Genomic DNA, 234984 nt, shown 5'->3' with positions numbered 1-234984 from the left:
GGCAACTTTTCCATTTCAGGCCGCGCAGCACGGTATCTATCATGCGCTCAAAAGTCGCGGGTGCGTTGCAGAGCCCGAAAGGCATCACGTTGAATTCTTATAGCCCGTCGGGTGGTTGCGAACGCCGTTTTCTCCTTATCGTCTTCATGCGTGGGGATCTGCCAGTACACAGCACCTCCACCACGTATGAAGTCTTGGTAGTCTTGGTTGCGACAGCGTTTAATTGAGGAAAGACCTCGCAAAACGAACGGGCAGAGCCAGTACACAGCCGATAACGACGATGATGACCCAGAGTGGCAATGAGGACAAAGAGACAAGTTGATGATGGTGATTGTGATCATGCAGGGATGAGGACGATGTAAGTAACAAGTGCCCACACTATATATAGTCAAGTAGATCCTCCGTGAGCGGTCACAACGTGGTTTATTTCGACGTTTCGGCCTAGAGTCTGGCCTTTATCAGGATTAAAAGTACAGTTTGTTGGTGCTCAGCTTTATACAATCTCAAATCAGAGGGAAAGAGGAAAAAAGACAAAAAAGAAAAAAAAGAAGAAAAGGAAAAGAAAAAAAGAGAAAAAGAATATAAGGTGGGTTTCCCCCCCCCCCCCGGCGCCCCCTTCCACTCTTCCTTCCACTTCCCCCTTCATCTCTCCCTTTTCTCCCCTTCACCTTTCTGATGTCAGCAGTCTGTGTATACCTCTCACACACACACACACACACACACACACACACACACACACACACACACATATATATATATATATATATATATATATATATATATATATATATATATATATATATATATATATATATATGAGATCTAACAGAAGGTATAGGGGAAGTTATTAGGTCAATTGTAATGTAAATGAGAAGAAAGAAAAGTGGGTGAAAAGATAACTTGCCGTGGGCAGGATCCGAACCTGCGACCTTCGAATAACGCGTTCGATACTCTACCACTGAGCTACCACGACAGCTATCCCCCAGCCACTTTATTGGGTATCTATGCCAATTTAAACGTGGGAGTGTCAGTCAGAGCCACTAGTAGCCATGGCGGCGAGTGTGGCACACTCTTTATCTTTATGAGCCTGTTTAGCGTCACATAGCACGTGAACTTATTACTAACTGGCAGCTGACCGTATACAACCTAGAGGCACCAACTCTGCCAGTAAGAGACCCTCGTTAATGAATAAAGGAAACAAGTGTATACTTAAGGGCTCGTTGTTCGTGTTTTACACAATATTAATGAGTTAGATCTCATTAATATTGCGTAAAACACGAACAACGAGCCCTTAAGTATACACGTGTTTCCCTTGTGTGTGTGTGGGGGGGGGGGGGGCGCTGTGGTTGCTTTAATTGTTGCGGTTTTAACGTCACATATCCACATGATTGTGTGGGAGCCCATAGGGGTGTTCCGGAAATTTCGCCTACCCAGGTTTCTTTAGCGTGCATCTAAATCTGTCCATGTACCCAAAGCATTTTCTCCTCCATCTAAAATGCGGCCGCCACAGCCGAGATTATACACTCAAACCTCCATATAACGGATATGGATATAAAGAAATCTCGGTTATAACAAAGTAAATGAAAAATTTTCCCGCTATAAGTTCAGTGTTCAGAAAAAACTTTATAACACATTTTCTGATATAACGAACTTATTTTCATATAAGATGCAAGTTTGTTATATTGAGCTTAGAGTGTACCGCAGTTGAGGGTAGGGGTTGTGTTCAGAGTTTTAGAGTTCCAAGAAATTACTTTTGCCTAGTAACATGAATACCGGTCTTAAACTGCACCCGAAAGTGAAAATATCGGCTATGCATTTATGGGCATAAGAACACAACGAAACCCTTTCTGAACCTCTGAGTCATGCTCATATATCAAAGCGGGGCCATGGGCGGGCAAAGAACAAATTAGGTATCTGGCTAAAATCCATCCATTCCCTAGTCATCAACAGAGCTGCAATAGCCATGTCCCATGTCCAAGTATACGTAGGGTTGTTCGTTTTCGGGTTTTATATTTTTTTCAAATTCGGGGGGTAAAAATCGAGCGGTATTTTTCAAACTGATATTCGGGGAAAAATCGGTTTTTTTTTTTTTGCGAAACCATTCTTTACTTCGGGTTTTTTCGGGTTAAACATACGGTTGTACTTATCAGAACTTACACTGAGCTTATCAAAACGTATCACGAGCTTTTTAAGTATAACACGTTAAATTTGGTGTTTCAAGCTGGTAATTGGGACAGACACCAGAGTATTATAGCAAATACAGTATACTACCCAAAATTTTGTGTTTGTTTGAAAATGAATCAGTGGTGTTTGAAAATGAATGAATCAGTAAACATTGACTCTTAGAAATTATACATTTTATTCTCGAAAATCTGGTCATCGATTTTTTACACGCCCTTGTTGACATACATTATCATCTGCATTCGCAACATGTCAGTCTCCATTCGAGATCTGTCCGGTCGTTGAACATATCTCAGCTGGGAGAAAGTTCTCTCCACATCACAGCTACCATTAGCTAGGCACAACAATGTCAGTGCAGCTTTTGCAAGCCTTGGGTAGCGAGAAGTAGAGTCATGCCAATACTCGATTAGTTCGACAGCTGGGTTTGTGGGGCTCGCTTCCAGCAAATACTGGTTGAACTCGTCATTAAGGGAATCTACATTGTCGGTTACGGACATGAACAGAGGTCGGTAGTCCTCAAATGACTGCCCCAGCAGACGCTTCTGAAACGGATCAAGGATGGCTCCCAACTTCCACAAAGTTAGCTGGTTTTCCTCTTTTTCTGAGACGTTCCGTCCAAGAGTGCAGCGCCATTTTGTGGCGAGTTTCGTGCAGAACTCTTCAGAACATGTTTTTACTAAATTAGCGCTGCACTTGGGTAACATACAAAACAGCTTTGGCCTGATCGCTTTTACCGATCATCGCCGAAAGTCCCCGACAATCTGCTGCAGCTTCACGTTTACCAGGTGATCAAAGCTGGGCATCAAAAGCTTCCCACTTTCAAGCGTTTTCTGGGCTTCCAAAAGTGGGCCGAGTGCATCTCTCATGAAGATTGCCTTCGCATAAACAACTTTTTTTTCAGAAAGTATCCCTCGAATAGCTTCCGCTTTGCTGCTATCATGCGAGCTTTCAGCAAGTTCTGTTAACGAGCTCCACATTTCTACGACTACCACAAGTGCTTTGTAGAAGCTTTGCCATCGATTCGGGACAACAGAAGGTGGCTTCTTAATGTCAGGTCCAAAGAGGCCATTAGAAGAACAAATTTCAGTGTACTTTTGGTAAAGCTTGTTAGCGTGCTTAAATAACGCTCCAAACTTGATCACTACGGATCGAACATCAGACATGCATGGTAAAGAAATGGCATGGTCAACACTCACATGAATAAGGTGTGCTATATCTTTCACATGCAAGATTTGGATCCCTTCAGCCTGACAGATTTCTCGAACCGTCTTTCGCATGTACTCCGCTCAGTCTGTGGCTACTGCCACAACGTCTTTCCACGTCTTGCCAACCGTCAAGAGTGCCTTGCTAACTGCGCTGGCCACCGTGTAACTGTTCGATGCATTTACCCTGTCGACGTCGACCAGAACAACGTGCTTCTTCACGTTTTTCTGGCTATAGTAGCACAGGAGAGTGTTGATGGTAGGCACACCAGTGATGTCTGGGGATTCATCGACGATGACGCTCACTTTCACATCTCGCATATCATCGCGGATTTTCTCCATGTCCTTGTCAAAAGCTTCTTTCAGGTATTTCAGCCGAAGTCTTTGTCCTGTTGGCATGGTCTTTGTGGCCTTGCAGTATTTGCGTGCGAAGTCTCCCAGCGGTCCGTCCGCCTGATGCATGCTTATTCCGCTGTACGCTAGGGCACGAACGTCATGGATAACGCCGTCCGCTTCAGTTTCTTTCGCACGCTGTCTACAGGACATATCAAAAAGCGTCTGCTGAGATGTTCCCGCAGTCTCAGCTTCCTTGGAAGCCATCTTGAACTTCTTATGACGAGATGACATTAGATGCTCACAAATTCGGTCGTAGGGCTTCTTCGCTGGATCGGTGACCATCTCGGTGTTGCAATATTTGCACACTAAAGTGCGGGTGCCTTCACTGTCTTTCGTTGCAATCTGGAGATCTTCATGTTCTTTACACCAGTCATCCAGTGTCTTTCGTTTTCTTCCCATCTCCACGCTGAAGTTTCCGGTGCCGCCTTATGTCCGCGACGGTGGTTTTGTGCTCACAAGACGCGCCTGGTAATGCTAAGTGAGGATGGCGATATGCGTCTCATCTAGTGTCGCGCGAGAGAGTGAGGGGCATTCGCGCGGGGTTGGACGCTGGGGAAGAGTATGGCTGGCTTCTTTGTCGCTCAATCTCTCCCCCACCGACTGGTCACCCGTCCCTTCCGCGTGAAATTCTTGGAAGCAGGTGCACATACCCGAGACTAATCTGCAGTGAGCAAAGGGGCAGATTTCTTTGCTTTTCTTTCACCCTAAATTTGTTCACAATGTACTCGAAGCGTGGCCGGCCTCAAACGTGTTTCCCGCTTTTTTCTGCAAGCATTTTTTTAGGGGGGGGGGGGGGGGGGTTGCATGTACGCTCTTACGCATGTGCGTGCAGAGGAGAAAGGGGATGTAAAGATTAGAGAGGAGAAAGGGGTGACAAAGGAGACAGGTAGTGGTGAGAAGGGGAACAGCATCAACACGAGTTAGCAGCAACTCACGATTGTGCAGATCGCTACAGGGAGGTTTATTCGGGGAGAAATCGGGTTTAACCCGATTCTCCTGAAACTTGTTCGGGGTGCAAGAATCGGGTAAAATCGGGTTTTACCCGAAAACGAACAACCCTAAGTATACGGTAACATGTCCCGAGCTGTATACTGCAGGCATGAGGATGAGAACTTGCTTGTGCTTGTCCCGGTGACGCAATGGTCAATTTTTTTAGACGTCTTGACAAGGTGTATTCGTGGTAGGGCAGCAAGTTCTTCCAAAAAGAGTTAGTTGGGGCCCATTTAGTTGTAATTGCTTATTTACGCAACACCAATACCCTATTGCATATTTTAGGTAGGTGGCTTCCCACACAACCATGATTCGAAATGTCAAGTCCTGGCCATTTACGCAAAGGTTCAGATTAGAATGCTCAGAAAAAGTGTTTCAACATGGGACAACAAACTTTTAGTTCATATGTGTAGTATTTACATTAATAGCAAAAAAGTACTAATTGACAAAAAGGAAACCACCGGGCTCCTTTCTCAGATGAGAGGCGCTCCGCAATTTTTGGTGTGGCACTTCTATTTTATTCACGAGTTTTATTAGGACTATAGATATATAGCCAGATCTTTTCAATGAAAACTGCTTCACTAAACAGTAAAAACTGCATGAGAAAGCATAAATGAGCTAGCAATGACTAATGAAATTGCTTGTCAAAAGGCAGGTTTGATGCAGCAAAATCGTCAAAAAAAAAAAGGCTTTCGTGACTGCTTCAGCTAATGCAGTTTCATATATAGCAGCAACCAGATGAAAAAAAATTTAAGCGACATCAAGAATAGTCTCAGCAACCCAAATTTTAAAAGTATTACAAGATTACAACTGCTTTATGAGTGATGTGGAACTGCTGAAAGAGAATCCAAATTACCAAGCACGTTCCAACACTCTGGCACCATCTAATATTACACGCGAAAGTTATTTCACTTTGGACCATGCAGCCAACCAGACCAGTAAAATACTCAGTCATCAATACCTTCATGCTGTCTCCTTAATTTGCTTGAACCATTGACTATTAATGCAATTCATGGATCAAAGAGTGCAAAATGTTTGATTTATGCAGTAGGATCTACACACCGCGAGACAAGAAGTTTACCCACAACTTTAAGGACAATGAAACTTTCTGGGTTTTTCATGGCAAAACCAGGGTAGGAATGTGAGGCATGCCGCTGCGGAGGCCTTTGATAACGCACACCCATATCGAAGTATACATGGATTGTTATAGATTTAGCCTTTATCAAAATAATGTCCACGAGATGAGGAATTCAATTTACACTCTTTAGCTTAACAATGCAAAACCTTAGTCACTAAGCCAGGTTCAAGGATATTCATTACCAAAATAATTTGGCTGTTCTGTACATGCTTCTAGCCACAAGCCTTCGACACAGACAACAAAGTGCACAGACACTTCATCTTTTATTTCTTTGTTTTGTGTACTGAAAATACATCAATGCTCACAGCTCAAAAAGCGAGCAGTTCAAGTATAAATTGAAAAATAGACTTCGACGATTTGCTGACAAGGCATGTGAAGCACTGCCGGCATCACAACTTCAAGCTCAATTCCTTGACTTTCGTACATTTAAAAGCAAACCAAAGTTCTTTGTGAAAAATTCTTATTCCTATAAATGTACAAAAACATTTGTAAAAAAAGACAATGTCATACGTGGCTCAAAAAAAATGCAGCAATCAGGTACGTCTACCTTAAGTCCATTTTCGTTCCTCGCCTACGAAAATCCTCTCACCGATGTTGCAATGGCACAATATTAATACAAACTGCGTAGTGCTGGGTTCTTACGAAATCAATGTACGGAAATGATGCATTTACGAAAAGTTGCCATTCACAGGCACATCCTGAGGTTCACATCAAGATTGGTAAGTTGCTTGAACTTTCTGAAGCAGAGCATCACATGTCTTCTTTGCATCTCCAAGAAGCATGTTTGTGTTCTCCTTGTAGAAGATTGGGTTGTCGACGGCTGCGTAGCCAACACCTAGACTCCTCTTCATAACAATCACCTACGTGAAGGAGGTAAAAGCATACATATATTGATTGCAATGCCATCTAAGCTGGCACAACATTTCTCCAAACCCTTACAAACATCAAGTACACTGTTCACTAGATTGGGTAAACACGTGGCACTATGAAAGCACTACCTGACATCACAAACTATTTTCAATAACTTTACCTTCTTTGAATTCCAGACCCTCAGAACTGGCATTCCAGCGATTATAGAGTTTGGATCCTCCTCAGCTGCAGAATTTACGGTGTCATTGGCACCAATGACAAGGACAAGGTCTGTCTTCGGAAAGTCCTCGTTGATCTCGTCCATTTCCAAGACAATATCGTAGGGCACACCAGCCTCAGCTAGGAGGACATTCAACTGGCCTGGCATACGGCCTGCATGGCAAAAAGAAACAAACATATGTATCGGGTTGTCCCACTGTTAGCAATGGTAAAGTGGCCACACACATGATTGCAAAACCAACATGTTGCATGGTGTAACAGGGTACGCACCGTATAAACATGCTGCAGATATAGTCATTCATATCCTAGTTCAGTACTGCATTGCCACATCCCACTCAGTGTGGAAAACCACATACAACCCAGTCGCAACATAAATGCCTATTGTGTTAATCCGCGTTCATGGATTCACACTTTGTTCAAACTTGTTTGTGACTTGGTTCACAGAAATGCACATTCAGTGTGCGACATGAAGATGAAACTATTCTGCAAGTAATGAAAAGCACGAGTGAAAAGCGTGAAAAGCATGCTAGGCGATTCTCATCGAAGTGAATAGCCTCTGTAATAGTTCTTTACAATGCTCGTCTCATGTTTTCTGTTAATTAAAAAAATTTAAAATGCCAGGCCTGCGCGGAAGGCACAGCACAGTCACAGCGAAAGCTCGAAGCGCGGCCTTTCAGAGCCTCTTCCAAACACTCGTTGAGTAACTACTGCAAGCACACTTGCTTAACACTCACTATGGCATTACAGTAAAAGCTCGTTAATTCGACACCTGTTAATTAGCAAATTCGGATAATTCGAACGGCTCTATTGGTCCCGGCCGAAGTGCATGTTAATCTATGGGACCAAACCTTCGTTATTTCGTCGGAATTCGGCTCCTCACCGCTTAATTCGGACAAATGCTGATGGCTGCTGCTACACAAAAGTGTGATAAAGCAGCGCTGACACCACTGGAGTGAAACCGAAACCTGAATGGCATCGCCATCATCATCAACAAGTGGGGGCGATCGCAGCGTCGCCGAACGTCGGCGTCTTCTTTCTTCTCCACTCAGCGCCTCCGACGCCATTTTCCCTTGTCCCTTGTGTTGTCGTGTCGGAACCATCTCTTCTTGCGGAGTTCTCCTTTTCTTCCATTGTGACCGTATTTGCATGCCACCACCATCGTGCGCTACAGTGATGGCAACGCCGGAAAAGCGGCAGAACTACGACGCGAAGAACTTGGCGTCTAAAGTGGAAATTTTGGAAGCACTGAAGAACGGCGAATCGCGACAGCAGGTTATGACCAAGTACAACGTGAAGCGGAGCACGTTGGGAACGTACGTGAAAAATGAACAACAGATTCGACCAGCCTTCGAAAGCGAGAAGTTTCATGCCTCTAGAAAGCGGTTGCGAACCGCAGCTCATCCCCAGCTCGAAGAAGCTTTGCTCCGGTGAATTACTGACTGTCGCAACGCGCATCTGCTTTTGAGCGGACCTCTCATCATGGCGCAAGGTGAGAAGTACGCTGCAATGATGAACATTGAATCGTTCAAAGCGTCAGAAGGGTGGTTTGCGAGGTTTCGAGAGAGACACGAACTTCTCTTCAGGAGTGTGTGCGGCGAAAAGGCCAGTATTGACGAAAGCGTGACCACCGAGTGGAGAAATGTGAAGCTGGTGGAGCACACCGCCGCATATGAACCACGTGACGTGTTCAATGCAGATGAAACTGCTCTATTTTTCAGAGCTCTGCCCGACAAGACGGTGACTTTCAAAGGGGATGCTTGCATTGGTGGCAAGAAGTGCAAGCAAAGGATAACTGTGCTTCTTGCCGCCAATATGACTGGCACGGAGCGCTTGCCGCTACTTGTCGTCGGGAAGGCGCTTAAGCCACGTTGTTTTAAGGACGTCAAAAGCCTTCCTGTCGAGTACACAGCGAACAGGAAGGCATGGATGACATCGGACATTTTTCGCGGCTGGCTGCAGCAGTTGGACCGGCACTTCACATCGAAGGACCGCAAGATAATTATGGTTGTTGACAACAGCAGTGCCCATAACTGTACAGTGAAACTGAAGAGTATCAAAGTAGTTTTTTTGCCGCCCAACACTACGTCTGCTCTTCAGCCGATGGACCAGGGTATCATTCACTACGTAAAGTCGAAGTACCGCAAGCACCTGCTAGAGCGAATGATCCTATGCTCAAAAGCTGGAAAGTTGTATCAAGTGGACTTACTCGGTGCAGTGCACATCATCGCCAACGTGTGGAAAAACACTCCGCCGCAAGTCATCGCCAACTGTTTTCGGCACAGCGGTTTTGTGAGGCCCGAGCATGCAGCAGTAGCTGACGATGGCATCGAGGAGGTGTCAGCCGAGTGCACCGACGATGACTGCCCGACTTTCGATGCTGTCCTTCCCACAGATGTGACCTTTCAGGACTACATCGCGATTGATCATGGCGTCGCCACGAGTGGTCTCCTGACCGATCAAGAGATTATTAATGATGTCACGGGCGCCCATGAAGACCACGATTCCGACGAAGAATCATGCGAGGAGATACAGCCGCGACCTCATCGCACCTCACGTCTCGGAGGCGCTGTTAATATTAGAGGACGCTTGCCTGAACACTCCCCACAGCTTGCGTGCTGTTGGCCATTTGGAACAGTTAAGAAAAATTGTGATGTCAGCCGGAATCTGTCAGCCGGAAAATTGTGATGTCAGCCGGAAAAACGCAGACAATTACAAAATACTTCAACAAATAAAGGTATGCTTCTGCAGCTTGATTTTAAATGTTTTCCCTGTTCATTCGTCAATTCGGCATTCGGTTAATTCGGACAGTTTTTCCGGTCCCGTGAAATCCAAATTAACGAGCTTTTACTGTAATAATAAAATTTTTTGGGTAGTGGGCCGCCATTCCCTATGCTATTTTTCATCATTCTTCTGAAAGGCGTGGTATCCGCTAAACACTTGCAAGGAATTTTTTGCCAATTGTTCATGCAGTGGCTGATGATGATGAGGAATTATACCTGAAGTGGTTATGTGCCACAGTTAATAGGTGAACAAGAGCAAGCTTTTGTTATGGGTTGGAGTATTAGACCACCAACTCGTTACACTATTCGCATTGTGCGGCGACTGGTTGTTCTTTCACTGTTTTAAAAAGCTTTTTAAGTCATATTAATACGATTGCTTTTCTGACATCAAGCTTGCCTAAGGCAAGTCTGCTAACAAGTCCTAAGCTCCGGCATGGTTCAGTGGTAGAATACTGGGCTGGCACCCAGCAAACCCAGGTTCGAGACCCACTGTGTTATTGGTAAAACTTTTTTTTCCAATTTTGTGCAATGTAGTTACGGACACTGGGAGCGGCGCCGCGTGTCCCCCGAGTTGTGATCCCATAACAGCTTTCGCTGTAAAAAAGAAAAATACTGAAGACAACCTATCAGACCTTGAGCAAGATAATCAATACAGCCTGAGAGAAAGGGCACAAGATATGGTCATGACCCATGCCCACCTGTAGTGGGAGGCCATCCTTCTAGGGTGCACACTGAACTTGTCAAGAATTTAAAAGCTTATTCTATATTTCAGTGCAGCCAACAGAAACTACACATGATTTTTTTGGTAAAATGCTTAAGGTGGCAGCCCAGCATAACAGCTGGCTTAACAAAGAAGAGAAGCTTAACCACAGCACAATTCTCGGACTTTTCTGATGACCTTTCTGCCAAGACGCCGACCTTCATTGCACTGCCTAGAAGCAGTGCCAGAAGCCATGTTGGGCAGAAACGGTCACCACCCAATTTTAGCGCTGAATTTTCTCAATATTTTGCGAGGCATATAAGCGACAAAATACGGTACTTGAACATGCACACAAACTTCTGTCTCACCAGCAACAGGGTGAATTCCGAAGCGCACATTCTTGCCAGCTGCCTGCAGAGTCTTGACCATCTCGGCCAGTGGGTACTGGGCCTTGGCAACACAGAGGCCATAGCCGGGAGTGATTATGATGTTTTTGGCCTCACGGATCATGGATACGGCCTCATCCACGTTGCACTCAGTGTGAGTGCCCGTGATGGCCATCGGCTTGCCCCCACCAGTGCTTGACGTGCCGTAGCCACCAAGGATGACGTTGGGAAGTGACCGGTTCATAGCCTGCGAAGCAAAACGACAGTACAGTTCATCACATAAGCAATACAGGGGTTCAAGCAATGGCAATGAACAAAACATAACCAATGTATAATTCACTACGAAAGCACTTCCTACAAAATTTAAATCAACATAAATTTGAATATCAATTTATTATATTACATCATAAAAAATAAGGTAAATCCACCTAGCCTCTGCCCTAGCTAAAACTTTGTTGCAGGTATTGATTTGTATTGTTAGTGTGAGGTATTAGCCACTGAGCCCCGAAGAAGCACTCAACTTTGTTGAAAGTACAGTGGAACAATGATTATTCGACTTTCAGGGGACCACACAAAACTGTCGTGTTATTCTGGCACGTCTTATAATCGAAAAACTAAAATTATAGGCAGTGACACTCAGCCTTGCCAAAAAACAACAACAAACGAACAGGTATAGGCCACCTGATTAAGCCCACAGCACGACCTTGTGCCTCTGCATGCAAGGAAAGTAGATTAAATTATTCTTGCCAGTGGCAGCTAATGGCAGCACTACTTAGTTCGAGGAGATGTGAGTGAATTTTCGTTCTCAATTTAAAAAAAAACCAATCCAACGCGCATCTTTGTGCCGATAAACGAGAGTCCGAAAATTGCCTACGCATGAAAACGAAACCAAAACCACACTGCCAACAGCCTTTCGTCAGAGGAGTCCGACACAGTGTGATCACTATCACATAATGGCAACGGACCATGAGTTTGCGTAGAACATACTTTTCTGAAATTAACTAGAGGGGACTCTGAAGCTGGGATTGTTCATAGGAATGATGGGTAGTATAGATATATTTGCCTTGTCTTCGTACTTGCGGGCCTCAAATCCCACTTGTGGCTTCGTTTATTTCTGTGTTTCGGTTTCGTTTCGAAGGAAGCAATGAACCCTTTTGAACTTCGTGACCAGATTTGAAATGGTAAGCCTAAGTGATTAAGGTGGTGAAGCACAATCACTGAACATTCAATGATTTTTGTTTCATGACAAAACAGCTTCAAGCCACATGAACAGAAAGAGAGCTAGAAGTACGAAGATACAAATCGGTCTACTACCCATCAATCCCATGCTCGCTGCAGCGCCGTGCATTGCAGCTCCCATAGACTCCAGTGCGAGTTCCCTCTAATGTATTTATAGGAAATTCTGGCGCAGAATGCTTTCGTGTGCGACTGAGCTGTGCACGTTGAAATTTGTTGGCTTGTGAAGTGCAACAAGTGATGTCCCGCTGTTATAATGAACGTTGACATTAGATGAAAGTAATTATGCACATTAAAAACAGCAGCGTCCCGCCTTTATGCATGTGCAAGCATGTGACTGCGAGTGCTACAAACGCAGGAAATCAGCTGTATGTCGACTTGAAAAAAATTTCCATGGACCGAGAACGTGAAAATATCAGCTTTTTCGCCAGCTGAAGCTACTCTATGTGGATAGAGCTTGACTATGAGTATGTACGCATGCGACTGCGGCGTATGTAGAAGCGCATGAACTTTCAAGGAAATAAATTTTACATTCTAGGAAAACATCCTCTGTGTTGACTTTTCTATTTATCAACCCAGAGGAACGCAAGTTCATATTTTGCACTCTTGAATATTTGGACGATGTTTCATTAGAATAAAAGTGTTTTTCTTTTGGGCAGAATCTGAAAGTCGTAACATGCAGAGTCGACGTAAAACTGCATCGTATAACCAAGGTTTTTATTTCATCACTTGTATGGAGATTTCGCGGGGACAAAATCAATTCATCGTAAAATGCAGGCCGTTGTGAAACCGGGGACGTATAGTAATCGAAGTTCCACAGTATTACCATTTCTTTCTGTAGGATTGAAGCTATGCTTCTAATTTAGCTTCAAATAAAATGAAAACGTTATGTAACATGCACTAGTAGCATAGTACACTGTAGAATCTTTTTTTTTTTTAATATTGAATACCCCGTCATAACCGGGAATTGAACTTGCAATCTCACATTCAGTAGCTGAATAACTGATCAGACCATGAACACTCTGCAAAGTCACCGTAAATGAAATAACAGAAGTACCGTACACTGAACAGAGCAGCTCAGAGCAAGACTAACAAATTCTTGGAGAAGAAAATGGCTTTAGATTCATGAATGCACCGACCTTGATTGATTTGTGAGGTTTAACGTCCCAAAACCACCATTTGATTATGAGAGACGCCGTAGTGTAGGGTTCCGGAAATTTTGACCACTTAGGGTTCTTTAACGTGCACCCAAATATGAGAACATGGGCCTACAACATTTCCACCTCCATCGGAAATGCAGCCGCCGCAGTCGGGAATCGAACCCACGACCTGCGGGTCAGCAGCCGAGTACCTTAGCCACTAGACCACCGCGGCGGGGTCCATGAATGCACCGACCTTGCACATGATGTAGGAAAGGATGGCACCAGATGAACCAATGAGAGCACCCACGATGGTCATGAGGTTGTTGTTGAGCATGAAGCCCTCGGCACAGAGGGCCCAGCCAGAGTAGCTGTTTAGCACTGTGATCACCACAGGCATGTCAGCACCTGAAAGTCAACATGCACACACAATATTATACGATGCCTTCTAATGTATCATAAATGCCACAGCAAATTTTATCTACCACAGGTCTTGACCAGAGTCAAGACCTGTGGACCGAAACTTTGATCACTGATCAACCATGCTCTTCCATTTTACTGCCGACACATCGTATTCTATTGTGCACAGACTGCCCAAAACTCGCAACTAATGTTGGAGTGAAAGGTTGCGAGGTGGCTTCATCACAATGCAAAAAAGCGGCAGAGACGGCGATGATGGTTGAAACTGAAAGGTGACGAGGATGTGACAATGGTGAATGAAAGCAAGTGGCAAGAAAGTTTTGTTTTTGAAATGTTCGAGCATATTAAGTGCGGTCGTTTGTAGTAGAGCCCGCTTAAAACAAACCTGGGCGTGACGCGGCATCCGTTTGCTGCGTCCCAAAGTTCATAGTAAATGAAACCCAGCTTTAAAAGACCTTCCACAAGAAATTTCGTGACACTCTCACAAAAAAGTTCGTGACGCTTCCCCAACCAAGTCTGTAATGCACATGTTTCGAAGAGCAGAAGCAATAAGGATGATCTAGAGTTTATTTAAAGTAGCAGCTTGCTCTTTGCTGAGGCATGTGGCACATACAAGCTGCCTGAGGCTATTAATGTGGCCAATCACAACAAGTAAGCTTGTGGGCACTGACTCCAAAGTTTCATCGTTCTCGCTATCAGATTCTTATGACATTGTAAACCCAGTTCCATTCATCATGGAGGTTTGATATTCAAACTCTTTTCACGCAGCCTCTGTATTAAGATCAAATAAACAGATCAAAGCAGGGTGGTGTAGCCAATGAAATGCTCTCACAACTGCAAAACAAAACAAAGTTTACCTCCAATGGCTGATGTAAGAGTGAATCCCATGAGTGTGGAAAGGGCGGCAGTGGTTCCGAGGCAGCCCAAACCGGCAGTGAGGCTGTCATCCATGAAGTAGTAGGCCATGGCAGCTACGTTGGCTGCCAGGAGACCACTGTTGAGCACGTGACGGCCAGGGAGCAGAAGAGGAGCAGAGTTCAGAAGCCCTGCACACGAGTGCCAGAATAAGCCCTATGAGCCAGAGTAAATGACGTGTTGGTATATTAAAAAAAATTTTTAGTGGCGAAGCTCTTTATGGCGTGGCTTGTGCGTCCCCGTTGTGAGTAATCCCCCTCGTTAATTGTTGAACCGACCATAGAGGGCAGTACTTGTACTATACACTGAAAAATGCAAATGGTACGACACTAGAGGGCGTTACTTGGAGAAAAGAAGGATTGACGTCACATGTACAGAAGGAGAGAGAGACGATCAAGCGACAACGATCGCATGTTCTTTGGCGGCGCCATACGCCGGGAGGGGGGGGGGCTCTATAGTACAATAAAAGCGCCATTTTGGTGCGCGTGCACTAAGAGTCTCGGCGACAGAGGATGAACAAGGCGGTTGAGCAACTGCGGCTCGCGCCGAAGAAAGGGACCCCGATGTGCGGGCGCTCGAGGCAGAAGCGCGCCACAAGGACCCTGCAGTACGACAACGGGAGGCCGAAGCAGCGCAGCAGCGGCGTGCGAACCCAGCTTCGCCCTACTTTCCATCATTCACCTCGTGGATATGCTGTCATTTTTTTAGTACTCTACATTATTTCACATATTGTTAACTGCACTAGTTTTTCTAGCCAAGAAAAATTTGAATTAGTGAGCCTTAACTGTGCTTGCAAGAAAGGCCTACCAGTTCGGTGTTTATTTCCTTGTGCCGATCGTTGAGGACATACCTTGAAGCTTTCCGTAGGCAACAAGAGAACCGCTGAAGGTGACACCACCGATGTAGGTGCCCAGGAAAAGAGCAGTCTTGATCACATTCGCTGCTTCATCGGTTGCGAAGGTAGGGTAATCGACCATGTATGTGGCAAAACATGTGAGTACAGCTGCCAGTCCTACTAAGCTGTGGAAGGCTGCTACTAGCTGTGGAAGGTCAGTGATCTCAATCTTCTTTGCCACCAGCAGGCCGATACCAGCACCTGACATGCACAAGGGAAGAAGAAACGATAAACACCTCACAAAACGATGTCAATAACGTGACAAGTTTAACAAAATACTGGGATGAAATGTCATACCTTAAAGAGACACTGACACAAAAATTTTGGCCTTACGTTTTTTGCAGCAATGTGTTGCTAGAGGCCTGGTTGATTGATTGATTTATTGATATGTGAAGTTTAATGTTCCAAAACCACCATATGATTATGAGAGAGCTGTAGTGGAGGGCTCCAAAAATTTCGGCCACCTGGGGTTCTTTGACGTGCAGCCAAATCTGAGCACACAGGCCTACAGCATTTTTGCCTCCATCGAAAATGCAGCCGCCACAGCCAGAATTGGCCCGTGCAATCCACAGGCCAAAACAAGGACAGTTTCCTCTTGTGCAGGAAGAAGTTCTCATTTAGAGGCTCTATAATCCTGCCACTAAAAAGAAGGCCAGCAGCGATTGAACAGAGAGTTTCCCTGATACCGTAATGCTAAATTTTGGCTGTTATAACTACTGTGACTTGTTTTCTACCATATAATAAACCCTCCTCCAAATCTGTGTCACCTTTTGAGAAAAAAAGCAAAACAGTAATAGTCCTCGATGCAACCGCGGCAGAAGAAAAATAGCGGCTTGATGTCGTCATAACTAGTTGCAACGGGGTCACGTAAGGAAAGTAGGGGTGGTTCACCAAGGGTCATATTTGAGGGTGTCAGTAGCGTGAGCGAGTAGATCACTCAGGCAAACTTCAAAATTAAATTGAACTACCTTCCAAGCTATATTGGCTGTTGATATTTTGCAGGTTAAATTATCGTGAACATGTGTATGTCATCTGCAAGCTATCCTGGCTGCGAAGTCTTGTGTCGGAATCCCTTTAACCCATTTGTATCTAATAGAGCTTGAAATACAGTGCAATAAAGCAAAGCATTACTGAGCAACGATCTAGCTACATCACCTTTGAGGGACAGCTCTCAAGACCTACGCATGAGCTACACATGCAAGTGCAAATTGTGACAATGGCAGAATATTCCATTCACATCTGTTGAACACGTTCGACACTTCTCATGTCTACATTGACTACAGAAGCACAGTAGACTACAAAAACTCGAAACTTGAAGTCACCAGGAGAACGTGTTTCATCAGTAGTTCTGCTGACAGAGAAATAAACCGGGATGCATATTCCAAGCACAAAACCAATCATTAGAGCCAGTTGTTCCATTTAACAAAGTGGCATTGAGGAGATTTCCATTTACTAAAGATCTGCTGCATACTGCTAAAAAACACATGTAAATGTTTAAGATCATGAAGGTAACACACAGAAAACTATTCAGTTTTTGATGTGTTACCTTTTCCTACACTCACCTGCACCCATGCAAGCGGCCACTTGAGTGGCCAGCTCTGGTGTCAAGTCCATGGCACCGAGAGTGGCTGCTATTCCTCCCGAGACGCCCACCATGCCCAAAGCATTTCCCAGACGACTTGTTTTCTGAGAGGATAGGCCTGCCAGGGCACCAACACAGCAGAGAGACGAGCCCAGGTACATCATCTGCTCCAAGTCCGTGCAACCCTGAGACACAGCTGTGCTGTATGCACCTAGGAATGCCAGGGCTAGAAAAGGGAACAGAAATAAGATGCGTAACAAGCAGAGGGGATATAGGATAAGGCGTTGACAGGCTCGCAGCAACAAAAAAAATTTGAGCATGTTTCGTACTGCTACATTTGTGAGAAATTTTGTATTTTCCACTTTTGCCAGGCAATAAAGTGCTGCAGAATCTCAAAAGCAGTGCTGTGTAATTGCCGTGCTCTTCTGATTTGACTTCACAATGAAACGAGTGGTGCATTGAAGGCAGACCACTTGGACTGATGCACTTGGCATCGCAGCAGACTAAACATTAAGTGTTTCTCACTTAATACCGTTCTGTTATTTCCGTAAAAAGAGAATGCATACTTTTTAGGCTTGTGCGAATATTCCGATGCTTCGATTATTCGAACGAATAGAAGAGTATTCGAATTCGCTTGGATTCTAATTTAAATTATTGAAAATTTCGAAGTATTTGCAATGAACAAATAGATGTATATCAATCCGCATGTAGCTGCCTGTAAAAGTTGTTTCACTTCAGTGTAGAAATGCTGAGCCGTGAAAGCACCTGTCCCGGGGAAAACCGCTTTGCCGCGAAGCCCGACTTCAAATTTAAGGGGCTCTGCAACACTTTTTTAGCATGGACAGAAAACGCTGCCGCTCTGTGGTCGAGCCGAGAACCCGCGAGCCAAATATTATAGCACGGCACGTGCCTGCAATTCACATTAAATCCTCAAAGTCAGTTAAAAATCGCTCAACTCCTTGGGCAAATAACGCCACAAGCTCAATAAATCAATCGACGCAGCCGTTGTATCGGCCATTGCCTGATTTGAGCATGGCGCACTCGGTCGTTACTGGGGCCGCCACGAGAGGCCGCCACTTGTACAGGCGTACGTGCATGATCCCCATGAGAAGCAGCATACATGAAAAAACAAAAAGACAAAAACAGGAGACAGTGAGAAAGAAAGTGCTCAAGGGCCACGAGGCGTGTGTGATGTATTTTCTTTCCCCATGCCATCCCTCAATGTTTAGCCTCCAGCACTTTTGTCGGGTCGAGGAGAGAGAATGCAATTGTAGCGTGCAACAAATCTTTGCAACTCCGCTTGTACTGGATGGATTCTAAAAATTTTTGCTGCAGGGAATTCTGGAGGCAATAAGCTTCTTCAATGAATTCATTTCATGGCTACTTAAAAAAGTGTTGCAGGACCTATTTGAATGAACATATTAGCCTCAAATCGATTCAACATTTTAAGCTGAAAAGCTTACGACGGCTTGTATACTCCAATATAAATTCTAAAATATTACATATTTTACAGGTTATCACTCGCATCATACTAAAAGTCAGCTCCTGTTACTATTCAAAGTTGTTCTGACTTCCTTTCAAAAATGGCATTTGCATAGAGGCCATAATTTCAATAAAAAACATACTGCGCAGGTTAGTTACGTCATGATACATATGCCCCTTTTTTTATATGCCATACGTATATACTATTCCAATTCAATCCGAAATTATTTGACCAAAATCACTATTCGCTTCAAATGAAAAATTCACTATTCACACAAGCCTAGTACTTTCGAGAGCAAAACATGAATGTTTGTTTTCAAGCGTTACAAAAAATAAGTTATTATATCTCAATGCCAAATGGGCAGTCAGGGAAAGAAGTTTATTTGATCTTGAGACAACGCTCACTGCCCCCTTATAAGGCGACATCGGTGGGCCGCACCCACGATGGCATGCCAAGTCTGGAATACCATGGCAGAGGAATGCATACTTCTGTGTTTACCTTAAATTTGTCTAGGTTTTACTTCCACCTCATGGTCATGAAAAATTTTTGCAACAAAATTTACATTAACAAGAATGAACCAACTTTCACTTCAATATATCTTCATATCACTTCGCTTTACACTTGGCAAACAAGCGTCGCAATTCTCAAGAACGTATTCCATCCGAAGCAGATCCGAAGCAGATCCGAAGCCTGCACTTCCCAGAATTCCCATGGGGGTACAAGCGCCGCCGAAGGAACCCGCGTGTACACTAGCGCCAGACACCCAGACAGGTTATATTGTATGAAACTATATGCACGAGACGAGACGAGCATAGTGACAGCAACAGATAAACGAGCTAGGGCATTATTTTGTATCATCAAATGGTTATACTATGTAGCTTCGCTGCTACGCACCGTTAAAAAAACATTTTTTGCAGCTACACATTTGCTGTAGACTCGTGCAAAACTGCAGCACAACAACTAAACTTTGGACTCTGGGTGCTTTAGGGGCCCTTTAAGTTGGTCAGTATTGTAGACAACTTCAGATGTCCACAGATTTGTCAGAACATAGCCTTACCAGGTATGGCATAAAGATAGTTGTGCTCCTTAGGGTCAGTTGGCCGACGAAACATGTCCAGCATGCGTTGGGTGACAAGGAAGCCACCAAAAATGTTGATGGTTGAAACGAAGGCCGCGCCCGCAGCTAAGGACTGTGGCAGCGTGCCTGGCATGACACCGCCACCCATCAACAGTAGCCCACCAACAGCCGTGATGCCAGAAACGGCATTGGTCACCGACATCAGTGGCGAGTGGAGAGCGGGCGTAACGCCCCACACTGTGTGATATCCTGCAATAAGCGAATAAACACCGCCTCTGATCAGACTTGTTGATTCAGAACTACAACTCAACCACATTTCGTGCTTCCGCAAAAAAATTTTGTCTTCAGCATTTAGCAAACCATTTGTATATTAATTATTTTTCCTATTCCTCAGAGACAAATTTAAAGCAAGGATCATTGTTGAAGCAAGAAAATTCAAGGTGACTCTAATCCTTGACTTGGTAGAGACATTTGCATCTCGGCATCCCTGTGCCCTGATGTATTTCTTTACTAAACTTGGCGTTTCATCCCACTGCCAAAGTGCATCTCTGAGGCCATGTTGAAAGAAGTACGTGGTCGAAATCTGCTCCAGCAGATGCTGAAACGATTCCCGCTGCTCACAAGAAAACCGGCTGCTCCTTATTGAAGTCATTTAGTTCATCTTCATTATTTATCCTGACAGTTAAATAACCTTTATCTTTAATCTTAAGTAAACTTATGCTCTCATACTATACATATACAATATAACTTAACTTTGACTAGAATTCTCGATTTCATAACAGTGTTACTTTTTTACAAGACATTTTCTGAGTATTTGGTAAATTGGAAGTAACTGCTCGACCGGATGTGCTTTAAGAAGAAACGAGTGTAACTCGATGCTTGTGCCAGTATACAAAATGCTGACTGTGTCTACCAACACTCTCTTATAATTGCACACAAGGCCGCCCATACAAGTTAGAATAGCAGAGAATAAAGTTAGAGATGAATGTAAGGGTACTCTAATTAAATTTAGGCCACAAGTGAGCACAAAGTGGCACTCCCCAGTTTACCTAAACCCCTCATCCAGCTCTGAAGTAAAAAAGCATTGGATTGAAATGCAGCAGTTCAGAACTAGAGGTTCAAATGACAGGCATATTGGCTTAATTTTACCTTTATTCATACTAAAACTAAGTTTGATTAAACAATTCGCAGCTTACGCATTCTTAGTTAAAGGAGAAAGCTGTAAAACAGCCACCTCATTTTTTTTAAACATTCAGAAATCGGAAAGACAGGTACAGTCAAATCCTGCTGTAATGAAACTAATCGTGTATGTAAGAACAGTACTTTTGCGCGCAAACCTCGTTCAAAAAATTTTGTCATTGTAAAGGTCAATACCAACGTTCATAGATACTTTTTCAGTTCCGCAACTCCTCGGACCGCGCTTAGGGAGAAGGCGGCCAGTCGCCGCACCCGCCACGACAGCGCTGCAGTCGCGCCTTGCGCTAGGAGAGAGAGAGTCATATTCTAGCGCAAAAGGGTGTCGCTCGAGCCTTTGCGTGTACCCGAGTGAGAATTGTGCACAGTGTGCTTGGTGTTTACTCTCGATATTTAACAGAGGCCATGCGCTTTGATTCATGCGCGTTGTATGACTCACCAACTTGAAAAAAATTTGTACGCACTACGCAGGCATTCGTTTCGCGCACTGACAAAGTGCTCGCTTCACCCTGCGCCTTCCTGTGTCCATTGCATCAAGACCACATTAGTAGTTTACAATTCAGCAAGCTAAAAGAATATGAATTTTAAACTTTTAGCACTCGGGGTTATGTAACACGAGGACTTGGCAATTAGTTAATCTAGTGAGATGAATGAAGCAAAACTATCATCGTCTTGGAAAACGCATCATGAATTAATCGAAAACTGACGTACACATATCATTACAGCAATTACAGTGCATTCATTAGCCCAAAATAATATTTAGTCAAGAGAATAGTCCCATGCATAATATGTGCTACATCGCAAAAGCGACGTTTTTGTAAATCTTGCACTGTACCAATCGACATTACACATTTAAGCTGTTTCAAATCTCCAAGCAACTTACATTTTCTTTTTAATTTATTCAAACATGGTGAAAGGGATAACATATTACACAGTAAAAGCAAACACAGAAAATTGGGGTTCAAAATTTATAGCAGAACTTTAATTACACATATGTACATACGGCACACAATAGTCAGCAGGTTTTCTGAAAAGAAGTTTGCTAGACTAGCTGCGCCTTCTTGCACTCTTTCTGTGCCCAATCGGTACTGTTCTCCAAGCATTTGGCTCGTGCGAAGTACATACGAGCTGTTAAATAAAAGTAAATTCTTTGAGCAGTAAACCGATTGGAATGCTCTGAATAGTCAATATTTGTGCCTCTCTTACTAGAGCATCTAGCACATCTGAAAATAAGTCACCAAAGAAAGCTGCAACGGGCACCTTTCTCTTTGATGGTGTGAACGTTGCCTTTTGCTTTAAACTTTTTGTCGACTTGGCAAATGCAGCACACACTTCTTCATTTGTGTCAGTCAGAACAGCACAATTGTTGTGATGAAGCCAACCTCCAACTTTTTCATCACTCTGCTGGAGTTTATGACATCGATAAGAGAGTAACACAACAAAATAGCTTTGTGTATACAATTTGTCTAATCGCTTCCACATCTTGCAAAGAAAATATGTTAATCCCTGCACTCTAGCAGCGCAATAGCCTTCCATTTGCATGGATGACGCACGTGAGGTCCTCGTGAATCGCGACGCTCTTCAGGTTCGCGTAAACATCGTCCTTCATTCCCGCGTTGTAAAAGACAACCTGCCGAAGTTTACCAGTGTCCTCCTCAAGGAATCCGCCATTCTCTAGTTTTTAGGAAGCTTTAAAGATGAGCCGCTTTCAACAATCTGTGCGAAATCAACTGTGAGCACAGAATAAGGAACCTCTTGCTAGTACTCCACTGATGGGGTAGCAACGAGTACGACTTTGTTGGGTAAGCTGGCATATATATCCTTGGGCAGCCACCGCCGCTAGATCATTCTTGACAAATAGCTTGGAACATTCAGAAATTGACACGACACGGTTGTTATGCCCAACAGCCGCGGTCTATGGTATTTCATCAACCTGACCGTCAATAACATGCTAGTAAGTCTTTGTCATGTTGCATAATATGGACATCACACACGTTGCATGTCTTGGTCACAAGTTTATCGGCACGGGGAATATCTCTCACCAATATTTCAAGCAGGTGCGGATCGGACAATGGTGCAAAAAAGTGCCGCTTTCCTGGACTGTTTTTGTACCAGCTGGTGCAGCCGGGCACGTAGCAAGTTGGCATCGTAAAGCTTGGCAGCTCCGAGACGTCCTGTAGCCGGTAGTGACAGGCTGTTACAATTCACAGATAATGTCGTCGATGATAACCCCGTGCGCGCACGGTCACAACACCGTGAGAAAAAGAAAGCACGACGAGAGCATCGCACGCGGCGAAGCACTGCGAGGAAGGGCAACACCGGCAACACATGCGCCCTTGACAGCGCTACTCATGACTGTGGCGCTCTCTCACTGCCCAGGCAAAACCTGCGGCCACCTTCAGCGGCGGAGTTATGGAACCGAAAGAGTATTTATAAACGTTGGTCAATACAGCTAACGCCAATTCTGGTCAGCAGAGATGGTTCCACAGCAGTGCTTCTCAGCTATGCAAGCAAGCCAATTGTGCGGCTCCACGCGGGGGACCATGCGAATCACTATTGAGGGTGCAGGTTATATACCAGGAAAGCAAGAAAATATGTTTGCTGTCATGGAACTTCGATGCAGTGAAATTTCATGAATAGACCACTCGTTTAAACTAGGAAAATTCTATTTTTGAATTCGCCCTCTAGTCCTGGATGCCATTATTCATTGCCAACAATACCTCACTAAATTAGATCTTTTGACAAAACATTTAGTACAGTATGTCCACATAATATAGCACGAATTATGTGATGACATGGTAATTCACTTACCAACAATTCCTGACAGGCCAAAAATTGTGGTCATAGTCGTGAAGGCTGGATTTGGGGAGACGACTCCAAGGCCCACAACAGTTCCAAGACCTGAAGATAAAAAGGAAAGGCAAGGTCAGTTAGTTAACATCACTTTCACGGAAAGAATTTACTTGGACATTATGATAGAACAGCATGACAAATTAGTCTGCACAGCAGTGTTAAATAAGCTAGTGCTATTGACTCGCAGCCTGTAACACTGTACGCAGAGTGGCTTCATGCTGCTTTGAGGCGAGAACTTGTTTCATAGTCGAGACTAGATTAAAAGGAGGTGAAGAGAAAAATACAATAGTATTGCTTTTTCAAGACACTAAAATTACCACGCTCGCCGTGCAAAGATGCTTCGTTAATGAAAAAACGCGAAACAAGAAAACGTGGGCGGTGGTGCCACCCTAAAATGCCCGCGCCACCTAACGTGACGTCTTGTATTTTGACACAGCCTTTTAGTGATTACACAGTTCATTGATAAAAATGAAGTACTTTGTCCTGAGGAGGCCGCAGACAAATATACCTACTTCCAGGAAATTTCTTCAAGCAAATGTTGCCAAAATGTGAAAGGTGCACTTTGAAATCTGTGACCTGATGAAGATGCGGGGGCGAAATTACAGAATGAAACTTCATCTTCGCTTTTTGTTTCAGTAATAAACCTACTACAGTAAATCTCAGTAGAACAAACCTCAAATTATTGAACTTTTCAGATGAACAAACTTTTAAAAAATCTGATGCAGACTGCTAATACCTAGTTTCAATGTAAAATTATTTCACTACTACGTACTTCAGAATACCGAGCTTTTCAGAATAACGCTAATTTAGTTCCGCATTATATTAACAATGCCTCAATACAACGAACTCATGTTCTGAAACCCGTAGCGACCACCTGAGCGGTACGTAAGCAGACGACGCAGCGGACGCCTTGCTTCTTGGAACACGCGCGACGGTGCGGAGGGGAAAAAGAAAAACGAAACCACGAGTTTCTTTTCTTTTTGTTGAAATGCCGAGGCTGCAGGTTTACAAGCGCAGAGCCGAGGGGCAAGGGCAACACCAGAGGGCAAGGTCGGCGAGGGAGCAGAAAACAAAACTCGAGGAACTTCATTTTTTAGCTCTTTCTTTTCTTCAGAAGAGGCGATGACAGCCATACACTTTAGGTTTTTCTTATCTGTCTTGTCAGGCTTTGTCAGTCGTGTTCATCTCTTTTCGGTGATTCCCTATCGCGGCCGCAAAGCAAGTCGGAGTTCACACTGTGGTGCTACTACACCGAGTTCATCTCTGCTTGCGACGAAAAAGCGGAAGCAGTTTTTGCTAAGCGAGAAAGTGGATCGCACCACGGAATCACACCACAGGAATGTGAATGAGCTAGAGGTCTTCGCGCTGCAAAGTTTATGCTGCACGCGTAAAAAACAAAACAAATCACAGACTTCTTTAAGTATACGTGCATTTTTTGGTGTTGACTTGTGCATTCGTTTTTCTCATGAAAATCGAGTTCAAGGACCCACAGTTTTAAAGGTAAGTAGTTTTCGTCAGTGGAAAATAAGTATTTATGGTTAATTTCTGGGCTTTCACTATAACGACCTTTCAAAATAACAAATGAATCGCCGCAACCCCCGAAGTTACTTTGTTATATTGAGATTTCACTACATTTATGTCACTGAAGCTTTCAGTGTGCAATTTGCCAATCTAGACAGATTCACTGGTCTACTGTTCAAATTTGGGCTTGTTGGTACAGACTGTCGAAGAAAAACAGCAATGAATGAATGGGGACACAAAAAACTAGATGCAGCACAGACACATAGTGCCTGTGCTGTGAATCGCAGTTTATTCAGCACTACATTTAGTTCCTGTTCTCTTTCAGTGTACCTTTAACGGGCCAGTAAAGAGGTGACGAGTTCCTTTGGCATCTTTTGAACAAGGTGGACTATTTTTGCAGACAGCTGTGGCAATCACATTTTCAAACACGTCAGTAGGCTACGCCTACCCCACTTGGATGCCTAGAAGGACGGGGAGGCCAAGTGAGAAAGCAATGCCAGCGGGAGAGTACACGGCGAATGAATTCTGTTGAATAGAACCAACCTGCTGTATAGACAAGAGACTTCTTGAGCGTTTCCTTGAAGTAGTCAGGAACTTGTGCCTCTTTCTGCGCAATGCCAGATGGCTTGGCACCAGTTACAGCAGGCTTCTGGGGTGGTGGAGGTGCAGCCGATACTTTAGGTGGCGGCGGTGGCCACAGAAGCTTTCCTTCCTGAAGAATTATGGAGCCACGAACAACCTCGTCGTTTAGATCAATATAGAAATGGTCTTTGGAGCCTGCATGAGGTTATAAGAAAAATAATCCAGCAATAAGCCATTGCGCTTCTACGACACAGCACGCACTACCTTCAACCCTTTCGGAAATTATCGTACTTTCTCAATCATAATGGACTTCACTACTAGATGTTGGCTCTCAAATTACATTCATGATTGATTGATATGTGGTGTTTAACTTCCCAAAACCACCATATGATTATGAGAGATACCGTAGTAGAGGGCTCCGAAAATTACGACCACCTGGGTTTTTTAACGTGCACGCTCACATTACATTCAAATATATACATAACTAACTACAAACCAAGCGCTATGAAAATTGATGAAATGGTTAGCTGGTCTGGGAACAATCCAGTGGTGTGGCCACTTAGCCAGAGTTCTTTTTTTTTTCAGCTTGTCAAGCTTTTCTTGGAAATGTAAATCACGAACATGGCTCAAATTTTACTTCATAGACCCTTTATAACAACTCAACTGTGCCCACATGTTGCAAATAAAAGATGAGGAAATAATAAAAAAAACTTGCCTATTGACAAAAGGAACTTCGAGATGTTGTTGGCATACAGTGTTGAGGACTGTGTTGGCATACGACTTGGCAGGTCCGTGTAGCCAATGTGAATGACACCCTTGTGCACGTACAGTTCTCCGGGCTTGGTGGTCTCGACGTTGCCGCCACTCTCTGCCGCCAAGTCCACAATGACCGATCCGGGTTTCATGGTTTCCACCATTTCCTACGGACCACGCGCAAGAGACTGAAAGGTAGCACTATCGACCCGTTTCTCATAACCTGCAGCAATGTGCAACAATCTAGCAACTACACATCCCTTACAGGAAATAATACTTTTCTGGTAAAACTAGACCTAATGGAAGACCTCCTAAAATTCCTTCTGAAGTGATGAAATCATCTGTTTTCTTCTCTTCGAACCACCACGCTTTAAAGGCTCCCTTAGTTCCATCAAAAAGCTTCTGCAACTTTTAACCATAATTCTGGTATTACAATTAGTAAATGCTGACAGCACGGTAAATAATGAAAAGATAGTGCTGATAATGCTCCACCAGGAACCGTGGAGGCATTGAAAATCTAAATTAGAGATATAAAAAAACAATGGTCTTCCAGCCAGTTTCAAGAGATTCAAAATATACTCTGCAACTGTGAATATGCCATATGTTTTTAAATCTCGCAATGATCACTCACCCTGGTGATCAGGAGGGGTGCCTTCTTTCCCGGTATAAGAGCTGTGGTGATGATGATATCGACGTCTTTACACTGCTCAGCAAACAGTGCCATTTCAGCTTCAATGAACTCCTTGGACATTTCTTTTGCATATCCTCCAACACCTTCACCAGACTCCTACACACAGAGGGTGAAAAAAACACTTTTTTCAAGCCCAGACATATTACACTCATACCTCGATATAACAAACCCTGCTATAACGAAATTAGTTATAACAAAGTATATGAAGAATAGTCTTGCAATACAGTGTTAGGAGCATACCTTTATAACAAATTTTTGGATATAACAAACCTATTTTTGCGAGATACATCTATTTTATAACGAGGGTTGAGTGTAGTACTTCCCCAATGATGTTATTGTCCATAAAACCCTCTAAACAAATTCAGTTTACCTCAAAAAGACGCCGTCATGAGCAGGAATAGTATGCAACTTATCTAGAACTATATTTTTGGAAGTAAGACTCATTTCATCCACCATCAAAGAACATTAATATATAATTTAGCATAGAGACTGCTATACCAATTATGAAACCAGTCTTCAATGTGGCATCACACTAATCTAAAGTTCATTCATATGTAAATACAAAAGAATAAATTACTTCTCGTGGTGATCTCATCTCTATTATTCACAAGCATGAGATATTACAACCATGCCTCCTCACCAGTGTGGTGTTGTCAATGTAGTAGTCACTGCATTGTGGCTAACAAACTATAGACACACTGAAAAATTGATGAACATATCCTGCTGCCTTCAAGACCAGGTTCAACCTCTTGAATATATATGGTTACCACCTAAGAAAAAATGTAAGCTCCGCCCACACCATTGCTGTCCCTTCTACAGAAATTTTACATAAATGGCTCACTTAAGAGCACCTGCCTATTTTCACAATGTCAAACAATTTTCCAAAGTTTTATTAGCGAACTTCTTCATACAGACAAGCTTTTGTTGATGCTTTTAGGTCGGAATTTTCAATGTCCCAGTATATTCGGTCAGCGATTCTGATATCGCTGCTCAGCCAGACTATGTTTTAGGTAGTAATGACAAACGCCTAAATGTGCTTAGTATTTACATTAATCCAGAAAAGCTACATGCAGTTTCAACATAAACCAGCTACATCGCATGACTATTTCACAGGTGCAGGGTAGGTGCGCTGCAATTCTGTGGGTAGAGCTCACATTTTTTTCTTACACTGTAACCGATTGTAGTGTGAAATAATGTAAGTTGCTAGTTGCATGGCAAATAGAATATTGAATCATCTTGCCTCCAAGTTGATTGTGAGGAACTCTGCACCAAAAGACTCCACTTGTTCCCTCACAGCCTCGCGCGTATCGAAGGCCCTCACAATGGCGCCCATATTCTTGCAGCAGCCGACAGCAGCCAAGCCAGCTACCCCACCACCAATGACAAGAACCTTGGCAGGAGGCACTTTGCCAGCAGCAGTTATTTGGCCTATAAAAAGAGTACATTGCCACCATCAAAAGGTTCATACAGAGGATTAATTGCCATGGTCAGATGGCACTGCTTTTTACACTGGGAGGATTGGGCACATTGAAGCGAAGGCTTAATGCGCACTGAAGCAGCTGGCTTTTACGCTGTTATATTTCGATGAAAGCTTTTCATCGTGCCACAAAGAGGCAGTAACGAAAATTTTGGTTTAAAACGCACTATACCTTGATGAGAGAAAAAAAAATTCTACTGATTGACTACTTTGCATTTCCTTTGTGAAAGTGAACTCGCTTCGATCAAGCTATGTGAAATTTCTCTGCTATCTTCAGTGTCCGGTTCCTAGAAACACAATGTATAAATGTATATAGATTCATAGGTCATAAGGTTTTCCTTTGATAAGACCCTTCACTGTATATTGGAAAGGCACACAGACAAGTGCTGTCTGTGTCACATGCTTACAGTTAAAAGCGAAACTTTGTTTGTCAAAACCACCACCTTACTAGACTAGCTTTGTTGGTGAAGCCTACATATTAGTCTGTACTACCTGGTTCCATTTAATCTATACCTAAATCTATGCACAGAGGTGTTTTTAAGACTTCACCACCATCAAAACAATACGACTGCCATGGCAACGATCGCACTCACTATCCCAAGCTATGCCACAATGGTTGAAATTACTGATGCAAGTTGCGTGGTGACAGTACATTAGTCTGATTAGTCCAAGGTATAGCACTGAACTGTACCCAGAAGGTGGCTGAAAGTTCAAACACTAACCCATGCACCCTTACTTTTGCGGGAGCCCCATCATCCAACAGAAAGACGCCACCTCAGAGGTACACTTGTGTCGCACAAAATTCCTGCAACGTCCATTACGACACAAGATGTAGGTAATTTATTCTATGTTGCCTATGTATGGTATTCTATGTTGTCTATGTATGGTATGTAGTGTTACATTAAAGTTTAACTGAATTTGAAATTCATAGAGAATAAAGGAAAAATGTCGATGAGCATGGCATCCTCATCAGACACAAAGCAACACTCATGCTGTTGCCTTATCAAAACTTCTAATTGTTCCCGCACATGAGGACACTCTGTGCAGTCATACCATAATTTCGGCAAGTACTTTCTTGTTACACAATTTTTTTAAGGGAATGGGTGGAGACGGAGGGGGGGCCGCAAAATAAAAGGAACACATTGGAACTTTTATGGGGAATGTTCGGCAAAGCCCTTGAAAGTATGCAGCGCAAGGAGATTAAAAAAAGAGAGAAGAGAAGGGTGGTTAGTGAGGCACAGCTGAGCCGAGCCCCTTTCAGAGATTCACGCACTGGTTTGCAGTCCTTGTTCTATATGAGGTGTCTCTTATAAACAAGGTACCACATAAAACTTTCTTTATCAACCGCTGTTTTTTCGCAGGCACACTAGGTGTCATACCCATTAGTCTCTTACATCAGTACGTATGCCTTGTGAAGGAATTCGACTGTATAAATGAAATGATATTTCGGTTCCTGTAACAAATAGATCAGGGAAAGATAGTTGTTTGCAAGAGCTAGCCAAGGCACAAGAAGAGTGTGTCTGCACATTCACTGAATCCTTTTTGGTGGTAGTATGACTTCATGACATCCAAATTTTTCTGATCCATGCTATTAATGAACAGACTTGATAGAATGGTTGGATACCACTGAGACAACACCTTACATTTCCTGTGCATGACCTAAATTTTACAATAGGCCTCGTTGTAACTACTTCGAAGGGACCTCTACGCCGTTTCAACTATACCTGGTACAATACGATCGAGCAGATTGCATAGCATTGTCGGATCTTAACAGGATAATTTAAGCCCTATGCATAAAGTGTGCAACTTATTGTATGGTTATAAACATGCAAAATATTGCAGTTCACACAGCGGCACCGTGCCAAGCTTTCAGCCGCCCATGTTTCAAGATGTGGCACTGCTTCAGTCATTTATGCAAATGATAGGACTGGCTTCTTCGTGTTTGTGTTCCACTGAACGAAAGCGAGAGGCCGCATTCGAGGTGGTGTCTGGTGATGCAGAGGTCAACCAGACAAATAGAAAGCATGGCTCCATGACTTATGGTGTGCTTACAGAAGTTCGTCGATGACAGGGCTTAGTCCCGAATATTCGGCAAAGAAGCCGAGAGAAAAAAGCACAGCTCAGGAGAAAATTAGCATTTGATTACGCCTGGCTTCCTTGATACAAGGTGCCTGACTCAACTTATTTATGGTCTGATTGATATACTCTAGCTGTGACACACTCTCAAGAAACCATTTTGGTGAACCGTTAACCCTTCGCAGTCCAGAACCTTTTCCCACCTTTCATCCATTGTGATCCGAAACTGAACAGCTCAAAACTCAAGTAAAAGAGGCCCACTTGCTCTTAAAGATGAGGCATAATATAGCAACTAAACATGTGGGTGAATCGCACACGAGAGCACTTGTCCAGCAGTGTCTGGCCACAGGTTGCTGCAGCCATGTCTTGTTTTTGGACAGGGCCCGACAATGGACCGCGAAGGGTTAATGATGACAGTACCTTCATAAATCAGCATGTGCCCATGCCACTTCAAGACTCAATTCCACAACAGCAAATGAATGAAGTTTGTAAATATGAATACTAATAGTGCAAATACTTACAGTAAGTTAGCTGTAAAGCATAAAGAAAGAGAGATTAGCATGTCAATACAACAATGCAACTAACTTAGAAGATAATAATGAACTATATTGAAAATCGTGAAAATGTCTACCGCAGCAGAATCACAATGCAGTTTTTTTTTTTTTTTAGGACCTTTAAATATAGCGTTTATATTGCCTGAAGCTCCTATCGCCCATCAGGTAAAGCTACAGCCTTTCACTAGCAGTAGGACAGTCTTGTTTACTTATGATTATTTAATGCTGAAGAAACCCGCAATAGCTTTCAAAATCTTTCTATTCTCATTGACATCGAGCAAATGCTTTTGGAACAAAACAAAAAAAAACACTGCCATTGTTGCTTTATCTACATTGCCAGTGTTCACTGAACACATCAGCAAAGCCTCCTTTAAAGAATCACTGAATACCAAATATTTTACTATATGCTGGCTTTGTAGTTCTATGCTTCCGCATTACTTTTTAAACTCCGAAAAATCTCTTGACTCTTACATTTATACCGTTTCTTGCGACTCGGGGAAATGTTCAAACCATCCTGAAAAAAGAATGCACGGCATCTGCCGCAGTTTTGACAGGGATTTCACAATTTAAATATGATAACTCATGTGTACATGAACTGCGGTTACATTGAGATTCAGCAAGACAAAATTTGTCCACACTGATTTCTTCATACCTTCACGCCATACGGTGTATACCCAGAGAAACAGGTTGACACAGAAATTTACAGAGCATGTCCTAATGTGTCACTAGCCCAGATGTACGAAAGAAGGGGAATGGACCAAGGGCTTGTTTCTTTGTTAGACACAACCTACGAAGTCAAAAGCGAATGAAGCCAAGGGAAGCATGCGAACATTGTTTTTAGTGTTTAAGTGCAGCATAGTAATTACAACATAAATGGAAAGGACTGAAAGGGGACGAGAAAGCAACCTTACCGCCAGCAGAGACCAAGCCTAGAACCTTCGCATAACGAATCCAATGCTTTAGAAATTGAGCAAAAGTGGCAGTCGCTAGCTCGTTCACTTTTTGAGCATGGTCAGAAAACGCGGCCGATCGGTAGGAGAGGCTCCCGACAACATGCAAGCTAAATATTATAGCCCAGCATGCGGCCTGGAATTCACAAGAAATGATCAAAGTCGGCTAAAAATTGTTTTCACTTCTCTCAACAAATCACGGAATATGCCCGAAAATCACACGTAGCAAGCCCATCTATCAGCCATTGGCTGATTTGAACATGGCGCGCCCGCTCGTTAGAGATCGCCGCGAAAGGCCGCTACTTGTCCACACGTGCGCGAAATCACACTAAAAAAGTCGCACATTCGAAGAAAAAAAAGTGCTCAAAGTCACAATGGGCACGTGACGTTTCTCTGTGGCCCTACGATCCCTCCCTGCTTAACTTCCAGTGCTTTCATCGGGACGAGAGCAGAGAATGCAATTTCAGCAAGCGACAAAACTTTGTAACTCCACTTGCAGTGGACGGATTCTTACAATTTTCGTGGCGTTGAATTCGTGAGGCAATAAGCTCTTCGAGTGAATTCATTCTATTGGTTACTTGAAAAGGTGTTTCAGGGTACCTTCAAAGTGTCACGTTAAGGTGTCATGTTAAGTCCAAGTTACATGTGCATGCACTTACCAGTGAAGAAACGACCAAAGTGGTTGGCTGCTTCGATCACTGCCTTGTAGCCTGCAATGTTTGCCATGGACGACAGTGCATCGAACACCTGAGCCCTACTGATGCGAGGTATGGCATCCATCGCAAAGACAGTCATCTGCTTTTTGGCGAGCTCATCTACAAGTGACTTGTTCTGTGCCGGATACAGGAAGCTGATGAGCGTGCTGCTGTCTCGTAAGTGTCCCTTGTCCACTTCGATCGGAGGACGCACTTTGAGCACAATGTCTGACTGAAACGTGGTCTTGCAATCTGTGATGCGTGCCCCACTTGCCTCATAGGCCTCATTCTTGAACTTTGCCTGTAATGATAACAGTTGCAAATTACAAAGAAAAAAGCTTCAATAGGAGCTACAACACAGCAGGTAAGCAAAATGCTATATGCACAATTGCTTCAATGGAAACCTGCGCATGAAAGTTTACTTGATTTACAGAGGCGAAATCGCAGCACGATCCCCTTAACACCATCACCCAACTCGGCCATTCAGCTCCCTTAAAGAAACACTAATGGGAGAAAAAATGTTTCTCGTACTATTGGTAAATTATTCTTTCACGTCCCCCGATAACACCACACTTGCTACAAGAAGATGCTTGGCAAGCAAGAAAACGCACACAAAAGAAAATGCGGATGGCAACATAACTTTGAAAGTCCTGCGTTAGTCGTCGTCGTGTGATAAGCCTAGATGGTGTCTACTAGGACCTACGTAATTCTTAATTAGCTAGTAAAAACAAGGCACATTGCTTTCCGAGGAAGCCACAAGCTTAGCATATCAAATTTTAGAAGCATTCATTTGGCAAATGTAGCCAAAATACAAAAAGAAAATGCTGAAATTCGTGGTGTCACTATTAAGAAGCCTATGGTGGTGAAATAAATGGCAATGGAGTTTCGAGAGCATAATTTATCAGTCTGAACTAATTGACTCTGGAGTCCCTGTAATGGTTTGGTATGGGAACAAAACATGAAACCTGAAGATTGGCCATCTCATGAAAACGTGAAAGAAAACCTAAGAATCGATGTGAATGAAAGACAAGCCCAACAAATTTGCAACCAAAGGAGGCAGCACTCACCGCTGCACCAGCTTGCTCCTCAACGTTGACAGTGAACCCCTTCTTGACTAGCGCAGCAGCGGCGGCGGGAGACAACGCAACGCGGTTTTCATTCTGGTATAGTTCTTTGGGCACTCCTACAGAAAGCTTTGAGTATGGGATTCCCTTGGGAGCCTCGGCTGCACTCGAGCTGTCAGTTCGGCGAACCGAACTCCTGCTAAACGCACGTCGAAGCTGTGGCCATTTCGCAGACTTGGCTAGGCAGGCGTGCTCCAAGGAGAGCTTGGAATATTGAAGTGCAAGAAGCATCTTGGCTGCAGATAGAGTAAGAACGGGGAGGGGGGGGATGGTCAGTTGCATAAAATGTGCTACACAGGTAACTTTCAAATGCGGTTTAAAGGAAATGCTTAAGTTTCACATCCAAGTTTGCCCCTAATTATACCACTGTGTAAGAGATGAAATGTCCCATGCCTTTTTTGGGGTCTTTCCGCTTTAAAATAAACACAACAGTTCTTGGATTACTCCATACCCAGGATTTGCTACACAAACTTTATTTGTTTCCTGTTTATGTTATTTCCAATTGGGTTAACCAAGCTCCACCACAAATATTAAAGCTTTGCCCACTGTGGCTTTGATCTGCTAAGCATAGAGGAATGAGCTGTGGTGACTGCACTTTCATACATTGAAGAGCTTTTGTGAGTCAACTATCTATAGCTGGCACACCAAAACACAAGGTAGTCATAATGACTACAGAGAGATTTACTACAGCATATTCCTTTCTGGACCCCAATAACTGCACATTTATCTGGATTTTGAACGGATGAACACTGCATGTGATCATAACCAGCTTATTATTTCTGCAGAAAAATTAAGACACAAACTTATGAGACATTCTGAAAGAATATCGATCGATCGTGGGTAGGCTTGAATATTCTGTTTTATGCTTTACTTACCTCCCTTCGTCAAAAAAAAAAAATAGAGAGAGAGAGATGCGAAGGGAACAAATTGTACGAGCTCCAAGAGCTATACGTAATCGGTGCAGTGAATGGAGAATGAGGGCAATGCTCCGAAACAATAGTCGCACACTCCGTTATGCAAACGAGCCATTCTTGGCGCACACATTTCGCGTGAAGCGAAAGGAGGCGAGCGATGTGATTGCAATATACTCAATGCTGTTGATTCGGTGCCAACTCCGGGAATAAAAAAAATAATGAAAAGCATGCAGCAAGTGGCGCGCGCGTTGATCCTGTCTGGCGGCGCAGGTGGTTTTGTTTTTGTTGCGCAAGCTTAGACGTTTGCTAAGCGGCCGCTGAAACTAAGGTCTGAAGACGCGAGAACTATGCATTTTTTTTTGTTACTTTTCGTCACGATTGAATGGGGCCGCACTTGGGCGCATTGCAGCACCGTTGAGGTTGCTTCGCTTTTTTTTCTTCAAGGGGAGAGAACCGGACGAAAAGATTTCACTCGCTCCCTTCGTAGAAGGCTGTCGGAGGGCTTGTCAAGGCCCCGAGTTCATTGCGCTGCCGGTAACCGGCGTGGACATGGCCCGCGCGATAAAGATGACCTGAAGGCCGGAAAGGCTGGCAACGCATAGACTTACGGGCGCAGCTCTAATTCAGTGACATATCAACTACGTACACCGATCAGCGCAACAGTAGTACGTCAGTTATCTATCATCTGTCCAGTGCCATTCAAAGGCGCAAACACGTTATCCCACAAGCAAATCTCCAGGGGAGGGAGTCGTGGCACAAAGTTGCTGACATCCGTGGCAGATAAACCGGCATCCACCGCGCTACAGATTCGGTAAAACGAATGAGGAAGATCCCATTTACCACGCTTTGGTAATTGCTCTTTTCCTGCATGCTCGGAACAGTGGTTAGACCGATACCCGGCAGGGCCGCTAAATATAGATCACGCGTGCTGCTTTTGAAATACGGCCGCGCGTCACATGGTGCTGAAAAAAAGCGAGACTCTCACGAAGTAAGAATATGAAAGTGCTAGTACTATACATTCCAGCGGAATTACAAGTTTCTCGCATTTGAATAAGCGCAGGATTTTTGAAGAAATCCGTCAGCACCTTCGTCGGCTACCTAGACGTCAGCGCTAGCGCCTTACGGCCTCGAGAAATTTGACAAGCAAAGAGGAAGTTCTCATGCCGTTGTGCTTACCATAACAATGCAACTTGAGCCGTTTTTTTTAAGGGGGAGGTAACCGACAGCAGAGCTAGGTTTACGAGCGAACGTCGGCCCCTCACCGCCTTTGACACGCTGACGGTGGTGGTGGTAGTGGTTACAATGAAGAGGAAAAAGGCACCTAATTTCTGTCTGCCTTCAGGCGACACGGCGCAGTGCCTTATAGGGGTGGGGTGAAGGAGGGATAAAAAGGATAGAAGGAAAGTAGAAGCAGAAGAAGACAGCCAACGAGAGGAAAAAGAAGGAGATAGGAAAGTGGGGATCCGGTCGAAGCAGTCCAAGGGCGGGGTGCCACAGTGCGAGAGCTACACGGCGTCAGGAGACCGCGGAGGGCGAACCAGTCGGCGGGAGCTACGCTGAAGTCGGAGATCGCGAGGGCACAACCGTCCAGCTTGAAATCCTGCGAGCGAATCCCTCGAATGGTTTTCTACACGCTGACGGCACCGGCGGCAGCTTCGCTTGGAGCAGAACTCGCTCTGCCCGCCGCAAGCTCCGCTCATTCGCCACAGCCGGCGAAACGGTCGATTTCCTAACACCACACAGAAGATCACTCTCAACAGTAATTTGTTTGGCTACAACTCCCAGAGAGCGCTAGTGACGCAACCTTCGTACGTTTGTCTTTGTGTCAAGCGAATACGTTGCGTTACATATCTTTGCGCCCTCTGTGAGTAGTACAAAAACTTGCGTTGAATAAACATTATGCGAGTGTTTCACTAAAGGTTCAAAAGACTACAGTGGCGCCACTATCGCTTGGCGACGCCAGCATCTCATTGGTCGCTGAGTGAAGGTGCACGTTTTGTTTTTTGTTTTCTCGGCGGACTTTGTCTGCATTTGTGCCGGCCAGAAAAAACGTGGACGCAGTGAAAGTCCTGTCGCCGCTTGGAACGAAAGACAATGGCACGAGCGCTGTTCAAATTTTCGCGCCTGCTGCAGAGGGAAAGCGTCTCGTCATCTCCCGCTGCTGTGCACGTCCTTCAAAGCAGGTCTTGTAAGTAGCAACAGTTTCCGAGCTGCCTTTCGACGCTTCTGCGTCGTGCCTTTTACCGATCGCCGTTCGACTTCCTGCGCCCGATTTCAGTGCATTGCTCGCCGTTGTCCACGTCCGCTCCGCGCGAGGATGCTGGGAATCGAGAGCGAGCGCTCAGGCGTGGTTTATATTCTCACATGGGTGGAGCTGTAGCCACGTGGATAAATATCTCGAGCTGCTCGGCGCAGCTCAGCTGTAGCTGTCACAGCTTCTTCGTCACTACCTTGTCAAAGTTAAGCGACCACGTTTCTCTTGTCAGAGGGGAAAGAAAGGAAAAGAGCGCGCGAACACACGTGGTAGCGGGAATGTTCTTTTATTCGTCGTGCGCATTTGTTTCTTTCTGTGGGTCATGTCTTGGTTCGGTAGATTTCATGCCCCGTGTGCGTAGTACAAAGCATGCTCAGTCTCCTCGCCCCAGTTCTCTTTTGACAACTGGGTCAATGACCCAAGGCACTCGTGAGAAGCCCACCTCGTGCTGCGGGCCGGTTCGACGTTAACGTGCGGAGCTCTGATTTATCCTCGTAATTGTTGTACTTTACCGTGCTCGTAGGGAGCGTCAGCGTATGACAAGTTTGACAGTGATCCGGGGGCGTTTCCCGTTTTTTTACGCTGTGGTATTTGTTTTGACCCGACGCCTTATCGGCGATATCCGCACACGCCTCTGGGAGGGATGACTTGCAGTTGCTTCTCTGATAGCGGGGCACGCCTGGCTTCTCTCTGGTAGTTGTTGTCGAGTGCTTATCTTGGCGCCGCAAGAGGCGCTTTTGACTTTACAGCTCAGCCGTAGTTTGTCGAGTTCGTGTTACCATGCTTTGGAATTTGTCAGCGCACTGCCATCGCAGCACCGTTGCTTTCTTGTGGTAGCACCATTCTGGTGGACCTAAAAGCGATAGTGATGACTTCAGTTTTACTCACACACAATTGACGTTGTTGTATCTTTATACGCCTTGCAAAAAAAAAATATTCATGTGTATTCATTTTGACAATATACCGTCTTGTGTATTATTTGTTTTCTGTAATTTGTGTGTGAAGCAGAAGTGCTTTTTGAGGATAGTGCTCAAAAGCCTCAGCAGCGAAAGTCGAGTTCGCGTTTGTGATTGTAGATTACTTGATTTCGTGATGGTAGAGTTTAAAAAAATTATCCGCCTTATCGCTTGTCGGACCTTCGAGGATTATGTGTACTTCTACAAGCGGCTGGAGCGAAACAGAGTGATGCGGTGAAGCGTCGTTCTTTCGTGTCACCCCTTCCATCACTGGCGTAGCCAAACTAGGGTGACCCCTCCCACCCCCGAAAAACAATTTTTGGCTACGCTACTGCCTTCCATACTCCCGTCTCGGCGAAGCTTAATAGATACAATCTTGCTACGTCTTGTGTCGTACACTATTTACACCCGTGCTTTATTGTGCAACATCCTCTAACGCTTCGGATTTCGGCACCTGTTGATGCCCATTATACGTTTCACCGCGCCAGCTGGCACGCTGCTGCCCTACATTCAGGTCAAGGTCACCTATAACGATTACAAATCACTGAAAACCATACTTGTCTTTTTTCTTTGGGGATCGGAGTACGCTACGGCCCAGCGTTTATTGTTTACTTTGGCTACATGATTTTTTTGTTTATTTTTACCACATACTGTTCCACGTGCTGTGCATGTGGTATCATTCCAGTCAGTCCAGTGGCATGGATACAGCGAGTTCTGGCGCATGGCTTAACTAAACAAAAGACCACCATGGAAAAAAAATTTGCGATGTCTTCGTTCCTTGTTTTAAGGCTTATTACAACGTAGGTGAATAAAGAATTAATTACTGGAAAATGTCGTCTGTGGCTGTGTCATAGCAATAGGTGTGGTTGGGTGGGCGGGGGGAGGCTTAAGAATTTTTCTACACTATGTGTGTATATGTACGCGCACACATAAAGCACGCATGAGTATAAACACCCCTTGCTTCTCCCCCCCCCCCCGCCCGAAATTTAATAACAATAATAATATCTGGGGAACGTCTGAATCAAAAACAAATTTCTGACGACGCCCCTGACGTGGCTTGATCCGCAAGGAACTTAAAAAAAAAAAGACGTTGGCTACGTGCGAACTTGTTCAATCTCTTCAGTACTCGTAAAGTCACCTTCAAGAACGGACTTGTTTGTTTCGTGTCAAGAGACGTCTCCACGGGGTGTGTCATTGTGCGATTGCTAATACCGCACCGCGGCTACTCTTAGCTACAGTGTAACAACCTTGTACGCGTCGATAGGGCGACTGTCAATCAAACGTACTTTAGCGCGGGGAGGGGGGGGGGGGGGGCACGCTGCTATCTCCCTTCGATTCAGTGGGGCTTTGCTCGTTCCTCCGATTTAAATGCATCAAACGTTGGGATTGGAGTACTTGTAAACTTGCTTGCGTACACGACTGTCACCGAGAAACGTGGTCACACAATTTTTGCTACTGTCAGTTTGATACATCAATCGAAATGCCTTAGTCAAGTGTAAGAAATTCAACGGAAATTTCATAGTTTGTTCGCGATAAGCTATAATAAAGTTCGAACAAGAGATATTCTTAGTCCACACTTATTACATAAATCACAACTCAGTACATTTAGCTCTTTTTTCCCTGCAAGTTTATTCGCATAGGCCAACAAAAGAAAAGTGGGGCTTTTTTTTTTCTTTGGGAGGGGGGGGGGTACAGATTTGTACAGATGGGTACAGACAGATCTTGGGGGTACCAGCTTGTTTCGATGCTGCATGAACTCTTACTCGAACGCGCAGGACAAGAAACTGTGACATCAGATTAGTGCCGGTGCCCCTTAGCGCGGCTGGCGGCCTGAAGAAAACGGGGAGAGCCCAAAAGAACGCGGGGACCGAACGATTTCGTGCCCCCCCCCCCCCCTGCTCTGATACTCTCCCGGGGCCGTCATGTTGAGGTACCCAGCGCAGAGAACCATTTCGTAATGTTACGAGCAAAATATGTATCATCATCATCAACCTGACTACACACACTGCAGGCCAAAGGCATCTCTTCTTATGTGGTTACAAAGGGGAAAATAATAGAAAAGTGAGCCCCGTAACTGTCTGCATCTGGTGCGACACCTCAACAGTAGCTCACGAGGGATGGGGGTAAGGAGGGATTGAAAGGATAGGATTAAAGGTATATATATAGAGAGAAATGCGCAGGGACAGCGACGACGGAAGTAAAGAGAAGATAGGAAAGATGAAATACGGTCACAGGAGTCCGAAGACGGGGCACCACTGGCGAGAGCTCTTGTCGGCAACAAGAGATGGCGTAGGGCTAGTCCAGTCGGCCAGAGCAGCGCTGTCGTCGGGGACCGGCGTCAGGAGGTGGCGTAGTACCAACCCAGTCGGCCAAAGCTGCGCTGTCGTCGGAGATTGTGAGGGCACAACCGGTCGGCACGGAATCCAGCGAGCGAGTCTAAAGGCATCTCCCATGATTCGCCTATCAATCTGGTACCGTGCTTTCTGCTGCTAATACGTTATACCTGGAAACTTCTTAACCTCGTCTGCCCACCTAATTTTCTGCCTTCCTTTCACGCGTTTGCCTTCTCTTGGAATTCAGTCGGTTTCCCTTAATGACCAGTGGTTATCCAGCCTGGGTGCCTAGCCTATGTCAATTTCTTCTTGATTTCAACTATGATATCCGTTGCGTTTGTTGTCTGACCCACTCTGCTCGCTTTTAAGGTTACACCTGTCATTTTTGTTTCCATCGCTCGTTTGCGTCGTCCTCACTCGCCAGTCTTATACATATAGTTGCAGGAAAAGTGCGAACTTTTTTTTTAAACGAGCTTAATGTTTTATAAATAATATGTGGAATATTTGATATATCTCGCCTATAACATAGCTGTCTTCTATTGGTCAGATCACGTATTCCACGCGTTATGTTTCATTACCGCTAAACTTTCTCATATACGAACTAAATTAGATGTTGAACCTTGAGTCGCTAACATTATTTCATTTCCAAATAATGCGATCGAATTTCCTTGCTCACATCGCCTTCATCGTTTCCTAAGTTTCATCTTTTGATAACCGCCTGCTTCCCCCCACCCTCTTTCTTTCTTACATTAACAATTGTCTATCTCTCTCGGTCAATTGCCAGGACCGGGTTAGCGTACTAACGAATCCGCTATTTTTTGCCACCCTATAAAGTTTTTGTTGCGCATTTTTTTTTACTTCATTCGAGGCCAGAAAGTGTGGCAGCGTCACAGCATTTGCGGCTGTCAGCTTCCACCTGCTCACGTGCAGAGTCGCCCCACCGCGGTGGTCTAGTGGCTAAGGTACTCGGCTGCTGACCCGCAGGTCGCGGGTTCGAATCCCGGCTGCGGCGGCTGCATTTCCGATGGAGGCGGAAATGTCGTAGGCTCGTGTGCTCAGATTTTGGTGCACGTTAAAGAACCCCAGGTGGTCTAGATTTCCGGAGCCCTCCACTACGGCGTCTCTCATAATCATATGGTGGTTTTGGGACGTTAAACCCCACAAATTAAACCCCACAAATCAATCAATCAAATCAATCTGCTCACGTGCAGATGCTCTTCAGCCGAGTATGCGCGCGACGCTCCTATGGCCGAACAGAGTACGCGGATGCAGCGCTATTACGAAGCTCTTGTTTTAATGGTACGTTGAAAAAAACCAATGAAAAAAGTGGGTGGGTAGGGTTTAGCTTATCAGCTGTTATAACCTCGACGTCGAAGTGCGAGGATATGAAACACAGTGGCGATATGACTGGGACAAAAACAATGGAACATTGTCGCACTCCTGTCTAGTGCTTTTTATTAACTTTTTTTGGAGAGTAAGCATTTTTAGATCAGTGGAAGTGATGATCGCAGTACTCTTCTATCGCGCCAAGCAGCGTTGTGATGAAAACAGTCGAAATTTAATGCTTTTTTCTTATCGACCTCCGCTTTTAATGGCTAGGATCGCGTTTTTCAAAGGCAATTTAAAAACAATTTGAATTCCTTTTCTTTCTTGCTCAGTATATTAAATCTCGTTTCGACTTCAGCTCGGTGACAACGCCATTGACAATGACTGCACCTGCTGGAGCACTCAGCACGGTCATGTGTCCGGTGTACACTTGTTTTGTTGACAGAAGGGCTTATTTCAAAGATAAACATTTTGGAAACTGTTGCAGTCTTGTGTTAATGTGAAGGATGCGTTGACAACTTTAAATATCTGTAAGTACCCACATTGGATACATTTCATAATTTCTGGAATAGCGTGCCTACTTTTTCTTTCGGTGTAACAACACGTCTCCCGAAAGGTTGCATGAATTGTGCAACAAATTTGCGCCACGTCTGGTGTTACAAAAAGGTGAAATATCTGAGCAATCCCATTGGGCAGCGGCCTATCTATCACAGGAGCTTTACGAACATCAAGTCAGCCTTGGTCTTAATCGCTGGCACTTCGGCTAACGGTCTAGTTCAAGGTCCGCGCCAGTGCAGTCATCCCGAATCGCCGTCTGGCTAACGTCCCTGTCCTTCCTCATTTATTCCTCCTCCTCCGAATCGCCGTGTGCTCCAGTTTCGTCCGCTGCGCAAGCACTTTCTCGGCTCGTTTATAGTTGTTCTTTTGCCGTCATTCTGCGAAACCTCGAAGGAGAGGTCATGTGATCTGGCGAGGTGGTCAAGCTGGATATCAGGTGGGCGTTGTCCCGGCATTGATAGTGCCGCAATCATGGCGGCACGATAAGGAGACATTGAGAGAGGAGGGACTCGCTTTTCCAACTGTGTGCGTGTAATAAAGAAAAACAAAACGGCTGAGATGGCAAACGCTGTTGTCAGTGTCGCCTATGCTGTATCAGCCAGTGCGACGTGCCTGCCCTTCCCCGGGACGACCGAGAAGACGATAACGCGAGTTTGTCCAACGGTGTCCTGCGATGGCTATAAACTTTCCGGGCGGAGCAAACTGTAGCTCAGGCCGACATCTCTGCCTTTCTTTCAATAAATTCTCTCTCTCTCTATTTTTTTTTTTTTTTTGCCAGCTTGGACATTGACGGCTTTGGCTGTACAAGGCGGTCCATTGCTTCTAGTGCTCCCGCGCTGTTATTAGTGCCGATTTCATGCTGATTTATTAATGTTTGGGTGATTCGCGCAGTTTGACGTCTCTAAGCGGTTCGGTCTTGTAGACACGCCGTATTGGAGGTCTCCGGGCAATTTCGATCACCTGGCATTCTTCGACATGCACTGGCTGAGCACAAGGGCACGTAGCATTTCGTCTTCATCGGGATGGAACCCCGCCCTTCGAGTCGCCAGTCAGTAGCCACTAAGCCAAATTGACGACCGATTAGTCTTACTGTCTGAGCGGCCGGCAAGATCGAGCTGGCAAATTGCAAGTTGTTTTCGCGGCAGATCGCGCGATACAGATGAGTGCATTATACGCGCGCAATGCGTTAGAATTAGCATAACTGCTTATTTCGAGTATCAGTACATCGGTTTTCCCTATTAGTGAAGTAGAATCGCCTTGACTTAAGTTCAACCGCCCTATTCTGCACTCCATACATTACGTACCTTTTTTATTTATTTTTTTCAAGATAGTAGCATATACGCTGCAATGACGCTATTGATTCTGTTGCTCATACAGAGAGAGAGAGAAAAAAAAAGCACGAGGACTTCTGTGTCGCGAAAGCTTAATGCACTCGTACCGACATCCTCGTTAACATGCGTGCAATGACTAAAGGCGGGCGTCCCACAGCGAAAGCCACCTGGTGCGGCACGTAGTTGGCGTCCTCGAACGTCGCCCGTGCTTGCATACGTCAGTTAAGACGGGTTGGAAAATTCCTTGCGTTCTTATTGATATAGGTGCGCGAGCACGCAACTGGCGCCGATTACCAATTGCGAAAGAAGTGCAATTCGTGCTCTTTCACCGTTCAAATTCAGTGTGCGTGCTGCTTAACCAGCCCAATTCAAGACGCTGAAACAAGTAATTAATGCAGTGCATTTTGACAAACGAGCTGCCGTCCAGGTTTGCTATAAGAAAAAAAATGGCCCCGTATCTGTATGTTACGCTGCAAATGTCGTCGAAACACGATGGTCTTACGTCTGGAGAGAGTGAACAAAACGTTTATTTGATGTTCTGCGCAAGAAAATCGGTGAGTGGTATTCTGAAGGCACTGCGTTAGAGTGCCTCGAGCATGCAGCGGAGGCGAACGAGCGCATCAAGTCACGTCAGACGTGAGACATGAGCGCTATCTCGCAGTCATCCTGGAAAACGGGGCGCGCGCCGTGCGCGCCCGTCTCTGAGGTGATAAGGTGTAGAACGCAAGGTGACGGGTAGGTGCCACCACCGTGTCGTCTTAGCAAAACGTTGGAAACACTTGCCTTTTCGTGTAAGCGTTGCATGGTCAGCGCAGCGTGATAAACGCTACGGGCCTTAGAATTACTTATGTATGCCTTTTGTAGTAAAAAAAGACACACATACAGAATATTGACGTGTTGTTATGGTGCCTCGGATATGCGCAGTAATTGATTTTTCTTTTAATTGACAATCGCGCAAGTATGAACGTTGAACCTTGAGCAATATTGGGGGGTGCTGCGGATGGGGACGGCCGTTTGGTGCCGTTAAAGCTACCGTTAAGGGGGACAGACAGACCAAAATTTTTGCGTCGAAGGTCCCCAAGAAAGACTATCGTCTTTAAAAAAAAAGGAAAAAGACGTCTTTCTAATGCAATGACAGGCGAAAAAAAAGATTGAGCCTTGCTTTTTCCCGTATGCAAGGGGAAGGACGTGCACGTATCCGCGCGCAACATTTTAAAGACGTCCCTCTCTTTCTTCCTCGACCATCAAGGTTCGCGAATTTCGCGAGTTCGTCTTCACGCGCCGCTCTTCGGAGGCTGCATGCTTCGAGAGATCAACGAACTTGAGAACCGGATCATTCGGACGCCCGCTTCCAACGCGTGCGCTGCCTCGTGGAACGGGGTAATTGACTTCTTGCCGCAGCCTCCCATCTTGGCTTTGGTCCGAGGCGATTTCGAATTCGCTCCTCGCCGCCGCGCTCGTCTTCGCAGAGAGCCGAGGAAAGGGTTCTGGGCGAGGCCGGTTCTAGGCGAGGCCAGACAAGCATCGCCCGTGAAAAGTGACAGCGGTTCATCTCTCCACTGGCGCCGGATAGGTGAGAGAAGTGTGCGCGGAGCACATGGATCTCTGGTCTTGTATTATTTTTTTTGTTTATCTCCGACTTCCTCGCCTGTCGGCCTCTTCGGATTGACATGCGTCTCTTCCTCGGTGCAGTGTTGATTCCTTGTTCTCGTGTTACCCCAATTGTTCAGGGAATGTGAGGAATCTTGCTGCGACGTTCTGACTTGTGTATCCGGGGCATGTTTAACTATTCGTGTGTCGGTGTCGTTGGCTGAAATCCGTGCGTGCGTTTTATTCATTTGGTGCAGCGTTTTTGCAGCCTTTAACAAACAAAAAATCACTTTGAACGGCTGTGGTGTCGGCTCTCTTTGGAATGAAGTTTGTTTCTTCCCTCATGCATTCGTCGAAAGCCATCCACCTTTTTTTTTTCTCAGTCGATATGCATGATTTCTGTACCCCCCCCCCCGCGCACACACACACACACACACACACACACACACACCTCCGAAAGCTTTCTGCACCGAACGTAGTCTACCGCTGCCTCTGAGGTCAGCCGTAAAGCCCCTCCGTCGCGTCTACCGGCGAAAAAGGCATGGGGGAGGGGAGGTGCTTTACATGGCACAGCAGACAATGCCATGTGATGACGCGTCACGCTGTGTGGCGTTGGCGACGTCATCACGTCACCAATTTTGACGATTAATGGGTTCGATGAGTGATGATCTTTTGCATCACTCGCACTGACACCGCCGGTCAATTCTTGCGTTTGAGAAGGCATCTGCGGTTTTCACCTCAAACATGCGCCGCCTTGCGCAGGAGTGTAAACGTTTCTACCATATTTCATTTCATACAGTCAGTGATGACAATAGCACTTATTGAGCGATTCGGGCAAAAAAAAATGGCCGTTGATTTTATTCGTTGGTTTTTGTTTAATAGTCGCTATATTGGCATTCCAATATATTTATGTCAGTAAGAATTGTGCTTAACTCAAACACCGTCTTGCTTCTCTAGCACTTCCTTAACGTGGTTTCCCGAATGTGCCCTTCGTCCAAGGTATTTGATGTTTCCTCCTCACTGTCATTATTTGTTAAACCGCTCCGAAACTCGTTCGAGGCAACTGGGTGGGAGGGGGGGGGGGTCAACCATACATTATGTATGTTAATGCTAGTTAACCCCCATATATATATATATATATATATATATATATATATATATATATATATATATATATATATTATGTGCAAGCGATATTTCACGGAAGGCGTTTGAACTCCATGGAGTTGTAATAGGTGCACTCAGGTTTGCTGGGGGCTACAGTGTAGTTTATTGCATGGACAGAGCAGTCTCGAAACATGGCCTCTTCATAGTGGTTCATCTTTCGGGCATAGTTGATGTGATACCGCGTGCGGTGGTTAATTAACGAGCTGGCCACAGCACTTTCGTCTTTCCGCGTCGCTGCACGGAACTTGCGAAGCTGCGAGCAAACTTCCTCGGCCGGCGCTGCTTGCACGGGTCCAAGTTCGGACGCCTGACCTCGTTTTAGATAAAAGATCGCAGACAGCGGAGGCAGCGTCTACGATTCAGTTTACGGAAATCTTGCGAGAGTCGCGATTATTTGTGACGGAGGCAATGGGAACTGCCCTGCGTATACTTGAGTCACGCTGTAGCACAGAGATGAATACCTCGGGTGTCGTTGTGTTGGAACTTGCACATGCTCAGATCAATTACCTTGCACTTGCTGGTAATGTGCAAATGCTCTCCCATAGTAGAGTACCAAGTACTCTAAATCGTTAACCACTTATTCTAAACACACAATGTGCAAATGCGGCTCTCGTATAGAATGTCGTGAAACCCGACTCCTCGGTGTGAGATCTGAGTAGCTGAAGTGGTTCTTGAGAGAAAGGAAGAGAAAAGTGAGCCCCGTTATTGTCTGCTTCAGTGAGCGACACCGCCACAGAGCTCACAAAGGGATGGGGGTAAGGAGGGATAAAAGGGTAGAAGTAAAGGTATAGGAAAGAGGAAGAAGAAGCAACAACAAACTGAGGGGATAGGAGAGACAGGAAAGATGGAAGAACGGTCACTGGAGTCCGAGGACGGGGTACACTTGCGAGAGATGGTGTCGGCGTCTGTAGATGGCGTAGAGCAGGACCAGTAAATCAGAGCTGCGCTGTCGTCGAAGGTAGACATGAGTGCATGCTGTTGTCACGGTATTCTGCACCGGACAGTATAGACGAAACCAATCTGTTGCTTACTCGTTGTGAAATCGAGTGGCAACTTTTCTGCGTCCTAAATCTGTTTTTCTTTTGTTCTCGCCCATGCTGCATGTGCATATATATATAGTATTCAGTGATGTGCCTTTTTTTTAATATTTAAGGACCCAGTGCTCGTTTAAGGGTCCTTCGGTATTGAAGAAGAATGGCGATTTGGGCTAGTTGGTTGGGCTAATTGATTTGGGCTAGTTGGTCCTTCGGTATGTCTGTTTGAATTCTTACACTGCGCCTTCTTCCTCTCGTACTGATTGGTTGGAGCTCGTTTAGGAGTCGTTTCTGGCCTCTTCGAAGTGAACTTGTACGATCTCGCAGACAGCAGCTTCCCGAGTTCACACCAGCCGCTCCCCCACTGTGATGCAGCACTGCAAGAATTGATGCGGCGAATCGGTCTGTCGTACTTCAACTGGTCCAGCGCATAACGGGAAAGAAACGGCTCGAGCCGGTTAACACAGAAGTACAGAGTGCTTTGTCTTTTTTTTGTGTTGGCCGATTCGGCCGTCTGTGTTTTGCGTCGGGACTAGTTCAAGGTGCAACATTGGTTGGAACCCAATTACCATATCCCCCCACCCCAGAGACAAGACACAGCCGACGCCCATTGGCACTGCCGTTCGTTCGTTCTCTTTTTTTCTATCAGAATTAATGCCAGATACATGGATACTGTTCCTCAGATAAGCCTCGTTTCGCACTTTCGATAGAACATGTGTCAATTACTGTCGCTAGTATATAGCAGTTGCCTCTGTTCGTGCTTCGGTAGTGGTCCGGCCGCAAACCATTTCGATACTGGTCGTAATTGTCTTTGCGAGTCCCAGTTTCTTCGTTGTCGACAGTCACGCCATCATGACGCCTCACTGACACGCATATATTATACCGTATATAGAGCGAGACATAGCCTGCTGCTGTGTCCGTTGCGTTGCTTTTGTGAGCGCCCATTCTGGGAGCTGGAACTGAACGCTGTAACACGATCGCGCGCCTGTAACGTGCGCCCGGAAAGTCGCGATGTTCGTTTTCTGCATGACTATATAAACACCACCGCTGCTGTGTGTGCAGCACGTGAGATCGAACGGTGGCTGTGCGACGAGCGTTAGGCCAGACGTGTCTGGGCGGCGTTGTTCAAAACATTTAATAACCAATAAATGGTTACAGAGAGGGGATTGGGTTGGGGTCTTATTGCCCTCCTCCCCTCACAGCACTAGATGGAACCCCTATCCCGCTCGTGTCCGCTGAACCAGAGCCTTTTGGACTTTCAGGGCCTGTGTGTGTGCAGTCGCTGAAAAGTAGAGAGCGAAAAAAAAAGCACATGAAATAACCGCAGCCACACCTATGAAGGATCGCATTCGCAAAGCATTTTCATTTTCTGGCACCTCTGGCTCGTTGATGGACAGTTTTATCGTCATTATATAGGCGCGCAGATCTTTCCGTACGCAATCACCTTGCGTTACTTTCCAGATCGCATCGATCGTCAAAAAAGAAAAAAAAAAGCAGTGTGAATTCGTAAGCATACGGTATATCCTGACAGGTAAAACCGATAACAGCAGTTTGCCCGCAGTATTGGCGAAAACGTGCGTAACCTGGCATCCGTCCCACAATATTAAGTTCAAAAACACTTTGCTCCACTGAATTCAGGTAATTAAGAGAGGGATTGATTCGAGAAAGAAGAGTAAAGGATGCTCTTTTCCGCCTCCCGTACGTCGCGGGGGGCACGGCCCAGCGTCTTTAGGGATGGGGAACGTAAAGATTATATATAGGAAGTAGAAAATAAGGTAGCGTAAGTGGTGCAACAATTATCAACATATGACCTTTATTAATTTACTTGCTTAGAAAGCATCGTGGTTGGCAAGAGAGATTCACCCACACATTAAAATTAATTTTTGCACGTGTACAGTCGCGGCCACTGTTAGAGGGAACGCGGCATGCGTGGCCGCTCTCTTCGGGCCACCAAGCGGGCGCCGCTGGAAGTATTGCGGCGCAAGCGCAATCAGAGGCGGCTGCGCGTCGTTTGCTACGGAGCCTTTCACTTCGCACGCGCGCATTCTAGGTTCCGCCGCCCGAGGCGAAATGGGAGGCATCGTAGCAGACGACGTGCAGCCAACTCCGCCGGTAGCTCTGATTGCGTTGCGCTTGCGCCGCAATAGTTCGCACGGCGCCCGTCGTGGCGCTCCGCGGAGCGCGGTCACCCGCTCCGTGTTCCCTCTAACAGTGGCCGCGACTTACATATACACGCGCGCATACAAACGCACGCACGAGCATGCACATATTATAAAGTGTGTTAGTATGGTTTAACGCTCCCCCACACCCCTCCCCCAACAAATGTTGGTGTCTCCGCTACGGATGCTCGGGTGTAGTGTCATATATGCAAGCGTGCAAGACCCGCGCTTCTCTTATTTCGTGTGCAGTCGGTGCCTCCGTGGTGTACTTGTGGCTGGCAGTGCGATGGAGCGCGAACAGGACTTCTTTTTTTTTTTACTTGCTCTATTGAAAGCGACGTGAGCAGTCAAGGGCAGCAGCATCAGCGGCAGAACGTTGTGCAATCTCTCGTCCGTAACATTAAAAAGACCATCTTCCTCTGCGCATACTGTGCGAATTTCGGGATTTAGGAGATGTCGTCAAACGTAATAAACTTTTCATGGTTCATATGTGAGTTGTCAAATGCAGTCTGGGTTCTCTTCAAGAGGCGTGGATGAGCAACGCAGCTCGCGGGGCTGCAGGATTTCAGAAGGGTGTGGATGCCACACAGACACCACACTACGCTTGTGTGTGGATGCATGTACATCCAAGTGCAAAAGTTTACGGGACGTCGACTCCGCCGAAAATGCGGTTCTCTGCTTTATTGGTGCGTAATGCTGCTAATCTATCTCATTTGTAGAGGGTACAACACCAACCGTACAAGCTGGGACATTCATTTGGAAGTTTTCTCAGACAAAAAGTGCTAATGTGAATTTCTTGAACCTTTGTCCCACAAACTTTTTGCTGTTGGGTGTCATATCGGGGGACGATTACGCATGCTGCCGTCTGGTTGGCAACAGCGGAAAGTCTAGGGAAATTCTTGAGGTAAGCGAGGACAGTGTTAGCATTGTCGCCGAATGGAATTTTACGGCGCTCTTGCAATCAACTTTCAAGGCACCAAGCTATAGGTACACTGTACTAATAGCACAACTATGTGACGCTAGCACAGCCAAGTCATGGCTTGGTGTCTGTCGTGTGCAGAGGGCCGTAAGAGCGTGCCAGTCGAACCCCGGCTATTTCTAAAACTTTGAAAGGCTAAATGTACGAGCTGTTTTTTTTTTTTTTTTTTTTTTGGGGGGGGGGGAGGAGAGAGAGCTTGTAAACAGCGAAAGGGGCGCGCATTTGACGTCGCCATGACGTGGGAACTGTGTCATTAGTTGCGCGCCCTTCCTGCGTGCTCTTTTTGAAGTGACAGGAGAGCCTTGCGCTAAACCTGTATAATATATATATATATATATATATATATATATATATATATATATATATACATATATATATATATATATATTGACGCTACCTAACTTCTTCGCCGCCACCACTGACTTGTAAGACACCGAAAAAAATATGTCGTGTCGCGCATCCAGAGGAGACGTGGACGTGTACCGCACCCTCGACCAACACGCCAGAACATCCCACGGCCGCCCGCTCTAAGCAGCAGCTCGGCAAAAATAAACGCCACCGAGTGCGGCGAAGTAGAACGAACGCACGTCGAAAGCTCTTTTTTATCGCGGCTGCGGAAAGTGAGCACTTCAGCTACTTCGCGTACATTTTGTATATTTCTGTCTTGCTCCGTCAGCGTCGCCCCTTCCGAGGTTGGCGCCTTCCTTGCGCAAGTGTTCTTCTGCGGCGTGCGTCGCGAATGCCTGCTGTATACGGGCTTTCTTATTGTTGCTGCGTTTAACCATTCGTACGTCGACCACTGGCTGCCGACTGGGGCAGGTCACCGCGCTATCTGTGCCGCTGTGCACTTGTTCGGAGCGAGTGGCCGGTTCTGCAGGCTTGCATTGCTTGTACGGTGGTCTGTGCGCGTGGCAGGCGGCCGACTTTTGCGCGGGATCCATTTTTAGGGCCACCCTCTGAGACTTCCTTGCCTCGGCTTCACCTCGCTTATTTTTTTTTTTCTCCCGTTGCTCAGTTTTTTGTATCCGTTACTTTCTTATTTCCTTGTATTTTTACTGCCTCACTCTCAGGCTGCCTGTTTGAACCGATCGCAATTGACGGGCTGTAAAATCGGGGAAGTCGTGCCTCGGGCAGCAGACGACAAGAGCGGGAAGTCTTGTCTGAAGAATTACGCCACAGGTGGCGCCAACCTAACGCCGCCTGTTGATGAACGGTGGTAGCTTTATCGACGCGGTGTTGCAGCCCGCCATCGTTAAAATGTGGACAGCGAACCAACTGAAAGTCCGCGATTCCTCGATCATTGATTGTTTCAATTTTCGCTTCGGACTTTGGGGAGATTGCTCTCTCAGGCAGCTTAACACGCCACATGCATCAATATTTATTTATTTAATTCTTTTATGTTTACATACTCCAGCCCAATTTGGATTATCGTAGGTGTAGGTTTTTTTCACATCAGCACACAGAAACAGTAGAACACTGCAAGCGAAAGAAAAACAAAAAAACAATAACACTCCTAATAAACAAAGCGCGAATCAATACATGAAATACAAAATATTCCATTTCTGTATAGTGTGCGAAAAGAAGCTGAATAGGTTAGTACGTGGATGGAACGGTGTCATATTGTTGTTAAAAACTCTGGCTAACTAATGGCTTTCTCCGTGGAGCTTAGCTTATAATTTGTTTAACACTAGAAGCTATGCGATACTGATATTGCCAAACAGCGCTGACAACCGTTCTTTGAACATTTACGGTGTTTCGCAGTGGTTTGGGGAGCTTCAAACGCACCCACCCCTCTTCTGGGAACGTACTCTACTGCCTCCACACCCCCCCCCCCCCCCCGAAAAAAAAAAATGGCGGGCTATTCTTTTGATGTTTAGTCGTTTTTTTTTCTTCTTAACCACAGGGATGCACATTCTGGATCGATTAGTAATTGTGGCCTTCAGCTGATATTTAATTGACGCATCGCCCCAATATTTGAATTGCTTCTGCGTGCACAAGAGTGGCGATGTGGGCTTGTTGGTGAAACATTTAAGCGCTCTGTCCTCTCAGTCTATTCCTTCCTGTGTCCGTTTTTTCGCCTCGTGCTACATAAATTTCTTTCTGCGTGCAGCACACCTGACGACGTTACGTTTACCAGGATTTTAAACGTTTATTGTGTCACTTTTTTTTTTAGTCCCCCTGCGCTACAAGTGAGCGTACCGTTATCAATGTTTGAACCGAAGACACCGTAACGCACATGCGTGTAGTTTGATCGTTTGCCGGCCCTCGTCGTGGCCCTGACTCGAGGGAAGGACCTCGAAATAAGCCGCCGCGCGGAAATAGCATCATCGACCTGCTTATTTATTGTGGGGCGCACTGGTGTGTGACGTTTATATTTCGGACTGGAGCTTATACTCTCCCATTCGTCCTCCATTTCTCCCTACCGCACATGATCATTCTTTTTTTTTTTTACCGCAGTAAAAGAATTTCATAACTTAAGGGCGAAATCATGTGCTGCTTCCGTGTCGCTTTGACTTAACCGCCGAATATGAAACTGTTGACTCGGTCGGTGATGGTGTTCAGTGCTAGAGCCCCTATTTACCAAAGACTATATGCTACATTGCGATTTCTCACGCCCGGCCTCGCACGCACGCAGTTTCCTTAAACTAGTTTTTTTTTTTTTTCTTGAGCTGCGACTTCCTTGCATGTAAATCGCGCTTATGTCCAATTAAGGGTCAAAGCACTATAGGCAAGTTCGTGTTGTTCATCAGATTCTACTGATCGTTTCACATACCTTCAATGCAATACCTCCTGATCGAGTAGTCAAAAGTATACCGCTCCTCCAATCTATACCTTTAATTTTTATCAGTTCTGTGAGACACAATTTGGCGGTGTTTTGCCTGTATGCATTTCGTTTTGCCTGGCTGACTGCTAAACTATTAATTGACGTGCAAATAACTGTGGACGGCACTGATTTCCTTTAGCATGCACTTCAAGCTATAGTTATGGCTGCTGTTCTAACTAAGCGGGATTCCTGTTCTAAACGCTTTCGAAATTTCGCCCTATTGACTCGTTTCTCTAATGGCGGCATTTTGACCCAATCGGGGATGCTGTAGTGGCCGCTGGCTCAATCACGGGTGTCAAGATGGCGAAATTCAACAGATAATTAACACCTCGGGTCAGGGCTGATCTGAAGGAGCGAGGACAGGCCGTGCTCGGGTACAGCGTACTAAAATACCCCGGGTATGTGACAAACAAGCACGGACGTGCTCAAGGTCATTTTTACCGGCAGCTAGACCAATTGGGCTAGCTTGCCCAGCAGGCATCTTCCGCAGCCACAAAATCCGCGCGCGCGCAAGGAACTAAAAATACTATGTATAGTGTATACGGCAAAAACTAAAGTGTATACAACCTCTGTCTTCGCTTCAGTGCGCGTAGCGGTAGAGCGAGCGTTTTTCGTCCGTCGAATTCTCAACGGGGAGTTCCGTAACTCAATTACCGCGTGCTTAGGCCTTCCCATCTCTCGCGTGTTTGCTTGCTTCCGCTCAAGCCGCGCTGCGCCTTTCGCCAAGACTGCGGAGTTTCTCGGAGCACTGAATGTTTTCTCGCCTCCGAGTTACGTGCAGTACCGCAGGGACAGGTCGATCGGGTCTTTTGCGCGCTGTGCGTTGTCGCGAAATAGGGTCGCCACGCAGGATTATATGTTTTGTTTAGAATAACAGCTTCGTATACTTGACGGAGCAGTTGCGAAATCTGGCCGCATTGCTCGAAATGTCTGGGCTACAATTCATTCGCATCGAATGGGCCGCACTGTACCCTTTTGGAGGTTACATTGCCTCCAAACAATGATTGTCATCCGTCTTACGTGCCTATCTGTCCCTTCCTTAACGTGGCACGCCCCTTACTTTCAGGTAACTGTGCGCGTAGCATGCGTGCTATCAACGTAAGTTAGCATTAGATATAAAAGCGGTAAACGCAGTTTTTTTTTCATTGTTTAGAAAAAAAACGTAAGCATACCAGTTAAAAATTATTGTTGCGTTACAAAGACTCCTCAAAAGGTGTACATTGGTGTCACTCTAAGAAAAAAAAAATGGTGTATTCGAGGAGCATACTGCTACACAACAATAATTCTTATCTGACTTGCTCGCTTTTCCTTTCTTGAAAACCTGGCGCTGGCCACTTTCCTGTCGGGAATGCTATGTCACAATGATAAAGCGCGCCGTTCGCGACCTCGAAATACCGGAACCGTAGTGATAACGCGACGGAAGTACTCGAAGTAGACGACGGTTATTGTTGTGTAGCAGTGTACCAAATACTCGATTTTTTTAGAGTGTAGACTAACAGACACACCAAAAAGGGTGTTTAAGGACATGATATATACCCCCAATGAATGCAAATATTGTACAGTGGTTATGAGCTGCATGAAAGATGCTAGCTTCTGGTTACCATAAGAAATTGTCACGAGTGAAAACGAAAAAAAGAACAAAAAAACGAGATCGTGTTTTCGTTTATTTGGTTTGTAACATAATTGTGTATTAGAGAAGAAAAGGTTAAAAGGTACCTTAGAAGTGTGGCAGCTTTACTATTGGTATGGCATGACGATAGTTATAGCGCGAGAACAGACGACGACACAGAGACAAGGGCACGATGGACACGAGCGTCAACTTCCAACAGTTGGAAGGTGTCCTTCTTGTCTCTGTGTCATCGTTCTGTCTCGCGCTATAACTATGGTCATTTCAAAGGTACGTCTGATTGTTGAATTACATGTGCACTATTTACAGAATCAACACATCTTTATAATATCATCGATTTATCTATTTTGTTTATTTAAAGCACTTGCTTCGTTCAAATGTGTCATTAGAGGGAGCAAGGAAAAAAGTGCCAACAGGGAATACAGAGACAGTAACAAAAGCAACTGCGCATGCCTCCATAAACTCCGAGTGGTGCAAACTTAGACTTTTTTCTTTGGAAAACGGGAGAGAAAACCTTCTGCCGGGCGTTCATTAAACTCCTTAAGGGGAGTTTTAATCGGCTTCTGCCAACTCTAACGGTTGCTGCCCACGTGTAGTGTTTCTGCGGACTGTGTCATCTGAAAATAGTATATTCGTCCTGCAGTTTTTGAGCGGGTTTCGGCCATTTCAGTGCACACAGTCTTCAAAAAATGCGTTTAACTCAGTTATTGGTCCTCTTGGAATGAAATATAACCTGTGCATTCACTCGCCTGTTGTCCTTCCCTCTCCCCCCCTCTTTTGACGGGGGGGGGGGGGTGTTTTGTTCATTAATTTGGCTTTGCCTCGATGTCTTAGTGTTTGCATGTGAAAACCGCACTCGCAAATCACGCTCGTGTTTGCAAGCACCATACTTTATCGCATCTTTCGTCTGAGCTCCTGGTGAAAATACTTAGTCGGTACTGGAAAAAAAAATATTATTAATGAAACAAAGTTAAGCTAGCATTAACCAGCAATAATTCTGTTGGGGAAAAATTATTTTTTTTTTCTCGATGACCCCTTCACTGCATGAGGAAGCTCACAAGGCTAAGAATTGTTTTTTTTTCTCTATTGATCACCTTTAAACTGATTACTGATTTATTGGATATACATACGTCATAATGTTTCTATTTTACTGTGTGTGCAGATGGGTCAGAGAAGAGGATTGAGGTCCAGAACCCAGTGGTGGAGCTGGATGGTGATGAGATGACAAGGATCATCTGGCAGAAGATTAAAGAAGAGGTATGATATACAGGAAAACCTCATTAATTCGAACTAAGTTATTCGAAATCCCGCACACTTCGAAATATTTCTGTAGTCTCGTATTTTGCAGGGCAAGTCTGAGCTAATAATTTGATGCGCCGGTCAGATTAATTCGAAAACTTTGGGTACCGTGAGCCAATTTCCGGTCTCAATTTCGCCAGCAAATCACCAATATCAATGGCCCTTAAGCGCCATAAGGCAACGCAACGTGGCGATACTAACGAGTGGCAGCGGAATCACTCCATCCCCGCTACTTCCAACGCAAAAAGGATAAGAAAGAAGAAAAAGAAATGGTCTCCTAGTCAATTGACCGAAACGTGCACCTGCGGAAAACAAGACGTGCTTCACTGCAACACAGTGATGACGCGCGGGCAGCATGTTGTACGTTTCTCGCTATGTCAGCGCGTCATGATTTATCCATTCACCCATTCTTTCTGAAATTGTAAATAAGCTAATAAAAGATAGTTTTGCGGAGTTCACGAGGAATGCGAAGTTTCGATTGCCGGTTGCTCCAGCAATTTGCGCACTTGCACTGGAGGCCGAGTTCTTGCCTGCACTGCCTATGAAAACCAAGTTCTAAAGTTTCAATGAACAAATTTTTCAGGCAAAACACATCGAGAATTTCGTCACACTGGTCATTATTAAATTGTTTATTTCATCAGAAAGAATGAGCGAATATTCGCATCATGAAATGCTGATGCACAGAGGAGCAGGCGACATGCTGCCCGGGTGTCGCTACTGTGTTGCAGTGAAAATGTCTTGTTTTCCACAAGTTAACATTCCAGTTGATCACGGCAGTTTTTTTTTCCTTTGTTGTTTTTTTTTACTGGTGGCAGCAGCGAGGTTCGCCATTTCTCCATGTTTGTGGCAAAATTAAGACCTGGTGTTGCTGGAAAGCATAACCCTTGAAGCTGCAGAATAACCGGCACATCAAATGACTAGTCCTGATTATTTGGAATAAGTCCATGTTTCTCGCATCCCACTTTTTGTATGTTCTGTTAATTTGAAAACCTGCTTAATTCAAAAATTTCTTGCGACCTCAGTGACTTCGAATTAACAAGGTTTTACTGTATTTGCATTGAGCATATAAACTCCGTAAGGTATACAATAGCTTGTTGATAACATGACTGGAAAGGTCCAAATGTGACACAATGAAAGTGTTAAATAAACCTTAAGCATTTCAAAGGCTTTAGGTTTTGAACCCAGAAGTCGAAATAGAGTTACACTTTTGAAGTTGTGCACAAGTGTAGAACAAACATGCAGCTGTGAGAATTCTTCGAACGATGCCAAAATAGCACAGTTACAGGCATTAGAGGATACAAAAAAGCCTTCGCTCATCTTTCTCTTTTCTTCGCTCATCTTTCTCTTTCCTTCGCAACGCTCTATTCATCAGCTCGTCGCCTTCGCCGAATGCTCCTCCTTGCCGTGCGAGGAGGAAGAGCGACAAGCACACCTATCTGCGAGCGAACAAACAAGTATCGTGGATGATGAGCAGATGACATGTTGACACTGAGGGAAGGAAGGTTGCCAAAAGGTACGGAGAGAAGGGATTGGTTCTTGGAATTTGTGGTGTGGCCACGGCTTGTAGCACTGCTGTGTTCATCATCGATTGCGACTGCATTCTGAACTCCAGGTGCGCGTTAACCTGTAATGTTAAAAAATTCTTAGAGGTGATTTAGGAGCCTTTACGAACCCTGGGCACCCCACAAATTCCAACAGACAATCCCTTCTCCTCTCTGTGCCTTTTGGCAATCCTCGTCCCCTCAGCGTTCGCTGTGACGTGAACATGCTGTCTGCTTGTCACTTATAACACCTGTTTGTCTGCGCACAGGTACGCGCATTTGCTGCTTATCCTCCTGGCCCCACTCGGCCAGGAGCTGAGACAAACCGTCTAGTGAGGGAAAGAGCGAAACGAGCGAGGTTGTCTTTTGTGCCATCAAACATTTGTAACTTCATCATGATGGCACCATCTCAAAAAAATTCTTATGGCTACATGTTCACTGTGGACTCGCACACAACTGCAACACCACAACTAAATTTCAACCTCTGGGTGGTAAGGACCCTTCAAGAATGACAGAGTTAATATGCCAGGTATAAATGGAACCTGCACCCATGGGAGGCTGGTTAACAAGATTGCTGTGTCGCTACTTCTGCTCTTGCGTGAAGCAGACTTGAAAGCAAACTAGCATTTTTATTTGTTCTTCATACGTCGTGCAGCAAAATCTTCTTGAATAAAGAGAAAGCACTGAGCTTTCCACTAGGAAAGCATTGTCATATTGCTTTATGAACTGTTGAGGTTAGACCGCGCAAGTAAAATAGGACAACAAGAGAACCTCTGTAGCATAACTGAAAGGTAGGGGAGCTGGAACCTATTCATTGTTGGGTAGTACACAAAGAAAAAACACAAAAGGAGGAACAGGACAAGCATAGATATACATAAAACCATGTACATGGAAGATTACACGAGATCAATGAAACAGATTTCTCGTTCTGATACTGTAACCAGCCATCAGTTATATTATCAGAACAAAAAAATCTGTTTGATATGGTGTAATCTTGCATGGTGCATGATTATATATATATATATATATATATATGTGTGTGTGTGTGTGTGTGTGTGTGTGTGTAATATTTGAAATAAATTTTCAGTTGTTAGACCAGCATTTGTCCCGTTTCTTCTTATGTGTTTTTTATTTGTGTGCTACTCAACGATGAAAAAAACCTCACTGATGCTTTTCTGAATAAACAACTCTGAATTAGTCAAATTTAATTCATCCATATTTTTCTGTGATTTGTATTCCTACTTTTACTTATGCTCCATATTTAAAATTTGGCTATGTCAATTGAAAACACTGTTGAAAGTGTAAATTTGAAGATAGTGTACAGGAGTTCTTGCAATGTCTTCTTTGTATACTAGACATATTTGACTGCACATTTTCATGCAGTGCTAGGTAGATGTCGTGCTCATATGTGCCCAGTGCACTTATTGCATTTCATTCTGTCTTTCATGCACGTAATATACTTGAAATCCTTGTCTAACTCGTAACATGTTTTTCATTTCACAGTTGATATTCCCGTTCCTAAAACTGGATTGTAAATACTACGACCTCGGTCTTCCAAGTCGCGACAAGACGGATGACCAGGTGACATACGACGCAGCGCATGCGATCAAGAAGTACAACGTAGGAATAAAGTGTGCCACCATCACACCTGATGAGGCCAGGGTAGAAGGTAAATGTCTTTCTTGTTGACGAGAGTAGGTGTCGTGGAACGTTGCCACTTGGCAGTGAAAACTAGTAGATATTGGTGCAAAATACTGCAACCAAAAAAAGAGAAGGCACATGAACTGATGTCCTGGTTATCTCAATGTCATTATTTTCTGTGTTGTGATGAAAATCGATAATTAATGCTATTTACTGTATTTCATTCGCCGGTTTGAAAATCATTGTGGTAGTTTTCAAATTCATAATAAATTACATACTGCACTCTTACCGTCTCTAGTGGACAGCCGGATTCCCCTCTCCGTTCTCCAGGTGTGTTCAGTGCCTGAATGCAGAACAGATTACCCTACAGTCAAGCTTTCTAAAGCATGTATCAATTGTGCAGTGGTGTCCAAACCATTAAAAGAAAGTTAACAATTTGGCATCCGAAGTCTCGTTTACTCTACGTGTTAGATTGACGGCAGTAGTGTGCTGCAGTTTGCGAAAAGCAGGAAGAGGATGAAAAGTCGTATCGCTTTTCAGAATCTGCCAACCATGTGGGCTGGGTGGGCATAGTAGGTTGTAGTGTGGGGACCACACAATTGAAAGTGGTATTACTTCGAGGTTGAATCATCCGTTGCATCGTAGGACGCCAGGTGTGGAAGCATCCAGCATTTGTGGGCAAGCCAGACTCAATACCCACGGACTTTGTGAAGCCGTTACCAGGAGTAGTTTGCTGCTAAGAACACTTATTCAATACTTGTGGTTTCACTGTAAGAAAATGGAAAGGAAATAGGGATGGGACAAGGTAGCGTGCAGGTGGCTATGCTGGCTATGTACGAGGCCCACTTTTTGATGTGTCTTGGGCACTGTACTTGAGTATGCAGTACCATTAGCTTTCTTGACATCGTGCAGATGTGCTTTCTATGTACATTTTTGTGGCATTATGATGGCCAATATGCTGCTTTCTATCATCCCCTTTGCAATGATTGCACCTCTTGACTAATTTTGCATATTATGACAGCAGCACTGTGTGCACATTTCGGCATGTGGTATGTCATGCTTCATCACAAATTTCTGGAACTTTAAGCACTTTTTCTTGTCCATTGAGGTAAATGTGTTTGTCCCTTACACCAATAACCATTTTCTATTGTATATGCATTTCAGATTGAGTGTTGATGTGGTTACAATGTTTTTTTTTTCTTTGACACTGCAGAGTTCAACCTGAAAAAAATGTACCCTAGCCCGAACGGCACCATTCGAAACATTCTCGGAGGCACAGTGTTCCGGGAACCCATCCTGTGCAAGAACATCCCCCGCCTCGTGCCTGGCTGGACGCAGCCTATAGTCATTGGAAGGCATGCATTTGGTGACCAGGTGAGAGAGCAAAATACTTGCCTCTCACTCATCTTAGAACTGCAGCACTAGTACTAGACCTTACATGCTCGCCAGTAGAAAATAAAAAGTAATTGTTCCATATGACTACTGCGGAGCTAAACTTTATTATAAAGTTTTCCTAAGGACATGATTTGAACAGCCCCTCATTAGCTCTTTTGAAAGTTTTGGTTATAGTGCACTGAATATTGTAAAGCACTTTTTGGCGGTGTTCTAACTGGGAAATTTTAAAAATTCGGCACATCCCACGTACTTTGGGAATCGATGTGATTCAAAACATGCATATGAAAGGTATATTTTTAATTGAGCGAGACATTATGAACTGGTGCTAAATATATGTACGAATTCACACACAGACATACAATAAACATCCGCATATGTTTTATGTTAACAGTTGGCTACAGTAGGGTAACGATGCCAATAGCAACATGGATATTATCAACACCAGAAGCTATAAGCTGATATAAAGTGCTGGTGTTTGCACTGGCACACGTGAGGATTTTCAGCCTTCAACACTCAACACTGCTACACAAATAAACTTCATTGAATGGTGCCTAACTACAATTTATGTTAAGCCGACATGATGGCTGTATCATAGGAGTACATATGTAATGTTTATATATTGCATAGCCAGTACTGCAACCACAATTGACGTTACATAACATTAGGGTCTATTTGAAAAGTATATCCAAGGCCTGGCATGGCTCTGCGGTAGAAATATTGTCACAAGAATACTAGGGTTTGATTCCTGCTGGAACACTGTCATTTATTGTTTGCATTCGTCCGGTCAACGCTGCATACGGCACCTTTTTCTTAATACTCGTTTAGTTACCCATGTGTGTTCTCACCGTTCCTGGGTAGATATAAAACGTCCATCACCTGTGGCACATACCCACGTACCACTGGTGCATAACCATCCCCGTGTATGTGCCACTGTTTTTTAAAAAGTGTTTGACGATGTACGTGACTAGATGGTGACAATAGGGACTTTTAGCTTGTACGTACCATTCTTTACATTATTGTGTTACCGGATAGGATCTGCACGTGCGCGGGTCTTCACGGAACGTAAACCTTTGCATTTCCCGCCGGATGAGGTTTAAAAGTTTACGTTTTTCGTCCTATCTCTCAAATCCACCTTCGTTCGTAGAAACTCGTGGTATTTGTACTGTGGGGACTTGAGCCGTCGAGTTGAAATAAGCCGAAGTGCGAGCGCCAATAGCCATTACATTGTTTCAGCTGGAATTACGAAAGCTAGAATGGCCACTGAACAGAAAAGCTGGATAGGTGGGGCCATCTAGAGGGGCAGTAGTGAACCAGGTTATCACAAAATTGTTATTGCAGAAACATTGTGCATTGTAGGTCTGCTGCAAAATCCACGCAGTGGCGTAAATACAAATGAGTTACCTTTTTAATCATTTTTACCTCAAAAACATTACGCGTAAGCCAACGTGTTCATGACTGCGGTTGCATGAAATGTCACAAGATGTCAACACCATCATTGCAGTAGCCTTGTATTTTTCACCCTTTTGTGCATACGAGAATACTGTATGGAATAAAAGAACGTCTCGTGATTTTGCCACAATAGTGATTCAGTCTTATCTAAGTTAAATGCAGTTTATAAGCTGTTATCATCACCATTTATGGTTTGCGAAAACGTAAAGGTATGTGCGTTTACGTACACACGTAAAAGTTTTCGTACGAGGAGCTAAAATGTTGAAAGATATCCGTTCCTGTAAGACGGTAAACGCTACCCGTATCCAGCAACAGGTTTACGTGAAGAAGTATATGTACTAGCTAAAACTCCTTAATATACATGTCACAACTAGCGAGTCGTATTCGTGCAACCATCGTACCCTCTCGTACCAATTTTGGTGTACCCCAAGTTAAGGGGGTGATCACAATAACACCCAGATGTAGGTGGCTAAACAGACAGACGGACATTTAGTAATTGAAGTCTGCAGTGCACTGTCTCTTAAGGGACCAAGAAAGCATGTTCCCTTCAAGAGTAGATACATTTACCGAGATATAAACAGTGGTCCTGAATACAAGTACGAAATGAGTCATGTCAGAGGTCGTTGTTTCATTTATTGAGCAGTTCCACTGACGAAATTTTTATTTACTGAGAGAGAGAGAAATTAACGTTTATTCGAAACAGTGTGCCGATCGATGCCCGGTGTCGCCCTAAGGTGGGAGGCTGCCACCTGCTAAATAAAAAGCAAAGAAACATTGTTATAAGGGGTACCAAAATACTTCTATATTTAGGCAGTGAGACACATCTGTATTAATGCTTGATAAGTAAATTCACTTCACTTGTGTTGCATTGGCTACCCACTAGAATTATGATGAGTAAGACATGAAGCTTATATAGCGTGTGGGCACCACTTTATTTTTTCTTTTACAGTGGTCTTTCGTAAGTCTCCATTCCAATATTGTGGCACTTGGAGATGCACTTAGGGTCATAAATTGTGCATGAGGCAGACTGCTACAGGCCCAGTGGCTTCCTTTGAGCATTCGTTCAGTCGCATCAAAAGATGTCAACAGGTTTTGTGTGTAGTGTGTAATGTCTGACGTGGTTTTCTGCATTAAACATTTAGGTGTGCCAGTGCACATTAAATCTCATCTCTTTTCCTTTTGGCTCAAATGCTCCTTTTGTTTGTTTATTTCAGTACAAAGCAATGGACAGGGTAGTGAGCAACATGGGAAAAGTGGAGCTTGTGTTCACGCCTGCCGATGGGGGCGAGAAGCAGAAGCACGTAGTGTTTGACTTCAAGAAGTCGGGGGGCGTCACCATGGCTATGTACAACACGGACGAGTCAATCGAAGGTTTCGCCCACTCCTGCTTCCAGTATGCGCTGATGAAGGAATGGCCCCTCTACTTGAGCACCAAAAACACCATCCTGAAGCAGTACGATGGCCGCTTCAAGGATATCTTCCAGAGCATCTATGAGAAGTACTAGTCAATTTTGTTCTTACATGTTTTTGTCGCATGTTTTATACCTACTACTGGCTTCGACCGAATGTTGCGTTCACACATACGTCTGTTGCCAAGGGCTAACAGCTTCTGCTTTCTAATACTATGATAGCGATGACAGTTTAGAGACAGTCAGGTCAACATAGCTTCAGTTTGCAACATAGCACAACAAATGTCTTCCCGATCACCATATGCATATATACATATCACAATCCACTGACACGATGTGGCTTCCTAGCCTGTACATATACCGTATTTACTCGATTCTACCGCGCCCTCGATTGTAACGCGCACCCGATTTCCACCGCGAAAAAAAAAAAAAAACGTAAGACATCGATTGCAACGCGCACCCATTTTTTCTCGCTGGCCTGCACGATCACACCACTCGAAAAAACGACTCCTTTCGGGAGCGTCTTCCATTTAAATATGAGGTACGGGCGAAGCTTGTGCCCATCTGACGTGTAACAGAGCATTGCCGTCACTGTAGTTTTACCGTGGACCGATCGCGAACGCGAACTTGCTTCGCCCCCTTCTTCTCGACGGTTGTGGTGCCAGGCATGTCGAAGTAAAGAGGCGTCTGATCGGCATTCCCGATTTGCCCAAGCAGGTAGCCGTTGTTGCGCCGCAAGTTTAGGACGAACCTCTGAAAACTGTGAAGCTCTTCATCGTACTCCTCCGCAAAACTTTTTGCATATGCATGTTCCCCTTCGGAGGTAAAAGCCTTTCCTTTTCATAAAGTTAGTTAGCCAGCACCTGCTCGCTTTAAACTGGCTCCGCATTAGACCTTTTTCTAAGACTAATTGCATAGCCCGCACTTGGAGCAGTTCTGTCGTCACGGGCCGCTGTGCCGCTCGCTGCTCAAGCACATACTCGCCGAGCAGCTCTTTAATTTGCGGAAACTGACCCTGCTGTGGTCCACTGAAGCCTTTGCGTGAAGCTTTGCTGTCGACAATCTTCTGCTTTTGTTTCCGCCGGTCCCGCACGCACGTTTCGGGAACTCCGAACGACCGCGATGCGGCCCGATTTCCGTCCGTTTCTGCACACGCGATGACTTTTCTTTTAAAAGCGGCATCGTGGTGCACTCGAGTTTTTGGAGTCGGCCCTTCCAAGCCGTTGATGCTAATGCACTACTAGATGACGAACTCCTCAGCACACGTACGAAGTGCCGCACATGAGAAACACATAGGCAGAAATGGGCGACGCGCCATGCCGACGCACATAGGGGGCGGCCATTTGGGATTTGCCGATGGCAATAGATTGACCGCAATTTTTTGGTTCGTACTCGATTCTAACGCGCATGCGATTTATGAACTCGCTTAACCGGAAAAAAGGTGCGCGTTAGATTCGAGTAATTACGGTACACTTCTTCCGACTGAGACTTGACAATGTTGTTGCTAGAGGGACAAAATTTTGAGAACAGTGCATTGAGTACCAAGACCTAGAGCTATGCGATTAGCACAGTTCTTGCTTTGAAAAAATGTGAACATTGAAACGCAAGTGCAAATCAAATAGAATGTTTTAAATATTTCTAAAATTTTTCTAGAATACTTTTGAGTACTACGAACGGCAATCGGAGAAACAAAAGTTGGAGGGGATTAGATGTTATGAGATAGCAGCATAGTGTTTATTTTGGCTAGGTTGATGGCAATGTAGTGTTTCACAGTTGTCTTATCAGAAATGAGGCAATGCAGAGGCTTAATTGTATTTGCAAGCATGGATTTGTGCAACCAAATTGTTGCTGACAACACTTTACACGTGAAAGGCAGAGATGCTATTCCCTCAGCCTCTCCTCCTAGTTGTATTGTAGTAACAGTGCGACAACGGTTGGGCGAGACGTATGGACAGGTAAAAGCCCCATATCTTCTCTTCCTACCGTTGTCACGTTTTTACTGTACAACTACAATGAAACAACTCACCCAGAGTAAGCTCTTGTTGCTGCAAATCTCTCCTCTTCTTTCAATTTCTGCGGAAGCCCAACCGATGTGTGACAAACAAGGGTGTGCTACCGACAAGTCTGCAGTTTCCAATCTGCTTCGTAGACGTCAACTTATACAAGAACATATGAAATTTTGGATACTAATTATGATTTTTCAGACGTCCTGCCCAAATTTCAGGTCCAAAACGTCATTAAAGCCTCCGCTTTGCTACATTTATCATCTCCATGTTGGAACCAGCGTTTTTTCGAGTCAATACATTTGCGACTATAGCGGATTCTAAAAGGCAGCTTTGCCGCAATACGAGTGTGTGATGAGAAGGTTCTTCTTTTGAACTGTACGTGCCTTCTGCTTTGCAGGGAATACAAAGATAAGTTTGAAGCAAGAAAAATGTGGTATGAGCATCGCCTTATTGACGACATGGTAGCTCAGGTGCTCAAGTCCTCTGGCGGTTTCGTCTGGGCCTGCAAGAACTACGATGGCGACGTCCAGTCGGACATCATTGCTCAAGGTTATTTGGCATTTACTGAATAAGATAAGATAAATGAAAGGGGAGTGCTGGTAAATTTTTTCAGAAAATTTACTGTACATGCCAGGGCAAACTATTTCTCTGAAACCATTTGTAACAGGCACACTGCATTTGTATTTCAGACTGTCATGTTCCTAATTGCCTTTTCTGAAATAGCTTTTTTTTTGTATGATCAGCATGTTTTGTTCTTCTTGGTATATAGACAAATAGGTTCCGTGAAAAAGCACTGGGCACAACCATGTTCACATAGTGAAAGCCTATTGTTTTCTGTTGCCTCCACCAGGGTCTTGTTATGAATCTTTCAGCAGAAATATGCTAGTCTAAATTGATTACACTGTCTAGAAAACATTTTTTAAAAAACTACTGTAAGGCTGGCTGTTTTCTGCCATAAAATGGGCTTTGTGACAAGTCTCTACATATTCAGTGCAAAATGAACATTCGCAAAAACTTTCAACGTATACTTAACATTCACTAGGTTCAAAAACTGTTAACAGTGACGAAAGCAGCAGCTGCTCATTAAGCCACTAATTGCTAGCCTTGCATATTTTGGTCATACCTATTAGCAAGCTTGGATGCAGGACAATTTTTTTAACTCTGAAATGGAAAAGAATGCCTTCACAAACTTTCCATTGGTTATATATTTCGCCAAAACGTAATTAGCAAGCTCTGCTCATTGTTCTTACAAAAACATGCCAACCCACCAGAATTTTCCTGAGTAATGCAGAGTCAGACTTGTGCAATTTTCAAAATGTTTCATAAAGTTTTAGAAAAATTATTCTGTTTAGAATAGTTTCATGCACCATCTGCAACACTATTTTTGGAACCTTCCAATTGTGATATGTGCCATGATGACATGCGCTTTTGAGCAAGTTCAATTGCATGTTCCTGCAAATTTGATTGAAAAAAAAGTTTGATTGAAAAAGCAATGCAATTTTTGTCAGTCTCTTGTGTGCCGTGTGCAAAATCGAAGCATTGTTAATAAAGTGCATAGGTAGTTCCAGCTTGTGGGCTTTTAAAAAGCCTACTTTGGAATGCTCATTCAACACACTGACTTCAAAATTCAAATGACTGCATAGACACTCATTGGCGTATTCCCATTTTTTTGCTGAACAGGATATGGCTCTCTTGGTCTCATGACGAGCGTCTTGGTTTGCCCCGATGGAAAGACCGTAGAGGCTGAGGCAGCGCATGGAACAGTTACTAGGCATTACCGAGAACATCAAAAGGTTTGTCCAAAAACTGATAACTGCATACTGAACTTGTTTCATAATTGTAGCGTGCGAAGGAATGTTGGAGGACGCCTTGTGATGTTTTCATTTAATGTGTGAAATTTGAACATCCAAACAACGTGCATTTTCAGGAAACGAGAACTGGCGGTAGGCCGTTGCCAGACATTGATGTAAGCTTGAGTTGCAGTGGGGCATTTTAATTGGTGTCAGATATTTAACCACTCTTCCTCTCTTCTTGCTTTGTCTCACATGCTGTTATGCGTAAGTACGATATTTCATTGTGTTTTGACAATGTAGAAGAGATGGATTGTGTTTTGTAGCTGGGTTAGTACCTCATTCGGGCTAGCTTTTGTGCACCCATGCCTTTTCTTTCCTTCTTGTCATTGCCTTAATAGGTTCACCTTATTGTTTAAAGGGACCTAAAGGCAAATATTAAGTTGATGTTGAAATAGCGCTCCGGGAACCTCGCAGTGCTACTTTTGTGCCATGTAAGTGCTTATTTTGAAATAAAATCGCATTTTAGTTCTCTGCTTCGCGTCGGCGCACTTCAAATTCCTCCCCTGAAAGCAGTACGCTTCACGTCACTGTTGCCGTGCACAACTTTACCCGGCTTTACTGCTCGGCCGCCGACACTAGTAAGCAGAGTGAAAGTATTGGGAGCCACAGCAGCAGCAATGGCCATTGAACAATTTTTTGCTTGCTTGGTTCAACTGAGCCCTGTTAGATGGTACCATTTATCCAGCCTAACCAGGCGAAAACTGGATTTTTCAACCACTCACGCCATTCCCCATAGTAACGCCAGGTGGCTCTTTTTTCTATAAGTCAACCAGAAACAGACAAGCAGCATTTTATTACGTCTCTTAAAGCATGGAAGTTTCTTTTTTTTTAATATTGCAGCTACTTTGGTTACTAGTAATTAACGGGGCACTAAAGTCAAATAACAATTTATGTCAGAGTGAAAGCTCGATGTGTGACGTCTAAAACGACAATATTGTCAGCAGCAGCGCCCTACTTGCACATCAACATACAGTGTGGAAAAGCCAGCCTACAATGACCAAGACTATGCCCAGCCACTTCCATTCTAAACATGAATGCATTGCTGCAAAGTATTTTTTAGGGAAGGTGTTATATAGTATCTCAAAATACGAACGCTCTAGGACATCATTAACATTTGTATGTTCACATTTTAAAAGTGTGGTTGTGTAGCCTCATGGTCAAGGCAGTTGCCTTAAAATGGCGGGGCCCCGTTTTAAACACCAGAATAGGCAACAAATTTTTGAAAACTGTAATACATTAGTTCGTTCCGCCGCACCGCATCGTCTTAAAAGGCACGGCTGGTTTTTCTGCCTACTGATCTGTGCCTGGCTGAGTTATATTAAGCTTCACTGTAGGAAACCACATATAAAGCAAAGTGTGCAATGTGCCGTGAATTATAAAAGAAATGGAGCCCAGAAAAGACCAAAGAAAATCTCGTTTAAAAGCAGCTGCTACTAAAAATGGCACAAAGATGAGCTGCAGTTACGTAAATGGTTATATCCGCCCAAAGAAATCTGGATTCACTGATGCATTAGCTACATGGCATGATTGATACATAACACAATTAATCTCTTTCCAGGGCAAAAAGACTAGCACAAATCCCATTGCAAGCATCTTTGCGTGGACACGAGGCTTGGATCACAGAGCCAAGTTGGATAACAACACTGATCTTCACAAGTGAGTATATGTTACCACAACATATTTTTTAAATAGACCTTACGAACTTTTATTGACTGCACACAAATTCTTGCACCGAGACTCCAGCAATTTTAATGTTGAGCATTCTTCATCATATGGAGCAGACATTGTGCCGTGGGTGTTTGTTTCACCTTGTTTTAGGCCTCTGCAGTGACAATAAAATTTGTGCTTACTGGTGAAAATACAGCAAGGATATCGCACATGAAAACACAAGGCTCTCCCATTCAGCCACAGACACATGCATGCCTTCATTGCTCTATTGTACCAGCATCAGCTATAGTTGATTAGGATGATTGGCGAATGTGGCATGTTGCATAGCAAGAAGTTGCTTTTGAAAGCCATGAAGCACTAGTTTCTCCTTATTCTGTTGTACTGGAGAATGCTTTCTGGCGCTACGTACATTTCAGTGCGTCGCCTTTAAGATTACCCACTTCCTTCCATCCTTTCCTCACAGCAGTCTCGTATGTGTTGTAACATTCAAATGCTGTTAGCGCATAATACCTTAGTGATTAGCCTTAGCTGAACTTGTAATGAAGTATGTTGTGATGATGCTTTGCTGAGATACAGCAAACCAGCTGCAATACTATCCGTAGTAAAATGTTTGCCTTGCACAAACCCATTGTTCCAGTGGTAGTTCATTGCTAAACCCTTAACGATGCCTGGTATACTACTTTCAGAAAATAACTCTGTATATAACATCAATTTCCACAGTTACAGTGCATGAAATCTAAACAGCTTCTTAAACTTACCTATTCTGTATAATCTTAGCCTACGCTAATCAAAAGAACACACAAGATATTTCGAGCATAGCTCAGCTTTTTCTGATCACATTCATTGTCTTATTGTGAATGGCACAGGTCTACTGCAAGAAATGAGGCTGTTGCCTGCACTTCATTGAATTGGGCATGCTGTGCAGAATACACATCTCAGTAGCAGATTGATGTGTCGCTGGTTGCCATATTGCATGGAGCAGTAGTCGTGTTAGCCAGCCTTTGTCAACTTTGACCTACGAAGCCATGACCTAACTGTTAGCAAAGCCGTCTGTTCCTGACTACTTTCTTGCAGCATCTGTGGACCCATTGTTCGTCTTTCCCTTATATTCAGCAGATTTTTCTTTAAAATGTTCAGACAAGAGCGAACCTAAAGGTTCCTCTTTGAATTAACATGTAAAGCACAAGATAGAATATGGACGACATAGAAAGACAAGGATAAAAAAAAAGGCAGGGAGGTTAACTATGGCTCGCCCAGGTAGATGGCCTATTGCATACAGACATTACTGTGGTTTGTGTTATATCATGTGCTGTACATTTGTTCAGAGATGAATCAGGATGAACTACCCAGCCATCAGTTCTCTTATCAAAGGTTTCTTTCCTTGATCTGTAGCATTATTGTATAATGAATAGGAGGTTGGTCAATGCCTGTCTCTTCAATAGTATGAATAGTTTGGCTTCTTGTAGGAACAGTGCAAGAAACGAGACGTACATTACAACACTGTGTACATCTTCTGTCAGGTCACATTTCGCACTGCTTCTTGAAGAAACTTTTCTTTTTATCTTTCAAATGAATGTGAGGCCTGCATTAGTCCCATCTGGCACTTGTCAAATGCTACCGTACATGCACCTGGTCTTGCTTGCTTACGATTTTACTGGTATGTTTACAAATTCTACACAAATGCTGAATTTCCTAGCAGCTTTACAGTACACATGAACTGAGCAACATGTGTAAATGGCACAGGCATCCAACCTGGTTGATCGATTATTCCTCCAGTTACCTCGCTCAATTTTTGTCACCTGCTACGCAAACCAATTGATGTGTGTGACATGGGTGAGGCCTCGTCCGACCCAAACCAAGGTCTAACATATTTGGCTCTCAGCACAAATAGCAGAGAATTGTATATTGTTCTTGCACCAAGCATTTCAACTGGAGCTGCAATGTATTAATGGTGTGCTTTAGTCAACTTTGGAATTGACGCCATTTTTTCCCCCTTAAATTTCAGATTCTGCAGTGCACTCGAGAAAGCTTGCGTCGAAACAGTAGAGTCTGGCAAGATGACCAAGGACTTGGCAGGATGCATCCATGGAATAAAGAAGTGAGGATGAAATTGAGGCAGGCACTATTTACAGGGTGCCCCAGCTTTTTTTAACGAGATTTTAAAGATATGCCGACACACGCAATTATGATGCGACCAAATGCATGTTGCTGACCGTTGCCTAGAGTTAGCTGGACTATTTTCTGAGTTCTAAAATATTCTTCAAGTATATCTGTTTAATTAACTAAGTTTTGAGGGAACGAAGATGGATAAACATTTTATATGAGAGAGTTGTAGGTCGGTTTGTAAAACATCTGATTAGACAGTTTTCAAGCTTTACATCTGTTAATTATTAGTGTTTTTTTTTTTTGCTAACTACAAATTCCCGCGAAATTCAAAAAAATACCACATGACAAACCCACTGGCACACCTATGCGCGCCGTGATTCTCGTTCTCCCTAACGTTCACTTACGAACAATACGCTTCCCTTACACTGGTTCACGACAGCAATAAGCAGTCGCAGCTATCGCTTTCGTGGCTGGTACAAAACAGTGTCTATCACAAAGCCATCGCCATCATTGGGGCCTTGCCGAGACAGCACAATCGAGCAAATGCTATGGTCGTTCGTCTGCAGAACGTTAGGGAGCACCAGAATGATCCTGCGCACTGGCGTGCGAGCGGGTTTGTCACGGTTTTTTTTTTTGTATTACGTGGGCATTTGTAGTTAGCAAAGAAACACTAATAATTAATAGATATAAAGGTCGAAACTGTCTAATTGGATGTTTTGCAAACTAATCTAAAACTTTCTTATTGAAATTTTTAGTACATCTTCGTTCCTAGAAAGGTTAGTTAATTAAACAGATCTAATTAAACAATATCTTAGAACACCAAAAATAGTCTGAATAACTTCAGGCAACAATCAGCAACATGCACTTGGTCGCGTCACAATTGCACGTGTTGGCATGTTTTTAATCTCTGGCTAAAGATAGCTGCAGCATCCTGTATATGCTGCTGGTTTACTTGCAAGGTTGTAAGTTTTCACTTTGTTTATAGCAACGTGTTAATGTATTGCAGCAATGAATACAGTGACGTGCAAGTGGCACATGAAGTTACATAATTTTACTATTGTGCACCTGTGGGAATAATTTGTTCTTTTCTTTCAGTGTCAAAGAGGGCGACTACCTCAACACAATGGAGTTCCTCGAAGCAGTCACCGAGAACCTCAAAAAGAAGCTCAACCAGTGATGCAGTCATACAGTTGAAGAGTTGCAGGGTACTTTGACACAGTCATTTTGCAATAAAAAAATTTGATACGAAAAAAAAAGCCTTTATTTCTACATTGTAATAATTTGGTAAACTTTGACGGGCACCTTCTAAATAAAACATTTGGGCGACGTCTCAGGTAAGGTACTTAACCACGAGGAACATCACGACACAGGTAACAAACATTCCACCGAAAAGGATGAATTTGTCCCCGTAAGTCCGCCTCTCAATCATTCTCATCACCGTGTTGGACATGCCGAGCGTGTTGGCCACGTCGAGAATCTTGCGGTGCGCACCTTTGAGCGTCGTCCTTTGCTCCCTCAGGTTGGAAAGTATGCTGGTGCCGCTGCCAATCAAATCGTCCACGTTTCGGTTGGCCGACTGGGCCCTGGAATGGAACTGTAACGACTCGTCGATGTTTATGGCCGTGTCGCGGGCGTCGTTTGTAGAAAACTTCTTGGACAGCAGTTCCTCTCGACACTGAAGGGCCTCTTCTCGCTCAAACCGACGTCGTTGCAGGTTTCCCAACGCCGCTTGAAGGTGCTTCTGCTCGTACCTGAGTTCGTCCACTCTCATCTTTGCGTGCTGTCGACGCGACACTGGTTCCTTGTTCGCCAGGATTGCCAGTCGTTCGCAGTTGGCGGACAGCTCGTTGATTTTTTCCTGAATGACGGCCTCAATACGCTGCGCTTCTTCGCCGACCGAGACTTCATACCTCTTGAAGCACTGGTGGATGTCTTCCACGATACTGTTCGAAGCGTGGTACAGGCGTTCCATGATGTAACGGGCGAAATGCAGCTGCGCTTATCACCTGTCAATATTTGTCGCGCCGCCGGCGCAGGGAGCGGCAAGCTGCCACATAAGCAACAGCGCGGACAGCAAAATGCAAGACCTGCTGCCAGCTTCATGGTCCCGCAGCAAACACCGTCCCGCACTTTTAATAGTTACTTTAAACCTAACCAAAAACGTAAAACAAATAAATTTTATTTATAAATTAATTTTAAAATTTTGTAATTTGCTTAAGCATTTTTATTAACAAAATTTAAAAATTTAGTTATACATTTTGTATAGACATATGACGCTCTTGTAACACACGTTGAAGTCATTTGTGGTAAAGTTGAGTAAAATTATATTTCAGAAGCATTATTGAAGCTGCAAAATAAACCTCCTGTAAAAAAAGTAACATTGATACAATGCCGGTACAATGCCATCGCTACAATTTTTTTTTTTGACATTGATTAACAGAGGTAGCGTTTTGGTGGCAGCAAAGGCAGCACCAGTAGCACCTGGTGGCATTGATCATGTCATCGCTCCACTGACTCTACATGCTTGAGTGATGGCGGACATTCAAAGGTGTGTGGTGTGTTTCTTCGCATTAGCCGCTTTCTGTGTAACCTGCATTACAAATGTGTTTAGTTAGAGCTTAACGATCCGTCAGTGCACCGGTGAAGACGTGGAGAAACAGCAAGTTTTTCGTTTGCGGTGTTCTTGTACTTACTGTCATAGGGGGTATCAGCGTTCGACTAGCGCCGGCGTGGATGCTCGTAGCATGCAAACTGACAAATTGGCTCTTTGCAGGTCTATCAAGGACCTATGGGTCATCATTTCCGGGAACACTAATCTCAGATCAAACGTACGTAGCCTTTCTGTACTGTTACATCGCACCTGAGTGGTGTGACATCACTGCTTACTACCTGGCTGCTTACTTTCCACAGCAATTGATCGGCATCGAGCTAACAAAAAATGCTGATCAAGTTCTCAATGGACTCCTTTACTTTACCGAGAAGAGGTAATTTGCTCTTCGCACCCTTACTTACTGTTGTTCATCGAACTACGTAATTTCTTTTCTTGTGGGGGCACTAGGCAATCGAAGACGACTGTACCCGAAAGCTTTAATCAAGAACTGCTTTCCAAGCTCAGCACTCTTCTCGTAAGTAAGACTAGAGTTTTCTTTTGCTTAAGGACAAGCTGCCGATTCTTTTTAAAGGGGTACTTAACGAACCACTTTACTTCAGGGATTGGACAAAGAGCGCAGTTACGAGCTGTTTTGCGCTTACCTTACCTACGAGTATCGAGGTACCCCGGATGACTTGAAGGTAACTGCGTGTTCTTTGTAAACGTTTCGTATAATTGTGTCAGCGTGTGTGTTAATTCAGGGGCGAATTCCCTGAAGTGTAAAACTCTCTTTTAGCTTACACTACTGACTTACGATTTTCTTTTTCTCCTTAAAAAAGGCAACAGTGGCAAGTGAGCGGAATATACCGCACATACTAAATGAGGTAACGTTTTCGTTTTGTGTTATTCGCTTACGTGCTACCAAGTTTTGCTTTTTATGTCTCACTTTTCATTTCCTTCTTACCTGCCTCGTTTCTTCCCGAGATATTCATGTTAAACTTTTTTTTTTTTTTTTGTCTGACAGGTGTGGAACTACTATCGCATGGAACGCCTGTTCAGCCTGTTTTGTTTGAGATACATTCTTGAGCACTGGCAGAACCCTTCTCATGAGTATGTGGTAAGACGAACGTTTATTATTTAAACTTGAAAGTAAAATTAACTTTCGTGCATTGATATTTTTGTTTGCAGGGCATTTTTCTTAACAAGCTTTGTTTCTTTTCAGAAATTATTTGACGGATTTTTGGAGCGCTTCAATGAAGATGAAATAATCATCAAAAAGGTACAAGTTCTACTTTGTATCTTTTTTAGCTTAGAATCCGTTTTGCTTTATAGTTTCATAAATCATGTTTAGCATGAATCAAAAAGCATTTTCAGAAGTACATAGAGTTGTAGATGCAGTTTTTTTTCTTCTTTATTTATGGCATCAGCTGGTAACCGAATATATATTTTGTAATTTCTCTGTACACCTGGCACTTGCCTTTACTTTATTAGCAATCACACACCCTAAATGAGTTCATCTAGTGATTTAGTTTATGCAAGTACTTAATAAGGTTTCATTAGCGTATTAAAAACTGCACTTCGAATCCCACATGGTAAATGTTTGACAGTTCTGGTTTTCTTCTTTACATAGCAGCAACTGTAAATAGTAAAAGTTTGCTACACCTGTGTAGATTCTAGTATAGTGAGCTTCCTTTAATTTAAGATTGTTTCTTTGAGTTCATTCCTAATCCAGTTGGTTTGAAATGCCTAAAAGGCTGTTATTTTTTTTTCTCATAGTTTGATATCACACCATAGAAACAGAAATTGTTTATGTGTTTGAGCTGCTAGACCACTCAGAAAAATAAAATGCCTGAGGGGAGGGCTCAATGAACTGTAGTGTGTTTGTGAATATGTTGATAAAACAACTCGTCACGCTTACACTTTATGATAGAAGTGTGTTAAGTGTTGTGACGACCATGAGTGGCCCTAGTAGTAGGTCTTCTGAAGCTTGTCAACAACTGATCACAATCAATTACTTGCCGCCACAGATAATTGAGCAGCTGAACATGATAGTCGATACCCAGCCACCATCAAGAGAGTCTCATGGACCTTACATGGTAAGTCACTATCAGTTTTCACAAACCAAGTGCTTCATGCTCGAGCTCCTCTTCATTTGTCAGGTCAACAAACAGTTTCATGCATTACGATACAGTGCATCTGTGCCATTTTATGTGCATTTGACAATTTATAGCATTTCCGAAAAGAAACAAGGCCACAAGTGGTTGCAAAGGCTACGGGTAGTTTCATTGGGGACATAAGTGCTTGTGGCACAATATCTACAAAAAGGTGTTATCTTGCTTAGCTTGCTAACAGATAACATGGCCTCTAATTAAACATTTCGATCTGTAGTAGTTTTTCACAACACATACAGCCATCCTTTAAATTAGATGGGCTGTGAAATAGCAGAGCTGAAGTGCATGCACGCAGTGGGTGCAAACCCTTTTCAGCTCAATGAAAGAGAGAAGGAGCACGCTGATGGATATTTTTAGTGTTGTACGAAAATGACTGTTCTTTTATTCATCGGAAAAGGATGACATTCATAAGAAATAATGTTTGAAAAGTACCTGCTGCGTAAGGTATTGTAATGGGATGCTGAAATTGCATCTTGCAATTCTATACTTGGCTTTATCGACATTATCTTGACATGCTGACACACAGCAGAATTCGCTAGCATCATAAAGCTGTGAGAGCGATTGTGACAATGGTTCTCATAAAAAGCATTAAACAAAAGGGGTACTGTGCAACACTTTTTCTCTCACCGAAACTCCAAGAACTAATTGCGCGAGTGCACCACAATGCCATTCACCTTTTTGGTTTCATAACTGGAACCGTCTGCCAAGTGTTGCAAGGAATAAATTAATCTGAGATCTGTGAAACTTACCACTTTGTTCACATGAGGTTTTCAAGGTTTCAACTTTTGTGTCAAGGAAAAGAATTAGTGACCAAAAAATGCAAGTTTCTTTTGCGGCTCCTAGAACTGAACCTTCTAACTCAACAACACATGTTGGACAATTATTATTCCCAGACTTTTTTTTTTTAGTTTTGCCTACAGCTTTTCAGTTTACTAATTCATTTTGTGCTCAGGGCTGAGCTTTGCAATTCCATATGCAACAACACATTTTTTTTGTTTCAATGGAGGCGGAAAGGCTGTAAGCCCATGTGCTCAGATTTGGGTGCACGTTAAAGAACCCCGGTTGGTCAAAATTTCTGGAGCCCTCCGCTACGACATTTCTCATAATCATGTGGTGGTTTTGGGAAATTAAAGGGACCCCGCAACACTTCTTGAGCATAGTTATAAAACGCTGCCGATCGGTAGTAGAGGCTTCCAACACGGGAGCCAAATATTATAGCGCAGCACGTGGCTTGGAATTCACAATAAATTATCAAAGTCAGCTAAAAAGTGCTTTCTCTTCTCTCGACAAATCAAAAAACATGCTCAAAAATCACGCGTAACAAGCCCATCTATCATCTATGGGCTGATTTGAACATGGCACGCTTGCTCATTACAGAGATCGCCGCGTGAGACCGCTACTTGTCCACGCGTACACGCGCGATCACTCTGAGAAAGCCATGCGTTCGAAGAAAAAAAATGAAAAAAGTGCTCAAGGTCACGAGGCGCACGTGACGTTTTTCTGTGGCCCTGCCATCCCTTCCTGCTTAGTTTCCAGTGCTTTCGTCGGGTCGAGAGAAGAGAGAATGCAATTGCAGCATGCGACAAACCTTTCTAAATTCACTCGCACTGGACAGACTCTTAAAATTTTTTCTGCGTTGAATTCGTGAGGCAATAAGCTCTTCCAGTAAATTCATTTCATGGTTACTTGAAAAGGTGTTTCAGGGCACCTTTAAACCCCACATATCCATCAAATCTAATTTTCTTTATTTCAGACTAACACTCTGATCGGTCAATGGGTAAACTACACGCTGCAGGAACAAGTGAGGGTTTCCACTTACTGTACTTCTCTCTCTTTCACGTAATCTTGCATTCTATTGGAGTTCTGAATTTTTTTTATTACCGTTCCTTTCAGTGCGAACTTCTAAAGATTGTCCTTCTCTACTACAAGGACATACAGCCGCAGCTGGAAAACATAATTCAACTGCTCGACGTGTTTCAGGTACGGGTTCGTCAAATGTGGTAATGCCTTTTGCGAAGTGCTCATACAGGGCTGTGCGCAGTGTGTTGAAATTAAATGAAGACATTGAATATGTAGGATTTTCAATTCATTTGAAGCTCAGTGTCTTTTATTTTTCTTAGCCTCCAGTCGATGAATCTGACAAAAACAAGTTGTGTCTACAAATGTTCACACACAGCTTCTCAAAAAGATAGGGTTTTAGCTTTGATATTTGCTTTTTCTATCGTTTGCTTTTCTTGAATATGCTTGGAGCCTGCTTTGCCCCTCTTGTGTTATTGGGACGAAAGGGAAAAGAACGCAGCTTTTGACAGTATAGACGTGGTGCGTCTGCTTATGAACTAGCAATATTATGTACAATAAGGTTTCGGGGACTTAAGTGGTTCTCTTTCTTTTATTTTTTTCATCTTCAAAATCACGCTGCACTAGATACACAGCTTAAATTGGTATAATCAAAAAGCAATGCAATTAATTACTTATGCTTGCAAGAATTTCTGTCTCTAGCATAGTTAAATAGCCGACAGCAGCTCAACAAAATATTGAAATGCTTTCAGTTATTATTGCAAAAAGCACTGGAAGGTTTGCTAAAGCCCAACCAGTATTTTGTTTGGTCTGCGGGATCTTTCATAAGCTAGGGGGCCAATATGAAACATTGGAATCATTACGAAACTAACGTAACAAGACAAAGAAGTTAAACGTTAGAAACATTCGTGGTTTTTTAATTTCCCTTGTATGATTCGCTACTTTTATTAAGTAAGTAGCAGATCAATGCCAAGCTGCTGGAATGTCAATGTTGCAGCATTTGCAAGATTGAATCATGGTCGCATTTTAATGGAGGTAGAAATTAGGAGTGTGTGAATTGATACGTAGATACAGATACAGAAACTGATACGCAAGAAGCCAATCAATGAGCTAGCACTGAGAGGGAAAGTACAGGAATTCAGAGTGTCGCTGCAGAACAGGTACTCGGCTCTTAGTGAGGAAACCAACCTTAGCGTAGATACAATGAATGATAATCTGACGAGTATCATTACGGAGTGTGCAGTGGAAGTTGGAGGCAGGGTAGTTAGACAGGACACTGGCAAGCTTTCCCAGGAAACGAAGAACCTAATTAAGAAGCGTCAAATCATGAAAGTGTCAAGTACAACAGACGAAATAGAACTGGCAGAGCTTTCGAAATTGATTAATAGATGTAAAGTATGCGATGTAAGAAGGTATAACATGGAGAGAATTGAACACGCTCTGAAAAACGGAGGAAGCGTCAAAGCAGTGAAGAGGAAACTTGGGATAGGCAAAAGTCGAATGTATGCACTAAGGGACAAAGAAAGCAAAATAACTACCAATAGGGATAGGATAGTTAAAATAGCGGAGGAGTTTTACAGAGATCTGTACAGTAGCCGAGACAACCACGACCTTAATACTATAAGAACTAGCAGTAACCCAGATGACACCCCACCAGTAATGATAGAAGAAGTCAGAAAAGCTTTGGAGAGCATGCAAAGAGGCAAAGCTGCGGGTGAGGATCAGGTAACATCAGATCTGCTGAAAGATGGAGGACAGATTGTGTTAGAAAAACTAGCCACCCTGTTTACGAGGTGTCTCCTGACGGGAAGAGTACCAGAGTCTTGGAAGAACGCTAACATCATCTTAATACATAAGAAAGGAGATGACAAGGACTTGAAGAATTACAGGCCGATCAGCTTGCTCTCTGTAGTATACATGCTATTTACAAAGGTAATTGCTAACAGAGTAAAGAAAACATTAGAATTCAATCAAGTAATCGAACAAGCAGGATTTCGAACAGGCTACTCAACAATTGACCACATCCATACTATCAGTCAGGTAACAGAGAAATGCTCAGAGTATAACCAACCACTATACATAGCCTTCATAGATTACGAGAAGGCGTTTGATTCAGTAGAAATATCAGCCGTCATGCAGACACTGCGGAATCAGGGCGTAGATGAAGTATATATAAACATTCTGGAAGAAATCTACAGGGGATCAACTGCTACCATAGTGCTTCATAAAGAAAGCAACAGAATACCAATCAAGAAGGGTGTAAGGCAGGGGGACACAATCTCCCCAATGCTATTTACCGCGTGCTCACAGGAGGTTTTCAGAAGCCTAGAATGGGAACAGTTAGGGATAAGAGTTAATGGAGAATACCTTAGTTACCTGCACTTCGCCGATGACATTGCATTGCTGAGTAACTCAGGGGACGAATTGCAACTCATGATTACGAAGTTAGACAACGAGAGCAGAAAGGTGGGTCTTAAAATTAATCTGCAGAAAACGAAAGTAATGTACAACAACCTCAGAAAGGAGCAGCGCTTCGAGATAGGTAATAGTGCACTTGAAGTTGTAAAAGACTATGTCTACTTAGGGCAGGTAATAACAGCAGAGCCAAACCACGAGATTGAAGTAACTAGAAGAATAAGAATGGGGTGGAGCACATTCGGCAAGCACTCTCAAATTATGACAGGTAGGTTGCCACTATCCCTCAAGAGGAAGGTATATAACAGCTGTATCTTGCCGGTACTTAGCTACGGAGCAGAAACCTGGAGACTTACAAAGAGGGTTCAGCTTAAATTGAGGACGACGCAGCAAGTAATGGAAAGAAAAATGGTAGGTGTAACCTTAAGAGACAAGAAGAGAGCAGAGTGGAATAGGGGACAAACGGGGGTTAAGGATATCATAGTTGAAATAAAGAAGAGGAAATGGACATGGGCCGGGCATGTAGCGCGTAGACAGGATAACCGCTGGTCATTAAGGGTAACTAACTGGATTCCCAGAGAAGGGAAGCGGGTTAGGGGGAGACAGAAGGTTAGGTGGGCAAATGAGATTAAGAAGTTTGCGGGTATAAATTGGCAGCAGCAAGCACAGGACCGGGTTAACTGGCGGAACATGGGAGAGGCCTTTGTCCTGCAGTGGACGTAGTCAGGCGGATGATGATGATGATGATGATGAATTGTGAAGGTTTATCTCGAAACGAATTCAAATTTAGTAGCGCCAAATAATGCCCAAGAATGTCGAATATCTCATGGAATATCGAATACCAAAGATTTTGAGGAAAATTGAAAGCAAGAACAAAGAAATGCGACCTGCTCATGTCCTTGAGCACGTAACTTGGTGAGTGACTGCCACTGAAAGACCACCAATTGTCATGCAGGAACACAAGCTGTTCCGTGTAATCCTGCTTCAAACTTCCTCGTCGTGATCAGGGTGTTTTCCTGCAATTTAAAACATGCACGTGCTGCACACCTCAGTAGCAAGAATGGGAAGGTATCGAAAAGGAATTTTAGTGATACCTGGGTGAAGGGTGGGTCTTTCAGCTTTCCACTGTTGAAAAGGTTCAGCCCTTCTTGGGGTCAGAAGCTCATTGAAGTCATTTTGAACCTATTGGCTTTAAGGTTTGAGTGCATTGATGGTTATTTTTAACACTAGCAGCTTGGCAGTCTCCCAGGCTGTTCTGTGGCTTTTTTTGATAGAGCCATGACGTGCCGAAATGACATAACCTCCATTATTATAAGACTTCTAGTTAAACGAAACCTGAAGGGACCGGGAAAAAGTGTTTAGTTTGAAAGTAGCTTTGTTTATTGACAGATAAACAGGGGTACTGAATTCAAGTGAGAAACCAATCGTATTAAAGGCTGTTGTTCTATTTAAGCAGTAATTTCATTTAAGATACTTTTGTTTAATGGGAGTCTACCATAAACATGTGCTCACATTTGAACCAGCATATCGGTGACAGTTTCAACGGAAGGCCTTCTGTAAAGACATTAGCGTTAGTTTTAGCCACCCCACCCCAACTGAGCTGCACCACTGGCCTTTGTCGCGCTGTAGATATTCGTCGGGTCAAGTTTTCCGAAACTTTGAATACTAGCTACTGAAAAGTACAATCAAAATTATCTATTAGGCAATATCCAGTTTTTATGAAAAACTCCGATATTTGCGCACCCCTAGCAGAAATGTCTGCAGCAGATGTACTTACATTTGAGTGCACATTAAAGAATGCAAATGGGTCGAAATTTCTGAGCCTTCAATACAGTTTCTCTCATAATCATACCATTGTTTTGCGATGTTAAACCCCAACAAATAATGTTAATGTTGCAAACTAAACCTAGCGCATCAAATTTCTCGCTTATTTCTGATGTGCCGGGATACTTGTATCATATTGAGCTTGACTAGTGGTTATCATGATTGCCTGTTCTCCAGCAGAAGCACAACTTTGGCCAGAGGAGTTCTTTCAGAAAGCTTTTGGGTGACAGCCACAGGTCTACGTTGGACCTCATCAGGTACGTAAAGTGGGCACGGGTTATATCTAGCTCCGATGTCTCGCACTTGCATTTAAATCAAGTGAATGTGAAGGCTCTCAGTTATTGCACTTTCAATATGTTTTGAAGTCGTTAAAGGGCCCTGCAACACTTTTCTAAATAAATGTCAAGTGGCTTGATTAAAGGAGTTTATTGCCTCACGAATCGACTGCTGCCGCAAAAACTTTTAGAATTCATCTAGTAGGAGTAGAGTTACAGAGATTAATCAGTCGCTGCAATTGCTTTCTTTTATCTCCCATCACAATGAGCACATTAGAAACGAGCAGAGAGGGAGGGCGCTTTATTTCTTGGACCGCACGACTCGCTTTCAGTATGATTGCATGCGGGCGCGAAGACACGTGGCCGCCTCCTGCGGCGGCACTGGTAACTAGGCAGCTCGCAATGCTCAAACCAGCCAATAGTCATAAATTTGTTTGTATAGCGCAGTCATTCTGGTAAATGACATCATTTGTAGAAAAGAAAAATAACTATGTCTTGCCGACTTTGAGAATTAGTTGTAAATTTCAAGCAGTGTGCAGTGCTATAATGTTTGACTGGTGGGTTCTCGGTAGTCTTAACCACCGACTGGCAGCGTTTTCTTGCCGTGCTGAAAAATTGTTGCAGGGCCCCTCTCAGAAGAAGCGCCTTCACATAATTCAAGTTTGCTTTTGTGTGCACTGCTTACTTCGAGAAGCCAAGTTTTCTGCTTGCGTATGGGTATCTTTTGTGTTGCAGTTACTTGGAATGTCTTGTGCTCGTAGAGAGCCTTGATCTCGATTGGCTTCATCGATGTCACCTGAAGAGCATGTGAGTGTCTTCGTCCTTGGCCCTCCAGGTAGAGAGGAGTCAAGTTGGGAACTCAAGCTCTCTTTTCTTTTTCCCTTTCAGGACAGATCACCAGCTGCTGAAAGATTCGGACGCATTGCAGGTGAGGCAACATTTCATGAAATGTTCACTACTAAGCGGCTTGTGTGTGAACTAGTGCCTCATTCATGCTAGTTTTGTTTAATTTTTTGTGACTTTCGAGTTTTACTGCATCATATTCAGGGTGTGTGCTTGGTTGAATGCTAATCTAGAATCCAGTCAAGGCAACTACTAGTTGACTATCATATTTATGAAATGCTTTTCACTCGTAAAAATAAGAGACTATTGATTAGCTCTTGTGCCGGTGTCCCCGATTTGACCAACATTGTTGGAATCTTCGCTGTGCCATGAGAACACTTCATTGGATTTTTAGTTATTAAAAATCTTGGGAGCTTGAGCTCCAGCTCATCAGGCCAGAAAGCCATGTGGTACCTTCTGCAGTCCTTGAAGGCACCTTAAATAAATTATTGTCTGTAAATTCCCCACACTGTCATGCTTTCTGTCTCTCTTTTATTCGTCTTTTCTCTCCTACCATGTAGGGTAGTGAACTGGACTTTGTCTAGTCAACCTTCCTGCCTTTCCTGTATTCCCTCCCCCTCTTTTGCTCTGTCTGTGAAAGTTTCTATACTCTGTTTTGTCTCATGTGCTACTGCGACATTGACACCATTACTGTTTATGGCTGCTCGCAGCAACTAGATCGCAGCATGTCCTGTCTTGGAGGGAACCCAGCCCATGGCCCTTTGCTGCTTTCATGGTTGCTAGTGCGTTCCTGGATCCTGCCGGGCACTGGGACAGCTGGACTGGGAAAGGAAGCTCTCCGGATGGATGCCTTCGGCTATCTCAACGACGCTCTGAGGCACCCGGCTTTCTTTGGGGATGGGGTACGTTCCCAAGTTATTGGGATTGTGGTCTCGTCTTGTTACTGCCCGCTGTTTAGGCGTGTTTTTACAACCGTAGTTGCAGTGGACGATTGAGCAGTGGTGCCTTATAAAAGAAATTAGATCAAAGTGAGAAAAATAATGTTAGCAATAAGAATAAAAATGGCACAGAATGATCGCATAGCAAAAATATAATGCATATTGGGACAGAAACTTTGTCAGATGTATGACAGGGCTGAGTGGTGAGGCAGGGCTTGGCCCTGGACTGTGTGTGACATTAAGTTCATATCAAAAGGCTGTTGAACATTAGTGCATATAAGTGGGTTTACGAAAATAAAAGTGGTTTACCATGAAGAAATACTATACTGTACTTACTCAACTGTATTTACTCAAATTTAGATAAAATGATTTGACCTAAAATCATGTATAAATACGGTTGTGGAGGTCCTAGAACATGATAACTGTTGTGGACGACTGAAATGTGAACGAGTCAAAGCTTGCTTAAATGGGCTTTTTTGTCCTTGTATTTGGCAGCGCGCACACTGTCTGCGTAATTTCAGCTTGCATGCCTATTGCCAGGCCTAAAGCATCTTATTCAACCACGTGATTGCCAGTGCGATATACATTCGAGTCCACTTATTATGGTGCCGTTTATTTCAAATATCCGATACAACACTGAACAACGATATGCTTGCTGTGGTAACATGAACCACTTGTTGCAAATAAAGGAGAAAGGCGGGGCGGCGGGCACGAGCCAGGAGCGCTGGCTCACTCAGTTGTTACGTTTACCTTCAATGTAGCCAGACCTTCAATTTAGTCTGGCAAGAATTTTGGGACCAGTTCCAAGGAAGCATCCACAACAACGACTGGATCCCGAAACTCAATAAGTTCCAATACTTATCGACATACTTGACTGGGGCAGCAAAGGCAGCCATTCAAGGTATTCGCCTGGCCGAAGCAAACTATGACGTCGCCATTCAGATCCTGTCGGACCGCTTCGGTCGTCGGGACATGCTAGTCGACGACCATCTCGACAGTTTGCTGTCAGTCGTACCACTCCGTAGTTCTGCCGATGTGACCAAGCTACGAAATTTATATCATCAAGTCACCTTCCACAGGAATGCCCTAGAAGGTCTCGGAGTGTCTCCAGGAGAACATTGCACAGTGCTGCAGCAGGTCCTCTTGAAGGCATTATCTCCAGACCTCAGCATCCTCTATCGCCAACGGCAGAAGGAAGCCATGCTAACTGAGAACGCCACTGCATCACAGGAAGCCCGGTCACAAGCGAAAAACCTCCTAAGCTTCATGAAATACAAGTAGAGATACAGGAGCAAGGCGGTCTCCAGGAACCGATATCATCTACAAGCCGGAGGCCTCCGCAGCGATACTTGCTGATCTGTCAGCCACCCTTACGCTCTGCTGCGGCTTTGTCAGCTGAACTTCAATCCCCATACTCGCACCCCTGCATCCTGTGCACTTCTGCCGAACACACTGTTCAAGATTGCTACGAATGTCTTCCTCTGAAAGAAATGCAGAAGAGGTTTCACCCAGAGAAGCAATGCTTTCGTTGTACCAAACGCAATCATTTCGCCAATGATTGCCGTACCGCCAGAACCCTGCAATGCCAATGATGCACGGGACAACATCTAACTTCTCTGTGCGACATCAACAATGGAACGAACCACTCACAGCGTGCCAACAACACGTCGGTACGGCAAGATAGTGCACAACTGTCCACTACCACTCCTTCTCGGCCTGTAATTTCTCTTTCCACTACGCTCACGACTCTCTTATCGATGTTACACCAGTACGCAACTTCGCTTTCGACCGGCTTCCCGACCCCTCTTGTAATGACACCGCAGCAGGCCTCAACTTCACTTGCGACCGCTCTCACGACTCCTCTCACCTCGACGTAGCCGCAGGTTGCGACTTCACTTTCGACCAGCCTCAGAACTCCTCCCGCATCGACTTCAAAGCAAGTGACGACTTCGCCTTCCAGTGGCCTGCCGACATCAACATCAACCACAACTCGAACGAGTTTTGAGCGCACGCCGAAAGACCTGCCGCTTTCTATGCAATCCACGGCACTTCAGTGCAAAGACTCGTTCACAAAGTGCGCCATGGAGATCTCGATGTCCAAGGCAAACCTCAGGTACACCATGCACATCGACCACAAGCACCCGGTTTCTTGCGGTCTGAGCTGCAGCTCACCAAGACAGTCTCTCATCTCAGACAAAGAGGACAAACGCACAAGCTGCCCGTCGCGCAGCCCCGTGCACCGCAGAACAGCGAGTAGCAGTGCCGTTATGAGCCGTACTCAATTGAGGACATGCACCCCATGACCATCCACAAAGCCACCGAACATCACATGAAGATGGCACTTAATGCCAGAGACCTGTATCTGATGTACAACCACTACACGACACAGCTCCAGCACTAACGCAATGTGCCTCATGAAGGAAACTGGCGCAAACGAGGACTTTCGCCAAGGGGAATACACCGTGATCGACCGGTTGTCTGGAGACTCCTGCAACAACGTCTCTGAAAGCGCGCCATAACTTATACTGATGCACAAGAAAACGTCAGCTTGACGTGCGTCATCGTTGGCGACGCCGAGACGGATGCCGACAAACAGCTACCGACAACAGAGCATGTGGATGAATCTCCACTGCCTTCAAACGCTGCCGAGATGCCCGTCCTTGGTGAGGTCACCACCAGACGGAACCAGGATGCTTCAGCATTGTCATTCTCATCGAGCGAAAAACAATCGTTTTCGATCCCAAAGACTTCATCCAGCTCAGATGCACCTGTGAGCCAGTCACACGCTCAGGACCACCTGACACCCGAAGTGATCAAGCAGCGCATGATCACGCAGCAGATACAGAAGCTGCAAATGCAACACCAGTAGCAGAAGGCCAACATCACTCCCAAGGAGCGCGCAAATTACCGGGAAACCTCGCGAGTTTACGAAAGCAGGGTAAGATCAGACTCCTCATACTGCAAGCGACGCAAGAAAAGCAAAAGCCTCTACTATAATCTCAAGGTGGCTAACAAACCAACAACGTGACCACGAAGTCCCGTGGACATCGAAGTAAAATTGAACGACCGCCTCCGCAAGACAAGCCGTCGTCTCCCCAAACTCCTTCACTAGCAAGGCGCTGCCGTCACCGTGTAACTCCTCGTGGCAGACTCACTCACAGCTTTCTTGAAACGTGCGCAAATTTGCTGTCCACGGGAGTGTGTTACAAATGAAAGAGGAAGAAGGGGCGGCGGGCACGAGCCACGGGCGCTGGCTGGCCCAGTTGTTTCTTTAACCTTCGATGCAGCCAGACGATTGGGTCTGGGTCTTCTTCGTTTCTCACACCACTGATTACGATGCTTCAGTGCCGCGATATCGGATTTAGTGATTGAATTTGGCTACAGCGTGCACTGCAATTAGGTCTCTGCACCAACCTCTGTGCTGCGGATAGTGAAGAAAGGGACGACTCCGACAACGCGGTTGAGCAGTCTATGCAGGCCCTGTTATCGCAGAAGGCTCTGCAGATGGTACATTCCATCTGGGACCATGTTTTCGCAAAAGACCGCCCGCTCACCAACGTACAGTACTTATTTGCTCTTGGGGAAAATGTGCACCGGCTACACGAGCAGCAATCAAAGCTGACACACCATGCATTTTTTACTTTTCTAAGTACTAGTACATAGTTGCACTACCTTACTTGCATGCAAATTAAATGTTTTTTTTTTTCATCTCTATTTTGCATTTTCTTTTTGTCAATCCACTTATAACAATTATGGGTTATAACCATGGGATTGATTTCTTTGCCACTTCGGCATTGTTATAAGTGGACTGTACCGTAGTACTTTCAAATTATCACTTGTAAAAGCTGTTTTACCTCTTCAAGCACTTCGTTTGTCTATGGCCATAAATTGACATCCATTTTTCAGGTCCTTCCAAACAAAGTCCATGCCATTGTCTACGAGCTCGTCTTTCTGCTGGTTGCTTCATTCAATCATCGCAGCCTCGGTCCCATTGAGGTGAAGGCGCTGAAAAGTTGTTTTTTTTTTTTTTTACTTTTTCCCTTTTGCATAGACGGTTTTCTGACTGTAAGCTTGGCGAATTGTGGAGACTGCGTGAACAAAGTTTGCGAACTGTTCTGCCAATATTGATGTCAATGATGGTGCAGGCTTCAGTCCCTTTCATTGTTTCTTGTCCTACTAGTTATGCAGTGCACTCATGACTATCGGATGTCATTTCGTCTGGTGTTACTTTGCAACACAATAATGCATACATAGGCAAAACCTCGTACAGACATTTGCATAAAAGAAACACAAACCTGACTTTTCCATCACAACAGTTGCCAAGAGCATTGCACCATTCTACCCTGGCTGGCAAAGGGTTTTTTTGTTCACCTTACTTTTCATTACACTTTTCATTACACCATTTATGCCATGCCCTTCTTGTTAAGCCACACCGATTTCACGACTTCTCTGTTGCCATGTGGCGATGAAACACAAAACCTTGCTTGACAAAGTCATTTGAAATCAAATTTATGCCCTTGCAGTAGTTAAAATCTTGGAATGAGATTCGCTGAACACAACTGTACTGAAGAATTTACACTTCACTCATTCAGCAAAGTGCTGTTCACCATGTGCTGACTAGGGGAATGCCATCACTTTGTCATACACTGTCGTATTTTAACCTCACTAGGTGTAACAAAGTTGTGTATTACAAAAACACCTCAATTACCTGCAGTGTTCATTGTGATCAAATATTCATTACCTACTCATAGCAAAAGATGTTGCAAATTTACTTCATTATTTAATGATTTCTCATATCTACAGGTTACACATAACCGATTGTATATTGGAGTTACTCGAACCTTATTGCAAAGAAGTTGCATCCTACATGAAAATAAGTTCGTTTTATTTAAAAATTTATTTTGACGGGATTTTCCTAATACTGTTTATTGCAAGACTATTTTTCATTTACTTCATTATAATGTATATTTGGTTATATTCGTGTCTGTTTTATTGTGATTTGAGTGTAATACTAGCAGGTACAAACGCAGCAATTGAGAAAGTTTTCTTGAGACCCTGCTTCTGTTTCAGTGCGTGAGCCTGAGCAATAGCCCTTTTCTGGGTAGGTAGTCTGCGCATACGCGCTGACCTCGAGAAGCCTTGATTTTAGGTGGCCGAAACGTGACGACACATGCAAACCCAGCTACATCTGGTGCCACAAACTTGCAAGTGTTTCAGCCATAGAGAGGCACGAATGCAAGCCTCTAAGATTGCCTACTGGCATGTGGCGGACAATTTCGGAGCCGAAGGGCCGCCCGTTTGGATTTCGGCGATCTCCACTTAGGGTGCTGTTCAGACTACGAAAAGGCCCATTATCATAGTCTGCCGAAATCTTTTACTTCGTTATGCTGTATCAATAAAATTTTTGTCTTTTGTAAATTTGTGTGAATAGTGAACTTTAGGTCTGACGCCAAAGGGAATAGTGATTTCGGTCTAACACTTTCAAATCGAATTCGAGTAGTATATAGCACATACTATAAAGAATAATGAGCATATTTGTCATTACCTAACTAACCTGCATAATATTTTTGAAAAACTTGAAGAAGGCCTGTGCAAACACCCTTTTCTTTGGTTTAAAGTAAAGACAACTATGAATAATAGCAGGATTTGACTTTTGATAGAATGCAAGTGATGACCTGTGAAATATGTAAAGTATTAAAATTTACCATACATAGAGCATATAAGGTAGTATAGCAAGCTTTTAAAAAATGATGAGAGAATGTGAGGGTAATATGTTCATTTAACCTAGAAGAGAGGCTTTGTGGCCACATAGATTTTAATTTTTTTTAATATATGTTTTCATAGTTTAGCACTCTCTTGCTGCAGTTAAACCATCTTACAGAAAGGTATATGTATGCTAATGTACATTTAAACAAGTGCTTTCACGGCTTAGCACCTCTCTGCTGCAGTGAAACCACCCGTACAGGGGGTTATACGCAAACTAATATACAATGTAGCCCATTTGTGTCGAGCAGCGAGTGTCAGGATTTAACTTATTCTTGCACCATGGTTTGGATATAGTGAAAAAGTGATTCTAGCAAAGTAATGTCTGATACCCACCAACCTATAATGAGGCTACACTGTGGGGCCAATTTCGAAAACAGTAGACTCTCAGTAAACAGAACCTGAAGGGACTGGCAAACTGTGTTACATTCAACCAGAATTCCATTTACTGAGAGGTAAACATGGGTGCAGAATACAAGCCTGAAACCAAGCATTGCAGAGGCAATATCTCGATTTAAGCAGTAGTTCTGTTTAACAGATTTTCATTTACTGAGAGTCTACTGTACTTTGAAATTTTCAATAATTTAAAATCGAAGCAAATTTGAATACTGTAATATTCATACAAACCTATTCACATGTAAAAAGAGAGTGAATTGCCCACTGCCTTACTTTGTTGCACGGGCTGGTGTAATTGATGGTTGTTGTTTCTACTGCAGCCACTGTACCGTCTCGCAGTGAAGCTCCTCGAATACCCGACTGTTGCCCAAGATTTCTGGAAGGAGGTTGGTCACTTACCGTTGAAGCACAAGAGAATCTACTCTTCGAAGGCCAGGATGAGTGTTGCCTTTGTCTCCTTATTGCAGGGGGAAAGTTCCGGACTGGGCCATCTGCTCGTCGAAGCAGAGGAAATGTTCCCCTTGAAGGCAGAACCTCTGCTCGAAATGCTGGCTGCGCTAGCCAGGGCAAGCCAACACAGCTCAAGCAATGTGCGTATGCCGCTTCGTTAAAAAAAAAATGTGTTGTGTTCGTTTCATCTGAGCTACTATTGCTGAACACATTTCTTGCTTCTCATCTCTTGATAAGAGCTTGTAGCTTAAAGTTAGAAAATTCTTATCAATGTGCCTGTTTGCTGTGCAGGTGATAAGCAGGTTCAGAGCTTTGCCTTGCTTTTTGGAACCTCTGGACCTCGTGCCTACTGGTGTGATGCGGATTGCTGAAGATGACTCTCGTGTTTGGCTGACAGCAACACGATATCCCTATGGCAGCCGTGAGTATAAACTACAGTGAAATCTCAATAATTTGAAGGATTTCTGCAGTCTTTGGTTTGTGGTGTAGGTTTGCGTGGTTAACTTGAAGTGGCAGTCAGCAAGAGTCTGGTTAATTCGAAAATTCTGGGTGCCACGTGCCAATTCATGATCCCAACTTCGCCGCAAATTCGTGGAAACGACAGCGCTTAGGAGCCACAAGGCAATGCAATATAAAGATACTACTGAGTGATAAGTGAGGCACCCTAACCTCACTTCTGCCAGTGGGAAGAAAAAAAAAAGCTATTTGTGGTCAGTTGGAATGTGTGCCTGTGGAAAATAAGACATGCTTCACCGCATGACAAATGTGACACGAGGACAGCATGTTGCTTGTTCTCGAAACGTCAGCGCATCATGATTTACCTATTCATTATGGGAACATAAAGAAATTAGTGAAGGACAGTCTAACCGAATTCGCAATGTATGTGAACCTCCTATTGGCAGCTGCTTCAGTCATTTGCACACTTGCACTGCTGGCAAAGCTCTTGTCTTAAGCCTACTTCAAAAATTGAGCTGGAGAACTTCATTGATCATATTTTCCAGCCAAAACATGTCGCAAATTTCGCTACACTGGCTGCTATTAAATTCTTTATTTTACCAGAGCAAACGGGTGAATGGTCGCATCATGACGCGCTGACACTGTAAGGCGCAGGTGATATGCTACCTATATGTCACCACTGTGTTGCAGTGAAGCATTTCTTTTCCACAGGCACACATTTGAGTTGATTACAAAACCTCTTTCTCTCTATTTAGGGGCGAAGCTCCTTAAAGCGGGACCCGTTCATTACTCGTCGTAGTCGTAGTGCGTAACCAGAGAGAAAGAAATAAATAAAAGGAAGAGACAGGGAGGTTAACCTAGACGAACTGGTTCCGTTGGGAGATTTCTCCTGTGCGTTATTGAACAATAAAAAATTACCAGCGTGTGCGTTAACTAAAGGCCGAATTCTCCTGTCTCTCATTCCCAATTAGCAGCCATTGGCATGTACATTGAGCACTGTCTGACAAGAAAGGGTTGCTAGGTTATACTCTCTGGGCGTAACCTCCTTGGTTTTAGAAAGGTTTAGCGAGCGTTGGGCGGCAGTGCCATGAATACAGTGAACTAGTATATACCATGAACTTGAGGTGGTTAAAGATAGGAAGTAGACACGAAGTGCAAGCCGTAAGAAAGTGTGCGTGTGCCACCTCTCGTTTAGTCCTTGAAATGTCCGCTGGATGGCGGTGCTTCTATATGTGGAATATATGATGAAAAGATGTGAGATGGTGGTACTTGGAGTGTTGACTAGATGGACGAACAAACACACAGACAGATGCATGGACAGACGCACGGATGGCTGCACGGACGGATGGGCGCATGGGCGGACGCAGAGGCGGATGCATAAACAAACGCAAGGACGTCGCACGGATCGACGTGTGGATGCACGAACGCACGGACGGGCGGATGGATGCACGGATGGTCACAGAGACGGACGCATATATGATGAAAAGATGTGAAATGGTGGTACTTGGAGTGTTGACTGGATCGACACACAGATGGCTGCACGGACGAATGGACGGATGCAGGGGCAGATGCATGGACGGATGCGTGCACGGAGGGGCGGATAGACGCACGGATGACGGTCACACAGGCGGACGCATGGACGGACGGAAGCAAGAACGAATGGAAGGATTGCGCCACTCTCCATCATTCACCCTGTGGATAAGCTGCCATTTTTTTCTTATAACCCCCCTTCTTCCCTCCCTTCCCACATTGGCAGTAATGAGGCCCGCAATTCCCCCTTGCTTGTGGCAAAATTGACCCCAAGTACTGCTGGAAAACCTAACCCTTTGAGCCACAAACTAGCCGGCACAGCTAACGACAGCCTCTGATTACTTTCAATAATTCGAAGTTTCTTGCATCCCACTTTTTGTATGTTTTGTTAATTGACAAATTTTTCACAGTCCGAGTGATTTCAAATCGAGAAGTTTTCATGTGCGCTGCTGTCTTGCACGTTTTGCATTTACATGGCACTACCGATATGCTGTAAAAGTACCTGCTTCAATTAAGCATACTACTAGTGGATAAAACATAGTTGTGACAAATCTCAGAATGACTGTCATGGAACCTAATGCACTCACTGAATGCCTAAGCTGTGGAGGTTTGTCCTGTTACCACCATATAGCGTGCATTGTTGTGTCACATAGAATATGACCGTGGCTCCTCACACTTGCTAACGCTGCAATGTACCACAAGAGGTCTTCCATCCTTTCAGTGAGTACAGAGACTGGTCAATAAGTAATTCTTCTGCACAAGCATAAAAAAAGAAAGGTGAGATGATAACCACTAACAAACATTATGGTACGATTTTGTCGCTGTTAATTTCGTCAAGCATCTTTAGCGATCTACTTGGACGTGCATGAGGTGAAGTACTACCATAAACGCACTGCACACCCTTAATGGGCAACAACCTAAGTACACTGTGCCATCCTACTGTGCAAGACTGCTTTCAAGCATCTGTTGCTTTTATAAATGAAAACAGCTTGCTGTTTCAAGTGGTGCGACTTCTGAGAAACACAGCTGTACTGACAGAAAATGTAGTGTTGTTGTGAGTTCATATCTAGTACTAATACCACTTCACTGCCATTGTGAACACTTCACAGCTTGTCACGCATGGAAATATGCCCATTGGCAGCATTAGAAGCTTGCTTTTAATGAATGCTAGGTTCAGGGTCAGTTTTTAAAGCTTGGTAGAGAAAGTTACGATTGCAGTGCACCAGTAAACATGCCTGATGCACGTCATTAAATGCCTGTTGTAATGCCAATCGGTTGTATAATGCCAACTGTTGTAATGCCAATAATGCAATGAAGGAGTTGGTAATGCCAGTAATTCAATAAAAAACTTGGTAATGCCAATTTTGCATATTTTTGCGCCACTATCTGGCTTATTTATAGCAGGAGCCAGACACTCATTGTTGGCACTAACAGTAAATTGCTTCTTACAGTTTCAAAAGTGTGCTCTTAGTTCAGTGCATTATACATTTCATATCTCGTTTTTTTGCAGGTGCATTGTTCATTCCATATGAGACGGAAGGAATTGTGTTCAAATCTGGAGGTGAGGTTATTGTCATTTATTATTCATCTTGGGAAGTGTAATAAAATGTTTTCTTTGTTTTTATCCCTCTTTATCATTCGCTACAGATAGCTCATTTGTGCGATGGCAGGCGACTGTTAATGGTTGGCAAGTTATCATCTGTGAACTCTTCAAACCCTGTAAGTCACCAGTATGGTTTTCTTGGCACTGTTCATAAGCATGTTTCTGTTTAAGATGTGAACTTTTGCTTTAGAATAATATTGAAGTCAGTGCTTTCTGTAAGACAATAGAAAATTTTTCAGATTTGAAAGCGCTCAGTCTTGTAATTTCTTACTTGGATATTAAAGGAGCCCTGCAACACATCTACAAGCAATCATTGAATGACTTCAGTACGCGAGTCTATTGTCTCGCGAATAGACTGCTGCAAAAACGTTTAGAATCTATTAAAAGTGACAATAAAGTAAATGTTTAGATTGATGAACAGTACTGGGAGAACTCTAGTACTGTCACAATTTTTACATCATCAGTTCATAATTAATGCAGGAAATCAAGGTTGAATTTTGATATTTAAATTTTACACCAAAATCTCCATGCGCGACATCACGAATACAAAATTTCTTTTTCGTATTATCACGACTCGGGCTCAGTGAAATTTTCCGAAACTTCGTATATGACATCCATGACACCCTCCGATCACAATGTACTTCGTTTTTATCATCTAGAAGCTGTGTAGGACCCAGTAGTGGCTGTCATAATCTGTGATGTCATTGTTTGGGAATCTCAAGATGACGTCTCCGCTCGCATTTTCTTTTCACGCGTTTTCTTGCTTACGAAGTTTTGTCTCGCGGTAGGAGTGTTGTTTTCAGGACTGTGAAATTGCACCTTACTCACGTGCGAAGCAGCGTTCTTCTCTACAGTGTCCGTTTAAGTATAAACTTGGTGATTTGTCAATTTTTAGAAGCTTTCTACCTCCTTTCACACCAGCCAGCACAGTGAAAGTCATGCCGGGGAAGATGACAAGGGGGCATGATGGTGTGTTCGTTTGTCAGCATGTGTAACGAACTTTCTGTTTGTTTTTTCTCAAACGCACGAGTTAGTTTCAGGGTGATGGTGAGCGTGCGCATGAGCATGTGGTAGCATTCCACGGCGGCCACGGCAAAATAATCAGCTCATGATGCTCGAATCAGCCAATGGTCGCGGACTTTGGATTTTCGTCATCATTTGTCAAAATAGGAGGCAGCAATTTCTACATCAGTTTCCACATCAGTTCGGGCTGAGATTTCATGTATGGCTCGCGTGTTCTGACGAGCCTCGACTACCGATCAGCACAGTTTTCTGACCTTGCTGAAAAAGTGTTGCTGGGTCCTGCTAATAGTGACGGCTGGCTGCATTTACATCAAGAGAAATTAATAGCATTTATTTAGCTGAATATGCTGATGCTTGTGTCTTGCACATAGTTTCATCGCGAAAGCTATGCCTACATTTGCCATGTCACAGAACAATCAAAATGGTGCTTGTATGTGAACATTTCAAAAATGGCTTGTTGTTAGCTGGGTAGACTGCCTGTAAGTTAGTTATTATCAGTACAGCTCAGTGATTATGAGACTGGCCTGTTCTGAGAAAGTAGTATTGCATTGTCATTACAGCTACAGTGTGCCTCAAGATAGTTTCTCTTTTTATCACATTTTGTTTGACTTTTATGCAAGATGGCACCTAGCAAAAGAGACAAATGATTTTCAAAATAACTACAGTTTTCGTTGTAAAAAGAAAGTGAATTTCATGTTAGCAGTTGTGTTATCATTGTATTTTACAGTCTACCATCTTGCATTAGTATTAATTTATGAACTCTTATGAAATTAGGAGTTGCCAAAAGTCGTAAGCGGCTTCATGGCACCCAACAACAATTGTACACAAAGCGCGACTTGTTGTGCTTTTGGTACAGGTGACTCTGACAAAGGCTGGCTTCAGAGACTGCTACATATAGCTCGCCTCATCCGAAGCCTTCTGGAAGCCGATTCATCGCTACAAGACTTGCTGGCAAATAACATCGATGAACTTTTTGCTGCCCTGCATAGGTTAGTTCTTGTGGCAACTGACACATGAAATTTCTTTTTTCTGTCATGTTATTTTTACGTGTTGAGTTACAAAGAAGTTGCTACAGTTGTGTTGAAATTGACTTTGAAGTGATACCTGTCTGAACTCTTTTATGATAATGCAGTGTAAAAGAAATTGGTACAGCACTTTTGATTGTTTGAATAATTCTTGTGCAGTCTATTACCGTATTTACTAGCGTAATGAACGCACTTTTTTTCTCGAAAAATCGGAGCAATGTTGGGGTGTGCGTTTATTACGTGGGGTAAATTTTATGAAAACTTTTTCGGGAGAAAAAAAATGAGGTAATGCAAAAAAAAAATTTAGGTCGCTAAGCATTTTGCATTTTACATACGCGCACACTGTTTGGAAACAGCTTCTTTGTTGCACTTTACTCGTCTTCGGTGGTTGATGGCGCTATCTTTTGCACAAAAGTGTTTTGATGCTATTTTTTCTCGTTATTGTTTAACCGCAACAGTGGTATCTGCCAAGTCACGAGGGGCACCTAAAAACGACGCTACGACGCACTTTGCCAACTTCGCAGCAACCTCGCACGGCGACCATGATGCCGCGGTTAACATTGTAGCAAGTAACCAACATTGCAGCAAGCTACCCTCGAAGCATCAGAACAAACCGACAGCAAGCTACCCCCGAAGCATCGGAACAAATCATCGATAACAAAATTAACGACATAATTTGGCCGCCGCCTCGCTTCTACATGAAAAGTTCCCCTACGCTCTGATACACAAGCGAAGCGAGAATCGGGAGTGCTACCATGTTGCGGAAATTGTCATGATCTTTTCTGTACGAAAAGCCATTTTTTCTGGTTTTCCAGAAACCTGCAACGCAATAGCGACAAATGACTCTTTGTGACATCAAATCCAGTTGTCGTCACTCAAAAATCACATGCACGTGCTTGGAATTTTTGGTATTTGCAGGAAGCGACCATCAGTTGGGGTGGCCAGTTTCGTGACCTTCGCTCGCTGTGTGCTTATCAGCTGCGATGTCTCAACACTTGCACGATTCGTGAACACTGCTGTAGTGCATAGATAAGATGGGAGATGTAATGCGCACAGATAGAAAGAAAAACAATACGGCACTTGGCAAGGTGCAAAAGGGGGAGGGAGGGAGCCGAGGTGGCCGAGGGGAGTCGGCAAAATCATAAAAAACGGAAGAGATCCAACGGGTGAGGAGGTACCAGGTGTCGGTTAGCGGGACTGCAGCGGATGAATGTAGAAGGTGCGTGTCTTACGCGGGGGAAAAAAATTTCAAACTTTGATGACTGAAGTTGGGAGTGCATTTATTATGCGAGTGTGTTCATTACATGAGTAAATACGGTACTACCCTCAGAAGAGTACAAAAATACACATGTCAAGCATGTACGAATAAGCTACATAGTATACAAATAGTACAATTAAATTCTTTGGAGAACTTACCTGGAATAATGTCACAAACGAAAGCAGCATCTTCTAATGAATCATGACATTAAATTAACAAACAAGTAATTTTGAATCTTTTGTCACTCTCAAGCTGAATCGGAATTTCTCTTATAATGTAGCAGTATAGAAAGTTAGGCGAGTTGGTTTGAGGATATTCTTGGAACCATTTCGGCGTGCACATAGTGGACAGGAAAACGGAAGGCGAGAAGACAGAGGCTCTCTTCAATGTCTTCATTAAGGCATATTCTTAGCATAAAAAGCTTAGTTTCAGGTTTAGTTTTCATACATAGAAGCCTCTATGCAGTGTTTTTACATTTGAATCACAAGTGAAACTATTGAAAAAAAGCTTGTAGAACTGGGTATTTTTGATACCACAACTGGAAAAACAAAAAAAATAGAGAAAGAAAGGAAAAAATGTCGCTATCACCATTCACAAGGAGTGTCGCGTGACAAGGTTGACGTATAATGCACATCTTCTTATCATGACCTTCAAGAAAAGGAGTCTTTGAAACATATCATTAAGGTAGCATGCTGACTCCATGTTATAGCGATGACCACTAGGTACATATTTTGTATGTTTAGGTGCTGTTTGAAAGCTGGTAATGAAATAAAAATGTACCATTACCAAGATTGCAGCTTTGCCAAAAGGGTGTTTGTGAGAACATACTGTTACTCACTCGTAGTAAAATAAAAGGCAACTAAGGGCTTGTTTTTCTTTGTTAGACACAACCTTAATAAAAATCTACAGACAGTTTAGTAAATGAGAATATAGGAGACATTATTTCTAGTCTTTTAAGGGGGGGCGCGGCAAGTAAAGTGCCGATTTTGGTCAAAATATGCGATTTTCTGATTTATTTTTTTTCGTAATCTTCAGACCTTCAACTTCCTTGTTCTAAAATATTACAGCGAAACGTGCGCTACAAATCCCGCAAATAGTGTTTTTGCCGAGGCTAGTCGCCGAAAAGTGCGAAAAAAAAGCCCCTGAAACGGTGTTGTTCACGCCGCACAAACGCGCCAAGTTGTTGACCGTGGGCCGCCATTTTGGTAGCTTTGGAAAGAGGAGAAAGCCGGCTTCCCGATGGTCGCGGTCTCGTATTTCGCCGAGTGAAAATAAAAGCGCGAGGAGCAAGTAAAAAAACGAAAACGAAGAACGGCAATTGGCTGCGCGGGTCACGTGGTAGCAGGCGCGACCTCTTACTGGTCAAAGCTGCGCCGCGCACCTTGGCAACCTTGGAAGCGCGAGCGCATCTGCGGCCGCCGTGTCGAGAATCATCCGGCGTGCGCTTCGTTTTTTGCCAGTTTGCTGTTTTTGTGATAGTTCGCGTGCTTTTTTTACCAAGCTTTGTTTACATCGGTGGTCTCTTCTGAGTGCTTGCTCATACTGCGGTGCTATGTTGCCGCAAAAAAAGTTCCGGAGCGTCCACAAGTACGGCAAGCGTCGGAAAGCTTGGAACAAAGGGCAGACGACTGCGGCTGCCGTCCCAGTCGCAGTTCCGGACGGAGCATGCTCTTCAAGCGTCACGGAGCCTCTACTCAGACCCTTCGCTGATTGTTGTGAGGCCGAGAGTGTGGAAGGTGCCACATCGTCGTATGTCAGACCGCCGGATGCCGTCGACCGTGATGGACGCTCTCGCGAACCCGATTGCGGTGGCACCGCGTCGGCAGCCGTTGCAACTCCGGGCGTGCGCGCGTCGAACATTCTATCGCGAGTTTCGGCCCAGATTCCGAGCAGTGAAGAAATCGCGCAGCGGGCGCAGACAAGGCGGGATGTTTTGGATGCCGTAGCATCGAAGTCCGCTTCAAAGCGGAAGCTCGAGCTTCTGAACGAAGGCTGCGACGAAAATGACGGCGGTAAGGACTCCACATTCTTCATTGTAAATAAGAAGATGCTGAACGGTCTGCTTTCGTCAGTAAAGTGCAACAAGTGCGACGAAGGGTCGATACGCCTCGAGACTACGCACTGCCTTGGACTCGCGGCGAGGATGGAACTTTTTTGTAACAATTGTGGCAGAGTGAACAGTGCGTGGTCGTCCCCGAGGTGCTCCGGGCAACAAAAAACGAACCCCTTTGAGGTAAACGTGCGTGCTTTGAGGGCTGTGCAGTGAGTTGGCAGAAAACAATCTGCCATAAATGACATTTTTTCTGCGATGGACATTTCGCATCGAGCACTGCACCACAAGTCCTACCAGAGACTGCAAAGGAAGTACAGCCACCCTGCCACCACATCAGCTGCCACCCGCATTGAAGCAGAAAGTGCACAGAAGGTGCATGACATTTACAAGGACCTAGGAGGAGTGCCAGGCAACATTGACGTCATTTACGACGGCACGTGGATGACGAGGGGGCACAGAAGTCATATTGGCGTGGGCTGTGTAATCGAGCTGTACACAGGCTTGGTCTTGGACCACTGTGTCCTGTCCAACTACTGCCAAGGCTGTGCTGTTGGCCCCAAGCCTGGTGACGACAACTATGAGGAGTGGCTTGAGAAACACAAGCCACAGTGCCAAAAGAACACCGATGCTAATGCAGGCCAAATGGAAGTAGAAGCAGCTAGGATCATGTTTGAAAGATCGTTTACCAAGTACAAGCTTCGATACATCAATGTGCTCTGCGACGGTGACAGCCGTACGTACCTTGCCCTCACGCAAGACAAGGTGTATGGCTACATGGTGATTAAGAAACAGGAGTGTGTGAACCATGTGAAAAAAAGAATGGGCACTTCCTTGCGCAACCTTCTTGATGAGCACAAATCCAAAGGCCGAGGACTGAGCATGGGTGGCAAAGGCCGGCTGACGCAGGGCCTGATAAAGAAGTTGACGAATTATTATGGCTGGGCCATTAAGAGCCACCCCAACGATGTTCCTGGCATGGAGAGGGCCATCATGGCCACTTATTACCATGTAACATCCACAGACCAGGATCCACACCACAACCTGTGCCCAAGTGGGACTGACTCCTGGTGCCCGCACAATCAGGCATTGGCCAAGGGAGAGCCGCTGCCGCCTCACAAACATAAACTGCCCCCTCACGTGCGAGTGGCACTGCTGCCAATCTACAAGCGCCTCTCGAACAAAGAGCTCCTTGAAAGGTGTGCGCAGGGAAAAACCCAGAACGCTGTGGAGAGTATGAACAGCCTCATTTGGTCACTCCAGTCCAAGAGCCAGTTCGCCTCCCTTCGAAGTGTGGAAAGTGCAGTTGCAGATGCAGTCTGCCGTTTCAATGGTGGCTGCAAGAGTGCGCTGCAAGAGATCACTGCTCAACTGGGCTTCAATCCAGGAGACTGCTCTTTGCGGCGAGCAGCCGAAAAGGATGCCAAAAGGGTAAAGAGGGCTCAAAAGGCGCATTGTTCCACGACAAAGAAGCGCAAAACTGGGTTGCGCTCTACAGAGGCCAAGGCCACAGCATCTCAGGATTACTGCCCAGGAGGATTCTGAGTGTTTTAGGCATGTTGTGAACTTCCAAACAAGAGTGAACTTTCAAAGTCAGTTTTCTCAACTCTTGATTTTCGCCTATGTGCCTTCGCTAGAACATCTGTCATTTTCTAACAAAGACTGATAGAGTCGTTCCGTTTTTTGCACTAGGCTCAGGAGGCCTTTAGCAGTGCAATAAAGCTTTATCTCTTTTCTTACTCATCATTTAAAATTTTTAGAACACATTTTATAATTACTGCGATGTGTGCGCAAAACAACATCCATGTTTTGGAAATTTTATTTATGGTTACAAGAACTAGAAAAATCAACTAATAGCTTCTTTGCACAAGTTGATGCTTTGGGAACATAATAATATGAAAAAATAATTTCATTTAGCAATAATTATCTCTTTAAGTGTGAAGAGCATTAATTAGTATAATTATGCTTGTAACTCAAAAAGTACAAGAGGTATTTGAAAACGGTTTTCATATTTGGAATCCTCACAATCATCCACATACACACACCAAATTTCATCACAAACAGTACATTAATAAAAAAATTAGTTTTACTTGCCACGTCCCCCCTTAACTGTATATTAGTAGTTAAGATGTATGTCACTCCAGTGTAGTTAAAAAGCTGCAAATCATGTCCCCTATACCTTCTTTCATTTTTTGTTGTCTTTCATTAATGTTGTGACTAACTTGTAACAAGTTTAGTCAAACTAAAACTTTATTGTACTGGTTGGCCTTTATTTTGTCTCTTTCAGGCTCATACTGCTCAGCACACCTCTGGTGAGCCCTCCAATCGAAGTGCTGGGAGAGTGCCTAGAGATGGTGGCCATCCTGGCTGGTAAGGATCCCGAAAAGTCCTGGAAGCGGCTAGTCGCGACAGGCCTGCTCCCTGCACTGAGAACAAAGCCCAAGTCCGTGGAAGAACTCATTCAGTAGGTGCATTTTGTAGCCATGGTATAGTGCTCAAAGGGACTGCCTGTTTGTCCAGAGTGTGTCACAAAGAAATGGAGTGTCAAACAATAGAGTCTTGGCTCTTCAACCCTTTATTGGTGAGTTTCGGCTGCAGGGAACGAAGAAACAAGAAAATGTAGAGAAAACTTCGATACGAAATACGATACTGTGAATGAGAAAACGCAGGACGAGAGCTTTCCTGTCTTTAGTTTGAGGTCCTTTTTAATGCCTTATCAACTGTCTCAAAACATACATTCCTAGAGAAAAAAAAATATACTTTTTTTTTCTCACATTTAGTCGCTTAATATTCTTGGCCAACAGTGAGTGTCTGCCAGAAGTAATTGTCAGAATATTCCGTTTTATGTAAATTTCAGATGTGCTGAATTACGAAGTTGATTTCAGGCTTGCAGTGTACAGTTTTATTATATGTATTTGACAGTAATCTTTCAGCATGCAGTTTCATGCGGTGTCTGTACCAATTTTAAAGCTAGTTGCCCGTGAATCCGTCTGATGCCAGACTCCCATGTTATTTTGCAGGGGCTACATGGTCACGGACAATGTCTTGAGTCAAGCCATGGTCTCCCAAGAAAGGGTTGTGGGTGATCATCCCATCTGTCTTGCCTTTCTGAAGCTGCTTGGGAATGTGGCTGAGGTACCATTTTCCGCTGTGAAGTTACTTTGGTTTTGTTGGTTTCTTATAAAAGGGGGGAAAAATTGAACCGAGGTTTTCTAAAGAAGCATTGCATGGAAGGTGACCAGGAGAGAGCAGGTGCATACTATCTGCACATACAGTGCAACCTTGGCGTCATGAAGTTGTGCTTTCAGCAAAAAGCTTCTGTATATTGCAGACTTCATTGCATTGAGATTTTCGTTTTTCAGTGGCACGAATGTTCTAATGTGGCAAGAATGAGTACCAAGTTAAACGCGCCATTTTGGAACAGGGTACCAAAATGGGACATTGGTCTGGACCTCTCGGCAGTGTTTATAACAAACACTGAAAAAGCAGCCTAAAAATAATTGATTAAAGCACCATAACCAAATAAAAAACGAGGTGATTATAAATGATACATTGTATTCCACTGTAAGGCAAACGAGTTCTACGGAAACCCGCAAGGTGGCGGAAGAGCTAAAAAAGGGAAAATAGACAACCACCTGTTTGTAGCATGAAGCCTCTAGGAAATTCATATGAATTCCTCGGAAAAAAGGAAGCTTCTTAGTTGCCGAAAAATTCATCCTGGTCTGGGGGTAGTTGCCTTTTTTCCTTTCTTATTGTATTGCAATGCTACAAATAGTTAAAATCAAATGCACACACGCCAGTGGGAAGTTTGAGAACAAAAACAGCGCTATTCAAGTGCCACTGTGAATATAGAAGAAATTGACCTTTTGAAATGAAAATTTGAAGTCACATCTTGAATGCAGTACTAACTGCACAATACTATCTTGAGGTGGTCTGAATGATGAGGAGCTTTGAAACAAGAAATGTCCAGGGAGCCAATGTTCCTGTAAGTGAACTTTTTGAGAGTGACCAAACATAAAAAAAATTGTATTTTTATTTGTTTATTTACTTATTTATTCATCTATTTACTTAAAATTCCCTCAAGGGGCATAGTGAACTGTGAAAACGTTGGTACTGGATACTGAATTGTTGGATCATCGGCTCTTGCGACATTTCTCGCTCCACCATTTTTCGTCACTTCAAGCCTTGTTTGAGGTCTTAGCACAGCTGTTTGAGCAAATTAAGATTTTTAAACATTGACTGCACTTAGCTTGGTGTAGAAAGTCCGACGTAGATAGGCCTCCATTGGTTGTTTCAGACGTTCAAGGACACTGCGAACGAAGACTTTCTCGCGTGCTTGACCGTGGTGCTACAGGACATCTTTCCCTCATTCCACAAGTGGCGCTACAACAGAGCTTACGACAGGGACATCATCGGCCATCGCTGTTTAAACATTTTCCACAAACTGGTGACCGTCTCAACCAAGTTGAAGCCAAAGACCGTAGGGTAAGTTGAGAAAGCAGGTTGAGAACTGTCGGTTATTTCACAACAGGCACTTATTCAGACACTATCATAGCCTACTCAACCTGAATAAAAAACAAAGTGATACTATTTCCTTCTCTTTTGTCTGTTTTTTTCCTTCTTCTTTACCTTTCACAGAAGTACCGAGCTCTGCGTGTATGGGCTGCTTCACGGTGATTCCTGTCCAGCCTTGCTTCGGCTTATTGTCTCCGCCGAGGAATTCGTCTCCCGGGCTGTTGAATTTGAAGGGAGGTGAGTTGAGTGGATTTTGCTGATATGCTCATTTTCTCATCATCGAGGTCTCATGGCTTCAGCGTTGCGTTTCGCTGCTTGCACTCTCGCTGACAGCTTACCACTCTGATAAAGCAGAGCTGCACATAGCATTTGTACAATTTAAACCTTCAGTTATCGCAGTGCGCTCATCGATATGCGTATCAGTTGGACTTGCTGTGTCGAAAAAGTGGCGTTGCTAACGCTTAACCCGCCATGCGGGTCTCCGGCAGATGGCTCGTGGTGCCGTTCACCGGGAACCCGCGCGAGAAGCAATCGTTCGCGCTACCGCCCCTCGCCAAAGAGACTCGCTCAACTCTGTCGTGCTGTCAGGGCTCATCGCCACCGCTACAGATCTAACCATGATGATGATAAGGGGATCAATGCTCGCAAACACAACGCCACCTACCACTCAATAGTTGTGACCCCGAGATACCGCTTTTGCACGAGACACGTGTGCCACGCGGCGCAAACAACTTTACAAGGGGTGTCAGCTTTCCCACAAGATGTTTAGCACCACTGTCTGTACAATGACTAGAAAATCATTTGTATTCTAATTTCAACTGATTGCTGTAAAATACACAATTTATTTCAACATTTCCACTTGCTTTAAAGTTGGTCTCCGAAAACGGGGCAACAAATTATGTAAATTTTATCCATTTATTGGCAGTTGAACATAATGTGTTTTGCAAAGGAGAAAAAATACAGTATACAGTGATCATTTTCGCAACTGTGTTTTGGTGCCTTGATGCAGCCGCCACTCGAAAGACCTGCTGAACTCTGTGCGACTGTGCTTCTCACTCCTGAACCGTCTGCTGCTGGTGGGTGCTGGCGAGGGCTCCCTGCTGGAACAGCGCTTGCTGGTGTCACCCAGCCAGACCGCTGGTGGTGCACCGTCACTGACAGTCTCGGTGGCACGCTTTCTGTACCTCCGCTTTGACCCACGTCTCTGCACCCTGGCTGTGCAGCTGCTGAAGCGCATTGCTAAGGTAAGTGATATATATTTCCTGGCAGTTGTTTGTATCTTGTAAGAACTGAGGTTTAGGTGAGGGGGTAAGGATGCATAAACAAAGTATTAACAGTGCATAGACTATAAGAAGAAGGAATAGGATCCAGAATGGAAAAGTGACAGATCTCTTAAGGACAAGAAATTGTGGTTATTTCTTACCATCTGTACATTGTTAATACTTTCCTAGTGGAGCTGTTGGTATGCTTGAAAAACTCGCCACGCTATTTTAGGGGCTGTGGGGATGCTCCACTCACCCAAAAGTTCTGGGTTTTATTCATGCAAAAATTTTACGTGCCTAAATCAGCGAAAGAATCTAACGATAAATGATCATATGTAGTTTCCGACTCTATAATGTTCATCTGTTTGGAAGAGACAAGATGTCTTTTTCAAAACACTTCAATAAAGTCGATGCTTTCAAGCATACAAAACCCACGAAGGTTTGATTCCCAGCCATAGAGCATGCACCACAACGAAGATTACTGCGTATGTGCTTAAGGTGGTAGGCCAACTTCAAAAGTCTTTTTTTTATTTTTCGTAAAATAAATTTTTAGGGCTTTGTTTTTCTTGCACGCACAGACATTCACATATATGTTGCAATAAAAATTATCCTCCTAGCATCATTAGTTTGCGAGTTACAGCAAGTTTTCTATACCCTATGCTCGCTCCAATAGCAAAACCGAAACCACATTTCCAACTGTGGTTTTGGTTTCGAAAAATCGCTTTCAAAAGCAAGTGTTGTTTCGTCTATATTAATTCTATTCAAAATACTTTATGCATTTTATTGTGACTGTTATATAAGATGATGTCTTTGAACGGTTGTGTGTCTGTGATTTCTGTTGACACGAGAAAGGTTATTGATGTTGAGGCCCTTTCTAGTTCGTGTAAGTCTTGTAAAACCAAAAGCAAAATGAGGCAAGATAGTGCTTCGTACCAGGAATGGAAGGCAAACCACACTTCCTGTCAAGCAAACCATGAAGAAAGTGCTGGCAGTATGGAGACGGTTGGTCTATACCGAATATTTGAAAGGTCGAAAGGCAAAAGAGATTTGAAGCACCTGCAGTACTACGGCAATGGTGATTCCAAGAGCTATGCCGCTGTCAAAGACGTGTATAGAAAGGACAGTGTGCAGAAACTGGAATGTATTGGGCATGTTCAGAAGCGTGTTGGCTGCCGCCTCAGAAAACTGAAGAAGGCAGTGCGTGGACTCGGTGGTATGGGAAAGCTCACTGATGCCCCCATTGACTGCCTGCAAAACTACTATGGCATCGCCATGAGGGCTATTGTGGGGAACATTTCTGCAATGAAAAAGGCTACCCTTGCCAGTCTTTTTCATTGCAGCTCTACCGACAACCAGCCGAGACATGGCCTGTGTCCACTTGGACCGAAAAGCTGGTGCGGATACCAAAGGGTCAAAGCACTCGGCCAAGGGAAATATGTACACAAAAGAGGACTTCCAAATGATGTGCTCAACAAAGTTAAAACTGTCTACAGTGATCTGTGCTCTGATGAACTTCTAATGAAGTGCCTTCATGGAAAGACTCGAAATGCTGAGTGTTTCAATGGTCTAATATGGCAGCGGGCACCCAAAGAGGTCTACGTAAGCTTGCCTACAGTAACGTTTGCCTTGCATGATGGTGTGGCACACTTTAATAATGGCAGTGTAAGCACCCTAGATATCCTGAGGCAAGCTGGCGTAGAACCGGGGTACCACACGACGAAAGCTTGCATCGCCAGGGATCACCTGTGCATGGAGAATGTTAAACGCAAGTCAGCGGATGGGACAAAACAGGCCAGGAAGAAAAGACGAGCAGTTACCCGAACAAAAGGAGACAATAATGCTTTCGCAGAAGGGCCCAGCTTGAATCTGGTGCACTTTAGGCCTGCATGCAGAGATTGTGACCATTTTGACGAGCTCGGAAATCTTTGTTTACGTTTTTCTGAAAATAACAATTTGCTCCAAATGTTGCGACGCGAACTTTCATAACGTATTTCTCAGCGTATAATTTGAACTGAAATTTTGCACAATGATTTACAACATACTATATATCTGTGCAGTAAACTAGTAGAAAAGAAATCCATTGAATATTTTTCAGTTCACAGCTGAATTCTCCAACAGGTTCAATCTAAATTGGCTCTTTTTCCCCATTTTTTTTGTTTTTTTAGCATTACTTCCTTGATATTCACTGAGTAATGTAGTTCACTGCATAGCTCCAGCCATTAGTTAAACAAATGTCAAAGCTTTACTGAATAAAGCCACCCATTAGTCACTTCTCACAGCTGGCGTGGCTAACACTTTTAATGCAACTTTTTGACAAAGATTACCTCTTAATAAATAAATATTCAATATTTTGCACTGTAAATAGCTGGGTAAATTAAATAAGACATGCTGGTTTTGTGGAAAAAGTTATTTCAATGCTGCCTGCCCTTAAAAAAATTTTTGTTTTTGAGTGGCCAACCACCTTAAGGGTACACTGGCCTGTGAGACGAAAAAATCGTGGCAAAATCAAATTTTTTAAAATGGCAATTTTGAAATCTAGAGGTATTTTAGCACTACTACACAAAATTTCTCTTCTCTCAAATTCATATTTTTGCCATAGCATAACTTTATTTTGTCAAATCTAGCAGAATTACAGCCGAAGTTGAAGCTATAAAGGCACTTTTTTTGCAAAACACAGCTGCTGCTTCTGGCTATGTGCCAGAAGGATATTAACCAGTTACAACTAGGAAATGCTAATAACTTGTAACTATTTTTGGGGGGTGTTTGTGAATAAATCAGTGTTTGCATTTGTCTTGATTTTCTCACAGCAAGATATTTACTCATTTAGCTTACTTGGTGCAACAATATTTCAAGCTCTAGAATAGCTGCAGGTATATTTTTTTTGCTATATGGTGCTGAATGCATAAAACTTGAATTGCTGCAAGCAGATTCTTCTTTTTCTCCGTCTATAATTTTTTTTATCTGCCTTTGTTCTAGTTCATTAGTAGCTGTGATGTAAACATCAAGCTTTGATGAGCTCTTAAGTTTCTTGCAGTTGTTGCATTTGAAAACTGCTTTCAGCAGTTCAATCTTTATCAGATCTGCTTTGTATGGATGCATTAAGTATAACTTTCTGCCCTGCTGATTTACATCTATTGTCACACCTATTAATAGTAATTAAAATTTGATTATTAGAATAACTAAATGAGTCACAGAAAAAAGTTACATTTTCGAGATTGGCATAAGAAAATACATATACCTGTGCATTTATATAAAATTTCGTTAATAATTAAAGAAAAAAAGCTTCAGGTAACATGTCCCCCCTCAAAGGCCTCCGCCGTGGTTGAGTGGTTGGAGTGCTTGGCTGCCCACATGAAAGGGGTGGATTCGATTCCTGCTGCAGTGGGCACAACTTGACAAAGGTTAAATTCTAGAAGCTAGTGCATATTAAAGAACCCTGTGTGGTCGAAATTGTAAGGAGCCCTCCACTATGGCATTGCTCATAACATAGCAGAATGGAAAAAAGGGGGTTTGTTTGTTTGTTTGTTTGTTTGTTTGTTTGTTTGTTTGTTTGTTTGTTTGTTATACACAACCGAATGAACCCAACAATTAGGCAGAGGGAAGCATACATGAAAATAATTGTTGTCATTAACTGTTGTATAATAATTATGATGTACACAGTTACTATACTACAGTCAAAGACAATCAATTTCCGCTATGGTTTTCTTTGCTTATTTTTCAAGTTGCTTTTGGATGGTATATCTATAAGCAACCAATTATGTGCCTATAGTGCATCGGGTATAGTGAACGTATTGTCACATTCTTTTTAAAGTGACTTCGTTATAATAAGGTTTGCCCAAAATAATTGTGGAACAAGCAACATTTCTGTTTCTCGTGCCTTTTACAGTTGTACCCGATGTCCCTGCTGGCATGCCTGGGGCGTGATGCCGAGAGTTTCCGTGACCAGTTGTTGCTACGACTTAGTAAGGACACTGAAGATGTGCGTCTCAAGGTTGCCCTCCTGCAGCTATTGGCTGTGTGCACGCGCACGCAGCCAGGACTATTTGAGCTCCTCCTGGGCTCTACGACATCATCACCATCGTCTGCGCCTTCCTCTGGTTCCTTAGGGGACGCATCACTGGTATGCTTTTTGAACGACTTTTCGGTTTGTGGATGGGGTCGGATTTACTATACTCGCTATCAAACTGCAAAAAAATTTGGCTCCGCCCACAGAACCATATTGCACCTGTCATTCACTTGTGAATGACAGTCATGCTAGCTGGTTTCTGGTTGAACCAGCTATGTGAATGTAATGCATACTAAGAATGAAACGTTTGTCATTACTACCTAAAGCATTAATGTTGCAAAGAGGAACGAACACTGTGTGAGTCACCCTCTCCAGTGACATCAAGTGGGTCTGTCTCTACCACCCATTGGTCGTGGACCTGTATGACTAACAGGAACACTTGAAAGCGCTGCATCTGCATTTATGCATCGTGGCAATTGTGTGATTTTGCTTTTTCATTGACTGTGGCGGAATTTCCCTGCAAAACAGAAATTCTCTTTATTTTTTATTATTTACAGAGCTCCTCAGGTTTGGGTTTGTGCTTAGGAGAAGTTCTACAGATCTTGAAAACAAAGCAAGAGGTGGGTATTACTGCTCTAACAGCATTCCTTTTTTTAGAGCTTTGCCCCGCCGCGGTGGTCTAGTGGCTAAGGTACTCGGCTGCTGGCCCGCAGGTCGCGGGTTCGATTCCCGGCTGCGGCGGCTGCATTTCCGATGGAGGCGGAAATGTTGTAGGCCCGTGTACTCAGATTTGGGTGCACGTTAAAGAACCCCAGGTGGTCAAAATTTCCGGAGCCCTCCACTACGGCGTCTCTCATAATCAAATGGTGGTTTTGGGACGTTAAACCCCACAAATCAATCAATTTTTAGAGCTTTCCTAAAGGAGTCGGTTGTGATGGGATTTTCGCTTTATAAAGCAGACAGCACATTTGTTTTGAAATGAACAACATGTGTGAATAAGGTTTTCAATTCTCACTGAACATACTACTGTCGAGCAAATTTAGTTTCACCATTACTGACTAGAGAATCTAAGGCTTTTCAAGTGAACAAGTCTGCCGAAGATAAAATTCAAGCCCGCATGTCAAGCGGTAATAATGATGCCTCCAAGTGCACTTTATCTAACTGTACATTTAAAAACTTCGTTAATTTAGCCCCCATTAATTAGAAAACTTGTTATATTGAACAAGCCTGCCATAGCGCTCTGGTCGAGGGTCTTCTGTTCACTGCCATCGTTGCGATGTAATGACGCGACGCACCACTTTCTGTAGGGCAAGGACTACTGTCCCGCAGACCTTCACTGTTCATGCGTGGAGTTCATACATAGCCTGTGGGCATGCCACCAGCTGCGAGCCATGGAGCTGCTGCGTAAGAGGCAAGTCCGCACCTTTTGCCACATTCTGTCATCAGCTGCTCTTGCATTTTCATTGTTATAACTTGGAAAGAGCTACTGGTGCGAGAATTTTTAGTTGTCATATTTTTTGCGTTTAATAGAAGGCTAATCTCTCAAAAAGTTAGAAAATGTTCTGGTAAGCACGAGTGCACCCTGAATAGTTAATTATTGTATGATTTTAAAAACTAGATGCTGTTCGTACTGCACGCTAACGACGACATTGTGTGAGCTTCCCATCACATGCTTAGTTATGGTGTTTCCGTAGCTGACCCGCCGTGGTGGTTTATAGTGGATATGGTGCACGACTGCCGACCCACAAGTGGCGGAATTGAATCTCAGCCACGGCAGCCGCATTTTTGAAGAAGGCGAAAATGCTCGAGGCCCATGTGCTTAGATTTAGACGCCCAGACCTCCATGTGGTCGAAATTTCCGAAGCCCTCCCCTACTGCGTTTATCATAATCATGTCTTGGTTTTGGTACATTAAACCCCAAGAATTATTATTATATTTTTGTAGCCACTCAACTTCGGATGCGCAAGCGACCACTTTGAATGTTTTGGTGCCTGACATAATTACAAGTTATATATACTATCTGTTGTGTCATTCAGTGTCTCAAGCGTTCATTGTACCACAACAGTGTGTCTGAGCAATAGGCCCACATTTTAATGCTGCTAGTGAAACTTTGTTACAACATAAGATTCAACACCTGGTATTGGCAAACAACATCGTTGATTGATTCTAATTTATCCATGAATTCAATATATATAAGCGCGTGTCCTTCAAATTGTATCGAAGGTCAGGGTTTTATCTTCATTTGCTAAAAATGTTTTTTCTCATGCTTTCTTTCTAGTAAGTCGTTCTGGAGCATGGTGTGTTTTCCCCTGATGGGAGAGGCTGTGGTGACAGAACAGTCCAGGCTGGTGGCTTTCATCTTCAAGACACTCGCCTTAGAACTATACCAATCCAAGTGAGTAGTTTCCACTTTTCCCACTGCCATAACTTGCAGGCCTCAATAAGTAAATAATAAATGCTCACCTGCAATGCGTGTGGGTTGTGCCACCTACCAAGTAGCCCACTGACTGCGGTACTTTATTACTGAGATTATTTTGCTCATTAAGGTTACACTAAAGGTAAATAACAATTCATGTCAGAGTGAAAGCTCAATGTATGACAACATTTAAAACGGCAATATTGTCAACAGCAGTGCTCTACTTACCGAGAAATCTAGCTAAATGTACTAGACGATGGGCCCCCGTGAATTGGATAGTTGTAAATGATCCCATCTGACTACAATTGATCACTAGTAATCAAACCAGCTGCAATAAAAAAAAAAAAGTTCTGTGCATCAAGAGACATAATAAAATGCTGCTTTTCCATTTCTGTTTGATTTATTGGAAAAAAAGAACACCTGCAGTTACTATTTTGAATGGCACAAGTGGTTCAAAATTCCATTTTTGCCTGGTTAGCCTGGATAGGTGGTGCCATATAGCAGGGCTCAATTGAACTAAACAGAAACGCCACCACAGAGTTTCCTATATATACTCTAGAGGGAACTCCAGCATGCGGGCAACATGCCTTCGTACTTTAGAGAGCCTTCAGGCACGAGCACTGAGAATATGCCTTGGCCTGCCACGGTGCACATCTACTTCTGGCACTATAGAGGAGTCACGTACATGCCCTATACAGGTTTACGTGTCCTGTGAGCCTCTTCGAGTGCACGTTCGTCTGCTGACCTGACATGCACAGCACCCGTTACCTTCGCTACAAGTGGACCGACCAGGCTGTACCTATTCGGGATGCCTCGATACGCATAGACACATGATCCCGTCAGGCTTTGCACCTGCCGTAATCCCTGCAGTGCCTCCATGGACATTGACTAAACCGCTGGTGTGCCTTCACATGCGTGGAATTTCGTATAAGTCGCATGTTTCTTATATTGCCCTCAAGCAACTCACCTTGGCACATTTAGATGACCGATACAGCGACTCTGTGCACATTTACACCGATGAATCCGTAACTTCATCCGCCTCAGCTGCAGCCTTCGTGATCCCTCAACTCGGTATTTCCCGACAGTACAAATTAGATCATAGGTCATCTTCGACAGCTGCAGAACTTGTTGCTATACAAGAAGCCATAAAATTTGTGAACGACCAAGCACCGCGTAAATGGACGATTCTGTCTGATTCAAAATCAGCGCTTCAAGCTATCCATTCTTGCTTAAGAAGAGGCCAATTTTACGAGTTAACGTTAGGAATCGTCCAAGCATTTGACCTAACACACAGGGGCGGTCACTTGATTGCACTCCAATGGATTCGTGGACACTGCGGCCTGGTTGGCAACGAAACAGCCGATAGCGAAGCAAGAGCGGCAATATACAACGCTCCTATGTACGTCAAAGTACCCTACTCGCGAGGTGACGTCAACACATTGTTGAGATCACTCATGCGCGAATGCGCTGCCACTTACTGGTTGCTACCAGATCACCGGAACAAGCGCCTGCGGGAAACAGACCCCAGTATGACTTTTCATCTTCCAGATAAAATCAGCCGAAGACATGCTAACAAAGTGCACCGAATTCGCCGGGGCGTCGCCTTCACTCGTCACTACACCCACCTAATCGGCCGTGCGGACAGCCCAAATTGTGAACGCTGCCAAGTGCGCGAAACGATAGCTCACATACTTTGTGACTGTGCATTATACGTGGCACAAAGAGAAATGCTAACTGCAACGTTGGCAAGCATTGGACGAACACCATTAAGTGAAAGCCACATATTGTCAGCAATGAACGACCAAACAGTGTCAAAAACTGCTACAAAGGCTGTTCTAGACTTTATAAAAAGCACTGGACTAGAAACTAGACTGTAGGGTACTATACTAAGTGGCTACTGTACATACGCACCTCCTCTTTTTGTCCCCATCATCACCCTTCATCCCTCTTTTTTTCCCCTTTCCCTTATCCCCTGTGTAGAGTAGCAGGCTAGAGCGAACTAGCTCAGGCCGACCTCTCTGCCTTCTAATAAATTCTCACTCACTCTCTCTCTGGCACTGGTGTCTACGAGAGCTGCAATGCACGGCGCTTCAGCGAGCATAGGAATTATGGGTAGTATACGAATTTGCCTAGTCTTCGTACATTACGTTCCTTTTGGCTTTGTGTGACTTGAAGCTGTTTTGTCACGGAACAAATATCGCCAAATGTTCGGCAGTTGCACTTCACCACCTTAATCTTTTAGGCTTACTATTTCAAAGCGGGTCACAAAGTTCAAAATGTTTGTTCATTCCTTTAAAACAAAACAGAAACACTGCAATAAATGAAGCCACAAGTGCGATTAGCTGTCCGCAAGTACGAAGACTAGGCAAATCCATGCACTACCCATCATTCTCATGGTCGCTGAACGATCGCAGCGCCAGAGTCCCCCCTAGTTAATTTTAGGAAACTCTATGCACGCCCGCTATCTCAAAGGCCAAGGCAGGAAATTGTTCAATGGCCATTGTTGCTGCTGTGGCTCCTGCTACTTTCACTGTGCTGCTACCAGTGTCGGTGGTCGTGCAGTAAAGGTGGGCAACATTTGGCACGGCAACAGTGACATGGTGCAAGCCACTTGCAGATGGGGGACTTAAAGTGCAATAATGCAATGCGGGCCATTGAAACGTGATTTTATTTCAAAATAAGCACTTCCTTGGCACAAAAGTAACACTACGAGGTTTCTGGACTGCTATTTAGTCAATCAACCAACTTAATATTTGCCTTTAGTCCATTAATATGCCTTGTGCAGTGCTTGCTGCATTCCCGTGGCATTGCATCCTATGGTCTTAGGTGCTTGCAAGGAAAATCGCTATGACTTGTGCAAAGAGTGAATTTTATGTTTAAAGTGAATTTAAAGCGAATAGCGATTTTGGTCGAATAATTTCTAATCGAATTCAAACAGTATATATCGCATGTTTTAAAGGAGAATGGTCATACATATCGTCACATGACTAACCTGCAGAATATAAATATTTTTTAAATTGGTACCAACCCTGTCCAAATGCCATATTTTTTTAGGTTCAAAGGAAGTGGAAACAGCTTTGAATAGTAGCAGGATTTGACGTTCGATAGAATGCGAATGATAACCTGTAAAATATGTTACGTTTGAACCTATGCTGGGTGCTGATTACTAAATTGGTTTATTCATTGGGTTTGACATTCCACAGCTATGAGGCGTGCGGTTGTGGATAATTTTTGTGGCTGCGGGTTCTTCAAGTTGCACTGATATTGTACAGTACGTGGGCATCTAGTACTTCGGCTCTATCGAACGACCGGTGTAGCCAGAAAGGGACCCGCATATTTCTGGTCAGAAGTTGAGCGCCGTAACCAGTGGGCCTCTGCAGCTGCCTGAACACATGGTTACTGATAGATGTGGTCTCGTAGAAAGTAAGTGCATCAGAGTGATTTGTGTGCCAATTCAAGTGCTGCGCCCTGAGCGAAATCAAGAGGTGCTTGCTAGTTAGCGCCCACTTGAGTGCATGGACAAGCCACATTAGTCCTCGTGTGTGCCACTGTTGCAATAGTAGTATTTAAAGAGATCAAAGCAAGCCCCTTTCACAGCCGAGTTGGCCCCAGTTGTCAGGTGATATTGCTTTGACAGTTGTATGCAACACATCTCCTTACGTTGCATATATAGAATGTGTGCATAGCATGTGGATAAGAGTCCATGTGCACATTCAACTAAATTGGTCAATCTGTTACTGTCTGTGGCAAACGTGTTCAATGAACTGTTCAACAGCCCATACTGCAAAATGTTCCAGTACTTGGATCCTATACGATATCAAGTCCGGGTATTTTCACGTTTCATGTGGTCAGTGTTCTCTCGCTAAGGTGTGCAGCCCCACCACTTGAAGATAATTGTTGTCTTTTGCTGCGAGCGCATACATTGTGGTGATTTTTCTACATAGTTTATGTCCTTTTTGTTTATCATGTCTTGAGGAGCTTTAACTGTTTTACCGTCACTTGAATATTTTTTCCTCTTGCAGAAATGAACTTGATTCTAATGTGAAAAGTGTCCTCAACAAAGCAAAGGAGGGAGCCCCAATTAAGGACTGGTCTAAGGTGAGCCACAAGCACAGCAATGTGTGACTGATTGTGCAGTAATGGCGGGTGCTGTATTAAATTGAATATGGACCAATACTTAAAGATAGTCCTGAAGACACTGTGGGATGGTAGATTTAGATATTGCCGCGACATAGTGCCTGCATTCAAACAACGCACCCATCACCACGCGCACAGGGACATACATGCGCGCCGTCTAGTGTTGCGCAGAGACGATGATGATAGCACGAGAACCCAGCTGGCCCCTGATGATGTGCGCCACGCGCTTGGGACTCTTCTTGAAGAAGCAGAAGAAGAAGACATCTTTGGTGTTCTGCTGTAACGTGCTACGACCATAGTCCCTTTGAGTTGTGGGCACAGGTTCGCCCTTTAATAAATACGTTTTATTACACCCCGAGTCCTTCAACATCGTTACATTTCTGGTGGAGGTGCTGGGTAATGAATCAAAGCCCTACGAACGCAAGACAGCGTAGCCCCGACCACCAGCGAATTGATCCTGCGGAGCCGACACCTGTGCATCAGAGGACCAGTCGCCGTCTTCAAGGTGATTCACCAGAATTCAGTTCACTCCACTTCACACCAAGGGGAACTCAGTCAATGGACGCCGCCACCATGACAAGTCATGTAACACCAGCCCAAGTGGTGATAAATCAGCCTCATCAGCCACCAGTATTTCATGGCGACTCGTATGAAGACGTAGAAGATTGGCTGAACCTCTTTGAGAGAGTGGCACGTTTGAACAGTTGGGACGAGAGAGAGAAGCTCCGCCGCGTATACTTTGCTTTGGAGGACTTTGCAAAGACATGGTATGAGAACCACGAAACCTCTTTTACGACCTGGGATGAATTTCGGCGACAAGCTCTGGCGACTTATGCCAGCGCGGATCGCAAAGAAAAGGCGCAGGCTGCGCTCGAATCCAGGAACCAACTCACCAACGAAAGTGTCGCAGTGTATATCGAGGACATGATCCGCCTGTTCAAGCGCGCAGATTCCCATATGACTGAAGACAAGAAGCTACGCCACCTCATGCGTGGGGTGAAGCAAGAGCTATTTGCTGTTCTCGTCCGCAACCCACCACGAACAGTTGCGGAGTTTCATACGGAAGCGACAGCCATCGCGAAAACGCTAGAACAGTGGGCTCGACAGTACAATCGAGACATAAACTATGCACCTGCCAATGTCTTCTCTAAACGCCAGCGAAGTGACATGGACGCCCTGCGAGAACTCATCAGGTCTGTGATCAGGGAAGAGCTCAGCAAGTTGCAAGCACCTCACATTACAGCAACACTGTCTGTCGTCGACGTAGTACGAGATGAACTGAGGCAGATGATACGTGAGCTGGAGCGTGCGCCACAGCCGATTCAACGCATCCCAACGTACTCTGAAGTACTCAGACACACCGCGGCGCACACCAATGCAGCAGTTGCGATGGCCTCTCCTTGCCCACCGACGGTACACAACGCACCTCGTCTACTGGAACCGACGGCTACCTACCTGCCACGAGCCCGTGGTGTAGCTCGCTACGTGGATAAAAGGCCCCGGAAAAGTGACATCTGGCGTGACCATGAGCGCAGGCCTTTGTGTTTCCATTGTGGGGAAGCAGGTCACCTGTATAGATTCTGCCCTTACCGACAGGCAGGATTAAGGGGCTTTCCGTTGTACGCACCATGCCCTCGAAACGGTGAACGACCAACGGAGATCGAAGAGTACTTGTCTGCGCGCCCGAGCCCACTCACTCCTTGCGAACATCAGCCAAGATCGCCGTCGCCCAGGCGTTGCCAATCACCCAGCCCACGTGCTTCTTCCGCACGTTCTGGGCACCGTTCTACAAGCCCACACCAGGAAAACTGAAGCAAGCGACTTGTGGAGGTGAGGCCGTTGATAACTACAGTTGCGAAGATCCTCCATTACGGTTTCAAGGTGACGATGCTATGTTTACAGAGGATAAGCGCAGCAGTGCGAAGATTACTTCAGATTTGCGGTTGAAAATAGACGGATACAAGCTAAATGCTTTAGTTGACACCGGCGCTGATTATTCGGTAATGAGTTACAAATTGGCAAAGAAACTGAAAAAGGTTGTGACAAAATGGAGTGGGGCACAGATACGCACGGCAGGTGGCCACACTATTACACCGCTCGGCAGATGCACCTCAAGGCTCGAAATAAGAGGCATTACTTACGTTGCTGACTTCATCGTGCTGCCGGACTGTTCAAGGGAGCTTATACTAGGAATGGATTTTCTGCAAGCCAATGGAGCCATAATTAATCTGCGCAGATCCAGTGTAACATTTTCGACCAAACAAGCTATGTCGGTGGAGGAATCGGAAAAGCGACGTCTTACTGCTCTGCGCGTTGTTGATGATGATGTCACAGTGCCACCACGCTGTAGTGTAATGGTGCTTGTTGAAAATAAGGCATTTTGTGACCACGAAGGAATAGCGGATGGAAACGTAGAGCTCTTTTTAAACAAAGGAATTTGCGTGGCGAGGGGTGTTGTTCACTTAAGGAATGGCCGCTCAGTTGTCCTCCTTACGAATTTTGGGAATGAATGTCAGCACATCGCGCAAGGTATGGCTATCGCCTATTTCCACAAGTTCTGCATGGCGACTGAACTATGCAGTTTAGCGACAACGCCAACCACTCCACAAGAGACCTGCAACGTCGACGCATCGGTTAACGTCAACCATAGGCTCCCAGAATATCAAAAGAACCGATTGTTCGCCCTTATAAAAGAGTTTTCGGACTGCTTTTCAACGTCCTCTAAGGTGCGACGCACGGCTATTGCAAAACACAGGATTATAACAGAATAAGCCACGAGACCGATTTACCAACACCCATATCGAGTATTGCAAAAGGAAAGAGACGTCATCAAGAAACACAAAAAGGAGATGCTCTCAGATGACGTGATCCAGCCTTCCAGCAGTCCATGGGCGTCTCCCGTAGTGCTTGTTAAAAAGAAAGATAACAGCCTTCGATTCTGCGTCGACTATCGGAAACTGAACAGCGTAACGAAACGGGATGTATACCCTCTGCCGCGTATCGATGATACACTCGATCGACTACGGAGTGCGAAATACTTCTCCTCCCTTGATCTCAAGAGCGAATATTGGCAAATTGAGGTGGATGGGCGCGACCGTGAAAAGACGGCATTCATTACCCCAGACGGCCTCTACGAAATTGAAGCGCTTCCATTCGGCCTGTGCACAGCGCCAGCTACGTTTCAGAGAATGATGGACGCTGTCCTCGCGGGACTGAAATGGCAGTCTTGCTTGGTGTACTTGGATGACGTCGTATTTTCCACTACATTCGACCAACATCTAGAGCGACTCCGCACAGTATTAGAAGCCATTTGTTCAGCAGACTTGACCATCAAGCCAGAAAAATGCCACTTCGCTTTTGAAGAGCTTCGATTCCTTGGACAGGTCGTCAGCTCCGACGGCGTTCGGCCAGATCCCGAAAAGACAGCTGCCATCGCGAAGTTCCCGACACCCAAAGACAAGAAGTCAGTACGTCGCTTCCTGGGTTTATGCGCGTACTATCGGCGATTTGTGGAAAATTTTTCGAACACTGCTGAACTACTTACTAATCTGACAAAAAACGATGTGCCCTTTATGTGGGAAAGTGAACAACAGGAAGCATTTGATGAGTTAAGAATACGCCTGCAAGCCTCTCCAATCCTCGCCCACTTCGATGATACTGCCGAAACTGAAGTTCACACTGATGCGAGTAACGTTGGCCTCAGAGCCATTCTAGTCCAGCGGCAAAACGGCCAAGAAAAAGTGCTAGCGTATGCCAGCCGCAAGCTTTCGAAAGCTGAGACAAATTACTCTGCAACCGAAAAAGAGTGTCTCGCGGTCATCTGGGCCATAAGTAAATTTCGGCCGTACCTCTACGGTAGACCATTCCGAGCAGTCAGTGACCACCATTGCCTGTGTTGGCTGGCGAATCTTAAGGATCCCTCTGGCCGACTAGCAAGATGGAGCCTTAGGCTACAAGAGTACGATGTTACTGTGGTATACAAATCTGGGAAAAAGCACAGCGATGCCGACTGCCTGTCATGCGCACCAGTGGAGACGAGTGAGCCGGAGGAAGAAGACTTCCCGTTTCTAGGCGTCGTCCAGGCATCAGAAATCGCTCAACAACAACAAAATGATCCCAATTTGCTGCCACTTATACAGCGTCTCCAAGGACTCAACGTTAAAGTCCCGCGCACTTTATCCAGAGGGCTCCCTTCGTTCCGTCTTCGAGAAGGGGTCCTTTACAAGAGGAACTTCAAGCTTCATGGTGGCAAGTTCTTACTCGTTGTGCCTGCACCTTTACGAAACGAGATTCTGCACGCATGTTTTGATGAGCCAACATCTGGACACATGGGTGTCAGCCGTACATTCGCCAGACTTCACCTAAAATACTACTGGCCAAAGCTGTTATCATCAGTTCAGCGCTATGTGAAAACTTGCCGTGAGTGTCAAAGACGCAAAACTCTATCCGTGAAACCTGCAGGTCTCCTCCAGCCAATAGAACCACCGCATGCCCCATTCCAACAAGTCGGTATGGATCTCTTAGGCCCGTTTCCGACATCGACTGCACACAAGAAGTGGATAGTCTTAGCCACGGACTATCTCACTCGCTACGCTGAGACTGACTCGCTGTACACCGCAACAGCTCTTGAAGTTGCCAAGTTCTTCATCAACAACATAGTCCTCAGACATGGTGCACCCAGCGTCGTAATTACAGATCGTGGCCCAGCTTTTACTGCAGACCTAATGAAATGTCTGATGCGAATGACCCATACAGACCAGAGAAGAACTACAGCATACCATCCTCAAACAAATGGCCTAACGGAGCGCTTGAACAGAACTCTGACTGATATGCTTTCAATGTATATCGACGTCGAACATAAACTGTGGGATGAAATATTGCCCTACATCACGTTCGCATATAATACAGCCGTTCAAGAAACAACGCGAGTGACACCATTTGAACTTGTATTCGACCGAAGAGTCACCACTCCACTGGATGCTATGTTACCACTGAATGATGAAAGCAGCAATCCACCTGGCCTAGTCGACTTCCTGCAAAGAGCCGAGGAAGCACGACAGATGGCGAGATACAGAATACGCCGCCAACAGCGTATCGACTCCTATCGGTACAATCAACGTCGTACCGAAGCGCATTTTCAACCAGGTGACAAAGTATGAATATGGACTCCAGTGCATCGCCGTGGACTTTTTGAAAAACTTTTTAGCCGCTACTTTGGGCCTTACGAAGTACACCATCGTGTAAGCGATGTAACTTACCAAGTCAGATACGCTATACACGGGAGCTCAAAATGCCGCAACCCTACAGAGGTTGTACATGTAGTCCAGATGAAGCCTTACTATGAAAGATCACCGGAAGACCAGTGACACCTACCACGAATCTATTCATTGCCTGACGCATCGGGACGATGCGTATGAGGAGGGGGATTATGCCGCGACATAGTGCCTGCATTCAAACAGCGCGCCCATCACCACGCGCACAGGGACATACATGCGCGCCGTCTAGTGTTGCGCAGAGACGATGATGATAGCACGAGAACCCAGCTGGCCCCTGATGATGTGCGCCACACGCTTGGGACTCTTCTTGAAGAAGCAAAAGAAGAAGACATCTTTGGTGTTCTGCTGTAACGTGCTACGACCATAGTCCCTTTGAGTTGTGGGCACAGATTCGCCCTTTAATAAATACGTTTTATTACACCCCGAGTCCTTCAACATCGTTACAGTATAAGTACTTAATTTGGCTGCAACTTCCAGATACTTTATTCCACCTCGCGGCTGCAGACTCGTGGCGGACCGGTTTCCGTGTTGGGTCTGGCCATTGCAGTCACATTTGCAGTCATCTTATGCTGACATCATTCGAGCCACCTTGTGAAGGCGCCTGTACCCAAAAAAGTGGCATTACATTGCAGCCTTCGAGCAAAGAGGTCATTTTGCATGCCTCAAACTGAGCACTCAACCTTAAACTAAGCACAACCATTGAAAGAGTGGAATAACAGAGAGCTGAGTCGGTTGATACGTATTCATGTTAACGCTTTGTGCATCAGTGCGACACCTACATCCCACTTTTTCTTCGGCAGAAAATTTTTTCTCCCACATCACCCATCACAATTGGTACAACGCTAAGTGGTTCCTATCTTGCCCAAGTTTGCATGTAAGCTAAATAAAGTATGTTTTACACCGGCTTCAGAAGGTGGCGGTATGTCACAATGCCATTTAAATTTGTTTCATTTTTTTATGGAAGCTTAAGCATTTTTCTCATTGCATTCAAAGTGCTAGGTAATCTTGTCTCTTTCAGGTTTTCTTGAGAAGCGATTTAAGATTCGAGTGATCATGTGTTTTTTGTAGCTTTTTACAGTAACATTATTGATAAACACATTGAAACGCGGTCTTTTACAACATTGCCATACACTTCGCTTGTTGCAGATAACGATACATGAAAATGGTTTCCTTGATATGTACCTCTTGAAAAGTGGGTGGATATTCAGCGACAACATTATTACTCAACCATTTCGTCAGTGAAAAAAAGGGACAACAAAATGGTGTGGGCTCTGGGCGGTGAAGCAAGTGTTGCGGGGACATACCACAGCCTTATGAAGGCTTATAAGGCGAACGCTGCCTTATCCAATTTCCTGTGCTGCCCTTCGGCATTTTGGTTGGGTTTGGTAGGGCTCGGGGGAACTAGCATTGCTAGCATGAAGGCCTCCTAGACTAGGAGTCGTTTCGCGACTTTTCCACTAGGGAAAGGAGCATGCGCTGCGGCATCGTGGAAAAGGTGGATTGCAGATACTGTTCTCCTGCTGGAATACACGTAGAGGAGTACACGTAGTCAATACTAGAGGAGTACACGTAGTCTAGGAGTATATACTAACTTAAGCTGATTCATCAAACTTTGACGCACCGACTGACCGGTGTGAACAACCTGACAGATGAATTAAAACTTGCTGTTGGGCTAATTCATAACTCGTCATATTGTTAGTATACTCTCACATTCATGCACATGTATGGTGCATGTTTCTTGAGTGGATGCGCTAAGTACAATGTGACAGATGAAGTTTGCAGGTGCCTATTCCTTCATCATGTGTCCTCTTGTGCGTGCCATTCGTAAGTTAGTTTCCCTAGTTTGTTTCAATTTTATTGCCAATGATAGTGGGGGAGCGAAAACCTTTGAGTTGATTCACTATACCGATAGCTCGGCGCCTTCTTTCAGCTTGTGACCAGCAGCTTGCCCAAACAGTCCGGAGTTGGCAACATGAGCCTGAATGCCTCGGCCATGAGCATTGCCGATACCACTGAGATGTTCGACCCCATCACTGATGGCTACGTGCTGTTGTCAGGGTGGCGTGACCTCTGCGTGATCCTGGCCAAGGTAACGGCTCCTGTCACAGCGTAGACTTTGTTTGCCTTCAGCGTATTGAGCCTGAGCATTTCCCTTCATTGCACTTCCAGTGTCGGCATGTGCAAATTGCGCCAGCAGAGAAGAATGCCATTTTGCAGGACTTGTTCTCTAGCCTTGTTGCTGAGGTGAGCTGAACATTGGTTCTGGTATACTGAAACGGTAGAGCTGCCTTATGCCCTGGACCTTCCAGCCTTACAGTGAAAATAACTGAAACACACAACTAATACAAGTGGCTGAGAAATAACTCCAGTTTCACAAATACTGATTGATTCGTACAAGTCATAGGAGGAGTCTTAATGCAGAAGGCATAGGTGTAACATCTCACGATGAAAGGAAAGGAGAGATGAACAAGCAGCAAAAGAATGCACGTACAGCGCCCGTCTCTCGTTTTTTTTTCTCTCACTGTATACTGTTACACCTAAACTTGTTAACCGTTGATTTTAGCAGCGTGGAATCGGACACGTGTACTACTAAATTGCATGTATAATGAAGGATTCTTTACCTTATGGCCACATTGTAAGAGTTATGGCGTGCGAACTACTACAGCCAGGTGACCTTCTTATAAAGTATCTTGAACGTTCTGAACATCTTGTTGCAAAAAATGTCCAACTGTAGCTCTCAGATTTGTAACTGAAAGGTTTGTTGCAACTAAAGCTATGTTCCATTATTATTCTTTGTGAACTTGGAATTCATTAGCACAATAGTAATTCATAAAATATTTGTCATTCTGACTTTCTTCCTTTTGCAGGGCGTCCCGGCGAATTTCAAAATTAGCATTGTGCTTGGTGAACTGTATCTCATGCTACTCCAGCATTGGAGCAGGTAAGTGCTAAACTGTTTGGTTTGTGCCTAAAGAATTTCCTAACAAATGAGGCTCCTTTGTTGGGCTCTCTGTGATAGCAGCTCAAAGCACTACAAAGCTGCTGACCTTACTGAAAGTTATGATCTGACATTTAACAAATGTTTTATGGTTGTTGTGGTAAATATACATACTATTATAGTTAGTGTTTAACAGACAAACAATGTTACAAGAAGTGTGGATTGTAGCAAAAGTATTCATAAACTATTTTAGTTATGTTAAACAAACACTAAAGAATGAATCAGCTTAATTCATTAAAAACCCTGCTAATAAACTGTCACAGGTTTATTGATAGAAGAGGAAATTATGTTCAAAATTCAATTTTTGTATTTTGCACCAAATAGTACGCGCATAAATGTCAGTGCAATGTCGCAGATTTCAATCAGTTTTTCTCCTCATTAGTTCGACAAAAATTCCTGGCACCTGATAGATTATGTCTGGTCTTCCTTAGAGGACAACACTTATATTAGTCGGTGGTTGTGTTGGTGCTAGTAGATGCCAGTGAGATTTTTGGCACCTGTGTGAGTTGATGCAGAATGATCAAGACATTGGTCACACCTACATTTTTTCTGTGACACATTTTCTTGTTGAACTTGCCCAGCATCTTTTTGGGGCAAGATCAGTGCTTTTGGTAGTAAAGGTGGGTAACTTACTAAAATGAGATAAATCATTCGCTCTCTAGTGTTTCTTTACAGCATTTTCGGTTTGTCCACAGCCTTGCAACACATGGCAAGGAAACTATGTAATCAATTTTGTGCGCCTATATTGTCTTCTCGTCAAGACGATATAGGCGAATATGTAATTTCGTTATTGAATGTTTAGTTTTGCTGAAAATCATGATGCAAACTTTGTCCCATGAACAATAAATATGCAGCTAACCTAAGAAGTGGACGTTTATTGGCTAGGCCTCATTTCCAAGGGTGAAAGTGTTGTTTCATTGCAAGCCTGGCACTCACAGCACGACATTATTGTAGTAACAGCCATGTTTTGCTGGCAGTGGTAGCAGCAAATTATTTAGGAAAGTTTTGGGATGCTAGGTCGTTGCACAGTCTAGAAATGATGTTTACATTACTATCAATTCTGTGAAATGTCGCAGCTTGAAAGTTTGCGAGAAAAGAAAAATAGTTTCGAGCTTTGCATTATGTGAGGCCGACGTTGGATAGCTACATCTGCTCTCACGCCCCGCCGCGGTTGTCTAATGGCCAAGGTACTTGGCTGCTTACCCGCAGGTCGCGGGTTCAAATCTTGGCTGCGGCGGCTGCATTTCTGATGGAGGCGGAAATGTTGTAGGCCCGTGTGCTCAGATTTGGGTGCACGTTAAAGAACCCCATGTGGTCGAAATTTCCGAAGCCCTCCACTACGGCGTCTCTCATAATCATATGGTGGTTTCGGGATGTTAAGCCCCAAAAATCAATTAATCAATACATCTGCCCTCACTGCAATGTGGCAGACACTCAGCACAGCTCTTACTTCAGTGCAAAGTAAGTGTCACAAAGCTAAAGCTACAAGCAGCGGCAACAGGTGCTAACCCAGACCTACTAAGTAAAGCGTTGGAAGCTGCGATCTCCCAGCTGGATCTGGTTAACCAGCATCAACCCGTCGCTTGAGCCCGGCGGGCGATCCGGGCCAGAGGGTTCCTGGAATAGGAGACCCTGCCACCTTCACTCACTAGCTTTACACAAGAAATATTTTCTGTCTATCTCTTGAACTTGAAGCTACATGTTAAGTTGCGTTCACTAGATTTGTAGGTTTCCTGCGGCTTGCATAACCCTGCTATTGTTGTCAATCAAGTAGATTTCACAAACAACATGTTAAGGTGGTTCAACGGTGTGTTCTCAGACATAATTACATCTTCTTTTCATTTCTGAACAGCAACATCACATCTACGGTAGCGGAATGGATGAGCAGCCTAGACACCGTGCTGGGCATTCTGCAGCAAGGCACCACGTCACTTCACCCGCGGTTTGCCCTCGTACTAAGTGCCATTGGCGCCACCATGGTGAAGATACTGAAGCAACAAATGGCGACAAAGAAAGGTCAGACTACCATAAAATCCTGAGCAAGCACCTCTTTATTTCTTCGGGGGACTTCAAATATGTGATCTCTTCTCCGCACTCTCCAGTTTCAATGTTTTATTCACTGCTTTTATTCACCCAACAAGGGCAAATGAAAACATTGAATGCATGCACATTGAATAGAGTCTTCAGAATTAGAAGCATGGGTATGCATTCACATTTAGCAGCTCTTCTGCTGCCCCCTTGAATTTTTATCCATCATTGAGCAAGGGCCCCCCCTCCTAATCTTGTTGAATTATGCTTAATTATAGGGATAGGAGTGGGTTCGCTTGCTTGGGATTTTACTGTACTGCAATTATTGGCTGGGCAGGCTTTAAAACTATGTCAGGCAGGTGGCAAAAAGACGGGTCAAAGCCAGAGTGTCATGGCGTCGTATTAACAGCCGTTAGGTGTCAAAGTTGAAATGCTGCGCAATGAATACCAGTTCACTGAAATTTTCAGCATGATAATACTTTCTTTACTTCTTATTTACGTCCCCTAGAATTTTGTCCATCAAAGATAAAGGATAAAAATATGTGAAGCATGCCAGTTTATGCTTCAACTATCTTCCTTTTTTCTGCTTACAGAGGAATGCAAGTTTAGTGTGCATTTGTGGCTGGCTTCACTGTGTCCGCTGCTAACCTTCTACGGCAGGAAGTGTGCCGAGGAAGGCCTCAAATCACCGAGCTCCCTATCAGCTCAGGTATGTTCTGCATTTGCAGCTGTGCCAGCTAGTATTGACTTCAGCATACCCGCCAGCGTTCCAAAAAGTAAAGTACCTTAATCTATGCATTTGTGAACTAGTACTCGTTCCACAATGTTGCCGAGGTTTCGTCGTGTTTTGCTAAATGCATGTTCCCTTCTTAAGAATGTTTTAAGAATGGTTGAAAATATAGGGTGATGCAAAGTTGTAAGTACATATTCAACAAAAGCAGAGAAAAAGTAGGAGGGCGTGCTACTTGATTTGAGTGTTTGTAAAGATGACCTTTCATAACAGGCAAAATTGATATCAGCGATGAGGCTGAAAAAAGAAACTGATGTCAGAACAATGCAACTGTTCTCTGTTGTTTATGGGTTTGCTATTGCTGAGTTGAATGGATAGTGTATGAATCTGACAATATAGCTGTCAAGATCAAACTCTTCATTGCTATTCTTACTAGTATTCACAGCAGTAAAGTAGATACTACAGCCTTTCTCATTGTTTCTCTTTCAATTTTTGGATTCACAAAAAAAAAAAACTGCTTTCTTTGTGTGTTTCTTCAATGACACTTCCATTTGTGTTTTAGGCATGAAATTCCGCTTGGAGACTCCTATATCTCAACATTGTTTATTTTAAGTTGGGCTTTCTATTCAACCTGAAAGTCTTGTTGGGTAACATCTGGAAAACCACCAAACAACGCTTTTGGTTTTTCCAGTGAAAAGTTAACGTACTTGAAAGTTGGGTGTGTGAATGAAGCTGTAAGGGCATATTTGGTGGTTTGTTGGTTAGTTGATTGGATTACTTACTTACATAAATGCTTGAATTATTTGCATTATTACTCAGTCAGTGAATCGATCAGTATATGATGAATTGGTGAGAGTAAGGTTCCATTTACAAGGAACTGCTCTCCCAGAAGCGATAATACACACACCTGTCATATTGCTCTCCGCATGTGGTGGTCAGGTGTGCACGACACTGACCACATTCCTCAAGGATCTGCTGTCACTTTCTGATAACAACGCTGGCTGCGTCCCTATCCTCCAGCAGAACCTGGTTGTGGCCCAGTTGACAAACCTTCTCCAGGTCTCCCTTCAGGTTAGGCTCTATGAGCACGAATAGGTGTGAATTTTCTGCACTTGTTATATATAATATCAGGGCACTGGCCAGACGTAGAACAAGAAGAGAGTGATAAATGGCCTGGGTACACTCGCACTCATTTTCATATTGGCAAGTCATTCTGGCCCCTGAGCTGAGCAGTAAATGTTGAGTTTTATTTGCATGGCCTATGTGTCGTCTCTGAGGGTTCCAGCTGACCACTGTTTATGAGGCCTCAACTCTGAGCCTGCAATATGTAGCAGTACTCTGTCCTCTTCACTTCATATAAATTCATGCATCGTAAAGTTTAATTTGAATGGATGACCAGTAGAATGTCAAGGTAAATTAATGTGCCCATCTGGTACTCAATTGTGTAACTTCATGCACTTCCGAATAAGAAGGGAACAAACAACGCTGGAGACGTGACAGCGACTGCCCCCTGTACGGTACCGTGTCTTCGAGTCTTAATCATTGGCAATACTCGCAGATTCAAGCGCAACATCAAATTACTTTAACAACTTGTACACAGTTGCTCAGGACCACCACATCACACCATGATAAGTGTAGTCTCTAAAAATTATGTTGGCTCTGATGTACACAGCTGAGTTGAAATGACGTCAATATGACCTGAACTGAAGACGGTGGAAACGAAAGTATGTGCATTGCTTAGCGTTAATTTTTTGCCGCTTCACCCTAGCTGTACAGTACCAAGCAGCCCAGTTAGGTGTACTCTTGCAGTGCATTGCGAAGTGTATAGCGGACTTTCAGCTTGAAGTGCATGTGTGCTACCCAGGGCTCTCTCTCTCTTCTTCTCTCTCTCTATCTCTCTTTTTTTTTTTTTCAGTGATAAACACTTTAAGCTATTTCTGCTTGCAGAAGATGAAGGACAGTCGCCTATCTCAAGCCATCTGCCATTTCTTTCTCGCACTCACGGCTTTACCGCAGGTAAGGGGGCTTTCTTTATCCGGGTGTTCTCTTAGTATCTGTTTAACAACTTGTTCTCGCATTATCGGGCAAGATGGCGGAGGTGCTGCAGTGCTGTGGAGTGGTGGACCAGGTGAGCCCGTTCCTGTCGGCTTGCTACCAGGGCACCGATGAGGGCTGGCTGTCGGTGTACCGACTGATGGTTCAACTGGTGACGGCAATGCTGCACGGGCAGCGTCACTTCTTTCTCGACAGCGCTCTGGGTTTCATGGCGCTGCACGTTGACCGGCTTTACGCTGTGAGTGCTCCACTGTGAATGAAAGAGCTACTGAAGTTATAGAAGAGAAGATAGTTGGTCAAGCTGGTATAGATTCGTTACGGAAAAACTTGAAAGCACAAGCAAAGGAGACGTGAGGGAACTGGACACAAACAAGCACAGTACCACCTTATCTTATAACGAAGAGTACTGATACTAGTGTTTGTGTCAGTTCACCCTTTTTATTGCTGTGAGATTGCGAGATCACATTTCTGGACAACACTAGATTTGGGTTGGCCTTTCCCTCTTGCACTTCCTTCTCCTCTTGTGTTTTTGTTGTAGTATAGCGTATTTCTTCTGCAGATAGGAAGTTGTAGTGCACACTTGTTTTTGTCCTGCTGTTCTACGTCACCTTTGTTTGTGCTTCCCTGTTTTCCATCACGAATCTATTAAAGACGCAAGATGAGCCTAGAAACAAAAGTCAAGACTTTAGAAGGCAATAGAGCAAACCATTTGCTTCCGAGTTTCAAGTCCAGCACTAGCATTGAGAGGGTTTGGAATCATGTTATATCGCATTAGTACTAGGTTTGTGCGAATACTCAAACACTCCAAATATTCAGGCAGTATTACAGTACTCGAATTCACTTCATCATAGATTTAAAAGAGTAGAACGTTGGCGAGTTGGTGTTTCAACATTAAATTCATTGTAAATATTGCAACAGAAAGCGAGATGAATGCAAGTGCAAACTGATAGCTGATTTTATTGAAGGTAGATTCACGGATTGTTATGTGCACTAGTTGAATTTAAGATTTCCGAAATTTCAAAGTATTCATTATGAACGAATACATGCACTTTTTCTTTTGTGACCAGCCTGAAAATGAGTTTTCACTTCAGTTTAAGGCCGTTACACTGTGAAACTGTACGCTCAGGATAAATATGCACTGCTGCAAAGCCACTCTTAAATACTAAAGGAGTACTGACGCGAATTTTAGAATTTTTCGCATTTTTGCTCGAAGTAAACGTACTAGTGTTGAGAAACTTGAAACGAGTGTTGCGGTGCTTGGTAATGAATCGAATATATTGTTATTACCGCTACATTGAAAGCACACTTTGTTTCATTATCCAGAGGGTGTCTTCTTTGTTACGTGTCATGGCAGTGTAACATCACAGGAAGACAGCAACTGGCGACATACTAGCAACAAGTCAGCCATCTGCTGGTGGCGCACATAAACAACGTTCAGTGAATGGTAGTCCAGTGATGCTGTCAGTGATTTCTGTGATTTCGCTGCGTGCAGGATGCAGAGCTCTCAAATTCAGAAACCTTCTTCACTCGTCAGGATAATCTCGGGATTTTATACATGTTGCTTGACATTAGTGCTTGGAGAGTGTTGACACAGCATATCAAAAAAACGAAAACATCCATTACGCGATGTCTTCAAATCATGTCAGTGCTTCTTTAAGTGTGCATAATGCCTACACCCCAATTATTATTACTTTTTAAGCATAAAAGTGTATTATGTGCGCTTATGGGAGCTAACAAGTATGGAAACATTTAAAAGTAGCATACTATGTAGCACTTACTTGCACCCTACAACTATTGCTGCTACTCACCAAATTCTTTTGGAAAAGATTTGATATCAACCACCGTCCCCTTTGCACTTGAATATCATGTGAATATTACTTTTTTTGGCTCGAAGCTTCTAGAAGGTGACAGGGCTAGCTCGTCACACACCTGTCTCTTTCTGCAGCCCTTTTGTCACCTTTTCTTCTTTCCACTTGTGTATTTTTCACAACATAAGCCGCCCACTATGACAAACAGTGCTCTCTATGAAAGTGCATATTCTCAAGTGCCAAACCTCCACGTTTATTTTTTTTTTTCCCTCACAGTGCCTAATGCAAGTCCGCTCCAACCCAACACAAATAGACGAGGCCTTGGTAACGTCTTGGCTTATCTGTAAAGTGGCTTCCCTACGGACTATGTATCCATGTGACCAAATGAATCCTTTGATGATGCTTATGGTAAGCCATATGCTTAACATTACAGCTTTCACTACTTCAGCAGGGACATGGGTTCTAGAAACCAGAATATTGTAGAACGAGGCAATTTTCTTTATTATTGCATTTCTAATATCTACGGTTGTTTTTGTATGCTTAATGTAATCTAATTTTAACCACAATGCCATTTTAGGCTACATCTACGTGCTAACTTATAGCTGAAAGCCTTGTTTGGTTTTCTCAAAAGATGGTTCTTGCTTTGTTTTTACTTTGCTGGAGCTGTATTCCATGATGAACAGTAGCTATACTCTATCTCGCCAATACCATTCAGTACCACTAATGCTACAGGGTGTAATCAAGCCAACTCTTGCGCCGCGGAACATAGGTGCGGGCATAATTACCTTACGATTGCCAGGGTTGAGACATTTACGCTTGTTTAGCACGTGCTACACGACATCCGAGCACTGTGTTACATACGATGCTCATTCTGCTTCGTACCTGTGCCGCATGCCTTTAAGTACTGTATCAGTAACCGCCGGTAACTACGGTTACTAATCAACATTGCAGCACCCATGCAGACCCAACCGCCCACTTTGACCCAAACTTGCAGTATCTATTCGCCCTCTGTCCTGGCATGAGTGATTCATCGCTTTGTGCCATATCTCACTCTGATGACAAAGCATTCTGGTACATTTTGTCATTATTTGTGAAAACAGTTGTTTGTTTAGCCATGCCTGCTAAGCCTAATGTGCCATGAACCTGATAACAGAATTAATGCAATATAGTAGTCACCAATAGATTGCTGTCAGCATCAATGGCAATCTAAAGCAAAGACAAGTGTCCACTTTGTAACTTACGGGTCACAAAGGGCGCAATGACGGCTCAATAAATTTGAAGCGAAGGGTAGCATCTCCGGTGGGTGCTGCGATTTTGCCTTTTTTTTCTTTCCGCCGATGTCATCTCATCGCTTTGATTGGCCAATTTGCGCAGACACTGAGGAAACGACGCTACGCAGATGAATACAGAAGGATAGGCTTATCGCCCTTCATATTGGCTCAGGTGCCCTGAACCCTTCGCAGCACTGGAGGGAACTTCCGAGATGGAAGTAGAGTACAGAACTATAATTATTTTGAACATAAAACACATCTCCATATAAGGTAGCAATGAAAGTAAAATTATAATTTTCTGCAAATCTGATAATTTTTACAATTGATTAGGTTTTTTTTGTAGTTAACTTCAATATGTAGTTTATGAAATGACTAATTAAAATTGTGTTTAAGAACTACTTGCAAATTGAAAAACTATGCATATTACACATTCAGTATGTACCTGCCCAATAATATTCGGTTTATGCTCTGCAGTCTTACTTCTATCATCTTGGGAAACAAGAGGCAGCTTTGTCTCCTGAGCTAATTGACCTGATAGAAAAATTGTTTCATAATTAAATCACTATAAAAAGCAAGGCAGGTCCATATATGCGGTCGTAATGTCCTGCCATAAAATACAAGAAATAGTACCGCAAGAGCTCATGTCATTAAAAACTCTCTTCTTAATCTGCAATGCTTGTCCAAGGCTTAGCGGTGACTGATCACAAACTTTCTTTTTTGCTGTTACGCACTCCCAGAGGAGCATCTGCTGTGTGCTGTCTTCAGCAGTTGCCTACCTGTGCAGACCCACCCTACTTCAGCATATGCTTGAGGTAACTCTAAAAATGCTGTCGCTGGTCTTCAGTTCAAACTCCAGTCATTCAATACATTCAAAAACTTAATACAGTTTGTTGCCTTGACGCAGTACAAGAAGCAGTCTGCCGTCAAACCTCAAGCTGGGGAGCAGGCGAGCCAGCCAAAGCGGCAGCTTTCGACCGACGATGTGGCCGATCCGTCACCCAAGCTGACAGAAGCGAGAAAAAAGTGAGGCATACTCTATTACATTACCGTATTCCCAAGCAAGCTTACCAATACTCTTGCAATGAGCTCCAGAGTTTCATACAGCGTGATAATGTTGCATGACCACATTGCGTAATCACATCGCGAATGGAGTCCGTGCAGGTAATTTTTGTGCACCTAAATCTTGTCTATGAATTATGCTCATTAATGTGTCGACGTTATGGCAAGGAGCATAAAAACTACAGAGAGTTCATTAAATTTGCATTCATTAAAGAAATTGCAAAGAGCACTCGCTACGCACCTTTATGAGTATGTGGCCACAATCCGAGCACTTTGCCAATTGTAAGTGGTCGTCTGTCGAGGCGGTCCACTTGATAACTCAATTGAGTTCCTTGTTCATCATACTGCGGACATTGTATAATAATGTGCTTCACTGACACATTGCCATGATCACTGCGGTCGCAGTGCGGAGACTTTTTATGCAGCTTAAGAAGTGAAGTGTGGATGTAACACCTAATCGTATATGATGCAGGAGCGAGTCAAATGGTCGACCAATCTTGACTGCAAATCGAAGAAATGGATCTGTTTGATATAAGAGTGAAGACAATGTATGTTCGTCAAACCAAGCGTCCTTTCACTATTTTTGGCACAGTTTAGAACCAACATTCTTGCCTTTTGAGAAGGAAATGGGCACTAGAGTCAAGTGAATTATCATTCGGGCGCTGCAGTGGCTGATTTATATGAAATTTCATTTCCCACGACTCCTACATTACTCAGTCACTGGAAACAAATCTCGTGACAGGCCAGAGAAGTGATGATATTTGTTTTTAGGATTTCATATATTATGTTATCATCTATATGAAAATGAAATTCCTTAATTATTTGTGGTGCTCCTCTGGAGTTAGAATATGTTACCCAGTTGTGCTTTTGCTTGCTTTCAACAATGAATTTTGAATATTCATTGCAACAAGCTTCGCTACTGTAGACGATGCCTTTCAAGAAAGTCTAAAATCTCATTCTCTTTCATATGCCAGTTTGTGAAAAGCCGTAGTAGAGCTTTCATCTATTGTAGATCTGTCAGTGAAAACAAATGTGTAATGTTCTCAATAATTGTAGATTTGCTGACACGTGAAAAATCTTGCTTCAGAGTAGTGTATCGCAGATTTTTTTTTTATTATTCCTTTGATGTCAAAGGTGACTGAAGGCGATACAAGCTGCCAAGGAGGAAAGTTGCTATCTGGACGCAAGAAATTTTTTTGTTGAAGTGTCACCTTATAAGCTCGCAAGGTGTCACCCATTAGCCAGTTTCTTTAAACGAGTCTTTCACGGAGCGGGTGGGCATTATTATGTCTTTGTGATAAGCGAAGGAGGTGGTGGCAGAATTTTTTAATGCAAGGAACTCCAATAGATGGTTCTTTTGCTCCTGCAACTACGAGGCCACTGCGAGTTGAGGCTTTCTTCTTTCTTATGGTAAACACACTTGCACTAGAGCTGGTTTCTTTAAAGCTGGTACTTAAAGCTTTGTGTATACACTACTTATTGTCTTTATAAGTTCATGAAGCTTCTTTAACTTTCATTTTTGGTTTGTCCACTCGGATGACGTTTCCTTTAAAAAGAAATGTTGCAAAGTAATTTTGTTCTCTTTCCTCAAAGGCTCCTGGAGTTGGTGTTCATCTGCTTATGCTGCTGTAAACAATACAGTCCAAGTGTGCCTGAAGCATTATCTGATCAGGTAACAAACAGTGCTTTTCTTGTTTGTAGTATTTTTGTATGAATCACTCGCACTAAATGTTTTAGACTAAAATAGGCACATGAAGACATGTATAACGCTATAAGAATCATTTGCAGTCTGTAAACTATGCTAACGTGGATGTGCGAGTCATGTGGTATTGATCATAGACTTTCATAAAATTAAAGGAGCAGTGACTCCGAGGAGCTCTTTTTTTTTTTCTTTTTTTTTGCGAAGTATGAATCGCGTTTATCACGTAGTTGTTCTATTTCGAGCGCAAAGAGCGTCCAAGGCTCGTCGGCGTGTTCCCAGGCATGAGACATCGACAGTATTTTGACATGCTCAGCAAGCTTTGTGGCCACGCCTCAGGAATCGAGTGACGCTGAGCGAGCAGTGTTGCCGTCAACAATTTTAGTGTAGTCATCGCGGTGCCTACATGTGGCACCGTCTGGCGGCGACGCCTGGCTGCTTTGCAATGGCCTCACTTGCTTTGTTTCACTTGCTTCATGCAGCGGGTTTGTATAAATCCAGCATTTTTATTATGCTGCTTCGGATGATTGTTGCTGTTGAGTTGTAATCGCTAATCTGATAATTTGAAGCTACGGCCATTGCGAACAAGTTACACACACGTAGCGTTCGTATGCCTTACCAGCCAGCGTGGTCTAGGCGTGTGTCTCCAGCTATCTTGTTGCTGCTCGGTCCGACATCGATTTCAGAATCGCTTCTCTGAAGAAGATCGAACCGAAAATGATTCGTCACCTCTCGAATGCCTCGAATTGCCACAATGAGTTTTTTCATCATCACTTGTGGATGCCGATGACGGCGGCGGCGACAGGGGGGGGGGGGGGGGGGGGGGTCGAAAATTTGTTTATACACATGCGCGCCAAGCAGACGAAATGTCAATTGAAGTTTGCATCACCATTTTGTGTGGCCACGTGATTCGATGGGGTGGGACCGCAGGAGGTGATCGCTTTGCAGCACTGAAAATGACGGGCTTTGCGTCCGTTTTGAAATGGGTTTTACATTGTTGTACTAATTGTATTACACATATTATTTGTTTCTCTGTTGCATTATTAGTACCGAATCATTACTAGGAAACTGATGTCTACACGTTAAGGCAAAAGTGCGACATGCATCAAGTTGATGCTTTAACTAGAAGGGACTCTGGCGCTGCAATCATTCAGCGACCTAGAAAATGATGGGTAATGCATGGGTTTGCCTAGTCTTCATACTTGTGGTCCTCGGACGCACTAGCGGCTTTGTTTATTGCTGTGTTTTTGTTTTGTTTCGAATGAAAGAACGAACTGTTGTGAACTTTTTGACCCGCCTTGAAATGGCGAGCCTAAAAGGTTAAGGTTCACGGTGAAGTGCAACTGCAGACCATTTGCTTATTTTTGTTTCATAACAAGGCAGCTCCAAGTCATGCAAAGCCAAACAGAGTCGAAAGTATGAATATTAGGCAAATTCTTGTGCTACCCTTCACTCCTGTGCTCGCTGAAGCACCCTGTGTTATAGCTTCCATAATAAGCACCCAAGTTCCCTCTAGTGTATCACTCTATAGTATTAATATTATGCTGTGTGTATGAAGAAGTCCACATCTTTGCTAATAACATTGTTCACACTGCCATGCACACCTGTGAAAGCATGAATGATGCTTATAAGGAGTGCTAATCGTGACAGCAGTTAATTTCTGAAAAAGGAGCCTGTCAGGCTCCATAATGTTGGGACTAATAATGAATTTTTGATTCAAGTTCTTCCCTTTAATTTCATCATCATCATCAGCAGCAGCAGCTTGACTACGTCCACTGCAGGACAAAAGCATCTCCCATGTTCCGCTAGTTAACCCGGTACTGTGCTTGCTGCTGCCAATTTATACCCGCAAACTTCTTAATCTCATCTGCCCACCTAACCTTCTGTCTCCCCCTAACCCGCTTCCCTTCTCTGGGAATCCAGTTAGTTACCCTTAACGACCAGCGGTTATCCTGTCTACGCGCTACATGCCCGGCCCATGTCCATTTCTTCTTCTTGATTTCAGCTATGATATCCTTAACCCCCGTTTGTTCCCTAATCCACTCTGCTCTCTTCTTGTTTCTTAAGGTTACACCTACCATTTTTCTTTCCATTGCTCGCTGCGTCGTCCTCAATTTAAGCTGAACCCTCTTTGTAAGTGTCCAGGTTTCTGCTCCGTAGCTAAGTACCGGCAAGATACAGCTGTTATATACCTTCTTCTTAAGGGATCGTGGCAACCTACTTGTCATAATTTGAGAGTGCTTGCCAAATGTGCTCCACCCCATTCTTATTCTTCTAGTTACTTCAATCTCGTGGTTCGGCTCCGCGGTTATTACCTGCCCTAAGTAGACATAGTCTTTTACAACTTGAAGTGCTCTATTACCTATCTCGAAGCGCTGCTCCTTTCTGAGGTTGTTGTACATTACTTTCGTTTTCTGCAGATTAATTTTAAGACCAACCTTTCTGCTCTCCTTATCTAACTCCGTAATCATGAGTTGCATTTCGCCCCCTGAGTTACTCAGCAATGCAATGTCATCGGCGAAGCGCAGGTTATTAAGGTATTCTCCATTAACTCTTATTATAACTGTTCCCATTCTAGGATTCTGAAAACCTCCTGTAAGCACGCGGTAAATAGCATTGGGGATATTGTGTCCCCCTGCCTTAAACCCTTCTTGTTTGGTATTCTGTTGCTTTCTTTATGAAACACTATAGTAGCAGTTGATCCCCTGTAGATTTCTTCCAGAATGTTTATATATACTTCATCGACGCCCTGATTCCGCAGTGCCTGCATGACGGCTGATATTTCTACTGAATCAAACGCCTTCTCGTAATCTATGAAGGCTATGTATAGTGGTTGGTTATATTCTGAGCATTTCTCTATTACCAGATTGATAGTATGAATGTGGTCAGTTGTTGAGTAGCCTGGTCGAAATCCTGCTTGTTCCTTTGGTTGATTGAATTCTAAAGTTTTCTTTACTCTGTTAGCAATTACCTTTGTAAATAGCTTGTATACTACAGAGAGCAGCTAATCGGCCTGTAATTCTTCAAGTCCTTGTCATCTCCTTTCTTATGTATTAAGATGATGTTAGCGTTCTTCCAAGACTCTGGGACTCTTCCCGTCAGGAGACACCTCGTAAATAGGATGGCTAGTTTTTCTAACACAATCTGTCCTCCATCTTTTAGCAGATCTGATGTTACCTGACCCTCACCAGCAGCTTTGCCTCTTTGCATGCTCTCTAAAGCTTTTCTGACTTCTTCTATCATTACTGGCGGGGTGTCATCTGGGTTACTGCTAGTTCTTATAGTATTAAAGTTGTGGTTGTCCCAGCTACTGTACAGATCTCTGTAAAACTCCTCCGCTATTTTAACTATCCTATCCATATTGGTAGTTATTTTGCCTTTGTTCCTTAGTGCATACGTCCGATTTTTGCCTATCCCAAGTTTCCTCTTCAGTGCCTTGACGCTTCCTCCGTTTTTCAGAGCGTGTTCAATTCTCTCCATGTTATACCTTCTTACGTCGGATACCTTACGCCTATTAATCAACTTCGAAAGCTCTGCCAGTTCTATTTTGTCTGTTGTACTTGAGACTTTTATGATTCGACGCTTCTTAATGAGATTCTTCGTTGCCTGGGAAAGCTTGCCAGTGTCCTGTCTAACTACCCTGCCTCCAACTTCCACTGCACACTCCGTAATGATACTCGTCAGATTATCATTCATTGTATCTATGCTAAGGTTGGTTTCCTCACTAAGAGCCGAGTACCTGTTCTGAAGCGAGACTCTGAATTCCTGTACTTTCCCTCTCAGTGCGAGCTCATTGATTGGCTTCTTGCGTATCAGTTTCTGTCGTTCCTTTCTCAAGTCTAGGCGAATTCGAGACCGTACCATTCTATGGTCACTGCATCGTACCTTGGCAACCACTTCCACATCCTGCACGATGCCTGGGTGTGCACTCATTATAAAGTCTATTTTGTTCTTATTTTCGCCATTAGGGCTCTTCCATGTCCACTTGCGGTTTTCTCGTTTTCGGTAGAAGGTATTCAAAATCCGTAAATTATTGCGTTCTGCGAATTCTATTAGTAGCTCTCCTCTGGCGTTTCTAGTACCGATGCCATAATCTCCTACTGCCTGGTCTCCAGCCTGCTTCTTCCCTACCTTTGCATTAAAGTCGCCCATCACTATAGTATACTGTGTTTTTACCTTACTCATTGCCGATTCCACGTCTTCATAGAAGCTTTCAACTGAAGCGTCATCATGACTGGATGTAGGCGCGTAAGTCTGTACCACCTTCATCTTGTATCTCTTATTCAGTTTAATTACGATACCTACTACCCTTTCATTAATGCTATAGTATTCCTCTATGTTGCCAGCTATGTTTCTGTGAATTAGGAACCCCACTCCCAGTTCTCTTCTGTCAGCCAAGCCCCGATAGTAAAGGACGTTCCCATTCTGTAGCACCGTAAAGGCCTCATCTGTCCTCCTAACCTCACTGAGCCCTATTATATCCCATTTAACACCCTCTAGCTCCTCGAATAGTACAGCTAGACTTCCCTCGCTAGATAAGGTTCTAGCGTTAAACGTTGCCAAGTTCAGGTTCTAATGGCGGCGTGTCCGGATCCAGAGATTCTTGGCACCCTCTGCTGCGTTGCAGATCTGGCCGCCGCCCTGGTCAGTTGCTTCGCAGCTGCTGGGGACTGAGGGCTGTGAGTTATTTGACGTATGCATGTGGGAGGTAGTAGCCAGATACTGCACCAGGGTGGCCAATCCTTCTCTGGTGAGGGAGTGCGTTCCCGGCGGTGGTAACCAGTGAGGCCGCCTCCCAGGCCTCGTAATGCAGTTCCATCACCACGCGGATTTTTTTTTTTTATCTGGTTGGGAACTGCGCGGCACCGGGATTTGAACCACGGACCTTTTGCATGCGACGCGGATGCTCTCCCTTTAATTTATATGTCCCTAGCTAGATAAATATCTGCTAAATGTTCACCTTTTAGCTGATAACTTGGGGGTAGCCTGTTTTCTTGTTCTAAGTTTTTGTTTTTGTTGTGGCACAGGATCTGAATTAAAGTTTCTTTTTTTCCCCAGGCCTTGGACATTGACGAGTGGCAGCCGATAGCAAATCTGTCATTTCAGTCGCCCTCTGTGGAGCAGGATGAGAAGCTGAATTTCGGAACCCTAATGTCAGCTGCTCAGCTGTGCCTCAAGTCACTTACCAAGGCACGTGATGAAGCGCTTATAGATTATGCACTGTTCAGCACAGCCTAGTGTCTCATGCATTCTTACAGCGGTGCCTTTCACAAATATTTCTTGAAAGTTTTCAGTTAAAAAAGACAACTTTGGACTTTCATAGGTTCATATATGTTGTAGTATAAATGGTGGTAATAAGTGTTCATTATTTGGTATTGAAAAAAACTGATTTTGTAGTCTATCTGTCTGCTAGATACAATTAGCTGTGCACTTTTTTTCTGCTCTGTTTGCTCGGCTATTCGGGCAAATGGAACATTCCAGATTCATTGTGATGACCTTGAACGGTGCTTGCTATTGCTTCAAGGATTACACATGCATAATTATGCGAGAAAACTAATGCAAAGTTGCCGTCGCTGTATCACGATTGGTAGCGTGCCACTCTTGTAATGCAGAGGTTGTGTCTCACTAATGGTCTGTAGATTTTCATCCACTTTCTCTTTGCCCCTTAATTAGTACACTTCAGTCAAAAATAAGTGCTACTTCTATGCTGTTATGATCTGTTGACTTCATACAGACATGCCAAACGAAAATGGCCTCCCCTAGGTCAATTCCCTTTCTTTAGTCCACTGCAAGGTTTAGCATTATATGCAAACAGCTAATTTTTATGCTAGTATATATGACTCACTGTTTGCCAAGATTCTTGTAACCCCCGTTTGTTTCTTGTTAGGAGGCCTCCCGACATTTTTTACTTCAGGACCTCCGAATGTGGAACTATGTCTATCTTTATGTATTTTTCTATTTCGTGGAATGAAAGATAAATACATAGAAATAGTTTGTGGCACCCATAATAGCCTTTGTAGGTGCATGATTGTCACCCGAAAAAACTTGTTTTCACGTCTATGCCGATGCAGGTTGACCGACAGCCATTGCCTGCTGGCAGCCTTCGCCAACAAAGGTAATGGATGCCTTTTAAAGCGGAAGTACTGTGTGGCATTAGCCCCACAGCTTTCTCCGACACTGCCTGGTGCATCTTGAGATGAATGTGTTACGGTCCTGCAAGGTCTTGAAAGGGTACTGACACAAAATTGCGCCGCCGAGATTGCCTGCAGGGTCGATCCCCGTGAACATTCGTATATCATCTGCAAAATATATGAACAGCAAATATAGCTTGAAAAATATTTTTAATTAATTTTGAAAGTTTGCATGAGCCCTCGACTACATCGTGCCATTGACACCCTCGAAGGGGACCCTTTGGGGACTCCCTGCTTCCCTCATGTCACCACGCTGCAGCCAATAAAACAAGTTATCATGTCATCATAGCCGCCATTTTTCTTTTGCCACGTTTGTTCTCGCAGTCTATACTTCTCGGCGGCTGATTGCAAGTGTGTAACCGTGGCGCACGCTTAGAAAGTTTTGTGTTTGGCGAGACTCCAGTTCCGTTTCCTATTCAAAGGTAATTCTTGATGCGGACCGTGCGAAAGTGCGTCACAGTTCTGTGTGCTGACATGGTCAAGAGCTGCAACCGCTAAGTAGCGATAGTTGCAACCGGTGGCTTCTCGTTTTTGGAGCTCTCTCAAACCAAAACTGGAACTGGTCGATAATGAGGGGCCTCTAACCGATTATCTGTCGCGTGCTGCAGCAAACAATGTGTCTTGTCATGAGTAACAGGCCCCCAGCAACACATTGTAGCAGAAAAACACGAGGCTAAAGTTTTTGTGTCAGTACCCTTTATGCGCGATGTGCAAACTGATGTAAAATTTTACAGGATACACAATTTGGGAAGAAGCTAGATTATGGGATGTCTCAGTGTGCAAATCCTGATGTTGAAAGTTTATCTGTATGGTAAAACCTGGCTTACCCTGAAATACCTAGCAAGCCCCCTACTGCAGTGAAAGATGATTAGATAAGATTTGGAGGGCGGTGAGTCACAAATCCAAATTAAAGATGACGGTGTAAGAGACACGCGTGCTTTTTCTAAAGTGGTTTATTGAGCACACATGCATTCGCTGCTGTTATTTGCCTTCATCGGGCGAAGAAAATCCGTGAAAATGGCTAGAGGGGATAGGGGGGGGGGGAGACTTTTCAGTCATTGGCCCATAAAAGGAGGAGGGCGCTTGCTCGGGATTTAAAGGTATACATTTTCCTACGTGTAATGTTTCTGGAATCCGAACTCGGCAGCAAATTCACAGACACTTATCTGTGAATCCCCTTCTCACGTGTCCATCTTGCAGCATTCCCGTCTGAAACCTTGCAAGTACATAGTCACAGTTCTCGTGGTCTCCGAGCTGGGTATGAGAGGGGTACTACTGTAACAATTTTGCAACTTGCGAAGAAGTGCCTGAAATAGGGAGCCACAATCTTTGCATAGATTCAACCCCTTGATATAGCTGCACTCGAAAGCTGTGTTATCGCTACACCCAGGAACATGGAATTTGCCATCCTGGAGATGAGCCTCTCAATAACTCTCGGACAGGCCCTGTTGTACCGGCTGCACCCACAGGTGTCCCTCCATGACAAGCAGCTTTTATCCAGGACATACAGTGGAGAGATGGTAAGTCGTAATCCTCAAAAAGTTGACTACGCCCTCTACAGGGCAAAGGCCTCTCCCACGTTTGAAGTTCGAAGTTTATTAGTAACAAAGTAGCAATGCATAAAATGAAGGAGACATTTTACAGGCTAGGGTTCTATAGGGCCGAAGACTGTGGGGGGACCCACAATAAAGAAAGCATGAAAAAAAATACGAGGGCGAATGGCAAGATGATCTAGTATTAATAGAACAATGTTATAAATCTACAGAAAAATATTTTTTTGCCAATTAACCCCATCTTGTGCCTACTGCAGTCACATTATCCCCACAAACTTCTTAACCTTATCCGATGAAAGCCACAGATTACACAAATTGGGCATGTCGCCATAAATAATTCTCACAGTGTCACATACTATTTTGGATGACATCAGAGCACAAATGTCTATGTAGAGGAGCCATGCCAAAGTTAACTACGTAGGGCCATTTTTTGTCATACATCTTGGGACTCGCGCTCGCAAGACAAAGGTCACACGGCGTTCAGCTTGAAGTTTGACCTATGTTCGTGGTCCGCAGCACTGCAAATTTTGGCAGATGTGATTGTGAACACCTGATATGTATATTCATTGTGCTTGTCAGCTCAAAATGCTCAGACCTGGTGAGGGGCCCTTCAAGTTATTTTAACTACGCTATATGTGTCCCACCCATGCCGACTTATTTATTTTGGCTGAGATGCCCGCCCCTGTGTCCCCTGACCCACTCTGCTTTCTTCTGGACCTTGGTGAGTGGTGATGGTAGGCCGCGTGACTTATTTTCTGCTCGTGGCTTTCCTGACCAGAGTGGTCTGTGCAGTCTCAAGTTTCGTCGTAGCCCTCAGTTTTGTCGATTAGTTTCAAATGCAATACTAGGGGTTTTCACAGTGGGTCACTGTTGATTTGACTGTGTTACAGCAGCTGAACAGTGTGGTTGTACAGTAATAGTTAAAATGAGCATGAACAGACAAGTGTAGAATTGCAAAAAATTGAGGGAATAACCTTGGGAGTGAACAGGAAATAAAAGATGTCGAAAATGGCTTGAGTGCATATTTTTGATGGGTATTAGATAAGAAATGCACAAGTTTTGCAATGATTTGTAATTTCCTGAGCATGTGGCAGTCGTAGTGCAAGATGTCAAGTGATTTCAAAGTATTGTAAATTTGGAGATGTTCACTGTTATAGTACAAGCTTGCAGAACATCTTCACTAGTAAAATCTAAAGGCATGAACATAGTTCTGAGACTTTATTTCTTGACCTAAAAAGGATTGCGAGATCATAGTAAAAAATTTATTTGTGATCATTCAAACCTGTGTTTTTCTTTAAAGGACCCTTGGCAGCAAAGTTTTTCTTCCAAGTTGTAGCCTTGTGTTTGGTCACGCGAAATTGAATCATAAGTGATCAAATATATCTTATAATGAGAGCTAGCATCATTAATTGTGACCAATTTCAGCATCACTTCAAAATGCTCACCTAAAATAGCAGCACGAAACTAGCGCCCCACTGCAGGGGAGACAACCAAGGTTCAGTGATGCTGAATGCACAGTTTTCAAATCAGGGGACCTGCATGCGGTGAGGGATGAAACTATGTGGGTGGTGCTTTGAGTGTGTCCCTCTCAGGCAAAAGAAAAGCAATCCCGGTGTAAGGAGCCAAAACTATATCGAGTGCAGCTTGACAACAGAGCAGAAGGGGCGAGGAACAATAGCCCTCGTTGGATGCCAGTCATGGTTTTGTGTCAGAGCACTAATCTTAGCACATGAGGTGTCACAATGCTAATCTCTGGGCTATGGGTTCGATTTACAAGAATGACTGCTGCATTTCGATTGGGGCGAAATTCAGAGATAATCTTGTGTGCTTATAAACCCAGTGACACCCAGTTTGTCAAAATTAATCTGTCCTTCACCATGGTGGACCTCATTATCACCTGACGGTTTTACTCACAATACCCCAGCAATTGTTATTTTTATCAAGTTATTGGCTCTACGCTTCAACTAATACAATTTTTAAGCTTTAATAATGCTACGAATAACTCTCCCAATGATTTCATTGGGTCCGCATGGCCGCGCCTTATAGAAAAACGGGTCTCTCAATCAGTTTTCTTTCTCCTTCATTGCTGTTTAAATGTGTCAACTTCAGCTAATTAGTTTTTTTTTCTTTCTGTAGCATACAAGGCAACTGAGTAGCAAGAGAATTTGCTCGAACAAATTTATACAGCAGCTTTACTTTTGCTACAATGTGGCAATTTAACAGAGGTTTGAGTAAGATAAAACTCAACTCCCGTCACACTATCTCTTCATTCCAGGCTGCTATCAAGGCCGAAGTGCAGAGACATCTGCGGCGAGGCGGTCAGGGCTCTCCAAGCACATGCAGGACGAGAACCCCACCTTTGGATCTGGTCTCAGAGTGGGCCTTGGTTCAAGCTTTCATAGATGTCGTAGATCAGGTGTTCAAGTGACACCCAGCGTAGGGATCGTGGAGGAGGAATAGCACTGCCTCCTTTTGTACATATTTTATTTTTGTAATATATAGAACTGAATGCGAAATCTTTGTGACCGTCTCTTATGTGTGTCATAATTTAATGTCTAATTGATGATTTCACCACCTCAAAACTTTTTTGGTGTAACATTTCAAAGTGACCAGGTGAGAGAGTTATCCTTTCAGGGTTTATTAAGGGCTCCTAAAAACCACCCCTGGGTCTTGGCGAGAAAACAAATTTTACAGATAGAAGACAGAGATGCGAAAATTCTCAGGCAAATTCTATATTTTTGCCCAGGGCATGGAGTTTCGAAGTAGAGCACTAGGTTGGTAAAACAACTTTTTTTTTTTTTTTTCAAAAAGAGGCTTGCTCATAGCAGTGAGCAATGCATCAATGGTCAAGGGGACAGGGTAAGCAAAAATATTTAAAAATATTTTTTTCTTTTTGCATTATTTGAAATCTGCAGCCTTTTTTGAACTAGAATCAGTCGTATGTTTGTATTAGCGTATTTTTTTTCTCTATAAATGACTTACTTCAACAAACTTTAGGTGGCGACTTTCCATGCCCTCCATTCTTACGTAGCAAAGGATTTCTTGCAGTTCAAGCATCATAGCCATATGGGAAAGTTACAGTTTGCAAGCTGGAGTGTATTTGGCACATTCAGAAAAGAATTGGCCCAGAACTGCGAAAACAAAAGAAAGCAAAAGCCTCGAGCTTTCCGTAAAGCAATCTATATCTGGTCAGGGACGTCTTAGTGGTGTAATGATTAGCAAGCACCAAAACCGTTAATGTTGGGCCATTAAACAAAATAGAGCCAACTTGGAGGACATGATAAAAGCTGTTCGGTCCACATATTTTCACATGGCATCAAAGAATATCAATTAATCTCCCGGCCTTTGATCAAAGGACGCCAAATCTTGTGTAAATTCAACAAAGCCCTTTTGAATGGTAAACCATTCGTTCATTAAGAACACCTTCCAGCATCTTTTATTGAGGCTGTTAAGACAAATTATCTGGAACTAGCTCATCCAGAATTACCTGCTAAATGCCTCAATGGGAAAACTCAAAACCATAACGAGTCGTTGGATTTTCGTGTGGGGGCTCACTCAAAAAAATTTTTTTCCTCGTTGGATTGTCGTGTGGGGGCTCACTCAAAAAATTTTTTTTTCTCTGGCACCAACCACTGTAAATATGCACTCTTGATGCTGTGTTAACTTTTAATGATGGCAATATAGCCCGTGTGATTTTATTTTGGAATTTCGCCTGGGCACTGCACACTGCAGGCCCTACGCACCCTTGAACTGCGTCGACAGCTCTGTGCTTACACGGCTGCAGAGCAGGCGACAAATGAGGCTCACCAGGCAAGAGATTTTAACACAAAAAGAAAAAAATTATATTAGTAATTAGTATCTAGCTGGTACCTATTGAACGAGTTTGTCAATTTGCTGTTATCTCGCTGAACTTTTTGAAATAATTCAGTTTTTCAACTGTGAATGCGATTATCTCAGAACATGCTTTTTTTGTACTTATGTTCCTTTTTCTCAGCAACCACAGTATCCAGAGTCATTGGTTTTGGCCAGTATCTTGATAACGTATTAGGAAATATGCTCCTCTGCAATGCGGCACCTAGTAGCTATTATCAAGTGATTATTAAGTGCCTGAAGCAAAAAATTTACAGGAAGTTTGCGTTACAGTCTTCAGAGCTAAATCTGGTTCGGGAAGAAGAGGAGTGGCTCATGATTACAATGATAGTAAAATAATTATTGTAGCTCTCATGTTCGTAAAGAAAAAAGTAAATACACTTCGCCTAAATTCCTAGGCGGGCATAGGGCCTCCTGCACACAATCTTAACCCTGTTTTTTTAATGTTGTCACGGGGTCGTGAAATGGACAAGGGCAATAGGTGGCTCAGTTCAAGTGGAAACTCTCAATTTGGACAAACTTGTGGCTGGGAAACAAACAGCAAGTGATGCATGCTGTACCCTGATATCGGCAAACAGAGCGTCACTTGTCGATAGAACTGACATGCAGTAAAGCACGTTAGTTTTTATACATGAGCTATCGAAGTGTTATCGATGACAGCCGCGTAAGCTCTGGACTGTTCGCCTCCTGCGCACGATCTTAACAAAACGACCTACAATCACAAAGCTTCTCGAACACCGAGGCATGGCCTGCGCTGAGGACTGCTGACAATCTTTGTGGGTGTAAATTGAATTCAACAAACTTCTAACAAGAAACATGCATGGCAATATTAGTGAGTGCTTTGTCAGAGTTAAAAATGAATTAGGTAATGTATATTCCAGGGAAGGCACTTTGCCTTTACAAATGTGTTTTTGAGGCTTGGAAGAAGGTTAGTTTAGAGCTACTAATTTTTAAAAAATATTTTTTTCGGCTTGATCTTTTCTTTTTTTAAGCTGTTCAGAAGCTCTACTTAAGGTAGTCACGACATGTCACACCTCAAACTTGTGTACAGCAGTTCTGAGTGGCGATGGTTTCAATCAATGAATAAATGTACACTACATAACCTGAATAAACACTACACTGTCACAGTGTAACATAAAGTATTCGAAGAAACTGTGGCATTTCTAATGAATAGGTGCAAACTACCATTATCGGTTTCAAGTATTGGAAGTCTTTGTAACATGACTTGAACACCGGACTAAATTACAAGGTGAAAGGAAATTTTGTTGACTAAAGAGCTGAGAGAACAACTTGGATTAAAAGTTTTGACCTTTGAGGAGTTGAAAAAAGAGAGAGAGAGAGAGAATGGAAAAAACATTGACGCCTGAAATGGTAGTTTCAATGAAGATGAATGGCAAAGTTTATTCGAAGTCTCTCGTCAAGATGATTCTCAGGCATAATTTTTTTGACAGGCAAAATGCACCGCTGCCACTAAGGGTCAGTCCGAACTGTGGAGAATCTTTTTCGAAGAACAATCGGTTGCCAGGCTTTGACCAATAGCTTAGCCATTGTGGTGACAGAAGACGCAAGTGTCCCTTTACTTAAAAGGTGCAGCTGTCGGTACGTGGAGGAATATGAAGCAAACAAGGAGCTCGAGCACTTATTTGGCAGCATTTTCTTCTGCAGCTGGTAGATGCTGATAGTGTAAACTTGACACTGCCAGCGAGGCCGGGCTAGGGGACACCTTAGAAACAGAGGGAAAACGGCACACATTGAAGCAATACACTTGGATATTGCCAGAGCTGTAGCATCTAAATACCTTGTACACTCGAAAGGAACACGGCCTTCCGTTGTAGCTGGAGGTCAGTGTGAGAGAGCTCCAAAGCCTGACCAGGTTGCTGCAGGATATTGAAAACCAAGAAGTATTGTGACAACTGATGCATCAGAGATGGCAAAAATATATGGAGCTTTAACTGTATGGAAGCAGTACACAAACTCTGTTCTGACGTTCCTTAGGAAAACTGAACAAAGCAATTGCATGATCTGAAAATGTATGCCCAACATCCTACACAATTCAAGGCAAGCAATTGCCTCCATGGCTAAAGGAATAACAAAATTACATGCTCTGCTCATTTTATTCCCTCGGATACAAAAAAAAACGAAAGCATGCCAGCGTGTGCACGGCTTTCACATCACACAGTTGAAAAGTTTAGTACTGCTTAGTGCTGCATCATGCCAAGGAAATAGTGCCAAGATCGCAGGCTTTTAACATTACCTGGACAAAACTCGCAAGTAAGCGCGCAGATCTGTCTCCCTGAACTTCAGAACGTCGACATGAACGGATGCACCGACCTGCAAGGTAAGGCGTGGGTGTTGCGTAAAAAAAATCTTGCGATTGGCTCTTTGGCCTTACTTCACCAAACGATGTCCTCAAGGCTTGCTGTATAATAAACTTGAACATTGCTGCATCAACTTCTTCGCCAGGCTCTTCAAAACGGCTGCAAATTAGGAACAGTCGCATGCTTATCTTTAGGTAGAAAAAGTGATTTTGATAGCATGCTGCTAATTCACATAGAGGCAAGGCACAAATAAGCCGAAAGGGGAGTGAGATAAAGGGAACCGCGCATTAGTTGGAACATGAAACGAGTCGCAATGTCGACTTTAGGGCCACAATAACAGTGTTGAAGAAAACAAGTTACTCGTTATGTGCACAGGACAGTTGTGTTAAATGTAATTGCGCAGAGTTTGAGCCATTCGAACCCTATACACTACGACGAAATTTGCGTTTAAGTGTAGCCAACCACCCTCACATATCAAAGTTTGCAATGACTTTAAAGGCGTACAGAAAACGTCTAAGCACTCGACCATACACGTTCCCGGCTTAGTGCATTAAACTAGGAAGCCGCATGTAAAAAGCACCTTTAGTAGATAATTACTAGAAAGGTACAACGAAAAGATTCGATGCACGTTTATTAATTTACTGGAGTATTTTAACATAAGATCTTGGTGATGACGTTATGTTAACATGCACGTGGAAGAAAAGTGGACGATATTACTGAGCAAATGTAACTCTATTCTTGCCCAACAAATAGTCCTGTTTGGTACAACCGGAATATATGCACTTCTCTGTCCTGTCCTCGTCAAGAGAAGAGCTGAAGTCTTTTAAAAAAATGCACAGTAAAAGAGTCGTGAACGACGTGCAGTTAGCTACCTTTTGTCGGTGCAACTACACGCGCCAATAAATGAAACTAGTTTAGCAAAGCTAACACGCGTGCCTTTTCAAACGAAAGTACCGACTGCTTCGCCTCAATTCACTTGTTGCAGAGTAAGCTTTATTTTAAAAGGAAAAAAAAAGCATTTGTCTGTCGCTTGTTCGCGCTTCAGCGGCCTCTATTAAAGTGTACCCCCGATGCACCTATAGCAAAGGCGCTGCCTACTGCGACAAATAAATTTGATAGGCATCGAGTATCAACTTGCAGTGAAACGTCCATGTAGACGTGTTCCGTCCGACAAACAGTGCGAACAGTTCTCGTAGTGCTTTCCATGAGCACAGATTTTTGCTCCAACTTTTGGTCAACGTGCGTCAGTGATCCATAAGATAAGCCAATTAATGTAAACGCGAAAGTGGCGAAAGGATTGAAACTTTCAAACCATTGTGAAAAGCACGAGTTTTTGTTTACGTCCTTTGGATTGGTTTGGATCGGAACGCGCTTTGCCTGACGTTTGCGCTAAAGCTGACTCGAATTGAACGAGTTCACACGTGTCTTGTGATACTAAAAAATATGGCAGGTTTGACGTATATTTTTGAAGTTTGCAGTACACAAAAGCATAGCCTCTGAGAGTTGTATTTAAAACCAAAGCGCTAACTGTTTTCTTGGAGGTCAAACTAGGACACAACTTAGAACATTAATTGTAATAATTTAAACGTATTTGTGTTCAGCAGAAAGAATAAGTTAAAATAACTAAAGTTGTTATCTCAATGTTGTTCAGTTCACGTACAAATGTCACGTGCTGCTCGCACGTAGCTCATCACTTCGGAAACGCGCCTTTTTTTACTTCCTATTGTATGCAAGTCGGCCATCTTCACCGAGAAGCCGCCACTCCTGTCTCGTCGGCGCCTTGCTTTTGCTGCTGTAGCAGTCGCAAGACTGTTATAGGTGCAGCGAAAGCGCGCACATCGTGTCGGGGAGCGAGCGTGCACAGTGCAAGCTACGGGGAAAAAAACTGATCCTATGCTGTATTCATGTGCCGTGCTCTTAAAGATTTAGATGTCTTGTGCACAGGACACTGTTTCTGAAAACGCCAAGAGCCCTCCGGCAAAAAAACGCAGGACCGAGGATAGTTCTGGCAACGCCGCATCTGGAAAAGCAGTTGTAAGTATCTATCTTTGCCGCGAGTAGCATTTGTCGCTCATTGCGACCGTTTTCGGCTCGCTACGAAATTTCTCTTTCGCACGCGGTTAGGCCTAACAGCACCGAGCAGTCAAGTTTCGAGATTGCCATTCGAGTATCCGGACGTTACGCGACCTAATTGTTTGCTCCGCACGTGAAAACTTCGTCTTTGCATTGTTCACGGTAAGGCGAACTTGTTTTCCAAGCACGCGCTCTGTTGTTTCTTACCACTAATTGGGCGGAATGAGTAGCCGGCGTTTTGCGCTCCGTGCAGTTAGCGTTCTGTTGCGTCAAGTTCTTGCATTGTTTCCAGGGCTGGCGTGCAAAGCTTCGCACCTGTCGTGTGGCACACTCCAGCTCTTAACTGGCGCGTGCATTTATTTTTTATGTGTGCAGCTCGTGCAACGCGAGCGCCATTCAGGCTGCGAGCCAAGCTGTTCTGCGTCGGCGAAGCTTTAACAAATATATATCGTTTTCGAATGCCGCAAATAAAAAAAAATCTTCGCCGTAGCGTTTGTGGCACCACTTGATCAGTCACTGATTGTCAAAGACTTCCCAAGAACACGCTTAAGTCGTCTTTCATGCAGTTGTAATATTTGCGTCGAAATAAACTACGAATTCGCAACGCCATGACTAAATCAATGTGTAGCGGTACTTTGTTGGTCCGGCAGCAGATACAGAACGCCGTTCGTTCTTCTGTTTGTGGCGCGGTAGTAGTGCATTTGATACGTTCCAGAAATAGCTCCGGCAGCGAGGGGGAGTGTCTGGATGTCTGCATGAACCGTACTCTGGTCGGCATTTTGTTACGCCGGATAAGCGAAGTTCTGCGTTCACGCGAACACCCAAAAAATCGAAAACGGAACGCGTCTTCACTCTTGTGTTTCTGGAGACCGTGCGGCGTGCGTTTGAGTCATGCAGTGTAGTTCGGGTGGGCTTATTTACGCCAGTCAATTTCCAGGTTCAACTGTAGCCCTGGTGGAACTCCTAGAGTGAGTGCATGTGATCTCTAGATGCGTCATGTTGGCATTATCAACGTCGCCATTATTTTGAGAATAATGCTTTTTTTTTTCTCCCCTTTCTTTTAGGGGGCGGGGTTTGCCATCCCCCGCCACTGAAAGTTTTTGTGGGCCACATCTCATTTCCCTAAATGAATACGACTTCCGGAATTATATTAGACGCTGTAATGCAATCTATATGATAATCGCGGATCACGAAATGTATACCTTTCTGTAAATTGGCAATAACCTTTTTGAAGAGGTCGCGGGATCGAATCCCTGTTGCGCGGCGGCTGCATTTTCGATAGAAGCAAAATTGCTTAGGCCCTCAGATTTGGATGCACGTTAAATAACCCCAGGTGGTCGAAATTTTCGGAGCCCTCCACCATGGCGTCTCTCATAATCACATGGTAGTATTGGGAAGTTAAACCCCACATATCAATTATAAACATTTTTAAAGATGTAAGCCTCGAGTGCTCGTGAATTCAAGTGTTTTCGTGTTCACAGCGTTGAACCGCAGTACTCGAAGGTTTCTTGAACGCCTCCTGTAAAGCTCACTTCGCCGCCGTACACTGAAGCACGGACTTCCTCTCCGTGCCTTGAAGCACTCGTGTCTTACCGGAGATGCCTTTGCGGGAGCGAGGCTGGATGGATGACCATTTGACTTTCCGGCCACGGGATAGCCGATGTGTGCAAAAGCTTTACCCGAGTTGCCATGCTTTACGCGAGTTGCCAATTCATTTTGGCGAAAGTAGTTTTTCGTGCCTAATTTCCGTTGTCGCTGTGTCCTGCTGGATATTGTTTGCGGCTTTGTGGGGGACCTCATTTCCGTACTCTTGGCATTTTTCACTGGATGGTGATACTTGGAAAAAGGGGCGATACCGTTTGCTAGCGTCTATAATGTTTAGAACGGTTCATATGGTGCCATTCGATGCTGCTTACGGAGTTATCGCGAATGACAAATTGTAGCAACACTGAGATATCATGTACCGTTCGTTGCATATGCTACAGGCTGGTTGGTAACCTGTTTTAGCTTTTTTTAAGGAAGTTTTTAGTTGTTTTAAGCAAGTAGTTGTTTCTGCGAGAATCGTGTGGTGCTGCAATATGGCATGCGTCGAAAAAAGAAAGTCGAAATGACAAGTTTTCTGTGATATTCGAACGGGACGCACGAGTTTTAGTAAGTTGTGATTGTAAAATTCTCGCTTGTACTAAGGACTGGTTCGTTTGCTTTCGCGCTTCAGACACAACCCTGTTCTTATTTTTTCTCTTTCACAGATCTTTTGAGGTCGCAATTTAAGAACACTGTTGAGTATGCTTGCCGTTGACTACTAAACCGCTCTGGCAAATTTACTCTCCGAATGCTGTGGAAAGTGGCTGTTCCGTCCCGTCTGTAAGAGCCAGCGATGCCTTGATACAACCGGCTGCCCCCATCTCACGTGCACGTGCTTAAACTGGTGTTGGCTCAACACGCCTCTCGTGCCGGCAGAATTTAACCTCGCGTTTGGACACCCGGTAGGGGCTCTCTTCGCAAAGGGTGTAGAGGCGCAGTATCGCGTGCCGGCCGAAAGCGTTGCACGATTGGCAGCACTGAGGAAAAGACGAGAGGGTAAAATGTTTATCTAGACGTCGCCATGGGGACCGCGTTTCGTCGACCAGAGGCCACCGGAGGCGTCGTCACACCCGCGAGAGCGACCACGTCGCACGGGTGTCGAGCGCGGCGTACCCAGCGGAGTCCGTCGTCGAGTCGCCGCCGCACCGTGCTGCAGCGGAGCCCGCGGTCTCGGCAGGTGGGTCGTGCTCGTAAGCCTCGCCGTTGTGGCAGAACACCGGGAAGCGAAAGCCCGGTTGGCGTCAGGTGCCGGTTGACGCGTGGCCTTTTATTTGTTTTTTTTTTTCTTCCCATTTTAGTGGCGGGGTTTACCAATTTGTGGTCTCGTTTCGAAACGGCAGCACTCCAAAAATTTTTTGTTTCCATTTAACTTTCTCCGCGTTGTTTCGGCGCCTGTTGCCGGCAGTGACGTGTCCCGAGTTATGGTGGAGCGTCGGCTCTTGCCGAGGTCACGCACACAGCCGTCGCTCGGTAGCCGCTCGGTTTCGTACGCGTGCGCGCCTGTGTCAGCTGATGGGGGTTTTCGAAATATCGGCCAGCTAGAAAGGAATGTAAAGTGACAAAAGCAAAGAGCTCGCGCGGCCGGCCCTCCCGGCTCCAATTGGAGTAGAACGTTAGTGCCGAGAAACGTTAGCGAGCGCTCGGCTTGCGAATACGCAACTGGCGGCTCTACAGTTTTCGCAGACGCTGGCCGCCGGGGCCAGCGGTGACTAGGCGATGCTTGGGTGCCTTCGGGAGTCGACGAACTTTTGTATCTGATCGGTGTTGGTTCCCAGTTTTGTCCATTCATCCCCGGAGGACACGGCGGGCGACGCTCGGTTTGTTCTACGCGTAGGTGGTTTTCGCGTTGCGTTTGTGGCGAGCTTCCTCTAGCTGTGCCTCCGGTTTCGAAATGTAGCGCTCATTGAGAAGGGTGGCTGACCCGACGCTCTCGTTGTGCCAGTTTTTATCTATCGCCGGGCTTGCGACTCTCCGCGATTGAACCGACAGAGCCGATCGGTGTGTCGTCCATGGAATTCTGGTTGCTGGTGTAGTCGCTAATTGATTTATTTGTGCAGCTGCCTATCGTCGTTGTTTGCATCGACATGCAAAGGTTTACTGCTGCCCGATACAGCGATTTTTTTTTTTTTAGACAGAACTACCCTTTGTTGTCAGATATGGCAGTTGAGGGGAGTGGTCAATTCGTACCGTTCCATATCTGACGTTGTTTAAAGTTCTTATATTTATTTATTTCCTTTTCGCTTTGAGGCTATGAATATTCCTGAAACTTCATTATTTCAGTGTATTTACCAGGAGGAAAATTAGTGATCCTTTTTTACTTGTTAATTCAGCTTTTATGGCGTATTCTTAATTCCGAAATTTTATGACCTAGAAAAAACTTTCTTAATGCAAATGTAAGCTGCACTTTTTCCACATGGCAGCTGTGGCCATTTTTGATATTGTAAAAGGTGCAAAATATTGAGATAGAAAAAACAAACGGAAAAAAAGTACACAGGAACGCATCCTTCTCCTCTGATAGTTCGTGGTCATGCTGGTATGTACCAGACACGTCATAAAACGACACCCATTTCCCTTTTTCCACGCTACCAACAAAACCGGCTCGCAACGGTTTTCTAACATACCGACTGATGAGCACACGTTGAATCATGCTCTTTCTTTACGCCTATCTTTTCTTTGCGATTCAAGTCTGGTAATTTTATGAAATCATGCAACGAGGGGTAATGAGGACTGGCCATTAAGAGTGAGCGTTTTCATGCGTCCGTATGAGAACCCGTGGATCGTCGATGTAATTACTTGGGTTTAGTCACTCGTGGTGGTACGCGCCATACTAAACACGTCACAGTAGTGATGTTCCTTCGAGCTTTGGTGTGCTGTTAGCCCTTGAAATAAAATAGTGATACATTTCATTCAAATTTGTTAAAACTACTAATGCATACCGAGCCACGAAATGGATGCAATCTCGAGGTTGAAGTTTTTTTTAGTACGCATATAAATTGAGTGACATGCCAGTTTGAAGTTCCACTCAATGCATCTCATAGGCATTTAGATGAGTGTTGTGCAGCTCCGCATGGGAAGGTTAAACCATTTGTTAGTAGCTGGTGTATGTGTGTGTTTTCTTACATTGCTTTGTCTCTCCAGGGGGAAATGGCCCAAAATGGCTCCACAGCCCAAAGCACTGCTGACATCGATGAGAGTCTCTACTCAAGACAGCTGTAAGTGTGATGCATGCATGAGTCTAGTGCAGCATCTTCCAAGATTTCAGAGGTGCTATAAGTTGTTGAATGGCTATTAAGGATGAGACATATGGAAATTACCATGGTAAACAGGCCAACCTTCACTGTATTGCAGTGGTCTAGGTGTTTCGGTGCTCAGCTGCTAACCCATACATTGTACTATTGATTCCCAGTTGTGGGCAGCCACATTTTGATGGAGGCGGAAAGGCTGGAGGCCTGTGTACCTAGATTTAGATGCACATTGAAGTACCGCAGGTGTTCAAAATTTCTGGAGCACTGTATTACAGTGTCCCTCGTAATTCATTGCGATTTTGGGATGTAAAACCCCAACTGCTGTTATTAGGCCAACATTCATATCACTAGCAACCCTGTTGGAAAAGAAAATAACGTATGTCATGTAACAGTTAAGCACTTTGGCAGTCTTGCCAACACTGGGTGCATTAGGCCAACATTCGTACCACTAGCAACACTCTCCGAAAAGAAAATAACATATGTCATGTAACAGTTAAGCACTTTAGCAGTCTTGCCAACACTGGGTGCTGTAGTGTTTTACACCATGATGTTCAGCCGTAAGTAGGTGAACTGAAATTCTGGATAATGAGAACTAACAGACAACGATGCCTAGGAAAGTATAGATGTTGACAGAAGTAATTGTAATGTGAATGCAAAGAAATGTGGGCGAAAAAATAACTTGCCACCCTTCAGGATCCGAACCTGCGACGTTGGAATAATGCATTCGATGCTCTACCGCTGAGCTACAATGGGGGTCATCCACCCATCCACTATGTGTGCATTTAATCATGGGAGCGTCAGTCAGCACCTCTTGTTGGCACCACGTAGCATGTAACAAATATTTCTATATACAATTATTTCTATATATCCCCTATACTTTCCTTGGCATCAGTTTCTAATTAAAATTGTGTATAACAAAAAAAAAACGAGCGAATAAATTTAATCTTCTTTCCTTCATTTTCAGCGAGGGTCTTGTTCTGACAGTCGATGCCTTGAGGTGATATCCGAGGGATTATTGGTGGGCTTCCAGGTCATAAGATCACGTGCTACGTGATGCCAACAGGCAAAAACGAGTTTCACACTCTCCATGAAAGTGAGGTGGCATTGACCCTATATAGTAGGGGGTGCGGGGTGAATGTAGCTCAAAAATAGGGATGAGGGTAGCTCAAAATAGAGCATCTGACACTTTCGAAGGTCGCAGGCTCAAATCCTGCTAGTGGCAAGTCATCTTTTCATCCACTTTTGTTTCTTCACATATACATTACAATTACTTCTAACATCCCGCTGTATTCCTTGGCATCATTGTGTGTTAGCTCTCATTAATATTGTCGAACAGGGAAAACGAGCCACTAAAGTCACTTATTTACTTCAAAATATTGGATAGGATTTGTGGTACTCGCTTTGCAGAGCTAAATTGCTTTCCCGAAAACTAAGAGCTTTATGCAGTGTCCCCACAATGTCGTAGCCTTTGTAATACATAACCAAAGTTCGACTGGATTTCGGGGGCAGAAACGTTTCAGTCAGGCTTCGCACCTTGCAGGTATGTCCTTGGACATGAGGCCATGCTCCGGATGGCCCGGTCAGATGTGCTCATATCGGGCATGCGAGGCCTGGGAGTGGAGATTGCCAAGAACATCATCTTGAGTGGCGTCAAGTCGGTCACCATCCATGACCAGGGTGTGTGCACCACCGCCGACCTCTCCTCACAGGTCTGTTGCGTTCTCTTTCAACGCAGTTGCTTTTGTCTAAGAACCGCCTGTTCAGGCACAGTTGTTAGCATGAACTTGCGTAATTTTCTTTTAATTTATATTATGCCAACTGTAGTATTGTCCCGGCCCAATTTGTGCACTACGTAGTCTCGCTTGAACGAGGTGCGTGTAGCCCCTTGCCATTCGTACACGTCTCCAGCTTTACTATGAAAGTACCCAGTCGTGCTATTTTCAGACACTTTAGAAGTGCAATTGAAAGATAAAGTCGGTATGATTTTAATTTTGTTGTGCCTCTTAGGAATTTTTGCTACCGCTACCAGTTTTCGTTGACCCAGTCTCCTGGGAAAATTGGGAGTTACTGGATTCATGTGTGTGATAGTGTAACAAGTGGGTCAATTCTGGAGGACTGTACACCAATTCGTTGGTGGTAACTGATAGCTGTTGAAAAATCTTGAAGTGCACATCTATTGCATTTTCGCCACTTCCTACTTGTAGGGCAAAAAAGATGGACAATAATAAACTTGAAAAGTTGACGTTCGCAAAGCTGGCTATGATGGGATGAAACATTGGGTCTATTGGGCACTGTTGCCGAGAAGTAAGCATGACACTTGTGGATAGCAAAAAAGCACAATGTTTCAGGGAATGAACAGGTCGGCCCACGTCTTTGCTGATATCAAAAGAAAATGAGATAGACCTGGGCAACGAATATTACGAAAAGGATCCGTCAAGCACTTTTAATCAGGGGTCTCTTGGAATGACTGAATGGATACCAGGAAATGGAAAGTGCTGCCTAAAACTACAAAGGGTTAGGTGAAGCAACGAAATGAAAATTCAGAGATGTAATGAAATGTCTGTGCAGTACAGTACAGCTGGTACATCATTGGCAGAGGTCCTTCATCTGGGGTGGACATGGTAACATTTGGCACTGTTGGCCACTAGTTTTGCTGCAACAAATATTCAGAAATTATAAAGCCGCATCGCACTGTTAGTTGCAAGTTTCAACGAGCTCAATGCAGACCTTGTGATCCCTTCTAATATTGCCACAATACCCGATAATGCCCATTTAGGGAGTTCATACTTCGTTTTCGGTCACCACGCAGTTTGCATGCTCACAATGATGCTTTGCATTTTCAGTTCTACCTGAATGAGAGTTGCCTTGGTAAAAACCGTGCCGAGGCATGCCTCCAAGCCCTCACAGAGCTGAACACGTACGTCACAGTTGCAGCCCACACGCAGCCCCTCACCGAGGACTTTCTAAAACGGTTCAGCGTGAGTGTGCCTTTCCTGCTTGGCGCCAAAGGAAAATATTGTGTGCATGATCATGTTTGGGCGTAAGCTAGCCCACTAGACTAAATTGCTTTTCTTTTTCTGCATTACGCATTCTTTAATATAATGAAAGTTCGCAGGTTGTTAGCATGCACCTACACTCACTAAACAGAAATGGATGTCATGTAAAGCATGGTAAAAAGTGGTCCTAGTGTTGAAGTTTTGAATACCGTAATTACTCGAATCTAACGCGCACCTTTTTTCCGGTTAAGCGAGTTCATAAATCGCATGCGCATTAGAATCGAGTACGAACAAAAAAATTACGGTCAATCTATTGCCATCGGCAAATCCAAAATGGCCGCCCCCTACGTGCGTCGGCATAGCGCGTCGGCCATTTCTGCCTATGTGTTTTTCATGTGCGGCACTTCGTACGTGTGCTGAGGAGTTCGTCATCTAGTAGTGCATTTGAATCGACGGCGTGGATGGGCCGACTCCCCAAACTCGAGTGCACCACGATGCCGCTTTTAAAAGAAAAGTCATCGCGTGTGCAGAAACGGACGGAAATCGGGCCGCATCGCGCTCATTCGGAGTTCCCGAAACGTGCGTGCGGGACCGGCGGAAACAAAAGCAGAAGATTGTAGACAGCAAAACTTTACGCAAAGGCTTCTGTGGACCACACCAGGGTCGGTATCCGCAAATTAAGGAGCTGCTCGGCGAGTATGTGCTTGAGCAGCGAGTCGCACAGCGGCCCGTGACGACAGAACTGCTCCAAGTACGGGCTATCCAATTAGTCTTAGAAAAAGGTCTAATGCGGAGCCAGTTTTAAAGCGAGCAGGTGCTGGTTAACTAACTTTATGAAGAGGAAAGGCTTTTTCCTCCGAAGGGGAACATGCATATGCGAAAAGTTTTGCGCAAGAGTACGATGAAAAGCTTCACAGTTTTCAGAGGTTCGTCCTAAACTTGCGGCGCAACAACGGCTACCTGCTTGGGCAAATCGGGAATGCCGATCAGACGCCTCTTTACTTCGACATGCCTGGCACCACAACCGTCGAGAAGAAGGGGGCGAAGCAAGTTTGCGCGCTGACATCGGTCCACGGTAAAACTACAGTGACGGCAATGGTCTGTTACACATCAGATGGGCACAAGCTTCGCCCGTACCTCATATTTAAATGGAAGACGCTCCCGAAAGGAGTCGTTTTTTCGAGTGGTGTGATCGTGCGGGCCAGCGAGAGAAATGGGTGCGCGTTGCAATTGATGTCTTACTTTTTTTTTTTTTTTTTTTTCGCGGTGGAAATCTGGTGCGCGTTACAATCGAGGGCGCGGTAGAATCGAGTAAATACGGTAGTTGCTTCAATTTCTTGAAGAGATGCTGAACAAAATTTTTGTCACAAAGATTTTGACAAATTGAAAGATTGGTTGTTCGAATTGATATACACTGCCTTCATTTTAGGGGGAAAAAAACCAGAGGGATATATTAAGTTTTTCACAAACCGCAGCATCTGGTGGCCATGCCATGAACTAGCGGGGACGTTACACTCACTGGAAGTGGGCAGCCTTGGACTCTATTATGCCACTGACACCCTCAAAGGGGACCTTTTGGGGACCCCCTACTTCCCTTATGTTAACCTTCCCACGATAAATCTGCATGTGCAACATCACCCTATACGAACAGTCCCTACCATTCGCGTATTGGGCTTCCGCATTCAGCAGAACGGCGGCAATTCGGAAACAATATAACTACTACACCATCATGTCTATCAGACTACTAGGCTCATCTCCCGCATCGCCAATAAACAGCACGGCATGAAAGAGGCCAATTTCATACGACTGGTGACCGACTTCTCCACAAGCAGAATCCATTACGTTGCTCCATTTATGAAACTACTCACCGACAAGAAAAAACTAAACATACTGATCAGGCGCTGCTACAAGTGCGCGCTGCATCTCCCCATGTCTACGCCCAATGCGAAACTCAATGACCTAGGACTACACAATACTATAGACGAATTCATTGAGGCACAACGTATATTGCACTATAAACGATTAGGCCAAACTCCTACAGGACGTCATCTCATGTGCGCACTCGGCATACCTTACGTCTCCCAGTTTGGCCAGAAACTCCCAATTCCTTCAGACATTCGCGACACTTTCGTGATTCCCCCCATACCACGCAATATGCACTCTGAATATAACATGGCCGCCGCCTGAGGAAGGGGGTTACAGAGGGGCCAGTCTCCCGGCCCCCCGCCACCTTTGACCCCAGCAGGGACACTTGAGTAAAGTTTCTTCTCTCTCTCTCTCTCCCTTATGTCACCACACTGCAGCCAAGAAAACAAGTGATGATGACGTCGTAGCCTCCATTTTTCTTTTGCGCGTTTGTTCCCGCAGCATATACCGTATTTACTCGCATAATAGGCGCACTTTTTTTTCAGAAAATCCGGCTCGAAGTTAGGGGTGCGCCAATTACACGGGGTAAAATTTTCGAAAATTTTTTCAACTCTGTTCTCGCGCTTTAAATCTGCACACTTGTCATGTAAAAGGCGACTTTATCGTTTACCAATTAATTCAGCATAAAACAAACATACCTACGTACCTTTCAATGAACAAGCGAGAGCCGTCAACTGCACACACACACGTAAAATTTATTTACACAAGAGTCGTAGCTGTTCCTCATTTTCCCCATTCGGAGTCTGAGTCGGAGATCACACATTCATCCTCGCCGAGCGGGGATTCGTTTTCGGTGTCCGAATCATCCGCACCCCACAACATGTCATCCTCACTCGCATCCAGTGCGTTCGAGATACCAGTCTTCTTGAAGCTTTTCCTGACGACTTCGTCGGAGATCGCCTGCCACGCTTCCACGATCCAAGCGCACAGCATTTCCACAGGCGGCCTCTTAATCTTACCACCTGGAGTCAGCTGATGTTGTCCTCCAGCCATCCAGGTGGTGTACAGCCTTCGAACATTGTCCTTGAAAGGTTTATTCAAGGACACGTCCAAAGGCTGCAGTATCGATGTGAGGCCGCCCGGAATAACTGCCAGATCTGTGCGCAGCTCCTTTAGCTCATCTCGTACGCGGTCTACTAGGTGCCCACGAAAACTGTCCAGGACAAGCATGGACGGCAACAACAGACCACCCGGCCGCCGACCCCAGACTGTTTTCACCCAATCAACCATGAGTTCCGCGCTCATCCAGCCTTTTTCCTGGACTCTGACGTAGATGCCTTGAGGGAATTTTGCCTTTGGGAGCGTCTTACGTTTAAAAATAACGTAAGGCGGTAGCTTACGCCCATCCGCTGTCATCGCCAGCATTGGTGCATCGTTGTTTATCAGCGCCAGACGTTCTGACGATGACGCTCCGTGCACCTTTCCCCTCCACTGTCGTGTTCCACGGCATATCAAAGCAAAGGGAGGTTTGATGAGCATTGCTGATCTGGGACAAAATGAAGTCTTTCTGCTGTCGGAGCTTTATAACAAAACTGTGGAAGTCCACCACTTTGTCCTCATATGCTGCGGGCAAGCGCTGGCACAAGGTGGTCCGCCTTCGCAGTGCGAGGCCATGGCGCGGCATGAAACGAGTTGTCCATCCGGAGCTGGTTTTGAACTCTTTTGCTTCGATGCCCTGCGCTCGGGCTATTCTGCGCGCCTCAGTCTGCACAATATCCAACGACACAGCACAGCCGTCTTGTCGTAGCTCCCGTATATGCCGGACCAGTTGCTCTTCGACGTTCGGATACCTGCCGGTCTTGGCACCGCCGAAAGCCCGTCGTGTCTTCTTCGTCGCCTTAAGTTTTTCTTCTTGGTCCCTCCAGTACCGAATACTGGTTTCTCCAACGCCGAAATGCCTGCTTGCAGCCCGGTTGCCGTGCTCCAGCGCGTACTGCACTGCCTTCAGTTTAAACCCAGCCGTGTAGCTCGCGTACTTCCCCATGGTAGAACCAAAGTTCAATACACGACCACAACATACGCACACCGCTTGTAAAATGGCGTTTCTTTTTCTCTGATGGTGGTGATGGCGATCGAGCCCACGGCGTTGTACACGTGACCTCCAAAAAGCGCGGTGATTTGGGGGGTATCAGTAATTGATGGAACAGCCGTTTTTTTTTTTTTTTTTCGCTCATGGACGTTTTTTTTTTTTTTTTTCAAGTTTTATTTTGACAAACACGTTAGTTACCGTAATTACTCGAATCTAACGCGCACCTTTTTTCCGGTTAAGCGAGTTTATAAATTGCATGCGCGTTAGAATCGAGTACGAACAAAAAAATTACGGTCAATCTATTGCCATCGGCAAATTCAAAATGGCCGCCCCCTACGTGCGTCGGCATGGCGCGTCGGCCATTTCTGCCTATGCGTTTCCCATGTGCGGCACTTCGTACGTGTGCTGAGGAGTTCGTCATCTAGTAGTGCATTAGCATCGACGGCGTGGAAGGGCCGACTCCAAAAACTCGATAGCACCACGATGCCGCTTTTAAAAGAAAAGTTATGGCGTGTGCACAAACGGACGGAAATTGGGCCGCATCCCGGTCGTTCGGAGTTTTCGAAACGTGCATGCGGGACCGGCGGAAACAAAAGCAGAAGATTCTCGACAGCAAAGCTTCACGCAAAGGCTTCAGTGGACCACAGCAGGGTCGGTTTCCGCAAACTAAAGAGCTGCTCGGCAAGTATGTGCTTGAGCAGCGAGCGGCACAGCGGCCCGTGACGACAGAACTGCTCCAAGTGCGGGCTATGCAATTAGTCTTGGAAAAAGGTCTAATGCAGAGCCAGTTTAAAGCGAGCAGGTGCTGGCTAACTAACTTTATTTAGAGGAAAGGCTTTTCCCTCCGAAGGGGAACATGCATATGCGAAAAGTTTCGCGGAGGAGTACGATGAAAAGCTTCACAGTTTTCAGAGGTTCGACCTAAACTTGCAGCGCAACAACGGCTACCTGCTTGGGCAAATCGGGAATGCCCATCAGACGCCTCTTTACTTCGACATGCCTGGCACCACAACCGTCGAGAAGAAGGGCGCGAAGCAAGTTCACGTGCTGACATCGGTCCACGGTAAAACTACCGTGACGGAAAGCTCTGTTACACGTCAGATGGGCACAAGCTTCGCCCGTACCTCATATTTAAATAGAATACGCTCCCGAAAGGAGTAGTTTTTTCGAGTGGTGTGATCGTGCGGGCCGGTGAGGAAAATGGGTGCGCGTTGCAATTGATGTCTTACGGTTTTTTTTTGTTTTTTTTTCGCGGTGGAAATCGGGTGCGCGTTACAATCGAGGGCGCGGTAGAATCAAGTAAATACGGTGGGTCGTTGCACTTCAAATTTTTTTTTTATTTGCTCGTCGATTTGCCTTTTTTTCTTCAGGGTACGGGGTCCGCGTTCCAACTGTACCGCTGGGGGGTGGAATCGTTTCTGATCACGGCCAAGTTCGGGGTGCGCCTATTATGCGCGGAATTAAAAAAAATCGCATTTTCCGCGACCAAACTAGGAGTGCGCCTATTATGCAAATGCGCCGATTATGCGAGCAAATACGGTACTTCTCGGCGGCTGGTCGCAAGTGCGTGACCGTGGCGCACGCTTTGAAAGTGTTGTTTGACGACACTGTAGTCTCGTCTCCAAGTAATTCTTGATACGGACCATGTGGAAATGTGTCGGTTTTGTGTGCTGACGTGGTAAAGAGCTGCACATGCTAGGCGGCAATAGTTGTACCCAGCAGCTTCTTGTTTTTAGACCTCTTTCAAGTTGAAACTAAAACTGGTCGATAATGAGGGGCCTATAATTATCTGTCACATGCTGCAGCAAACGATGTGTCGTGTTGACCAACAGGCCTCCGAAACACATTGCATCAGCAGAAAAACGCGAGGCCAAAGTTTGTGTTGGAACCCCTTTCACTGAGCTGAAAGCTGTTAGATGGCATCTTGCTTCATATTCATTTAACGATGCATGTAAAGACTCTCACAAAGCAAAAGAAATGCGTGGTGTCTTTTGACAGGTGGTGGTGTTGACGGACACTCCGCTGGCGGAGCAGCTGTCTATCTCGTATTTCACGCGCGCTCACAACATTGCCCTCATCGTAGCCGACACCAGAGGTCTCTTTGGGTAAATCAATTATTCATTTATATTTTTTCTCTGCAAAAGAAATTTGCACGAGTTTGAACTGAAATATGACAATTTTGCCTGTTCTTGTTTCCATGCCACTGCCTTGCAGGCAGATCTTCTGCGACTTCGGCGAGACGTTCCGTGTGGTTGACACCAATGGAGAACAGCCTGTCTCAGTCATGGTTGCTTCCATCAGCAAGGTGTGTTTAGTGCTTGGTCTTTAAAAGTAGTACACTGCAAACTTTATATATATCAACGAATGATTGGTTATAAAGAAGCAGCCAATAGCTTTGACATAGTGTTACAAATAATAGTTTATAACAAATTTTTGTATATAACGAATATTTTTGTGGCAGATGTAACTGTTATAATGAGGTTTGAATGAAATGCTTGATGTATGTTCTCTGAAGGCCTTCATTTCGTAGTGTGTGGCACACGAAGACAACTGGTCGACTACCACGGAAGCTGTTAGTAGTGGTAGTAGTTTAATAAATAGTAACTGGCAATACACCAAGAGTGTAGTGTTATCTGCTTAGAGGAAGACTGTTCGGAATCTTCTTGAAATTAAATAAACCTTCGTGTTATCAATCTGGCTTGTGGCATCTGCCGCAGTAGTGAACAACCCACTTCAGTAGAGGTGCATTTCCTTGTACAGTGGACTTGTGCTGTGGAAAGAGTGGGAAAGAAAATGACATACCATCGCATTTTGCAAGCAGATATCAGGGTTCCTTTGGTATCTGCGCTAGCCCGTGCTTTGGAACATTAGTGTTGAGCGGCCTCATGAACCTAACCAGTCTTGAAGACTTGACTTTTCTTTCACCGAATAAGCAAAACAGAAAAGTGACTTCAGTGGACAGCTTGTGATGTGTTAGCCAAGCCCACAATCTCTACAGTATGTGTGGTCTCTGCTCGGTGAAACAATAGAGGCAATCTCTGTATATTCTATGTAAAACATTTTTGAGGTGCAGTTTCTGAAATGCCATATTTTCAAATTAGCTTAACCGTACTTCTATATAGTACCATATATACTTGCACACCAATTGCTTTTCTTCCTTCGTGCAAAGCTAAAGCAGACTTCAATGGTATCATTATAAGAGGTAAAATCTATCTTTCTTGACGAAATTGGGGCGGAGTCATTGGGAAAGTAAGTACAGGAGATTATGTTCAACCATTGCTTTTGCTAAGCGTCGTTCGCGATACAGTCGCCGACCGTTTATTCGGACTCGACGGGAACCGCCAAAAAGTTCGAATAATCGGGAGTCCGAAAAAACGGATTCACTCGAAAAGATCTTTTATAGGCCCTATCGCCCGAAAAAACTGTGTAGTCTGCACACACACGCGCTTCCGAGACTGTTTGCTAGGAAATAGAAAATTCCCAAGCCACTTCAGACTGAGGTCGGCCACCTTCTACCTGGCGAATTATCTCCGCTTTTTTCGTCATCGTGAGTGTCTTGTAGCTCCCACGTTGGCCGCGTCTCTTCACTCCCGACGGCGCAGCAACGGGTGGCGTCGGATCCATTTCAGCACGCCACGGAACACGCATGAGAGCAAGAACACAGAACAAGAAGCTGACTGACGCTGCTCTGCTGTCACATGCCAAGCGCCACAGCGAACAGACTCTGTAGGTGGCTTGTATTGGCTGCTTCACCGGCTAAAATAAAAATAAAAAAATGCGTCACCTCACATAGCCTTCGAGATCAACAATGGCAATTTCCGCTTGCATTTTGCCTCTGGCCCGACATCCATCCATAGCTAGTGCAGCATATCAGTGCTGGCAACCTAGCAAACGTATTAACGTCGCTGTCAGCGGGTAATGGCGTACGGCGGCGCATCCGGTCAGTCATAGGGAGTCCAAATAATCGAATGGCGCACAGTGGCTGTCCGAATTTTCATTCGCGAGTTCACATTAGGATCAATGGGGAAGAGCGGTGGTGCCATGAAGATCTCTGAATAAACTGTCAGCAACTGTACCTGCAAGGAGCACGTGAAGTGTGAACATGTCTTTACTTCTTGAAACAACTCTTCACATTACATTCACGCTGTGAAATAAATTATTGAAACGGTTCACTACGGCGTTTGTGCCCTAGGACAAGGACGCAGTAGTGACTTGCCTGGATGAAACCCGGCACGGACTTGAAGATGGGGACTACGTGACTTTCACAGAAGTTGGTGGCATGACAGAGATCAACAACTGCCCACCCATGAAAGTCAAGGTGCTCGGTGAGTTCAGTTTTTGTGTTATCTACAAAGCTTCCTTCGGGGCTAATGGTTGTACTTGTGCTGTTTGCTTGACAATGTACCGTTTTTTGTTCATGTATGCTTTCCTCTATCTCGCAAGGTCCTTACACATTTAGCGTGGGCGACACGACACAATTTGGAGACTACCTCAGAGGTGGAATCGCAACACAAGTCAAGATGCCTAAGGACATCAAGTTTGTGAGTGGTGTCATTTGTCTTGCCAGCACAGGTGTATTGAATTTCTATCGTATTCTGATGTTTGCGAGAGCCCTGCATTGCAGCTTCGGCAAGCTCTAATTTTTGGTAAAGTGTGCACTAAATGTACTGTGGTTGTACGTTCATAAAAGCTTTCTCTTAGTGTGGCTTAAGGGGGACGTGGGTTCTAAAATTTTTTTTTAATTTTTTGCTCAATCCTAACCAAACTTCACTACCTAAGCTAGTTTTTCATGCTGATTTCAAATCTCTAATTCGTTTCTTAATATTTCAAGTGGTTTAGAAAATACGGTCTGAATCTTAATTAATTGCGTACTGCTTACGGGTCTTCTTGGCAATTTATTCTTGCTAAACCCGAAAAGTGAATGCATAGTCCCAATGCTGGCGACTTGCTGTAGGGGGTGATGCTATTTTTATCCATTTGAAAACATTTTATAAGCAAGAAAACGGACGAACACTTATGGTCACTATATTACAATAAATTTCTCTGACTGAAATCTTCAATGGTTACTTTTGAAGTGATGCTAGAGAAATAGAAATAGCATCACCCCCCTAGATCATGTCAAGACGAATAAAATGATACCAACTTTGTCGCATTCACTCAAGTTAAACATAGGAAAAACCCCCGTAAGGCCGATTGCAATGTGCAAAAACATCGAATTGAGAAAAACGTGTTTGAAGTTTCTAGCAACTTTAACTTTTGCTAAAGTGAAGCTACAGCGATATTAATGACATCATTCTGTAGCTCTGTATTATAGGATTAATGTCTATGCTAAATTTCACTGTACCCACCCAGAATACTGCTCACAGCTTGTTCTAGAACTATAAAATAGTCATTGACTCTTCATGAGAATTATTTTTTACTTTGTGGTCGTTCCAGTGCCTTGCAAGTGAAAAGAACACAAAAAAGTCATGTAATAATGTTGTCCTTGGATAGACAATAGATTTACACAATGTTTAGGTCTAAAACCAAGAATATTTATTTTTCCGAAAATTCTCACTATTTGCCATCATGACTGTTTACAGCAGACAAGGGCTGTAAGCAGAGTCCCCTGCTGGCTTGTGACGCTTTGAAAGTCTTTCCTTTATTGAAATGCTGTCGAGATGCTCTCTTCGCGATTTTTGCAGCCTGCCCTTGTCCTTCTCAAGGCTGCGACGCACCAAGTTATTGCCAGCGCTGTAGCCCAGTTTCTCGGCAATTTCCACGTTGCTCTTGGTTGTGCCTTGGTTATGCCTTGGTTGACGCGGCTGATGGCTTCGGCAACTGCCCTTTCAATGCTCCGCAAGGATGCATGCTGAGTTTTGGGGGCCTGCTGCCAAATCATAGCGTGCACGCTCTCACTTGGGTTCTGGGTGATCTCATAGCTGCACCTTTCCAAGAGGGCATTGTCGCTCAGCCGCCGAAACACAGGCTCCAATGCCTCAGTTACGGAATCAGGCAGGCTGTCTTTGTGTGGTGGCGGCTTCTCATTTTTCGCAAGAGCTCTCTGAAATTTGAACCAGGATTCAAAGCCTTCAAGCCTTCAGCCTTCAGGACGTTAAAGAACCCCAGGTGGTCTAAATTTCCGGAGCCCTCCACTACGGCGTCTCTCATAATCATATGGTGGTTTTGGGACGTAAAACCCCACATATCTATCTATCTATCAAAGCCTTCAGGCTTTAAATCCTGGTCGTTCCTGTGGCTTCTCATTGAGAGCCACAGGAACTTCGTTCCTGTGGCTTCTCAATGCGTAGCCATAGTATGAGGTGATCTTCTTTATCTTTTGTTGCGTAAGTCTGCCCTTTCCACCAAGTGAGCCACCTTGAGCTCTTTTTTTTTTCTCTACAAGGGTACGTAAAGCAGCTCCCATACGCTTGTGTACATGATTTGTGCAGTCCTTTATGAAGCCGTACACCTCTTTTTCTGTGAGTGCATGGAATGTCCTGCTGTCGCCGTCCGACAGCATTGTCGTATAACGAAGCTTGTGCTTTTCAAGTGACCGCTCAAACAAGCGTAGTGCTGCCTCCACTTCCATCTGGCCAGCATTACAATCAACATTCTTCTGGCACAGAGGGGCATGCTGAATGAGCCAGGCAGAATGTCCTGCTTCTCCTTCCTTGGGTTCTGTTGTGCAAGCCAGGCAAAAGTTTGATAGCACGATATGGTCTATCACGAGGCCACTACGCATCTCAACAATGCAGCCAACACATATATGCGAGCTATGTCCACGCGTAAGCCAGGTGCCATCATAAATGACGTCGACGTTTCCGGGCGCGTTGCCGAACTCCGCATAGAGCTCCTTGACGCGAGCAACACTCGCCGCTTCGCATTTGGCAGCAGTTGCACAGCGGGCTTCTTTCATTATATTCATGTGGCTTTGGCAACTCTTGTGGTGAAGCCCTCAATGCGAAATATTCACCCCGGTGAAAAAGTCCGACAGAGCCGTTGCCCCCTTGCCAATACTGTTGATGGCCTTCATGGCACGCATATTAACTTCAAACGGCCTTATTTTGGCGTCGGTCTTGTTGGCTATACGTGGGGACGAAAAACGCTCTTCACGAAAGTCACAACTGCCGCACGTGACTATGAGCTTCGAACACAGCCCGTACTCTTTCTTGGCCTTTGAAATAGTGACGCTTCTTTCACCGCATTCTGGGCACGCGACAAGTCCAAATAACGAGCGTATCGCCGCCAGATCAACAATAACCAATTGTGTCCAGTTTTCTTTGCCACCATCCTCCAGATCAATATCTAGTAACTCGAACTTGCGTTCGGTCGCGCACTGCGATGCGAGTGATGCCTTCAAGCCCGCTGCATTTCTCGCGCACTCAGCCAACTCGTCTGCCGAATAAAACGCCGTGTCAATCCGGTCTAGGATCCTGCTGGAAGTGCAAAATGACGAACCGACGACACAATCCGATGAGGTGCTGCTGCAAGGCACAGGAGAGTGCACCGCTTCGAACACAAGCGGCCGCGGCTGCGCACCGTCGTCAGAAGGGGCCGCTTCGGCGGCCTCGGGCGAAATCTGCTGCATGTTGTCGGCTGCTTTCTTCTGGCGGGCGTTCCACGGGCGCCTCCGTTTCTTGCCATACGCTTGGTGCGTCTTCTTCTTTAGACAAGCGTCTCCAATCATGCCGGCAAAAGACGGAAAGTCGGTCGCGTAGCACAAGCAGGCACATGCGGGAAGCAGACGAACAACGAGCGCGAACGGGAACCGGCAGCCAAGGAACAATATAAAAAAAAAGCGCGGGCAACGTTGGCCACATGAGCCAATGGGAAGCGAGGAACAGAGGGCTCGCCTGGTGCGCGCGTGCTCCGGCCAATCAGCGGCACGGAAGGGGGCTCCAGAAAAGGGGCGAGGGCAGCCGCTCTGTTTAAGCGACGCCATTTTGAAGTGGCAAAATGCGCACAAAGGAATCAGCTTCAAAACAAGCCCAAGATGGCGGCGATCGACCGACTGCCTCGCCGGCGGCGCGCGTGGGATGTTTGAACGAATTTGACCTGCCATGGATTGTTTTGCGGCTCCCGTGGCGACTTATAATCAATTTTAATCCATTTACTGATCGAATTGAGCGTTCACAATTTGAGGACATGTGTTTATTGGTCTAAAAATTTCAAATATCGCATTTTCTCAAAATAGACTTTTTGGCCATTTTTCACCATTCTAAGACCCGCGTCCCCCCGTAACTGTCTTTTACTTATATATTTGACAGGATGGGCATGCACATTTTACAGAACATGATTACAGCTATCAGTTGTCACATTCCAAATAATAAAGCTAATTGGTTTTTCTATTGAATGCTCTCATTTGCAGCACTGTCAGTACTTTATGTGCATTTTGTATCACCGCGTAGTTCACATAGTTCGCTTTCCCTTCATGTTGCCCTTGCAGAAGTCTCTAAAGGATGCCCTCGAAGAGCCAGAGTACGTCATCTCGGACTTCGCAAAGATGGACCGCCAAGATCAGTTGCACCTGGGCTTTCAAGCACTTCACGCCTTCGAGGCAAAGCACTCCCGGTTACCGCGACCTTGGAACAAGGTACAGAGTCTTCAAATTAGTGGGACCAATATGTCGAAGAAGCGTTCTTTGTACTACTTGCATCTCTCTCTCAGAAAGCCTGAGATTGTTTACTGTGAGCTGTCTGCATTGCCAGTGTTGACTTGCAGGCTATAGGAAAACCAATGACTCACAGAACTCCTTTATTACACTCAAAGCTTGATATTAGAAACCCGGATAACACTATATTGGTTATAACAAAGTAAAGGAAGGATAGTCTTGCAATGGATACCGTATTAGGAATATATATTTATAATGAATATTTGGGTGTCACGAACTTAATTTTGTGTAAGATGTGCAAGTTTGTTATAATGAGGCTCTAATTTTAACTTATAGAGAAAACTGTCCTTGCGTGTCAGTGTTTGCAAGCAAGTTCTTTTATAGAAACAATGCTTTAGTGTTCTGGCAATAGGTATGAGACTGTTCAGCTCAAGCGTTTAGTCAAAACCCACTTAGTCGAGGTGCTTTTTCCTCTCTAAATGGACTGGCACGAGGAATGTTAAGGACAACATATGTCATTCCATCGCAGTTTGCTGGCGGATGTTTTTTGTTTGCTGTATCTTCCCAAGTCCGTGCTTTGGAACACTAAGTGCTATGGATAATAGCAAACTTGGTTGTATGCCTTGTGGACATTCAATCATAAGTTAGTGGGACACAATTTTTTTGTGAAAGCTGCATTTCTGTTTTGTCTGTTCACACAGCTCATAATTCAGTGTTCTACTGTGTAGTAGTTCTTGCTACCCTTAAGATTTTTCTTTTAGATTGAGAGCATCATGTACTAAGAGCAGAATTTCACATTTGAAGTGATGACCAGGTTTGGCAGGTAGCTTTTCATCGTACTCTTCCGGAAACTTTTCGCATATGCCCATTCGCCTTCGGAGAAAGAAGCCTTTCCTCTTCTTAAAGTTACCGTATTTACTCGATTCTACCGCACCCTCGATTGTAACGCGCACCCGGTTTCCACGATGAAGAAAAAAAAGCAAGACATCGGTTGCAACGCGCACCCATTGTTCTCGTTGGCCCGCACGATCACACCACTCGAAAAAACGACTCCTTTCGGGAGCGTCTTCCATTTAGATATGAGGTCCGGGGGAAGCTTGTGCCCATCTGACGTGTAACAGAGCATTGCCGTCACTGTAGTTTTACCGTGGACCGATGTCGGCACGCGAACTTGCTTCGCCCCCTTCTTTTCGACGGTTGTGGTGCCCGGCATGTTGAAATAAAGAGGCATCTGATCGCCATTCCCGATTTGCCCAAGCAGGTAGCCGTTGTTGTGCCGCAAGTTCAGGACGAACCTCTGAAAACTGAAGGTTTTCATCGTACTCCTCCGGAAACTTTTCGCATATGCCCGTTTGCCTTCGGAGGAAAAAGCCTTTCCTCTTCATAAAGGTAGTTATCCAGCACCTGCTCTCTTTAAACTGGCTCCGCATTAGCCCTTTTTCTAAGGCTAACTGCATAGCACGCACTTGGAGCAGTTCCGTCGTCACGGGTCGCTGTGCCGCTCGCTGCTCAAGCATATACTCGCCGAGCAGCTCTTCAATTTGCGGAAACCGACCCTGCTGTGGTCCACTGAAGCCTTTGCGTGAAGTGTGGCAGCTTGGGCTAGTTGGTACAGCATGACGATAGTTATAGCGCGAGAACAAAACGACGACACAGCTCGTGTCTTTCGTGTCCTTCTTGTCTCTGTGTCGTCGTTTTGTTCTCGCGCTATAACTATCGCTTTGCGTGAAGCTTTGCTGTCGACAATCTTCTGCTTTTGTTTTCGCCAGTCCCCTTCACACGTTTCGGGAACTCCGAACGACCACGATGCGGCTCGATTTCCGTCCGTTTCTGCACACGCAATGACTTCTTTTAAAAGCGGCATCGTAATGCACACGAGTTTTTGGAGTACGCCCTTCTACGCCGTCGATGCTAATGCACTACAAGATGAACTCCTCAGCACACGTACGAAGGGCCGCACACGGGAAACACAGAGGCAGAAATGGCCGACGCAACATGTTGACGCACGTGGGGGGTGACCATTTTGGAAATGCCGATAGCAATAGAATGACCTTTTTTTTTTTTTTTTTTTTTCCTTGTACACGATTCTAACGCGCATGCGATTTATGAACTGGCTTAACCGGAAAAAAGGTGCACGTTATATTCGAGGAGTAATTACGGTATGCATCGACTCCTATTGAGTGCCGACAGGGAGCCGTTAATTTTTCGTTGTAGCGAAAATTTTGTTGCAGCGGCATTTAATGTAGCAGATTTCGACTGTAGCACATTTTGTTTTGTTTGTTTGTTCCCCTTTCTTTTTTACTCTATTGCTCTTACTTTTCAGTGGTTCCCGCAGAGTCCTCATATACAGTCGGCGACTGTATAAAAGTTAAACATTTCTCTGCAAGTTACGCCTATTGCCCAATACCCAGCCTCCTCTCTAGCAGGTCATTGCAACTGCCCCGCCCACCCCCTTTCCTCTTGCACATTACCTAGTGAATCCTGCTCATGGTCCCCCTCCCCTTTTCTTTCCCGGTGCAAACTCATTAATTTAGCATGCTTTAAGCCCAATTGGTGGCACGTATGGTTTGCTGAAGTATCGACAGAATTGGTTATGTTTAAATGCACATGCTTGGCATGGGTGGTTGATATCCTCAGGAGGATGCAGCTGAGGTGGTGGCCCTAGCAAAAGAGAAGAATGCCTCTTCAGCCAAACCGCTGGAGAGCCTCGATGAGAAGCTGCTCTCCGGTCTGGCCCACGTCTCCAGTGGCTCACTCTGCCCCATGCAAGCAGTCATTGGAGGCATCGCTGCGCAGGAGATCATGAAGGTGAGGGCAATCTTTTACATCATGATAAAAAAATGATGTTGCACTCCATACATAAAGGAACGTCTTGGCAAGTATTTCTCTAGCCATGGTGAATTAATTTCATTTTCTTATTTTTGTAGCTGGTCCAAATCTTGGCAAATTAGTATGAACTTCTCCAAGACAATCATTGTCATTTACCAGACGTTCGTGCCTGTTGACTTTTGGCTAAGGATTCAACAATGTTAGTTTGTCAAAGATCTCCGAATTTAAGTACCTTGATATCCTTATGACACATAATTTATCATGGTCCAAACATATTGATCTCACATGTAACAAAGCCCTCAAGAGTGTGGGTTATTTACATCTCCGTCTTGCTCCTCAGGAAACCAAACTGCTTACGCACAAAACTCTTATGCACCTTATTTTCAAATATGGTAGTCTGGTATGGAACCCCCATAAGAAATGTGACATCAAAAAGCTCGAATCTGTTCAAAAAAGATAGGGATTTTTTTCCGACGAATTTCCTTCTCCAGATAGGTCTCGCTACACTTGTGAAGCGTCGCCATGTTGAACGCCTAAAATTTCTGCACAATTTAATCGATTGTTCTCGCTTCAACACTACATTCATGGCTTATGTTTTCTAGATCTTTGTCTATGAGGAGTGACTATGCCCTGAAAAGGAGACACTGGTATCAAAGGCCGAAAAATTGATTTTTTGAAGTGTTTCTTTTAATAATGATAGGGTCTGAAGAAGGTGTCCCGAAAATGCTATTGCCCTGTAATGCATATTTGTCGAGTAATTTGGCCTCAGTCATATTCGACGCCGCGGTGCCTGAGAACCACGCCAAGTGGCGCAGCCATTTTGGTCTCATTTGCAAGCCGTATTCTTCTTTTGTCTGTTCCTAGCAGAACGCTTTTTTTCCAGCAACAATGCAGCTATCGCGAATAAAGAAAAACCAAATACTCGCACATCATTAGAGCGTTACTATTATAATGTGGGGCAGTTCCTGGTTCACTGTTGGATGTCAAAGGATTCGTCTGCTGAACAGCGGTGCGCAATCCGCCATTTTGTGACGAGGCCTAAGCGACAGCTGTGCAATTATCGGAAGTTCTATACTGCTCATGCGTTTTGAAAAAAAAAAAGCGAAAACGATGTCTGAGAGCATGCATCATAGGTGAAACCCTCTGCCGCCGAGAACACGGAAAAAGCTGGCTGTGCCAATGCTATGATGAAGGCGACTCCCGCGATCACGGACGTGGTAGCCGGGGCCAACAATCATACGCGAGACCTGCGCATCAGCACTCCCCTGGTTTCTGACGCTGAAAAAGTGGCCCTTACTTGTTGTGTGAGTGACATTCAAAGAGACCTTTCGTCGACGTCAGCCTTACAACGCAAGTGGTCTGTTTTTCGACTCTGAAGGGACCGCGACCAGTGGAACGCCATTCACCATCGTAAGTTTAGCGATAATGAACTGCTTCAGTGTATGAAGTGCGGTGTGTGTGGCGGGCCTGGCAGCATTTCTGAAAAGAATATGGCATTGCCAAGAAACTTGTGCTTACGTATGATGAGGGCGGGGAACTGAAATTTGTATGGAGCTCGCAGAGAGCAGGAGGGATGCGGCGCGCGGCCTATTCCGAGATCAACATGCTCGTGGTTCTCGCGGCACAGCAAACAGACAAACTGCGTTGAATTGCATTTTTTTTTTTTTCACTGTTTCACAGAGATGCAAAGACGTATGAAGATTACATGAAAGTGGGAATGATTCCTGCCTCGTAGAAAGCTGCTGCGCACGTTACTGACAACTGCGCGAGCACCGTGAAAACGCTGTATGCATGGAAGCATCTGGCCTGCAATGAAAAGAAAGCGCACGAAGAATGATGACAATTACACCCCTGGTGGCTTCTAGCATCATTACTGCAGTGATTTACACCATTGCCTGTTGAATATACATGCTCACCGTCTCCCTAAACTTCTAGTTTTTTCAAAACATTTTTCATAGTGTTCAAAGCCATTGCCCACAGTATCTTTTGATCTAGTAGTTGGATTTTGATAATTTTTGCAGCATTGGAAAGCTTGTACATTGATGAGTGCAACAAGACCAAAAAGTTATGAGGATCTCATTGAGAACAGTGATTTAATTGGTGGTATAATTAAGCAATGGTTTCAGATTTCTGACTAGTCCACTTGTTGAGGTCATAACTCTTGAACCAATGAAGCTAAAAATCGGGGATGGTTTGCTTGCACTCCCTGTTCTTTACAGAACACTGTCATATCTAACTTGCAGCAATCCTCTATGAGAAAGCAGACTAAACAGTGGGCAGAATGTAAGTTTGTGAGACAGTCAATACTTTAGAACCTGGTAGTGACAGCTGAACACTAAGTGCATATTTGTTTTCAGCTGTGAGAAATGCATATTAACGAGAATTTCGGCTGTAAATACCCGAAATTAAAAAAATAAACATTTTAAGACCAGTGTCTCCCCTTAACATTGCAACTTTTTTCATCCACACTGCCATGTTCAAATATAGCTTTTTCCCTTCAACTATGAAAACCTGGAATTTGCTTCCTGGAAGTGTATGTTCTCTACTATTTCAAGAATTTTTTTTTTTCCCACTTTTGCAATTGAGGCTGCAGTTTGTAAAAATAAATTATAAATTTCCTGCTGTACCCAAAAAAAAAGCACTTTAGCTGCATGACAACTCATAATAAGCAGGAAAATAAGAAAAAAATATCGGCAATGGTGCTCGCTGGATTTTTGCCACATCCTCTACAATATCTAGTTTTGACAGCATCTGTACAACGTACCTGCATAATTCTTTTAGTAAAGGTTCATTGTATTGTGTTTGAGGAAACCAGGCAAATAATCATTGTCGAAAAACATTAACCATTGCAATGTAGTCAAAAAACATAAAGGGGGGGGGGGGGGCATTGACTAGCATAAGTATTTCAGCGTGAAATTGAAAAGGTCCATGTCCTACCTTTGTTGTCTCTTTTAGTGGTTCGCTCAGAGATGTATTGTTTATTATTTACGGTAGTCAAAGTATGTACTTGAATGCGACAATGTTTCTTTTTTCTGCGTTTTTGCTGCTTAACGGGGCAGACTGGTTTTTGGGATCAAAAAGTGGCAAAAAACTCATTTTTTAAAATTGCCATATTTCGTTTCTTCAAGTATTTTTCTATCTGCAAATTTTCACACACCAGGAAGTGGTAATTTTTTTTGTATGTCATTCTAGCTGTCCAGATTTTTGTTGCTGTTAACATGCAGAACCTGCAGGGGGGGGGGGGGGGGGAATTTATGAGCACCTTTTATGAGGATTGCAGAACATGCACACCATGATTGTTGCTTTTTGAAGAAGCTGTGTGTTTTCAGTTTTTTTTTTTTCATTTTGCTCAAAAAAGTAAATTTACGACTGTTCAATTTTGAGGCCTCAATATCTCTGCAGCTGGGACAGGTACAATTCTTTCTGCAATATAAATCTGTATGTGTGTAGAATGCAAGTATGAGAGCAGAATTTAGAGCACAAGCCTTTTAATTACTCAAAATAACCAAGAAAGGCCTAAAAGGAAAAAACTTTTGCATACAATAAATCAGTAGTCATTAATCTATATTGGCATATCTTAAAACACTTTTAATTAAGCACTTTGTTTTCTATGGTGCCCTTAAGCAATAGGGGTGAACTAAAGTTATCTCAGGAACAAGATGAGTGACAGGAAAACTAATTAAATGTTTGAAATCAGCAGAAAAAAAACTGAATAATCCTGTGCAGTGCGATCACTGAAGAAATAAACAAAAAAATGTCTAAGACCAGTCTGCCCACTTAAAGTTGACTCTTGTTACAATCTGATATCGAAACACTTTCTTCCTTTTTTTTTTTTTTTGTCCTTTTTAGATGTTATGAAAAGTGACCCTTTGCTTTAGTCGTCGCATTACAGTTGCGTAAATAGGGTATAACACTTTTTTTGTGTGTGTGTGTTTAGGCATGCAGTGGAAAGTTCAACCCGATCCAGCAGTGGTTCTACTTTGATGCACTGGAGTGCCTGCCGCAGTCGGGGACGGTTTCAGAAGAGAGTGCCACTTCGCTGGTGAGTCTCTTCAGTTATAATTAAACTCCCCTTTTAAAAGACGTGGAAGACTGTTGTCGGCAAATGGGCACATTTCTTTGCAGGCGAACAGCCGGTACGGTGCGCAGGCTTGCGTTTTCGGGGCTGAGGTGCAGCAGAAGCTGGGAGCCCAGAAATACTTCCTGGTGAGAGCTCAGTTTCTCTACACCATTCGTTAAACTTTTACCTATTGCGGTAGTCGTAAATGCACAAGGGCTCTCCTGTAGGTTCCAAGATCAAATTTCTGCTATGGTTGCCACATTTCTGTGGAAGCTGAATGCTGAGGGCGCGTGGTGCTTGTGGAGAATTCTAGGCAGTCACTATTTCTGGAGCATTTCCCTTAGTCATTTCACGGTGTTCGACATGAAACAGCTGGAATTAATATTCTTAAGCTTCTTACGATCCACACAGTCGAACTTAAGTATTGGAGTTGGTCACCAGACTGCCATTTTCTCCCCGCCTTTTCTTGAGGAATGACTCCATCAGTAGTGTTCACAGCGCTGGACATCAGACACGTATGTTTTGAAAAGACGAGAAAGCACTGTATTATGACGGGCATCGTGATGGCTATTTGAAGGGAAAAGGTCATGTAACTGTCCCAGTACAGTTTCTGGATTTTTCGCCCAATGTTATTTTTATTGAGCAAACCACAACCAATGCAGGTTGGTGCTGGTGCCATCGGCTGCGAGCTCCTCAAGAACTTCGCCATGATGGGCTTGGGAGCCGAAGATGGTTGCATCTACATCACGGACATGGATGTCATTGAGCGGTCAAATCTCAACAGGCAGTTCTTGTTTCGGCCATGGGATGTCGGCGTGAGTGCTTTTTGTTTTTTGTACATTGTGGGCCTCTTTTGTATTGGCTTTTATTAGGCTTTATCGTATCAAAGCTTGAAACTAGGTCATTAAGTGCATCCTGTATACAGGCTCGTGGTAGTGTATCGCCTGCGCTTCAGTAACACGAAGTGTGCGTATGCATGGCTTCATTGTTACAGCTGTCTATTCGCAATACAGTAGACACTTGATAATTCATTCAACCCTGAAATTTTCGTTTGGCCCACTGATTCTGAGGGCATGTGCCTCTGAAGTAGGTGAGTAAATACTCATTGCATTGCACGTTCACATGAAATTTGCAGATTTGTGTGTGTCTGCATTTTTCACAAATGACTCTGGAGCATGATTGCACCAGTGGTTTTCGCACATATTGTGCACAATTTTTTACGCAGCTTCTTTAGATGGGGCATGTGCAGAGTCCTCTACATTTAAGGTGAACAGCTAATTAGTATTAGGCCTCGTAGAAGCTTGATTTTGATGCACGATTTGGAAAATTACTATTGAGTTTATGGACAGTAATTGATGTCGTTTGAAGAATTTTCTTTAGGGGTGTAAAATGAACATTCTGGCTTTGCTGGCTTGAACATGAAGAGGTCTTCACCTCAGATGTGGTTGAACCATTAGTCAAGAGTGAGTTGGTCAAAGATGCTCCAGCCAATAACTTTTTTTTTCTATATTAGTCTTGCATAATCCCAACGTATCTCGGGTAATTACAATACAGCAAGCGCTATGGAGCTTTTCTACACCCTCAAGTGAGGGGAAGATCTGAGCAACCATGGGATTGCTCATCGGATAAAGGTCCCGCAAGCGATATATAGAGTTTACCAGTAGTGCAGCCTTCGCTGACTGGATGTATTTCACAGCTTCGTGGGTGTGAAATTCCTTTAAGATTCTCTCGTACAGTTTTACACGCAGGTGTCCTTGCTTTGCCTTCATGCTTCTTGACAGCACCTTCTCTCTCTCCTTTTTCGGTTTGCACAGCGTATGAAGGCTGGCACAGCTGCAGGTGCTGTGAAGAAGATGAACCCTGACGTCAAGATTGTCGCACACGAAAACAGGGTTGGCGCGGACACCGAGCACGTTTACACGGACGACTTCTTTGAGGCCCTGGATGGTGTGGCCAATGCATTGGACAATGTGGACACACGTGAGTGTTGCCTTTTGCATTGCAGGGACACAACTGCAGTGAGGTCTGCACTCTGAGTACCGTATTTGCTCGCATAATCCTCTCACTTTTTTTGGCAGAAAACCGATGCAAGTGGGGGGGGTGCGATAATTACGCTGGGAAAACTTTCCACGAAAACGTTCAGAGCAAAAAAGTGACTGCAAATCGGGATTCTCACGCCAGCAACTAACAGCAAGCTTTGAGAAGTGCTAATTAAAACTTACCTCAACAATATAAAAGAACAGGTTCAACACAAGGCAAGATTTGAGACACAAAAGGTCCAAGCAAATAGTGGAGAATTGAAATATTGTACGCTAAGCTTGTGGGCGTAGCGGTAGCGTTAGTCGCTCAACCGGAGCCCACAAAAGGTAAGTGTAGAACCTCTGTATAGGGCTTATGGCCATGCAACAGAATCGTCCGCAGTTGCCTTCTGACGAAATACCGTAATTACTCGAATCTAACGCGCACCTTTTTTTCGGTTAAGCGAGTTCATAAATCGCATGCGCGTTAGAATCGAGTACGAACAAAAAAATTACGGTCAATCTATTGCCATCGCAAATCCAAAATGGCCGCCCCCTACGTGCGTCGGCTATTTCTGCCTATGTGTTTACCATGTGCGGCACTTCGTACGTGTGCTGAGGAGTTCGTCATCTAGTAGTGCATTAGCATCGACGACGTGGAAGGGCCGACTACAAAAACTCGAGTGCACCACGATGCTGCTTTTAAAAGAAAAGTCATCGCGTGTGCAGAAACGGACGGAAATCGGGCCGCATCGCGGTCCTTCTCGAAATGTGCGTGCGGGACCGGCGGAAACAAAAGCAGAAGATTGTCGACAGCAAAGCTTCACGCAAAGGCTTCAGTGAACCACAGCAGGGTTGGTTTCCGCAAATTGAAGAGCTGCTCCGCAAGTATGTGCTTGAGGAGCGAGCGGCACAGCGGCCCATGACGACAGAACTGCTCCAAATGCGGGCTATGCAATTAGTCTTAGAAAAAAGTCTAATGCGGAGCCTGTTTAAAGCGAGCAGGTGCTAGCTAATTAACTATATGAAGAGGAAAGGCTCTTCCCTCCGAAGGGGAACATGCATATGCGAAAGCTTTTGCGGAGAAGTACGATGAAAAGCTTTACAGTTTTCAGAGGTTCGTCCTAAACTTGCGGCGCAACAACGGTTACCTGCTTGGGCAAATCTGGAATGCCGATCAGACGCCTCTTTACTTCGACATGCCTGGCACCACAACTGTCGAGAAGGGGGCGAAGCAAGTTCGCGTGCTGACATCGGTCCACGGTAAAACTACAGTGACGGCAATGCTCTGTTACACGTCAGATGGGCACAAGCTTCGCCCGTACCTCATATTTAAATGGAAGACAATCCCGAAAGGAATCGTTTTTTCGAGTGGTGTGATCGTGCGGGCCAGCAAAAAAAAATGGGTGCGCGTTGCAATCGATGTCTTACGTTTTTTTTTTTTTTTTTCGCGGTGGAAATCGGGTGCGCGTTACAATCGAGGGCGCGGTAGAATCGAGTAAATACGGTAGTTTACCATCAATCCCAGTCATAAGCATACGGAAGGTCCGTGTCCTGGTGTCTTTCATCTGCGGGCACCAGCAGTTAACACAAAACTCGTCGACTCTAAAGGGCCTACCGGCGGCCCTGTTGCCATTGTTTAGTGCATGCTCAATCACTTTCAACTTGTTATTCTCCCCGCAGCAGCTTGTTATTCTCCCCGCGGCTTGTTATTCATCCCGCAGCAGTGCATTTATGCTGCAGTTAGTTCAGGGATGGCCAGTGATATACAGCAGGGAACTGATTTTTTAAGACTGTTTATAAGAAATGTTTTGGAAGTTTCTTTTTTTTTAATCAGAGTTGCATAAATATCGAAGAGCAAGATTTTGGATGAAATATTGAATTGTATAAGGCAACAAGGGAACCCATATGTAAAGGGGGGTCTGAATGAATAGATCTTTAAAATTCGGTGCAAGGAAATTGGTTGCATATTCTCGAAAGTTTGCTTTTGCGGGGTATCTGTAACTGCTACTTTAAAGTCATGTGCCAATTACCGTATTTACTCACGTAATGAATCCACTCGCATAATGAATCTACCCCCTACCTTAGTCCTTGAAAAAGAAAAATTGTTTTTGAATGTATTTGCATTTCATCAGCAGTGCCATTGACAATCAAAGCAACGTAAACCATGGCATTATGTCACAAAATAGCAATGCAATAAAAGTTAACATATTTTAACAACTGTGCTCTACAGTTGCGAGCATGGACATCGATCGAATTTTAAAAGTCGTGCCATACGCTGCAGAGCGCCATCTGTCAAGCGCAAAAGAAACCGTCAGCTTATAGTACCACGCAAGCACGGCTGTGGAAAAGCGAAGTAAAAATTAAGTGGAACCTCACCAATGGTGCTACAGGAACCTGAGACGGGCATGCGCAGCTATCGGACGCTGCGGTTTTTTTTTACAATCAACCAGTACACTAGCAAAATGGCCGGTCAGGTTGGTTGACCATGCGCGTTAGGTTGTACAAGCGCTATCTGCACAGCCGTGCCACACGTGCTGGAACATGCAGCACAGCTGTGCGGAGAGTGCATACAGTACTCTTTTACGGCCTCTGCTTGTGTGCGGCAGGTGTCTTGGCACGTGTGGCGCAACTGTACTAATAGTGCGTGTACAGCTTATGGCTACAAAAAAAGGTACGTTGCGTATTTCGCAGGCCGCAACAAGGCCAGTTTTTCTTTGTGAAGAGCGAAGCCCTCAAATAGAAGCTCTCTGCTGACCTGCAGGTCGCGAGATCGAATACCCGCTGCGGCAGCTGCATTTCTGATGGAGGTGGAAATGTCGTAGTCCTGTGTGCTCAGATCTGGGTGCACGTTAAACAACCCCAGGTGGTCGAAATTTCCGGAGCTCTCCACTACGGTGTCTCTCATAATCATATAGTGGTTTGGGACGTTAAACCACACATAATCAATTGAATAGAGGCTCCATAGTCCTGTCCCTGAATTGAAAACCAGCAGTAGTTGGACAGAGTTTTTGAATACTGTGAATGGAAATTTTTGCTGGTATGACACTTTCGATTTTTTGCACCCAAATAATGAACCCTCCCCCCTAATTGGCCTCAACGCGAGTAAATGCGGGTATCTATTCCTGTAAAATGTCACTTCTAATAAGTGCATGGCCTTTCAATTCAGCTTACCTGCAGTGCTAAGGCTTCAAAAATGTTCTGTAAAATATCAGTTCTTCTGTGAAGCCAGGAAAACTATATTTCTAATATTGAGAGTTTTTAATGGTTCCAGTTCAACATAGGTGCATGGCGTGCTTCGTTGCAATCTTGTTTATTATTACTTCCATGAGGACTTTGAGATAAGCAAGTTTTGTTGCAAAGAAATATTGTGTGTTGACAATTTACTTGAGTGTTTAGTGAAAAACCCACTTAGTAGAAGTGCTTTTTCCTCTATCATTGGACTGGCACTGGAAACAGTGGGGAGAATATACGAGAGTCCATCGCATTTGCTGGTGGTTGCTTGTTTGTTTGCATCTGCCCAAGCCCGTGCTTTGGAACACTAAATCCTGCATGTGCTCCCAAAATATTTTTGCTAAACTGTAGAACCCCTTTATATCAGAGACATGCACCGAGGGAGCAGTTCTTGTCCTTTAAATGAGTCATCTGTAAGGAGGTTACATTTTCATTTTCTGGTTTGTGTGAATGAAGCTTGTTTGTCTATTTGTGCATCATATTTTGTGAGATACTGTATAGCACAGCTATGTGATGCATACCGTATATACTCGTGTAAGGGCCGCACTTTTTTTTCGAAAATTTTGCTAGGTGCGGCCCTTACACGAATCAGGCCGATTTAGTACAGGCAGTACAGGCCAAAGGTCTGTACTGTTTATGCAACAGTAGCAGAGTGCAAGAGTCACAAATGACATGCCAGAAATGTTTTTATTCGGATTCCATTTCGCTGTCCTCGTTCTCGGAGGAGCTCGCCTCGGCGTCCGCGTCTTCCCAGAGACGGTCATCTTCGGTGCCGTTCATGGAGTTCGAAATTCCCGTTACCTTGAAGCTTTTAGCAACTACTTCTACTGACATGGCACGCCACGCATTCAAAATCCATTCACACACCTGTTGGAGCGACGCCCGCTTCAGCCGTCCTGTAGGGGTCTTCTCGTGGACGCCTCCAGCCATCCATTCAGAGTAACATCGGCGAAATTCCACTTTGAATGGTCTGTTGACGCATACGTCGAGCGGCTGCAGCACACTCGTCAGGCCACCGGGAATGACGGCCAAGTCCGTACGAGTTGCGGCAACTCGGTTCTTGACGCGGTCGGTCAAGTGGCCCCTAAAGCTGTCCAAAACAAGGAGGGCTTTCCGTTGTAACAGCCCTCCAGGTCTGTTTGCCCAGACGGTCTTAATCCAGTCAACGACCAGTTCCTCGGACATCCAGCCCTTCTCTTGCGCACGTACGACGATTCCCTGAGGGAACTTCTCTTTTGGGAGAGTCTTCCTTTTAAATACGACGTACGGCGGAAGCCTCCTGCCGTCTGCCGTGATGCACAACATCACAGTGCACCTTTGGCGTTCTGCACCAGTCGTGCGCACAGACACACTTTTCGCACCTTTTAAATCCACTGTGGTGCTTTCCGGTGCATCGAACCACACAGGTGTCTGGTCCGCATTCCCAATTTGGGACAGGTCGTATTCATGCTCCCTCCTGAGAGCATTCACGAAGCGATGAAACTTAATGACGTGGTCTTCGTACTCGCGCGGCAGTTTTTGGCAAATCGTCGTTCGGCGCCGAATAGAAAGCTGGTTACGGTTCATAAACCGCGTAGCCCAGCCCCGACTTGCCTTGAATTGTGCCGGGGGTATTTCCATGTGGCGAGCGATGCTGAGGGCTTTGACGCGTATCATGTCAGTCGATACGGCGTAGCCGTCCCTTCGTGTGTCGACGACGTAGTTGACGAGCTCGCTTTCGAGTTGCGGGTACTTGCACTTTTTCCCGCGAAACGCCTTTCGGCTCCTGTTAGTAGCGGCGAGGGCATCTTTCTGATTCATCCAGTAACGCACGCGCTTCTCATCGACGTCGTACTTTCGTCCAGCTTCCCGCTTCCCGTGCTCCTCGGCATAGTCAATCACTTGCAGCTTAAATGCTGCAGTGAATGATCTCAGATGCCGGCCCATCGTCCGTCACGTGCGCTGGCTTCTGCAGGGTTCACTACAACCAACAAAGTGACACCGACGACACCGATCTGAAGTCGCGCTGCCAACGTATCGACACGATGCTAGGAACGATGCCAACAAAGAGGCCGCACAAGGCAAATATGGCGGCGCGCTGTCAACAGCGTGGTCGGCGCGTCGGCGGAAGTAGAATAAAAGCGGAAAAGCGTGCAGCGCCATCTGGCTGTAAATGAACTAACTACACTTTTCTGGCGGGACATTTTGAACTTTTGTTTTTTTTTTTTTTCGAAATATCCGCTTTCAAAGTTGGGGTGCGGCCCTTACACGAGGGCGGCCCTTACACGAGTATATACGGTAGTTGATTTCAATCACCGAGGTTCTCCGGTATTCCTATATTCATTTGGAATAGCTTGGTATTTCATACAATTTGCTAAGCTCTTTTACTTGTCTATAATATTTCAAGTTTCGAATATTTGCGCACCTGTGATTTTGAACTTTGTTTCAACTTGCTACCATTGGCGCCGAATGGAGCGAAGTTCATCATGTTGGGCTTAGCAACAGAGACTCTTTAGCATGCTGCGGGCAACTGTGCACTTGTCCACTGCAGGATTGTTTTTGTTATGGTGCTCAGCTGCTGACTGAAGGGTTGTGGGTTTGATCCTGGTCGTGGCAGTTGCATTTCAATGGGTTCAGAATGCAAGAGGCGTGTGTACTGCACAGTGTTGATGCATATTTAAGGGGGGGCGCGGCAAGTAAAGTGCCGATTTTGGTCAAAATGTGCGATTTTCTGATTTATTTTTTTTCGTAATCTTCAGACCTTCAACTTCCTTGTTCTAAAATATTACAGCGAAACGTGCGCTGCAAATCCCGCAAATAGTGTTTTTGCCGAGGCCAGTCGCCGAAAAGTGCGAAAAAAAAGCCCCTGAAACGGTGTTGTTCACGCCGCACAAACGCGCCAAGTTGTTGACTGTGGGCCGCCATTTTGGTAGCTTTGGAAAGAGGAGAAAGCCGGCTTCCCGATGGTCGCGGTCTCGTATTTCGCCGAGTGAAAATAAAAGCGCGAAGAGCAAGTAAAAAAACGAAAACGAAGAACGGCAATTGGCTGCGCGGGTCACGTGGTAGCAGGCGCGACCTCTTACTGGTCAAAGCTGCGCCGCGCACCTTGGCAACCTTGGAAGCGCGAGCGCATCTGCGGCCGCCGTGTCGAGAATCATCCGGCGTGCGCTTCGTTTTTTGCCAGTTTGCTGTTTTTGTGATAGTTCGCGTGCTTTTTTTACCAAGCTTTGTTTACATCGGTGGTCTCTTCTGAGTGCTTGCTCATACTGCGGTGCTATGTTGTCGCAAAAAAAGTTCCGGAGCGTCCACAAGTACGGCAAGCGTCGGAAAGCTTGGAACAAAGGGCAGACGACTGCGGCTGCCGTCCCAGTCGCAGTTCCGGACGGAGCATGCTCTTCAAGCGTCACGGAGCCTCTACTCAGACCCTTCGCTGATTGTTGTGAGGCCGAGAGTGTGGAAGGTGCCACATCGTCGTATGTCAGACCGCCGGATGCCGTCGACCGTGACGGACGCTCTCGCGAACCCGATTGCGGTGGCACCGCGTCGGCAGCCGTTGCAACTCCGGGCGTGCGCGCGTCGAACATTCTATCGCGAGTTTCGGCCCAGATTCCGAGCAGTGAAGAAATCGCGCAGCGGGCGCAGACAAGGCGGGATGTTTTGGATGCCGTAGCATCGAAGTCCGCTTCCAAGCGGAAGCTCGAGCTTCTGAACGAAGGCTGCGACGAAAATGACGGCGGTAAGGACTCCACATTCTTCATTGTAAATAAGAAGATGCTGAACGGTCTGCTTTCGTCAGTAAAGTGCAACAAGTGCGACGAAGGGTCGATACGCCTCGAGACTACGCACTGCCTTGGACTCGCGGCGAGGATGGGACTTTTTTGTGACAATTGTGGCATAGTAAACAGTGCGTGGTCGTCCCCGAGGTGCTCCGGGCAACAAAAAACGAACCCCTTTGAGGTAAACGTGCGTGCTTTGAGGGCTGTGCAGTCAGTTGGCAGAAAACAATCTGCCATAAATGACATTTTTTCTGCGATGGACATTTCGCATCGAGCACTGCACCACAAGTCCTACCAGAGACTGCAAAGGAAGTACAGCCACCCTGCCACCACATCAGCTGCCACCCGCATTGAAGCAGAAAGTGCACAGAAGGTGCATGACATCTACAAGGACCTAGGAGGAGTGCCAGGCAACATTGACGTCATTTACGACGGCACGTGGATGACGAGGGGGCACAGAAGTCATATTGGCGTGGGCTGTGTAATCGAGCTGTACTCAGGCTTGGTCTTGGACCACTGTGTCCTGTCCAACTACTGCCAAGGCTGTGCTGTTGGCCTTAAGCCTGGTGACGACAACTATGAGGAGTGGCTTGAGAAACACAAGCCACAGTGCCAAAAGAACACCGATGCTAATGCAGGCCAAATGGAAGTAGAAGCAGCTAGGATCATGTTTGAAAGATCGTTTACCAAGTACAAGCTTCGATACATCAATGTGCTCTGCGACGGTGACAGCCGTACGTACCTTGCCCTCACGCAAGACAAGGTGTATGGCTACATGGTGATTAAGAAACAGGAGTGTGTGAACCATGTGAAAAAAAGAATGGGCACTTCCTTGCGCAACCTTCTTGATGAGCACAAATCCAAAGGCCGAGGACTGAGCATGGGTGGCAAAGGCCGGCTGACGCAGGGCCTGATAAAGAAGTTGACGAATTATTATGGCTGGGCCATTAAGAGCCACCCCAACGATGTTCCTGGCATGGAGAGGGCCATCATGGCCACTTATTACCATGTAACATCCACAGACCAGGATCCACACCACGACCTGTGCCCAAGTGGGACTGACTCCTGGTGCCCGCACAATCGGGCATTGGCCAAGGGAGAGCCGCTGCCGCCTCACAAACATAAACTGCCCCCTCACGTGCGAGTGGCACTGCTGCCAATCTACAAGCGCCTCTCGAACAAAGAGCTCCTTGAAAGGTGTGCGCAGGGAAAAACCCAGAACGCTGTGGAGAGTATGAACAGCCTCATTTGGTCACTCCAGTCCAAGAGCCAGTTCGCGTCCCTTCGAAGTGTGGAAAGTGCAGTTGCAGATGCAGTCTGCCGTTTCAATGGTGGCTGCAAGAGTGCGCTGCAAGAGATCACTGCTCAACTGGGCTTCAATCCAGGAGACTGCTCTTTGCGGCGAGCAGCCGAAAAGGATGCCAAAAGGGTAAAGAGGGCTCAAAAGGCGCATTGTTCCACGACAAAGAAGCGCAAAACTGGGTTGCGCTCTACGGAGGCCAAGGCCACAGCATCTCAGGATTACTGCCCAGGAGGATTCTGAGTGTTTTAGGCATGTTGTGAACTTCCAAACAAGAATGAACTTTCAAAGTCAGTTTTCTCAACTCTTGGTTTTCGCCTATGTGCCTTCGCTAGAACATCAGTCATTTTCTAACAAAGACTGATAGAGTCGTTCCGTTTTTTGCACTAGGCTCAGGAGGCCTTTAGCAGTGCAATAAAGCTTTATCTCTCTTCTTACTCATCATTTAAAATTTTTAGAACACATTTTATAATTACTGCGATGTGCGCGCAAAACAACATCCATGTTTTGGAAATTTTATTTATGGTTACAAGAACTAGAAAAATCAACTAATAGCTTCTTTGCACAAGTTGATGCTTTGGGAACATAATAATATGAAAAAATAATTTCATTTAGCAATAATTATCTCTTTAAGTGTGAAGAGCATTAATTAGTATAATTATGCTTGTAACTCAAAAAGTACAAGAGGTATTTGAAAACGGTTTTCATATTTGGAATCCTCACAATCATCCACATACACACACCAAATTTCATCACAAACAGTACATTAATAAAAAAATTAGTTTTACTTGCCACGTCCCCCCTTAAGAGCACCAAGTGGTCGAATTCTGAGCCCTTCACTAAGCATGCCTCGTAATCATGTGCTCAGGTTTATTTCCTTAGCAGTTGAAGGGCAAAGATATGATCAATTGTGCATAATTTATGAAGTACTAGCTGGTTGCATTGTTGCAGGCAAGCGTATTCCTAAGGTGGTAGTTAGGAGCAATGCTTTTGATAGGGGAATTTTTTCGGCTGTAATGTAACAGTGCTCTGCATCCACTACTTTTAGGTGTTCTTCAATGCAGTGTTGACCAGTTTTAATGGCCGAGAAAATTCCTGCTTATTGCTCGGACTGTCCGATAGGAATAGGCGGGCCACTTGTAAGGTCTGAGGCAATACTCTCGGAGCGAATGGACACAGCAGACTCTATTGAATAAATAACTGAATAAATAAATGAATAAATAACTTGTGATCAGCATGCTAAACACAACCTCACAATATTTCAATGCACTCAAACAAAACACACTTACGCGAAGGTGGCATCACCAATGCTAGACTCTCCACGAGCATAGTTTCCTAAATATACACTAGAGGGAACTCTGGCGCTAGTGTCTATGGAAGCTGTAACGCACGGCGCTTCAGTGAGCATGGGAATGATGGTTAGTACACAGATTTGTCTAATTTTCTTACTTCTGGCTCCGTGTGTGTTTGTGCGGCCTGGAGCCGTTTCCTCTCTAAACAAAAATCGGCAAATGTTCAGCGGTTGTGCTTCACCACCGTATTCTTTTAGGCTTACCTTTACAAATCTGGTCACAGTTTAAAAAGGTTTGTTCTTTTCTTCGAAACAAAAACCGAAGCACAGCAATAAACGAAGCAACAAGTACAATTTGCTGCCTGCAAGTACGAAGCCTAGGCAAATCCGTGTACTACCCATAATTCCCATGGTCACTGAACGATCCAGAGTCCCCTACAGTTAATTTTAGGAAACTCTATGGCCAAGAGGGCCCACAGAAAACGACCAGCGGTGCTATCCACCAATGGTCCCACTGCGGAAGACAACCGTTCACTACAACCACCCAGGTAACTTCACTGCCAGGCATCGCTGCTGGCGCTACCGCGCTTACCATGATGACGATGATGGTGTTAAGGGGGGACATGGGTCTGTGAGATGTCTCCTTTATATTTTAACCGAATATGATGCGAGTTGGTGTGCTTACTCAGTTTGTTCTCCTGATTCTAAAGGTGTAGGTATTTTTTTGTAGCTTCACTAGTTCAATAAATAATCAAGATAACAATCTCTATTGTTCTCAGCCCAATACAAAATAACCACCAGTCAGAAGTTTACAACCGACATAGGGATTAACACTAGAAAGCATAAGACACACACAACATAGAAAGCACTTTTTTGATTGGGTCATTATTTCTTACATTACAGTACACTAAACTTCATAGCTCTGAATGTGACCATGGTGTGGTCACACAAGACTAATTTCAAAAACTTGCATTAAGAGATATTAAAATCTGCTTCCTATGTTGTGTGCTCCAAACATATAGCTTCATTCATTCTGCAAAAAGAATTATTCTGCTATCTGTAGTAGTTTCCGATATATTGCAGGAATTGTCATGCAGGGTGTACAAAATCGCCATTTTGAAAAAATCTAGAAAAACAAATAAGGCTAACACTTTTAATTGTAAAAATGTATGCACGCAGAATTACATCGCCATTAACATATGTATGGATACTAGAAAGCCTAAGGAGTGCAACGCTGCAAGCTGACGGAAAATTGAACAAGTACTTCTCAAATTACAGCACAATAAAGTTCACTGCATGTAATCAGGAACAAAAAAATTTATATTAAAATGGTAAAAAGATGGAGCCGCACATAAAAATCTGCTGTCAGCGTTGTTTTTTGTGCAAATTTAGGTACATTGTGCAAAAATGGCAGCTCTAGCTGTCCTAGGTCCACTTTTACAGAACAATGCTTGGTTTCGGGCTTGCATTTTTCACGCATGTTCACCTCTCAGTAAACGGAGCTCCTGTTAAATGGAACATATTTTCTCTGTCCCTTAAGGTTCCGTTTATTGGGTCTACTTTATTTGTGTTAGGAACAGACACCTTTTCTGCTTGCTTTTCCTGTGCTCTTGATTTGTAATTATGTGTAGTTCTTAATAGTTCTGAAACACGCAATGTGCAGGTATCTACATGGACCGGCGGTGTGTCTACTACCGGAAGCCCCTGCTGGAGTCTGGCACGCTGGGCACAAAGGGCAACGTGCAGGTGGTGATTCCTCACCTGACTGAGTCGTACTCATCATCCCAGGATCCACCTGAAAAGTCCATACCCATCTGCACACTCAAGAACTTCCCAAATGCCATCGAGCACACGCTGCAGGTCAGTGACACCCTTTCTTTGATCATGTCGACAGGGCTATCTGAACGAATCTGAAATTATGGTGCGAGGATCCATTTCCAGAACATGTGGTGATTGTGTAGTGGAGGCTGCTTGGAGTATGTAGCTCATGCGGTGGGGCTGTGCTCCACAATGCACAGCAGGAAGGCTGGGCAAAAAGGCTGACAGCTATTGCCTCTGCAATGTATAACCATGCTTGTGGACGTGGACTACACCTAGCATTTCCATATTTTATAGAAGAGCAAAAAAGGAGAAATCGTTTCTGTAAAAATCTTTGCAGCTCCTATCTCTTCATGGCTTCCCCAAAGAGCTTAAATCTAAATTGTTTTCTGTAGCTAGGGCTATTGAAGCCACAATTTCACTTTTACCGTGGACTGGGAGAACAAACCATTGTGATTTCGTGCGTCCAAGTGTGTTTTTCTGGCACAATATATTGTACTAGGAGTTGATAGTGTTGGCGTCCTATGAAGGCCTGCTTTTAAAATGGTTGTGCTTCTTTTCAGTGGGCTCGTGACGAGTTCGAAGGCTTGTTCAGGCAATGTGCGGAGAATTCTGTCCAGTATTTAAAGTGAGTATGATTCCACTGTGCCTGTCACTTTATTTTGTAAGTGCTTTCTCCTTTTCCAATTTTAATGTCACTCTCAATGCCTTAGAATTAGGTTTGTGGGTGTGGGAGAGAGAAACCTTTGAAAGGAAGTGGGGTGACTAATATTAGTTTCCAACTTTTTTCTACCTCAAATCTCTGCATTTGGTTTTTTGCTACACATTGAAAGTTTATACTATAATTTTTCAATTTTTCACTACTTCAGTACATTAAGAGGGAAGCCTATCATGGAAGGGCAACTTTCGTGTTTGTTGAGATGTCCTAATGAAATTTTCAGAGTAGGCTAATAATAAAGCCTTTTGAATAGCCACAAAATTTCATGCGTTTAGGTTCACTGGTTCCCAAGTTACAGCCATTTATCAGGATACTGTATAACCTCTTTACAACGGATCTGCTTACAAGAGACATTTGGATACTACGTACCAATTTGCAGATTATGTTGATCTCCCTATCTGTACCATTGATAGAGATTCGTTTACAACGGATTGGGGTACAACGGACATTCGGACATGATTGACTGAAATAAGAGGCCATAAAAGTAGTCGGCACTCCTTTACAGCGGACCTTTCACATCGCTTAGCATACTTCCAGGACAAAAGCAATGTGCCTGCGGTGTCAACACAGGTGGCCGCCATTTTGAGACGGCTGTGCTTGGCTTTTGGCTAACGAGGCTTACTACTACTAATAGCTAATGCATTGTACAAATATGGATGCATAATTTTTAATGATTAGTGTTATCAAAGCAAGAAACAGTCTGCCTATTGACTAAAAAAATAACATTAAAGCAATACTTCCTCAGCAATTTCATACTTTTGTTAAATTAAAATAAAAAAAAAAGTTTGTAGGAAGTGCTCGCTTCGTAGTGACCCCTCTCGGAATAGAAGTTACTGTCGGCATGGCGCTGACAGCAGGGGATTTGTTCAACTGGAGCTGTTTTGATGTTTTGTTAGTCCTTTCACAGTGTGATTGAGCCAATAGAGCTGAGCACATCAGCCAATGTCGCACGTCGTAAGCCACTGCAAGCGACGAAGCGTAAGCAGATATCCCTGAAAGACAAGCTTGATATCATTGAGCAAGTTGAAAAGGAAAAAAAGGTGGGCGTCGCCGTGGCGTATGGCTTGTCGAAGCAGACGGTCAACATCATTGTCAATGCCAAAGCGACAATCTTGTCGAATAGAGTATCAGGTGACTTACAACCCAAAAGGTTTCGACTTTGTGAAGCTTCATATTCAGACGTCGAAGAGACCCTGCTGATGTGGCTTCGTGGCGCCAGTTCGCGAAATATTCCCGTGAACAGACTGCGACAGTACCAGCAATCAAAAACATAGGAGATGGCCGACCGGTTTTTGAAAGATCAGTGGAAGTGTGAAAACATAGGCTTCATCTGGCGATGCGCGATGCTCAGAGTAGTGGGGGGACAAAGCAAAGCACGGAGGGGTGCGTAGCAAAAAGCGGTCGGGGAAAGCGGCAGCTAGAGGGGCGCAGAGGCAGGGTCGGCGATTAACAATAAGAATGTATGGGCACTTCGCCAATGCCTGGTCGATGGTCGAAAGTTGTTTCCTAAGAAGTCAGCCGAGTGCCGACCCCGTTTGCTGTAACCGATCAGTGTCGCTCGTAGACGTTAGTTGTAAGTGCGATTTTTGTGCCATTGAACCAATGTATATTTTCGCGGTCACGGGGATAGTGTTCGTTTTAAGTAGGGCCGTTATATGTGGGCTCGACTGTAGTGTCTAAAGCTGTCTGCCACACAGTGCAGGCAAGGCTGACTAGCTTTCTTCAAAAGATCTAAAATAAATCTATTAGTCAATCGTGTTGTGTGTTACTTGCAATTCTCTCTTGTTATAAGACTTTTTATGCAATCACATAAGTCTATTGTAACAGTACATGGATTTAACATACTTTCTTTACAACAGACTAAAATCCTCTTCACTATAAACGTCTGTTGTAACAAGGTTATACTGTAGTCTGCATAGGTTTTTCCAGTCAGGCTCTGGTGAATTTAATAAATCTGCTAGCACCGTGAAATTTACTTTGTTGATTCCTGGACGGGTGCATTATACTAGAACAGAGCCCCCCCCCCCCCTCTTTTTTTTTTTTACTTACTGAAAATGTTTAGCAGAATACTGGATTTGGTTTTTTTTTTTTCTTTTTGCCATTGAGCATTTATCAATTATATTTTAACCATTTATCACACATTACAGACGCAATAAATTTTTAAAATGGCTCTGTCAGTGTGTGGGATATTTATTAGAGTACATAATAAAATACATCTGATAGAAATCAGATGAACGGTTGCAGAGATATCGCCAGACTAAACAGCCTCACTGGCCAAAAAAGTCATTCTGAGAAAACTTTGAAAGTTTCAAACGCATATTTTGGTCTAAAATAACCCTGCAATGTAGCTAGACACGTTCTTTACTATTTTCCGTTTCCGCCTTTCCTGCTTGTGTTGGAGCAGTTCTTGAGCCTTTTTCACACGGAAAGGGTATTTCTCCGCTGCCCGTTGGTTTCCAACATTCGCTATCCTCTGCAGCTAGCTCCTCGCACGTCCGAAAAACGTGTTGGAATATGCACAGTTGACAATGCGGTCGCACTGTTCGGGGCCGTAATCGCTGCAGTTAGCGAGCACAACGCATCAGGCGCACTTGAGCACGAAACACCACACCAGCCTCACTTGTGACAGTGTTGCACCGATGGTGTAGCAATGTCGACGTCGCGATAAGCAGCAATGCAATCATTCGTCTTCTTGAGACGAAGAAGCTGCTCAGTATCGATGCGACTGTCGCCCACACATTAGCGTGTGAACGAGCCTCGTCATGCGTACGAGCTTCATCGGGCGCTTTCTTGAACACAACGCGTGCAGAGTCCATTAGTGACAGAACAACAATCGGTGTCCCGTGAACACAGCGAAAGATCGTCTCGTAAAGACTGAAAAAACGGGACACACAAAGCACACTCCGAGAACACCGGCGTTTGCAAGGTCGGCGCCGGAGCAGACTGCGAGCCGGAAGAACAGATGCGTCATTGCGCGCAGAAGCCAATAGGAGCTGCATCATCGCCCACTCCCTCGAGAGGCTCGCACTTCTTCCAATCGCGGCTTTGCATCCAAGCCACGGCAGGCTTTAAGACTTCATGAGCCCTCTAATCATGCGTGATTCCTGCTTCAGCCACGCCGCTGCTGCTGCCGCGAGTGGTGAAAAAAAAAAAAAAAAAGAGCAAGAATTCTCAAGCAAAAAAAGACCAATATGGCGGTGCTGGGCCGCGTTGGGAAATGGCAGACTTGCGAAGTTGGGGTATTTACAGTGCTCGCTGCCCACTCGCCGGCTGCTGCGGCATGTTATATAATTTGACGTACTTCTGCAATGAATTAAACATTGATATTTACAGAACAGATAGTTTATAAACATACTACCCGTATATGTGGTTTTCGAAAAATCGACTTTTTGTGATTTTTTTTTTTTTTTTTTTCAAAGGGCGCGCTCCTTCGTAAACATAATGTGCCACAGAATATGGCAGCCATGAAGGAAGTTTGCATTATTCATGTGCAAAGTGTTGCTTTTGCTGGCACAGAAAGCAGCAAGCACAGAAACTGTGCTTGCCGCACAGTTTCTGTAAATAAACTTCGATCAATTAGGCCCAACTGCTGTAGCAGGCTATCGCTTGCCAGGAAGTTTTATGCCAACAGGTCATCGGGCTTGATCAGCTGTCTCATTCTGGACAAAAGCCTAATGATTGGAGTATTGGGACAACGATGCTGGGAGGCTATAAGGTTCGACCATCCCACAAAACGCATCCTGTTTCCTGTGTGAACTGATTGGCTAGACTGAGCCAATAGCACCTTCCAGTCTAGTCAGAGAACCGTATTAGTACATTTTTTTCATTAGGTGCATTCCATTGTATAGAGACCACCGAACCCTGTAGTATTATTAACACTGTCGTTTTATTTCTCACGGCCATCTTTAGAGATCCAAGGTTCATGGAGAAGACTCTAAAGCTCCCAGGAAACCAGCCGGTATGTCTTGTTGCACCGTTTTATTTACCGTTGCACTGTTTATTTACCGTAAAAACTAGTAGTAAGCTTGGGTTTCGGAAATGATGGTTCGGTTACTACGGGATAGTATGCAGTGGTAGGCAAGGCAGCTGAAGGATCAGGGGGTGGGGGGGTCGTGAAAATTAGCTAACCGTGAGGGCCAGCAGCTACAAGGAACTGGTTGCTTTCTATTGCTAGGAAAGAAACTGTCATGCTAGATATGAATGCAATAGCCCATTATTTTTCAAACATTCTTGAAAGTAAGGAAGACTTCCTGTAACTTGCACGCACATGCCAAGTTGTTTTTGTGGATGCGGCACATTGCTACACCTCTGTGCACTACGGTGTTTGAGAGGTGTTGTCGCCTTGCAGCTCGAGGTGCTCGAAGGGGTCAAGCAAATGCTGGTGGACGAGCGGCCGACATCGTTCGCTGACTGTGTGGCGTGGGCGAGGCTGCGTTTCCAGGATCAGTACAACAACCAGATCCGGCAGTTGCTGTACAACTTCCCTGAGGATCAGGTGAGTGTTTTATTTCCCCCAAGTTGCGAACTTTGGTCTCTCGTAGAAGTCTGGGACAGAGGAAGTGAGTTGTGGTCTTGGCTGCGATTAGCTGGCACTAGGATTGCTGCGTGAAGACATCAAACCAGCTCTGGTGGTGTCATGAAAGCTGTGTTGATGTTGGCGTACAGGTTACATGTAACGTGGTTTGGCTTTTGTCAACTTTTCTTGCATTGTTGCCCGTTACGTGGGTATTTGTCAGCCTAAAAAAAAAATTGTTGTGTTTCCTTCTTTCAGACTACAAGTTCGGGTGCCCTGTTTTGGTCTGGCCCCAAGCGTTGTCCCACGCCCATTGAGTTTGATCCCAATGAGGCAAGTACCGCCCTGTGCTCCGAGCTCCATGTGTAACTCTTAGTCAGTTCCGATAGCTCTCGTGTAGACCTCGTGCACTCGCGCAAGGTTGTATTTTAGTTTGTTACAAAAGCATTGTAACATCCACTCACAAAAATAGAGGCCCTTCTTCAAAATAGTGTGCAAAGTTAGGAGTGAGGCCATTACAGTGAAGGTAAAAATTGTTTAACTACCAATCTGGAACTTCATTTATTGTGCAAGCAAATACTTCGCACGCTTTAACTTAGATATGCAAGATAGTCAACAGCACACTTGATATTCTAGAGATTAGTAAGCTTTAGGTTGCTTTTACGACCTGTGCTTGTAATGGTAGTTTGGCAGCTACGGCTTTCAACTAACTGGAAGGGTGTGGGCTTTATTTCCTTCCATAGTGTCCACATTCTGTTAGCTCGATTCTTGGGTGATCAGAATCTAACATGTGGAGTCCCCTCCGCCATTATAGCATGCCACATAATTGCAAGTGCTCAGCCTACGAAATCCTAGAAATTAAGGAAAAAGGCTACTTGTAGAATATCTTATTCTGTAACATGAAACTTTGGAATATTAATTGTAAATAGTTCTTGATACAGATTTTAAAACTGTAAAAAGTATTACTGTAGCTTTATTAGGTTCACATTTCCAGGAACATTAGCACAGTACTGTAGGGGTTTTTCACACGCATTAACATTTTTGGGAACTTTGCTCATATGCAACTGTGCATTGGCAATGCAGACTCTGCACATGGACTACATAGTGGCTGCAGCCAACCTGCGGGCTGCCATGTTTGGCCTTCCGAAGTGCACCGACCGGGAGGAGATTGCCCGCGTCCTCAAGCTGGTCAAGGTGCCACCGTTCGAGCCGCGGCAAGGGGTGCGCATTGCGGTCACAGATGCCGAGGCCCAGCAGAGCATGGGAGGGCCCACAGGTACGTCTCTCTAGTGGACGCTTTCGAAACGGGCGGCTATGATAGTTGGCTGTCCACAAATACTACAGGAGTAGGGTGTATACCGTATTTACTCGCATAATAGGCGCACTTTTTTTTTTTTCAGAAAATCCGGCTCGAAGTTAGGGGTGCGCCAATTACGCGGGGTAAAATTTTCGAAAATTTTTTCAACTCTGTTCTCGCGCTTTAAATCTGCACACTTGTCAAGTAAAAGGCGACTTTATCATTTACCAATTAATTCAGCATAAAACAAACATACCTACGTACCTTTTAATGAACAAGCGAGAGCCGTCAACTGTACACACACACGTAAAATTTATTTACACAAAAGTCGTAGCTGTTCCTCCTTTTCCCTATTCGGAGTCCGAGTCGGCAAGCGCTGGCACAAGGTGGTCCGCCTTCGCAGTGCGAGGCCATGGCGCCGCATGAAACGAGTTGTCCATCCGGAGCTGGCTTTGAACTCTTTTGCTTCGATGCCCTGCGCTCGGGCTATTCTGCGCGCCTCAGTCTGCACAATATCCAACGACACAGCACAGCCGTCTTGTCGTAGCTCCCGTATATGCCGGACCAGTTGCTCTTCGACGTTCGGATACCTGCCGGTCTTGGCACGTCGGAAAGCCCGTCGTGTCTTCTTCGTCGCCTTAAGTTTTTCTTCTTGGTCCCTCCAGTACCGAATACTGGTTTCTCCAACGCCGAAATGCCTGCTTGCAGCCCGGTTGCCGTGCTTCAGCGCGTACTGCACTGCCTTCTGTTTAAACCCAGCCGTGTAGCTCGCGTACTTCCCCATGGGGGAACCAAAGTTCAATACACGACCACAACATACGCACACCGCTTGCAAATTGGCGTTTCTTTCTTTTTCTCTGATGGTGGTGATGGCGATCGAGCTCCCGGCGTTGTACACGTGACCTCCAAAAAGCGCGGCGATTTGGGGGGATCAGTAATTGATGGAACGGCCTTTTTTTTTTTTTTTTTCGCTCATGGGCGCTTTTTTTTTTTTTTTTTCAAGTTTTATTTCGACAAACATGTTGGTTAGGTCGTTGCACTTTGAATTTTTTTATTTGCTCGTCGATTTGCCTTTTTTTTTTTTTTTTTCAGGGTACGGGGACCGCGTTCCAACTGTACCGCTGGGGGGTAGAATCGTTTCTGATCACGGCTAAGTTCGGGGTGCGCCTATTATGCGCGGAATTAAAAAATCGAATTTTCCGTGACCAAACTAGGAGTGCGCCTATTATGCGAGTAAATACGGTATACCCTATAGCAAGACGTGTAGATATAGCAGACTCTCATTAGTATGCAACATGAAAGGACCAGGAAGATCTTTCATTGGACAGGAGTTGCATTTACTGAGAGTCTAGCAGGGGTGCGGAATCAAAGTATGAAACCAATTATATTAGAGCACTTGTTCCATTTAAGCAGCAGTTTCGTTCAAGAGATTTTCGTTTACTGAAGATCTACTGTATAGTAACGAAGAGTTCATCAGGAAGAACCATAGTGTGTGTGTATAAGCAAGGCTTTAATCTGCTCGCATTCGTCTGAACATCTATTTCTGCAACTTTTGCAATGTGCTGCTGTCTTGCATGTGATACATATGAACACTTTATATTTTGAACTTGTTTACAACACAATGTTGCACATGCACAACACCATGAGAGTACCGTAATTACTCGAATCTAACGCGCACCTTTTTTCCGGTTAAGCGAGTTCATAAATCGCATGCGCGTTAGAATCAAGTACGAACAAAAAAATTACGGTCAATCTATTGCCATCGCAAATTCAAAATGGCCGCCCCCTACGTGCGTCGGCATGGTGCGTCGGCTATTTCTGCCTATGTGTTTACCATGTGCGGCACTTCGTACGTGTGCTGAGGAGTTCGTCATCTAGTAGTGCATTAGCATCGACGGCGTGGAAGGGCCGACTCCAAAAACTCGAGTGCACCACGATGCCGCTTTTTAAAGAAAAGTCATCGCGTGTGCAGAAACGGACGGAAATTGGGCCGCATCGCGGTCGTTCCCGAAACGTGCGTGCGGGACCGGCGGAAACAAAAGCAGAAGATTGTCGACAGCAAAGCTTCACGCAAAGGCTTCAGTGAACCACAGCAGGGTCGGTTTCCGCAAATTAAAGAGCTGCTCGGCGAGTATGTGCTTGAGGAGCGAGCGGCACAGCGGCCCGTGACGACAGAACTGCTCCAAGTGCGGGCTATGCAATTGGTCTTAGAAAAAGGTCTAATGCGAAGCCAGTTTAAAGCGAGCAGGTGCTGGCTAATTAACTATATGAAGAGACGAGGCTCTTCCCTCCGAAGGGGAACATGCATATGCGAAAACTTTTGCGGAGAAGTACGATGAAAAGCTTTACAGTTTTCAGAGGTTCGTCCTAAACTTGCGACGCAACAACGGCTACCTGCTTGGGCAAATCTGGAATGCCGATCAGACGCCTCTTTACTTCGACATGCCTGCGAGAAGAAGGGAGCGAAGCAAGTTCGCGTGCTGACATCGGTCCACGGTAAAACTACAGTGACGGCAATGCTCTGTTACACGTCAGATGGGCACAAGCTTCGCCCGTACCTCATATTTAAATGGAAGACAATTCCGAAAGGAATCGTTTTTTCGAGTGGTGTGATCGTGCGGGCCAGCGAAAAAAAAAAAATGGGTGCGCGTTGCAATCGATGTCTTACGTTTTTTTTTTTTTTTTTTTTCGCGGTGGAAATCGGGTGCGCGTTACAATCGAGGGCGCGGTAGAATCGAGTAAATACGGTATGTATTGAAAAATATCTATTGAAAGCACCTGTCCTTCTGTTTTCATTTTTTGTTTACTTCTGTTTTCATTTTTTGTGCTGTGCTCTTACTGTTCCTGGATGCCCAACAGTATGCTCTGCTTTTCTTTTCCGTGTTTTCCGCTGCACTCTCTAGTATTTTCAGGCCCGTTGCTGTGTTTATGCGTAAATGGCTTCTTTTCCAAGCTGCACCTTCATAGCAGTGTTCATCACAGCATTCTGGCCTCGCGTTTTCAGACCAGGAGCGGCTGACCATCCTGCAGAAGGAGCTGCCCACCCCAACATGTCTCAAGGACGTGAAGCTGGCACCCCTGGAGTTTGAAAAGGATGATGACACAAACTTCCACATGGACTTCATTGTGGCAGCCTCCAACCTGCGTGCCACAAACTACAAGATCGCACCCGCAGACCGGCTTCGCAGCAAGCTCATTGCGGGCAAGATCATACCTGCTATTGCCACTACCACCTCGCTTGTCGCTGGTCTCGTCTGCCTCGAGCTTTACAAGGTGACTCTACGTTGCTTGCTGGAGGCTGTACTAGGCTGCTGAAAGGTTGAACTGCTGCCCATGTGTTTGGTGCCGATGTAATACACGACCGATCTTTAATACTGCAAGTCGCAGCAAGTGGCTAATACTGAAAAGACCATGGTTTTTTACCTGTGCAAAATGTCCCGAGGTACAGCAACCCGGATTAGGTCAAATTTGATGACTACGCTGCACCACACATTAGTACCTTTGTCACAGCAAATATTAAGTCTTAAGGGGAGATGCTCCTCGAAAACACTTTTTCTTTAATATTATACCTAAAGTTATGAAACTTTGGTCATAGACTGAGTTTGTAACGCTGATTCCAAATATGTGCTTAGTTCTTATGTAGCTTTATTAGTTTTTGTGCGAGACACCTCTCAAGAGAAAAATATAGGGCTTTTTGTGCACATCTTTTTTAATAATAAATTTTTGTTTAGAGAAGCCTGCAATAGCTCATTTTGTTGGTTAGGTAAAGTAGTATGTTAGATACTACTTAAAATTTATTCAAATAATTTCTATATTTCTAAAAAAAATCGGGAATACCAAAGGTACATACTTTGTGTGCTGTGAGTCAACATTTTAATTGTTTTCAAAAAATGTATAAGAGATATTTGAAATGCATATAGATATCGACATTCTACACACTTTGAAGAGGCTGTGTGCAAAATGTCATCCAGATCTGACCATTTGAAGTACCTGAAAAGTGGTGCACAAAACGTAAAAAATGCTGAAAAGTACAAATGGAGAAAAATGCTTTTGAAAGTTTCAAACATCTGTATTTTTCAAAAACATGACGAAAGCACATGAAATTTCTTGCAAAAATAGAGCAATATGTCTCAAACACAGCACAGCTGTTCAGAACTCCCCTGGCCCATACGTTTGCCCCTCAGCACCCTCTCGAATGGAGTCCGTGAGACATGCTCTCTTCACCTGGTTTCGGCGATGGGCTCGAGCTTCAGCGGTTTGGCGGACGGACATTTTCTTCATTCTCCTCTGGTCACGGGAGCTTCCCAGGACAACAAGCTCTTCTGGTGGCAGAATACCAAGCTCCTGAAGCACTTGCTCAAAGCTGCCATGACCGCAGTTATACCACAAAACGGCGATGGCAGTTGCAGTTTCCACTACTGTCTTGGACACAAACTTCGTCTTCGGGCATAGTAACCAGATCTTGCTGCTGAGGGACTCTGCTGCATTTTGAGTCTTCCCTTGTAAGCAGCGGGTGAGAAGCTTCTTCTCCGTGAGACGCCTGTAAATAGGCAGCAGAGCCTCCCCCCGTGCCTTTGTCAGAAGCGGAGTGTGGTCTGGCGCGGGTTCTCCAAGTGCTTCCGCCCGCTGGTGCTTGCACCATGATTCAACTCCTTCGGGGCAGAATTTATGGCTCTTGGCAGCATTCGTCGAACTCGAATGAAAAAGTGACGCCCAAATGACACGATACATTTCCCTGACATCGCCCCTGTTGCTGGTGATGGCTATGCGGTAGTAGTTTTGCAACTTCTGTATTTGCCCGTCCTTCAACTTCTCGCCACGTGAAAGAGGAGTCTTGAGCTTGCGAATTGAAGTGCCCAGGCGCTTGGCCACGTGGTTGGTGCAATCTTCCTTCACGATGGATGTTTCACCGTACACTTTGGCCTCAAAGACAGCATTGAAGGCTTTACTGTCCCCATCACTCAAAAACGTGGTGAAGCGCAACGGTGTCTCATATGAGGGAGTCCGCGTCCATATGTGCACTGCTGCCTCAGTTTCCATAGCATGAGAGGAGCAGTCAACGTTCTTCTCACAAACTGGGTTATGGTACGCCTGCCACACTTGCTCTTCGCTCCCGATGTCTTTGTGCCGGCTGCACGCAAGGCAGAAGTTTGAGAGAACCTCAAAATCGAGGCACAAGCCAGTGTCTACAGACACAGCTGTGCCAACGCCGTTATGGCTCTTGTGGCCCCGCTTTTGCCACGTACCATCAAACATCACGGCAACATCACTGCTGCCGACCATCTCTTTCGTGTGAACTCTCGCTTTCTCCATGTTTTCCTCCACGGCTTTCATGGCCGCAGCATGAACTTTCTTGCCGATCGCAATAAAGTTCTTGTGATGTAACGGCGTCGGCAAGCGCAAAAACGTGAAAGCTGTTCGTGCCCGATGCCAATCGCGCGCGCAGCTACCACTGCCTTGACGTTTACGGCGAAGCTGTCGCGGGAGCTCCCACTCCGATATTCCCGGCTTCCGCTAGCACCGTTCGCAAGCTCACCAGGCACAACACGGCTCGAGGTGTGCACAGAAGAAAGTACCGATTCAGGACACTCACTGTTCGCACAATGCAACTCCAGAAACGCCGAGAGACCCTTCCGTTTTTCGACCGGTTCACGTACCGCGAGGGTACAGGTGTGGCACGCAGGGCAAGCAGCTCCACTTATCAGCACCGTAAGCGCACTGATATTGCATATCACAGCACTCGCAGAGTTCCGATCGCTTGCTCCTCTATCGTTCTCGAAGAGTCCAATCTTCACCTCCGAAGCGCTCACAAAGTTCAGCGCGGCGTCGATTTCGTCAGAGTGGCCGTTGTGCTGGTTAGGGCTAGCCGGAGGCGTCGGGCGGCTGCTTCCCGCTGTCACTTTCCGTAGAGGTTTGCGACGCCGCACTCGGTGCGGGATCTTCGCCCGAGCCTTCCGAGCTTGGAAATCGCGCTTTTTCGGTTCGTTCATTACGAAATAACTGAAAAACGCAGGAAAAGGGCCACAGAGTTCGATCGAGTCGCCGTACACAGTCGAGGAAGGATGCAGGCTTCGGTGCTTCGCCGCAGCAACGTCTCCGTGTAGGCCAATGGCGGCCTCGCTAGAGCACCACATGATTTAAATGTCCAGTAGAAACGCTTGAACAGGCGCCAAAACGTGCCTTTTTTTATTATTTTGGGCCAAAATGCGAAACTGAGGGAGGTGCTGTAGGCTAAACGAAGGCTTACTCAACCTCTCCAAGCAAACAGCAATGGCGGGAGACGCCGCATTCTCGAGATGGAGACGATCGAAAGTTGCTGATTCGCGACGAAACTAGCACTTTCTCGAGCCACCGTGGCTGAATAAAATAGAATTTTTACTAACTTCTCGTTCGAATTTTGCCTTGATCTTTTGCGGAGTTGTAGCTGAATAAACAAAGATAATTTTACAGGTAAAATCTCAAAACTGAAAAATTCCGCGAAAAACGCGATTTTTCGACGCGCATCTCCCCTTAAGTGAGGAGGCTACACTTGATAGGCAACTTTTTTTTATGTACGGATCTGAATGAAATTTTCAGTTTGTGTTTGTGTGTAAAGCTCATTAATTTGGATTTCACGGGACCGGAAAAACTGTCCGAATTAACCGAATGCCGAATTAACGAATGAACAGGGAAAACGTTTAAAATCAAGCTGCAGAAGCATACCTTTATTTGTTGAAGTATTTTGTAATTGTCGTCTGCGTTTTCGCGAAGATTCCGGCTGACATCACAATTTTTCTTAACTGTTCCAAATGGCCAACAGCACGCAAGCTGTCGATAGTGTTCAGGCAAGCGTCCTCTAATATTAACAGCGCCTCCAAGACTTCCCGTGAGGTGCAATGAGGCCGCGGCTGTATCTCCTCGCATGATTCTTCGACGGAATCGTGGTCTTCATGGGCGCCCGTGACATCATTAATAATCTCTTGATCGGTCAGGAGACCACTCGTGGCGATACCATGGTCATTCGCGATGTAGTCCTGAAAGGTCACATCTGTGGGAAGGACAGCATCGAAAGTCGGGCAGTCATCCTCTGTGGACTCGGCTGACACCTCCTCGATGCCATCGTCAGCTACTGCTGCATGCTCGCACCTCACAAAAATGCTGTGCCGAAAACAGTTGGCGATGACTTGCGGCGGAGTGTTTTTCCACACGTGGGCAATGATGTGCACTGCGCCAAGTAAGTCCACTTGATACAACTTTCCAGCTTTTGAGCATAGGATCATTCGCTCTAGCAGGTGCTTGCGGTACTTCGACTTTACGTAGTGAATGATACCCTGGTCCATCGGCTGAAGAGCAGACGTAGTGTTGGGCGGCAAAAAAACTACTTTGATACTCTTCAGTTTCACTGTACAGTTATGGGCACTGCTGTTGTCAACAACCATAATTATCTTGCGGTCCTTCGACGTGAAGTGCCGGTCCAACTGCTGCAGCCAGCCGCGAAAAATGTCCGATGTCATCCATGCCTTCCTGTTCGCTGTGTACTCGACAGGAAGGCTTTTGACGTCCTTAAAACAACGTGGCTTAAGCGCCTTCCCGACGACAAGTAGTGGCAAGCGCTCCGTGCCAGTCATATTGGCGGCAAGAAGCACAGTTATCCTTTGCTTGCACTTCTTGCCACCAATGCAAGCATCCCCTTTGAAAGTCACCGTCTTGTCGGGCAGAGCTCTGAAAAATAGAGCAGTTTCATCTGCATTGAACACGTCATGTGGTTCATATGCGGTAATGTGCTCCAGCAGCTTTACATTTCTCCACTCGGTGGTCACGCTTTCATCAACACTGGCCTTTTCGCCGCACACACTCCTGAAGACAAGTTCGTGTCTCTCTCGAAACCTCGCAAACCATCCTTCTGGTGCTTTGAACGATTCAATGTTCATCATTGCAGCGTACCTCTCACCTTGCGCCATGATGAGAGGTCCGCTCAAAGGCAGATGCGCGTTGTGACAGTCAGTAATCCACCGGAGCAAAGCTTCTTCAAGCTGGGGATGAGCTGCGGTTTGCAACCGCTTTCTAGAGGCATGAAACTTCTCGCTTTTGAAGGCTTGTCAAATCTGTTATTCATTTTTCACGTACGTTCCCAACGTGCTCCGCTTCACGTTGTACTTGGTCATAACCTGCTCTCGCGATTCGCCGTTCTTCAGCGATTCCAAAACTTCCACTTTTGTCGCCAAGTTCTTTGCGTCGTAGTTCTGCCGCTTTTTCGGCATTGCCATCACTGTAGCGCACGATGGTGGTGGCATGCAAATACGGTCACAATGGAAGAAAAAGAGAACTCCGAAAAGAGAACTCCGCAAGAAGAGATGGTTCCGACACGACAACACAAGGGAAAATGGCGTCGGATGCGCTGAGTGAAGACGCCGACGTTCGCTGACGCTGCAATCGCCCCCACTAGTTGATGATGATGGCGATGCCACTCGGGTTTCGGTTTCACTCCAGTGGTGCCAGCGCTGCTTTATCACACTTTTGTGTAGCAGCAGCCGTCAGCATTTGTCCGAATTGAGCGGAACGGAGCCGAATTCGAACGAAATAACGAATGCGATTTTTTGGCTGATTTTCAACTTCTAAGTGCCGCGTCCCCCCCTTAAGGGGAGACGCTCCTCGAAAGCACTTTTTTTTTGTTATTCAACTTAGAGCTTCAGAAATTGGACCACTGATGCAGTTTTTCCTCCTGATTCCAAATCTGTAATCAGTTTTTACATAAGTGCAATAGTTTGGGAGTTGTGTTTCAAGTAATGGTGAAACTTGATAAGTTTTCCGGGAACTTTCGCGCATACTAAATGTTCATGCAGAGAGTTGTTCAATGGCTCCTTTTGCTCCCTATTAGCCATAGAGTGCCGATATCTAGCTAGAAATTGTGCTCCAACTTTGAAACTATGAAAAAAACATCTGTGTAGCAAACTACCCTTTTTTTTCCACTCGACCACCATTAAATTTATTAATAGATATTTACAGCTGATAGGTTGTGCTGATTCAAGTAGATATCGGCACCCTACGCACTCTCCTCAATGTGTGTGCCAAATTTCGTCGTCGTATGACCATTCTAAGTGCCCGAAACACTTCCCGCAAAAAATGCAAATTGGCCAAAATTGCGAAATGAGAAAAACGCGTTTGAAAGTTTGAAAGTCTGTATTTACAAAAATGAAAAACGCAGTAGCACGAAACTTGTGCTGAACACATACACACATGTCCAGAGGGAATATCAGTTGTCTAAAACTCTCCAGCACCGTAGGTTTTCCCTTCCCGGCTGGTGCGGCAGGACTCTTCCACCCGGGCCCTCTTGGCTGCACTGCGACGGTGTGCCCTCGCCTCAGCGGTCTGACGCACATTCATCTTGTGCATGCGCATGCTGTCTCGGCGGTCGCTGAGGGTAACCAGGGCCTCCGAAGGAAGCACCCCAAGCTCTTCCAGCACCTTTTCAAAGCTCGCGTGGCCCCGGTTGAACCACAGGACTGCAATGGCTGTGGCTGTTTCCACAGCAGTCCGGGAAGCAAACCGGGTCTTTGGACACAGCAGCCATATTTTGCTGTTCAGGGACTCGGCCGCGTTCTGTGTCTTGCCGTGGAGGCACCGGGCAAGCAGCTTCGCATCTGTGAGACGCTTGTAGATTGGGAGGACTGCCAAACCCTGGGCCTTGGTCAGGAGGGGGGTGTGGCACGGTGCAGGCTGGCCCTGCGCCTCAGCACGTCGGTGCTTGCACCACGAGTCTGGGCCTGCAGGACAGAACTTGTGACTTCCAGCACCGTCTGTTGAGCACGAGTGCAAACATGAGGCCCATATGGCAGTGTACATCTTGTGGACATTTCCCCGATTGTTCACAATGGCCACCTGAAAGTAAGTTTGAAGCTTCTGGATGGTGGTCTCCTTCAGCTTCTCCCCTCGTGGAAGTGGCGTTGGCAGCTTCCGCAGGCCGGTGCCCAGACGTTTCGCCACGTGGTTGGTGCACTCCTCTTTTTCAATTGGAGTGTCAGGGTACACGTTGGCATCACAGACCCCGTTGTAGGCCTTGCTGTCTCCATCGCTTAGGAAGATGGTGAACCGCAGGGGTGTCTCATAGTCCACAGTCCTCTGCCAAATGCGCACTGCAGCTTCGGCCTCCATGGCATGCGAAGAACAGTCGCAATTCTTCTCACAAACGGGATGATGAAACGCCTGCCATGTTTCTTCATCGCCTCCCATGTCGTTATGCAAACTGCACGCCAGGCAGAAGTTGGAAAGCACTTCATAGTCCAGGCACAAACCAGTGTCCAAGGACACTACAGTTCCCACACCATTGTGGCTTTTGTGGCCTCTTTTTTTGCCATGTGCCGTCAAACATGACTGGCACGTCACTGTTACCAGCCACCTCTTTGGTGACGCTGCGTGCCCTTTGCATGTTTTCACAGACAGCCTTCACTGCCGCACTGTGAATCTTTTTGCCGATAGCATGGAAGGTCTTATGGTGCATAGGGTTTGGCAATCCAACTACTGCACAAAATCGTGAAAGTTGCTCATGCCCGATACCGACGGCACGCGCTGCAAGCACCACTTTCAGGTTCACGGCAAAGGCGTCACGCGAACTCCCGCTGTCGTAGCTTCTGCTTGCACCGCGGCCGCCATCTGACGCGACCCGCTTCGACGAGTACGCGGACGAAAGGATGCTCTCCGAGCACTCCGCATTCTCGCAGTGTAGCTCCAGAAACGCCGAAAGGCCTTTCCGCTTTTTATTCGGTGCCCGAACTGCGAGTTTACTCTCGTGACAAACGGGGCATGCCGCGCCTGCGACGACGGCCGTCAATGCACCCAACTCGCACAGCACTACGCTTTCGGCACGATCGGCATTCGGCCTGACGTCGTTTTCGAATAACGCGATCTTTTTCTGCGATGCACTCACAAAATTCACTGCAGCGTTGATCTCGTCGTCGCAGTTGCCATGGTCGACGTTGCCGTGGTCGATGTTAGGCCTACCGGCCGCTGGCCCGTCGCGGACATTTTCGTTGGCGGTGGCTTTCTTGTACGTCCTCCGCCGCTTCCCTCTGAACTTGTTCTTACTTCTGTATTTCCGATGGTCGGCAACGGCCTTTTTCGGGCTTGCCATCGCACGAAAACAGCGAAAAATAACTCCGGAAAACAGTGAAGCGAACTACGGCAAGAAAACACGGGTGCTGTCAGCCAATGGCGGCCCTGCGTTAGTGGCGCGCGGTTTGAAACGGCGGGAAAAGACCGTTTTTGTTGCTTTTTTTTTTTAGATTTTTCGTGAACGTACGAGACTTCAAGAACCGGGATCGTGGAGAGTAAGGACAACTCTACACGAGCCAGCGGCCGCAATATGGCGGACAGCTCTCGTCGCGGCCCCGCGAGCACGCGAAACAGCAGCCCGTTTTGTGTAAATTTCGTGATGCCGCGCGTCACTGCCGCTCACTCAGACGCGTTTTTCACTGACTTCTGATGCTTATTTCGCTGTGATATTTTCAGATGTCAAAATATAATGTATAAAGATGATAAAGCAACAAAAAACAGAAAAGGTGAAATTTGGAAAAAAAACGCGACTTTTCGACCCGCGTCTCCCCTTAAGGGGTCTCAAGGCCGAAACATTTCCAAAAAATGAATTTTTTGAAGTACTTTTTTAAGCAATATATAGGGTCTGAAGGTGTTCTGAAAATGCTATTGTTATGTGATGGCGTATTTGTCGAATAACTCGGTTTCAGTTTCGTGACCATTTCCACCCACGAAATCGCCTCAAAAATGGCCATATTTGACGCTGCGGCGCTTGAGAACCATGATAAGTAGCGCGGCTATTTTTCTTCTTTTTTTTTCTCAGTATTCCTTTAACAAATAATTGCTGCTCAATATGTGTGCATGTGGTCATTTTGAGAAAGCAGCTGGTGTAATGTGAAGAAATAAACTCCTTCAATTTTCCCCCCTTTTTTTTTGCCAGTTTGTGTTATAACTATGCAGTGAGTGCAACAAGGAGTCTTTTTTTGATTCTTGGTAAAGCTCTTCTTGGTTCCTCGTTTGCAGCTGGTTCAAGGCCACAACAAGCTTGAGCTTTACAAGAACGGCTTTGTCAATCTAGCACTTCCGTTCTTCGGCTTCTCGGAACCTATAGCAGCCAAGAAGAATGAGGTGGGTAACTTGATGCTTCCGAGATTCAAAGCCACAACCTTCTTGCGACTAGTACAGCGGTTTATTTGTAATGAAGCAAATGTGCTTTTGTGTGTTTCTCTGGTACGTCGAAGATCGCGATGGCTGATGGTGCGATTGCAACAGAAGTTGTATTTTTATTCGTGAAATTGCCGGTGCCGATTTCTAAAGAGCATTATGGTCGTCTGAAAACAGCATGAGCTCACTTGCAATCGCCCCTTGCACCGTCTGCTTAAAATTCCCAACAAAATAATGAAGGTGCATCCGTTTTCACTTTACTCCAAATTAGCTGTTGGTGTATACATACCTGCCAACTCTCCCGAATTATACGGGACACCCCCTAATTTGGACCTAATCTTCCAATTGTACGAATACAGTCTCGATTCTCCTTAACTATGGCCGCCACGGCAGAGCTTTTTTTTTTTTTAATCACTCGCAAACATCAGCTTTTTCTGCTGTGACAGTTTCGGTGCAGCAGAAGAGCACACGCCACTAAACTTCGGGTTAATTGTCACCATGCCCTGAATATCGATAAGTGAATTCTTGCCACTATAGTATTGCGTGTCTGGGCGAAGGTGAGGGAAAATGTACAATTTCTGCGTCTGTCTGTCTTGGCTCCCTCATTCCACATGCTAGGGTTACACCACTTCTCTAGGTGTCAGTTATGTCATTGTGGTGGCTGTTTCCCAGAGTTAAGTTGGAAGTTTTATGGTGGTGTCAAAAGCAAAAAAGTACTTGCAAGTGTTTCTGGACTCGTACCCAGCTGAATTTCCGTGCTGTGACTTCACGGAAAGGTGACAAGTACGGATTCTGTATTATGTGCACCTGTAATTTAAGCGTTTCCTGTGGCAACAAGGCCCGAATAAAGATGCACATCGCTTGAAAGAAGCATGAGAACCACGTTCAGTCTGCTGAAGGGCAGGGCAATGTACGGAGTTTCTTCTAAAAGAGCTGACATGGCATTGCAATGCGCGCAGAATGCTCTCACGAGATTTCTTGCGGAACGGAACTTGTGTAGCTATGCGCTTTTGATCACGCACGACCGTTGTTTCGGGAAATGTTCCCGAAGTGTGAGGAGCGGAACAGTACGAGTGTGGACGTAGAGAACTGCCATTACCTGATAAGTGGCTGAGATGCCAAAAACATGTACCGTAATTACTCGAATCTAACGCGCACCTTTTTTCCGGTTAAGCGAGTTCATAAATCTCATGCGCGTTAGAATCGAGTACGAACAAAAAATTACGGTCAATCTATTGCCATCGCAAATCCAAAATGGCCGCCCCCTACGTGCGTCGGCATGGTGCGTCGGCTATTTCTGCCTATGTGTTTACCATGTGCGGCACTTCGTACGTGTGCTGAGGAGTTCGTCATCTAGTAGTGCGTTAGCATCGACGACGTGAAAGGGCCGACTCCAAAAACTCAAGTGCACCACGATGCCGCTTTTAAAAGAAAAGTCATCGCGTGTGCAGAAACGGACGGAAGTCGGGCCGCATCGCGGTCGTTCCCGAAACGTGCGTGCGGGACCGGCGGAAACAAAAGCAGAAGATTGTCGACAGCAAAGCTTCACGCAAAGGCTTCAGTGAACCACAGCAGGGTCGGTTTCCGCAAATTAAAGAGCTGCTCCGCGAGTATGTGCTTGAGGAGCGAGCGGCACAGCGGCCCGTGACGACAGAACTGCTCCAAGTGCGGGCTATGCAAGTAGTCTTAGAAAAAAGTCTAATGCGGAGCCAGTTTAAAGCGAGCAGGTGCTGGCTAATTAACTATATGAAGAGGAAAGGCTCTTCCCTTCGAAGGGGAACATGCATATGCGAAAACTTTTGCGGAGAAGTACGATGAAAAACTTTACAGTTTTCAGAGGTTCGTCCTAAACTTGCGGCGCAACAACGGCTACCTGCTTGGGCAAATCTGGAATGCTGATCAGACGCCTCTTTACTTCGACATGCCTGGCACCACAACTGTCGAGAAGATGGGGGCGAAGCAAGTTCGCGTGCTGACATCGGTCCACGGTAAAACAACAGTGACGGCAATGCTCTGTTACACGTCAGATGGGCACAAGCTTCGCCCGTACCTCATATTTGGAAGACAATCCCGAAAGGAATCGTTTTTTCGAGTGGTGTGATCGTGCGGGCCAGCGAAAAAAAAATGAGTGCGCGTTGCAATCGATGTCTTAGTTTTTTTTTTTTTTTTTTTTTTCGCAGTGGAAATCGGGTGCGCGTTACAATCGAGGGCGCGGTAGAATCGAGTAAATACGGTATGTATTGAAACGCTGTAGTTCCACAGTCGCATTGGGTGGAAGCAACTACAGCGAGGCACAAATGTCTCGCAGTAATTCTCTATATACCGTACTTCCGCGCATAATAGATGCACCTTCAACTTGGGCATGAGCACTAGTTCTGTTACCGTATTTGCATTGTTGCAATTCAATGCCTTTTTACATTAACTGAAGCGAGGAAAAGGGAAACGTAAGATGACAACTACAGCGACCCGTGAAATCAAACAATTGGCACCGTTCAGCTTACAAATAGTCTGTGTGGCTTGATACAAAATCTGCGATGGCGCTTTCTTTTTTTGTCTGTGTGTTTATTTCAGTGGAAACTGCAGGTCGTTCGATGTTAATTATTGGAAATTTGGATGCATCACATGCCTCGGTTTTTGGACATGTGAGACTGCATGCTCAACAAGTTTTGCCGTAGTGTAGCCTATGAAGGAGGTTGTTTCGGCTGTAGCGCGAATATTCGCGACTTTGGCGAAGTATACGTCAGCAGTCTATGCTATCATCGAAAACCAAATTTTCGGAAATTTAACCCAGCGTAGTAAGCACATCCCCAACTTGAAGCCAGATTTTCTGGAAAAACGGTGCACTGGTGTGAGTAGATCCGGTATCCCCCTACCCCACTCACGGCAATCTCTCGAATTTATAGGCTCCTAAGTTGGCAGGTATGGTGTGTGTGTGTGTGTGTGTGTGTGTGTGTGTGTGTGTGTGTGTGTGTGTGTGTGTGTGTGTGTGTGTGTGTGTGTGTGTGTGTGTGTGTACACAATATGACAACCTTGTTTACTCAACTAGGCTTCTAATTTGCATGGCACTTTGTTTTCCTGCAGTACAATAATCACGAGTTCACCCTCTGGGACCGCTTTGAAGTTCAAGGGGAAATGACGCTCCGAGAGTTTATTGACTACTTCAAGGTCTGTGCTCGCTTTGTTGTGACCTGAAGGCCAGGCTTTAGTGGAGCCGAAGTCTTACTCCCTCCCTTTTTTCTCTCTCAGAACGAGCACGGTATTGAGATCACCATGCTGTCTCAAGGAGTCTGCATGTTGTACTCGTTCTTCATGCCTGCCGCCAAGGTGGAGGAGCGGCTCAAGCTTCTGTGAGTAGCAGTGAGCCTTATGGCCGAACCAATGTGTGCTGCTGCTGGTTGGTGGTTACTGGCACCTGCTGCAATAGTGTTAGAAATAAACCTTTATTACGTTGTATGCAGTTAAACCTGGATATAACAAAATTGAAAATGCCTGGAAAAATTAATTTAAAAGAGGGTTTCCTTAAATGCAGGTTCGGTACAAAAATTTGGAAAATTAATGCGCAAATTCAACAATATGCACCAGGAATTTAATAGGACTGATTGTTTGCACAAGCGTGTTGTTTCTTCTAGTCCTGTAGCAAGTTGTCGCCGTGTGCTTGCCTGCTGCAAGGCCGCTCATCAGTTTGGTGTTTGTACTGACGGTGATGTGCGAAGAATGTGCACGCGTCATCCGCGATCCGTCAAATTACACTGGGATGTTTTCTGGCTTGTCTAGAATTAGTTAACCCGTAACTGTCGCGAACTACACTTGCTCCCTCGCTTATCAATTTCGAGGCTACACGAGTGCCGAGGTGTTAGTTTCCTTTTTCACAGAAGACTGCCTCATTTTTGAGCGGAGACCACGACAACGTTGCAACACGTCGTTGAAAGCAGTCTACCTGTTGCCAGTAGCCTCCATTGCGCGGGCGGCTAGCATGTTCTCCGCGAATGGATTGACTTTCTGTTCGTCAACGCGCGGCGCACTCCACGCTCACGACCCATCGCGCAGTTCGAGGACGTTTCGTGAGGCGGGGAAAACCGCGGCATCGGCGCGTTTGCCGATAAGACTGCCCTTCTGTTTCGTCACTACAATAATTGATCTCTCTTGTAGCTTCACTTCTGCTTTTTACTTGCAGTCTTCTAACTGATGAGGCTGCAAAACAGTAAATTGTCGGCAACCAGCGGGCTCGTACGTGAGTTAGGCCTACACCGGTCACTCGGCAACCACCGTTCACCGCGGCGATTTCGTTATCCTCGGCCTGAGCCATAGCAGGGCTCATTCTGAAGTTCACAGCGAACGAACGATCGCCACACCCGCTTCACAAATGTAGCACGGAACTTCTTTAGTGCCGCAGGCAGTCAGTAGCACTATGACAAAATGGCGCATGTCTGTGCGCCTCACGATGGTGAAGCAGATGCCTGAAACGCCACTTGGCCAATTGGATGCCTAGGTTTTGTCACATGCCCCAAGCAGCTAATAGAATCGCAAGCTAGCGGTGGCGGGAAATTGAAGATGAAGAACGACCCTTTCAAATGATACCAAGATGAACACGATAGCTCGTGTGTAACGGCAACAGTTCGGCGCGGAAAAACGCAATTTCATCGTGAATTTGCGCTCACATTAATCTCACAACGATGTTATAAATTGATTTTGCACCACAAATAATGAAGCGAGAAGCTGGAAACTTCTCAGATAGGTGCGAAAATAGGTACAGATTCCAGAAATTCCAGAAGGTACAGATTCCAGACAGGCAAAAATACATATCATCAATTAACAGTTCAGTCACATCTAAACACATCTGGGACCAGGTGAGGAAGTTCAAAGGAGAGTACTCGTCCTACACAATACCACTGCTCACAAGTCCAGACACACAATCAACACTAGAAGACCAGGCCAACCTATTAGGAGAACCCTTTTATAAGGTATCATGCTCAGCAAATTACACCAATACATTCCTGAAATATAAAGAAAATGCAGAAAGACAAAGATTGCCTACTAGCAGTACCTCAAATGAAAGTTATAACCTTCCACTTACGCTGCACGAATTGAACAGGGTACTTTCTGCCGGTAAAAAAACGGCAACAGGGTCTGACCAGATACACTACGCAATGTTGGCACACCTATCCCAAGCATCCGCGAAGGCACTCCTCTAATTCAACAAAATATGGGACTCTGACATAATGCCTGAGGATTGGAAAAAAGCCATAGTCATACCATTCCTAAAACCTGATAAACCCCCAACAACCCCAAGTAGCTATAGACCCATTGCATTAACAAGTTGCCTTGCAAAAACTTACGAAAGCATCATAAATATTAGACTTACCTTCACTCTGGAATCGGAGCACCTAATAGACGCACACCAGTGCGGATACAAAAAGGGCTGTTCCACCACTGATCACATTTTTAGGTAATAGACGCACACCAGTGCGGATACAAAAAGGGCTGTTCCACCACTGATCACATTTTTAGGCTGGAACAAGAAATACGACAAGCATTTCTACACAAACAGTTCTGTCTCTCGGTCTTCTTTGACTTAGAGAAAGCATATGACACAACTTGGAGATACGGAATTCTCAGAGATCTAGCTAACTTAGGGATTCGCGGAAGAATGCTGAACTGCTTACACGATTTTTTATCGAATAGAACTTTTCAAGTACGTTTGGGGACGGTTCTGTCACGAATATTTGTCCAAGAAAATGGTGTACCACAGGGCTGCGTTTTGAGCACCACCCTGTTCATAGTGAAAATGAACTCCATCAACAGGACTATACCCCGTACAGTCATGCACTCCATCTATGTTGATGATCTGCAAATTGCATGCCGAGCCTCCAGCCTATCATCCTGCGAAAGGCAACTCCAAATTACAATAAATCGGCTTACGAAATGGGCCGACCAAAATGGTTTCCACTTTTCAGCCCAAAAAACCACAGCTGTTCTCTTTACGCAAAAGAGAGGATTGTTCCCTGAACCCGCGCTCAAACTATACAACATCAACATGCCGGTAAAACAAGAACACAAATTTCTAGGAATCACATTCGACCGAAAACTAAACTTTCTGCCACACATAAATGCACTGAAAACTAAGGCAAACAGAGCACTCAATGTGCTCAAAGTACTCTCCCATAAACACTGGGGTTCCAATCGACTCTGCCTTATACGTATTTACCGATCTCTTGTACGCAGCATTTTAGACTACGGATGCGTAGTCTACGACTCGGCGCGAAACTCGTACATCCGCCGTCTTGACCCTATACACAACCTCGGTCTCCGTCTGTCAAGTGATGCTTACAGAACATCACCTGTGCAAAGTCTATACGTAGAATGCAATGAGCCCCCTCTATGTGATCGAAGAGCATTACTAACCTTGTCATATGTTTTAAGAATAAGGTCATCACCTGAACACATCTGCTACAAAATCGCCACAAAATGTGACTCACGCTCACACTACCTCAACAAACCGAACCTAATCAAACCACTTATCCTACGTTTCGAGGAATACTGCCGCTTTTATACCATCCCTGATGAATCACTAGATGTCGCTATTAAACCACCAAGACTATCGCCATGGTTCGACCTGTCGCAGCTATGCGAATTTTCACTAAGCCGTTTTAACAAAAAAAGCACCCCACCAGAACACATAATCCAAGAATTTTATACACTTCAGCACGAATATAAGGATTACGAAGAATTTTACACAGATGGCTCAAAAACGGAGGACCACGTGGGTATTGGGATTGTGACGACGAAAAGCGCAATTTCTGTGAAAGTACCTCGTAGTTTTTCTATTTTTTCAGCTGAAGCTTATGCCTTGAGTGAAGCAGTTCGGAAAATCATCGCTGAAAAATACAAGAAAGCAATCATATACACAGACTCACTAAGCACACTAAAAGCACTACATATAAAATCCAAATGTGAGCCTATAGTAGGCGACATTCTAAACATGGTATAGTACTTAAACAGCCAGGCAACCTGCATCCGTTTCTGCTGGGTCCCAAGTCATGTTGGGATACCTGGAAACGAAAAAGCAGATAAGTATGCTTCCCAGGCAGCCCATAAAACTGTAACAAAAGTAAAAATTCCCCTTAAAGATATCCAGAGAACAATTCGCCTGGCCCTACTAGCAAAATGGCAAAAGCAATGGGACACCTGCACGAACAATAAGCTCCACCTGGTGAAACCCACACTCGGGGAATGGAAGACCTGCCGTCACCAGCAACGGTTTATTGAAGTTGTATTATGCCGACTTCGCATTGGACACACACACTTGACACACAACTTCTTACTCGCAAAGGAAGAACAACCAACGTGTGAAAAATGCCAAGAAGCGTTAACACTTATGCACATCCTAATCACATGTCCTACCATTGAAACACAGACAAAAACATTTCGGCAAGCTATACAAGCAACACGTACCTTTGCACCCTGCTTTGTTCCTAGGAGATGACCCTCTAGTACCTCTGCCTGACTTGCTAAACTTTCTGAAAGAATGTAACCTGTTAAATAAGCTTTAAAATCTCATCTTTTTAGCGTCCATTCCTGAAAGTCTTGTGTCTGGCGCAGCATAGCCTTAGCTGCTTTTGCGCCATAAAAAAACCAAATTAACCTAACCTAACCTAACTTCAAAAAGTCTTTTTTTGCGATTTTCGGCCTTCTAAGACTCGTGTCCCCCCCTTAAGGGGGGACGTGGCAAGTAAAACTAATTTTTTTATTAATGTACTGTTTGTGATGAAATTTGGTGTGTGTATGTGGATGATTGTGAGGATTCCAAATATGAAAACCGTTTTCAAATACCTCTTGTACTTTTTGAGTTACAAGCATAATTATACTAATTAATGCTCTTCACACTTAAAGAGATAATTATTGCTAAATGAAATTATTTTTTCATATTATTATGTTCCCAAAGCATCAACTTGTGCAAAGAAGCTATTAGTTGATTTTTCTAGTTCTTGTAACCATAAATAAAATTTCCAAAACATGGATGTTGTTTTGCACACACATCACAGTAATTATAAAATGTGTTCTAAGAATTTTAAATGATGAGTAAGAAGAGAGATAAAGCTTTATTGCACTGCTAAAAGCCTCCTGAGCCTAGTGCAAAAAACGGAACGACTCTATCAGTCTGTTAGAAAATGACAGATGTTCTAGCGAAGGCACATAGGCGAAAATCAAGAGTTGAGAAAACTGACTTTGAAAGTTCACTCTTGTTTGGAAGTTCACAATATGCCTAAAACACTCAGAATCCTCCTGGGCAGTAATCCTGAGATGCTGTGGCCTTGGCCTCTGTAGAGCGCAACCCAGTTTTGCACTTCTTTGTCGTGGAACAATGCACCTTTTGAGCCCTCTTCACCCTTTTGGCATCCTTTTCGGCTGCTCGCCGCAAAGAGCAGTCTCCTGGATTGAAGCCCAGTTGAGCGGTGATCTCTTGCAGCGCACTCTTGCAGCCACCATTGAAACGGCAGACTGCATCTGCAACTGCACTTTCCACACTTCGAAGGGAGGCGAACTGGCTCTTGGACTGGAGTGACCAAATGAGGCTGTTCATACTCTCCACAGCATTCTGGGTTTTTCCCTGCGCACACCTTTCAAGGAGCTCTTTGTTCGAGAGGCGCTTGTAGATTGGCAGCAGTGCCACTCGCACGTGAGGGGGCAGTTTATGTTTGTGAGGCGGCAGCGGCTCTCCCTTGGCCAATGCCTGATTGTGCGGGCACCAGGAGTCAGTCCCACTTGGGCACAGGTCGTGGTGTGGATCCTGGTCTGTGGATGTTACATGGTAATAAGTGGCCATGATGGCCCTCTCCATGCCAGGAACATCGTTGGGGTGGCTCTTAATGGCCCAACCATAATAATTCGTTAACTTCTTTATCAGGCCCTGCGTCAGCCGGCCTTTGCAACCCATGCTCAGTCCTCGGCCTTTGGATTTGTGCTCATCAAGAAGGTTGCGCAAGGAAGTGCCCATTCTTTTTTTCACATGGTTCACACACTCCTGTTTCTTAATCACCATGTAGCCATACACCTTGTCTTGCGTGAGGGCAAGGTACGTACGGCTGTCACCGTCGCAGAGCACATTGATGTATCGAAGCTTGTACTTGGTAAACGATCTTTCAAACATGATCTTAGCTGCTTCTACTTCCATTTGGCCTGCATTAGCATCAGTGTTCTTTTGGCACTGTGGCTTGTGTTTCTCAAGCCACTCCTCATAGTTGTCGTCACCAGGCTTGGTGCCAACAGCACAGCCTTGGCAGTAGTTGGACAGGACACAGTGGTCCAAGACCAAGCCTGTGTACAGCTCGATTACACAGCCCACGCCAATATGACTTCTGTGCCCCCTCGTCATCCACGTGCCGTCGTAAATGACGTCAATGTTGCCTGGCACTCCTCCTAGGTCCTTGTATATGTCATGCACCTTCTGTGCACTTTCTGCTTCAATGCGGGTGGCAGCTGATGTGGTGGCAGGGTGGCTGTACTTCCTTTGCAGTCTCTGGTAGGACTTGTGGTGCAGTGCTCGATGCGAAATGTCCATCGCAGAAAAAATGTCATTTATGGCAGATTGTTTTCTGCCAACTGACTGCACAGCCCTCAAAGCACGCACGTTTACCTCAAAGGGGTTCGTTTTTTGTTGCCCGGAGCACCTCGGGGACGACCACGCACTGTTCACTATGCCACAATTGTCACAAAAAAGTTCCATCCTCGCCGCGAGTCCAAGGCAGTGCGTAGTCTCGAGGCGTATCGACCCTTCGTCGCACTTGTTGCACTTTACTGACGAAAGCAGACCGTTCAGCATCTTCTTATTTACAATGAAGAATGTGGAGTCCTTACCGCCGTCATTTTCGTCGCAGCCTTCGCTCAGAAGCTCGAGCTTCCGCTTTGAAGCGGACTTCGATGCTACGGCATCCAAAACATCCCGCCTTGTCTGCGCCCGCTGCGCGATTTCTTCACTGCTCGGAATCTGGGCCGAAACTCGCGATAGAATGTTCGACGCGCGCACGCCCGGAGTTGCAACGGCTGCCGACGCGGTGCCACCGCAATCGGGTTCGCGAGAGCGTCCATCACGGTCGACGGCATCCGGCGGTCTGACATACGACGATGTGGCACCTTCCACACTCTCGGCCTCACAACAATCAGCGAAGGGTCTGAGTAGAGGCTCCGTGACGCTTGAAGAGCATGCTCCGTCCGGAACTGCGACTGGGACGGCAGCCGCAGTCGTCTGCCCTTTGTTCCAAGCTTTCCGACGCTTGCCGTACTTGTGGACGCTCCGGAACTTTTTTTGCGGCAACATAGCACCGCAGTATGAGCAAGCACTCAGAAGAGACCACCGATGTAAACAAAGCTTGGTAAAAAAAGCACGCGAACTATCACAAAAACAGCAAACTGGCAAAAAACGAAACGCACGCCGGATGATTCTCGGCACGGCGGCCGCAGATGCGCTCGCGCTTCCAAGGTTGCCAAGGTGCGCGGCGCAGCTTTGACCAGTAAGAGGTCGCGCCTGCTACCACGTGACCCGCGCAGCCAATTGCCGTTCTTCGTTTTTGTTTTTTTACTTGCTCCTCGCGCTTTTATTTTCACTCGGCGAAATACGAGACCGCGACCATCGGGAAGCCGGCTTTCTCCTCTTTCCAAAGCTACCAAAATGGCGGCCCACAGTCAACAACTTGGCGCGTTTGTGCGGCGTGAACAACACCGTTTCAGGGGCTTTTTTTTCGCACTTTTCGGCGACTAGCCTCGGCAAAAACACTATTTGCGGGATTTGTAGCGCACGTTTCGCTGTAATATTTTAGAACAAGGAAGTTGAAGGTCTGAAGATTACGAAAAAAAATAAATCAGAAAATCGCATATTTTGACCAAAATCGGCACTTTACTTGCCGCGCCCCCCCTTAAAGAGGCCATGAAACGCTTGCTGTAAAGCGACAATGCGAAGCCACCGGCGTCCACATGCACTAACTAGGTGACGTCATCATAAGTAATGCTTTGCCTATTGAGGAACGCGGAACTCTTCGTTACTTGCGAGTGCATGCAACTGGAACACTCATCAGCTTCTTTGTCATACGCAATTGGCGATAGCTTGAACTCTGACGTCGTATTAAGCAGCGTCCTTGTGAGATGCGGATCGCGTATAGCAGACGCCGATGAACGCCTCTTGCGCGTGCTCGATATGCCATAGAGTTCCGCGTTCCTCGATAGGCAAAACGTCTATGCAGGTCTACTCGGGCAGATGATACAGTTAGTGCATGTAGCTGCCGATGGTGCCACATTGTCGTTGTAAAGGGACCGTTTCACGACCCCTTTCAATGAAACTAAAACGGGCAAAATCTATGAACGGCGGCGGAAGTGGCAATGGCAGTGTAGAAACCATGAAGCAAATGCCAAAGCTAGCCTAGCCAAGACAATCCATTGGTTGCATATGTCGGCGCACGCCGAGCAACAATCAATGTTTCGTTGTTAACTTGAGGACATCCTTGAGGAACCTATAGCTGTAGCTGAACCCGAGCTCATTTCAGTGACTGACAGTGTAGCACGAGATGCTGTCATCCTGTTACCACGCTACTTTGAATACGATGGTGGCAGAGAGTTTCTGCCCAGCCTTTCAGCAATGCACTCCTATGTGAGAAATTGCTTGAACAAGGCCTAGTAAATTATCACTACCTTTTTTTCCAAGTCTGCAATATTAGCAACATTTTTCTTTCTAATCAACTATAGTAGTATTCTATACTTCAAAATGTTTTTGTTCAGTCAGCCACAGTTGGTGCTTTTGAGGTAGTTATATTTCATTCATTTTGTGGGCTTTGCTTAAACTTCTCATAAATGGAACATATTTTCTTGCCCCTTAAAGTTACGTTTAAGAGAAGTCCACTGTATTATTGCTGCTGCTCTGTGCTTTTTTAGTGTTAAGCTGCATTGAATGACAGTTCAGGTCTGCTCCTTTGTTACCTGGCGAATATTTTTCGTGCATCTTGGGCTTTGCCACGAACTTGCTCCTAATTGTTCAAATTGCCAAAAAATTGTTATTTAAAACGAACAATATCTGTGTGACCGTGAAAAAATACATCGTAAGTGCGATTTTGTGCCATTGAACCAAACGTCTCCGAGCGCCACTGATTGGTTACGACGAACGAAGTCTGCGCTCTGCCGACTTCCCAGGAAACCACTTTCGACCACCGATCAAGCATCGGCCAGGTGCCCATACATTCTTATTGTTCAATGGCGACCCTGCCTCCGCGCTCTTCTAGTTGTCGCTCACCCCGATCGCTTTTTGTTGCGCACCCCTCCGTCCTTTGTCTCCCCGCTACTTGGAGCACCCCGCTTCGATAGACGAGGCCCGTGTTTTCACACTGCCATCGATCTTTCGAAGACCGGTCAGCCATCTACCCTGTCTCTGATATCTGGTACTGTCTGTCGTTGGCGTCGCTGGCCTGGAGTGACCACACCATTTGCCAACATCATCGGCCGCAGACTGTATCCGATGGTCTGCGTCCAGTGCACGTGCATATGCCACCGCACAGACTCTGATAATTTACGATTCGTTTCGTGTTTAGGACTTGTTCTCGCTCACTTCGCACTCGGTTCAGCATGCCCTCCGCACGCGTGCGGAAGCGCAAAAACGACTGTTAATTTGCGCGGAATGAATCGCGAAATGTCGAAGTTGGTGAGGCCACGCAAACCTGCCGGCACAAGACTATTTTCTGACCACGGCCGCCGATTCTTTGAACACCGCCGCCCGCACCGATCCAGGTGGCCATGCTTTGACTTCTGCGCGTGCAGGCACTCTCAGGTTTTTTGTGCGTGCCAATTGCACGTTTTGTGAACCTTTCAAACCAGTTACCAAACTTGCCTCCTTCCTTCTCGGGTGTTTTGGCTTTCAAGGTCTCCCTCCCGCCGCATCCTCCTCTCTTCACTCTATTGCAACTCCTTGCCTTTCCTCTCTTGCAAATCTGCCCTCCTGTCTTGATCACAACCCCTTTGCCTGTCTCCACCACGACGCCAGCCATGCTGGCTAGAATTAGTTTCGTTTTCTGATTAGAAACGGTCCCAGAGCTGTTCCACGCATTCTGGCATGAGTGTCGCGTGTGCGCGTCTATTGCTCTTGGTGTGCGTGTGTGGTCAGCATGGCAAACGAGAGAGCTTGCACGCTTTTTCTGCCGCTCAACACTTCAAACATGTGACCCCTTGGCTTGAGCGTAATTTGCACGTCAGGTGCCGCGTTGCAGAGCGCTTGCTCACAGCTGTTGACCACCTGGCAGCCAACTTGCCGCTTTGGGGGTCCCGGTATTCAGCTGTAGAGATGGTGAATATTTCTTGGGTGGTGGTGACGGCTACATGCGCTCAAAACTGTTTGCACGGGGTCGACGTCGGGCCCGATGCCATACCTGAAGCTCCCGAACAGGATCACTCCAGCAGCGATTTGTGGCAGCGCGTCGTTGACTCCGACCTTGGAGAGCGGACATCTGTTGCGATGGTTTAATTACGGCCGATGATGATGCTGACACTGCAAAACCGTGCACGGATTAGAGCATTGTGAATGAAGTACGGGGCGAGAGCGATTTGGAGGAATCGGATTGCGAGAACAACGAAACATTTGAACCAGTGCCTCATGCAGCTTATGCCACGGGCCCGGCGAACGAGCACCCTGCCGTTCTAAATAACTCGAGTGTCACACCTGTCCCGTTAATTAGGGAGGCGATCGCCGGGCTGATTCCAAGGGCCGAAGTATTGGCCCCCCGAACCGCACCACGAAAGCGTGGACAATTTAGAAGTGGTCCTTTTTGGCGCGCCAGCGGACGCCGGCTGTGGCCCAAAGAACAAGTCAGAGCCGAGAGTTGATAAACAAAACAAAGATTATATTCTCAAAAATGGCAGATCGAAAACAATACACAAGAATGCACACTCCACAATAGTTACATACAATACGTCACCAATCAAACAACGTCCTACACAGTACAATCACACACTTGAAACTACGGACACAGACAACAATACGCACTACAATGCAGTCGCATGCATTGAACAACCAAGACACTTAAAGACTAAAGAGATAGAAAACCTATTCAGTCCAAAGTTCTTGGAACCAAAGTCTAGATGATACTCTTCCGAGAATCACTCACTCAAAGTCCAGCGTTGTTGTCGTTCCGCAGCCCTCGAAGTTTCTCTTCCAGGAAACCTCGCCGGAGTTTCTCTTCCAGGAAACCTCCCGTCTTCAATAGGCCACTCTCCAAGCTTCAAACTTCTTCGCCCGAACACGTCGGCTTCACACACGCAGCTGTTGCCACGCGTCCTCGCTCGATAGCGGTAGAGACACGCTCTTGCCTGTAGCTCGAGCCTTCACCCCTCAGGTGGAAATCCTCTTCATCTCCTGCTTCGTCACTACAGACGAAACCTTCGCCGACTACACGGCGGGATCCCTACGCACTCTGGCGCTAAATTCCGTCTTCTCCTGATCTTTCATCTCGGCTGCTCGGTTAAATACCTTGCGCGCGACATTCCAGACGGTTCTCGTCATTTCGTCGCGCGATACGCAGCGAAAGCTGGGGAGAGGCGCGAGACGGTTCGACTGCCCTCCCCGGAGGACGATTCAACTCGGTCTGACCACGCCCCGTTCCTTCTAGAAAAATCGCGGGCTTGCTGGGCCGCCGATGTGGGGTGAGGAGGTTCGTCTGCGAAGCCACGCTTCCGCGGGGAGAGCGCGCGCCCGGGGAGCCTTGGATGTTTGTTGTTTTTTTTTTTTTTCTTTTGACCTCGCGGCGTTTCTCCCGCGCGTTACCACAAGAATTTGGCGGCGCGCCCATTTTTAGCGCTCGTTCTGTGACATCGAGACAGCCCTTATCGCTTGTGCTCTTCGAACCACGTGCTTTACGGACTTTTTGGGCAAAAAAAGTTTGTGTTTTCACTTGGAACTTTTTTTAAAGCTGTGTTTCATTTACAGTCGCCGACCGTTTATTCAGACTCGACGGGAACCGCCAAAAAGTCCGAATAATCGGGAGTCCGAAAAAACAGATTCACTAAAAAAAAAGCACTTTTATAGGCCCTATCACCGGAAAAAACTGTCATGTCTACACACACGCACGCTTCCGAGACGGTCTGCTTGGAAATTAGAAAATTCTCAAGCCACTTCAGACTGAGGTCAGCCGGCCGCCTTCTACCTGGCGAATTATCTCCGCTTTCTTCGTCATCGTGAGCATCTTGTAGCTCCCACGTTGGCCGCGCTTATTTACTCCCGAGGGCGCAGCAACGGGTGGCGTCAGAACCATTTCAGCACGCCACGGAACACTAAAGAGAGCGAGAACACAGAGAACAAGACGAACCAGACCTAGCCGCAGAAGCACCTGACTGACACTGCTGACACACGCCAAACGCCACAGCGAACAGACACTGTAGGTGGCTTGGCCGCTCGACTGGCTAAACAATAAAAAGCGTCGCCGCACATAGTTTTTGAGATCGGCACTGGCGACTTCTGCGTGCATTTTGACACTGGCCCGACATCCATTCATAGCTAGTGCAGCATATCAGTGCTGGCAACCTGGAAAACGTATTGTTAACGTCGCTGTCAGCGTGTAATGGAGTACGGCGACGCATCCGGTCAGTCAAACGGAGTCGGAATAATCGAATGGCGCACAGTGTGGCATCCGAATTTTCGGTCGTGAGTTTGCATTAGGATCAATGGAGAGAGTCGTGGTCCATGAAGATGTCCGAATAAACGGGCATGTCCGAATTTTCGGCATCCGAATAAACGGTCGGCGACTGTACTACTAACTTCGAGATACAGCGAACAGATGCCGCGTCAGGCTCAGGTTCATTATCAGCAGGCTCGACTGTATATAGTCTGCAGAGAAAACCCACTTTTAGTAGAAGTGTCTGTTCAATCACCGAGCTGGCACTGTGGACACAGTGGGTACAGCAAGATTCCATCGTGATTTTGCCGGTTGACCTTCATGAAACTTGAGGTCCACCTTAGCCTGCGCTTTGGAACATGTTTATGCAATAGTGGCTCATGTTAATAACCCACAGTTCTCTGATTTCGTGTTTGCGCACCATGTTTTTATTTGCGACAGTTGAAGATTTGAATTAACACTGAAATGTTGTTGTATTTTCGTAAAAGCATAGAATAATTGTTTTGAACCATCCAAAGATTGTAAGTGCTCTGACCAGCATTATGCGATTGCACTGTCGTTGAGGCTCTTGTGGTGAAGCATGGGGGGCCATCTTTTGCAGCATGAGTGAGGTTGTCAAGAAGGTGTCCCAGAGGCCCATTGATCCACACGTGCGTGCCCTGGTGTTTGAGCTGTGCTGCAACGACAAGGACGGCGAAGACGTGGAGGTGCCCTACGTCCGCTACCTCCTTCCGAAATGACCATCATGGTCTGGCTAGTGTAGGAAGGTAAGCCCCGACAAGGGAACTCCCCTGCCTGAATAAACCACACCACTGCTGTCTGATGCTTTTTATGGTTAAGCATTCTTTTAAAGTTTTTGTGCTTAGTAAGTGTGCTGGAAGAGAATGAATGCCAGTCAATATTTGGGGGGTGGGTGGGCATGGTTATCGTACTTACTCAATTCTACCGTGCCCTCGATTGTAACGCGCACCCGATTTCCATGACGAAAAAAAAAAAAAGTAAGACATCGATTGCAACGTGCACTCATTTTTCTCGTTGACCCGCACGATCACACCACTCAAAAAAACGACTCCTTTCGCCAGCGCCTTCCATTTAAATACAGTCGAACCTCAATATATCAAACGGCGCAGCGATCGCGAAATAGTTCGATATATCCAGAATTCGATATAGAAAAATCACGAAAAAATGCGTCAACAGCTGGCTGAAAACAACCAACGAACCGTTCAAGCGTGGTGCAGTAAACTCACTTGAAGATTCAAACATAGTATTTATTGTGTTGGTTTAAAATATTGAAAAAGAGTAGCCTGCTTTTTGTTGGCCATGACGTGTTTGACGACTGCGTCCTCAATATAGTCTAGCGATCCATAAGTGATAGGCCGGTGCCTTCAATCGCGCCGCAGTGGCGCGGCGCACAAGGGCCAAGGCAGCTACAACCTCAGCTGATGTCGGGAGCAGGGCACCAGCAGCGCTTGCGGGATCCACCTCGGCAGAGTCTTCATTTGGCTTCTCAGCAGTAGCCTCGGCGACAATCTCCACATCCGTGAGCTCCGCCGTTCGGAGTTAGGCCTGTCGCGCACGACAGGCCTAACTTCGAATGCACGAACACTGCGAGCACAACGACCGATGCCTGCCGATGCTACGGTGAAGCAGCTTGCAACAAGTGCGCAGTGTGCCGTTGACACCATAGAGACTGCAACGACTGCAAGCTGCAAGGCTGCGGCGTGAGTCCAGGTGTAAAGCGCGCACATGGCGCGCCCATTGCTAGCTGGGCGCGCCTGACTGCTTACCCTTTCCCGGCGGCAGCGCGAGCCGCGTCCGAGACAGTCGTCTGCGTCCTTTTTCTCCTATACTTTCCTCCTCAATGTTTACCTCCCACTCCCCCTTCCCTCGCGCGAAGCCATGTCGGTGCCTTCCTATTGAAAGAAAATAACAGCATCGCGCTTTTCTCTTCACTTTCCTCATTCAAGAACCTCTACCGCAAGGTTGCCGAGCGCGTACGCCGCTACGTTAAAGAGGCGCTCTCGGCGCCATCGATGTATGCAGCTTTCGTAAACGCCCGCCGCTCTACCCCTACTTTCGAGAGCTGCGGGAAAGCTCGCCGCCTGTCAGTGGAGCGCGGGCGGTTTGGGTTGGCTGAGTTCGATATATTCATTATATATCAAACTTTGTTCGAAATAAAAAATCAATAATGCATGCGATTTCCCACGTGATATAGGAACCGTTCGATATAGGCAATAATTCGATATATCCGTGTTCGATATATTGAGGTTTGACTGTATGAGGTACGGGGGAAGCTTGTGCCTATCTGATGTGTAACAGAGCATTGCCGTGACTGTCGTTTTACCGTGGACCGATGTCAGCACGCGAGCTAGCTTCGCGCCTTTCTTGTCGACAGTTGTGGTGCCAGGCATGTCGAAGCAAAGAGGCGTCTGATCGGCATTCTCGATTTGCCCAAGCAGGTAGCCGTTGTTGTGCCGCAAGTTTAGGACGAACCTCTGAAAACTGTGAAGCTTTTCATCGTACTCATCCGCAAAACTTTTGGCATATGCCCGTTCACCTTCGGAGGGAAAAGCCTTTCCTCTTCATAAAGTTAGTTGGCCAGCACCTGCTCGTTTTAAACTGACTCCGCACTAGACCTTTTTCTAAGGCTAATTGCATAGCCTGCACTTGGAGCAGTTCTATCGTCACGGGCCGCTGTGCCGCTCGCTGCTCAAGCACATACTCGCCGAGCAGCTCTTCAATTTGCGGAAACCGACCCTGCTGTGGCCCACTGAAGCCTTTGCGTGAAGCTTTGCTGTCGACAATCTTCTGCTTTTGTTTCCGCCAATCCCGCACGTTTGTTTCGGGAACTCCGAACGACCACGATGCGGCCCGATTTCCGTCAGTTTCGGCACACGCTATGACTTTTCTTTTAAAAAGCAGCATCATGGTGCACTCGAGTTTTTGGAGTCAGCTCGTCCATGCCGTCGATGCTAATGCACTACAAGATGATGAACTCCTCAGCACGCGTACGAAGTGCCGCACATGGGAAACACATAGGCAGAAATGGCCGGCGTGTCATGCCGACGCACATATGGGGCGGCCATTTGAAATGCCGATGGCAATAGAATGTCCGTACTCATTTTCTTTTTTCGTACTTGATTCTAAGGCGACTGCGATTTATGAACTCGCTGAACCGGAAAAAAGGTGCGCGTTAGATTCGAGTAATTATGGTACATACTTTTGAAGTCTATGCAATTTCTACTTTTTCACCAGTAAACTCCGGCTTTTACAGCCACAGCCGAAATTTGTGCTGTGACCCACGTGCAGGAGCTTCAAGACTGCGCTCATCTTTTCCACTGTTGTGTGGCATCAAGCTAGCATTGTAGTTGTACCTTCTTTTAATTGTTTCTGCATGCTCACAGTCATTACATCGAAGTGTTAACCAGTGTTGCTTCATTGATTAGACCCCAGCTGCAGCAGAACTGCACCTGGCTAATTGTGTTACAAGGTGGTGTAGAAACCACCGAAAAAAGGTTAGCAAAGTTGTGAGGCTGATACTTCCATAGTTATTTTGTTGCTAAGCCTTCGACGACACGTAAGCACCTGGTGTATTGCCTGTAATGTTTGTGGAACCCTTCTGATCTCAAAGGCTGCATGGAGCAGCAGTCAAGTTCAATGCCATATGTTGGTCTCGGCAAGCCCCAATTTTGGCATTTCAATTCACGCCATTTCCGACTGTACCTGAAAATGATGGGGTGCTTTGGGCAGAGGCTTTTTATACTATTCAGAACTTGACATTTATGTGGTAAAAAAAATTAGTTTCCCTGCATTTGCCATTTTTCTTTTTCGGGTGTGCAATGTACGACATGCGTACATTTTTCGTTTGCTTTTTCAGTTGGTGAAAAACGGCGATGGTACCCACCGCCTAGCTTCGCATCTCACGGTTGGTCGTGCTGTATGGAGGCCGGTGCCAGCCACGTGTCCATCTGTGCCCTTGTAACCATTTCATGACCAGCCTTAGTGTTTTTTGTATTTATATTCAAACAAATTGGCACCAGTGCTTTTCACAGTGCCACTTATTTCTTTTTTTGTTCTTGTTGTTTGAAGGGGAGATGCTGCTGAAAGATTTTCACTTTTTTTTTTTTTTTTTTGCCAATGAATTATTTTGCCAGTTGAATTACTCGTCTCAAGTTCCCTTGCCAATACAGCTTGGCCACTTGTCACTGCGATTCCTGTGAGCTCACCAAAGGTGCACTTTTCAGATAACCATTATTCCCAAGCTTCCTTAAAATGCAAGAAGTAATAATAAAAAAGATCTTTTACCTGTAAACAAGCTTTATGTCTTACCTTTGAAATGAAATGTCGTGATGCTACTAGGCAATTTCAGAAGCTCGACCATTAAGGTAGCTAGGATGGTGTCGAATCTGAATTTTTTTCAGTGTTTCATATAATGAGGATTTCTGTTATCTCCTTTGAAGGATATCTCGTATACTATTTAAGAAACTTCGAATAACCAATTTCTAATGCCTTAACATATAAGGCCTCAAGTGATATATTTTATGTGCCTTCCTTAGTAAGCTCTCGTCATTCTACAGTTGGAGGGAGAAATATGAGTCAATAATAAAATATTTGGAAGCGAGTTGTGGGCAGTTGTGGTGGGCAGTTGTGGTGTAAAACTACATTTTACTGAATGTTGCGATACAAAACTAAAACTCTGCAACGCGTTATAGAACATGTCACCAGGTATTTGACAGCATCACACTCTGTAAACAGATCTATGTTTTGTTGCTCTGTTATATATTAAAAAGTCAAGTAGCATCTCCCCTTACGAGTTGTGAACTGTCATGAGGCTTGGACAGTTTTTTTTTATTGAGGGCAATAAGTGTAATGAAAGCCAGGAAACATGATGGTGTGCAAGTCATGTGTGCATTTTTTTAACTGCTAAAAATAAATTTTCATTGAAACGTCCATTTTGTGTGCATATATTTTTGGGTAATTTTGGTTTGGGTAATTAGTCAGTTTCTGGGAGCAGCTAATTTAATCTTCCAATTCTGAATGCTACGGTATAACTATTTGGGTTTTCAGCCTAAACTGAAGACAACTGAGCAGTGTCAGCTGAAGGGATGGGTGTATATTAAATGTGACGTTGGAAGCTGCTTCTAAGCAAATAGTGACTTCATTGAATGATCATGAAATGTTCAAATTTTGTCACGTTATACAGAAAAGTAAATATTTTCATAATGACCCAGATAATTTCCGAAGTATGAAGGTTGAGAGTTCAATCCTGGCAGCAGTTGTTTCGTTTCGATAGGATACAATTATAACTGGAACTAGGCATCTGCAAATGTCACCTGTTGTACGGAGTGAAAAGAAAGGAACTTTGTACACTAGTAGCAAGACCAGGAAAACTTCTCGGAGATGAAACGTGTTGTCTTAAAATTTACAAGGCTTGTGTGAATATTCAAATAAATGGTAGAGTATTCAATATGAATTTAAATTATCGAATATTTCGAAGTGTTTGATATGAACAAATAGGTCTACATTAGTGCACTTGTAACGGTGCTAAGCCGTGAAAGTACCTGTCCAGGAGAAATTTGCTTTGCCGCGAAGCCAGACTTCAAATTCAAAGGAGCCCTGCAACACTCTTTGAGCATGGTCAGCAAACGCTGCCTATCGGTAGTAGAGGCTACTGAAAAAACGTGTGCTGAATATAGCACAGCTCGCGACCTGGGATTCACAATAAATTCTCAAAGCCAGATAAAAAGTGCTCTCTTCTCTTGGCAGATGACTCCACAATGTCAAAAATCGCTCGTCACATTGTTTGTAGAAGCCAATGGCTGATTTGAGCATGGGGTGCTCGGTCGTTACTGGGGCTGCTGCGACTTGCCCACGTACACATGCGCGATCGCACTGAAAAGCCGCTTATTCAAATAAACGTTGAAAGAATGCTCAAGGTCACGATGTGCATGCGACACATTTTCTTTCCCCATGCCATGTCGTCTGGCTTTACTTCAAGGGCTTTCGTTGGGACGAGAGAATGATGATGATGAATCAACATTTATTGAGCCCAACATCGGTGGTAGTGCGTGCAGGCATCGGACAGGGTGGTTCCCTAGTTGCGTGACCCGTATGTACCCAGCAGCTCCTGGCCCCTGTCTCTGAGTGCACGCAGAGTTGGTAGGGTAGGGCTGTAAAACAAGGTCTCCCATCGCTCAAGGGGTTGGGGTGTTGGGGGAAGGGACGGTGGGGGGGTTTCTTGAGTTCTGTGCACTCTGCCAAGATGTGTGGCAGGGTGCCATTTCCTATTTTACAAAACGGACAGCGTGTTGTATCTCAGGGTACATGCGGTTCAGCAGTACAAGATGCGCAAGCGATCCCGCCTGCGCTCGACACAGTATCATCTGTTGTTTCCTGGTCAGCATGGGTGCGGTTCTGGTAGTCTGCACCTTTCCTCTCGGTACATCTGGGTAATGTCTCGGAAGCTGGTAACCGGGTGGGGTAGCTCTTCCGGCTCATGCTCGGCCCGGATTGACAATTCTCGGGCACGATAGCCTGCTACCTGCGTGTGAGCCGGGACCCACACGAGCTCTATGGCTCTTCCCGGAGGTTTGCACTTGGATAGAATGGCTCGAGCTATGGACGAGACTACCCCCCTGTGGAAGCTTTCGTAGGCTGTCTTTGAGTTGGTGTCCATGCTCGGCTGTACGAGTGCGAGGGCCACGGCAGCTTCCTCTGCAATTGTGTGGCCTGTTGTCCTCAGGGACGCGCTGACGATTAGCCTGTCAGTGGGCGTAACCACTACCGCCACACGGTCACTGTTTTCGCAGCGAGGCGTCCACGTACATGATCCTGGGGTTCTTTTCCAGCTTTCGGGCCATGGCTTTGGCCTGCGCGGTGCACCTCTCGTCGTCTTTGCCCGGTGTCATGTTCCGGTGAAGGGCTTTGGTTTGAATTGTTTTCCAGTTGTCCGGAAGGGCCGCGCCTCGATGGGTACTGGTTCTATCTGCCATCCCATCTTGCCTAGGACGGTTCGTCCGTGCTCCCTATGACTGAGCCAGATTCTCTGATTAGAGAGGTGGGATTCGATAAGCTCCTCCATCATGTTGTGGGCGGCCATATCTAGCAATCTTAGCGTAGACGAGTATATTAGTACACCCAGTGCTTGCTTCGTTGCCTTGCGAAGCATCGTGTTGAGGGTGTCCCTATTGGCTCTCGTCGGCGGGAGATATGGGGAGGAGTAGGTAACCCGGGACACAACGAATGCACGTACCAAGCGCATGACATCGTCCTCTTTCAGGCCTCGGTTTCTGTTAGATACCTTCCGAATCATGCCAAGAATCTGTACGGTTGTAGTCTTGATCTTTGTGACGGTGGCTTAAGCCTTCCCCTTCAGTCTGAAGCAGTAGACCGAGAATCCTAATTTGCTGTGTTGGTTTTGATGGCCATTCCATCGATGGTGATAGTCACGTTAGGCGGCGGCTCCCTCTTGGGTTTTCCTGGTTGGATCATGAGCAGCTCCGATTTTTGGGGAGCGCAGCTCAGTCCACACGACTTGGCGTACTCGTGCACAGTCGTCGCCACCCGCTGCAAGGCTTCCTCCGCCCAGGCATCGGACCCGGCTCCGGCCGTTCACAACGTGATGTCGTCGGCGTAGAATGCATGGTCCACACCTTCGATTTGCTTGAGAAGATCGGGCAGAGGCAGGAGAACCAGATTCAAGAGTAGGGGCGACAGGAACGATTCCCGAGAGGTGCCCCAATCGCCGTGCTCGACAGGGTCTGATGTCTCCTCCCCTATTCTGATAGCCGTCGTTCGGTTTGACAGAAAGTCATTTATGTAGCCGAATGTCTTGCGGCCACACCTGGTTTTGTTCAGATTTTGCAACATACTCGCATGCGACACGTCAAAGGCTCCTTTCAGGTCGAGGGCAAGTATCCCACGCAGTCCGTGCCTCGTTGCTTGCTTGACGATCGGCTCGTGGAGTGGGATCATCACGTCTTGGGTGCCGAGTTGTTTCCCGAAGCCGCACATCATCTCCGACATCTGATCTGTTTCTTCGAGGTGCTTCTGCAGCCAGCGAAGGACCATGCGCTACATCACCTTTCCCACGCAGGACATAAGGGAGATGGGCCGCATGTTCCATGGCTACTTAAAAAGCTGTTGAAAACCCCTTTTTTAAATGAAGATATGTTCCTCAAATTGATTTATATTTTTCTTAAGCTTAAAAGCTTGTTTTGCCGACTTATACACTCTTACTGTAATGAATGTTACGTATTTTACAGCTGTTATCACTTGCATCCTACTGAAAGTCAAATCCAGCTACATCTCGAAGTTCTTTCGACTTCCTTTGAACCGGAAAAGAAAGAACTTCCATAGAGGCCTTACTTCAATTTTAAAAACATATTGTGCAGGTTGGTTAGGTCATGATAAATATGGCCATTTTTTATACTTCATATTCTATTCTATTTGAAATTATTCTAGCAAAATCGCTATTCACTTCGATCCTAAAATTCACTATTTGCACAAGCCTAAGACTTACTATATTTAGGGACTGACTGACGACTGGCCAAAACAAGTGGTTAGATCTTGGTGAAAATTGAAAGACTAAATCACAGTGACGAATGAAGCATGTTTTTAGTGGTCTTAGGAGAACCTATTTTTTTAAATCTTATTTAAGTAAAAAATACCAGTATTTGACACAGCTTTAGCAGAAGAGCCTTATAGAGTTTCACCTTGCTGTACGTAGTCTGATGCTTTCTTGCCCATAGAAGTTAGTCCTCATACTTGTTATCCTTATCCATCCCTTCTCATTTCTC

At 44.9% G+C, this 234984-nt stretch overlaps 8 protein-coding genes across 14 annotated transcripts; 3 read left to right on the top strand and 5 right to left on the bottom strand.

Moving 5' to 3' along the window:
* Positions 1 to 6151: 6151 nt before the first annotated feature.
* Positions 6152 to 39414, bottom strand: LOC119174900 (NAD(P) transhydrogenase, mitochondrial). Of its 3 annotated transcripts, XM_075894956.1 has the most exons (17): positions 36636 to 36665; positions 36171 to 36276; positions 34024 to 34316; positions 32921 to 33257; positions 28445 to 28632; positions 27145 to 27300; positions 26476 to 26680; positions 25722 to 25955; positions 23616 to 23705; positions 19590 to 19859; positions 17030 to 17275; positions 15423 to 15668; positions 14515 to 14703; positions 13494 to 13645; positions 10845 to 11109; positions 6938 to 7149; positions 6152 to 6767 (listed from the first exon to the last, which is right to left on the bottom strand). In XM_075894956.1, exons 3-17 carry the CDS (start codon positions 34309 to 34311, stop codon positions 6618 to 6620), a joined length of 3228 nt encoding a protein of 1075 aa, XP_075751071.1. In that variant the 5' UTR covers positions 34312 to 34316; positions 36171 to 36276; positions 36636 to 36665; the 3' UTR covers positions 6152 to 6617. The 3 variants fall into 3 exon arrangements, with proteins under 3 accessions (XP_075751071.1, XP_075751070.1, XP_037281923.2); XM_075894955.1 differs by lacking the exons at positions 36171 to 36276; positions 36636 to 36665 and adding an exon at positions 39303 to 39414; XM_037426026.2 differs by lacking the exon at positions 36636 to 36665 and having other exon boundaries at positions 36171 to 36294.
* LOC119174901 (isocitrate dehydrogenase [NADP] cytoplasmic) lies at positions 37015 to 72755 on the top strand. The gene is made up of 10 exons (XM_037426027.2): positions 37015 to 37182; positions 56295 to 56389; positions 59476 to 59641; positions 60827 to 60987; positions 63672 to 63955; positions 66270 to 66421; positions 67553 to 67665; positions 69284 to 69381; positions 71399 to 71491; positions 72595 to 72755. The coding sequence occupies exons 1-10, from the start codon at positions 37089 to 37091 to the stop codon at positions 72674 to 72676; spliced, it is 1338 nt and encodes a 445-aa protein (XP_037281924.1). The 5' UTR covers positions 37015 to 37088; the 3' UTR covers positions 72677 to 72755.
* On the bottom strand, positions 72738 to 73607 carry Membrin (golgi SNAP receptor complex member 2). The gene has a single exon (XM_037426029.2). It carries the CDS (start codon positions 73469 to 73471, stop codon positions 72830 to 72832), a length of 642 nt encoding a protein of 213 aa, XP_037281926.1. The 5' UTR covers positions 73472 to 73607; the 3' UTR covers positions 72738 to 72829.
* A 315-nt stretch (positions 73608 to 73922) lies between these two features.
* Positions 73923 to 145426, top strand: Nup188 (nuclear pore complex protein Nup188). 3 transcript variants are annotated; one of them, XM_075894949.1, is made up of 48 exons: positions 73925 to 74047; positions 74273 to 74327; positions 74410 to 74483; positions 74558 to 74624; positions 74710 to 74790; positions 74929 to 74973; positions 75114 to 75206; positions 75312 to 75368; positions 76117 to 76185; positions 78014 to 78061; positions 78154 to 78240; positions 82477 to 82553; positions 83307 to 83378; positions 83460 to 83499; positions 84125 to 84316; positions 88259 to 88348; positions 90832 to 90897; positions 90979 to 91101; positions 91253 to 91382; positions 94458 to 94508; positions 94595 to 94666; positions 96430 to 96562; positions 102194 to 102370; positions 102927 to 103041; positions 104204 to 104391; positions 104545 to 104658; positions 105431 to 105665; positions 109570 to 109803; positions 110247 to 110309; positions 110997 to 111100; positions 111968 to 112084; positions 116128 to 116203; positions 123449 to 123607; positions 123688 to 123762; positions 124386 to 124459; positions 126369 to 126532; positions 127138 to 127253; positions 128214 to 128345; positions 129222 to 129290; positions 129364 to 129567; positions 131414 to 131545; positions 133146 to 133220; positions 133313 to 133431; positions 135061 to 135139; positions 140225 to 140356; positions 141238 to 141281; positions 142748 to 142877; positions 145186 to 145426. In XM_075894949.1, exons 1-48 carry the CDS (start codon positions 74031 to 74033, stop codon positions 145336 to 145338), a joined length of 5019 nt encoding a protein of 1672 aa, XP_075751064.1. In that variant the 5' UTR covers positions 73925 to 74030; the 3' UTR covers positions 145339 to 145426. The 3 variants fall into 3 exon arrangements, with proteins under 3 accessions (XP_075751065.1, XP_075751064.1, XP_075751063.1); XM_075894948.1 differs by having other exon boundaries at positions 82474 to 82553; XM_075894950.1 differs by lacking the exon at positions 128214 to 128345 and having other exon boundaries at positions 73923 to 74047; positions 82474 to 82553.
* A 2729-nt stretch (positions 145427 to 148155) lies between these two features.
* On the bottom strand, positions 148156 to 150466 carry Rpp14a (Ribonuclease P/MRP subunit p14 a). Its single transcript, XM_037426031.2, has 5 exons — positions 150237 to 150466; positions 149173 to 149257; positions 149035 to 149111; positions 148579 to 148657; positions 148156 to 148503 (listed from the first exon to the last, which is right to left on the bottom strand). The coding sequence occupies exons 1-5, from the start codon at positions 150302 to 150304 to the stop codon at positions 148420 to 148422; spliced, it is 393 nt and encodes a 130-aa protein (XP_037281928.2). The 5' UTR covers positions 150305 to 150466; the 3' UTR covers positions 148156 to 148419.
* A 350-nt stretch (positions 150467 to 150816) lies between these two features.
* Positions 150817 to 231136, top strand: LOC119174905 (ubiquitin-like modifier-activating enzyme 1). 3 transcript variants are annotated; one of them, XM_075894951.1, is made up of 26 exons: positions 150817 to 151132; positions 155894 to 155967; positions 157541 to 157709; positions 158844 to 158978; positions 164950 to 165056; positions 165166 to 165256; positions 167144 to 167276; positions 167395 to 167492; positions 171380 to 171526; positions 174182 to 174352; positions 178311 to 178415; positions 178499 to 178579; positions 179096 to 179248; positions 180248 to 180413; positions 191695 to 191891; positions 192413 to 192477; positions 196477 to 196525; positions 196916 to 197062; positions 197339 to 197413; positions 198164 to 198356; positions 201382 to 201650; positions 210408 to 210512; positions 213630 to 213713; positions 213795 to 213895; positions 226788 to 226953; positions 230064 to 231136. In XM_075894951.1, exons 1-25 carry the CDS (start codon positions 151028 to 151030, stop codon positions 226924 to 226926), a joined length of 3159 nt encoding a protein of 1052 aa, XP_075751066.1. In that variant the 5' UTR covers positions 150817 to 151027; the 3' UTR covers positions 226927 to 226953; positions 230064 to 231136. The 3 variants fall into 3 exon arrangements, with proteins under 3 accessions (XP_075751066.1, XP_037281929.2, XP_075751067.1); XM_037426032.2 differs by lacking the exon at positions 150817 to 151132 and adding an exon at positions 153759 to 153932; XM_075894952.1 differs by lacking the exon at positions 150817 to 151132 and adding an exon at positions 154442 to 154585.
* LOC142817685 (uncharacterized) lies at positions 202349 to 210057 on the bottom strand. Its single transcript, XM_075894954.1, has 2 exons — positions 208753 to 210057; positions 202349 to 203660 (listed from the first exon to the last, which is right to left on the bottom strand). Exons 1-2 carry the CDS (start codon positions 209482 to 209484, stop codon positions 202527 to 202529), a joined length of 1866 nt encoding a protein of 621 aa, XP_075751069.1. The 5' UTR covers positions 209485 to 210057; the 3' UTR covers positions 202349 to 202526.
* LOC142817684 (uncharacterized) lies at positions 206996 to 208632 on the bottom strand. The gene has a single exon (XM_075894953.1). The coding sequence runs from the start codon at positions 208584 to 208586 to the stop codon at positions 207618 to 207620; it is 969 nt and encodes a 322-aa protein (XP_075751068.1). The 5' UTR covers positions 208587 to 208632; the 3' UTR covers positions 206996 to 207617.
* Positions 231137 to 234984: the final 3848 nt, after the last annotated feature.

This window comes from Rhipicephalus microplus, chromosome 5, assembly GCF_043290135.1.
Source record: "Rhipicephalus microplus isolate Deutch F79 chromosome 5, USDA_Rmic, whole genome shotgun sequence".
Lineage (NCBI taxonomy): Eukaryota > Metazoa > Arthropoda > Arachnida > Ixodida > Ixodidae > Rhipicephalus > Rhipicephalus microplus.
The sequence above is the reverse complement of the archived record's forward strand: the minus strand, read 5'-3'. Positions and strand labels throughout refer to the sequence as shown.

What these genes read in the sequence shown, in the direction of transcription:
- LOC142817684 (XM_075894953.1), bottom strand. Translation starts at nt 208,586, where the DNA reads ATGGGAGGCGATGAAGAAACATGGCAGGCGTTTCATCATCCCGTTTGT.
- LOC119174901 (XM_037426027.2), top strand. Translation starts at nt 37,089, where the DNA reads ATGGCACGAGCGCTGTTCAAATTTTCGCGCCTGCTGCAGAGGGAAAGC. An exon ending in AACAACACTGATCTTCACAA is followed by an intron (nt 69,382 to 71,398) that starts GTGAGTATATGT and finishes CTTAAATTTCAG; the next exon opens with ATTCTGCAGTGCACTCGAGA. An exon ending in TGCATCCATGGAATAAAGAA is followed by an intron (nt 71,492 to 72,594) that starts GTGAGGATGAAA and finishes CTTTTCTTTCAG; the next exon opens with TGTCAAAGAGGGCGACTACC.
- LOC142817685 (XM_075894954.1), bottom strand. Translation starts at nt 209,484, where the DNA reads ATGGCAAGCCCGAAAAAGGCCGTTGCCGACCATCGGAAATACAGAAGT. An exon ending in CACGCAGCGTCACCAAAGAG is followed by an intron (nt 203,661 to 208,752) that starts GTGGCTGGTAAC and finishes CACACGAAAGAG; the next exon opens with ATGGTCGGCAGCAGTGATGT.
- Membrin (XM_037426029.2), bottom strand. Translation starts at nt 73,471, where the DNA reads ATGGAACGCCTGTACCACGCTTCGAACAGTATCGTGGAAGACATCCAC.
- LOC119174900 (XM_075894955.1), bottom strand. Translation starts at nt 39,399, where the DNA reads ATGACACACCCCGTGGAGACGTCTCTTGACACGAAACAAACAAGTCCG. An exon ending in TGGCCTGTCAGGAATTGTTG is followed by an intron (nt 19,860 to 23,615) that starts GTAAGTGAATTA and finishes CGCTTATTGCAG; the next exon opens with GATATCACACAGTGTGGGGC. An exon ending in TCTTACATCAGCCATTGGAG is followed by an intron (nt 13,646 to 14,514) that starts GTAAACTTTGTT and finishes GTTGACTTTCAG; the next exon opens with GTGCTGACATGCCTGTGGTG.
- Nup188 (XM_075894948.1), top strand. An exon ending in CTACTCCAGCATTGGAGCAG is followed by an intron (nt 124,460 to 126,368) that starts GTAAGTGCTAAA and finishes ATTTCTGAACAG; the next exon opens with CAACATCACATCTACGGTAG. An exon ending in CACTCACGGCTTTACCGCAG is followed by an intron (nt 129,291 to 129,363) that starts GTAAGGGGGCTT and finishes TTATCGGGCAAG; the next exon opens with ATGGCGGAGGTGCTGCAGTG.
- LOC119174905 (XM_037426032.2), top strand. Translation starts at nt 153,777, where the DNA reads ATGGGGACCGCGTTTCGTCGACCAGAGGCCACCGGAGGCGTCGTCACA. An exon ending in CTGCGCAGGAGATCATGAAG is followed by an intron (nt 174,353 to 178,310) that starts GTGAGGGCAATC and finishes GTGTGTGTTTAG; the next exon opens with GCATGCAGTGGAAAGTTCAA. An exon ending in GAGGAGCGGCTCAAGCTTCT is followed by an intron (nt 213,896 to 226,787) that starts GTGAGTAGCAGT and finishes CATCTTTTGCAG; the next exon opens with CATGAGTGAGGTTGTCAAGA.
- Rpp14a (XM_037426031.2), bottom strand. Translation starts at nt 150,304, where the DNA reads ATGGAAAGCACTACGAGAACTGTTCGCACTGTTTGTCGGACGGAACAC. An exon ending in GTCTACATGGACGTTTCACT is followed by an intron (nt 149,258 to 150,236) that starts GCAAGTTGATAC and finishes CCTAATTTGCAG; the next exon opens with CCGTTTTGAAGAGCCTGGCG. An exon ending in TGAGGACATCGTTTGGTGAA is followed by an intron (nt 149,112 to 149,172) that starts GTAAGGCCAAAG and finishes CTTACCTTGCAG; the next exon opens with GTCGGTGCATCCGTTCATGT.